The sequence below is a fragment of the Sturnus vulgaris genome, chromosome 5, assembly GCF_052056855.1.
Source record: "Sturnus vulgaris isolate bStuVul1 chromosome 5, bStuVul1.hap1, whole genome shotgun sequence".
Lineage (NCBI taxonomy): Eukaryota > Metazoa > Chordata > Aves > Passeriformes > Sturnidae > Sturnus > Sturnus vulgaris.
In genome coordinates, this window is record NC_142247.1 from 25,306,252 (window position 1) to 25,594,609 (window position 288,358).

Here is a 288,358-nt window from a genome sequence, read left to right on the forward strand (position 1 = left end):
ATAAACACTAATGCCCGTGTTTTGGTGCTAAGTCATGTTAGAATTTTTTAAGTGTCGGGCTTGGGGCTCTAAAATTGGATGATGAATGCTGGAAGCCATCCACTCTCCACCATGTACTAGAACAGGAGTTCTCTGAAACTACTGCCCAGCTTTGTATTACCAATTGTCCCATGTAGCCACTGGCCTAGCTGCAGACATGACTTTGGAGGGAGTTTAAACTTGTCGTTGTACCTCTATATCACCTGAGATGTGTTCTGGTAGTAGAAGCTTCTGTTGTTCTTACTAGCAGAGTATTTTTCTCCCTTAGTTCTGTCATGTGTGAGTTGCAGGACAAATGCTCATGCCTTGAGCTCTCTCTTGAATTCCCCATTTGTCCTCTCACTCTAGCTAAAAATACCAAGGCTCATAAAATGGAAGGTTATTATGGTTCCTTTCCAATTTCTTAAACCAAAAAGTTCTGTCTCTTTATGGAAATCACTGAGAGACAATGCTTTTTCAGCCTATTATTTTGAAAGAATGATAATTCTGATTTATTCTTTTCATCTCTACTTGTCCTCTGAGTAATGGAGAAGGAACGAAATTACAGAGAGAAAAGGACGCGTGAGAAAAGAACACAATTTCCTATACAGGTTATTTACATGCAAGTGCCTTTACTGGTTATAAAAATACACATTAACTAACACAAAGCAGAAGTGTTCCAGAATTAATTTAAAAAAATTAGTACTATAAATAAATACTAGTGCTTGGTTGCATTACTATAATGCTACTTACTAGAATGCCTGAATACCCAGAGGTGTCCAGCTGGGGATATTTTTTATAATTATCAGGTTGCAGAGGGTGAGCTGTGTTTTCTGAATAGCAATTCTTCATGTTTTCATAAGGTCTTAGATTGGCCAATCAAAAATTAGGCCGAACAAACCCGATTCATCATTTTTGAAAGTTTTGGGCTAAGTAGATGGAATTGTCCCCTGATTTTGTAGCATCTAGGCTGAAGCAGTTCTGGGTTTCTGCTGTTCCAATTCTCATCACTGGACTTTTTTTATGAGTCAAGAAGCTGATGCAATTTATCCAAGTTCACCTGAATAAACAGAAGGGTACAAGATCTGTCTAAAGCTTTAAGAGTCAGAGCACTTTGGTCTGCTACTTACTACCATCCACTCAAGTTTTAAATTTCCAACATTACACGTCTGCAGATTGATCCTCTCATTATTTTGTTACTGAAATGCAAGCTCTTGACAAGATAAGTCAGCAAATTAAGGCAAGCCTAAATTAAATAGACCCTATGTCGTCATACCATGATACTCAAAATTATTTCCATTACATTTTTGTCTAAAAGAAATTGCATGTGGTGCTGGAGGTCACACTCCTGCTTGTCCCCACTGTGTGGAGAAAAAAAATGCACTGCACTGTGTCCAAAATACTGGTCCTTGGAGTCCTATGTCTTATCAGCTCCTCCAGCTTTAAAAACGCCGCTGACTCCCCACCACTCAGCAATAGCAGAAGGAATTACAAAGTTTCCTTCCCCTAGGAGGCATTTGGCCCTGCTCCTAGAGCCCCTCTCCAGGGTGGTGCTCAGCACTGTCTCATTCCACCAGTGCCCATGTCCCACTGCAGGGTGTCCTTCCACAGCGATGTGCTCCACCAGATGCAGGTCACACCATTAACCGAGTGAGACTCACTTCACAAGCCGTGTACGGGTAAGGCTCTCGAATGTACATAAGTGCCACTGCTTGTTTCCATAGTAACTGCGATGCTTCAGAATGGAAAAGACAAAAAAGCCAGGAACAACAGGAGACATGCAGGGAGGTAACAGCACTTCAGTCACATATATTTGAATTGCCCTGTGCTATTCTGCAATGCCAGAAATGCCAGAGGATCGTGCTATGATGATACCCCAAGAATACTATGATTTCTATATTTACCCAGTTTTTTTTTAGTCTTGGGGTTTGTTTGTTTTTTGTTCGTTTTTGTTTTGTTTTTGAAAACTACTTTACTTTCTACACCAGGTATTAGGCAAACAGCAGTGGCTCTGCTATGTATCCTCTAAATATAGTACGGAGATCAGTGGTATAAACACTTTGAAAGCCATGCCATGCTTTTTAGAAATACAGGGATTTATGTATGAAACCCACATGGGAGTACAGCTGAGATCAAACAAGATAAGCATTACTCCACCTTTTCCAAAGTGTTTATCTTTGTAAAGTTGAAAAGCACTTTGATCTCATTTAGTTAATTGGCAGTGCTTAATTGTTTCTGACCTCTCACAGGTTTAATGCCTAGTCATGTCCTGTATGCATTCATTTCACTGTTGAAAGCTGGTTTTGTTTCTGTTCCACTTAAGTGGCAATTGTGTGCAAACTTCATGGGAAGACTAATCTTGAGTGAGAGAATTGGTAGTCTTTCAGTATTTCAATCTCAACAATGACCAAGGCTTTTATACTCGCAGAAATGACAAGTCTCATCATCATCACCACATCATCTTTGTCAAGAGGTCTCCTCGGGGTGAGCTAATGTTACCGAAACTCTCCTGTCCGGCCACCCAGGTGGTGCCGTGGCAGTCATGCAAGCACCACCTGAGCTGGCATCGAAGCCCTTTCACAGCTACACACCTCACACTCAACACAGTCAGACCACGTTTCCTTACCTCCTTACCGGCTCGTCCCCAGGTTTCCTATAGCAGTCTCAGACGTCCCGATCCTTAAAACAATTTAATCTCGGTCCAATAACTAAATAACAAGCTCCGAGGAGGGACCACGAAGGAACAAAGCCTGTATTTTTATCCCCTGAGAGTCTTAGCGCCTCAAGTGAGGGGATCGTCGGCTCCTGCCGTGTCTCTGAGGGTGCGGTCCCCTGGCGCCACAGGTCCCCTGGCCCCTTGTTACGCAAAGTGTTGGCACTTCACGGCCCCTTGCCTGAAGCTCTCAAACCAGCAGCTTGCAAATCGAGCTACCTGCACTGAATGCATTCCTCAATAGTAAAGAAACCAAAATATTTCGTGTCTAGTCCTTAGATTTCACCGACGATTTACTCTGCTTGTGACTTTCGCCTGTTTCCATCGGTTCAGTCTCTGCATACATCGTACCGCAGTATGGAGATTTGTCTTTCTGAGGGAGTTGATCGCTATGCTGTCAATCAGTTCAGCAGTGTCCCTTATGGAGACTGCCGGGGAGAGTCCACATTTCAAATTACCGCCTTGTGTTGTATCTTGTCCTCCTTTCCCAGGGATAACACTGGGTTTGAGAAACTCGACTACTTGTTGATCATAGCATGCTTAGGAAGGAAGAGAAGCACACCTAATGATGACTGAGCAATTAACCTGATTCATCTGCTAATCTCCTTTGAAGATGGGGACCTTGAAGCCGATCTACAGTTGAAGAGAAAACCCCAACTGGTAGTGCAACTGCTCCTCTCAGTTGACATGCTTAAAAAAAAATCCCCTCTAATGCCTCCATTACATAGCAGATCAACTGATATTTTTCTACACTGAAACTGCTCTTCCTAGTAAATTGGTAGGTAGTAGCTTAACCTAGGGACCACAAGGCTTGGCTAATAGAAGTCAGTCCAACTGCATCAGAAAAGATGGAGACATTTCTTGCCACTGTTGCTGTGTGTTAAGAGCATCGAAGAATGAAAACAACTCTCAGAGGATTTACAGCCCTTGCCACACACTGAGTCACAGCACTAAGGATTCAATAACAGGAGCCCTCCAGGTCCTTGAAATGCTTCTTTCAATGAGCATCCACTCCATCACACCAAGCCTAAGCGTAAACAAACTTTTCTGTCCATATCCTTGTCTCGGCCACATATTGGGTTTTCCTGATAATGCCGCGGCAAACTCTGAAGGAGAAAGCAATACAGCTACTCCTTGTACTATTTCAGTATCGGGGATCAAATTAACATCCCCGAGGGTGGGATAGCTTAATAAGACTTCAGAGGGCTTGTCTGAGGGCTCTTTTTAAAAACAAGAAAGTAATTGGGTACCCGTGGGGTTGTGCAATGAACATTGACATGGAAGAGGTGGAGGGAGGGATGGAGCTAAGGGGCACTGAGTGGGACCTCGCTCAGCATGAGACACTCAGGCCACGGCCGTGGAAGTGGAGGTGGCAGCAGCCGTGGCTCCCGGGTGCTGCCGCCCACCTCTCCCGAGCACAGCCTGTTCCCTGCACGGGGGGGCGGGCTGAGGAGCGCCGGCCGCGGCCGTGCCGCCCGCGATGGATGGAGGCGGCCCCGGGAGCAGCGAGCGCACGGGCGCCTTCCCGCCGCTCTCCGCCCACCGCCTGCGCCGGCCGGGGCGGGCGGCCGGGGCCGCTCCATGGCGGGCCGGCAGCTCCGGGTGCCGCCCGGCACGGGCACCGCGCCTCGGCCGTGCCGCCCGCCGGCCCCGGCTGCTCCCCGCGGCAGCAGGCTGGGAGCCGAGCCGCAGGTGCGGCGGGAGGCCGGCAGTTCCTCCGGGCCCCCGCAGAGGGCAGGGCCGCCCCGCCGCTCCGGGCCCGGCTCAGCCCCGGCCTCACTCCGGGCAGCGAGCGCGGCGAGACGAGGCTGTGCCGAGGCGAGCCGAGGCGAGCGGTAAGTGAGCCATCGGCCTGAGCCGTGACCGCCGCCGCACGGACCGCCGTGCCCATCCTTCTGACCCGGGCTCGTCTCGGCAGCGGTCTGGCATAGCGGCATAGGTCCGGTTTGAAGAAGTACGATAAATAGATTCTCATTCCAACAGTTTACGGTGAAGAGATGAAAAGCGATTTAAATTTCATTTTAGAGCTACATGAGAGCAATATCACTTTAATGAATTTTTTAATTGATAATTATTCTTGGTAATTAAGATATGAAATATTCACTAGGATCTACATTACATTCTGGGGGCAGAAGGAAGCAGTGAAAGAATAGGATGCTATCAGATGACCTCTTTTGTGGTGGCTCATTTCCTTCCACTGTGAAAACAGAAAACTTCCTAAAGCTAAAAGCAAGGGGAAAAGTAGTTTAAAGTATTTCAGTGAGTATTTGTAACCTCTCTCGTAGAGGACCAGACCTTCTCTAACCCAATATTGCTGTAACTATGCAGCTCTGATAGGAGAGCGAGACTTCACATGACACCATAGTCAGAGGTCTGAGTAACTTTGACATTGTGGGATGCCTTGCTTCACCTCTCTCCTGCAAGAAAATGTTGCTAGTGGAGATCAAGACAGCCAAACAGAAAGATTAGTCAGTATTTCTGTTTCAGTTCGGGTAGAGCACAGACTAGAGGTAAAATCCTCCTCCATCATGATAAGTAGCCTATGAACATACCAACTTTGTTGTAAGCTTTTAGTTGTTGAATTCGCTCTCATTTGCCGTGAAAGTTTTCTTAAGTCTTGAAATAGTCACGTTAACACAAAGTCTGACAGCTGTTGGAGAACAGCAATCCTTGCTAATGCCACACCTGTGCAAAATAACCCTGAGAAAGTGCTAGACCTGACTCCAGGGTGGCTGGGCTGTATCAGCATGTGTGCAGGTGCAAACTGTGGGGGGAATTAAGGCTCTTTGTAGCTCACTCGTTTAAAAGAAAGGAGTGAGAGCATATGGTCTCCCCTTTACCTTTGACGGGTTTTGGAAAAATTTAGAGACAGCAGCTTCAACTGTAAAAGGAGTCTTGTTTACAGAACCGATGGTCTCTCGATGGCCACCTTTGTGTGGACCATATACATATATATATGTGTGTGTATATAGTTTTTGTGTCGGTTCTGTGAATGACCCCACTCAGGGACAATCTTATCTATTGCCTGAAAGCTTGGCTAGAAACCATGGCATAAGGCAACTCAGTATTGTCAGGTTTTAGTGGTTCTTCATGTGCCTCACAGCAGAGAATGGAGGTCTGCCAGGTGCTTACAGGAGCCAAGTGGCAACTTTAGCTCTTACCTTTTATACTTAGATACGGCTGAGTACTTAATAGTCTTGGAGTTTTATTTTGGATTCATGCACTTGTTTTCACTAGTTGGAAGTTCAGGTCAGGCTATTCTCTGTAAGTTAAAGGAGTTAGTAGTGTGATAGGAGAAGAAATACCAAGATTTGGGCGAGATGACCTTCAAGCTAATTCAACAGGGTGTGGAATTGTGATTGGAATTGTTTTTTGTGGTCACAATGTAAGGTATCGGTTAGATTCTGAATTATTTTGACTATCTTGTTTGTGTCTTTAAATAAAATTTCCTATCAGCCTCTGGTTAGTAGGAGTGGAAATAAGAGGTAAAGACAACAATGAGGTTTTAAAGCCTCTGACTCACTAGCTGCTACCCTTTTAGGCTTCAGTGCACAGCAGAACATGTTCCTCAGAGACAAATCACCTTTTTCTTCTTTTGTAGCTGTTTCAATTTGACAAGAGTTCTTCTGAGACTGTGTTTATGTGTGAAACTGTAGTTCAGGAAGGGAGAGGAAATCTTTTGTTAATTTCCAAAGGCAGTAGATTCTGTGCTCATTGACACATTTCTCAAGAGTGAGTTACATGGCTTTGTGGATGCCATGAAGGGTACTGGTTTCTCCTGGGGTATACTGTTAGTTTTGACAGCATGTAGCTGTGGTTCTTGGTTAAAAATGTCTCAGTGTGGGTCATAGATATTACAGATGCCTTTGTTTCTCTGTTTTTCATTGAGAGAGATACTTCCAGTTGTGTTCAGTGCAGAACTGAGGGGTGGAGTAGAGAGCAACATCCCTGGGCAATATCCTAAAGAGCATCCCCTCTCCATCCAGTGAAGATGTGTTTCTCTCCATTGAGGAAAGTCCAGGTCATGACTGGAGGTACAGGCCAACAATTTAAGAGCTCAAAGTTGAGTAGTGCATGTACCTCCTGCCCTTCATCTGTTTGCAGGCAAATCCAGGCTCATTTCAGTTTTGCTGCCTGTGCTGAGCATTGCTTTTGGGTAGTGTGCTTAAAGGAGTGAGGACACAGGAAGAGCAAGGGGCCTGTGAAGTTATGAAAATACCATTTTTATATGACTGAAAGACCTTCTCTTCCCTTTTTCCTGTTCTTCCCTACAGTATGTGGACTGTTTTTATCTTTCATTTGTTTACTAATGGTAATGGTCATTAGTATTTGCATCAGAAAGAAGGAAACGCCCACATTTCATATGACACCAAGCAAAAGCAGTTTGAGGTTTGGACTTTAGTAATCTTGGTTAAAGAAGTGTCTGTGTATAGTTCTTTATAAGCTATTGTGAATATTTCTTTTAAAAATATTTTTCTTTCATTTTAGCTACTTTGAGATGGCTTTTATTTATTCTTCATCTATGACTGCACTGATGTTGAGCTTCTGAGTTTTTTTCTAGAAATTGAAGTAGAGGGCTTTTCTGTTTATTTGGAGAAAAGCGGTATGTTCCTGACTAATAGGCTGAAATAAAATAAAGAACAGTGTCAAAAATTTGCATAAAAGCCAAGTTTGTCAGTGTGAGACATAGTGTGGTGAGTGATTATTGAATATCCAAGCCAGAAGGAAGGTTTTCCTTGGGTCTGTTGGGTAAAGAGTTGCCTTTTTTTTTTTTAAAAAAAAAAAAAAAAAGCATAATGAGGAATTTTTCACATTCAATGTAAATTACTTTCTGTTGTTAATCTTAACAGTGGTCTATAGGAACATGGTGTTTTATGACAATTAATTTGGAGTTCAGTGGTTTTGTTTTTCCTTAGAACAATGTCTTCTCAATTTATATTTTCACTGTGTGCATTTTCTGTTAAAAGAGAGTAGAATGACACTTTGTTTATTTTCTCTGTGTTTTTTCTTATTGTGCATTTCAGATGTGTGCCATCTTACCTCTTTCTGTTTATTTTGGCCTCTGATTGCCATGTAATGGGGGATCAAACTTAAAATGGTTTCAAGAGACCATTTCTTCATGTGAAGGCTCTCCAGGGCTGCCAGAAATAACCAACAATTAATGCAAGTACTGTTCTAATACTTGTTTGGAGTTGAGTCATACTGATGCTTGTAGCATGAATTTGTAGCACAGGGAAAACAAACACTGTGTGCTTGGCACCAGACAGCTTCAGGTTGGAAGAACCATAAAGGAGATGTAAGTGGGTGAAACCCAGGAGGAGGTAGTAAATAAAACAAGACTGGATGATAATCAGTGTTTGGTATGAGAGAATTAATCTGAGGAGGTGTTGAAGCAGAGGCAAACAAAAACAAAGTCAAAAGTATGCTTGAGACCGTATGTGAAGGTTGATGGTTATTTGGTTTGAAATGTATTAGGAAAGCAAGCAGAGATGAACCTGTGGTTTCAGCTGAAAATAAAGTACCTAGCATGTGGCTGAGGGAGGGCAGAGTAATGAACCTCTCATTTTGTTGAGCTGCATGAGTTGGATAAACAACTTGTAAATAAATTTGAAACAAGTATTATACTGTTTTAAGGAACAATAGCTTTTAAAAGTGAAACTTATGACATTGTTTTCCTTGATTGCTTGGCTGAAGATGAGTGGCTGGATTTTCCTCTCTGAGATCATAGAGATGCATTATGTGTTATCCTGAAATTAGAGGAAAGACATAACCAACAGGTACAAAGCGTAGGAGTTTCATAGTCTGGGCATAACTGTGATAATGGAAAGACTCAGGAAAATGCTTTAACTTCTAGACAGTGTTTTACTGTTTGCTTACAGAGAGTAAGTGTAGTCTCACTGCTGTAACAGTGGAAACCATGAAAACCACCAAGGCTGAGACAGAAAACCTGTGATTAATTTTATTATCTTAATAGTCATGTGGTGATTCACAGAAAGTGCCAGGGATTTTTCCATTTCAGATGGATTGCTCTTTTACTTGCATACTTTCTAAGTAATAAAGCTGAAATAATTTGTAACAGAGCTTGGCCGAACTAGATGGATCTATACCAGCAGAGGATTTGTTCCAGTTTCCTCTTCTGTATTCATTAGAACAATTGGGAAATGGTTATTTTCATGATGTAATGCACTGGTTGTTTTAAGAGCCAATTCCCAAACAACATGCTAATTGGTCTGAAATAGTGCAGTGCATGTGGTGCTCCCTTGGGATTTGAAGTTATGGATGATCCTATTTCTTAGTGGCTTCAGGAATTAAACCTCTCATGAGTGTTTTAACTGTGCTTTTGTAAGGACTGAGTGAATAAGTGCATGATAGTTTGAAACACAGTGTTCAGAGCAGTTGTTCTATATTACACGATTGCTGGGCAAATTAGACTTGCAGTGGAAATTTCCTCGCAGGCTACTGTGCTGAGCTTTTTGGCTCACCAGCACAGGGTTGCAAAGATGTGATAGAAGGTACAACATATACCCTGGTCTAATTTCGCAGTAAACTAGAAACCGTTTAGCAGCTTCTAATGGAAAAGCAAGACAGATACTTAGAGGAGTGCAGCATATAAACAGAGGCTTGAAACTTTTGAACTGAATTACATTTCACATAATTTTTCTGGACCCTCTATTGCCAAGGTGCTATGCTTTTATATTGACAGTGCTTTACTACATTATTGAGTGGTGGAACAGGAGTTGGAAAGAGTTTTGACTTTTTACAGCTTTGTAAATGATGGTGAACACTTCAGTAGTTTGGAATTTAGATTGACAATTTTAACTGGATGTGCCTGAGCAGCTCATCAGGGACACAAAATTGATTAAGATCTTGCTACCTCCCCATCTGCCCTCCCTCCCTCCCTCCCTCATTTAGGCTTCTAAATCAACTTGATTAGCTGAACAACTCTGTTCTTAATTTTTCAGATTTGCTCAGGATGTCTCCAGAGTAGGGAAGATGATATTGCGCTGGATTTCATTTGATCCATGTCGGTGATTTCATGACTGTGAGAACAGAGAATGTGTTTTGTTTTCAAATTAAAGGTTATGTTTTTGTGTGGTGAGGTCCCAAACTCAAGGAGCAATTTCTGCAGTGATTTCTACAGTGAGCAAAAAACTGTGTGGTTGTGGGCCAAGATCAATGGTTGCATTCCTGCTGCTGAGACTCTCCTGCCTTGGGACTCATCTCTTGGCTGAGTCTACCATGAGAGTCATCGAAGGTACAAAACTGGTGGGTAAGTAGGTGTTTTACTGATGAATAATGATTCAATTACATAACTTAACTATAATATCTGCTAATGGGAGCGAAGTGCAGAGTGAAAGAGGCATCATAGGCCAGTATATGTGAAATGTGAATTAATTCAGACAATGTAGAGAACATTGGAGACTTCTGCAATATTTTTGTGAGTGTTATATGTGCCTCATTTTAATTGCTTGATGTTATTCTGCCAAGCTGCATGAAATTAAATAAAAGGAAACTTACAATGGAACAAACAGGAAATGAAATAGTAAGTGGAGTAAGATGTCTCTGGAGAGAATGGCAAGGGATTTGCAGTAATATTTGAGAAGTTATTAGATGTGAGTCCCACCTGTGTACTCCAGCAGCCTTGTTTTTCTTACATCCATATAAAACTACATAAACTACATCATGGAGAGAAGTGAAGGTGGGAAATGCTGCATGCACTAGAAGCAGAGGCTGGATGCAGAGTCGTTTGGAGTGGGATACAGAAGGAATATTTCTTCCCCTCTCTCTGCATCCCTCACCACAGCAAGTTTGGATTGGATGGAACATACCACAACAACCAAAGAAACAATAATTCGTGATTATTTGACTCAATGAAGTGTGGTTTCCTACAGTGTTTTCTCCACCTATTCACTGAAGCTGATGCCCATCATCCACCACTCCCCAGTTGCCCTTATACTTCAGTACCTCTCATTTTTCTCTGGCTACTCCCCATTACTTGCAGCCTTCTCATGCATACCTGAAATCATGGAGCAGTATTCCAGCTCTTCCCCCTTGAATTCTTTGGGCCCTGTGCTGTAGGTGGTTGAATTCATGGTAGGCACCTGACATTGGTTTGGGAGGGAGGCTAGTTTTGGCTAACTTGATATATTGTGGGTAAGAACTTCTTGCTGTGTAATCACCAGCAGTAATTAAGAGTTTTTTGGTTCCATCTTCTGTACAGTGCAGGTGCTGCTGTCATTGTTAAGCTGTTTCCTCTGGTGCTGCTTCACCTCTAGCCTTGCATTCAAAAATGGAAGCACTTGCATAGGCCACTCATCATTCCATTGACTGTTACACTGCCTAACCCTGCTCAAATGGGAGAAATTTGTCCCTTCAAAAGTGGAATTTCAGCATGATATGCATTGGCCAGCCTTGGTCCTTCTCTAGGGTGTAGGCTTTGCAGTACTGCAGTTTGGTCAAAGCAGTGTGTTCAGCATGCTACTGTGATTTCCAATATTCAGAAAAAAACAGTCTGCTGGCTATCAGCCTGGCATATACTATCAGTTTTTTGAACACAATGTTTACATCTTTGTCAATGTGCCTTCCCCCCCAGTTAATACAATGGAATTAGCATTTTTGCTGACTACAGCTCCCACTGGAGCTGATTGAGCTGGTATTTCTGTTCTCTGAGCCTTCTGTTTTTGGTTTACAAAGTTGAAAGTAGTTCTTGGTGCTGATTATGTTTTTTTCTGGCCTAAAATTTCATCCTGATTACATCTGTACCAGATAACCCTTCTTGGGTTTATTGAATGTTTTCCAAAATTAAGAAGAAAGCATTCTCTGTGAAGTTTTCTTAATTTGAAATGGCCTGTGATGTTTCTGCTAGAGTAAACACCTCTTGCTCTAGATGTAGTCAGTTTTTTGAAGTGAGTTTGATATGAGACTCAGGGCATCAAAATAATTTGGCTTATTGAACTGTAAGATGGGAATACTCTTTTTTTGTCAGGCCTGTGAGCTCCCTCCTGGTAAGCTGTAGTAAACTCTTAAATATTAGTATTTAAAATTTTCACACCATCTGCCCTTTTATTTGGTGCCTCATCAAAATGTTTAAGGTTATTTCTAAAAATGAATGTGTGGGGCAAAAGAATGTATTTTTTTGTCACTTGCAAAAGCCCCTTCTGTCATGGCATTGCAGGGTAGGTTTGGCAGAAGTCGGCATTTTTAGAGGAAAATGCTCTGCTTCTTTTATTTCGTTCTTGCCAAGTTTAGAAGTCTCTGAAAAATATGTGTCAGTAATAAAATTCTGAAAGCCTACCTGTCATCTCTGTGCAATTAAGCAGCGGATGTCCCATCCTTGCTGAGCAAGCAGGAATGTTGCAGCCCAGGGTTATTGTGTTTGAACAGACCTCTCTAAGCAGTTCCTTGTTGCTGCAGGCTCAGGTTAAACCTGAGCATCCTGAAACTGAAAAGGAACTTCTGTTTCCAAAGTGCATAGTGACCAGCAGGTTATTTAAATGCAGGTGAAATACATGCCAGGCTGTGTCGGGAGGTGGAAAAAGGGAAGGAAGCAGAAGGGATTTGGACATGGGCCCTGGTGACTCAGGGTGGGGAAGGAAGTTGCCTTGGAAGATAGGAGTTCTACTGGAAGATGCTGTAGTTGCTCAGAGATATCTCTGAACCTCTTTTTAGGTCCTCAAGCCTTATCCTTCTCTGGTTTCTATAAAGAGCTACATGAGCATGAGGAAAGGATCCCTGTGAGAGGCTAATGCCTGTCTTTGGACCAGGGGCTGGGTACCAGGTTTTGCACATTGATTTCTGCTGGTCTGCATAACACAAGCACTGCCACCACATTTGCACTTCTGAGTTCTGTCACGCAGAGGTTAGTGTCTGCTGGCACTGAGATTGATGTTTATATTTTTTGTCTGTAAAGTGTTCATGTGTACCTTGTTTGAGCTTTGATTTTATATATATTTACTCCATTCTTGCATTGTTTTGGGAGAACATTCTGTTATTAGTAGATGTAAACCTGAGATGTGATTTAAATAGGGTGAAAGTTATTCAAAATAGGAATTGTCTTGAGTTTTTTTTTCCTTATGTCTTCAAATATTAATTCTTTGATTAATATTTTATGTGATTGAGTTGGTACTGTGAATTTTACTAGCTCCATACAGGATGCAGCAAATACAAATTGTGTGATCTAACAGCTCAACAGATCTAACAGCTTTAAATTCCCCTGCACTGCTGTGTCAGACATCAGTTTCACAGGCTGTTCTCACAGATCCTGCCCACCTGCTAAGCCTCACTGCTTTATCCATGGCTGCATCTCTTCTGACCATGTCTAGTAGCTTTGAGGCTTTCCTGGGGATCCTATCAGGAACCATAAGTATGTTTGATAAGTCCCAGTCCCAGGAGCTTGCTATCAGCAGGTAAGTGACACAAGCAGAGGAAAAAGAGGCGAGAGTGGGATGGCTTGGTCAGATGTGGCTTGGTTTGGTGTTGAAGTGGGTGGGCAGTGCTACCCCATCACCAGGTTCAGTCTCTGCTGACAGTGTCAGGTGTGCAACATAAGGTCCTCTGCAGGTGAAGCTTCTCCTCAGGAACAGCTTGGCTTCATCCTCACATCAGTCAAACAATTCCCTGTGGTTCCTTTTACTGAAAAGCTGCTCTAGAACCAAACCCTTAACAGTCAAATCCTGGTTATTTTGAGTTTAAAGTAATTTCTTCCTGTATTAACAAATGATCATGCATTCCTTGTTATCCTCTGGTTTGAAGGATGGTTTTGTGTTTTTCATTTTGGCTTAGACAAATCACAGTGGTCTTTTACATGAAAAGGCATGGCTTTTACCTTATGAGCATGCTTACAGTAGAGTTGTTGATGCAAGCGTGCCTCTGTGGACACACCTGACATAACTTGGAGCTTCCTCGTTGACAGACTGTTAGCAACACAGCTGGCACAGTGTAAAGGTCAGTGCCAGGTGACCAGGTTCGATTTGAGTATCCGAGTTTTTGGGATTTTTTTGTAGAACCTAGATTTCTGGAGATTGAAGACCTAAGTCTGCTGCAGAAAACTTGTGGTCTTTAGAATTTCTGGATTCCTCTTTAGAATTCTTTAGATTCACCTCAAGCCTCTGGCCAATGTCAGGGCCCTTCTCCAAAACAGTTCTGAAAGCAACATCAGTTCTCTTGGCTGCACTTTCCTGGTCTTAGGGTGGAACTGCAGTGATAGTTTGGAATCATCCTGAACTCACAGTTCTTACAGTGCATCTTGCACTGCTAAACCTTGTTTTGTGTTCATTGAGATGCTTTTCTTCACTTCTGATATTCAGCTCTGTCCTGAAAGACCACTTTGGAGGAACTTCCTCAATAATGAGCTTTCTGCCTGGTAATTTCCCCTTGCTCTTGTTTGTCTTTTAAGTGGTTTATCTGATTTATGTCTCTTATACTTTTGCTGACTTCTCCCACTTTTTCCAGTTTAGCCTATGTAGTACTTTGCCAAATGATTTATTAAAATCCAAACAAGTTACGTTGACATTTTTTGTGGGAATAAAATAGAGACATTTTGGACTAGTATGCCATGATCAGTCTTCTGTAATATATTTGATCTGCTTTTGTTTTCCATTCTTTCGTCAAGATCTGTATGCTATCTGTGGATGACTGATGTGTCTGTGCCACCAAAATGACTTTTTTCCCTCTTTCCTTCCAAGTATAGGCACCATATTTGGCTTTATTCAGTCATGCAGTACTCCCTCATTTGATGGATTTATTTAATATCTGTGCTATCAGACTTAAAATTTCATGTACCAGTTCTTTTGGTGTTCTGTGATTAAGATTGTTCTGCCACCCAGACTTGACAGCAATAAGCTCTTTGGATTTTGCTCCTATCTTGGTAATTTCTGTCCCTGAGAACTCATTCTTATTAGCTGTCATGTGTCTGCTCCACTGTTCAGCATCAAGTTTGGGTTTTTTTGAAAATGAGTGGCGATAGCAATTTCTTGTGGGAGGTATGTGTACATTTAACGTGAAGTCTGCCCTACTCCAGTGGAGAACTTAATGATTCTTTCATGTGCTTACTGTTGTCATTCCTTTGCTGTTGTGGGTTTTTGTTTTATTGGCAATTTTTTTGTTTGCTTCTTTTTGTATTTAAAATGTATCTGAAGGACTGTCTCATTCTCTATATTCTCTTAGCAGTCTGGTTCATCTTCAGCAACACTGCTGTTACCTGTTATCTGTCTCATGACCTCGGAGTTCGTGCTTGTGAGTTTGAGGGCAGCAGAACACATTCAGCAGTTATCCTTTTCATTGTATAAGATCTCTTTTTTACTGTTTGTCCTTGAAGTTACCTCGTGCTGGACCCTTCTCTTACCAGACTTTCTTCCCTTGGGGTAAAAGCTGGTTTAATAGCTCTGTCACTGCTTCCTTCAAGAAATTCAGAATCACTGTCTTGAAGGGTCTCTGCTTTTCTAGTGAATTTGTGGAAGTAAAGAAAATGATTGTGGGAGAGTGGAAGGATGATGTAGGTTATCTTTGAAATAATAAAGAGAAGACAATAAAAGCCTGTATGTCTGTAAAAAGTACTACAGTCTGTAGGTAGAGCATATAATTAATATGAAGCTAGATACTTTTTAGTATTGGGCCTTTTGTCCCCAGCTGAGGAAGAGGCTCAGTATTTCTGAAATATTCCCGAGTAATTCCATTGCCAGCAACACAGATAATAAAATAAACCCCAGAGTTTTACAGTTGTGTTTTGTTTTTTTTTTTTTTTTTTTGGGAAGAATTTAAATTGCTCTATCTTTCTGGTTTCTTTTAGAAGTCTAGCAATTAGGAGCTTTGCAGGCTTTCAATGTAAGCTTTTTCTTTCTGAAGATAGTTCACACAACAAAGAGTGACCCAGTCTTGGAGTGGGTGCAGAAGCAGCATGGGTTTCGAAAAATTTTAGCCAGCTCTAATTGCTCCATGCCAAGGATGTAGCTATACAGTGAGTTTTGAATTAATCTGAACTGCACCAATTTAATTCTATGTGGACAATTCATGGACTCTTTGTTATCTTCTGAAAAAAATTCAAACTGCAAAGCAGCAGGGAGGTATTTTTAGTTTTCTTCTAGGGCTTCTGTGGAAACGCAGAAATTAAATAAGGGCACCTTGCTTAAAAAGGCACAGATAAAATTGTATGTGGTGTGCTGCCATTGCTAGCTTTACTCAAAGAGCTGTGTGTGCTGCATGTGTAAGATGCACTCAGTGTGAACCATCCAGCTGACAAACTCTGGAAGCTGAAGCAGATTGTGACCTGAGGAGATAGGGCTGAGGGTGGAGGAAGATGTTCACATCTTTTGTCCTGGTGCAGGGATACAGTCGAGTTCCAGCTGTCAGTGTGTGATCAGACAGAAAAAAGACTATAAGCAGAGCTGGCCTTGTGAAGAACCTGCTCAGTTCTGGCAGGGTTTGGTAACACCAGTACTGTGAGATTCAGACTGAGCTGAGCTCTTCTGGAGTCATCTCAGTAGTGCTGCTGCTTCTGGGCATTGCCATGTAGGTCCTGATGGGGCCAGGCTGGCTCCACAAAGAGCTGCTTGGCTCGTGAGGGTTTATTAGGTTGGAGCACTAGACTTGAAATGAATCCAAATTTTTGTGCTATGCTAATGCCAAGTTAGCCAGTCTTCCTAGAACTGGTGTGCTGAAGTGCAGATCCACTGGTCTCTTTTTAGGCATCAGAACCAACCTGTTAGGACTAAATGTGGACAGGAGATCCTGTGAGCCTGAGCTGGCTCCATGTCAAGCCATGTGGCTCCAAAAAGTCACAGCTTTTTTCCATAAAGGTTTGGTACCCTGTTACTGTAATATCAGATTTAAAATAATTAATTCCCCAAGTAACCCGTTGGGGAAAGCAGTGTTCCCAGGGCAAATTGCAGACCCTGTAACACAAAGGTAGGTTGGACTATCTGGAGCTACATCTGGAGTAGGTGCTGTTTTGCCTTACCAAGGCTGGTGTATGTGTTTGTGTGATGGCATTTTTTAAAGATGACATTTAGTATGTTCTGGCAGGTAAGGGGGAGCCTTTAGCCAGAGCTTTAAGCTATGTGTTTTTAGCTGTTTACTTAGTATTTGGAAAAGGAATAAATGTTTTATTATGTGTGTCCATACCATGATGATATTACAAAAAAATTCTACCTAGGTTTCAAGCATTCTGCAGCTTGCTAACTGGGAGCCAGCAGGCCTAAATAAGATTTTGCCTGTTTTTCACTGTAGATGGAATCCTAGATGTCTTTCTATATTGGGAATCATCTCAGAAAGCAAATTTAACCAGCTCCCTGCTACTGCAGGTCCTCCATGCCCGTTTGACAGTGTCCTTGATCCCTGACTCTTTTTGTTCCTCCCTAGATTTGTGTCTTCCATTGTTCCACTCTACAACTGGAGATTTTTGTAGAGTGTTGGGAAGTTTAAGTCTGTGCTGAATCTGAGCATGAAGAATAAATGATTGTGGATGCAGAAAAAAATGCAGTTACTTGTTTTCCATTTAAGTAGCAAAACACAGTTGCAGTATGAAGGATCCAGGAGTCACCGTACCCCTTCAGGCATGAGTTGACATCCTCATTAAGTTTTTTAATTTGTTTTTTTTTATGTCCATACTGTCTCAATTTCAAGCAGACTAAGTTTTAGCCACTCTTCTCATCCAAAACTATAAAATCAGTTAGCTGCCCCTCTGGATGATTAGGTCAGACGTGTTAGGGAAACATGAGAAATTGTCACCGTGAGTTCTGTAGCACTCATCATCTTTGTGTGTGCATTGACAGAAATGGATGTCCAGGAAAAACAATACCTGTAAGAGCTCTTGGTTGAAAAGATTACTTTTACGGGTGTCTGTAACTGTCTCTTGCTGTGAAGAAAGAGATTTGAAGTAACTGCAATTCTTCCATTTTCAGACACTGAAACTATGGAAGACAATTCGATTTTATAGTTGGCTTATTTTTTTTTCCCCGTTAGTGGGAAGAAATGGTGGAGAATTTTTGTAAACATCAGTAATGCTCAGTTACTGGAGTGGCACTGGATTTGATAAAAAACCTTATCAGAAATCCTGCAGTTTAACTCTACAGGATTCAATAGTACTATGAGGTTGATTATGTAAAAGGTATTTGAAAGGCTGGAGAGGATGAACAGCAATGTTTGCTCTCTTTCATTAAAGAAGAATCAACAGCAGGATGCAGAACTTTAGTGGTTTGCAATTCAGAAGTTTCAGGCTATGGTAATAAATTAGAAGATCAAATTACAGCAGTGCTTTGATTTTAAAAAACAAAACAAAATACCCACCCAAAACATATGGAAAAGAGGTACTATTGGATATTATAATTTCTTTTGCCTGAAAAATATCACTTTGATATATAAACAGTATCATTTATGAAAGAGAAGTTGCTGGGTTGTATTTATATTAGTGTGAAAATTTAATTTCTCTTCCAGTTTGTTTACTGGAGGCCATCATGGTTAGTACAAGCAGCTATGTGTGTGTGGTAATGACTAATAGGGTGGCTGTTGATGGTATTGAATGTTTTAAAGACGTTAGTTTAAATGCTTTAGGTTTATTATTAAAAATGAGGAATTAGATTCTTAAATAGATAACATACATAACCTCAGGAAAATGAAATATAATATATTGGGGTCTTATGGAAGCTTAAACTAAAAGTGTTTGCAAACAAGTTTTTTTTAAATCAGATTAGCTCTTAGTTGAAGTCTCTGCTCTATAATGTTTGGATTGCCAGAGACCATGGGGAATATCTCTTTCCGTTGTAATTAAATTGAACAGTCATGTTCATGTTACATCTTTGAAAGCCCCTCTTTTGAAGGCATGTAAGAGAGCCCCCTTTAGCAAGGGAAATGCTGTAGGCAGGTGCTGTGGATATTGATACAAATATATGCTGTTTAATGAAGAAATCTTAGAGACCAAAGTTCGACAGCAGCAGAGGCGAAATGAGAAACACTTGGGCAAGTGCACCAACCTAAAACCTACATAATTGATCATGATATGAGCACAATAAAATAAAGGTTAAGAATCACAAAATCTCATAAAGCAATGTCTCTGAAGTGGCTGGAGCAGAGTGGGTAATTATTCACGGGCCTGTGATCTCTCCAGCACAAACAGTTCTGTGCTGCTGCTGAGGTCAGCACTGCTTAGCCTTTTGCAGTGCTACTGCTGTAAACGCAGTTGAGAAATTGTGGTTATATTGTGAAGATGAGTGGGTTTTAAGTTCAGTAAACTTTCTCCCTCATCCCTAAGAGCTAAAATGAAGTGTCTTTCTTTATGGTCCTATTTCAAGAGAGGTAATTCTCTTCATTTGTTCCTTAACATCCCCAGAGCTTTATGTTATATCACAAGAGTTGTTTTCCTCTCTTGCCCCACTCTAATCTCTAATTCCTTGTGGGTGATGTCACAGTGTTTTGATTTCTGGCTGAGATTTGAGACTTTGATATACTGTTCAATCTGTATCTCTTTCCAAGAACTTAGAGGTGTTTGGCATTGCCCTGGATGTCCCTGGAGAGTTTTGAGGGTGGTGAGCTACAGTGGTGGTCTCTGTGAGAAGAGGCTGCCCCAAGCTGGCCATGGCCAGCTCCAGTGGACCCACCACAGGACACAGGAGAGCCCATCAGCCACGAGTCTGGCACCTCTGTAAAAACCTATTGAAAAAAGGGGCAAAAAATGCTGGACAGGAGAAGGAGGAGGGGGAAAAGTGTGACAAACAGTAGAGGGAAACAGGTCAGAGAAGGAGGAGGAGGCAGAGAAAAAGATGCTTCCCAGTACCTTAGCAGATAGTGTAGCCTGAGGAGGAGCCCCACACTGCACATAAATTTTTTCCTTATGAACAACAGCCTTTGGGAAGAGGCTGGGCTGGAGCAAGGGAGAAGAGGGAAGGGATGGTAGAAAGGAACCCTTATGTACTGCCTGTAATCCCCTGTTTCTCCTGTGCTGCTCAGGGGGTGGAGGGTGAGGGAGTGAAATTGAATCTGGAAGGGTAAAGGAGGAAGGATGTTGCTTTCGTGTTTGTCTGTGTTTCTCTTGACAATAAATTGAAGGAGTTTTCATGTGTTAAATCTGTCTTGTCTGTGAAGGTAATTGGTAAGCAATACCTGTGCCTTTATCTCCACCCACAAACTTTGTCATCCGATTTTTCTCCCTGCTGAAGAGGAGTGAGCAAGCAGCTAAGGGGACATCTGGCTGTTTGCTGAGGTTTCTCCAGCACTCTATGCTTGTGGTGGGTCAAGAGGTACATACTGGTCTACCCTCTAATGATAAGAGACTTTAGTTGTGTATTATATCACTGTTTTGCTGTTAAAAACAAATATTCTGTGAAAAGCAGTAGGAGCAGAGAACTAGTTGATTCTTTAAAAATTGCACTATGAAAGAGAGTTGTAGAATTTTTAATTTCAGTACATTTTATTTTGTCAGAAATTTTGATTATCTGTATTGTCTCTTATCTTCCTTCTTACTGGGTAGTGGGTCCAGTGGCCGGGCAGGGAAGGGCTGTGGGGTGGAAAAAAAAATTCTGCTGTAAAGTCTCTGACTTCAGTGAGTTTATGGAGGCATTAACCCTATGAGAGTGTCTTTGCATGGTTAGATCTTTGATTTTGACAAGTATTTATCTTGAATTCAGTATCAAGCCAGGAGATACATTAGGGGAGTTTGCAACATGAAACAGATGGCTGTTTCTTTGGAGGAAGCTAGTCTGAGAATTGAAACCCAGTCTAATTAAGCAGTTGACAGGTTGAGTCTCTCATCTTTTCTGAGCAGTCTGCACCAAAATTAAAAATGCGAATCCTGGAAATAGTTAATTAAAAGCATCATTTTGGCCATGCAAGTTGCTTCATTGAACTGAATGGGATTTCTCCAGTGATCAGTCACCTGTGCTGAAGTGTTTCCAGGGTTTTCATTTTTCATCTGTGAAGATCTAGACTAAGGTTCTTCAAGCTCACAGAGTCTAATTTTTGTTGACTTTGTGATATTGAAAGCCCTAAAGCCACAGTACTGAGAAATACATAAACTTATTCCCCACAAACTTCAGCAGCTTCTGTTTTTAAGTACTCAGCTGTTGAAGTTCTACTCTTAATTCCATCCTACTCTTAAATCCTGGGTGTGCAGGTTTTTCAAAGGCATCTTTGTTTTTAGCAGGACTTTGAGAGGCACCAGGACAGGTGAGTTATTTAGCCACTAGGTATTTCAAAGGAGGATAGTTCCAATTACCAGTAATGCATGTAATACCCACCAGGTTTCTCTGTTTCTTCTGAGCTCAGTGAAGAGGTTGAAATGAGATAAAACGTAAGTAATTTTAAGTATTTTGTGGAGATCTATTCTGAAACCTAACTGAAAATGTTTGTTGAGGCAGAATAAGTGTTGCTACGTTTTCAGGCAAGTGTAGGCAGTTTGCTTATAGCAGGAAGTAGTTACAGTATAGGAGGAGGATGAAAAGCACATGAACTTGTCTTTTCTGTTCTTCTTTGCCTTTGAAAAGCCCAGGTGCATCCATTAAAATACATCAGGTTTTATCTTCCTCATTTTGAAATCTACGAATTTGAAGTGATGGCACTTGAACCTTTTGCTCCTACTTTCAGTCCTAGCAATACCTGTTGGAAGGACAAGGTTCTTGTATCTTTCTCCTTCATGTTGGAGAAAACAGAATGACAGTAGCACTTAACATTTTCCATCTACATGAGGAAACTTCAGCATTTCTCCCTCTCATATTATGGATGATTGTCATGGGTAAAGTGGAGATTGAGGTTTGCTGAATTATAAAATGCAGCTGTTTGATCTTGTATGTAGTGGATCAAAAAGAGCCATTTCTCATTATTTTGTGCTTTTCTCGACACATTTTGGTGCAGCTGAAATGTGCTATGACTATGAGAAGTATGGAGAAAGCCATAGGTTTTCTGTCCTCTGGCAGTATGTGTAAAATAAAAATGAAGCATTAAAATTAGGATGTGGTGATATATATTCAAATCTCTGTAAAGGTTTTGTTTTGAATAGGTGCATTTCAAATTGTCTCTGAGAACATAAAGACATTTTAAAATGTAGTTTCTATTTACCTGTGCTAATTTCTTTTATTAAAAGTTATTGGTTAACGTTGTAATTCATAGTTTGTTAATATAACACTTTAAACTGTTCTGCAGTGCTTTCCACAGTTTAACAAAACAGAATTTAAGACATTGCTAAAGGACTGGTATCTTTCTCTAGAGCAATGAGGCAGGAATTGCTGCAAAGACATGCCTTGTCAAAGTACTCAGCCTTCTGGGTGAAGTGGTTATATATCTTGATAGAGTTCTGATACATTTCTTCATCTCACTTTTGTTTTTATAAATGTCTGTTTTTTGGTGCTTTGTTCTTCTAGATGTGAGATGTAGGAAATGGAACAGATGTTTGTATAACTGCTTATTGAACTCATGGAAGAAATGCGTAAAGTGGTATTTTCATTGTTATAATGAAACTATAATTACATTTGCTTGTGAGGTTTGAATTGAGTTCTTAACAGAAGCATGTTCAACAGGCAAAAAAATATTAAATGGCATAAAACATCATGTGATATTCGAATAATGAAAAATGTATCACTTAACAGTGTTTGCATTATTCAGAGTTATACACATACAAGTATCTGCTCTAATCCCTTGCCAGTATGTTGTCTTGGTAACCAGCTACCTGCACACCTGCTCGGCTTCTGCAAGTGAGGGAAAATGGATGGTTATTGGCCACAAATATATTGAAATGGAATATAAAATCCAGCAGAATGTTAATATTTAATAAGGCTGTGCCTTCAAACTTCAGTGTTCTAGCTAGTCTCTAGCAGCAAGTTTTATACCTGAACAAAAAGAGATTTGACATCATTTTTGTCCTTTCTGTAAAGTAGGGAGAAGTCAAGTTCAGATTTGTACCCAAAGATCTTATAACACAAAGAAGAATATCAGCAGCATGTATATTAAAAATATTGTTATTCTAGTGAGAGTCTATTGAGTAACTGCTTTGGAGTACTTAATAACTGTTGAGGAATTAATTACTTTTCAAAACATTTCCTGTTTGCCACTGAACTGAACTATTACTTTCATACAGGTACATGGACCTGAGAACCTGAAATGAGTGGCAAGGGACTGGGGGGAGGAAGGCAGAGAGATAAAATGTTCTTGGGATTGGACCTGAAAATACCCTCTGCTTTGGTTGAACTTCATTGGCAGAGTTTTACCTTAACTTGAAAGAATTTCTCTTGCTTGCTTTATAATTGCAACCTTCTACTGAACTTGAAGAACTTAACACTAGGATTTTAGAGTTGATAAAGAAGGCATAAAGGTTCGTACTGGCATTTTTATTTTTCAACTCTGACTTCATGAATGACTGCTAGAAAAATGGGATTTTTGACTAGCTAGTATTTCATAACTATACCTGGAAAAATCTAAAGAAAGCAAAAAGGTGAGTAAAATATGTAAAAAACATAAGAATAGGTACAAACCCATTTTTTATTTTTTGCATAGAGATGCCTGGTGCATAATTGGAGCCAGAATGGGTATGGGATTGGTGTATGTTTGATGTATGAGGCTGTGTGCAAACTGATGGTGGCCCACTAAAAAATGTCTTTCCCAATGCATGGGCAGAGTGAGCTTGCACTTGCTTATTGCTGTAGTTATGAACTTTGCTGAGAGATATCCCTCTATACAGACATGTACAGTCAGAGTTGACAAAGAAAAAGTTATAGTCCTGAAAAGGACAACTACTTGATGTTAACCAGATGCATATTTAGCTGATTGTCTCCTGGGTAGGATAATGCATGTCACTGCAGCATTTCTTGTTGAGAATGTTCTAGGCTTCCGTTCATATTGTGTTATACACAGTCCTGATTCACAAAATGGGACTGCATTGCTTTAGAGAGATTTCTCCTATTATAAAAATTGGATGTGTTTTGCCTTGGTTTTTTTTCAGTTGTGCTCTAAAATGTTAAGGATTAGGAAATTAGAAGTTATATGGAATTAAAAGTCCAGCTTTTTTTAAAAAAGGCAGCCTGAACCTGTATCCATGTTAAGGTGCAAGTGGATTTGTTCTAAAAACTACGCTGGTACTGTTTTAAAAATGCCCTTTACCTCAGTCTTTTTTATAATGCAGGGTCTTACATACATTTGTGATATGAAGACTTGAGCTGTGTGATCTGGTAAGGCGGAGTTCAGCCTTTTTCAAAAAAGAAAAAAAAAGGGCAGAAAGTCGTCCTTCTAAATAACATGTAAAATATCTTGCATTCAAAATCTGGTTTAAATCTTTTTGTTTCTGCTTATGTTTCAGTAGCCTTGACAGCACAATAGGTTCTGCCCACACAGAGGAAAGTTGTTTTGTTGTCCTAATGTATAAATCTCATTGCACAAGACACATGGTAAAAACAAATGAATCACCACAGGAAGAGTTTCAAACTTTAGCTATATTTACTCCTGTGCTTACTCAGAATTTGATCTAAGATGAACTGGGCCTCTTTTTAGAATCATGTGTATGGATATGTGTGTAATTTATATACATACAGTATAAAAATGGAGTCCTCTAGATTTCTCATTAGCTACGCCTATTAACTATTAGTAAAAGTCTCTAAGGGCAAATTTGATGCTAATGTATTGGCAGTTCTGAAGGCTGGAGGTCATAATAGTTCTCTATGAATTCTGATTTGCTTTTGTTTTGTAATTCTGTGACACTGTAGGAATATACCTTTCCATGCTTTTGCTATCAGCATGATAAACTTGGATAAATGAATGGACAATTGTGATTGTGTTTTACTTTATAGGCTGTGTAACAGACCCAGAGATTCTGCTAATTCAGATTTTCACCTCAGGATGAAAGTGGTTGTACTTTCCCAGCAATGTGAACTTAATAAACTGACAACATTTTGAAGTATAAATTCAAATTCTGTAGTTCAGAAGTGTGAGAAAGGATTGCTGTCTCTGTTAGGTTATTCCCTCTCAGCCGTGTGGGAAGGGTGTGTGCAGCACTGACTCTGGTTACAATGACATGCTCACTTGTGCTGCTGCCCTCTGCTCAGCCCTGGTGAGACCCAGCAGCAGGGTTGTGCCTAGAGCTGCCTGTCCCACTCCAAGAGAGTGGATTGTGTCCAGCAAAGTGTCATGGAGAGCAGCAAAGGTCTTGGAGCATCTGACAAACAAGGAGAGGCTGGGAGCATTCAGCCTGGAGAAGGGAAGCTCAAAGGGATCTTATCCATGTGTGTAATGGCCTGATGGGGAGGGGAGTAGAGAAGATGAAGCCAGGCTCTTCCCAGTGTGCCCAGTGACAGGATGGGAGGCAGTGAGCACTAACGGAAATAAGGGAACATCTGTTTGAATGCAGTAAAGATTTATTATTTTTTAGGGTGTCTGAGCAGTGGACCAGGCTGCCCAGAGGGTTTGTGACATTTCCATCCTTGAAAATATTTCAAAACCTGATTGGATGCAGCATTGAGCAGCCTACTGTAGTTGGCTCTCCTTTGAGTAGGGGGTAGGACCAGATGACTTCCAGAGTTCCCTTCCAACATGAATATTAAATTAATCAGAAAGAAATTGCTAATTGTTTATCAGTTCTATTTACTCTTTCATCCTGATTTATGGTGGGCACTGTTAATGTAACACTGGTGTCCAGAAGTTATGTTTAAAGGCAAGCATATGCATCAAACAAATGCTTTTTTCCAGCATGTTGTGGATGGTGCACTTAAACTCTAGAGTCCTTTCTTTCATTCCTAAAAGCAGAGTATATGCTTGCTTCATTGAGAGCTTTGGGCATTAGTCTGTCCAGCACACTGAAGTGCTCCACAGGCACAAGGCCACGTGCAGAAAGCACAGCAGTGTTGCACGGGGTGACTTCGGGCACAGGTGTGTGTCTAACCTTGGGAAATTCTAGTTATTATCACCAGAGGACATGATAAATCCCCATCCAACAGCACTCTGCCTATTGCTGGGTGAAGTAGGCAGTGCAGGGTTTCAGAGACTTCCAGTCCCATGATGAGCATGAAGGGTTTTTTTCTATATTCTGTTGAACTGTGTCTGCCTGTAGCTGTAATTAAAATATGAAAGCTTTTAGAAATGTTTGTTGATCATAAACTGCAGATGCCAAGAGTCAGATCAGAAGGTAAACAGTTAAATAATAAGGGTAATATTTAAGGTCTGTATTTCAGAACCAGCCTCTGCTAATGTTTCATCTTGAACCTGTAATCAGCAGCAGCTGTGAGGGAGAAGGAATATGAACATTATTATTTTAGTGTAAAAACCTAGTTCTGAATAAACCCTTGCAGATGTGTTTCTGGGCACCAACAGAAAATCTCATTGTGAAGACTTAATACCGTTTTAGTATGCAGGATTGTCATTGACAGTACACTATGGAAAGGAGCAATTTGCTTTAGTAAGGGTAAAGTGCCTTTCAAGTTAAAACAACAAAAAAAAAAACCCCAATCAACAAAACAAAAGCCATAACAGAAGTCATGGGTAGAGTGTCTGAAATGCTACTCAGGACAGAAAGTAAATTTTCTCTAAGATGGATGTTAGGTGTGCATCTTCAAGAGGAATGCATATTTCCACAGTGATGCTCTTTGAAGTTCCAGTGTACGAGTAGAAATGACTTGCAGCTCCAGGTGGGCATATTTTGCAAATTAAAATTAATTTGCTTCCCACAATTCATTGCATTGTTGGGTATTCCTGTGAGCTTTGCTCAGATTTTAAAGCACATTGTGATTATTTGAGCATTTTGATGGATCTCTTTCTGGAACATATAAACCTCTAGAAGTAACTTCAGATGCACTTTGTTCCAGAAGTACTTCTGAAATGATGCATAATGGGGGAAAGGCTATAGGTATTATTTTGGCCTCTAATTAGATCTTTGGTCTTCAGCTGTTTTTGAGATATGAGGAGGTACTAGTGATTATTCACAGGTTCTGTATGTGGTGTATAGGCACAGCTTTACCTTTTAAAGGAGTTGTAAACCATGCTGTAACACAGAGCCTTTCTGAAACAGTTAAGTCTAAACTTCTTTCCTTAAATATGTTTTAATCCATGTGATAATACTTGTATTAATTGCAAGTCCAAAGATGAAATTTGGTGGCTATGCATGGAAAATTGAGATATGGGGAGGAGTGGAACAGTCTGTGTGCTGTAATTTTGGTCAGTGTTTGCAGACAATGCAGGTGTGAAGGTCAGGTTCAACAGAACTGCCTCCATACCAGTTTTCTGCTGGAGTAGTTGATGTAAGGGAAGCAAGATTAGCCTTCAACTTCTGTGTGATGTGGGCAGCGTATTTAAGCACATATTTATGTTTCTTCCTATTACCAAGATATGAGCAAGATAGGTGATAACCACCAAATTAGAGCAATTTTCCATGATGGCTGTATGTCATCTGATTGCTGCACTGGGCTGGGTGTTGGAGTGGCACACAGCATTAGCTGTGCAGCTGTCCTCTGCTCCCTTCTGGCTGAATGCTCCTCTGGTGCTGGGATCTGCCCTCCCACGTCTGACAGTCAAGGGTGAGGCTGGTTTGGATGTTATTAATCTCCTAATCTTATGGATGCATTAGATACGATGGCCTTATTTCTCCTCTATTTCTACTTACTTAAATCTGACATTACTGCCTGAAGAATGTTTATTTTCTTTAAGAAGGTATGCTTTTGAAAAAGATTTTTTTCTTTTTTTTTCCCCCAAAGATGAGGTCATGAGTGAAAGTAGCACCTGCTGTTATTTTACTGCTGATTGTACTGATAAGCTTTCTATCTTTTCTTTGGTCATCAGTGTGGTAAATTGTTTAGGATTAAAAATGAAATGATCAGTAGAATCTGTAAAAGAAAAAAAAGATACTTATGAGTTTGTGTGGGTCCATGAGTGAGGTCTGAGTGAAATATTGAAGGTGGAAAAGTATTTTACTGCTGATTCTAGAAGGTCTTTGATTTTGAGCCCAAGCTAGACTTTTGATTTTAATACTGTATCTTGTAACTACACAGCACAGGTGAAGCCTTTATGAGTTGGTCTACTTATATTACTGTAGTTATGTTATTCTCTGCATTGCTTTTCTCTGCATGACTGCTTGGAAAATGGTTGATATAAATCACTGGTCATGCAATGGAAGCAAAAATGGTACTTTCAAATGAAATTTAAATGTTCCAAAAAGGCTGTCGTTTCTGGAAGCTCTGCACCTTTAAGTCACACGGATATGCTCAGTTATAAAAGATAGCTATATTGGTTCTAAATTAGTATTTTTATAGGATATGTAGTCTTTATTAGCAGACCTTGAGAAAGCATGAAACAATCTCCCCCCTTTCAGATTAGCATATAGTTAAAATCTAATTAAGGCAGTACCCATTATACAGGGTTATAATTTACAATTTAAAACAATTGCCTGGTAAAACAACTAAATATGCATTAAAAGAAACAAAAAACCTTAGCAATTCATGACCTTTTAAAATTGGAGTAATCAATCCAGACTTGTTTTCTGCTTTAATGAATCCTGGCACCTCAAGTTTAAATGCCAAATGGTGTTTCTTTTCTCTCCTGTGGGTCTGAGGACATTTGTTGGAGAAGTTAAGCAGAATGACAGCTGTTTTTGTCTGATGGGCAGAGCTCTCGACTATCCTGTTTTTACTTTGCTCCATAAGAAGTTGCTAACAGAAATTCATTTGGCTGCAGGGTAGAGTTAATTTGTCACAGGTATTGGGCTGATGTAACAGCAGTGGAAGGCAGTAGAACAGGGAGGGATTTTTGTATGTGGGTTCTTTTTCACTTGGTAATATCAAACATTTTCCAATAAAGAAGTTCTGTCTTAATGCAGTGAACTTGTAAGTAATCGTGCTGTGTTTGAAAAAGCATGTTCACAGCTAAATATTTGAACAAAGAGAAAAATAGAGTTTTTTTTTTCCTTGTGTGTCTGTATTTGCCTAGTCAAATATTTCAATGCTATTGAAAATACTTTTGCTTATGAAACAGTGTATCATAAGGTGTACTAATAAAGGAATATTCTGAGAGGAAAGAGCAAACTTGGGCTTTGGGTTCCATCCCAGACAGAAAATATTTTTCAGGATGTAAATTATCCAGGTTTCATTCTCAAGGTGCTTTTCCCCTCAATTTTAGTAGTCTAATACTATGGTCAAAATGTCCTTGTGAATATTTGCAGTTGGCACTGCACCTTTGGGGATCTCAGCCTAAGGAGGCAGCAAAAGGACAAATGAACAGTAAATATTACTTCAGAATGGCATAAGACAAAGCAAATTATGTAGTTTGATACTGGCTTGCATTTATTTAGAATTCCAATTCATTATACACCTCAATTAGAAAAGAAAATCTTTCTTTTCAAGAAGTATCTCAAAGAGCAAGATGTTTAGAAAGTAATTCTAGCACCAGGGTAACCTTTACAAGTTTTGGTAGCACATGAAATATTCCACTAAGTTTGCTTTTGTTTTTTGCTTTTTATGATCCATGTTCTTGATGGTAATTCTGTAAGACAGAACCAGAAGCTGACATGCCTTCCCACAGCTTGATATAAATCTCCTCTGATACAAAATGAGTTGAGCTGCAGTGAACTTAAATGCTAATGCTGAAGACAGCAGGCAACCTGCTGTTTACTATTACAAACTTTTACCTTTGGCTTACTCCCACATCTTCCTTGTTCCAGTATGAGTTAAACTGGCACCTTACCGTGGCTGATGACAAAAACCTGTTCTTATTTGCAAACAAAGTAATTATATGATCAAAAGTCTCACTAATAATGAGCATTGCACAAGGTTGTACATACCATAGTGCAGGCTTCAGCCAGCTAATGAATAATCCCAGTCCTACTTAAAGATACAAAAATTATCAAATACATTTGACTGTATGGGTATGACATTCTGTCTTTAGAAGAAACTGTATTTTTCTCAGCCTCATAACCTGTATATTGCAGAATGTATTTGATCTATAGTACTGCATATTTTATTACATAAGTATTTTCTACAACACATATTATTCTTTTCATGAATTACTTTTACTTCTGTAATAATGGCCTGTCAATAAGGTATCACAGCTTCCTTCCTTTCTCCACTACATGAACTTTAATGTAACAAACTGAACTAAATTACAAGGATTCTTTCATTTAAGCCTTTCACAGGCTTAAATATTCTAAGTTGTTCTTTGCATCTAATCAGGAGAAGAAAATTGTGGTGTCTACCTTTATGCTACAAATCTGATCCTGCTGAATAGTTCTGCTTCTTAAACTTTGCAGGATGTAGATGATTGGCTATGTGTGGGAGGATACATGAGAAATGGTTCTTACTTGGGGCAGGTGTAGTTTGTCCATAGGGAGCTGCCTTGTGTCCCTTCCATCTGTGGAATGGGGCAATGTAATCTGGATCTGTCTCCACAGTATCTGAAAGAAAATGCTGAAATCAGGCACTGAAGCTGCTGAAGGTTAGACCTTGTAATGGGGAAGATGAAGGGCTAAAGAAACATGAAGCTCTGCCTTGTAGCCAGTGGGGTGTTTGAACCTCTCTTCTCTTGGTTTACTAGCAGATGTAATCTGACACTAAAAATATTGCCTGCTTGCTTTTCCTCATTCTGTATTACTTTGTCTTTATCATTTGAGATACTAATTCTTCTGAAAGATCGAAGTAATTAGATCTAAAGTCTTCCATCCCCTCTTCCCCACAGCAGGTTTTTCATCCCATATTTCTAAATCTCATTGTTTAGAGCCTTTATGTGGCGTTATGAGTTGGGCAGAGCCCATCATGTGAGGATCATGTGCTTGAAGGTAACGTGCTCAAATCTGACTCTGAGCAGGGTGAAGAAAGTCCAAGTCTTGCAAAAAGGAGGGTCTTTAAATGCATTGGGAATTCTGTGGTGTGCTTCTTAGTTAATTTCAAAGAGTTACTTATAACCCTGGGCTAAATGAGTTGCAAGGCTGATGTATTTATATTTTTGTTATTTATCTGATAGGGCACTAATTTTATATTAAAATTAAATCCTTGGTTTACATTGGGAGATTGAGAAATGAAAAGTTTTGAAAGTATAATGGGAATCTCCTAATCTGTTCTTCTTTTCCTATGCTTTTTTGGATATTGCATTAGTGAGCTGTATTGACTGCTAATTTTTTAAAATTATTTTGATTATTGTTCAGGTTGTAGTTCTCTGAAGGTGGCCCTACATCCTGTATAGCTGTAATTTTAGCTAAGGTTTTATGACATGTTGGTATTTGTCTCCTAGCAAAAGTCTCACCTTGGGAAAAGAAGCTTCTTCACTTGGTTCTGATTTTAATCACCGAGTAAACTGAGTTGGAAGTGACCCATAAGGATCTTCCAGTCCAATTCCTGGCCCTGCACAGGATCCTCTCCCGGAGCCATGTCATGTGGCCAAGAGTGGCTGCTATTCTGAAATATTACAGAAAGGGTAAGAGAGTTTCTCAGTCAAGAGAAAAAATCAGTCAAAATCTCAGTAAAGCACCTTGTTCTGTGATTGACAATTTCTTGCAAATAAGAAGGAAAAGTGTTTGTGTCCTTTCGTGTTGAGTATATCAGTGTATTGCTATAAATTTTTTAAACCAAGATGAGTTTTATGGTTGAAATTTTAAATGTTTAACTATGCTACGCATATAGACAATGTCATGGGATATTGGCAACATAGTTTGAACAAATTATGGTAGTTACTGTGGTTTAATAAATTGATTTGAGCAAATTGGTTTGTTTGGACTTTGTGGACCTGCTTTCAGCATGTGGAATAAGGCAGGGCAGCTTTGTGGGGTTTTTTGTTGCAAGTACTGGAAACAGTTTCAAGAAACTGCAGTGAGGATGTGATGAACAACAAAAAGATTTAAAGAAAAATATCTTTTTGGTTTTCTGATTGCAGATGTAAGGGTTTTGTTAATCTGTCTGCACAGACTACTGCGATGGCTGGAATGGAGCTATGTTGTCTATTTTCATTTCTTCTTTGATTTTTTTCTGCAAAATGGGAGATACAGCTAACTTTTTGTTATTAGTGAATAATACCTGTTTTCTTTCTCTGCCAGTGTTCTATATTAATTGCTAATGTGCCAATTTTAAAATAGTTCTCCTAATGTTGGAAATGATGGATATGTGATGCATTTGAATATTGAAGCAGTGGTATTTTCCTTCTATTTATAACCTTTCTTTGGTCATTGGATCCTTGTTCTGAATATATTTATTTATTTTTGAGATGTTTGTAAAGAACACCTCCAGAGATTGTTAACATTTGTCAGCTCCTGGAATGACAGCTCCAGTCACTATAGAAGACAAGTAATTTTCCTCTTGAAGGAAAGGGATGCTAATCTCCACATACAGTAACATGTTTTGAGAAACATAATGCACTAAGAAAATGTACCAATTACTTGGCTGAAAATTGCTTCCCTTCTGCAAGATAGACAATCATAACATTTTTGGACTTTTTTTACCAGTTTCATAACATAACTCCCTCTTCTACAAAGTTGGCAACAGGAAGTTTGAGAGCAGGCTAGTACTCTGTCAGGTATTGGAGCAGCATTGTACTGTGGCATGGCATTTCAGATTCTGAATCGTGTCCAGGCTCTGTATTATTATAATGAGAATTATTAAGCATACATATGCTCCTATGTGTTTTACTTACACAGCTGAAGGGTGATTCTTACACTGTTGTCCAGGATGGGAAGTTATTTTTTAGGTCTGGTTTCTTAACTGGCTTTCAGAAGCATTACTGATTTTTACATGCAAGTAATGTGGAGGTTGTAGGTGGAAATGATATGTGTGTGCATGAATGAGTGTATGTCTCAATATAATTATTGGCATAGCCTAAGCCAAAAGAGTGAGGAAAATGGCAATTATATTAATTGCATATAATGAAATTTTTAATTTACTGCGACCTATTGAAACTATCACTGACCTAATAAAGACTATGCCTTTTTACTTGTATTGTTTCCTGTTTGAATCAGCAGGAGTATATTAAAGCAAACTGCTTAATTGTTGAGAAATTAGATTTGGGATGTAGAATGAAAACAAAAATACAGTAATATAAAAATTGACTCTATTTAATAAGCAGTTAGACAAAACTATCTTTTTTAAGATGTTTTGTGCCACAGGCTTATGACATTAGCAAATGAGTCATATCAAGTCAGTTCACTTGAAAAGATTTCTAATATTTCAGCTGGAAGCCATTTGCAGTTATGTCTTCTGAAAATAAAGAACTTTGTTGCTTTCATTCCCAGCCTTGTGGGACTCCAATGGGGCAGAAAGATAGTAAGTGGCCTTTAAGGGCAAGGAGGAATAAAGGAGAGAAAAGGCTTGATTACAGCTCATTCTGAAGATACGTTCTTAAACTATGACAATGGATTTCTGAAATGTAAATAAGAGAGTTGGAGTTGTGTCCAGCCCCTTTCTGCTGAGTGTTCCATCCCATCCCACCACTGTGCTTTCCTGTTGCTCAGACCCAGCTGTGAAGAATGTCCCTCCCATGCCCTGCTGCCATCCCTTGTGTAGCCTTGTCTCTCCATCTCCCGTGAGACCTCACTCTGTTAGCAGCACAGGTGTTGGCTGCTGCTGCCCTCTGCGAGGGAGTTGGCAAAAGGAATTGCAGAGGTGGAAGGAGATCAGAAAAGTTTGGGATGAAGTTCAAGTCCTGTGCAGAGTTGCCAGAACAACAGGTTTCTGGTAGGATATAACAGAAGCAACTAGGAAAAAAGTCATGCTAGCATGAAGGCTGGAACATCTGTTCAATGGTTTAGAAAAAGTTTAATGTTCGACTTCGCTAATGGCACTAAAACTTGCTATTGTTAATGTGAATGATAGTGACTCACTCCAATGTCTGATGAGTTTTGAGAGGGATGATTCCAGCTGGAGCTCTGCAACTGTTGTATTTGAAGTCATAGCTTTTTGCTGGAGAATTCCAGCAGGAGAAAACCTATTTTGAGGTGTCTTGTTATGTGTGTTTTTGGCATCTGACTAATCCAGTTCTATTTTTTGTCACTAGCCCTGATTATTGTCTGTATTGGTGTTGTGTACTAGTGCTTAATTCCATCATTAGAACTGATACATCTCTAATGTTAAAGTTTTGTTTAAATCCTTTTGTACTTGGCTTGTACATGAGGAAGTACATAGCCTAAGTAAAGACTTTATGTAAGGAGGATTGTTGTATTAGATGTAAGCCTGGAAATCCAATTAACTGCTCAACAACTTGAATTTTGTTCCAGAAAGACTCTTTGTTTTTTTTGTTTTTTTTTCTCCCCCCCGCTCTGAGCGATTTTCATCATCCCTCTCTTACTTTTAAGCTAGTTGTATCTTTAGAAAAGTAATAAAAGCTTATTTCCTTTGTAACTTGGTTTCTATACTCATAGCTGTCACATTAATCTGGTGTTAGTATTAGATTTTAATAAAAGGCTTTACATAGTAAGAAATAGCCGTGCTGATATTATAGTGTATTTCATATAATTTAATTTTTTGTTTCTAATATTTATGCTTTTGGTATATTGTGAGTGATATTGGACTTTGCCAGACATCTTTTATAAATACCAACCAAACAAAACCCCAAATACTGGAGTTACATTGAAGGAATACTAAGACAGTGACAAAAGAAAAAATCTGAAAGGGTAGAAATCTGCGAAGTGTTTATCTTCTACCTGGCTTTGAGACTCAGGGAAAGGAAGAGAATATTAACAGTGAACTAATGCTTCTTATTTGCATTTTACATTAACAGTTGCACTGAAGTTTTCTTTATTTTGTGCAGTTAACATAACACAAGATTTGAAAATGGGTTGTGGGATTGTGGGTGTTATAATCTCCTTGGAAGGTTTGTATGGGGCATGTTTGTATAATTAATTACTACAAGGTTAGAGGCAATCCAATTGCTTTCCACATCTTGATAAACAGATTAATCAGTTCAGGTTGCTTCCCACCTATGGGCTAAGTTTTGGCTGGTCTCATGGTTGAGATGACAGCTACATCTTGTTGGCTGAGGCAATGATGGAAAAGAATATGGCTGAGGTAGTGCTACTTCAAACAAACAAGAAATTCCCATATGTCCCTCTTGCAGGCAAGAAAAAATTGCCTATTAAAAATTCCTACAAGTTTTTGCCATTTTCTTATTTGTTATCCATCATATAATATCTCATGGCTTTTTTCTAAGTGACAACATTATAGTTTTAATGAGAAAAAGGGGGAACCCTTCCTCCCATCCTAAAGAACTGTTAGAAGCAGTATCTTTATATGTAAACTTGATTTAATATCTGTTATTGGGGAAGGGGAAAAACAAGAAGAAATTTGGTTTTCTGTAGAATTTCCTGTGCCCACCAGTTCACAGATCTAAACCCTGCCAGTACTGGATGTTCAAATTTAATACAGCTCCTAAAGATTCTTGTTTTAACACTGCTTCTTATACTTGCCACCCCAAATTCCACTGAAGCCTTTTTTTTTCAGTACAGCACCTCTGGAAATTGAGATAAAGGTGTTAGGTAAACTTAGGCCATGTGCAGAGTAATGGGCTTGTGATATTTTTTCCTATTCTCCAGGCTGGACCTTGATCTAGTACAGGTTTACAAAAGAATGAGCTTGGACATGCACCAAAGATACCCAACAACCTACAGGAGAGAACAATGACCTTTGCTATGAATTCCCAGTGATTTAGTTCATTACTAAGAAAGTGAGACTGGATCTCTGTGTGAACACATCCATGTGTGCTAGACATGTACTAGACACTACTCTGTCTAGTTAGTGTGGGGTTTATGGATGCTTGTAAAGCATATATGTGCTTTTTCTGTTAAAAGAGGTTTTTTTGTGATATCTCACTGCTTACAGGCTCTTGTCATTGTCTGTAGAGACACTGGTTTCTGACCTTGGCAAATTTGCTGTAATTATTTAGTAAATCTAGTGTGTGAAGTAGTGTAGAGGAAAAAACCCCCACTAAGTCATAATTAACTACAGCCTCAATAAGCTCTGTATGTTTTTAAAAGTCAATGGCAGAGATCAAGTCTAGGGCTGTATTGCCTTTTTTTTTTTCTTTTCTCTTACCTTTTTTTTTTCTTTTCTCTTTTAACAGAATTAAAGTTATTTGAGCAGGATTTCTTGGAATCTGGCTTCTTGAAACTGTCAAGGTTTAAGAAAAACCCTCAAACAACAAAGCAACAAACTCTAATTTTCTTTCCTTTTATCTTTTTCTGATAACAACAATAGAAGACTCATCTTGTTTAGTTTTTCTAACATACTTTCATAAGAATTAAAATCCAAATACAATTGAATATATTCATGAGAAAGATTTACTTTCGAATTATGTTTTCAGTTTTGGAGATCTTAATACTCTTTGCAAAGTGACTGTTCCAATTTCAATGAAAACTATTCCTAGTTGCTTACATATGAGAGAGCAATTACATGTAGTTTTTTGCTTGGGAACCTGAAAAGAAAAGTGGAATTCTTGTATGTCAGGGAGGAAGGACAGGGTGAAAGTGTCACAGATACGGTTTGTGTGTCTCCTTTCTTAGTGATGAGAAACTGCTTTGTTTTGTCAGAGGCAGGCCCTGCGTGGGTGGGGAGACACTGCTGTTACAGCCAAGATTTATATTTGCATTTGCCAGCTGGTCTTTTTGTTTCTGGGGTTCTTATTGTTAAAGTTTAGTTTGGAAGGCGAGCCAGAATGATGCTGCTTAGGATGCTTTGAGTTAGTGACTGGCGGGATGGGAATGTGGCTTTTATCTCTTCTGGGAACTTGATATGATAGTGTTGTGAAAAAATGGCATAATGATGTTGAAGTATGTATCTTTGGTGATATCAGGACGTACTGATATCTATCTCATGATTGCTGGGCTAATATGAGGGAGAAGAGAAAAAAGCAGCAGTCTGCTGCCCATCTCAAATTTCTAAATGCCATACAAGATTTGCAAGAAATAAAGAGGAAGAAGTGTCAAAGTTATATGCTATAAAAATATCCGGTGAAGTGATTCAGAGGCTTGAATATTTATATTGCCTTATTAACAGGAGTGACATTGGTTTGTCAAGGCTGTTACATGCACTGAGGTCCAGACTGCTGCTTAATTTGAGCATGGCAATCTATGGGTAATCATTAGAGGTGGAAAAGGGAATTAACAGTGATCTTCTCACATAACTAGCATGATTACTGTCAATGAGTAGGCGTGGAAAGAGGAAGAAAGAGATTACTGTTGTATGGGCTGATCCTGATGAATGTCATCCCGTTTAGGGAAATGGGTAAAATATTCCTGTTCAAGAAAACATTGACAGAACTTTCAGTGAAGATGATGAATTTTCAGAATGATGGAAAAAAGTAAGAGAATGGAAGAGGAAGATCAGAGAATTGCAGAAAATTTATGTAACTTAAATTCAAGTAATGTGCTGGAGCTTACAATCTTTGACAAAATTGAATAATACCAACCCATACAAGGCATCTTGACCGGCAACTCTTTTCAAACCAGTCTAATTTAATTTTATAAATTATAAAGTGGCAGGCCTTTTCGAGTCAGAGAGACTTTAGATGAGATGCAACTTGCCTTTAACACCTGGACACTTTTTTTTTTTTTTTTTGCATGCTGCACTTTTAAGCAAAGAAAGAGAAATACATGGTAGATGAAACAGCTGCAAACTGAATTAACTAGTAGTTAGGAAATTGTACAGACAAATTGTATGAAGCATCTGCTCTTGAATAGGGGACTGGGTGTGTTTCTGGAGGGTTTAGTTTGGGTCTGCTCAGCAAACTTCTTCACTTTGCAGGTGGCCATGAGGAGGAAACAGCACAAAGTTTGGAGGACAGGATTAGGATAAACATGGTGGAGCAACAATCTACAAAAAGTAGGGGAAATTTAGTAAGGACTTTTGCAGCATGCTACCCTTTGGAATAATTAGCTGCAGAGTCACAAAGTGAAGGAAGTTTTTTGCTTTAGAAAATACTGAAAAAAAGCTTATGGTAACTATATTGGATACTACACTAAATGTGAATCTACACTGTTCTGCTTGTTTAAATATAATTTATAAATAGCATTACATTATGTTGTGCATATTAGGATATTGGCAGAACTTATATATCGTGTCTGGGGCACTGAATTTAAAGAAAAATGGGATAAGCAGCAGAATCAACAAGGTAAGAAAAGTAGAGAGAAGAAAGAACAGTTAGAAGCCCTACTGAGAGCAGGAGAAGAAGAAAGTTAATTTGCATTGAGGCAGATTCAGGTTAGATGTTAGAAAATTACTTTTCTGAAAGTGAGTGAGGTACGTAACCTCATCTAATGCCTGGGGAATGTTGTGGAGATTTCTGCTGCTGGAAGCCTCAGTGAGAGAAGCTATATGGATGTCTGTAACAGAAGTGGTTGGTTTTCCCAGGGATTGTATGACCTACTGAGACCTCCTTAATGTGTTGTCTTGCTTTCTGGAAAGTTTTATTTGAAGAAAAATAAAAAACCAGCAACCCAGAGCAAAAAATCCATTTATGAGTCAACCAAAATTGTTATAGAGCAGTATTCCTCAGTAATATGTAGTGTGGCCTTTTAATATGAGATTGCTTCTGAGATTTCTCACTCATCTGTTTACCAGTTACTATCATTATTCTGATCATTTTTTCCTAATGGAAAGCAGAATAAAAACTACCGTACATCATGAACTTTCTTAAGGGAAATGTCAAAAGTGTCATTCATTTGGGAAATTTAAATGCCGAGTCCTTTCCTTGGACTTCTCTGCAGTGTGTCATACAGTGTTTTACTTTAGTCTTTCAGAAAACAATGCAACATAAAAAAAGTGCTTGAGGTGTCAGCTTTTCCATTATCTCTGTTGTTTACTGCATACTCTGTTTATAGGGACTTGCTGTAGCATTGCATGGTCCAAATATTTATTGTTCAGGAAGCAGCATTTTAACTCGTTTACATGACAGGAAACATTATAAAAAATCTTTTATGTTGATTTACTGTCAAGGCAGCAAAGCATATCACTAGTAATTTTATTCTGTTATCTAGCTAAATATTACAGATTTATTTATTTATTTAAACTAGCTGCATAATGTTGGGATGTGTACCACTATGCCTCAGAAATCTTTTTGAGTATATTTTATATTCACATTCTTCCTTTGTCTGCCATTTTCAAATGAATGTGCATTCGGTGATAAGTTACAGATTCAAAAATTTTAGGTGGTACAGAGAGTGCCATAAACATTTTCTGAAAAATGCATCTTTTTACCTAATCTGTTGCCTGCCTACCTAAGGAAATGAGGCATATGCCATTACTCCATCTCTATCTGTGTTCTAGCAGCTAATGGATCTTCTTGCCAGTTTAAAGAAAGATCTTAAGAATGTTGAGGTTTTAGAGGTTGCATGAAAATTGGTATTGATATAGAGTAGAAACCCATGTTTATTCCCCCATTGTGAAGAAGGAAGGGAGACTCCTGCTCTTATGACCTTTATTTTCAGCATGTGTTGTTAGAAGTGGGTCGATGCATCTCTGGGAGAAAAGGGAACAAGAACTCTGTGTTGAGGAGTCTAGGATTAAATTTGAGCCTATGGTGGTGCAGGCAGGAGTGTTTTTGGCAAGAACTGAGCAGATGCATGTCAACTTGTTTGGTCTGAAACAAGAAATCTGTACAGACTTGGTGAGCCTCTGGCATGTTGGGTGGATATGGGCTGTTACAAGGACAAATGTCAGGAAAACTGAAGGAAAACTGGGGTTTTTGAGGGACACCAGGCTAACTAGTTTAGCTGCTCAAGGAACAGTTAGTTAAGGCCCTTTACTTGTTATGTTCATGGAACTCTTCCTCCTGTTGACTGAAATCCAGTCACAGATGACCAGGCATGGACTGCAAATTAATTTTAAAAGACTTTTTATAATATTCTGATTCTTCTTTGATTGAACTGAAGAAACTTTTATAATACAGTACAGAAAATCTTGTGCCTTGCATTCTGTTTTCCTTCTGAAATCGTTCCAGGCCACTATGGCACTTCTGTGGTTGCATTTACCATTTTTTTTACCCTTTAAGAAATGTTAGTCATCAATTGCTCTTCCATAAGCAAGCATTAGAGAGCACCAAGGTGGGAGGAGGGCAGGGGAAAGGTTAAGGCAAGTATTAGCAATCACTTAACCCATAGAAAAGATCAGCCTTACAAATCCACAGACTAAGTTAAAACAAGAAATGAGGCATAACACATTACTATCTATATCCAACACATAGTATTAGGCAGATTGCTTATCTGATCTCACTGGCCAGCTGTCATGGGATGAGTGGAAGCTTCAGACAGACCCTGCTTCAGCCTCAGAACTTGACCACATTTTAAAATGAAGGCATCACTCTGCAAGCTCTAATGATGGCAAACCATATCTATTTATAAAAGTGAATATTTAACAGACAAGAGATAACAGATGAAATATCTTAATCATAATTAGTTATTACACAGGATAAACCTAAAGAACTCCAAGTAGATTACAATATGACATAAGACGTTAAACTATATCAAGGTTCCTATATTAAAGCTAGCAGAAGAAATAGTATTGATTCTATAGCTGAATGTAACTTACTACCAGAGTGATGATAATGTACACAGAGTTCTTCACTTAACCTCTTGGGAGTAACAAAGCAGGTGTCCCTACTCAAACAAGAAACTGCACAAATTTCCAGGAAAAGGTCTGGAAGATTCCTGCTTTGTCAAAGTTTGATGCAGCTTTTATAGTTTGTTAAGTCTGATGTTACCCCATTCACTATAACTGTGCCCAGTCTGTGAGCCAGTTGCTCACCCACTGCAGGACATGGTCATGCAGCTGTGAGCTGGACATTTTGTCCACAAGGACACTGTGAATCAAAGCTTTGCTGAAGTCCAAAGGAATTATATTTGCTGGCTTTCCTAGATCAGCTAGGTGGGTTACTGTAAGAGCCTGATGGAGAGATGGAGGCTTCAGATGACTCTTAAAATGCTGTTTATTGCACAGACGAGGTTACAACAGTTGAGGGTCGTGAGTGAGCCTAGAGCTGCTGGCTATAGGCAAGCTGTGTGTCCTGAAGGCCCTCTAGTTCTAGTTACAATGCATTACATACTTTTCATTACAGAGCATCTTAATACATGACTACCAATCAGCATCATACACAATACCTTTTATGTTTACATATAACCTATCAAAACTGCTAAAATTACCATATTATGTTAGTGACTAGCCAATCATTGGAGTTTGTAGTTACATGTTAAATTTTGGGACTTGTTTTGCTGTGGAAATTTCTGAGATATTTTCTCTACTTGCAACATTGGCTTTCTTGTTTGCCTGTGAAAATCCTTTTGTTTGGTAAAAACATCTTTTGTTTGATGTGGATTTATCCTTTGCTCTAAGCCATAAAAGACCCTTCCAACTCACTTGCTCTTTGCCTTCTAGTTACCCAGTAAGACTGGCTCAGCAATTCTTTTCTTCTATATCAAAACTTGCTATCATTTCTATTCCTTCTTCAGATTCTACATTCAAAAATCTTTCTGTTATACATACATATCTGTGAGACCTTCCTGTCAGGTTACCTTATCATGATAAAAGGAAATCAGGTTCAACAGGCAAGACTTTCTCTTCATGAAGCCATTCTGGCTGTGACCAATGTCTGGAGATGTTAATTGCTGTAACCAGGATTATGAATTCTTATGTGGTCTGCAACCCAGCTGAATCTTAAGTGTTTTTTATAGACGGATGCAGAAGTGTTTTGGGCCGGGATTAAGCAAAAGCATATCAACTGGCTTAAGTGAAAAAAAATCTAATAGTGTAAAAGTTTATATTTTTGTTTATTCTAATTAAAAGAGTTGACTTTTTTCACTTTAAGAATAAAAGACAAAGAGTAAGACAGAATGCTGCTTTTACCAATTCCTGAATAATGTAACTCATCTAGAAAGTATTATACCTTCTGAATAATACCAGAAAATCATAAAGTCTTTGGTTTGAGAAAAGTCTGAAATTCTAGAGGGCTGGAGATGTGATCTTCATTCCACAGGAATATCTCCATTTTTGTCTTCCACTTACAGTGAATTACTTGCCATATGCTCTGACTCACTTTCAGGTGTTCTCAAGGTGAATTGTTACTGTTGCTCTTCATAGTGCAAACTGTCATAAAAGCATGTCTCCTTCAAAATGCATAATTCATACTTATGATCTCATGATTTCCATAAAATGAAGTCAAGGACCCAAGTCATTTATCTTGAAGATATCTGCTCTCTAAACAAATATAGGACTGTGAATAAGATAAGTAGCTACCCAGGTGATGAACATCCATGAATCCTTGAGTCCTTGAAACCCTTGACCCTTGGATGATATAAACTTACATCATTTCCTTTTCACAGTACTGATCTATATGTTGGTAACATTAAAAGATATCAATTGCACTGGCATAATAACAAATAATATAGCTGATCAGTAGTTTGCATATTGAAGGTAATTCACAGTAAGACTTTGGATTGTTCAGAAATCTCTTAGAATATGATAGCACTCTTTCTGTTCAACTTTCCAAATCAGTACTTTGAAACTTCATAACAAAATTAAATTCAGTGAGACATCTGAGCTATCATCTTATATTCTACCACAGATCATGCTGGTATTGCCATGAGGTTAATTGAAATGTATAACTGCAGAAGCCAAACACTAGATAAACATTTTTGTTTCTACACTGGGAGGATATGGCCTCTGTTTCTCTTCTCATCAAAATATCCATGAAACCTATTTCATGTGGCCATCATTCAGAATTGCTGAGACCAGGACTCCTCAAAGAATATGAGAAGGCAGTAATCCAGTCATACTGGAATTCTGATTCCTAGAATTCTGCCAGCTTGAAGAGACAGTATGATATAATGAGGATTTTTATTGTTTCTCTGTGCTCCAGTGTGAACCATTAAGCCTCAGTCAGAGAGTTTCTCATGTGCTTCTTTTATGTTTTCTTCACTTCTAGAAGAAGTTATTTCTACAAAGTGCTTATAGTGGGTCTCTGCTCTGAATTTGTTCCTGGAGAAGCCTTTCTTTCTTTGTTGAGTATTGAGGAGCCACAGGGTATTAGCTGCCTATGTAAGCACCTTAGCTTCAGTGGCGTGAATAGCACCCCCTCTGGAAACTTGAAAGAACTTTGTTTTTCAAGATGGGATTGTTACAAAAATAAGGGTTGTTTTGTTTTGTTTTGGTTTTTTGGGTACACTTGGGCTATTTTTGTTAATATGCTTATATTTTGAAGTCGTATCTGTGCAGTATCAGTACAGTCCTACTGTAGTGTCAAAGTTATATTAGGAGTAGAAGTACTGTTAATTGTTCCCTGCAATATTGTACTAAGGAGTACTGGTTAACACCTGTAACTGAATGAGGTTTGTTGCAGATGGATTATTGCAGGCAGGAATTAACACAAAAAGCATTTGTAAAAGAGAGGTTCTGGGCATGTTGGCAAAGTTACTGCTTAAATTTAGTTGCTCCAACATATCTGTATGAAAGGCTGTGGTGCTTTGAAATCTCAAATCACAATCTGCTGAGCACGACCATGAATGATCCTTAATGGATTATTTTTAGTACTTTATCTGATAACTCAGTATTAAACTGGAAGAACCTTTCAAAAACTTGTTTATCTCTGATTAAATAACAGAAAAGCTGTTACATGGAAGGGGAATTTGAAGTCAGCAGCTAAATAAGTAATTGGAAAGAGCATTCTTGGCTTTATCGATATCCTATACTCAAGGAATTTGTTATGTGAGCAGTAACAATTTCCTCTGTGGACCCTGAGGAGCCACCACTATTGAGGAAGCCTCAACCTTGTTTCCAACTGTATGAAAAATCAGCAGGTGAGAGCGTTTTGGAAAGACAGCCAGAATCCCAAAATAAAGTTATATAGATCCCATAGGGAATTAGTCCCATGATAATCTTGTAAAACTTCAGAATACATCTGCTCTTTCAGCAGTGAAATACAGCTGAATCCAAAGTAATAGATCATACAGCAAATTGATACCATAGTCATGAGCACAGCCCTGTCTTACAGCATCCAGCCTGGAGCACAGCTTGAATAGATCATGCTGTCTTGCTTTGAGTAAACTCATAGCAAGCCTGAAGGCTATTTGCGTGGAGATCTAAGAGTCCTTCAGCATTGTCTGTGTTTACTACATTTCAAGCTATTGGCCTGACCTTTAATCCTCAGTTGGTCTGTCATTCAGCATTTGAAATACCTCAGTATTTGGTTCAGATTCATCTGGGGTGAAAACTTTGATCCTGGATCAAAGATACAAGCATAAAACTGTTTTCATCAAAATGTTGTGGTGCATTTCAGAGATATGTAGGTAGAGTTTTCTAACTTTCCTGATTTTGTCAGGTTGTAGAAGAAAAGTATTGAAAGTTAATGCTTCTTCCCCAGACTGCTGTTTAACACTGCTGAAAATTGTTCAAATACAACTTTCTTTGAACATAGCCTTTCCCCAGCTCCATCCCCTAGGACATCTTAATGTCTAATTAAAGTCTTGTAGTTTTTTTAAGCTTTGCCTTTTGCTGCAGTGGAAAACTCCCAAAGTTTCTGAATTCTGAAGTTTGCAAGCAAAAATTGAACAAGTTTCTAGGACCCTGACTTGAGGGAGTAAGTTTCCTTTTCAAATTTTTTTTCCTCTGCTTCCCAAATGAATTAAACAGTACATATTTTTAGGTGGTTGTATGTGGGGTGGTTTTTTTTGTTGTTGTGTTTGTGTGCGCTGTTATGGTCTATAGTTATGGTCTATTTTGGTTTGGTTTTATTCTTTTTTTTTCTTTTCCCCAGTCTCCTGCTTCTTCTGAAAATGAATTGTATTTTCCTTGGCATGCAATACACTTGGCCTTATGAGAAAAACTTTAATGCCAGTATTTATGAACTCCCAGAAATAAGGTGTCCTGTCTGGAATGCTATGTATCACAGGTTTATGTCAGCCTCTGTTGAATATGTGAAAGTTAGTAAGTTGTCAAATCAATGGCTCATGGCAATGTGGTACTGAATTGGTGTTGTCAGCACAAAGGAGGGTGGGTATTGTGCCTTAGGAGCTAGAAGGCTGTTACTCCTATAAAAATGAGCTGGTTTTAGCCATGGAAATGGTAGAAGATAACTGTGGCTTTGTGTTGGTATTTATAGCTTCCAATGCACTCTGTTGGAGTAGAATTTAATGGAAAGACTGCCTACAGTGAAAAGAAAGCAATGATTTTCACTGGAAGCCAGAAGGCAAGACTGGAGGATGACTGTTCCTTGTTTCTTATGTTCCCTCTCCAAGTACAACCTCTTTTCTGCTGGTTTAGATGGCCTCTTGATCTGCCTCATAAAAGAAAGTTGATTGGATAACGTTTGAGAGGCTCATCATTTTTGCTGGGCCTGCTGTCTTGACAGAGCCTGATCTGGAATGTTGGATCTCAAAGGTGTAGTACCTGATAAATTACAGGGACACCACTGCTGCTGCTTTTCCTGGCCAGGCTCTAACCAGCTTTGAGGCTGGGCTTCCAACCCTTTTCACCTTGGCCCTTGGAGTATGGCCTCTGAGCTGGGTATTGATCTCTTTAACACTCACTTCTGTACTACCACTGGGACCTTGTTGGTCTGATTTAGGATATCACCATTTTCAAGCTACAGTGTGGCTGCAGTCCAGGAGCTTGTTGTTAGCACTGGAGTCACTTGGCATGTATTGGGTGGGAAAATTGATGGAGTGCTTTTGACTGAGCAGTGTATGCTTCCAGAGAGAGGCTGGGTGAGTCCATTATGTGTATGTTACCTAGTTCAGAAGCAGTCATTAAACATGGGGCTGGTCATATCACCCTGTCTTTCTTTCCCATTGTATCATAGTAGCAATTTGCTCAGATGAAATTAGTTTTATTGTTCTGCTTGCTCAGGATGAAGCTCTGAGTCAGGGAGAAGTGTTCTCTCAGCCTCAGTTAGGGTCATCTTTATTGCTGTCCAGTGGCTGTGCTCAGGTTGCAGGAGCTGTGCATCCAGAAGCTGTCTTGGGGTGTACTTGGTAGCTGTGCCTCTTGGAATTCACAGTTGTTCCATGTCAGGTGTGCAGGGATGACCACAGGGTCTCCTCAGCAATTTTTCCCATTGGAGGAAATTATTTGAAGAAATTGAATTCAAAAGAGGAGCAAGACAGATGTCTCCCCTTTGATATTGTTTCATCAAAGAAGTGGTAAAAGTCAGTGGACTTTACCTCAGGAAATTGGTTCAAAGCGCTCATCTTCAAGTGTAATATCTAATACTCAGGCTGTAGGATAGACCCACCATCTGCATCAGCTTCCTCATATAGGTTTTCTTCTGAAGTAGAGGGTCAATAACTACTGAAGTAGTTATTGCTGGGTTCAGTCTGATTGCTTTTTAAACTGGCTTTCAGCTTGTGCATTTTTTTTGGTAGGGGTAGAGCATCTATAATTCAGTGGATGTTTATTTGAATCTTGTTGTGTTTGTCAGTTACTGTGAAAAACAGAATGTACGACAGTGAGCACGAGGGCAGAATTTTTTATTAGCAGTTTAAGTCCTGTGCACCTCTCTAGCTAATCCCTTTCCTTACTGACTTTGTGGGGAAGAAAAATAAGATAAGTGTGCTTTCAGTGGTTTCAGTAGAAGTATTTTGGAATTTAGATGAAGAAAATTGAAACTTATTCTGGTTTAGGCCTATGTTTATTCCACTTTGTCTTCTGTAACTAAAGGACTCTTTAAGGTTTCCCTCTGCTCTTCTCTCTCCCCAACACTTTTCTCTTTTCCTCTGGGTATTTTCTGGGTAATACACATTTTTGGAAGTTTTACTTTTGAAATGGATTGACAAGGTTTGGTGATGCCCATTGAACGTGTAATGAAAAGAAATCCTACAGTGGCTAGGCTTTGTTTCACCTTATGGAAGCAGTCTAAAAAGATCACCAGTTATTGAAACCAGCTGTGAAGTAGTCTTCTGAAATGGAAAGGTTACTTAAAAATATGTTTGTATGATTAAGACTTTCAAATTGGTACATCCTACTAGTCACATGATAATGTTAACAGGAGTGGGGATGCAAGGTCAGATTAGGTGGGGTTCTGAGCAACCTGACCTGGTTGAAGATGTCCCTGGTCATAGAAGGGGAGGCTGGACTACATGACTTTTCCAGCCTTCCAACCCAAACCATTCAAAAATTTGTCAGTGGATTTTCATGCAACTCTGCATCTCAATTGTTTTTATTTACAGCATAACACATTTGAGTGTCACTTAGAAGTTATGGTTGCAGGATGCATCCTTTTCCACCAGGTGACTTTTGGAGTAGACCATGGCATGCAAAAATAAGGTATAACCAGCAATTGTCAAATTTTAGTAGTTGGTACCTTCCCCCTGCTCTTTGAATATCACTCTCTCAAAATATTGGCTGATTATTCTTTCTCTGTAAACAAGTGCATAGATAGAACTTTATAATGCTCTTCCTTTTGTATGTAGCAACATAAATAAAAATGTGCATTCAGACAAAATGTACTTGAATTTTAATTAAATTCAAAGGTTTCTGTTTTTCCCTAATAGCACCTCTTGTTAATGAGATTGATGAGTCTGCTTGGAGTCACAAATCTGTTTAGGAGCAGTGGGAAGTTTCAGACATAAAAGTAGCTCATTCTCAGTACTCAGCAGGTTACTGTACTTGTTTTTAACAACAGCTTTTCCGGAAAATTCTGCTTCACAAGAGATATGAAGAAGTAGAAAAAGGAGCATTGTTGGAACATACGATAAAAGGGTAATATACATCCTTATCTCATTTCATAATCAAACCACCTATATTTGTCTTCCTGTAATTTCAGTAGTTCATCACAAGAGCAGTCGTGCATCTTTTACACCTTTGGAGTTCTGTGGTTTTTGCTGATCTGTTCTTCAAAAATATGAACATAAATTAATGCCCTTCTAATGCGAGGATCATGCTCAGGGAGGAACACTTCATGTATGATCTTAAGTTTGAAAAGCTGTCTAAACGCTTTGATTGAGCTGCATGAGTAGTTTTTAAAACTGTCCTTTTAGGTAATTTCCAGGTTCAAGTAGCATTGCACCAACATGGGTTAGATTCACATTGTCCAAGGTATTTTTTTTGACCGTAGGAGTGAAGGAAAGTGAGCAGCCTGGCTGGAAGGTGCTAGAGTTATTGCCCTCTTACATGTACATGTGGGGGTTTTTTACCTATGGAGAAGAGTTTGAGCCTCAGTTAGGATATCACCACTTTCAATGCAACTTCATCTTTAAAGAGTATTCATTTCAGGAAATGAAGACTGAAACCCAAAGAGAAGAGGAGGAATGATGGCCAGAGAAGTAATTAAATGGCAGAATTATAAGCAAAGCTTTCATGCTTTCTCTGGTGGCCCATCTAACTGTACAGAAACACACACTGCATAGGAAGCAACAAGGAATGCAAAGTCTGGGTACCTCTTTCGGGGCACAGAAATGTGTATGGGATGGCTCACACAAGCAGTGCATGGTAGTGGAGGAATGCAGATTCTTTTGGAAGTACTGGGTGATAAGATGGAAGAAAGGCTTGTGCTCCAATGATGGCTTGAATTTGCAGATCCAGATTTGCTTTGGAAGGAATAGTAATCTGGTAAAGGTCCAAGGAGAGTCCAGGGCGAGTCCAACATGAATGCCTCTTGGTGAACATCTGCTACAGACTCAGTGAGAGAAGAAAGGAATTGTCTGAAACCATCTTTAGAGGACTGGAGAAAGCTTGATTGAGAATATTGTTTCTTGTGAGCAACTTTGACCTGTCAGCATTTACTGGATGGCATAACATGGTGTGGCACATGTCATCCAGGAAATTTTTGGGATGTGTTGAGGATCTGTTTTAATGCAAGTGGTGCCCCATCAGTCACAGAAGGTGATCTGCTGCTCGTTAGTAAAGAGGACATGATGAAGCATGGGAAGGTCAGTGGTAGCTCCAGCTGCACACCTGTGAGGTGGTGGTGAGGAAGGTAAATAGCAAGATTAAAACCCTGGAGTTCAGAGTTCATTAATACCGTGGCTAAACTGATAAAATACTGATGAGGCAGACTAAGGCAGCTGGAAAAGAAGTTTGACTGCTGGACCTAAAGGCTGTGGGTCAGTGTGGTGTGAAGTCCAGCTGATCACCACTTGCTGGAAGGACCATAGGGCTCAGCACTGGAGCCAGGACTGCTTAGCTCCTTCATAACAACCTGTATGATTCGATTGCATGCAATCTCAGTAAGTTTGCTCTGTGTTCCTCTTTTGGAGGGAAGTGTTTGATTTGCTGGAGGACAGGGATGCTCTTCAGAGAGTGCTCTCAACAGGCTGAAGAAATGGGCTTGGAGGAACCTTACCTTCAGCAAAGGCAAATGCAAATTGCTGCAGTTAGGATGGAACAAGTGCATGCAACACCATGCAGTGAGGGCTGTCTGGCTAGAAAGCAGCTTTGCAGAACACCAAGCTAGAAAGGGAGCAGGAGAGTTGAGGGTTGGATTGATTTAGTATAGAGAAGGGAAGACTGAAGGGGAAGTTGGAGGCACAACTCTAATTGTTGTCTTCAGTTGTCTAAAAGGAGCTTATAGAGAATTTGGGTTCAACACTAGATGGTCCAACACCTTGTCCAGCTGAATCTTAGATGTGCTCAATACTGGGAAATCCACCACTTCCCTGGGAAGGTTATTCCAGTGGCTGGTTGTTCTCATTGTGAAAAATTTTATTCCTGTATCCAACCAGAATCTCCCCAGGAGCAACTTGTTCCCATTACTCCTTGTCTTTTCCATATGACCCCTTGTAAAAAGGGGTTCTCCCTCTTCTTTGTAGCCACCCTTTAAATATTGGAACATGGCCATAATGCCTCCCCTAAGACTTATTTTCCCAAGGTGAACAGACCCTGTCCTTTGAGCCTTTCCCTTCATGGCAGGCTTCCCAGTCATCTGATCACCTTTGTGGCCCTTCTATGGGCCCTCTTCAGCCTGCCCTTTTTATAGTGGGGACCAAAACTGAATGCAGTATTCCAGGTGTGGCCTGACAAATGCTGAAGTGCTCCACACAGACACTCTCTTCTTGTGGTTTTTAATACTTTGTCAACACCTATAAATTTAGCATATCCCAAGAAAGCCAAAACCAAGTTGTGACAGCAAAGGCATGGATAAAATTTAGGACTGACAATCTTGCAGACACACAATTCCCGTTAAAAAATGAAATCTGTTGAAATCTGTTAAAGAAAGAGAGAACATCACATTTGTTAATCAGCAATGTGTTGTCACTCTCCATATTTATTATGAAACACATTTTTATAATCATGAAATAAATGAGTAAATGAATAAATAAAAAAGAACTTGGCTTTGGATTAGTAATCAAAGCAATTCAGCCAGCTGATTCGTACCAGATGTCAGCAGATTTTTATTTCAAACCATGAACGAGGTGTCTTGAAATTTATTTTTACTTTTCAGATACTCTGGGTGAATATTTCTGCTTTTACTGCTGCTTCTTCTTTTGCCAGGCATCTGATTCAATATTATAAAAGTAGTAAAAAGAATACCAAGAATTTCCATTTTTCTTGTGTAATATATTACCATGTACTGGAAGTGGGCACAGCCAGGGCTAATGTTGAATCTGAGTTAAAGGACAGTGCTGTCAGCCAGTATTCCTCATTCCTGCATTGCTTAAAGACTTGAAGTTTTCTGATGTTGGATAATAGGCATCTGAAAGTTAAGATGATACCCTCTGCTAGCAGAAATTCAATTTCAGAAGAAAGATTCTCAGGAAGTGTTTGCATCTTGAAGATATTTGAGATGCTGCACTGTGTGTCTGTATGTCCAAAGATGATTATCTCCTTCCTTCATCTGCTGCTTGGGCAGGTTTGAAAACAGAAAAAGGCAGAGACTTTACTTTCACTGTTGCCTATGCTGAGATATACTGAGCTCTCTGTGCTTCTAGGTAAATTTTGCTTTTGTAAATCCTGCTAGTCGATAGATTTGGGACAATAACACGGCTAGAGTTACTTTTCCTGGGGATGTAGTGATTCCTGCTCTATCTCAAAGCACTTCAGGCATATGGAGTGTTCTGAGGGCAACACCTACAGGTCTTGTGCCAAAGTGTGCAACTCAGCAGGCGTGCTTTGTGTGTTTTAGCTCTGGTGATCACAGTGCCTATCTCTAAGAGGGGGAACCTGCTGCCTGGGAGGTGCTGACTGTGCTGCTAATACTTCAAGGTCTTCGTGCCTGCTGTGAATGCAGATAACTGGTTCAGTGGAGGGTGAGAATAGATGATAACAATGCAAGTCCAGTGGCATTTACATGACGTTGAGTTTATCTCCTCTTTATGTGAACTAAACAGGTGAATTTAGGGAGTTTTTTCCCCCTACCATCGTTTGGTGTGCTTGGACATTGCTCTATCTTGTTAGCTGTTGTCTTTGACAGTCCTGAAGAGATTGATGTGATAACTTTTTGAAAGGTTGTGCCAGAGGTTTTTCCAGCCTGCTTTGTACTTCCCTCAAAGTGCTGCAAGGGTCTTGGGTGCCAGGTTTCTGGCAGAAGGGTTTTTTCAGACAGATGAAGCCACTCTTGAGGGATAAAGAACCAAAAGAGGGGGAGCAGTTACAGAAGAGATTTTTAAAGATAGTTATTGCATGCTAATAGTTCATCCTGAGTGCTTGTAGAGAGTTGTACCACAGATTATTTGATACAGAAGTCCACAGTGTTGCAAAAAATTGGAAAGCTGCTTTTTAAAATGAAAAATACCAGGAATTTTCAGTCATTACTAAATGCTAAAATTTGCTGTAGATCTTTATAACTTGCAGTAGGTCTTTGTGGAAAATATTTGAAATACCATGAAAGGGAGATTAATAGCACTTTTACAAAATTTCAATATACAGTTGATGCAGGTGAAGATGGTGAAGAGTGGTGTCTCTCAAATTTAGTCTCAAAAGAATTCAAATTTTTCCACTTTCTCTGCATTTAAATATTTAGATTTAAGAAGAGATTAATTCCAAGCATGGTTTCACTCAACTGTCCTATCTGCTTTTGAACTTACAAAAAAAAATCACTTTCCAGACTGATTGCTGAAGACCAGATATGACCTTGATGCATTCACAAAGATTCAGATTCCTGTTCCACTGACATGGAGCACCAAGGCATTGCTTTCTGGGGAGCACATCTTCACTCTGCCTTACCTGATGGAACTGGTCATGGAGTCACTAATGATGGATAATATTTTTAAGGTGTTGTCTTATGTATTATTATTTTACATGTATTATATTTAGCCAATCCTCACTTGGCTTAATAATTAGCAATCTCACATCTCAAATGTACTTTAGAGGACAGGAGTGAAAGAAGTTTCATTTGATTTGGGTTTTTTTCATATTTTCTCCCCAGATCTGTATGAGCTGGGACCTCTATCTGTACTGGGGAATTACTTATGTGCCCAATTGTAAATACTTGTGGATGTACTTCCTATCTTGACATCCTTTTGGCCCACAGCTGGAATATCAAGTGATAGACAAGGAAAATTTTGTTTGTAAACTGGAGGTATCAGATTTGCCTAAACTTTAATTGGGGATTAGTGTTTCTTGGTTCACATACAGATATGCTAATTGTTATTCATGCAACACTGAAAATGCACATACAATACTGTAACCAAACAGAAATACCCCCACTGAGATGGCCTCCCCAAGTCTGTTAGATTGTTGTTTTAAGTCAGTTTCTCTTAGCTCATTATTAATTCTGGCTATGATGCTAATTATATTTCATCGTAAGATTTGGGTTTTTTTGAGAGCAGATTTGTGTTAAAACTACACTGAGAATTCTCTGCTTACAGGGAACACTTTTCCTGCTGCATTTGATTTGCATTCCTGTTTATCTGTTCTGGCTCTTGACATACGTTTTTAAGAAGGTATAAATCAGCATTGCTCCTTCCAAAAAGACTCAGTGAATGCTTTTGTCATTCTGCATGCTTCTGAGCAGCCACCTGCATTAATATTAAGGTGCACTAGCTTGTGCATGAATTCAAGTTGATTAGTCAAGTAGAGAGTGCAGTTCTTGGTTTTATTCAGAAAATGGACTTTTTTATGAAGGGCAAGAAATTTATTTTGAAGCAGCAGCCAAGATACAGATAATATTTGATATGTTTGTACATTTATACACCATATTTTATAGGCTGCATGCAGCTCTCCCAACTCAAAATTGCAATATCTTGTTGTGTTAGACATGAAGCCTTGCAATCCAAATATCCTCTTCTGAAAAACTTTGCAGAGAATTATATTGAATAGTAAAATTTAAATTTTGTGATACTGTGAAAAGCTAATAATGAAAACATAAATTAGCTAAGCATTAAATTTCCAGTAGTTTTTTAACAAGAGCTTTTTCAGTTGAATGGTTTGTTAAATTTTGCAGCACTTCTGAAATAAAAACATCCACTGCATTTTCTCAATTGATTATGGAAATTGAGTACAACTTAATATTACACTCAAAAGAAAAAGCAATAGTTTGATGGGAACCAAACATTTTGAAAACAATTTAGTGTTATGGGAAGAGAAATTATGCTCAACACAGTTCCTTTTGCCATGTTGACTGGCATCTGATCTGTGGGGAGCAATTTGCCTGTCCTGCCAAGGAGAAAAAAAGTATGGTAATGCACCAGCAGCTGTTAACAGCAGCTACCAGAGGGATATGGAGAGAACCCACGTCTTCTCTACAGGCAGAATTATGTAAAGACTCCATTCCCCTTAGTTAAAGATCTTATCCTTTTCTGTCTCATAGTGCTAAGAATCAGAAGGCAGAGATAGGGTTATTTTGCTGTTGTTTTGTTGGTATCTCCTGTTTCTATGTGGTTGTTGGAAGCACAGCTGAAGAGCAAGCTAGCTGACATTTAAGTGGAGCAGATATTCACCACTGTTTTCCTCCTGTGTTGTTGCTAAGTGGAAGTATTGCTTGACTCCAGTGTTGGAGGGAAATGATTTGAGTGTGAGTTAATAATGACATAAGTATGTCTTTGACTGCAAGTTTTGGAACTTGAAATTGAATTGCTATCTTTTGGTAACTTTTATCTCTCTGACTTGTATTTGAACACTATGTGCCCACAATGATGAGAAGGTGATCAGGCCATTGCCATGCAGACACCATCTCTGTGTGTTTAGCAGAGCTCAGATTTGATTCTGCTGCCACTGGCATCATTGTGTCATTTTTTCTTTTGCTTTCCTCTCTTCCTCATCGTTCCTCTGTGGCCTGCCATGGCTCAGGTGCTACTGGTTGCTGTTAGTGTCCAGGATTTATGAGTCATCTTTCATAGTGGGTCTCACATTCCTGGCAAGAACGAGATGGATGAAGCGTCCTGGCTCATCACTCAGGGCTGGGCTGGTCACGAAGAGCATGTGCTCGCATTGTAGGGCCTGATTATTTCTCAGGAACTCCATTCACTAGCAAAGAAATACTGAGGAAATAGTATTAAAAAAGTTAAAATATTAACAGTGGTGATTTTTCAGTTAAACTTCAGACAAAGTATGATACTATGCTCCCACTCCTATTGAAGAAAAAGTACCCTCAAGATAAATCCAGTGTTGGAGTAGAGGATGAATTTTTTTTCACTGCACTTAGTATTGCTGTCTGGTTTTGCCTGGGTAATCCTGGGGATCACCTGAGCAATGACAATGAGAGTTCACACAGAACAGCAGTGTGCAGTTCCTTAAAATCATGTTTTTATCATGTATTTTAGCCTATGTTCAATTCTTGAATCATTCCACATTGTAAAAAAATTAAAATATTCTTCTGGCTATTTAGTTGTGTGCTTGCATATGTTTTTAATTTTTTTGTGACACAATAAAGTAGGCAGTTTTCTGAGTATTTTGTGTAATGGCAGTGCAGAATGTTATGCCTCTATCTACTTGGCAAAATGTCTTGCTGAGATATAAATAGATTTCTAATGGCTGTCAGGCTCTGTGCCCAAGAAATTTTCTTGTAGATATCTCATTACAGAAATAACATCATCAATAAAATAGCTGAAATATTTTGAAAACGCGGGAATATTTTTTACATCAGTAAACTCAAGGAAAATACCTACCATATGCATAATTTGAGGCTGATTTAAAAACTGTAATTTATCATAATTATCTGCATATTATAATGGCAAAACACGCTTAATTGCTTTTGACTGGACTGGTATTCTGATGAGAAGGAAAGTTAACAGCAGATGGCCCTACTGTCAAAACTGTAGTCACTTAACCCAAAATGAAGTAGCAGACTGAACATAACATGTTTCTGGCTTCTTTTTCTGATTTTCATCAGTAAGTATGAACTAGCATTTGGTGGGGTTGTGAATGTTTACACACCAATAAAAATTGTCTTAGCTGGTGACAAAAACAGCAATGAAAACTTGACTAGATAGGATTCCTCATTGCAGTATGACTTAGATTTTCTAAAGCATATAAAGTTGTTTAAAATATTAAACTGGTCTGAAAAGCAAATTCTTTCCAAAATATTGGAACGGATTATAACACTATTCTCTGCCCTTTTACCACTATATGTGCATCTTCTACTTTCATACAGCAATGAAAAAAAAGAAATGCTTAATCTTCTATACCTGTCTGGCTGTGAAGAAATAAATTAACAGTTGAAGAAACAGATAATTTTGCAGTGCTTCCAATAAGTTCAGCTTTGCTGCATCAATTGCAATATGCCTGAAGGATTTCTCTTGTATTAATCACGATGTGCATGCACAGATGTGGTGCTGTAAAAATCCCAGCAGCTCTACTCACAAAATGCCCAAGAGAATTGAAGAATTTAAGATTACATTTGTACAAAGTTAAATTACAGAATGAGAGAGAGAAAGGCTGGTTTGGTTTTGTTTTTTTTTTTTTTTTTAAATGTCTAGCCAGAGAGAATCACAATAAGCAGGTGGTACATTATGCTGCTGGATGGTCAATGAAAGTAAATTAGCTGCTTCAGCTGATAGAAAGGAAAGGAAATGCTGGCCTGATCAGCTTAAATAAAGGTGACATGTTATTTGTGAAATAATGCGAATACTGAAATGTGGTTTAACCCCAAAGTTTGTGTGTATATTTGTGTGTGTATTTTGTCTCTGCTTCATATTATAGATTTTTTAATAGTTCATCTTCTAGACTAAAATAATGGGTGAATTTATTAGAAAGCAAACTTATTACAGGGAGAGATTTATATTTGCTTTGTGTCAGAACCGATGTTGCTCAGATGTGCTGACTGATGGGACAATGTAATTTGTTCATCATAGTAACAATATATAAAAAGAAAACAGTGGGACAAAGATATTTTGCACCTTAAGCATTTCCCCCTTTGTAGTCCAAGGCTAACAGGAAGATTTTTAGAGGACATCCTATTTTTAAAAGGCTAACCAAAATAAATTAGTAGATGTTTTAGATCTAAATTGAATAGTAAGACATAAACAGTCTAGAAAAAAAACCCCTTTGTATAGATATTTTTAACACTAAGATGATGCATATTTAAACTTTTTTTTCAATACATCATCATTTAGTGGTGATACTTCTGGAAACTGACAGCTAGTTGCCAGTTAGATAGAATCTGTTTTATGCCTGTTTCAGGAGACTGTTGTGTTTTAATCTTTAAATTTGTTCTTTAGGCTGTATCATCTTGACCCTTGTTTCAGTTAATACAGATACACAACTTGATAACATTTCATGGTGTAATGTCAGTATACAGAGATGCAGTTCTCAGACTTTCTCTGCTCTTTCAAAACCTGAAAGGATATACTTCGAATAACTTACTACACATACCAATAAACTGTGTACAATAGGTATATAATTTTTATTTAGACCACTGTATCATATTAGACACAAACACAGGTACTCTTGAGTACACAAAATCAGTCGTAAAAAAGCCTGTAAGTGTTTTCCCATTCTTTATTTTTCATTGGAATCATCCTTTGTAGAAGTCTTTGTAGAAGGCTCTCAAGATAGCTTTTCTTTGAACATCTAGTAATGTGATATTTTGCTTTTACCCCATGCTGGTCTTCTGAACATCCTCTAAGAAGGTTTCTGTGATCCAAAGTAAAGTTCCAAGTTCAAATTAATCAAATATCTCATTATTTAAATCTGATTCACTTATCTTTTGCTAATTCTCTATATTCCCTTACAAAACATTAATGCAGTACACAGGGGTTTCTTGGAAGTAGGTTGAAGAGCATAATCTCACAAGAGTTTTTAAGAGTTTACCTGCTAAGCTATATTTTTAAAAGGATGTCTTATACAATTCCGGTCAAGTTCTGTTTCCTCTTGGAGAATCGTATTTCTTTTTCTGTCTGTGCAGTTTTGCTGCACTCTTTTGCACTCACCAAAACCTAAGCAAAAAAGCAAAAGTCATTCACAAAAATGCATCAATTCTGATGATTTAAAATTTTGCCTATTGTTTTGCCTCTGCAGTCATTTTTTCATACTACTGTTTTTAAACCTCTTTTAAGCTACTTGTTAACTTTTATTTGTTGTTCATCAAAATGTTTTGCTGTCATTATAAAGCCTATATTCCCTATCTTTTTATGAGTCAGCAGAGGGGTGAATTGTAGAACATGTGATAACTATCAAGATTCTGAAAGCCTTTCTATAAAGAAAACACATTTTTTTGTTTGTAGAAGGTTGACAGGTTGATTGAAGTGAAAGCAAAGCAGGATATCAGGAAAGGAGTGAAAGGCTAAAGATTCAATAATATTCGAAATTAATTAATAGATTAATAGAATCATTAGAGAAAATTTGAAATAGTAGGGAAGTCACTTTGAAATTATGGCTTGACATTTTTAGTCCAGTAAGATGTTCTGGCATTGGTTAAACAGTTTGATCTTGCAATGAAGCCTTAGGTCTAGAGCAAAGGAGTAGAAATCTCCATCAGTGTGCATTTATAGAGAAGTCTTTTTTCTTCATATAACTAATTGGAATCAAGTATCCTTGTATAGGGCATCCAAAAGTATGTATAGTCACATTCTCTTTCAACCCTAAATAGTACTTTTTTTTTTTTCTCTGTAGAATTACCGTCCTTGCTTCAAATACTAGATCATTGTTTAGTTGTATACTAAATGTATAGATCATTGTTTACTTGTAAGAACGAAGTGACTTGTTTTTACTACTGCCAGATTATTAAGTTGGTTAATTTTTTTAAAGTTGATTATGTGTTTTTTCAATTCTTTGCACTTGAAATTTAGTACAGGGGAAAACAAAAAATTATATTTATTGAAAATAAGTTGTTAAAGGCTTGAAGGGCATCACTGCAGTGTGGCACATGTCATCAAACCAGCAGATTCTGGTACTAGAGATGCAACACAATGCCTCTAACATTTTTCTTTTTCCTGCTGGAACAGGCAAACTCCGAAGGCCTGCCTTGACAGGTAATGAGGTCTAATAAGCAAGGGGAAAAGGAGTAGGTAGGAATGAAAGAGTAAGGGAATATCCATATTCATTATTTAATCAAATAAGATTCTCTTGGTGGATTTTGGGAATACTCATTCCTTGCTTCAAAAGCTTCTCTGTGAAAGCTGTAAACAAATTACCTCTATGAATAACTTCTTAATCAGGGAAGAGTAGAGCTGTTCTCTACTTGATCTCTCGCTTTGGGTGGTCCCAGTCAGAGAGCAGCAGCCTTCCTTCTGATGGCTTGGCTTCAGAGAAGCCATATGATATTATGCTGACAGCTGTAGACCTCTTTTTGTTAGGGATAACAAACATCCTGTGCTGAGGACAGCATCAAGCCCAGCTTGCAGTATGCCCAATTAGAGAAGCTAAAATCTCATTTGTTTCACCATGGGAGTCTCTGAAAACACACCGTTTTAGCCTCATTACAGTATTTTTAACTTTACAAAAACAATTTCATTATGGAAATTAAAGAAGCTCATTTAGTCTTAGCATTTGTGCTTAACTTAATAAATTCCACAAGTGTATCAGTTGCCCTAGTGTGCAGGGTTTTTGTTCTTTATCTAAGAAAAAATTTGTTTTAGAAACTCTTTGCAGAGACTGCTTCATAAAGGAATGTGCTATTTTAATATGCTGGATATTTATTATTAAAATGAACAAATTTCTGGACTTCATTGTAGTAATTTTCCTGTGTTGAGCATCTGATCATTGACCAGCATTGACTCTGCTGTACTCTACTATATAAGTCAGGGAAAAGATGTCAATGATAATCTCTTTTCATCCCCAGCAATGTGGGCTAGAGATAGGATACCTTAAGGTGCAGGTGAAATAGCTGTTTATCCCACTAACTACACATGAAATGTTTTCGTTTCCCTGAAATTTTTCTTTAAGACGAAATAAATCAATAAAAGGGGACTGTTATAAGCTGTGCAGTTACTATATAGTTCTGAAAACAAACTAAATTGATTGTAAGCGTCTGTTTTTATGTTTTTTTTTCTCCTTGGAATATGTCCCAGTGGCTTGTTCTTTGTTGGAATGATCCAATTTACTTAATAAGCTATAAATATGTTGAGCTCAAGTCAACAAAGGTGTTTTCAACAAACACAGCAGTATAAATAAATCAAACTTTTTTCTTGCAATTCTTATGCGCTGCAGTAGGAGAAAGGTAATCAGTATCAGTGGTGCACCTGGGGCTTTTCTGGTCTCAGGTGCCAAATTCTTTTTTTCTTGCTGCTGGAGTTGGCACTGTCACCACTGGTCGATTTTTACTTGCTGTTGGAGACAGGAGCTGGAAGGAAATAGGAGTGAATGAGGCAGAGGCAACCTCGTTCCACCACTTTTCATCTTTCCTCTACTGTCACTGGAACTACCCCATCAGCTTCCTCAAATTCCTTGTGTTAAGATTTATTTAGACTGCTGAGGGGTGTCTGCTTAAATCCAGCTTAAATAACTGAGTCATTTTTCAGAGAAGCAGCTGTCCAGCATGCTTCAAAACTGGGTTGTGTTTAGTGGCCATAATAATTTGTTTCTCCTATAGCTTACTTTTTCAGTCAAGCTATAGTAAGAATGTGAGCTTTGTTTGCTTTTTTGTTTAACTAGGGTGAAGTGATGCAAAAGACTGTGAGAATATTCTGTTTCCCTTAAAATAATTGGACTTCAATTCATCAAAGATGGCTGTTTCCTTTTTTTCTCTATTGAAACCCCAAATCCTTATATTACTGAGAGCAGAAGTGGTGATCCTATAATTTTCATCCCTCTTGGCTATCCAGCAGTGTGATAAGAAGTAGAAGTTGTACTCATTTAAATAACTGAGCATAAGTAAAACTATTAAAATGGAGGATAGGTACAAATGGCTAATCTGTAGTTGGTCTGCCCCAGATATTCTCTTAAATTGCAGATGCACAGTCTCAGCCTCTCTTGGGATCTCCTTTGGAGACATTTGAAACTTGACTGAACACAGCCCTAAGTGACCTGATGCAGCATGAAAATTGGCCTGGCTGTGGGTGAGGACTTGGTCAAGATGATCCACAGATCTGTGCTGTGGTTTTAAGTATAGGAGGGAAGGACTAGCAGATGTTGAACATCCAGTAACAGTAGATAACTTCTTTGGAAACATAATTTTTCACCAAAACTTGCTTTCAACAGCTGTGTGAAGCAGGGCAGCAAATAAGTAGTTACCAGAAATTAATTCTGTGAACTCCTCATGGTTGAAAGCTGGCACTGCCATCAACATTACAATGTCCTCTTTCTCTTCCTCTCTCCCTCCTTCCCCCATTTCTTTCCCCTGCTTTTCTCTGTAGACATCCCCTACCCTTAGCTAGTTAATGCACCAACCATTGTGTACCTTCATGGTGAACAGAAAAGGGGACTGATCTAGCTGAAAAATCTGTCTTAATGGACTGAGTCTTAGCTTTTTTAAAATTTAAAAAAACAAACCTTGAACGAACTGTAAATGTGTGTGAGAGAATGGATGTCTTGGGAAGAAAGTGGTCTGGAAAATTTGTAATATTTTGGTTTTTTTACTATATGTGTAATAAAACAAGTTATACAAGGTGAATAGTAGTCTTGGAGATCTTTATTTATTCATACAAATCTAAAGAAGAGAATGAGATTCCTGTTGAGTCTGAATAATGGCAGTCTTCAGTCATTTGGTGTCCTCTGAGACTTGTTTTTTTTTTTACTATTTCAAATGTCATTTTGTGTGTTAGAAAATATCAGGACTCCATCTTGCATGAGCTGCATAAAAATACAGTTTATCTACCTTTCTTTCAAAGCCAATTAAAGTGTAAAGCTGAAATAATACAATGTGGTTAAATTATAGATCAAGCAGTTGTGCAGATGTATCATTGAATGGTATTCAGTCCATTTTATGCTATTATAAACTACAGAAATGCTATGTTTACTTCCTTTATAAATCAAGCAAATCTTGTTTTTATTGCAGAGAGTGGGAGGTGAGGTAATAGTGGAGTGGGAGGATAATTTAGAATAGAGGTACCTGCAACATGCAGATACAGTGCTCCAGAGCATTAGGATATGTTATGTGCCTTTTGAGAAGCTGTTTGTAATGATTGTTAATAGCATCCCCCACAAGAGGAAGCAGAATGTAAGTATGCTGAAATCTAATCAAAGTTGTGATATAAAGTTCAAGATCATTTATATCAGAAGAGAATCTTAATAGGAGGGCAAATAACAATTTAGTTAGGAGCTCTGTCTATACTCCTGCCATTTATTGAAGTTGTGAATGATCTGACTTGTATGTTTTATGGAAGAACTCTATATTTAGTAGTTACCAGACACTGAAAGGGCAATAATATGGAAAAAAGGTGGGAAAGAAGATAGTACTTGTAACTGGTAATGATGTGCTGTCTTACAGCTAGAATTTTTTTTCCCCAGTTGACATACAAAAAGTGAAGAAAAATGGAAAGTAAACATTTGACTTCCATCTAATTGCTCCTTCTAGTTAGGATGTCCATTGTGGTTTGACAGAGTTGGCATCCTTTAATTCAACTCTGTTTATTCAGTGAACAAGAGGCTCTACCAGTATCACTGCTTCTTCTACATCAGCTATTTCATCCCCAGGAAAGAAAACTGCCTACTTGGAACCAATTCCTTAGTATGCATATATATTTGATCTGATACTGTAAATAACTTCTCTTCACAGAGTCATATTTTTCTAAAGCAGCACAAACTGAGGGGAGCTTTGAGAATTTGAAAGGACATATTTTGGCAAGAGCAAGCTAATGATAATAATAGATATATGTGCTCTAAAAAAAATACCCATTTTCAGAAAGCTTTTCATAGCAATCTGGAAGGAAATCTACCTATCCAGAAAATTGCTGGCTTTTAACAAATGGCTTTTAGATTCATCTTTGAGTTAAAGCAACAATTTTAAAATTAACATTCTGGTTTCATTAAGGAAAAAAGGTTAGCAGTGTTGCAGCAAGGTTTGTGGTGCCTTTGAGTTGAAATGTTGACTTCAAAATAGGTGTGAGATTTATCATGTGTGTGTATATATATATATATACACTTACCTCTCTGTGTGTGTATGTTTGCATATGTATGTGACATCTAAAGGGAACATTAATGAATGAAGGAGTAATAAAAACTTGATTTTTTTGAGGAATTCTGGTACTATTTCATCAGATATCTTTGAAGAACAGAGAGACAGAACTAAATGCTGACTTGCCAGCTGGGGCCCCAGTTAAGAAGACTGCTGAAAATGTGATGTTAGATATAATGAGCATTGTGATAGTGTTTCGATACAGCAAATTTAGTGGCTGCTTAAAACAAAAGCCTTTCCTCAGAGCAGCTGTGTCCACCATCGTGTGGCTTTGGAAATGAGTGGGAAAGTTTGCCTTTTGTATCCTACTTGGTGAGAGTAATTGCAACCCCTCCCCTTCATCTGATCACTTGCTCTGTTACAGGTCTCCTCACCTTTACCTCTCCACCTGTGCAAGTTTGGTGTCTGTACCTGGAGTTGTAGGAAACTCTTGGGTCTGTTGTGGTTGTGCATGTAACAGTTGGGCTGCTTATGCCAGCCTTAATCAAGGCTTTTCTTCTCATCATAAACCTCTTCCTTGGTTAATATGTAACCAGATGTATATTAATCTGCCTTGAAGCAGTTAACATCTTGAAAAGCACTAGGTATCTAAACAGGCTTCCCACAGTTACCCCAAGTGTATACAAAAGACAAAGTAACTCCAGAGAAATCTGTTCCTTATAAGTACTTTCCAAGCAGTGAAGCACTAGATTGCACTGTAATGTATATCATCAAATTAAAACAATTTTACTATCAAGGTCTTTGATTAGGACACTCAAAAATATGCATATTTCGTGGGATGTGCAAGTGTCATTGGATATGGTGAAAGGACATCCACCAAGAAGTACCTTTTGTATAAGACATTGAAACCTCTTGCAAATGGAAATAAGCAAGTTCAATAGAAACTTTGACCCAAATGGATCGTTAGTTGCAGCCTACAGATTCTTTTTCAAATCATTAACTGAGTCTCACGGTGTCTTGCAAAGAAAGAAATGGAGGCTACTGCTTAATGAGCCTTTCTTTAAAATAGATCTGACAGCCAAGCTTCTTAGGATTGGCCAATTTAGGAGTTAGAAAATGCTTTATTTTAATTCATCCACTAGGGCTTTGTAAATGAGTATATATGTATATATGTACTATGTGCAATAGTAAAATTGTCAGATGTGTTATATACTTCATTTACCATAAACTCCCAGTTGCCCTGCCTGTATTTTGCCCATTAATCTGTCATGGACTTTAACACTTCAGACACGCATTTCTGACAAGCCCAAATAATTATTTTATTTTATCTATCAAAGTTAACTTGTCATGTGAATAATTCTTTTTATTTTTTTAACAACCAGGGGTGAATTTTCCTCAGACTGTGTATTTTATTTTGCTGTTGTCTATGCGGAGCCAGACAAACATGGGTATGCTGTTACTCCCACCTGTTTTCAAATCTAGAATGATGTTTTGTTCTGAGCTTATGATGGATTTCTAGTTTTTATTTTTTTGTCTACCTGGTCTTAAAAACAAAGGATTTGTGCTATGTCTATGTAGAAATACACAGACGTAGGCGTATGCTACAAATCAGTACTCAATTTTTTATATAGAACTGAAGATTAGTAGATTTACCTTATCAATTAAGTAGGCAGCATGAAGACGTCATGATAAGAATTGCTTGTTATTCTCCCAGATAAATGTCGATACAAATTTGTAATCCCTTGTGTTTTCCTGACTTATGACTATTTAAAAAGGAAAATACTTGCAAAATATATTGTATTTAATGTTTTTACCATAAAGCTACAGGAGATATAACACAATCAAAGGAAAAGCATGACTTTTCTTATTGCTTAACTCACCGTAGAGATTTTCAGTGTGACAAATCACAGGTGGTTTGGGAAAGCTATGAGGAGGAGATGTGTTCTGGGACACTCATCCGAGCTTCTCCCATGGTGCTCGGGAAGGTAACACTGATGGTTGATGTAAATGCTGGGGCCCTGGGGAAGAAAGAAGGAGCTGGAGCAGACAGGATTGCGAATCCCGTTGATGCCAACACCAACACAGAGCCCTGCCCGGGCTCTGGGGTGTTGCTGGTGTGGGCCAAAGGGTAACTGAGGTTCCAAGGTTCTGCAGGGCTGCATCCACCCTTTTTCCATAACCTGGAGAAGGAGCAGACAGTAGGACAGCCCTGGCAGCACAGCTGTCAGCTTCTGCTGGGAGCTTCCGAGGGCAGCGAGTTGCAAGCAGCGATCTCTGTAGACTTGGAGTTACAAACAAGTTTATTTTGTGTACTGTTACCTTTCTCTTCTTTCCTGTTCTCATCAAAAAGAAAAGTGTCTCAGCGAGAGGAGCACATCCTTTCACCCTAAAGTGATGTGAGAATGTCTGTACAGCATTTAGGTTTGTGTAATATCACATCTACAGGAGAGATGCGTAGCAGATGTTTTGATAGAAAAAAATCAGCAGAACAAACAGTCAAAAATGTTTTCCAGTTTTTTGTCCTCCCTTACACGAATTTGATAGTTTGATAGCTTCAGAATGGTGTTGCCAACAGAAGAGAAGGAAGGTGGCAGTTGAGGGGTTTATTTGCTTATTTTATATTTGACTTCCTTAAGTGCTACCCTGATGATTTAGTCATCAGTTCTTTGAGGCAGAGTTTTTCACAATTTATTTTGCATTTTTATGTTCATTAATATATTAGGTACAATAAAGGTGAGAGCAAGAAACTTTAAATGTTTTTGTGTATGCTTTGTTAATTTTCCCATTGAATAGTTAGGTATTTTTGTCCTAGTTTTTTTTAAGGCTGCTTATTTAAATTTAAATAAGATATTATTACTGACTGTTCATTTGTGTAATGTTAACTCATGTTTATTTGATGCTTGTAGTATGACATTGCTCATTCTCACGTGTGATTATTAAACATGTGATTTTAAATTGTACAGAATTATTGAACAATGACTGCTAGAATGGAAGTTTTTCCATGTTATCATTATTTTATATTCAGGCTTGAATTGACAGCAATATAAACCAGAAATATTTTGACATTTGAAGGTTTTTTTCTTTTACTGCCTGATTGAAATGGTTGTTTGCTTTGAGTGGCATTTCTGTACAAGTCCCTGGTATTCCAACTCTGGAAGCACGGATCAATTTTCAATTGAGTTCTTTCAGGCATCTCTGAGTGAAGTTTTATTCACTTTGGTGATGACTGAAAGAGTAGGAGAATAGTTGCACCGTCAACTTCACTGTCTGTGTGCCGTAGAAGCTAAAACAGTCAGTGGTTACCTTGAATGAATGGTTGCCTTTAATCTTAAAAGCATCACCATCCCCTTTGTCATTCTAAAATGTTAATTCACATAATGATTAGTTCCTCAGTCTGCAAGAAAGGAATGATTTGCCACTGTGAGGAGATGATTCAGGTGAACATAAGCCCACAGAGGGAGGAAAAGGGGGGCAGGCTTCTGGCATGACAGATGGGTTAGAAGACCGGATGGAATGAGTATGAGCTGGATAGAGGAGAAAATGTGGAATGGGGATTTTGGACCCTTCTCAATACAGTGAGGGAAAAGCAATGCCATGTGCAGCTGGGATGATTAAGGTTGCTCAGAGAGAGAGAGAGGCTGTCCTGAAGAAGGCAAGAAAGTAGAGAAATCCTGGGGCGTTTAAACTGACAGCATCTACTTTTATTTTAAACAAGGAGTGGGATATTACAAAGGCTGATGGAAGATAGGGGACTTCAAACTGAAATATTTATGAAAAACAACTTCTTGGCTTTGAGGCTTTTAGGCAGTTGAAGTAAATTAGTTTGGGCCATTTCTTAAAAATATGGATCTGGAAGCCTTTTGCATGTTGGTGTAAAAATAGGTGATGATGCTGAGATCCAGAATTGGCAGTGCTAATGAGTAGAGGCTGCTGCTATCCTTATTGTTTGTCTTTTTTTTTCCTAAAAGACTTGTCAAAAGTCTGTCTGCAAGATTTTCATCTAACTGGAACCTTAGGTGAATTATTGCAACTCTTCCTTTAGGATTTGGTGGTATTTCTCAACTCCAAAATATTTTGTAGCCTTATTTGAAGCTGGACTTTTTTTTCTGTTTCAGCTTTTGCAGACGTCTTGTATCTCTGCCTGATATTTGAGACCCACAGAGTTTGTGAACAGAGTGTTTGTCTTTGAGGAAACAGGTATTTCAACTTTTTGTTGCATGTTAGTGCTTTGTAGTTATATTTTATTATGGAGTACAAGTTTTCATTAATGCATTTTCTCCATTGGAAAACTGTCTGACGCCAAAAAGTTACTTTTTATTGATTTCCTACACTTTTGAAAACTTCAGGTGGCCCTCACAGATTTCCTTTTTTTATTGTTTTTTCCCCTCTTTTAACCTGTACAAGATGCAGTAAGTCAATGGGAAGCGTAATGTGTGAAGTTAGAGTTTACAAGGAAAGAAATAGAGAAATATTTGATACTTTTGGGGTTAATATTGTGTCAGTGTAATTTTTAAGAGCTGGCGAACTTTAAAGAAATGTGTGCAGGCTCTTCCTAAGCATTATTACGTAACCTAAAATTTGTGTGCAGAATGTCTTTGTACTCTGAAATTAAAAGAAGTAATTGAAGTTTGGAGAACAGAATCAGGAAAACACTGTAACTGTAGATGCTTCTGGTGTCGGTTTTTTGGATGGCTCTAATGATCTGTAGCTTGCAAATAGTTGGAAATTTTTTCTTTTTCTTCACTGAAAAGAATGGCTTGCAGCAGTGGAAACATTATACAGTGACATCAAGTGCACAATTACTAAGCAAGGATGGGAAACCTGACAGTTTTACTTCCAGCAAATCTGATCTTTGGAGGATTTTATTAAAGGAATTTTGTTTTTATAACAGCTGAATTGAAAAAAGAAAAAAATCTCCCGTGAAACAGAGCCAACAGGTTGTATTGCTAACCACATTCCTTCCAAACTTCAGGAACTTCAAGAAATCAAAGTAGCTTAAGTTTCTACACAGTGTTATATGAAAGTATAGAGTACAGTTCCCTTTGTTCTAAATGCAATATGAATCATCACCCTAACCTCTCTTTTGGTTTATGGGTGCAATCCTCTTTCTTAGCTGGATGGAGCTATGACCTGCCTATTAACCTGAAGAGTTTCATGGCTCCTCAGTCTTTACAGGTTGGTAAACAAGTGTCATGGCACAGAGAAAGATCTGTCAGGAGTGTAGAGCTGTGCTTATTTCATTGATGGACATTCCTGTGACAGGATGAAGGAATACCATTAGGTTAGGAATAGAGTTTCTATCTAAAAACCAAAACAACCCCTTCCTTTATTCCCTAACCAGACGAACAACCCCCTGGAAACCAAACAAAAACCTCACTAAAATCTAAAGCATTGAAAAAATGCTTAGTTCAGTGTTGTATTTGGAGTACTTGTATAGTGAAAACCAGTAATTTTCAGTAATTATGTACTCTCAAGATAATTTTTTCCTGGAAAATGTAAACATGAAAGTTACTAGATGGACACAAAGAATAAGAGTCCAAAGGAAGCTGCCATGATTTTTTGAGTATAATGAAAGGAGACTTTCAATAAAATATGAAAGTTAGCTTTACTTAAACTAGGTTTTAAATTATTGAAATATCCTTTCTTTTTCATTGAAAGGAGTGAAATTCTGTAATTGAGCACTGCTTTTTTCTGTCATACACATGGCCTCTTTTGCCTTACCTAGGAAGCCTACAAGCTTTCTGGTTATAATCTGTAGCGTATTTAACGTAGATTATAGTTACAGAGACATATATATTACATTTTCCTGGGGAATGAGGAACGGTGTCTAAACACACATATGTGGAGGAAGGCATTTGTCTGCATTTTGTCCATACTTTTTGTGAGTCTAATGCAGGTACGAAAGTTATAGTTCACAAACAGGCACTGTTATTTCCAGATCCTCTGGTCCCCTCAGCCGCACATGTGTGTTGGGATAGGGGTAAAAACTACTAAAACAAGCTCTTCTCAGTCCTGCCCAGAGACAGGAAGAGAGGCAAAGAGCACGAATTCAAATACAGGATATTCAATTTAAACATAAGAAATTTTACTGCTGTGGGAGTGGTCAAAGACTAGACTGGTCTGCCCAGAGACCTTATGGCATCTCTATCTTTGGAAACATTTAAAACCCAACTGCACATGGCCATAGTCAATATGCTGTAGTTGGCCCTGCTTTGAACAGGGTTTGGACTAAATCAATCTACCAGCACCCCTTCCAGCCTCAGTTATTCTGTGTGCCATTTTCCTTTTATTGCAAGCAAAATTTTGGTTGCACTTCCTCCTAATTCCTATGTTTCTACACTGTCTTTTCAGACAGACTTGAGAGAAATTTCTATGCATGCTGAAAAGCTGCACTGTTGAGGGGTTTAGAACTGTTTCTTTCATATGGAGTAGTTAAAAGTTGCCATTTATTGAAAACTATAATATAACAGCAAAATACATATAGGGATTTAACTATAATTTTTGGAAGCTCAGGAGTCATAGCTTGCCACTCATCTGTCCATTTTATATGTTATGCTACAAGCATGGCTAAGCTTTCATGTTAACATTTTGTACAGGTCATATTTTTTCTCTATAAAGGGTTTCCTAGACTGTTCTCAATCTGTTATCTGGCAACAGAATTTTAAAAAGTCTGCTCTGTTTGCTCAGCTAAAGAATACCTTCACATTGACAGAGTCTACACTCCTTTCCAGATAGCCTATACTTTAGCCACTCTGAAGGAAAGTCCAACTCCACTGTTTAATGCATTGTCATAAAAGGGTGGGACCTCATTATTTTTTGGCATGGAGAAAGAGAGGCTTGTTACTATTAGGGTAATAAGCTATTCCAAAAGGATGTAATTGATACTAAATATGGTGCAAAAAGAAAATGCTGCTTAAAGAGTAGGATCCATTAATATTTATTGTAAAGGGTGTATTCTCTGAGCAATGCTGTATCATCTGGAAATATTAAGAATAGAGTCTATTATGATCATAGTGAAGCCTCAAGAAGTTGGGAGGACTTTGAAGTTATAATAGCCACTAGGTAAAATACCCCACTGAATCAGAACTGAGATAACAATATATTATCAGATGTTTGAGGGAAATTAATGTAATTTTCTTGCTATACATACTGAATATGTATACCTTCTGCTTTGTATTGCACTTTGAAGGGAGGTGGGGATAAGGCATGTGAAGTTCCTATCCTTAGCCTGGTTACCACATCTATTGCATTTTCACAGATGGAAATTGTATGGCTGACTTTTGTATCTTCGAATTCCCATCCTGACACCCTGTTCTGTGGAATACGCATATTATAAATATTTTGCTTTGGCCTCTTATACTTCCTTACTCTGTATGTTAGATAAAATTTTGTGTTCAGTCCTTCATTTCTCAGTTTTAAAATTTGAAACGTTGAACGAGTATCTGACAGTGACAAAAGCTGATAAATCCTCTTCTGTCAGTATTTTGTGTTCGAATGAAACAACTTGCTGCAGAATTATAGAAAGAAGATTAGGTGTGCTTCAGGTCAGATTCCGGATTCAGCCTGTTTAGTTAGGGACAGATGTGAAAAAAAGGGCAGAAGCTGGGGTAGAGCATCCATCCACCTTTCTGTAGCAGAGCTCTTAAACTTCGTCTGAAGCAGACTGCTTTCTCTCTCGGGTCTTTGGCATGGTGAAAGCCATTGGTAAGGTTGTGGTTAGTTAGTTAGTTAGTGCTATCTTGTGTTATCTGATGTGAGGTTATAGGCATGACTTCTGTTTGGTTGTGCAGTAATGAGTGAGAAACAATGGGCACAAAAGAAATCTGATTAGGTATTAGAAGGAAATAATTTTTCCCATGTGATAATGATTAAGCACTAGAAAATGTGCCCAGGAAGGTCATATCCATCATTGGAAATGCTGAAAGTTTAATTGAATATTGCTCATTCTGAATGATATGATCTAGCTTTGAAGTTAGATTCAACAACAAATTTGAAGGAGGATTTAGGGCCAAATGACCTTCCAGTCTAAATTATTCTGTGATTCCATCAACTACCCAGGCCACCAATAGCATAATTCTTATGGAATTAACTAGGAAATATTTTCCTGTCACAGAGAGTATCACACATCCTGAATACATTTAAATCTTTTTCCTGTCAGTAGCTTCTGGGGTATTAAGAGATGGACTTCATGTTCTCACAGCAATAAATAAGAAAAGCAAAATATTTTTGGTCTTTATTCAGTGTTTTTTTTTTTCTTTATTGAATGCATACAATTTTCAGACTTAATATTTATCATAGGCAGGTAAATTCTAAAATTGCATAATTTAAAAAAATGTATAGAATGTTATTGTATGCCAAATGCTTTTCAGTTTGTAGTGACATAGAAGTGAATTCAGCTTCTTTCTTGCTACAGGAAGCCCATCAAGTACAGCTCATGTTCTTGTTTTTGGCATTTCCTTACATGTCTTCTTTCAAAATATGAAGGCCATCTGGCTGTGTGCAGGAAACATTAATTTGGTTGATTCGTATTTAGCTTAGATCAGTGGCTTTCCCGTTCCTTTTAGGGACATTACTTTATCCTGCTTTTTTGCACTGGTTCTGTCGCATCTTCTTTCAGATCAATTGCAGATGGGAATGAGGAATCAATTGCTCTTATAATTTATACAGAAATAAAAGTTAATTCCTTTAGTATCCCAATGCTAATGAGAGAGACAAACCCTCACAGTAATCCAGTGTATGAAAGCAGGTTAGAGCTTCACAGACTAAGTTAATTTAGAATGACTTTTAAAAAATAAATGGGTATTTCTCTTTCCTCTGCTCCTGCCCTTCTTTCAGGGTGAAATATGTATATATATTCCCAGCTGCCTTGATGAATTTTCCTTATTTTACCTTTTTTATTTTCTCCCCTCTGGGAAAGCTGACAGCAGTGGCTGAAGATATCTGTGGGTTCATACAAAGTTTGCAGAATTGGTTTTATGGAGGGAAACAACCTGTGTTTATTGGGGAAGATCCAATGTGTATCCTCAGTAATGGAGATAAATGCACACTTCATAGTTCTTGGAAAAATTAGGATTCTGAAATATGGCATCAGACATTTGCTGTCTTGGTACGTGTCCCCGTTTTTCTGCCTTGTCCTTACCTTAGTACAGAATTGCTGCAAGTTTGAAATATTTCCTGTAAAATGAGAAATTTTATTTTGTAGAGTTTGAAGTCTGCATTCACAGGCATTTTTTGTAAAAATTGAGAAGTGGGCTTACAAGCCTTTATGTCTTCTGCCTCAGCCTCAGCAGGGGCACATGTGCCAGCAGTAGGTGTTTGGATGAGGCAGGTGTATTGAGGCAGATGAAGGAGAGGTGTGAGGGTGACATGGGCTGGGTGGGCAGACCTTAGGGCCTGGTGGAGCTGCACCTTTTGTAATGGAGACATTAATAGTAACTGGAGTCTGAAATCGCATGTAAAAGTGGGAATGTTCCTGGGAAAGAGGGAGAGGGAGCATTTTCCGTTCTACATGCACCAGAGACAGAGCATGTGGCCGAGCTGTCAGTTGACTTTTAATAGCTGAAAATGCCTGACTTACCAAGCTGTTGCAATATGGACAGCGTCTTCTGTTTACCTGTCCTGTTAGCTCTTCAGTGCTCGGCTTCTGCTCCTCGTTTCTCTTGCATTTTCTTTCACCATCTAATTCTAACTCCTGCATTGTCTGCTCTCTCCCTGCCCTGAATCCTCTCGTGGGCCCTCTGTGGCACAGGCTCTGTCACAGCAGGAAGCGGATATGACTTGGAAAGCTGTTGGGGAGACAAGACCTTTATTTTATAAGTTATTGCTTTAATGTGCACACCTGTGTTTCTTTCACTTGTTCCTTTTTGCTACAGAAAAAGTCTGCAAGATCTTAAAACAAGTTCTGTGTTTATGTTTTATGTCTGCCCAAGAGAAATGTGGCTCTGGCTGTCAAGTGCTCTCCTGAAGCCAGTGGTGAATCAGCAGTAGCACATCAAAGAGGTCTGGGGGAGGCTGTTCTCCATACCTGCCACACAGGGCTCATTACCAGCCAGAGTGTGTTTTCTGGGGGCATACATTATCATCAGCCAGGCCCTCAGAGTCAGGTGAGTCTCCTGCCGGATGGCTGGTCCCAAAATAATGGCTGCTCAGAGGGTGTTCTGATAATTTTGAGAGTCATTGAGATGCTGCAGGGAGAGTGAGGCACACCTGCAGGAGATGCAGGAGGTGCATTGCTGTGGTGTCTCCTGAAGGCTGAGTTCGTGAGATTGTAGGTTTGGCAGGGGCAGGAGAAAGGGAAGATGTTATCTTCCCCAAGCATGCAGTTTGAGACAAAAAATAAGGCAACATGTAATGGAATTGGTTATAACTTTTACATAATTAGCATGAATAGATATTTTAAAAGTGCATGAATTAAAATGAAGGTGCTGAAGACAGTGACTGTGGACTCGAGGTCTGTGAAGTTTCTGTAGAGCCTTGTAAAATGACTATTGCAAGTAAGCAATAAAAATCTAACAGTACAGTTTAAAAAACTGCATCCTAATCTTAACTATTTAAACATGTGCATAGGCAGATGTAGCTGGAAATTCTGTTTATTCTCTGTACATAAACTCTTTGTTTCAGTGCTCCACCATCTGTCTCCCACTTTGATGTTCTTGTCTGTTTCAGTTAAAATTGTCAGGAAGCAGCAAGAGTTGGTGGATCCCCAGGGATGGAGAGCTGAGGGTGACCCTCACCCTCGTGTCACAGTCCCAAGGGTCCTGAAAAAATAAGCAGCCCTACCTAGTACTGACATTTTCTAAAGCTAATTATTGGCAGTGTTTTGGGCAGCTGGTTTATCCTGGTGGGGTCTGGGGGCAGTTCTGAGGGCAGGCTGGTTCTGCCGTTCCCTCTGGACAGCTGAGTGCAGCCGCTCCTCGTTGGGACTTTTGTCAGCCACTGGCCTCAACAGGCACTTTAAAAAGTTGCTTTTCAACATACATGGTTTCCATATTTTCTCCCAAACATTTGTCATATTAGTTTTCCCCCTCCTGGAATTCTGATTAGTTACATGAACAGAAGTGACTTTGGTATTAATGATGCCATTATATACTACACTGAGTCCATTAATAAATTAATAATGTTGTGTCTTGTTTGTTTATAAACGAGGCTTACTGAGGGCTGTTTCAAATGAAAAATACCACCGATTGCTTGTCATTTGATCTAGTGAGTTTTTATGCACGTTGAGGCAAAGTCAATTAGCCCTAGCTGAGATATTTCTATCTTCCAACAATATTTGAAGTTTAATGCAAATAATAGCAACCTGAAAAAAGAGGAAAAGATATTGCCAAAATTATTTTGTTCTAAAAGCCCCTTTTAATAGCTCTTTCTGTTATTAAATGTGATTCTCTTTATACCTTCTTGTGTGTCTGAAAATAATATTTTAATTTTTTTTTTGTATATAGTCCTAAATCTGAAATTTATTTAGATTGTGTTGACCTGCTCTAGCATCAAAATCTGGAATTTTCCTGTAATGCAAGATAAAATGTCATTAGGCAGCACAATTTGTCAACAAAAGCCTGTAAACTGCAAAGTTGTTCAAGCCTTTATTTTCTTCTTTCTTTGTCAGCTTTTTGCATTGTTGATTGATTTGCTGTAGTGCTGCTGTCAGTAGTTTACCAATAGCCTGGTAGAATCTCATGACTGGCATTTTGCCTTTTTAAAAACCATCTCATTGCTGCAGTAAAGAATCTGAACCTCTAAATCAGCTATCAAACCTGTTAGCCGTCTTTTATTATTATTATTAATGTGCTCTTGGGAAAGGAATACTGAACAAACTAGGAGCAAGTAAAGTACTGGAATAAGCCTGAAAAGGTCAGTCCCTAGGCAAGAGGCCTTTCATATGTTATCTCTATATTTCTATGTTCTAATATAGTAACATGCATGAATTTATATTTTTAAATGGAGTTTAAAACCTCACCTCAGCAGCATGGGTGATATTCAGTTTATTTCCTAGCTACTAGCTAATATTTTTATGTACTTTTTGTTAAAAGTGGTGACAAATATTGTGAATACTTTTCCACATAATGATAGAAAAATACTGAACATTGAGAAAAATGTGACTCATTAATTCTATAAATTCTAATTTTAAAGTGTAGATTCAGTGCAATTCTGTTTTATGCCTAAGGGACCTTAGGTGAAGAAAGTGATGTCAGAATTTGAGGGGAACTTAGAAAAAGTTTGTACATCGTAGCAAAAACTGCAATATGCCCAGGAAATACATCTGGAGGAAAATGCCTTTAAGCACTGCATGATGCTGTGGGATATCAAATGTTTTGGGAGTAATTTTTAATCTCTTGCAGGTAGGTGAATTGTTATGACCAAGGAAAGCTAATACAAATCTGTAGGAGTATTAAGTGATCCTGTAAGAATTCTCTCTTTTTAGTCCTAAGTGGTAATAAAATAGTGAACTAGCTTTTATATAAAATATTTTGGTAATTTATTGCTCTATTTATCTGATGGGCATTCTGTAATATGTTGTCCTACTGACTTGTATTCTAGAAGATCAGAAAACATAAGATGCTTTAAAATTTTTCACTACTCAATCCTAAAGGTAGATTTTCCTTCTGGTAGCAATCTGAATATGTGTGCTATGTGTGCCTGAGATACCAGTGCTAGTATATTTGTAAGATACTTTAGAGGCTGTGCATTCCTCATGCATTCAACCCTGAAGGTCACTGCTGATCTCTGTGTGTGTGGTAAATAATGAAGTATAGAAGACGCATCTGGTTTAAGCTTTTAAAGGGTAATTATCCCATAAAGTAATCTGTAACTAAGTAGATTTTGTGAAATTGGGGGGAGGGAGAGAGAAGTTGCAGACAGGAAGTTCTATGAGCTGAGAAGGTGGCAGTGAAAAGCAATTCTTCAACTGAATTTTTTCTTCTTAAGTTCTTAGTTTTTGTCAATGCTTAAAAATTAAAGATCACCTCAGAGGACATATTTAACAAGGCAATGAACAGTTATTTTTTTTAAATCAAGAAATATTTTAAACCCCTCAACAATATTAATTATAGAAATTTAGACTTCTTTTTCTGTCTCTGTATGTCTAGGTCGCATGCATGTATTTACATTATCAAGGTGACAGCTGGTAGCATGTCTTGCTAGAAAATGGCAGGAAATATTGTTTATTTGCACTGCTTAGAACTGAATAAATGCTTTCTACTATATTGTGACAACTGGAAAATGTCATAAATTTACCAAGCTGAAGATGAAGCCAGCCTTCTTCATTAACCGTTTAATAGTAAATTCAAATGCAGGTATATTAAGTATTATTTAGAGATATTGCATGTTCTACGTCTTATAAATAAGTCACAGATTCTAATGAGATTTCAGAAGAGCCATTCCTTTTTATTAAATTCTATACTCTTTAGTATCATTGTGCCAAACTGAGAAGTCTTACCTGCCACAACTTTTATTTCAGCACAGTTTTTTTTTTCCTAGCACCTAGCAGCATCACCTTGGGAAATCTGGGATGTAGTGTAACAGTAAGTATAGAAAATATAGAAAATATGATTTTAGTTTAGGAGAGTAACCAAGAATGGTGCAGGAAAAAAATCTCTTGATGGGTAACATTTTGGGAAGTCTCTTCACAGTGACCTCTCAATTCCTCTCTCTCCAGAGAGCAGTTTGTAGTAAAACTATATCTTGCAGAACAGCCCATTTCTCTTGGCTACATTGCTCTTTTTGTTGTTTGGGTTTTGTTTGCTGGGGGTTTTTTTTGTTTGTTTGTTTGGGTTTTTTTTTTAAATTTGGTTTGGTTGTTTTTGTTGGGGTTTTTTTGTTTGTTTTGTTTTGGGGTTTTTGGTTTTTTGTTGTTTTTGTTTTCTTTCCCATGGGTGAGATGGTGAAAAGAAACTCTGGTGGAGAGGATTAACAGCATGACTAATCTCCATAAACTAGAATTCACAGATGGCAGAGGAAAGTTATGGATAGTCCCATTTTCACTGCTGTAGAGAATGTATGCACAGGATTAGTGTATCTCATGCCTGTATTGTACTGTAGGTGTATATGAGAGATTTGTTTGCTACTTGTTCCATTTTGCTACTTAAGCCAGGTCCTCACTGCTTTTCTATCTTGATACCCCTATTTGGGATAAATGCTCTAAAGTTTTCTTTAAAGGATATAAACGGTTACAGGGCTGTATCCATATAAGAAGAAAATACTTAGGATTAGTTTGGAATAAAGCTTTAGTCAGTCTGTTGGGATTATTTGTAATCCTCTATGTGAGATTTGTGTTTAAGGATAATACTTAATGTGTATTTGAAGTTTTTTATTGTTCAGCACTGCTTACTCTGTACTTCTGTGATAACTTTTTCAGGCAGGTGTCTCTGCAGAACCTTCCCACTCAAGTTTTCAGCTTTAATGCAGTTACCAGCCAAAACTATTTTAAAAGCTAAAGGCCATATTTAGTCTTCAGTGATGTGAGTGTGATCCAACCTAAAAATGAGTGAAATTCATATAATATACATTTTAAGGAATATGTAAGGCTATCTGTCGTTTGAAAATTTTCTACTGTCATGAATTTGGGGGAGTTTTATTTCGTCAAGGTGTTGTTGGGAAGGATCCGTGGGATCATGTTGGGAATGTGGTGGAATGAATTTTACTTGCATGTTAGTTAGCAAATTCAAATGGCTGATAAGAGATGCAATAGTTTGTCTTTTTAAAATTTACCACTATTCTACCCAGAAACTTTGCAAGTCTTCCAGTTCACTCAGCTGGAAAATAGAAATCTCTATTTTTCAGTAATATGAAAGATACACTTTACAGATCAGGAGAACATCTGCCAATTGGTAATGTTTAGAAAAGCAGAGATTATAAAAATGTTTTGATTTCCACACAGTTGCACATTGCTAGCCAGTTCTAGACTATGCTGGACCTGTTTTGTTTTTGGTTTTTTCCTCCTTGTCTCTGGGATATTTGTAGTTCAGAATCATCTATGAATTTGGATCATGAGTGGGAAATGCAGTGATACCTGTTTCATTCCATAAGATTAAATTGATAGCTTTGAGCAACATAGATGCGTAGTGATTAAAAACACCTCCAAATACCCTAAACCCCACCCAAGAAAACCAAAAACCAGCCAAGCTCTTTTGACTCCAAGATGGCCACAATCCCGTTTTCTCTCTGGCTGGTGTATTTGCTATTCTTTTTTTACCAGGCTGTCTACAAGTGAGGAGAGAGAAACTGCATGTCTGGCAGCAGCTTCCATTTCCACACTTTCTTAGTTCTGGCACTAGTATTCAGATAGAGAGGGGAATTTTAGCTGTCTCCTAGTGGTGATGTTTGTTTGTTTGCTCTTAATAGTTTGATTCTTAATTAAGATACAATCTGAGTTGGCCCAAGCACAAGAACTTCAAGCCTTGTAGTAGCTTCTTTGTCATATTAGGCAAGTTGCATTTAGCTTCTGAGTGGGACTATGTGAAGTTCTGCTTGTCGTGTTTTCCCCAGTGCAGTCCTATTTGAATTGGGTAGAAAGAAGGCTCCCCCACAAAGGGAAGAACTAGTCTGTTTATTTTGTAAAAATAAAGGTGTTGAATCTCTTTCATATGCTGTGCATATGCCTTCTGCATACCAACTGTAGGACATTTCAGGCTTTCAAAAGTGAATTACAAAGATATCTTTGAAGTTAGAAGATTTTTAAAAGTCTTTAAAAAAAAAAAAGCTCTGTTTTCTGGATGTTGGTATCTTGATTTTTTCTACATTCCTCTTCCTTCACTAGTAGAGGTTTTATAGGGCATCTAGTCAAATGTCAGAAGGTGATGCACCGCTGAAAGTGTGTCAGAGAAATCTTTTACTAAAGATCTGTTGAAAAATACCTGGAACAGTGCAGGGAAAGAGGCATTGTCTCTGTCTCACTGTTTTTCTTGACTCATGAAAATCTTCTTTGAAGCTTTGAGTTCAGAGAAGTTCTGCCAAAACCTAGAAATGGCACATAAAGCCACAAAAATAATGGTTCCCCCTTTACTGAAATATGCTCCTGATGTGAGAAGAATATGAAGACAGCTACTTGTGGGCTGGCCAGGGGTGGCATGGGGTTAACAGGCTTGGCATGGGTATTTACAATTACCTCTGAAACCTGACTCCCTTGTTGCTTAGAAGTTTGACCATGTATTTAAATACTGGATTTAAAAAAATCTACATTTAAAATACAACATATAAAATCAAATTAATATGAAAAATTTAAGTGATGTTTGGGCTAGGACCACACTAATACTTTCCTGGGTATTAATTCTGGAAGGCATACAGAGTTCATGCCTACAGCAGGTTATGAGGGCAGAAAACTCCCCGAAGTTGTTGTGTCTTAGAAATTTGACAGCTGACAAAGTTTTCAGGTTCTTAAAAAATGGAACAAAAGCTGTTTGTAATAAAAGCAAGAGCTCATCATTTTTCCTAATTGGCTTTTCTGTTTAATTTTATTGCATTAAAATAAAGGCTGGTCTGAAGTTCAGTAGTACCATCATTTTCCTCATCGTTGCTGTATTTTGAGCAAATACCAAGCCAATGCAGGTAAAAGAAATATTTTCTTTTTGAAGCTTGTAGGAATATATCTTTTTCCGTTTCTCTCCACCAGTTCCATCTGAGTGAACTTGATATATTTTCCCAAGGAACTAAATTCACTAAGAACTGAAGTTTACTCTGGAAGAAGCTCAGAACTTCCCCTTTTTTATTTCTCTAATGAAAAAATACTTGCTGCCTTCTGTTTTTTTTCTTCTTTTTACAGAGGCACTAAGGATCAAAGGGAGCCTTTAAAATATGAGGTTGTAATGATGTTTCAACCAGATATTTTTTTCTCCTCCCCTGCTATTTACTGTGACATTGGCTGTCGACACCTACACATGCCAAGAAATGCCAGTTTTATACTTTTGCTATGATTTGCTTATAGTCTTTGGAGTATTTTAGACTCCCTCAGACTTCAAATAAAGTATTTATTTAAATACAGCATATGCTATTATCTTGCATTTCTGGTAGCATTACCAGATAAATCTGGCATTCTTTTGTCCTCTGTATTTATATTTTATTTTATTGCAAGTTGTATTATCCTTATTATATATTACCATGCCCTGAGAATTCCTACTGTATTTGCAGATACAGTTGTACTATCTCAAATGGTTGTAGCATAAATAATAGAAATACTGACTTGCTTGTCCTCTCAGTTCCTGTACCTTTAACATTTAGTACCAATACGCCACTGATTTTTCTTCATTTTTCCCTATTGATTAAATGACTTTGCCTTTATGCTGGTGTTGCTATGGGGCAGGAAGATCTGACTGCTGCACCAGTGAAGGTTGGCTGGGGCCCCCCACTGTCACAAGGCAGGTGACCATCACAACAAGGAGCCAGGGCACTGAGTGATGAGTCAGGCCTGGGGTTGGGCTGGAGGCAGTGGTCAGGGCCAGAATCTGAGCAGGGATCTCCCAGCAAGTCCGTGGTGAACTGGGACATGTCTGAAGCTGAGCCAGAAGGTCTGGGCCAGGGTGAAGACCAGGGTGGTGGGAGAGCAGGCACAGATACAGCTGTGGTGCAGCAGTCAGAGGAGCCAGTGGTACAGCCCCAGACAAAAGAGCAGCTGGGCAAGAACCTCCCTTCTAGTTTTCTTCATGATGATGGTTCTCAGCAGCATTCATAAGTTTGGATTCGGCTGATAAGCTGGACTTGGCTTAAAGCCCTCAAGAAAGATGTGTTCAGAGGTCTCACAGTGACACAGGTTTAATTTCTTCTCATTAGTGTGACTTCTTCATCAGAGGATCATGGAAGGGATCTCTGGAGGTCGTCAGGTCCAACATCCCTGCTCCAGCAGAGCCACCTAGAGCAAGCTAGCCAGGACTTAACCCAGATGGCTTTTGGGTGTCTCCTAGGATGGAGATAGAATGAAATTAAAAGCTGTATTGGAACCTGAATCATTGGTACCCAGGAGCTAATTAGCTCACTTCTAGGAAACCAGATTCTTGTAAGTACTGCATCCATGTAGTTTTCTGTATTCAGTATATGACAATATTCCCCAGCCTAACCACAGGAATGCCAGGCAGCAAGTGCAGTAGACAACAATGTGTTTTCTCTTTCTCAGCCCATGTATTTTATAGTTTCTTCTCTCTCTTAGTGTTGGGGTTCATTCACACATGTAATGTCTACATCTTTTTCACCTCCCAGCCAGAGACCATTAATATAAGGTTTTCTGTGCAATGATGATCTATCTGTGTATCTCCTTTCTTCTTAGCTGAGCTTGGAAACCCGTGTGATCAAGAAAAATATCAAACATCAACTTTATAGTATGACACTAATCTTGAGTGTTGAATTAACAGCTTCTTAATTCTTAGGACACTGTGTTACCACACAGTCAGAGACATGTTTGTGGTTTTTCAGTTGTGGTCTTTAGAAACTGGGAAGAAATATTTGATTAATTTTCTGTTAAAACAGATTCCGTTTGAGCTGTATCATGGTTTTTTTTCCAACTGTGTGCAGTCTGTTCCTCATGCCATTTTATTTCTGCTTACTGTCCCTTTTACATTCCACACATCAGCCTTTTAACCCCCTGTGCTTTTTTTGAGTCGATTGGTTGACGACCTGTTGGATTTAGCTTTGTAATTGGATAGAATGGGTCTTTATCACTGTCTCACTTGATGTTTAACCTGCTTTTGTCTTTTCTTTTTCTTGAAGACTTAGCAAAATTACTATCCAGTAACAGACAAAAATTAAATACTAAGCCACTGAGCCTGGTTCTCAGCACTGAAACTTGAGCATGTTTCTTTTTTTGTCTCCTTTTCCAGCCTCCATCCAGTATTACATAAGAAATTTGTTGGCTTAAAAATAAAAACAGGAATTGGAAAGAGAATGAATATGCATATGTTTTTGGGAGGAAGATTTTAAATATCCTTGGGGTTTTTAAATCTTTATACTTATAATCAGGAAATCTATAAGTAAATAATTGCAATGAGTCACCAAAAAAATCTTAAGGAAAAAAACTGAGAAGCAAAATGCATGGTCGATGCTATAAGATCATGCTGGTTCAGAATTTCCCTTGTTAAAAACAGTTTTCCTGAACTTTGTGTAGGAGAATCCTCAGTAGTCAGGCACTGTGAGATGGTAGAAGGTTTGGGCTATTGTGCTGGGGATTTAGCTGCCGTGGAATTTAAGTGCCATTTCTTGTCCTGTACTGTACTATTTTATATTTGTAATCCTAGGCATAACATATGTACAAATTTACTTCACATACATACTAGAAAGGTTTAGGTCTTCCACAGCTGTGGAAAAGATATTTTAGTCTTTATTATTTCAACAGGCTCAGATTTCTATAAAAATGATGGTTATATCTCTTATAACACTAACCTAGAGTAGTTGAGAATTTTGTTTTGGTTTGTTTTACCAGCATTTCATGTCTAGAGGAAGCCTGAAATACTACTGGAATTTAATAGTTGAAAGGATTAGGATACCTTATGGTGTTTTGTTTTTATAGCATCTATTTAACTCCTGCATAAATTTGAAAAAACTTGTGATTTGTTCAAAGCTCAGCTCCTCTCCTTCCAGTAATGCATGACTTGCAGTATGAAAACCTTAAAATTGAGATTTGCAATTGAAATTTCAAATGCTTAAATTTTTTTTAAGAAAGGAAGAACTAAAACTAAGACTTTTTCCTAAATAAATAAAATGCTTTAGGCAAAAGTCCAATTTAAGAAACCAAGCCAAAAATTGACAGTTGTCATTTAGGAAATATTTTCTAAATGAAGAATTGATGTTCATTTAAACAAAGCCATGATTCCTTTAGAGACAAGGTTGTTTTGACAAACCATTTAAATGTTATGACAGCAAACTTTTACAAATGAAATGCTTCTCAGATGGCATCCTTACAGATATCTGGCAATGATTTATGAAGCTATTGTGGTGTTGTTAGTTAACCAAAAATTAATACTTGTCTAGCAATAAGAGAAAGAATTTGCATTGATTATCATTAACGCTGGTATAATTTTAAAATGGAAGAATGTTTGAACGGTCTTATTCCACACTGTTAAATCCAATCTCAATAGCTTGATTGTTTGTTTGTTTAATTATACTTAGATTAAATTCAAAACAGCCAGCTGATCTTAGCAGCTGGTAAATATTTACTGCTCATTTGCCAGATTCCTCAGAGCACAAATTTTTGCTTTTTCTGTGTCCTAATACTTAATGGATAAGAACTCATTCCTCAAAAATTGCACTGTAGGCAGTAGCAGGGGTGGTAGGGAGCCTAGACATTCTAGATACTGCTCTTGCACGTGAAAAATGCATGTGGAAATTTTGGGAACATTACAGGACTGGATATTCTGTATGTTGACCATAAAACTAGTCTCCCTTGAAAATGCACCAAGACTTGGGTGAACACGTGGTAATTATTAGTGTTTTTCCTGGGGTATACCTGTGCCCATGCTTGTTACAGCTCTCTTTAGCACAGCTTCGTCCAACAGGCTTGGTATTTAGGAAGCAATAGAAATATTGGAATAGATATGGAGTTGGATTTGTGTGCTGAACCAGTAGGAATCATACAGCAGTGAAAGCCACCTGATATTTGCTTTAGAAAGTGCAGAGGAAAGACATTTACTTTTTGAATCATCTATCAGCCATTGGGTATATGGATGTATCTGTTCTAGGAAAACGTGATGGAGTGTTGCTAACCAGTAAAAGGTTCAGGAAGTGGCAAGGACTGTGTTTTGGGGTATTGCACAGCACAAATCCAGGCACATGTCCCATGAAGAAAAAGTATATTTGAGAGGTATATGGCCTAGAATGAGCAATTTAGAAGATAATGTGATTGGTCTTTAAAGTCCAGTAAACCATAAAACTCCAAGCATATGCAAAGAGATGTATGTGCATATTTATTTTGGTTTTGATCCAGAATAAAACTAAAGGATGAAATTTAGGGGGCAGAAACATTCTCTCAAGAAGTAAAATAGTCTGTTTGGCTCCTGAGCAGAAGAAATGCTTAATGAACTTGAAATCGATATTGTCTTTTTTGTGCTTTTGTTTTGTTTTCCCCTACCCAATTACTTTTCAAGTGGGGAGCAGGTTTGGAAGTTGATTAGGTGTTTTTCACAGAAAAAAAACTCCACTTATTTATAGTCAAGTTAGCAATTACATGAAGTGAACAAACTGAAAATCTAGATCAACTTCTAAAAGTTTTAACAGTGTACCTCCTCTTACCTGTAGTAATATTAGATGCTGCTTTTAACACGGTTAGTTGGCAATATATAAAAAGATCTAGCTTTCGTAACAAAGGGAATTTACATTTTACAGTGTGTCCTGGAATTCAAGAGTCTATATTTAAGTAGGATGGATATTTTGGGGTCTTACTAATATCATCTGGAGTTGTGCATTAAAAAGAGAAAGGTAAGCACTTCCCAGACATTACAATGTGATAAATGAACAGAGGGGACAACTGATCTCTTTCCTGTGGTGTTTTTCTTACTAAGGGAAGCACAGGATATTCTGAATTATTCATGAGCTCCTATATGTTATTGAGTCCAATCCCCTGTCTTGCAAACTTACTTGGTTTCTTTTTAAAACATGCATCTCCTTTTACAACAAGATTATTTACTTTTACTACAGCTTGCTTAATTCTGGATGAATCTGGCTATTTGCAAACTCAGAGGAATGGTCATAGGGAAATGAAGGATTACTGCCTTGGCTTAGTATTTCATAAAATAGTGAATTGCACTGTGCCTCTGAGGGCATGAAATTTCAGATCCTGCCTCTAAAAAACATGTCTACAAAGAAACTTTCACTGAAGCATTCATTCAGAGGGGTTTTTTTTCCCCTTTTCCCTTTTGCTGTTTCTTCCATAATGATATGTTAATGCTGATGCTGCTCTCCTGACTGGCACTTCAGTGCCTCAAGGCATTTGGGTATGGGTTGTAACACTAATAAATTGCCACATGTATGGAAATTGCCCATTTGCCACCAACACTGTATCAGAGAGGCAGCAGGAGGTCCTCACTTCCCTTCATATGTGCTCTTAAGTTAATGCTTTTATTAGCAGGGAACTGTGAAGAGGAATATCGAGTTTTATTCTCAGGCTATTTTGCTGTTATCTTTGCTGTCAACTTTTGCATTGCTTTTTGGCACAGTCTCAACACTGAGTGATAACCACTTAATTAGTGTCTGTTTAAAAACTGGTTTTGTACTCAGGATACTGTATTTCATGGCCTATTTGAACCCATGTTGTGCTTGTAAACATAATGTTTTCAAAAGTGCATGTGCAAAAGGTCATCATAAAAACTAGATGTGTTGATTTACCTGACATAAGTTAACTTTTACAAATGTTTTGTATGTATTTAATACTTAAGTATTAAGTTCATGCTGTGCATGGACTTTTTAACTAGGTAACTAGACAATACCCGTGAGTTCATTTTTCTAAGTGGGTTTTATTCTTTTGTGTGTCTTTTTTCGGGGAAAAAATTATTCGAAATGGTCGTTTACCAGTGTTATAATTTGAAAAGTATGTACAAAAACCACCCCAAAACTCCAGCAACATAGATGAGTAATTTGAATTGCCCCAGGTTTTTATATAACTTGTGTGATTATACTGCTTCAGACAAGGAGTAGCAAATCAGAGGTCCTCCTAAAGCACTTCATCACATAAAAACTGTAATTATGCAGTGGCTAATGTTTCATGATCTAATTTATTTTCTCCTATGAAACTCATTTGTTTATTAGACAAAAAATGTGTGGTTATGTTGTGCTAATTATTTTCTAGATAGCAAAAGAATATGCTGCTAGGGGTAGGAAGTTATTATATACTGATCTTACTCTTGTCTTCTGATGTAGTTTTCAGTTTGAGTTTGGATTTTAAACAGATAAAACAACAGTTATGTACTTACTATGTCGACCATTGAGATAAATAGCAGGATTTATCTATACCTATCTAATGGAGAAAAAAAGACTTCCACTTGCAGAATACTGTTAGGATGGCTAGTCAGGAACTCATGAGATCCAGAGGGAAAAAGACATAATTAGAAATGTTGAAGACAATCTTATGGCAGATAAAAAGCACAATAAAATACAAAACTGGTAAAGATCCAGGCTGAAAAGAAGGCACAGTAATGCAGTATATAAAGTAAATGACATCACAAAATTTAAAAATGGGAGTTGGTAAAATCTCTTGTTAATCCAGGGCAATGTGAAAGCCTAGGCTAATAAATTTGTTCCCAATATTTTAAAATCTTTCACGTAAACAAAGATTAAAACTAATTTGGAATCAAATAATAATAATAACTTGTCATATCATCCTTTTTAAGTCCTTGACACATGCATATGTCATCTAAAAAGTTTTATCAGGTTGTTTGATGGGGTATTTCTGGAAAAGTTAACTATATTGTTAGAAATATGATAAATTATAGTTAACATACAACCTGGAGATCTCCGTATATTACTAATTTAGAAAGACAATGGTGTCTAGGACAACAGTTTTTGTTTTATATTGTGGAGAATGAGAGCATAGAGACTGTGAAAAATTCTTGCTTAGTACTTAAAATGTTAGATGATCTGTAATCTGAAAGAACTGACCTGCAACAAGAAGCATGTAAAGAGAGAAATATCTTTTATCCTCCTAGAATTGCTGGAAGAGCAATAAACAGGGATTTAGAGTGCATAGCACCTTTCACAGATCTCTAGTGCTCTGCAGAATGGCAGATGCTCTGCTAGTAATACAGAAAACACAAAGAGAACAGCAATTGTGGTTGGGTGTTGGAGTATATGTTCATATGTCAAGGCAGGGATCCCATTAAATGTTTGGGCAGGCACACTGCCTAATTATGGTGTAATACAACAAAAATAACAGTGGGTAAATACTAGGATTCCTTTGTAAGATGGTGTGGCCAACTTTGTGTGACTCACATTGGTGTTTGTGCCCCTTCCTTTTTTGTCATGTTTGAGTGTTACTACTTTGTGTCTCTGGAGAACAGCTGGCATTCCTGTGGAACTGGTGGTTTTGGAGAGGTGCAGAAGGCCACTTAGCAGCCAATATAATGGCATTCACATAAGCAATAACTTTGGCATGTCTGTAAAATAAACCAAAGATCTCATGTGGCTTACTAACAGTGAACACACTATCTTGGAAGTGTGTTATATGTCTCTGTTAACATGGGTCGTGGCAAGTTTCTCACACAGCTCCAGGAATGGGAATCTTTCGTACATGATGCTGTTGCTGTTTGGAGCAATGGTGTGATTCCAGCACACCAGCCGTGCACAGGTACCATCTTTTTGTACTAGGCTTGCAAGTTTTGGTAAAACCAAGATATTTGAACAGCTGAATCATGCAGTAGCTGTTTTGCTTTGCCTTTTTAGTCTTTGTAGTGCCACTACTGCCAGTTAACTCTAATTTGCCTGCATTAAATGCTGTAAAACATCTCTATTGCCCTCCATTGTCACCATAATGGCAAAAACAGGAGGCATTATGCACCAGAGCCGTAACATCAGTTCAGCAGAAACACATAGAAAGAATTTACGTAGGAAAAAATGTCTATCCAAAATGTGTCTGTGAGCTAAAAATATCTCCATTCAAACAGGGCAAGCAAGTTCTCTCTGAAAGCATCCTAAGACAAATCATTGGCTTGAAAGAGTGAGGAGCACATTGAGAGAGATCCTGAGGAATCCTAGCAACAAGCCTGTTACCTAAGATATCTGCTTGATGCAATTACACAGGTGTGGGTTGAGTGCTTCTCTGCAATATATCTATTCAGAGGTGAGCTTGCTAATTCTGGATGTTTATTCTCAGTTAAGTACATATCCTCTTTGGGTATAACATCTGTGCATCATTTCCTTATCTATAAATAAGGGACGTTAAAATATCTTTCAAGGTTTGTGGCAAGTTTTTCCTCTGGTGCTTTCTTCTCGGTTACTCAGAATTTGGCAACAGACTTGCCTGGAATTTTAGTTCTCAATCAATATTATTCTTATCTGTTTAATAGAGTCAAAGTTATTGTTCAGCTAAAATCTTGAAGTCCCTTTGTACTTCAACATTGTTGAACATTATTAAATCAAAAGTTTTGTATTTCAAAAGTCTGTATTCCTGTTAGTTTTCTATACAAAACCAATTACTTTGAGTCTTTTAGTATGATGATGAACTAAATTAAGTTGTAAACCGTAACATTGCAATTCTCAGAGGTGCATAAAAATTTGACATTATTTGAGTGTGTTCTGTCATATGAATGATGACAAACTAAAGCAACCTCTTCTCTTCCCCCTTCTCTCTGTCACCAAAAGAGGCTAATGTTAGACTCCCCAAACTCCTTTCAACTAGGAAGTCAAACAGAAGCTCATGTTGTGACTCAACTATATGTTACTTAGGCTATGGAAGCAAGGTAGCTGCTTCATTTTAACAACAAACCAAAATAAACCCCAGTTCTAGAAATTCAAGTGGACAAAATCCTATGTGAATGAAACTCCAGGGCTAAACTATCATCACCTAAAAATAAACCACATCCTATAGCACAGCAATAATTTTCAATCAGCTTTTCAATATATTCTATTTTCCAACAGAGCAGTAGGAGATTTATCTCTAGTAGGCCTTGCTGGGGAAAAAAAAATAGAATGAGGGGAATAAAAAAAATCTTTGTAAATGACTGGGAACTTTAATTGGGAGAAGAATGTAGAAGTTTTTTTCCCCTCACTAAATCTCTGGTTTTGCAGGACTTTTGAGATAAATAAAAACATTATATAGAAATGCTATGAAATAGTTTGAATATTCTAGAAACCCAAAAATTTAAAATGAAGATATAGTAGAGTGTGATTTGTAGATGAAATTTTAAGTGAATTTATTATGTTTATTCTAGTAGTTATTAAGAAGCAGCAGCAGAATAGGTTCATACTGAGAGGATGAATGTATTGAATTAATTTATGAATCTTAGGAGATTAGTGGATATCATTATACAATTGGTTGCAATTTTTCATTTCCTAGTGGTCTTTAACAATGAAGATTTTTTTTTCAAACTAATCTTTATAATTTGATGATAATAGCAGAAAATTGCTATTTAATTTTTGGTTTTCCTATTTTTGTTTTCCACTCCAATCTATTTTCACTTTTCTAATAAAAAGAGAGAAAAGAGTGACCTACAAAGAAAGAGTTGGGACTTTTTGCTTATTAACAATGGCCAAAAATGTATTTTTTGTTAACAGTTGTAATGCAAATAAGGTTTCATTTAGACAGTTCCCTTTTTTTGTCATTGACCAGAAGGATGAAATGAACTTTTCCTTTATGTTTCTGGAATGAATGTGTATTCAAATCAGAAATGGTATTCAAAGAAGTGTGTTCTTCTATAGTGTTTCTTTCTACATGTATTTCAGTCTAAAATTCAAGAAGGAAAAGTATTTTCTCTTTAAAGGATAATAGGTTTTGTTTTTCATCTGGTAATGTTAGTATAAGGTGAATGCTCAATCTTTTATTAAGGTTTTGTATCCAGGTCTGGTTGTGAGGACAGTTTTGCCTGTGTAATGTGTCTGCTGGATTTTACTGTCTGTGCATGGGCAGGGCAGTGGTGAGGGTCAGGCTTGGTTCCAGGTTAAGGGGTGAGTGTTAGGTGACTGTGGGTTGGGTGGTGAATTTCATTTTCTTCCCTCTAAGCTCCAGGCTGGCTCTTGTACTTCTTGTCAAATGCTGCACAGCACTGACAGTTTTGTCAACAGCTTTTATGTTCTGGAGGATTTTGCTCTTTGTTATTGATACTTCTCAAGACAGACTTTGAGCTATTTTGGAGTAGTATCAAAATGTTTGTACTCTTCTTCAGATGTTCATTTGCCAAAAATACACTGTCTGTCAAAAGTCTCTTTAGGATCCTGGATTCTTCCATTTTCGTTGCTTGCCCAGCCTGATGCAGATTGGAAGTGCATGTGGTTTTGGCATTAGATGGGCTACTATGCGAGAAAACACAAATTTTTGTCACATCCTGTTTGTCACCTGTAGCCCACTGCAGACAACACACCTGACATTATCCGAGTTCTCAGGAAGAGTTACGGCCCAAAGCTGTAAAGGAAGCTCTGAAAGAAGCAAACGACTCCTGCTTGTTGCGCAAGTCTGTCAAGTAGGCGATCCCACAATGACTCTGTTTGTGATAATGTTACTGCAGTCTGAGGATAAACTTGCTTTCAATGCTTGGATGAGATTTTTTTGTCAACAGCTCCTGGCCAGGGGAAGCAGCCAAGGGGAAGTCTGTTGGCCACTTTAAATATAATTACCTCATTCTGCTCCTATGAAGGCTGGATACAAAGTTTCTGAAGACTGTTAAAGAACAGAGGTACCAATTCTGCTCCTTTAAGGGTCCACTGTTCCCAGATGCCAGCTGTCAAGCTCCAGGTGAGTGTTTGTGACCTTGGGCTACAGGACATAGCAGGTGATGGTCAGGGTCATTGAGGAAGGCTGTTAGTACTGAAAACGAGGCCAGAGATGAGACATAGACAGCCCAATTTAACTTAATTTGTGACAAACTCATCAGGAATACACGTAGTTCTTATTCCAGTGCTTTTTATTACACAGAAATGGATAATGGATAAGGCCAGGGAGATGTATTTGGACAGAGATCTTACAGAAAGCTACTCAATTTCTAATTGTTTTTCTGCTTATGATTCCTCTATTGACAGATCTTCAGCTGGCAAGGAAAATGTGCAGGATTTTCAAATGTGTTTTCAAGACTCAGCTGAACTAATCTAACTTAACTAACTGCAGCAGTGTGTTATCCTGTTCCAAACCTGTTGTCTGGTCTCATATTCTAAACGAGCATTTAGCATGTCTGATACAGTCTGCAGTTGGAGGGAGTTAAATTTGTGAAACTTGTGGGGGATGGCAGTGGTGATGTTGGTTTGGTTTTGTTTGGGGTTTGTAAAACCCGCCGGTGCTGAGCGTGCAGCTCTCCGTGCCTGGCTGTGGTGCTCAGACTCACCTGGCTGGGCGTGAAGCTGCATGCATAGGTACCTTTGTGTCAGGGAAGGGAGGTGACAGGTGTGAGATCAACACCGCTGGCTTCTCAGGATGAAAAGAAAAATTCAGCTGTAATGATTGTTGTACAGGGGATGATCATTATCTTTCCTCTTTGCTGGAGCAAAGTATGTGATACTGTGAGTTAGAGAAAGTATAAAACTAGAAATGAATAAAGTAAATGCTAAATCAATCACAGAAGATTTTTCACATATTGCAGATATTTTCTTTTTAACTTACCTTGTTTTTCTCTCTTTTGTTGTTGACTTGCTGTTTTTAAACAGTTTTCCTTTTCATCTATCCAGCATTATCATCTTGCTAACCTAATGTTCCATTTTGCAGTATATAATTATCAATCTGTTCCTTCATTGCCTGTCTTTCCTCCTTGGGATTCTAATTGACTTTTAATGGTCTATTTCTGCATTGTTTTTTGCTATATCTACTTCTACTTTTCATCTGCTTACTTTCACATGCATCTGGTCATGTCAATCTGAATTGTAGTCTCTGCCACCCCTCTTCTACTGATGTAAACATCCTTCTTTCTCTTTTACAAGAAGCATTCGTGACTGATACGTTCATTCTTTTCATTCTTTTTAGATCTCTGGCTAAAGTGTATTGGTTTGGGGTTTTGCTCAGGACTGCAATGGATTTCTTGACTGACAAAACACCAGTGGAATCTTATAGCAAATTGTGCCCCCATCTATCAGGGAGCAGTTGCAGTATGGTGGAGTTGTGTACCCAGCCATTAATGCTGCCAGAAAATTATCCTCATCCAGAGTTTCAGTGGAAATCTTTAAGGCAAAGCAAGCAAAAAGTCTCTAATACTGATTTGGGTCATTTCACCAAATTAGAGTTCCAAGTTTTTCTTTTTTATTAGAGAAATTTCCACTAAGAGCTTGCTGGATTAAATGTAGGCCAAGCTGGTTGTTACTTAGTTGTTTTAGTGTTTCCTGTGAGTTTGTCTGCAGTCTCCGTAACAGTCAGGATGAGGACTGAGCTGCTGGTTGTGGATGGAGCTCTTGGGGATGGCAGCACTTGGAGACTTCCACTCCTCTGGGGCTGGGACTGACCAGCCTGTGCCAGAAAGTCTGGTAGGGTGTGGGGGCAAAGATAAGGCTGTGTGGTACCTCAGTGGGGGACACTGGCTTCCACTTAGGGTCCTACAGCATGAAATAACAAAACAATTCTGCCACAGCTCTTGCAAATTACACCGGCAGTAGGAACAATTTTTATTTTTTTCCCAAGCCATTTTAGAATAGCTTTCAAAAAATTATCTTTTTCAGGTCCCACTGATTCTAGTTTTAGATCCTAAGCAAACACTCACAGTTCTCATTGTAAACAACAACAACACAAATCCTGTGTTTTGTTCATAGTCAGAGAACATAATATTCAAATAGTCTTCATACTACAGCCAGAAAGTTCAGCAATGGGCCTTGGTTCCTACCTTTCCATTGACAGATATTTGTCTTTTCCAATGGTATGTAGTTTTCCTTTTGGTTGTAGAGTGGTCTTTGGTATATTAAATCTGTCTACTACTGGTTCTGCATCTTGGACTAAAGGGATTTAATGAAGATAAGGGAGTACAAATGAATCTGTTTCTGGCAGGTTTTAATCTAGAAGAAATTCCCCTGTAAATACTAAAAAAAACCCCTCCAAACCCCAAAAATACAATGTTATGAGTAAGGTAGTTGTGAATAAACCAGTTAAGGATGGACCATCAGGACTATTCCTTTTAATTTATGTGATTTATCAGTGTGTATATGCATCAAGATGAAATACTCATACAGAGAACAAAACTGTGACGTGTTAGATGAAACAGTTTGTATAGATACAGTTTTTAATAATAAATTTTCCTCCTAAATTTCTCACTTGAGAAGGTGCTTTAAAATTGGTTTCTCCCTTGAATGGGGACAGACTTGATAAAAACTATTGTGAGGAGGTAATTTTGTGTGTTTTAGTAGAAGTATAACATGTACTGAGTAAAACTGGAGAAAAGTCAGAGTAACTTGTTATTTTAGCATGAGGCTTTAAGTAAGGTGCAGGATGTCGTGCTGTGCTGCAACTCTGTAATCTAGTGAAGTAGAAAGCTAATAATAATTCAGAGACTCTTTTTGTTTGTTTTAGATTGCATAGAGTTCACTTGCAGCTTCCATTAGCCCTTCACTGTTTTGTGAACTCCATGATCAAAATAACAGTGACATTTGCAGGATAAGTGCTTCACTTAGAATATTCAAAGAAGCAGTGTTTTCACATGTCAGCAGTCTACTTAAGCACCCTACCTGAATGACTGAATAGCTGAGCAAAATGTAATCGTGCAAGCATTGTCTCCATGATCCTGCTGTAACACCATCAAACTGTTGTATCCCTGTTACCTTCCAGACATCGTCATTACTCTGCAGGAACAAGCTGTGGGCGCTGTGTGAGACCTGTGATAATCTGATCAGTTGTATTTTAATGTTTGCCAGATCACTTTATTAAGTCTGAAACTCTAATTCAAGTTTTCTTTCATTATTGTGTTATGTCTTATACCTTTACTCACTAATAATTTGTTGGAAAGGAGAAAATTATCATTATGAAGTTGATTGTGTCATCCTGACAGGGACGTTAATAAGAAAATCAAAATCCTCTGGAGGTAGTTCTAAGCTTAGTGATATTTTTAAAGCTTAACATTTTGACAGCTGTCAAGTGCATTTGATAAAATTTAATGGTTTGGGAGTCACTTTAGTAGTGACATTAATTCTTCTTGCTTAAGCATTTCTTAAACTCTATAAGTACATTTGACTGCTTTAACAACAGTCCTGTTATCAGCTTATTGGGGAAGTTCAGATAAGTGTCCCTGTTTTGCATGTGTACTCTTAACAACTTATGTTTAGAGACATTGTTTTTAAACGGGAGAAAAATTAGAATTTACTTGCTTGAAAAAGAAATCTGTATTGTTTCTTCTCTCTGCACCACACTTCCTTTTCAAGTTGGCTGGAACAGTTTGAAGGGTAGAGCTGAGGGCAAGAGTAGTTCACTTGCAGTTCATATAAGCAAAACGGTGCAAGCTTTTCTACAAAACTGTAAAGTAATTTAATGATGGTATTTATATAAATACAAAATCTTATATGTTCAATAAAATTTTGAAGAGTTGTCTAGGTAAGTCAACAAGAAAGCAATTTTCTTCCACTCCAGTTAATTTGTTCACAGGGAACATATCTTCTGAATAAACAAGCAAATCTAATCACTATGACTTAAAACACAATAATTGGTTTTTAATATAGAAGTGTGTAGGAATCTGGAGTTCTGAAAAGAGCACCACATGTATCATCATAGATTTAAGTCTCAAGCTGAGAAGTTGAGTCTCATATCTCCTATCCACACTGAAGCAGATAGAGGGGAATGCACAGAAGTTTTCAAAACGTTCAGATTAAGTGATGGTAGTCTCTTAAATTCACAGAATTTCGTGCATGGGGGGACATATTTGAATTCAATCTGACCTATTTGATTCTCACTTTTAAATGAGGTTGTTTTTGTGTTGTTTAATAAAATAGAAAAGCCTGCTTCAGAACAAAACCTGACATTCTTATGGTTTAGATAATGCTCATCACTAGAAACATGACCTACTTACTTCTTCCATGACTCTCAAGAAATTTTGTTGATATTAACTACTTATCCAGAAGCTATATCTCATTTCATAAGGTTTTTTTCTGTAAATGGTGCAGACCTGTATACTTAGATTCAGAGACAGAAAAATTAAGTATAATACATATGCTGTGTATTTCCACAGGGCCTTGGCCTTTATCAACTGAGGTAATGAGCCTGTTATGCTACTGAAGTAATATTAAGTGAAAATAATATCTTACATCCAATTTGAAAGATACTGTTACAGTGTATTTTATTTGAACTATATTACAGCCACTCTGATCTGTTTCAGCACTTGAAGTAAGCCCGAACTACTGCAAAATTTTCTCTGTTCGTAGCTTCCTTAAGAAACAAAACACATGGTGAAGAGTGGTGGTCTTTGGCATATTTAGAGGTTTAAGATCTGGTGTGTGTGAAAGTTTTAACAATAAATGGACTAATCTGCTAGGATTCATGGGGTGGGGAGAAAGGCAATGGTGATTTACTAGAAAAAAGATATTAATTTTAACAATTTAATAAGTAACCTCTGACGGATGTGAAGTTTTAGAAGAGTATGTCAAGTACAAAGTCTGTCTTTGATAAAATTGATACATTTTCTTATTTCCAATAAACATACATGTCAGAGGAAACGGGAACTCAGGTTTGATGTGGGGACAACTGAATCATAGCGTGACTTTAATGTGAAATTTACAATATTCATTTTAGAACGGCCTTCACTGACTAGTGAAAGAGGTATGCTGGGAGTTCTTCTCATTTTTATCTCCACCAAAATATGTTTATAAAATCTTCTGGTTTTTAGCCAGTATAAAAAGAGGAACATATCTCCTTTGCAGCAAACAAGAAACTCCCCTCCCCCAACAACCAAACCCCTCAAAATTATCTCTTTCCATGTATGTCCCTTATGCTTTTTAGATTGAGTGATTGGGTGTTGAATTTTAATTTCAGCATAATTGGCAACTGCACTAAAGTATATGTTTGGGTTTTTTTTTACTAATTGTTGTCTGATGTCCCCATCACTCAGTCTGTTCTATGCAAGCACATCCTTGTTTAAACACAGAACTTTGCAGATCCAAAATGGTGAAGTTTCTCCAGCACAGAGCAAATCGTAGAATAAGGAGACATCATAGTAATGTTAAATTACTTGAAAAGAAGCTTGTATTTAGTAGTGTAAGTCTGTGTATGGTGTCTTGTAAATCTAGTGGTTGATTTGAAGATTGTATCTGCAACTATTTTATTTTCCTCAAGAGTCTGATGGCACTTGCGTTTTTCTGAGTATGAAATATGCATGTCGGCTTTTTAAAGAGGGTATTTGTTTGAAAACTTACCATCACTGACAGTAATTCAATGATTGCTCACTACAGGATTCTAAAAGCAGTAAAATAACAATTAGAGGCTGAATTTTCTCTAAGGTACTTCAGATGGAGTTTTATTGCAGGTGGTAGATAAGGGAAAAGCCATATTTGACATTCAAAAAGTAGTAAAATTATTGTTTGACTTCAGTGGAATTTGATCTACTTTATAACCCATGACAGTGTCTTAAGGTGAAAAATCTGTTTCCTATATGAAACTGCCTTTACAGACTGCAGTCTTCAGGTTTGCCTTGAAAATTGTCCATGCAATTAACCTTATTAACAATTACAAAAACATGAGTTTAAAGATCTGTTTGTTTTGAGTAGTTACAAAAGAATTTTTTTTTTTTCTGGTAGCAAAATAAGATCACTGAAACTCCTGTCTTAATGTTTGTCCATATTAAAATTGCTCTTACATGACTGATAATTACATACATCTTGAATCCATGTTTTTAGACATGTAGAAATATTACTCTGGGGTATCAAGTATGCAATCAAGTTTAAGTTGTTAAAGTCACTGCAGTGAACAGCCTGTGTGTGCCCTGGTAACATGCAGCAGATCTAGAGTACTTTGTCTGACCGAAATGCCTTTGCACTACAAACTTGGCTGAGTATAGACTTTTCTTCAGGAGTAGTCAGCATGGATTCACCAAGGGGAAATCATGCTTGACCAATCTGATGGCCTTCTATGATGGCAGGAAGGGTCAATGAGGGGAGAGCAGTGGATATTGTCTTCTTTGACTTCAGCAAAACTTTTGACATTGTCTACCATAACATCCTTATAGGTAAGTGCAGGAAATGTGGGTTAGAGGAGTGGACAGTGAGGTGGATCATGAACTAGGTGAATGGCAGAGCTCAGAGGGTCGTGATCATCAGAGTAGAATCCAGTTGGAGGTCTGCAGCCAGTGACATTCCCCAGAAATCAACACTGGGTCCAGTCTTATTCAATTTGTTTATCAGTTACCTGGATAAAGGGATAGAATGTACTCTTGGCAAGTTTGCTGATGATATGAAACTGGGGCAGTGGCTCATACACCTGAAGGTTGTGCTGCCATTCATTGAGAGGCTGGAGAATTGGGCAGAGAGAAACAGTTCAACAAGAGTAAGTGTGGGGTCCTGCACCTGGGGAGGAATAACCCCAAGTACCATTCAGGTTGTGGGCTGACCCACAAGAGAGCAGCTCTGAAAGAAGAGACTTGGGAGTTTTGGTGGATGACAAACTGACCATGAGCCAGCAGTCCCTTGCAGGCAGCACTGCCAATGGTGTCCTGGGGTGTATCGGGAAGAGTGTGGCCAGCAAGTCACAGGACCTGATCCTTTTGCTCTTCTACACCCTAGTGAGGCTACAGCTGGAGTACTGTGTTGAGTTCTGGTTTCCACAGTTGAAGAAAACAAGGAGCTCCTGGAGAGGGTCCAGTGGATTAGGTCTGACTGGGGACCTGGAACATCTCTTGTACGAGGAGGGACTGTGGGAGCTGGGCCTGCTTAATCGAGAGAAGAAAAGACTGAGAGGGGATCTCATCAATACATGTAAATATCTGAAAGGATGGTGCCAGACTTTCTTCAGTGGTGCCCAGGGACCAGATAAGGAGTTTTCTGTAAACTAGGAATTCCACCTGGACATGAGGAAGAACATTCTTACATTGAGAGCACTGGAACAGGCCTCCCAGGAAGGTTGTAGAGTTTCCCTCTCTGGAGACATTCCAAACCTACCTGGATCCTGGGTAACCTGCTCTATGTGATCATGCCTTGGCAGAGAGGTTGGACTAGAGAATCTACAGAGGCCCCATCCAACTCTATTCTGTGATTCTGTGAAGTGCCTGTGAAAGCTTAAAATGGCTTACCTGTCTGGTGATGACCCATTCAGGTGGTCTCCTTGGCAGAGTTTCTTAACCCTAAATACTGCTAGATTTCAATTAGAGTTTAGAGCCTTTATATCTGGATAATTTTTACTAAAATAGAAGTTTCACCTTTATACTGTGGAAGCATTGTTGTAAATTAAGGAATTTAGTTATCATACAAAACCTGTGGTATTTTTAATGTTGAGTTAATGAGCAATAAGTGCCAGGGAACTCTGAAGAGCTTCCAGTACCACTATGTGCCAAATGGCATGCTTGAGTGCACCTATTAACACTTGCTTAGCCCGTCATTTCTCTTGGAAAAAGTCATTTTCACCTAAGGATATTCTCTGCTTTTTTTGCCCCGAGCTTCTCTTTGTATAATGAAATGTAGGACTCTGCTCAGTTTCATTCCATTGGGGATCTTTGGGCTTTAGAGCCATTAGAGAACAAGGAAGAAGTGTCTGAAATTTGAAAGGCCTGAGGAACTGTAGCACTCGACTGCTGTTGATTGAGGGACAATTTCTTGGAACAGTTTTGCTCTGATAAACAAATGTGTGATTGGTCTGGTAGTCCTCCAGTACTTATGATCTGTCACTATCTAGGGGAAGTTTCAAAATGGTTAATGAGTAGGGCTGGAAATACTGAGTCATAAGAACAATAATCTATGTCTAATACCCTAGAAATCGGTAGAATATCCAAAACGGCTCATTATAGTTTGAGTCTGATGCTTCCGTCCCTTCTGTGACCTCTGTGGGGCTCCCAGAACATGTAGAAGCATCATTGAAATACAGTTCAGGGCAAATTTTGCTTTTTGACAGAGTACCCAGGCAACTGTGCAGATTTTGCTCTGCAAGAACTTGCCATTAAAAATGCATTTAGTAGGCTGAGACATATGGAAGCTATAACACATCTGGTCCCTAAAGCCAAATTGTGTATGAAGCACTATTGGTCTTTTTTCATTCCTAAATGTTCTCTACTCTGATTGTAGATTAAATGGTTTGTAATGTTTCCCAATATGTTGATGTTCATGTAAATCAACACGTAATCTATCAGCATTGTATAATTTTGTCTACTGATATTTCTCACAATTGATTTTGCATAGCTTTGAATTCAGAATACTGGAGGAGTGATTACCTTAGATACACCATTCTTTTAGTTTCAAAACATGAGGTCATTCTGATGCATTTTTATTTCTGGCTTAAAAACTCCATCGCCCAAAACAGCAGCTGACAGTCGTCTTAATGAAGAATTAAGACTGAGGATATGAGCTCTTGCACAAGCGTAAAAGATACTTGATGATGTATTATAATGTTCCCCAAGCAAAGCATTCCTAAGAAATAAAAGGGAATCATAATGTAAAAAATAAATGTAAAGGATGGTAAAGAGAATCTGCAGACTTGGTATATGGATATATGCTTCCTCTTGCTTGAGGCAACCTACCAAGTATAACACTGAGTAATTGTACTATTTCTGTTCTCAGAAAAGATTATATAAATGATCGAATTAAATTTAAAATCTGTATTTCCACCTCTTGGATAACTATGGAAGGCATTTTTGAGGTTGTTGGGGACAGCAGTCACACTTTATATAGAGTCGAAGAATGGTTTTAGTTGGAAGGGACCTTAATGATCATCTAGTTCCAGCACCCTAGCCATGGGCAGGAACACCTTCCACTAGACCAGGTTGCTCCAAGCCCCATCCAACCTGGCTTGAAATCTTCCGGGATTGTGGCATCCACAACTTCTCTGGGCAATCTGTGCCTGTGCCTCAACACTCTTGTAGTAAAAAATTTCTTCCTAATATCTGAACCTGCTCTCTTTCAGTTATAAACAGTTACCACTTGTCCTATCACTGTGTGCTCACCCTGTATGAGAGAGCATGTGCAGATCTCTCCTGAACTAATCACTTAGTTCCAGGCCTAAAAGGCATTGTAGCTACATGAAGATGCAGCACGTGAGGGTTTTTTGCTTTACATCAGGTATGCTGATGGCTTCAGATGCAGAGATGTAAAGTGTTATAGGCCCCCATGACACTGACAGATTTTGACCTTCTTAAATAATACTATTTGCCTACAGTGTCTGCTCAAGAGCAGATGTAGCACATTAGGATACGAGCTTGTAGTGAGTCTAGGATCTTATTGACAACATGGCTTTTCATCTCTGAAAGGGGACTGATTTAATTCACTTGTTAATTAAATCAAGGTTAATTAATTTTATGAAAAGACTGTAGTTTGATGTTGTAACATGTTCTGGCAGGATCAGATTGATGTTGCTGATCCCTGATGTCCATTCCCAGTGTTGACCAGCTTTACTGACAGAAGTGTGATGTAGTCTGTGCAGTGACTCTGAAATCCCTCTGAAAAGCAACTCGGTGAAATGAAACAAAGTCTTTCCCATCTTTTAGTATTTATTATACCCAACAAAAGCAGCTTGCCAGCCTTTTCTGCCCTCATGGAAAGCTAAGAAATTATGAGAGGTTGGGAAAAGCAGCAGGTGGAAAGTTTATGAGAGGTAATTTTGTAGTAAGAGACCTCAGCTACAGATGGCAGGGAATGCAGAGTTTTTTCTCATCTCTTCCACTCAAGAGTTGAGTAACTTCGAATTTATAACTTTCCTGTTGTTTGTAATTCTTTTAAAGCTCTACCGAAATCTGAAGGAAGTAACTTTTTATTGGAAAACGTTAGGTCAGAGGAGCGCAAATGTTTCAATTTTACACAGGCTTTTTGCCACTCCGTTTTGATCATCCCGATTTTATGCTTTTACTCAAGACTTCTGCCTGGTTTTAGTTTGGTTTTGGTTTGTTTATGTTCCTTCATTAATTTGCTTTCAGCACTCCTACGTGGAGAATTCATATAAAGATCAGTTCTATAAGAGTATACTTGAATAATCCACTTTCGTCATCCTGTGAATTACAGACCTTTCAGGTCATCACTGGAGCCCTTCCTTTCCTTTAGCTGAAGTTGGCATGCCTTAGTCTCTGTACACTATACGTTTAAAATATATGTTGGGGGTTTTTTTCTCTCTCGGATGGCCATTTTTATGTTTCTGTGATATTCCACTACTTACATTGTGGGGTTTTTAAAGTTATTTCATATTGTATATACGTGACTGCAACCATGTTTGACAGACCACAGTTTGGCAGAACATGTCTTCTATCTGCGATATTTTAAAAAAATACCTTTTTTTTCTTCTCTCTAATCTAGTGCATCTGCAGACCAATTAAGTAAACTGCATAGGACAGGAGGGATGTCAGTAGTCTTTGGCTGTGTCTACACAGAGATCTTGGAGCTTGGCATGCCTTGTACAGAACTGGAGGTGACCCTGTGTGTGTTTACTCTGGGGCAGGGCAGTAAGATGAAGGTAATGGACCAAGGTCCTGATCTGGTAGAATGTACACTGTGTGTCCTGTAGCCACAATGCCCAGTGCTTGGTTCTTAGCTCTGGCATCCCAGCTGAGATGTAGAACTTGCTTTGAAGTTTCTGTGGTCTGTATTAGGACAAGGGAAACCAAACCCTAACTGCAGCTGGGCTCTTAGGCTGAATTAGGTTCTGAATTAGACTGAAAAATGCTGGCCAATTTGTCCTCCAAGATGGCTAAAAAGCTTATCTTCATAATTTTTCGACTGTTTCTAGACCTTCCAGCTGAGATGAGAGGTAGTATTGAACCCACAGTGCACAAAACAATCAAGTGTGCACATAAGACTGATGCAACAGGAGTTTGCCATGGAGAAGGCTTAGGTAAAGTACGTATTTGGGTAGTCCTACAGAGAGATTTTTATCTTGTTTGGAGCTTTTTTAATTTGTATGGTAAAGAGCTAATACATTTCTTCTGAGGATTTTAGTGGTTTTATATTTGAAAAGTCTTGTAGTAGGATTGCTGCTTTTTTTTTTTTTTTAGGAATGCTAGCAATGACTGATTACTGTGGTGATCCATTTTTAATATATGTAACAGTTATCAGCTTAAACTGTAGCGTATGGGAAGTTGGGTTTTTTTTGCAGCGAAAGGGTTATATGTAAATCCATGGAAGGACATAGATTCGTTGTGGAAAATGTGAGGATAAGTGCCCAGGCTGTTTTATGCAATGATTGAAGCAGTGGTAATTTATCACTTTGGGATAAATTAATTTTTTTTATCCACACATCACTCAGAATTGATTTAGCATAAAAATGTCAAACTTACTTTATACTCTTGCTCTCATCAACATTACCTTGGCTGTCCAGTGTTGCGCTGACCTTCGAATAATACATTCTGTGTGAGCAATTGAGCTTGATTGATGATGTGTGGATTTGTAACAGCAACTGGGACTAGGAGCTATGTATAACTGGGCACGAATTTGTTTAGTGATGGAAACAGTAAGATGTATGCACAGTATATATACACACACTTTTCTGTGGACTGCTGATATTGAATTTATCACTGTTCAGTTTATCACAGTTGCAGTTCACTTTCAGATATTGACATCACAAATAAGTTTTATTTACTATTTTATCATTTAGTATATTATTATTTAAGGTATCTAAATACATTCAGTTACATCTGTCTTTATTCCTAGTACTATAGATTTTGGATTGAAAGGGTAAATTGAATTAGTAAATTTCACTTTTCTCTCTGTCCCCATCATTTTTTTCCGCCAGTATTTCCAGTATTCCCTTTATGCACTTTTTCTCTGTTTTTTTAATCTTTGTTATCTGACATCACCCAAGCACAGTAAAGTGAGTTGCTTTCCACTGCTGCTGAATAAAGCAGGATTTCTGGGTAGTTGTGTATATTTACAGAGAATGGTCATCATGTAAGTTTGATTTTAAAACTGCAATTCTATACTGATAGGCAGTTCCAAAAAGTACTTTATCCCCCCTAAATATGTTCATTTTGTGAAATCATGTTTGTATCTGGATGCTTTAGTTTATTTTAAAAAGTAAAGAAAATAAAAATTCTTTATAAAGACAAACATCAGGTTGTTCAACTGTTATCTGTCAAAAGCTAAGAAGCATAAGGGGTAACTGAAAGCAAGCAAGCTGGATTTATTCCAATTTTTGTATAGCATTTAGTGGCATTATATACATAGTTGCAAATTATCCCTGTGCAAAATCTTTGGAGGCTCTTTGTGCTGATTAAATGGAGAATACAGTTTGAATATGATGAAATTACTAGACAGCTGTGCCAGAGTATCATCTTTGGAGATGTGTTTCCTTTTAATTAATGATGTAAAGAAGGAACTGACATTCTGTGCAAGATCCTGAGAGGAGCTAAAGGATCTGGTGCTTACTCTCTAGCAAATACTGTATTTTCATTTATGAATGATGGATCCTTAGGAGGCAATAAACACAGAATCCCACCCTTGGTGCAAGTTTTTGAATTCATGCGTGAAGTGCACTTCAAGACATGGTACCACAAACAAAGCTGCACGTCCTGTAGAGATCTGTAGAGGTGTGTATTCCCTGAACTGTTGTTTAAGTCCTGGAAGCTGATCTTTGGCAGGTTTCTCAACTCTGTGAGATCTTACATTGTGATTGTTATCCTTGTTTTTAAAAGCTAAGCTATTTATTTATTTATTTTACTTGAAGCTTTGAGCTAGGCAGCCTAGTGATTTCTCTAAGCTGCACTGCTTCTAATGTAAGGACCATGATATTTGTGAGGCCTGGAACATACAGCTTATGGTTTTTGAAGCAAGGTGTACAGTCAGTTTCTTTAATCCTTTTGGTTTTTAAGCTTCTCTGTGTCTGGACCCCTGGTTTCCCTGACTCGGGGCTTCAAAACTTACTGCTTCCCTCTGGGTGAACAGGATATCAGTGAATTGGGATAAAATTGTTTTTAGCTTTCTGTACAACTAGAAAGGACTTCCAAGTTTACCTCAGTTCAATTGCTTCTCTGGCATCTGTCAGACTGCTTTTGCTTTCAATTTTTTTTTAGCTTCCCAGCCAAGTTAGTAATAAAGCTTGAAATCTTTCTCTTCATCTGATCCCACTTGCTGCTTCTATAGTTCAAATTAGTGCTCTGTACTAAAGTCTCTGTAGTGCTTTTAAATTTAAGTGTTAGTCTGTAGCTATAAAAAAATCCCTTTTGTGCCTGCCTATGCAAAAAAAAAAAATGGGCAGAATTAATACTTCACTGATTGCTGTGAAAGACTGGATTAAAGACTTCTAATAGATGTCTTCCTTGCCATTTCCCCACTTCTCTGGCCACAGCTAACAACATAATCACTGGCCTTTTGAACATAGGTCGAGATTACACAGAGCAGCCAGACTGAGCAAATGGTTTGCTGCTGCTGAGACTGCTGCCTCCTGGCTTTCTTACCGGGAACTGTCAGTCTGATCCTGGGTGAATCACAGCAGTTCACTGCACTGTTAGAAAATTAATCTATGGAAAAAAAAGAGGCGGGGGGGAAGTCAATTTCTTCTTCACGATTTAAAAATCTAGACCAGCTTACTTGAGAGAATTGGGCCAAGGAAGAATCCTGACTGCATTCCTGGGAGCTGAGGAGCTCCAACGAAGCAAGGATCACCCCTGACAGTGCCTACTTGGTCAGCATTATAGTAAAACCTTGCTCTTCCTCAGCAGATTGTTAAGATGGCCAATATGCCAATATGGGCTGGGACAATGCTATGTCTATTAGGTCCTTAGGTTTGGCACAGTGGTTGCATCAGTTTTCTATCTGTTTGATTTTCTCTGATTGCAGGTAACCAGACATTTTGTGTGATTTGAGCACACAGAATCAGTATCTCCTCACACACTGGGCTGGAGCCAAGAACTCTGTGCTATCCCTGCATAGTGAGAATGAATTCTTTGCTTGCAAACATATGTCTTTGGGAGTGGCAAATAAAAACTGGCTGCATTCTAAACTGCACTAGGAATATTTTAAACTGTTTTTACCCCCTGCCATGGTAAAAATACAGAATTCAGTAACATGAAAATAAAATGTCATTTGCAATGTCACTATGTGAACAGTGGATTACTTCTTATTACTAGGGGAAAAAGAAGCCAAGAGCTGAAATATTGAAGCCAAAAAAATTTAAAATTTAAAGTATTTTGTCTTTTAGCATTAGGTACCACTGCCATGATCTGGCCTAGAACTCTGCTTTTTCATTTGGTTTCTCAGAAACAGTGATCAAAAACACTTCCTTGCTTTCTAATACTCTGGCATAATAATCTAGGTTTACGAATTTTATGTTTTTACTTTAACTCACAACAGCATTCCTTCTATCTGTATTAGTGCACTAACAGTGTGACCTGCAGGCTGTCAGTCAGATGATCATCACTTAAGTCCTTTCTTCATTTTGCCACAGGAGCTCAGTCTACCGTATTTTGACAAACTGCTGGTATTAAACTGCTGGAATTGACCCTGTTCCCTTCATGGATCAAAGCAGGGGTTTTCACTTCCTTGTCTGTATCTCTGCAGTTCTGCTGTCTGTCTGGCATATGCTAGTGCCATATGTGAGAAAGGGAGGTGTTAGCTTTTCCCTCCTCTCTGTGCATAACCTGGGAAGCTCCGGGTGATGTCTTGCATACATGTGAGAAGTCCCGGCTGCAATCCATGTGTGATCAGAGCTGCCTCAAGTTCTGTGCTGCAATCTCACAGCCCTGTAGATGGCTACTTAACAGTCCTACCCTACTGTTTTCTTCCTTGCAGCAGGATGTATTTTAAAATCATTCATACGTTCAAGGGTGGTTTTGTGTTTTGGTTTGTTGTTTTTGGGGTTTTTTCTACAAGTTCATTAAATAATGTTTTGAGCTATAGTGTTATGTCAACTGCATGAAGGTCACTTATTGATACAGAAGTGGCTGAGGAATCAGCCTGTAATGATGATTCAAACCAGACATTCTTCAGAGTTCCTTTTTGTCTTATGAAGTAACAAATACGGAGGTATGGCAATAAAGGACATTTTTCTTTAGAGAGGACAGTACAGCAGAGGGAATGGATTTTGGTGGTGGGAGGGGGAAAGGGATGGTAGAGGAGGTGAAGCTGCTGCAACATGCAATGCTGAAAGAAATGTCTCTCCGCTCTGGGAGTCACTTAAGTAGATAATCCATTTGCTTAGCAGGTTGCTGGCACTTAATGAAGGAAGTTCACAAAGGTGTGGAAGGCCCATTACAGTGTCATCAGCAATGAAAGGCCATCACTCAGTCACTTGGAGAAAAAGAGGTTTGGCTTTGAGCTATGTGCTGACGTCTTGAAATTCTTCTCACCCCATCCCAGCCTGATTGACACTACTGGAGGAGCATGTGAGTTTCAGTTCTGACTTTTTGTTGAGTTGTCAGAATACTTGTTTGGTTGGTTTTGTTTCGTAGAAGGCATATTTCTCAGTAGGGATTCCTACCCCTGCTTAGAAGCAGGTGAAAAATGAAAAGTGTGGCTTCTCATAGAGACCAAAGCCCGACGTGTCCACATAGGGCAGAAGGAAGACACTTTGGGGATGGGGCTGTCATTTGTGTGCATGTCTACGTATTTCTTCTCTTTGTTTTTTGTGCAGGCTTTGAGGTGTAACAAAGTGTTATGTAGAACATTTTATTTGCTTTTGAGCTCGTGTACACCACTAACTTGTTAAGTAAATGATGGTAAAATTTCTTTGTTGTAAAACTCTTAATTTCAGGAGCTGCATAAATGCATTGTGTTTCCTTTTTATTTTTAAAGTTAACTCTCACAGTCTAATAAGCAGGCAAACTGCTTGAAGTATAACTGTTTAATTTTCTTTGGTTTTCCTATGCTGTCAGGCTTTAGTGCAAATAGTGCTTGGAAAAGTATGTAGCAAAGCTTCTTTCAAATAAATCTTACAAATGATTTGACAAGAAAATCTTTCTCTCTGCACCATAGAAACTCTTGTCTTCCATCAGTCAAAATTGTAAAATGATGATAATTATCTGGAACTTTTTGGCTGTGCCATAACAGAATGATTGTGTCACCTCACTAATAATTTTATTTTCAAGCTGATGATGGATTTTATAGACAAGAATATATCCTTACCATATGATGCATATAAAGTAAATGATCATGTGCATGTATCCAGCTATCTCTTATAACTCATGAAATTGAAAATAATTGAAAAACACCTGTTTCACATCTTGGCAAAAAGATGTGTGTCTGTAACTTAGACTGCAGTGAAAAGATTTTGATGTTCTTGAGAATCCTGTACATTCATAAAAGAAAAACTAAATAGATTTTCTTTGTGGGAAGGAGCCCTGATAAAAAGAAGACGGTTTTGATAAAAGTCATGATGAATGTCTTTCCAAGAGAATATAGGAATGAAGAAAAAACTGACAAAAGTCCAGGAAGAATGGTGCATCACATCATAACTTTTTTTTAAGTGTTTTGTATTTGTGAATTTTGGGCAGACTCTAACCGTGAAAGAACATCTTATAAATTCTAATAAATTCTCTGATTCATTGGTACTTTTGAAACTGTTGAAAGTTGTGCTTGCTGAGGATTTCACATGTTACACGTTGAACTTCTGTGTCCTCTTCCCCTCCCATTACACCTGAAAGTGGGAGAGTGGGGCAGAGGAGGTGAAGCTGGAGGTGGCAGGCAATTATGTTAAACTAAAACTGCTGCAGATCTGGGTCTGTTAGCAGCTATCTAAAAGTCTTTGAAGTTAATGGAAAGATTTCCACTGGTTCTATGTTTTGGATGGGATGCTTTGTGCCTTCTTTCTTCTTTTTGTCATTTTGTATCATTTACATAGTTACTGTTCTTCGTTAATTTATTGCCTCTTTGCTCCTATCTGTTACAGGGCCAAGAATGTACTGTTGGTACTTGTCACATAGTAAAATAATAGTATATTTTCAGAACAGATTATTCTTCCATTTAGGTGCATTGGAATTCATAAAGATTTTGAAAATATGGATTAATGTGAGCCTGTGAGGTTTTTGGAGGAACTTTCCACACTTTTTCTGTAAGAGTTTAAATTATTTATTAGTAAACGGTAATAAAGCTGCAATCTTTAGGCTATAAAAATAATGCTTGTCATCTGCTAGTTCTGGAAAGTTTTAACTGTTACCTGCTTTTCATTAGTGTTCTTTCACCTGAAGATATGTGTACTGAAGAAACCTAACCTTACAATTTAAACTTAAAAGAAGGAAAAAGTAGAGAAAACAAAACAAAACCTGGCCAATTGTCTTATTAGATTTAGGATGTTTTCTTTAAGAATGTCCATAGACTTAATTTTAAAATATGGGCAGCTCATTTTTTCTACCCTCCTTCCAACCATCACATGTATGAGGATGTGATGTTTCATATATGGTTCACATGTGGTGCATAATCATGATTTTACTATCTCCTTTTCTCATCACCATTTTTTAATCTACTTTGTGAGATTTAGATTTTTAGTCCTTTAATTATGTATCTTTTGTTGGTGCGTTTTATTTCTCATTTTGGTTATTATTTCATTAGTCTTCTGATAGAGAAAGAAAAGTTTTTCAGTTTGAAAGAGTACAAAGTTAAAAAAAAAAAAAAGAAAGTTTGATTTGGGGAGATAGCCTGATGATCAAGGATAGATGGGATCTGTGAACCATGGAAGGTAAGAACTCAGAAAACGGTGAAATTTGTAAACCTGGTGTCATACTGCCCAATCATAACCTAGAAGTACATTTTAGCAAATCAATATTTGGTGAGTAATGACCATTTAAAAAGAAATAATCTATTTGGTGACAGTTAAAAATATTTCTAAAGACAATATATTTTATGCATTTAAGTGCAATTTTAAATGTGTGCCCCATGATTCAGATTACCTTGCAACCAACATGAAATGCATCCTTTTGTATATGTCAGTCTTCAACAAAGCGTTGTTTACACTGTGGATCAAATATGCAACATTAAAATTCATTATAGGCATATTACCCACTCTCATTATATGACAGAAGTGTGTCAGTGAAATTAGCAGCCACGAAAAAGACAAAGATTTTCTTACCTATTAGTTGGAAGGTAGCAGCTGTTTGAGTAATTCCACAGAGGGATAACAATGACCAACTGACTTGCACGTTTTAAAGAAAAAATGATATCAAATCCTTTGAGGATGCCATATGTTCTGGGCTTTGAGGCAGGCTGTGTACGCTATCACAGCAATTAGACAGACTGGAGACTCTGCTAAAATTTTATCCAAAATGCCAGCAGAGAAGTATTTCTTGGGGCTTTTTAATTGTGAACATAGACATAGTTATGCTCCCATTATTTATCAGAGGATAAGTTAGTTAAAGTGTAGAATTTTTTCCCAATCATTTCCCATAGAGAACTATGTATAAATTAACTGGTTTGGTGTGGAGTTTGAGTTTTTAATTTATATTCCTTTTTAATTATGCTTGAATTTATTTAGTTTTTTTTTTTTTTTAATGGTGGTTATCCTTTTGCTTACAGAAGAGACTTAGAGTAATTCTAGCTTCCTTTGTCATTTGGGAATGGATTCTGAAGGATGCCAAGTCTTCTCAAACAAACTTGGTAATTGCCACTGAGAGTTGGGCCATTCAGATGATCAATGGATCCATCTGTGTGTTCTGTAGTTTGGTATTGAACTTCTGTAGTTTGATGTGACTTCTTGCCAGACCTATTGTGATTTAAGAAAGCTTGTATTGACCAGTTTACCCAAACTGGGCACATACAAATAATCTGTGCTGCTGTTGTGGAGATGGGTCACCGACCAAGCTTTGGCTGGCTAAAAGCAAGATGCCTGTGTCAGAAAAGATCTATTTGAAGCCATTAGGAAGCAGAAAGGCCTGTTAGCTGAAACTGCTGTGAAGATGTGTTGAGTCTGTACAGCACAGTCTCCAGAGACCCACCAGGACACATAACCCTCTGTTAACAAGCTGAGAGATGGTTTGTCTGTGGATACCCATATGTACTCAGAGCTTCTCTGTCCATTTTGAAGCAAGGCCTATTCTGCTGTGCAGGTTGTATTATTTCTTTGCCTAATAACTGTCAGCAAGATCCACACTGGCCCTTTACTCTTATTCCAGTGTCTTGGTTCTGTTCAGCAGTTCACAAAGAGCCTTTCTGACTCTATAGGCATTTTGCCATTCAGCTTTTATTTTATTTAAGGCACAAGCCTCGTACATGTACAAAAAAAGCTCCTCACAGCTTTATCATCACGGGTCATGGTACTTTCTCAGGCAGTATTGCAGTATTGCTGTATTGAGTACTGTGGTTCCCAGGTCCCCCTGTAGCCCCTTCCCTCTCCCTGACCCTCATCCAGAGCTGTACTGAATCCCTAGATTTATCTCTGAAGTTAACAGAATGATTTAGGTATACTGTTTGATGAAGTTAGGAACTAGGAAGAAAGCAGTATAACCAAACGCTTGCCTAGGAGAGAATGCAAAACTATTGACATGAAGTATGGAAGAGTTTGAGGACTGGGATTTTGTGCTCTGTTTGATTTAATAGCAGGAAGAGAATGTAAAGGAATGATAGATCCTGTGTTTTTCTGTGATACAGTGAAAGAATATAAAAATTGAATCAATAGTGACCATCCAACTCTAAAAGGCAATACGAGGGCTAATTTATGTATTTGAGAATAAAAGGAAACATACTTTCTGAATGGTTTACGTTTTGTTTTTACTTTTTGGGGTCGTTTTTCCCCGTAGAAACAGATGTTGGAAACTGTGAAGCTTGCCATCACAGAACCAATATTGATCAATATAAATGAGCATGTTAATCATAAGTAATGAGATCTAAGTCATGTGGTGAATGCAGTTTTATTCATACTTCTGTACTTTATCATGCTTATTCTGCTGAGGTATGTGTTTATATACACTGCAAAAACTCAGTAAGTAATGCTGTATTCTAAGATATATAAATTAATTATAAATTAATTTTAGGTTTGTTTTTTTCATTTGTTTGTTTAAAAGAAGTGTCAAGTAATGTTTGAAATGCCTGGTATAAGAGTGTAATTTTCTGTCACCTCAGTATTATGCACCCAGGTATTTGTCTACTATAAAGGGACAAAAGGAAAGTTTCTTCCCTTTATTTATATGTTAGGAGTTTCTACATTTTCTTTCCTGATTCTCAGATGTTGTGAGCCTTGACATTTCTGTAAAAGCCACAGACTGTCAGTGCCTGGGAACATGTGGTATCTCTGGATCTGTCTCCATGACTGTGGTATCAATTCTTCAGGACTCTTAATAGTCAGTCAGGCTGAATTAAGGAATCTGCTATTAATTGCCATTCCTTTGAAATGCCTTTGCTGCTGCTGTGGAAGAAAAAAAGATGGGGATGCAGACAGTCCTTGAGCACTGGCATTGCTATTGCCTGCTTTATTGAGCCATGGCAACCACAAGGACAGGATCCTGGGGCATCTCCACTCTGAGGGTGCTGCCTGCCGTGTTTCATCCAAAAAAGCATGTGACAGAAAGGTGGTGGCCCGGGGTGTTTGCTCTTGAGGAAAAATGCAGTCCCAAAGGGAAGGGGGCGGAAATAAAAATCCTCTCTGTGCTGGAGGCATTGTGAAGTGAGAGGATTTCTTCCCGAAGGGATTTCTTTCCTTTCAGGTAAAGGTTATTGCTGTTTGTCTCAACAAAGTGATAGTGGACTCTTCTTTCACTTTTTACATAAGGTGTTATTTGCCAGTTATACATCAGTCATTTTCATCCTCAGGAAATTGCATGCAGTCACCTCTTACTCTAAGCCATGGACCCAAAGCAATGTAGGGCAATCTGGTAAAAAGGATTAAGTTTAGGTATTGTGATATCTTCTTTGTTACACCTGAGAGGTCTTTCCTGCTGAAATTAAATGTAATTGAAGTTGCTGCCTGGATACCTCACAAGCACTGTGCATCAGGCTGGGAGGAACTGCCTGCAGCACTGCTGGCAAAAGGGGTGTAAGGGGAATTTTGACAGATGGGATCTGGGAGTTGTGATACTTAAGGATAGAGATTTGTACAGGGTTACTAGGTAACTGAATTTGGTGAGGTCCTTGACTTCAGCTTTACTTCTAGTTTGGAAAGCCAGATGTAGCCCAGGATCTTTTAAAGGTGAGCAACCTTTAAGAAACTAAATGAGTAAGCACATAAAGCTTCACTTCATTGTCTCCCATTTTACTAGGTGACCTATACAGAAGCAGGATTGTACCAATAAGTAGCTGGAAGGGACTTTGCTTATTCTAATAAACCCAAGGAAGAAGCAGGTGGTTGTCAGTACAGAAATAGGGGACAGACACAAAAATACAATAAGCCTTATAATGAACAAAATAAAAAAAATTATGTCAGTATCCAAAAACAGTAGCAAATGAATATAGAGAGAGCTGTACCTATACAAATCTAGGTGTAGATGAAGAGAAATAAGCATAATATATGTGTTATACTGTCTGGGAAGCTTGTGATTTGAATTACAGGGTAAAGATGGTGAGATATATACAAGACAGAACATTTGAGTTCAATATGTTGTATCTTGTAATTAATCTGTAAGATTTTTTCCCTGGGATTTTTAATACCTTGTACTGTTTTACTTTTGTTGCTCTGTACATCTGACACTTTAAATGCGACAGCAGTTTATGCTGTGTATAAAAGCATTAAATGTTTTTGCTCTCACAGTGTTTGCTATTGACTTTACACATGCTTCTCTATGTAAAACAAAATTAGAGTTCCTAATATATCAATAGAAATCTCTGTTCAAAAAGCAGACTGATTAATAAATGGTCTAGTGTTTCAGCACTTATGGATACCATTTCATTTTATCCCACTGTGAATTGACAGGTTATGACAGGCAATTGAGAACAGAATGCAGTTCAACTTCTTTTGTGCCAATGATATGTCTTCTAAGAGGTAAAATACTTTAATTAAAAAGACAGTTGAAATTTTAGCTTAAATTTTCCTTGATCTGTCAGATTTTTTTGTTGCAGTCTTAACCATTAGTATTCCTGTCTTTATATGTCTATTTAAAAAAAATTATTTCCATAAAAAGTATATTTAAAAAAATTTTCTTCCTGACGTTTTGTTTATTTTACTGATCTCAGGAAATAAGAAATATCAATAATAATTCCCTGACTATCTGTTTCTTGTTTCAAATTTAAACTAGCTTAAATTAGGCTTTCTTTTGCACACTTTTAAAGCAAAAGCTTACCCCATGACAGTCTGGTCATAAATTAATCATTATATTATTTTGGTATTGTAGCTGGACATGACTACTGTAAAAATTGTTACATGTTTTCTAAAATTTTCATATAAATTAGAAGGTTTATTTAGGAGCTCAATTTGTTTTTAACTAGGTAAAGCTGGTGAATTTACTATCAGATAACCTGTACATTAATTATTCCCCATATTTGGTTTGGATGTCGCATTTTAATTTTGTTCTCTAAGAATAATTATTTTTAAAATGTTCTTTTGCTGTGGGACAGGTAATCTGGGCACTAAGCACTATAGATCATCCTCTTTGTGTCATCTACTGACAAGCATGTCAGGCCTCTATTCTCTCAGTGTCTAGATTGATCCTTTCCTCAGGTCACCCATCATCTTTCTTTCTCTCTTTTTATGTCTGGGAAACAAAAGGAGAGGGGAAGAAAACCCTCAAACAAAGGAGGAGCAAGAAGGCCAAGACTGCAGTGAAGGGAGTGGTAGAAGTGCACTGGGAAGGGCAGAGCAGGCTTCTGACAGTTTGTCCTAAGAGACTATTCCAGCTCATTTTCACAATCAGGGCAATTGAGTGCCAATAAAAAAGTGGTGTCCAGATTTCAGGGAGACAGTTTTTCCAAGTGTCTGTTTATCCCAGTCTCCTTCCAAGCAGCGGGCTTCTTAGCCTTGCAAGAGACCTGGACTCTGTGCCTAGCTGCCTCCCTATCTGGACTTGCATCTGACAGCAAATAGATGTGGTCATATGCAGACCATCATTATTACTGTCAGTATGCATCTTTTCTTTAACAAGGTTTGCTACTGGGTTTGTGGACAAAAGCCCAGCTACCCATGTTCTGTCTTTTCACTGGCTCTTTGTGTCTAGGCAGAGAAGTGTTTCTGAAGTAGGCAGTTCAGACATCAGAAAAAATGACACTGGTGATAGAATTGCTTCAGCTGCAGTGGAAAAGATCATTGTACTTTGTTTTGAAAGCTGCAAGAACAAAGAGTGCTTTCCCTTTAATAAGGCCTGTGGCTCCTTCATTCCTCTGCACATCATCACAGAAGGTCAGGCAAGACAATGCAGTGGTTACTTCTCTAGGTCTTTGATAGTTCTGTCACCTTGGTTTCTAGAAATTGATGAGTCTGGCAACTCATTCATTTCTGGACACTTTTAAAGACACTGAACATTTGTTTTAGTGCCCTGTTCTTCAAAATCTTTGGTGACTTTTGAAGGTGACTACAAGGAAGATGAGTAGAGCTGCTTCTTCCAGCTGAGTTTTTCAGCTGTTGCTTGATTTAATAGCAAGAAGACACCGACTTTGTACATGAATTTTTTCCTTTTTGCAGATGAGAAGACAGTGTAGCATTGCCAGCTTCCAACTTCCTCTTGAAGAATTGGAACTTCTTTTCTTTGGAGACCATAAATGTCTGCATGCCCCAGATACTCTCCCTACTACTAGCCTTGCAATTAAAAAAGAATTTGAAAAGAAAGAGAAGTTAAAATCTCAAAGCTTGCAGAGCTATGCTTTTGGTCCTGGAATCCTATGTGGGGGGCTTTGCTTTGGTTTCAGATTCCTAGGACACTCTCCACTGAAAAATGCTCCGTGGCTTTTTTCAAGTAGCATAAGAACTCCTGTTATCTTATAGCAATAGGTTTAAAAAAGTTATGACCTGTAGTAATTTCCCTCTTTATTTTCCCTGAGATTTCTTTGTTTTTAATTTATTGAGTAGATTTGCTTTTCAATCATTATTTTATCAAAATTTGTTGTGAATTAATTCCAATCTTGCTCCCTCCTTTTTGTGCTGGCAACTTTTGCAGCTGTTGCCAGTGAGTCTTTGGAAAGCTTTAACTCTTTCTTGGCTGCTAGGAAATGTTTTTTGGTTAATGGCAGTGGTAAAAGTGATTCGGATTTGAGGTTACTGTTTCAGGATGTGTGTGAAGGTGCTGCTATCAGGGAGTCTTTGATAAAAGGTTGGGTAGCTTTTGGCTGGGGAAAGGGCGAGTGTAGTAGCCGTGCCTCAGGGCAAGGGAAGGACCATGTGAGCTCCGGGGGCTCCTCCGTGTGTTTGTTGTGTTGTGTTCTGTGTTTTTGCCCCATTTTGCTTGGGGTCAGGCAAGGGGATTCCTGGGCTGTTTTCTTTTCTGCCACCATAATTCAGTGTCACAGCAAATGAGCATTGAGCCTACATCTCTAAGTTGTCAACTGAATGCTCTGAAGGCTCTTTATCAGTTTAAAGACAGTAGAACTCTTGTATGGAGAGAAAGGGCTTTTTGCTCAATTTTTTTTTATTTGAAAATTTTATCCGTCTTGGATATGGGGTCTGTTCCCAGCAAATTTTAAGTCTCACCAACACAAGAAACGTGTGGGACCTGGAGGGAGGGGAATCACTAAGCATGTATGTGCATTAGGAAAGAGATTTCAAAACTGTTTTGCCTCTGTGCTATCTGATAGATGGCACCATATTGCTAACTCTGAACTGCTTGTATGGGGAGGGAAGGGAGCAGACTATGACAAACAACTAGTGGAAAGTAATTTTTCTTTGTGTCAGTAAAACTGAGTAATAGAGAAACATAGCAGAAGCTCCTTTTGTGAGTGGTTGGTTTCTAATGTGCATTTGTTATTTTAATTAACACTTTTTTTCAGCATTAACAAAACCCAAAAGGTCCTGCTGATGTCCAGGAGAGGCATAAAGAGAGACAAACCAATTAATCCTAATCTTGCTCATTGTGAAAGATTTTATGTATAGTCACTATGATCTCCACTGTGACTTTTTAATCCAGGGTCCTGAGAGGTGAACAGCAATCCTCACGGTTCCAGAATGCTTCTGCAAATCCATATTGATACATCTTATGCAAAGGTTCCCTTAGAGCCCCTTCCTGACAGACTTCTGTAAGTCTCTGACTTGCAGAGTTATCTCTGAGCTACCTATAGCAGGCGCCACCATTGTCTACCTTTATTATTGTGTAGTAAAAATGTAAGAAATGTGATTACAGACTTCCCCAGTGGTGGAGGTCATATTGCCCATTTCCTTGAGCTTTGCAGGCAAGGCTAGGTCAAGTGTAGCTTTGTTGGAGTTGAGATTTTTTGGGTTTGGTTTTGTTTGGTGTTTGGGTTTGGAAGAGATGTCTGGTTTGCTGTATTGTTTGGGTTTTTTTTAATAATTAGGAATTGACTAACAGTATAGAAGCTGTTTAAACAACAGTTAATAATTCAGAGAAGAACAGACCCTATAGTCTCCAAAGCTTTTAACTTACGAGAGAGTATCTAAATTTCCTCTGGTTACGTTGACCTGGGATCTATTTGGGATCCTTGTAAATGCTGTGTCATTTCTATTGGTATGTGTCAGGGTTCTGATTTTTGTTCATTATCACCAGTTACATTAGCATTTAAGCAAATTTGCCAGATGGGATGGAAGGACAAAGGAAAACATGTAACATGTTTCTTGTTCTGTCTTGCCCTTTATAGGGGTAGCAGATCATAGATTTCATTCAGGCTCATTTGAATGCTAAAATTTATGTCTTGGTTTGATGGAGAGAATTAAGATATGTTAGCTTAGCTCCCCATCTGAGTGAGTGCAGGGATATTTCTTCTCATGCAGTAGAGGAAAACAATTTTGTTCTTTTCCTAGGACAGAAAAGGGAGATATAAACATTAGAAAGCCTGTGAAACAGATGGTGATTTAACTGGTAAAGTTATTACAGATAGGATGGCAGTCATTCAGAGAGAAGATGTGCAAATCATAATAGCTTCTCAGGTGCATATGCATGATACGAGCTGTGTTACAGAGCAGGTCAAGCAATCAGTTTTACATTCATATCCTGAGCCTCAGTCATTTTTGTTAGATCACTCTCCTGTGAGCTGCTTATTCCGTCAGGGCATGGAAATTTATTCTCAAATGAAGAGCGTTTGTTTGGCAAAAGAAACAGGAAATTCAAACTGGTTTGACCTGTTTCTAGATGACCAGGATAAAATTACTTTTAGTCTAGTTGGGATATGGTGGCAACTTATTCTTTAAAATAAAAATGGAGCTTTTAACTTTAGTAAGGTAACAAAAATATTGCAGGTGTTTTTATGTGGAAAAGAATATCCATAATATTTTCCCACTGTTCTTTCATGTTTCTAAGGTGCTTTTCATTAGAAATATCCTAGTTTTCTTTTTAAGCTTTTGTGTATAGGTATGGACCTGCCTATTTTGTCATTCTCTGTAGAATCTATTCATTAGCACAATGTCATGTAGATGAGTCTTAAAGTTCTTCGGATAAAGAAAGAAAAAGAACATTTCCAAACATTGAAACATGTATAAATGGATGTGCCATCATCTCCTTGAAAGCGCAGAAAGGCTGCGACAGGAACTTTGATCTTTTGGACCGTTCTTATTATATCTTTGGAGTGTTGACACTCAAACTGTGTGATAAAAATGTCAGTGGCAATGTTATCCATTTTCGTGTTGATCACTTTCATAGAAGTATTCACCAACTGAGCCTGTTTCTCAAGCCCAGGTCATATTTCACTCACTAAATCCTTCATCCATTTTTTTCTGTGCAACTGCCAAAATTTCCTCTTGCTGCAATGATATTGACAAGTCACTCTTAAAACTAAATTTACTTATTTAATACAAAATGTAAAGCAGGTGTATTTGTGCATTTGAATATGAAGTTATGCTTAATTTCTTTTTTATTAAAAAAAAAGAAAAAAAAGGAGATTAGAAGTGACCTCTGTGATGAAATTAAATTGAATTTGATACTCAGGGAATATTTTATTGAAAGTCTTTTCAACTCACAGTTCAATAAAATCTGTCACTGTGGAATACTGTGGTAGTATTTCCAATTTGTCAAGTTAAGTACCACAATTGTAAAAAACTGACAAAAATCGGAGCAGTAACTATTTAGCCAAGTTCAGGGTCAGAACCAACAGGTGAGAGCATCTGTTTTAAAGCAGCTGATGATCTAGAAAATCTGAGCAAGACATAGATGTGTGAATGCCAGGATCATGAGCGTATGCCTTCTCAGATGCCAGCCTCTGGTAGGGTTCTCTTAGTGCTTCTAGGTTTGACATACCACACACACATGGGAGTAACACAACCAAGAGCAGCTTCCTTGCCTGTGAAATGACTCTGTTGTATTTCAGGGGATGGAAGCACCAAGTGCTCAGGAGCCCCAGTAGCCCTGCCTGTGCCATGGTGCCAGAGGTAACCACCTGCAAGGGGTGGGAGAGGAAGATGCACTGGAGGAGGCCTAGGACAGTTAGCAAGCTGCCTGAGACTTATCCCCAAAGAAATAGGTACCTGTGGAGGTGACAGTGATGAACAAACATGACAAAGGAGGTGTGACTAGACTAGGCTTCCACTTGAATAAGTGGAAGTCAGGAGATTAGATGTGTAAGTAAAAGTTAGCAAAAGCAAAATGAAAATTATCTGCTTTTTTCCCGAACATTGCATAATTTTAATCTTCGACTTTGGAAACGAACTACATTATTGTAGGACCAAAAAAATAGAGAGATTTGAGCATATAGCAAATCTATTATGAATGTTCTAAAAAGAAAACCTAAACAAGGCCTTAGTAAGACAATAGGACACATTTTAAAGAAAATACAAATATTTAGGGCTTGAAAATAATTCAAAGTGGAGTAAATGCTAGAAGGGTTTACTAAAGGTGCATTGTGCCAGGCAGAGATGTTGTCTTTCCTAAAATTAATGAATTTCTATACCAAGAAGGTCTGGTTTGCATCATCTGACTGTACTGGGTATCTGGTAATGAATATCTGGATATTAATAGTCAAAAGTGGAAAACTGGGGATCTGCATAAGGTAATGTAAGTGATTACCTAAGTGAAACACAGCACTGGTTAGTGCTGAATGAGAAAATACAAGCTTATGTAGGTATCCCTCTTGGAACTCTTGGAAGACGAGTTCTCTGATCAGTCTTAAATGTTTCAAGTGTCTTACTTGGACATTGAAAATGAGAGCAAGTTGATGAATTTTTCTCATGAGAAGGAAGAGAGCTTACTCAATTAGTTGATCACTGAATGACTAAGTCACTGTTCTTATATATCAGTTGGAAAGGGAGATGGAAAATCATGGGATGCATTTGGATTTGTTTCTGCCCCACTATTTTATACCAATTAAAGCACGTTTGGCTTTTGTGACCTAAACTGCAACAGTTAAGATTAGTGTCATAATAGATCCTTTCCTTTTGCCAATAAGAACCTTGCAGATGTGCAAAAGCATGTACTTCATATACTTGAATACTTTGCATTACATGCGAATGAATCCAGCAGTGCAGTCATATGAGGAAAATAAAGGACAGGAAAGTGTTTTGGGAGACTTTACCCTGTGTGCATGATGGCAGGAAGCAAGGATTCTTCTGCGAATTAAGCTGACTACCTCAGATTTGACACAGTGCTGAATGGTTTGCAATGCGGGCTTGCACAACCCTGCAAACAAGAACATTTTTCCTGTAGAATCAATTTGTGAGAGCAGATCAGAGAGAACTGGAGAGAAATGGTACAAAGGGGAGCCTGAGAGAAGAGTGGTGCAGATAAGAAGACAGAAGGAACCAGAATATCAAAAAGATGGAAGGGAGAATAGTATAAAGATGAGCAGGGATAAGGGGTGCACGAAGGAGGGGATGAAAAATAGAGAGGGCATGAGGGAAGGCAGTCAGAGGAAGGTGAGTATGAATGCCAGTAGGAGCTGCTGAGAAAAGGCTCATGTGCACTGCAGAGGAAGAGGCAGGATGGATGCACGTACTGGGGGGAGGGGGAGAGGCAGTGAATACTCTCAGCAGGAGGGGGAGAGAGATAGATGGCAAACATACACAGAGGAGTGGTGGGGAGAAATAGTGGATGTACACAGCAGGGAGAGAGCAAGTGAGAGAGAGACACAGCAGATGCACACAGCAGGGGGGAGAAATGCATAGAATGAGGAGGGGGGCAGCACAGGGAAAGTATCAAAAAACCTCAACAAAATTTAACAATAAAAGAATAAGGAATAATAAAATTCTTGATTTGAACATTTATCATTATTTAACACGGGAAATCAGGAAGAGAATTGAAGAGACTTTACATCAGTTAAAAATTTTAAGCACTTCAAATGTTAATAGTGTTTGGTTTGGAATAAGACTATGCTTGACTTAATGAATTCCTCTTCGCATTTGCAGTGAAGCAGATGTCTGCTTTCTGTGTCTGACAGGGGACCCAATCCATTGCTTTTTGACGTCAATAGGACCGGGGATTTTTCAAGGGCATGCATTTATCTTGTCAATGTGGTCTAACCAGCCAGCCTCACTTCACTGCTCTGGTCTCACACAGGTGAGGAAGGTGGCTGGGAAGTGTGGTCACCTAAACTTTCCAAAATCTAGCAGCTGTCACATGCTTCTGAGTACTCTTACGCATGTTTGGGCACCGATCCCTGTTACTCAGTGCAGCTCTTGAGGGGAGGTTGCTGTGATGTGCCTGTGTGTGGCTCATTGAGGTATCTGGCAGCAGCCCAGTGGCACAGACAAGGTTAGACCACCTTGATAAGTGTAAAGCAGCATCAGTAAGAGAGCAGTCAAATGGTGAAATAGGTTAAGAAGCAGGTGTTTTGTTTTTTTTTTTTTCTGTTATTGTATTAAATGATGTGTAACTTTTCCCGGATTCTGTGGAAAACAAACAAGAAAGCTCCAACAATTTTTATGAGCCTAACATAAACTCCACTGGTATGCATACAGAGAGAACACAGCCACTGGAGTGACTTTGTTATTACACCTGTACACAAAGTTGTTTCTCTGTGACCGAGTTGGCAATTCAATGAAAAAAATGTCATGGAAAAAAGGGACTCAAAGGGAGACACTTCTCATTCGTGAGGAGACAATGTTGGTGCAGCAAAAGTATGAGGAACTGGAGGTTGAAGATGCTGTTTCTTAAGAAAGAAAGGTTTCCTCCACAGGAGAATGAGGTGTCACTGTGGAAGAAAAAAGTATGGATGGACATTTTGGTTTCTTTTTGTGGGTGAAATCAAAGGAATGTACTGCAGCTGGGCATCAGTATGGGCTGTTAAGAAAGTCTTGTTCTCCTTCAAATAATTTATAGCGCCTAAAATTATTTACTGCCATTGCTACAAGGGAGACTCTACATAGTGCTGATAGCATGCTTTTGAAGGGAGAGGTACCAGTGTCCAAATTCAAGGGACAAAGAGAGTACAGCCAATGTATCCATGTAGGCACACACCTTTGATCAGAGAATGGGAGTGTGAGGTTTATACATGTTCAGTGAAAAGTAGAATAGTGATTGGATTACGCTAAGGTGGAAATGTGGTAGGAGACATACTCAAAAAACAGCGACTATTCTTATTCATAGCACCGTTTTCCTCCCTTCTGAATTCTTACTCTGAAAGCTCACAGAGAAAAGATTTATTCAAGTTTCATTTAACCTCTGCAATATGTTCAGTAGTTGCTGCTGTCCTCCTACGGTATAGGGAGCTTCGTGGAGTGCTGTGCTCTCTGGCCAAGCAGACACAGCAAAAAGAGAGAGAAGGTGGGTGAAATGTGTGGGTTTCAAGAGAGATGTATATGTCAGAGACTGATATCAAAATGCCAGTGTTACAGATCATACAGAGAAACCAGGAAGTTCTAGAAGGATCTGTTTGTCTTGTCCAGATTTGGAAGGATCTCGCTGCCCATTTCTTTCTGCCATGGTGAAGCTTGTTGTGATTTGACAAGCAATGTGGAAAAGCAGTGAGAGAGTCTCCTGCTGAAAAACTCCTTGTCTTTTTGTTCAAGTGGAGCCAGAAATAAATATGGTGTGGTGGGACTGATGCATTCAATTAGATTTCAGTAGGTGTGCAAGGGCAGTTCAGAAGCAAACTGTCTGCTCTGCTTCTGTGTGCATTGGTACCTGCTCTGAGGGTCTCTGAGTGATCTTAGTGTGAGTGCTGTATGTATTAACTGCCTGTAAACATACTTCCATCGGTCTTTTGCTAGCTAAGTATGATGAATTTATGCTCCTTTTTCTGAACTGGATGAATAGAAGGATTTTGCTTAGGCATTGCTGAAGGGGGGGAAGGTTCATTCTGAGCTGCTGTCATGGCCATCTCCATCCTCACAGGCTCTGCTCTCTGGTACCATCAGCTGAGGCTTCTCTCATTCTGTGCCCTCATGCTGTTTTGAATACAGCAGGGCATGGCTCAGTCACCTGAGTGACTAAAACGAGTGCTGATGACTAAAAGCTCTCTCTTGCACACTTTGGCAACCACATTTTCAGAGTGCAGCTGGGGTTGAGGCAGAAGGAGGAACTCGCACCGCTCCTGGGAATGCTGTGAAAAGCTGTCTGAAATGGATGGAAAGATGTGTCTTTAAGCTGGGCCAGTACCCATAAAAGATTAAAGAGTTGCTTTTTGAATGGTAAAAAAAATCTAGGATATTAATATCATCTCTTTCTGTGTGGGTAGAATAAGTTTTGTTTCTTTTCTTAGATGCTTTAAGTTTTTACATGGTTTTCAAACGTAAAAATCCTGTTAATCCAGATGTTTGAGTGGGACTTGGAAAAAATCCCCCTTTGCATTCTGATAATGCTGGTTTGTGACCAATGTTAGCCTGGGAAAGCAAGGGTTATCTTGGGCAATTCAAGTGTGACAAGACGAGCTGAATCTTATTATCAGAAATCCAGCAACAACAATAGCAAAAAGGCTAAAATACAGGGAATCAGTAAATGGTGGTGATTTAAAAAATAAAACAAAACAAAAACCCAAACAGTAGATACAGCTTCAGTAGGCCTATTATAAAAGCAAAAGCTTAGCTGATAGTATCAGGTGGGTGACAGCTGATAACCCCGTGAAGGGAGCGTTGCCCCTATATAGAGTCCTGTGTGAATGTTGTGGGGACAGGAGCATTGTTTGGCCTCAGGTACCACAATTGCTCTGTGATTCTCTGATGAAATCTTTTCTTTTCAATAACTATTGGTTGAATTTCTTTAAGATATGCTTATATGTCAATAGCACAACAGAGTGTTTTGTGACATACATTTTCCTGCATATGTAACACCTCAGAAACCCTGAATCTTGTTTACAAAGTGACTGCTGTGAAGATTCAATTCTGGAGGGACAAGCTTTAGTAATACCTATAAAATACTAAAGCCTTTCTCCTTTTCATCAGCTTCTGTATTGAAATTAATTTTACAGAATATCAAATTAGGTGCTGTTTGTTTAACTGCTTGAACTGTAGGGGTTACATGCCAGATAAAGAAAAGTGTTTTGAATATAAAATAGTACAAAATTAAGTCACTTAAAAATGAGAATGAAAACTGTGAGAAAAGCTCAGTCCCCTTCAGCTCTGATTAGTGACTGTGTGATACTTAAAGGTATAGGCTTGAATATTAATATGGTTGATGTGTCCTATCTTCAATCTATTCTATAAAAATTAGAATTAGGTGTAAAGCATAAATTACCTCTGATTCTGTAATTTCATCAGAAATCTTGGGGGTTTTTGGGTTTAAAATTTTTTTTTTTTGAGGCATGTGCGTTGCTTGTTTTTAACTTCAGCATTAGCAGTGTTGTGATTTAAATTATCCTTCTCATATTCAAAATTAAATTACAGGACCTTCTGGATGTTGATTGTAGTTTTGCTGATTTTTGTTCAGGAACAGGTAGTGTGCAGGCATTATAGCCTCTTTTTCCCTGTCAATAAGCAGAGGAAAAAACATTTAATTCTCACAGATGATGAAAGACTGGAAGGAAAAGACAGCGATGAAGAGAGCAAAAAATAAAATGGTAGGTTGGGTAAAGAGAGGAGTGTAATGCAGCTGAATTTCTGTGCATTTATGCAGCACGAGCCGGGACTTAACACAGCAACGTGACAAAAATGTCAATTATGACCATTTCACTGCTATGTAACTAAAAGGAAAGGCCTGCTTAGCTCTTGATATATAGCAATATCTTGATTTCAGTTACATTATTGAAGTTGAATTTAGGTAAGGTCATAATTACAAACGTGTTAAGAAGAAAGAAAAAATGTAAAGTTTATACATGTGCTTTCAGACCTATTTCACCATCAACATCTCACTTGACAGTTCAAAGCAGTTAGAACATACCATGCAATTTTTAAAGTATTTTTTCTTCATTATTAGTGAAGGTTTTCTTGGTCTATATTTACACCAATTAATGATACACTATACACAAAAAGTATCTTAGTGACCTTATTTTAAAATACTGTTTCAGATATGCTTCCCCCTCCAGCCCCCCCCAATTATTAATATTATTTACAGATTCTGAGAATATTTTTCTATTCTATTTTAATTTTTTTCTCTATCTAGTCATTGTATTCAGTCACTAAGAACTTTCCTTTCTAATGTCTTTGTGTCTAGGGGCTTGGCACATGAGGGCGTGATGAGAGAGTTCAGTGCATCATCTTTCTTTATTGTTTTTCTAACAGACTTGCAAGAAAATCAGTGTATTTGAAAAAAGGAATTAGACATCTCCTCTCCTAGGATTTTTTTTGTAGAAGAAGAATACAATATTGACTTCCTGATATATGTTAAATAGGAAAAAACATTTTTGCACTGTTAGAAATTCATGTTGTCTATGTAATCTGCATTAGGCTGGAGTAGGATTGTAGCAATAGATTGTGTTTAGTATTTCTCAGTTAATGACTTACACCATATTAATGTATCATATTCACTTCTGATAAATACAGTTTTCCTTATTTCCTAAATGTACTTCCATTTAGGAAATGACTTAAAAATAAATATGACAGAAGAGATAAAACTCTAACTTTGGGCACATTTGGAAGAGTATATGACTCTACAGTAATCCGTTAGTTGAGATTAATTCTTCCTGCCCTGTTAATGGACACTTACTTGGGTCTTCTCTTGAAAGATGCTTATGATGGTCTGGGAAGAAAAGGAAAGGCCCAGTGCAATACATGGCTTTTGTGATGTCTTGTGGCATTCAACTCTTTGAAGTAAATTTGTATAGTAAAGACGTTTCTTTTCAAGAGGATGAAAATGCATTACTGCATTCAAAAATTACTTTTGTTTGTGTTGTGAGGAGAATTAGCCACTCATTTTTACTCTACACTATGTGCATATTTATTTATTTACATATTTTTGCAGATGGGCACCCTGACTTAAGAGATTCCTGACCATCTGTGAGGTCTCAAGCAGGGAAAGATATCATGTCCTGTATTGTTTCCTTTTTCTCATCAGTCAGAGCAAGTAATTTTTCTAATTACTAGGTGAAAAGTCATATATAGAGCATAAGACATAAGGAATGAGAATAAATAAGTGAAAACCTGTTAATATGTCTTTCTGTGTCAGTAATAGGAGTTGCATTTAAAATGCAATATTGTATAAACAATACAAAAATGTTGGACGGAATACAGAAAAACTTGAGCATTAAAAATATTTTTGAAGGCAAAAGCAAAAAAAGCAGAAATTTCTTATCATCAAATAGATGAATTTTTTAGTTATAGTTAGAATTTTTTAATTAATAACAGATTATAACAGGAAGGTGAAGTGGTAAATTCCAAATGTCTGAAAGAGCTCTTCCTGAAGGATTCTGGGGCATAGTACTAAAAAAAAATTCAAGCTAATCAAGTGTGGTATAGTAGGAAATAGTTAACAGGTCTTTGACTTTTAAATCTAATTTACTTTGAACTTCAGACTATTTGTCAAATTCTTTACCAAATGGTCTTCAGAACAAAATGAAGTCAGTGTACTTAAATGACTTTGTCTGCAAAGGCAGGCTGAGCAGACTGGAACTTTTAAGAACAGAAGGGAGTAAAAATGTGGGAAGTACTCTGGTAGAGGTGAATACCAAGATGATTGCTGTGGAGGGGATAAGCATGGAGCTATGAGCTGGTGGGCTTGGGCAGGAGGAGAAAAAAACCCTAACCCACAGCAGTTCCTTTTTTCCTCTGGATCACAGAATTTAAACTGTGGAACTACTATTTTTGGATGGTCTACAGTAAAAACTGATTTTAAAAGGGACTGGAAAAGCCAAGAGAGAACTGGCTAATGAAAAGGTATTGAAGACAACTGTGTGGACACAACCTGTGATTTGTGAGATACTATCCTTGTTTATTACTGATAGGTATTTTGCACGTTCCTTGACAGTAGCAGCTATGGAGACAGACTGTGTACTAGATGGACTAATCTTCTGATCTGCATTTGCGTTTTTCTAGATTTCCAGTTTGAATATGAAGGTATGTACAAAAATCATCACTTTAATATTTTTCCAGAGCCTAAGAAAGGTCCAAAAATCACTTGCTGTGATGTATCCCTGTAAAACACTCTGCACGAAGTATGGGTTACTGTGTGGTTCATTGCCTGTGTTCTACTTGATAAAGGTGCATTGCAACAGCAAAGGTGATAGAGTTTTGCTAAACTGAGTGGGCACAATAAGGTTAACAGATGTTCTTGCTCTGGAAAATACTCTAGGACGTGATGGGGAGGAATGTTTTTAAAAGTCAGCCTTTTCTGTATAAGGAGCACTTATATTAAAGCTTCTGGTGGTGATTACACCCCAGTTATGTTCTGCCTGGCTCCTGTTGATTTCATTACAGAATGACAATTGAACCTCCGGGTGCTTTATAATGTATATACTGTTGGTGCATGACATGTGGTGGAAAGCAATATCCTTCTGCATCCCAGTTTTGGACTGAGGAAATAAATGCACTGTGTGGTTTTGAGTAATTACTTGTAGTCTGTTCATGAATCTGTGTCTCTGCCTTTTATTTAAGCAAAAGGAAATCTCTGGTTGCCTCCAAGACTCTGGATTTTCTTTTAAAATTCTTTGGCAGAAGAATGCTTTCTCTCCTCCTTCAGCAGGTTACTTGCTTGTCAATCTATTCAACTTGTCATTTCCTGAAAATACAGTTGGGGAGCAGTCAGAGCAGGAGCCTCCTATTGGGGGCCTCCTGCACAGTGTACTACTAATGAAAGGAATGTTCTCTTTATATTCATCATGTTATATTTTTAGCTAAAAGGTTTTTTGCCTTATTTGATTAAAATATTCTTAAAATTATTTGTTTAAATGTAAAACATAAAAATGTTATTCAGTCAATTCATATATAGGTCTAAGTAAAATGGTCTTTGAAAAAGTATTTATTTTAAACATAAGTATTATCTAATTTAGAAACAGTAAATAAAATCTAATTCCTAACATATGGATCTGGCTCTTCAGAAAAGACACAGTCCTGAAATATTGGTGAATTAATACTTTTGAAGAAGTTAAAAGCTTAAGGAGTCATCTACTTAATATGCATAGCAAGTAACAACCTGTCTGCTGCATATGACTTCAGCAACAGAGCCAAAGATTATGGTTTTGTGCAATTTTTCAGCACAACATTTAGGCTTCTAATAAAATTTTAAGCATGCTCTTATATTTTGTTGGCTTCTGGACTGAAAGTGAAACCTATGCCCACTTACATTCCTTAATGCTGGTGGACCCCAGGAGACTTGAATGCTTTTGTGTGCTTAGGCCTAACCAAGATCTGGAATATAGGGTGTTTCTGGCAAAGTCAAATTTGTTACTGGGTTACCAGATCTCAAATTCAACCATTTTTTTGGCATAACAGTGTATTTTTGCAGAATGTTGTAATTGTGTGAGGACTCTCTTGTATGCCTTTCCTTTTAAAGAGGGGAAAAAAAAAATCCCAAAACTCAAAAAAGATTGAAGGTCTTGCATAACTCTTAATGGAAGAGCTGTGCTTTATTCTGAGGTTGAAAAGGAAAATGGAAACAAAGGAATGGCCAGTTAATAGAATGTAGGATGTTTAGGTAAAATAAAGACATTTCATCTGTTATGAAGAAGGTGTCTACTGTCAAGCACGCACAGTGTGAAGAAGGCATAATAACTAATAAGTTATTTGTACCTGGGTTATTAGGATAAATCTGCAGATAAGGATACGTGTATAATGGAAGCTTCAAAAGCTGCAAATCTGATGTGATAAATGATTCAAAGTGCAACACACTAGATTAGATTTTAATGTTTGTAAAATGAATGAAACAATACATCTATATGCCAAAACCATATTATCATAAACATATTTGCCAAACTATAAGACATAAATTGCACTTAAATTTAGTAATCTATGATGGTATGCTTGAATGTATCTTTGTGATTAAATGTGAACAATTGCTCCTTTAAGGTAAAGGTCTGTGTATGTGTGATTAATCAGATTGAAATGACAGGGCGGACAGCTCATGCCATGCCTGGTTATCAGAGTGATTGATTTTAGTCAATGCTGCTGGATGAAAAAAAATCTGTTAATAACTACAGCTGCAAAACTCCTGATGTCACTGATAGCACAAATCACTTCTCACACTCCTATTATCTGGCTCATTTGCAGATACGAAGCACACAAACCGATCCACTGGAACGCAAAATTATAACGTACAGATTTATGCAAGAGGGATGACTGCAAAGTGCGTTGCATGAGCAGTGTAAGAAGCTGAAAATTGCTGCTGTTGTAGCTGTCATAGGCACGTTATTTTCTTTGGTATGTGTGGAGATTTTGCTGTCAGGCTTTTATCCTCCAGATTGTTTGTGCTGTACCTCTCTTCCTGCTTAAAATAGAAAATCAGTCACTGAACCTGGATGCTATTAAGTGTTCTTAGAATAGTTCTTAACTAAGTTGGCTGATTTGCACTTTCTGATGAAGGAACATTTGGTTGTTTATTGCAGGCTCTGAACAAACATGTTTTTCCAGAATCAACTAACAAGATTACTAATTGCATTTCATCAACAGAATTTTTTTATCTTAGGTATATTCTTCCATCTAATATTTATCTTTTTAGTTGTGTATTTATTTTGATAGATCTGGAGTTTATCTGCATCAAACATTGTGTTATCTGCATTTTGCAGAGGTTAACAGGAATGCTGATGTTTTATGGATTTCATAGGAGAAGGGAGACAACAAATAGTCTCAAGTATTTTGTAGGATTGTTATCCTAAATCCAGCCCCTTACCCAGCCTTTCTCCATTAGCTTTTCATCTGCCATTCCCCACTGGCCTAAAGCAACACATTTGATATACCTCCAAAGATAAAAATCTTTTTGGATTCTTACAGTCCCTTGTCCCCCCAGAATTCAAAGATGCATCTATTTTCAGAAAGCACATGCAGTTATGGTCTGAAATGCTGGGGCTCTTGATTTTTTGAAATGATAAAATAATCCTTTGCTTTTTCAAGCTTCATCCCTTCTGCTCTGTAGGCAAGTCATTCTATTGCAAAAGTATTTATATGAAAAACCCCAGACTTCCTAATGTGTATGCTATTTCATCACACTGTTGTTTAGTTCTGTCTGGTATTCTGCAGAAGACCAGAGTGTGCTCATAGGAATACCAGGTAGGCCATACATTTCATGAATGTAAATGATAGTGGAAAAAATGTTCTGTTCAAGAAAGCAGAGGTGATTCTTGCTTAGTTGGATATTAAAGCCGTACTGCCATTATTATTTGTTCTTATTTCTTCAGAGGATCTGTGTCTTGATTAGGATTCTGTTGTGGTAAGTGCCTCTATCAATCACAGGGAGATCAAGTCCTTGCCTGAAGATGTGCATTTAAAGATACCCCATACAGTAGCATGCCTTCAAGGAGCTCGATGGTAATTTCATAGGTGCCAAATATATTAATGTAAGTTCAGGTAGACCAGCATGTTTCTGAAGTCTGAGGTATTTCAAGATAAAACCTTCTATTTATTTATTTAAATTATTACTATGATTCTCCCAGGAATAATTGTAATGCAGAAACAAAGGACTTACCTGACTTTCAGATTTGTGACTTTCTGAACTTTGGATAATGTCCTTTAATATGTTGAGTAAGGCTGTGTAGGAGTTCTGTGTTAGGTGCTTTCATCAAAAGAATGAAAAAATGAAGATGAATCCTTGCCACTAGTGCAGTTTACTTAGGAATTTACTGAGGATTTATCCCTTAATCTAAAGGTCATAACATTTTAAATAACATGCTTTTAATATTCAGAATGGACCCAATTGCCCTCTAAGCAGCTGATAACTTTGAAATGCTGTTAGCCATAGATACCCATATATAACCTTCCCTTACCTTCCTTTCATAGAAATAATGAAACTTGAACTTTACTGCAAATATGCTTTTGTCTTTTGTTCAAGCAAAAGAGTAAGAGTTGACTATAAGCCTGCTCATGTGTGGTGTTCCTGAGTTCACTGCTTGATTTATTTGCAGATATGGCAAACCGAGAAGATATGTTTAATATACTGCCAGTTGTTTTTACGTGTAAGAAGAATCCCATCCATGAAGGAATCTGAACTAGGGGGACAAGACAGGAGTTCTTGGCTGCACTCTTTTGCTAACATCATTAAGCTATGGCCGTAAGATTGTATGAAGATGCACCACCCAAGGAATTCCAGATAAAATGTCACAATTTGACACCAAATACACAGCATATATACACGCATCCATTCCATTTCACAGAGCATCCACTCTGTCTCCAGGCACAGCTGCAGGACTCCTCATAAATAAATAACCTTGTGTAAGACAGATTATGTTCCTCGGATATCAATCACTGGTAAATATCGTGTTTCTACTTACGACACAAGAATACTAAATGGAAACTCATGAAGATTTCAGATTGCCATTATATTTACAGTCCTGAGGCTTACTGCTGAGAATTATTGGATATCTTTACCTCTGAATGTGGGCTGAAAGCTGCAGTGGGATACTCATTCCTAGCCTGCCTCTCAGATTTTCAAATCAAGGTTAATCGTACTTCTTGAAGCCCTACCTCTAAATCACTGTAAATATTGCAAAAGGATTCCAGACTTTGTCACATGGGGTCAGTGAGGGAACAAAAGCCCAAAGTCATCCTTTCCTGATTCCATATCTGGAAAATGTTTTGGACCAAAGTGTTCTTACCATAGCGTGATTACAGGGACTAAATGTGGTGGGGGAGATGGAGGGAAAAATGCCAAAAAAACACCTGGAGCATTGGAGTGCCTTCTAGTATCTGCACAATGAAAGGGCAGTTATTTCACTCTCCTTATTTTACTGGCCTATCAGTTCTTTTTCTGTCAATGGTAAGACATTCCTCAATTCCTGCTGCAAATAATACATTTCTCCATGTGGTGATATCAAGTAGCAGGGTTGTTTTATCCCTGAATTGTTGCCATCTTTCAGAGGCAGTGGGTCTTATTTTTTGCAGTCTGTTTGAATGCTTCCCTCACCAGCCACTGTTGTCCACCGGCCAAAATAAAGATGAGAGATTGTTTACAAATTCAGGAATTCTGTGTTGGAGACTGTCAGTGTTTTGAATGAAGCCACTCATGAATGAGTGTTCTGAGATGACTCTAACTCTCTTCAATACGAGTGCAGCTGCTGTTTCATTCCTTATTAATTTTGACTTATTTATAAATAATCCCAGACAAGTTTCAATATGTCTTTCTCATATTCTATTCCAATCTGTTTATTTTTTCAGGGGAAAATATAGTTAGAATATACAAACTCCCCTCCCCTCCGTTATTTAGTATAGCACAGATTAGCTTACGATAATTTTTATTGAACTCTAAAGATAAGGAAAAACTCAAAGCTTGCTAAATAATCTTTGTTTTAATTGTTATTAATTTTTGTTTTTATTAGGGAATATATAAAGATAAAGGGATATTTGTTATAATTTGCCTTCTTTACACAATTGCTCTTATTTTAGGATCGGATTGCTTTAGTTTTGTAGCATTCTCATTAAATAGCAAAAGGACAATCAAAAGAGAGTAGCCCAGCAGAGCAGTATCAGCAGAGCCAAAATCACCCTGGCCAAAATGTGATCTAAGAGGGGTACACAGCATTTCCTTACCTTGGTTTGGTCCAGGTACCCTGGAAATATTCCTGTGGAGGGTGTCTAGCCGAGACAGCTAACCTAACTAGGCAGGAGAACCACTGCAGCTTGCTGTAGCCATCTTTATCCTTAACGAGCTGTAATGTGACGCAGTAGGATTCAGGCTGACCAAAATTTAGGTGTTTGTTGAGGGATGATTGTTTTCAACTGGCATATAACAAGTATGATTTTTTCCCCAAAGGTGTTTTCTTTTTTTTTTTTTTTAATTTTCTGTTTTGAGTTAAAGCTAGAAAAAAATAACTTCAATGTACCTCTTAATTTGTAATTTTTGTACATTTATAATTTTCATATAACATCGTGTTTAGAACACCATGTGCATCATAACACAGCCTCCTGAATTTTCCAAGAAGATTGCTTCAGTGTACGGGAAAGCTTATTATTTTGCTATTAGTTTCTATTACAAAATAAATAATTTCCAGATAAAAAGTGATTTAGCTTACTACAGAAATACACAGCATTTTCAAATATAGAAATCAGAAGCTTATTTTTACTACTTCTATGAAACAGTCACTAGGAGAAAACCCTTTATGAATTTAGAAAGGGAGGTAGAAACTTTTTAGAGGTGTATACAGCCAATTTTGAGTCTCTTAAATTATCTTAGGTATTTTCAAGCATTTTTTTTCAGTGGATTCATATTTCAGACAGTATTTCTGACAATCTATTTTATGCTTCATTGACCAAAGGGTTTGAAATTCTAGTTCATATTGGCACAGTAGTGTCAAATTTGCAGTGATAAATGGATAACTTTTTTTTTATTTTAAATAGGTCTCTGTTGTTTAATTTAAGATCTGTAATTTTTTTTTGGTTCATTACTTCTGCTATTTTTCTGTCTAGGAAAAAGTGATTAAAAGAGACAGAGGGATCAAGGTGCTTTAGACTTGTCCATGTGAAGAAATGGATTGTCCAAGGGAGGGTAAATGTACTCATATCGTCTATTCATTTTGCTTTAACAGAATTAATGTTATAGTTTTCTGAATTTATTCTTTTTTGGTGAACCAACTCTGCTACTCTTGTGAATCTGTTTAAAATGTGCAACCCATGATTCATTATCGGATAGTATGCTTGCTAATGTTATTTTCATAAGCAGAGATCTTTTATTTAGGTATATTGTGAATTAAATTTCTTGACTTTGAACAGAGTAGTAGTGTTGCTAAATTATAACTTCCTTATATTTAAAGTGATAATGCCTCCTATCATTATTGAAGTTTGTTCCACTACCTAATTGTAAGGAGAAGGAAGCTGAAGAGGAAATTATGCACTGAGAAAATGCTTCTATTTTAGTAAATTCTTTATTATTCTTTATCCATTTTATTAAAAAAAAAAAAACAAAAAAACACCTCTTCAAACATGGGCCCTGAATCTCAGCTTAGTCATTTTGTTTTCCTAAATCTACAGAAATCTACATTTTATATTACTCATATAAGATAATTCTGATCCAAGTCCTTAAGATTGTGTAGATTTTTTTTCCATTGTTTTTTTCTTGAAATTGGTGGAAAATATTCCTAGATTTTTGTATGCTGTAATATCTGTGGGAGTCCATTTTTTATATAGACTGCAATTAAATTGGAAGGACAGAGAGAGGGATTATAATATGTCAAGATGCAAAGCAGGGAGTTGCTTATCTGTGGTCAATTAAAAGCTTGAGGAAGCTGAACAGTACTGTGTTATATGTAAAGACAATACAGAAAAACAACTATTCCTTAAAGTGGAATAAAGAGCTTGCTTCTGAAACCGACGAGTGACAATTTAGAGGTGTGATGAAGAATAGGACTGCTCCCCTTATTTGGGTCTTTGGCTTGTATGTACTTAGGTGTATTACATTTCTTTGTGTATATTTTGTGCTGTGAGCTATTCAAGTTCCTGGGTTTTGTATGTATCAAACCTGTGTTTTCACCAGGAAAATCTATTTGGTGGGTGTTTTTGATTGCCATTTGTCCAGGAAGCCATGATAGTGAATCATAGGATCACAGACTATCCCGAGTCGGAAGGGACTCAAGGATCAACTCCTGACTCCACGTGGGGCAACCTAAAAGTTGAACCTAATGTTTAAGTGTTCAAACACTTCTTGAACTCTGACAGGCTTGGAACCATGACTTCACTGGTGAGCTTGTTTCAGTTCCTAATCACGTTTTCAGTGAAGAACATTTTCCAAATCACAGAGTCAAAGAATACCATGTTGGAAGGGTTCTCTTGGGTCACCTGGTCTCATCATTCTTAGCAAAAGCACTGTCTCAGCAAGATGGCCCAGCACCATGTCCAGCCAGAGTGTCCAGTGGTAGGGAAATCACTACTTCTCTGGGGAAGTTATTCCAATGCCTAATTGTTGACATGGTGAAAAAATTTCCTTGTGTGAGCAATCAGAATCTCCCCAGGAGTAACTTGTACCCATTACTCCTTGTCTTTTCCATGTGACTGCTTATAAGAAGTGCTATAGAAAATAGCACAACCACTTCCTTTCACAGTGGTTTCAAAAGTCTGATTGTTTCTAGAAATGCTAAACTGTTATATTTATATAGCACAAACAGAAAATCTTTTACTTAAGTAAAGATGAAATGTTTCAACTGGCACATATTGATGTGCAAATGTGTGTATGTATATACATATTCATATAGGTAAACCACAGTCATATGTACTTATATCATGAGTAAGTGAGAAACACAAAACTAACATCATGAACTGTGATAAGAATGTGCTGAAACTTGCACGGAAATTCCAGAATAAGCAGGTGACATTTAGTCCTTAAAATTCCGATGGAAAAGCTACCACTTTACCATTTTCTTTACTGTTACAAATTCAAGAAAGTTGTCTTTCATTAAAAGTAAGAATAAGGGGGAAATGAAAGTACACAAACCTTTCTCTTTCGGATTTTTTTGACAGGGCTAACTGTTGGATTTCAGAACACATGTGCATTTGAGGAAATGTTGGTTTGTATTCCAAAGTGTGCTGACCTTAGCACCATAAGCTATTAATATCATAAATTGCCCCTAATGCTGCTATGAGATCACTATCCCACACTCAGATTTGATTTTTTTTGACCAATGAGTTAAAAAAACCACTGTACCTAGAAAAAAAACGCATGATATCATTAAGCCTAATTTCCTAAAAAATCAGGCCAGTATTAAGACAAAAAGATATTAAGAAGGATCTTTAGAATAAGAAGGATCTGTAGAAATGTGTTTAGCATTCAGTGTTTTGAAAGAGAACTAAAGATTTTTTTTGGGCTGAGAGTGAGGATTGATTGCTGATGAATCACATATATAATTCGTCAGTTGTCCTCATGTATTTTGATACTTGTGAATTTGTAACATAGGCAATGACACTTTAAAACAAAATGATTCTCCTCCTCTTCTTTTTCTCACTGATTTTCTAACTTCATCTGTGTTGACAGAAAGGAGTTGGAAGGAAGGGAATTTGGATGAATTTATCTGTCATGATGGGAGAAGAAAGGCAAAGAAGAGCTTCTAATGTTTTAGCATGCATTAGAATGTTAATAGACAATTACCATAATTAAGTAAAAACATTCTGGTTTCTTAGTAGTGTGCCAGTTTTCAAAAAGCAAGTATTCCTTGTTGTCTCTTACTTGAGAGATATAAATCAATTTGTCTACTAAATCCAGGAGATGTCAAAGCACATGTTTTATTTATCACGGTGTGTTCATCTATTTGTCTTTTCCTTTATTGAAAATGTGGGTTGGTTTGAGATTTAAAATTGTTAATTTTCTACCCTCTCTCTCTACTTGAATGTCCTTTATTTTCATGTGCAGTCAAAGAAGCATGAGTATAAGCCTCCATGCTGTGCGTATAAATAACTCCTCTAGCAACTGGAAAGAATTAAAACACGGCATTAGCGGTAAAAGCTGCATTAGTTGGAATGGTTTACCCAGGATATGCTAACTGATAAACTTGTATCTATTTAGGAAAGATATAATTAGGATCCTTTTGTTACATAAACTAAACCACATTATTATAATGAAACATACATAAAATAATGAATAGAACATAATTTTTTATAATTTCATTCAAATGAGATGACTTAAAGGTAATTTCTACATTTTAAGCATTTAGTTTCATGACATTTCCTAGCAATTCACCAATTATAATGACTCAAATGTTTGCCATTATTAAGAAACATTTAATGTAAGATTAGATTAGTCATAAATATTTTATAGGGAGAAAATATATTACTTCAGGTACATCCCAACATCTTTATGCCTGTAATTCTGTGCATCTGCATACAAATAAAAGGGATGCTCTGTTAGCATATTGCACTCCTACTACATCCTTCTGTTGTGGGTGAGTCAGTCTGGAAACAATCTGAAGATTGTCTTGATTTTGCTTCCAAAGTCTAAAGCTAGATACATTTTGGGATGACTCTTCTTCCCTTTCTCTGTACTGTCATCTCAGCAGCCTTTGAAGTTAAGTTATGGCTGTTCCCAGGCATCTGAAGATCTGTGCTTGACTGTCCATAGCATGGTTTTGCCTGGTGCAGTAGGGGGCAGGTCTGGCAGGCTCCTTGCTGTTTTTCTATACCACTATGACAGATATGCCATTTTGGCTTATTCTGTAATGAAAACCTGAAGTAATGAGGTATGATGCGAAGTGATGGTGTAGGGTTTTGAAGGGCTGTGGCGTGGAGGTGGTTTGCTCAGTACCTTTAATCACCTTTTGAACTGTAACACTGTTGGGGCATTGATTTTTCCTTCCCAGGGAAGACAAGATTTGCTTCATGGCAGTCCCATATGAGTAGGAAAATCAGTCTTCATGAATCAAGCCAGTAAAGGGGAAAGTGAAGAGAATGAAACTGCATTTAATTTCATTTAATTCCCTCTTCATTCTCTTTGCCTTTTGTGTCAACAAACTGCATACCAACCTGCTTTTGGTGCACTGTCCCCACATCCCTCCTGACTATACTCTCATTTTTATGACCCAAACAGCAGTCTCGAAAGTTCCTTTCTCAGGGGCTTATGCCGTGTCTGGATTGTGACTCACCTGCAGCAGTCCAGGCATCCCGCTGGCTGGTGACCACACAGCTGTAAGGACACCCTGTCTTGCAGCAAATGGCCCTTAACTGAGGAGCTCTTGATGTGAGCCCTAAGCAGGAGCTGGACATGGGCAGCAGCAGCAGCCTGGTGTGGAGCTTCCTAGAGAACACTCACAGTTTCACAAAGCAATAACACATCTCAGAAGAGATGCTTGCTAGGATTGCTCTGCTGTGTGCTTTAGGGGTGTTCTTCACTGTAGAGGTTTAATAAGCTTGAAGAAATCATTGTGTCTGCTCTGGAGCCTGCCTGCTCTATTTATTCTCTTGCTATCTGAGGACAAAACAATGCTGGGTGATTCTATTTGGATCACACATTAACCAAATTTCTATCAATGACTTAAAGTAGAAACAATATTAGCTGCTAAATAGAGAATAGTGTTTCACAGAACTGTTTAAAACTGTCTAACCAAATGAAATTAGCAATAATTTCTTAAAAGGTTGTTTTTTAGTTTATGTCTATCCTCTGCAGTTTTGCGCATCTATAAATTCTGCCAAGTCTGTTTTTGTTGACAGGCAATATTGGTCTTCCTTTGAAAGTTTTATTTGCTTCCTATGAGATTTTTTGATATATAGTAGAAGTTTAGTTATGACTTAAGCTTAAAAAAATCCCACCTTGACTGTTTCATTGCCTCTGTGATAACCTTAAAAATATGTGTGATCCACATGCTACCACCTGGGTGTTGAAGCAACAGCATTTCTTCTAAAAATGAATGCAATTATTAAGAAAGATAAGGGACTAAAATAATAAAAGATAAATATATATATATTCTTATGTAGAACATGGGATTCTTACGTTTTTAAAGTAGTTTTAGCTGTATACTTGTCAGCAACTTAAAATTTTATTTTTATTTAGCTGTGGACTCCCCTTAGTCATCTATACTAATGTAAGCAGCAGTCCCCATTCAATGCATGTAAGGCTTTTATTACATTATAAGGGTAAGAATAGTGCCTTTGCTTTTTAAATTTTCCCTTTTGTTGGCAAACACATGTTGGAAAGAGAGAGAATTGGCTGGCAATGTCCCTTCTTGGTGTTTAATGAAACACTGTTAAAAAGCAAAAGTATAACAGAATTTATTTCCTTCCAGCAGATACAAAAGAAATATAAAGTTGTTTACAATAACAGCATTTTACCATTTATTTCCCTTTTTTCACTATATGATAAACACAATATTTCTTGTGTAAGAAGACCATTTCTCTTCCTCATACACCCTGTGAAATAATAACAGCCATTAGTTCCTTGGTGCCAGTTCTGCTGGTACTAATGAAATCTCTTCTACTGATTTATCTTGTGGTTAATTTTACTTTGGAGCCTTGGAATGACATAAACATTGATTGAAACTTTTCATAGGTTTTGTGCCTGAGCTCTTTCCCCTTTGGCTTCTCCAGTGCATACATTGAGGCCACAGCCCGTCCCTCCTTAGGGGTGTGTGTTCAAGGTCTCTCCCTTCCACCAGAAGTCTCTTTTGACAATACCTGTGGGAACAGTGTGTTTAACCTCTCCACCCCAAAGTTTAGTTTCAGCAAAACTAACAGTTCAGAAAGTGATTAATGAGGGTGGTAAGCAGGCTGACAAGGCAGATAGTATTGACTTCATTAACCTGTTTAACTTGGGAACTGGGTAAAAAAACCCCATAAAAATTAAATGTAACCTCTAATGCTTCCTTGTCATGGGATATAGGAAGTGGGAATCACTCACAGTAAATTATAGTTCCAAAGAAAATGTATGCCATTATGATAAATGTGATATAAATAGGTAGATAGCTTTCACTGCTGCCTTTTACTAAGTCATTGTCCTGCCCCAGATTGGATGTACTGTAGTGATTCATAGATAATTTCTCAAAATGAATTAGCATAATTCTGGTGGAACTTGGAAACTGGTAGTAAAGCTTTTAAAAAATAAAGTTTTTAAAACTTTTATTTCTTTTAGTGATACAGTAGAAGCTGAAACTGAAATAAGAACAGAAGTCTCCTCCTTTTCTCCTTCAAATTCTATTGGAAAGAGCACAACATTTGACTCTCACATCTAGAGGTATAAAAAGGCAGATGTCCCTCTGGTTGCAATCTCCATCTTAATTAATTAGAAAAACTGAGGAGCTATTTGAGTTTGTACATTGTTTGATCCAGAAGCTGGAGATTGGCAGTCTCATTTGTGGTGGTGCTTGTCTGCATCTTGGAAGAGAAACAGAATTGAAAGGGCTCTTAACTTTTGGGTTAATTTTTTATAATAAAAGTAAATTTTTTTGGAACTCAAGTCAGGAAATGGAAAAAAATCATGTTCTCAGGGTAACACTAGCTCAGCCTCTTTGAACAAATAGTTGTTTTTTTTTCCCCAGTAAATTTCTAAAGCTTATTATGTTACGATTTGTTTTGTTCTGCATGGAAGTAATTCCCTTCCTTGCAAGGTATACACTGCCTTCCACACACTGTCAATAGCTAAATAGTACTAACAGCAATGATTAAAGGATCAGGTGTACAGTCCAATTAGTAGAAGTGGGTTTTAATTTCCCGAGTCTTGATTGGGGATGATATTGATGTAACCTTAATTTTAACTGTGTATATGTTTTGAAATGTAAATATAAAACAATACAGCCAGAAAATGTCATCAGGCACGAGTGAGATGTGCTAGACTGTGTATCCCTCTGATGCAAGAGCAAACAGCAAAGAAAAAAGCAGCTAAGTCATTCGATATCCTGTGCTTCACTCAGGCCTTATCTTCCTCCCTTTCATCATACACAGCTCACATATCATTACCCCCTCTCATGCAAGCAATTTTGTTATCAGCCACAATTATTATTTGCCAACACGCTGAATAGAAATTACAGAACTAAAATGTATAAATTAAAACTGTCATGTAGTTCAACTACACTGCATATTTCTGCTCGTGAGTTGTGCTGGCCAGTGCAAGCTCGGCAATGAGATCGTGTAGAAGGGCTTTTGAAAGTTCTCCTCGGGGTTTTTCTGCACGTGTGAGGAGCGCAGAGGTGCCCTGAGCATTGAGTGTGCTGCCCTCTGCTGCTCCATCCCTGCTCCTTGTAGCCTCTGCTCATGGGGACCATCCCTGCCCGGGCCAGGAGCCTCCTGGCAAGACCGGGGCTGGTGGAGATGAGGCCAAGCAAGAAGCAGCAGGATGCGGGTCTGCCTGCAGCACAGCACGGGAACAGCCCATGGGCTGGAGCTTAAATACAGCTCCTAAGCTCAGGGGCAGCGCTTTCCCCGTGACTGATCCCAGGTTTCCCAGCAGTGGTACTGGAGCTAGCTGTGAGCAGCTAATGCCCAGGATGGGCCAAGGGAAAGGCTCCAGGATGCCTCTGTGCCTCAGGCACAGCTCTGTCATAACCTCACTCTCTAGAGAGGAATGTATCAATGTAAATGGAGTTTAATTACTGTCCCTTCATTCTCTATTGAGAAATGGTGAGAGAATGAAACTAGGACATGTGGAATTGGCGCCAGTGGGAAATTATCCCAAGTAGCATTTGTCTCTTACTGGCCACTTCTGAAACCCATACAGTCAGATTGATCATCACCAGAAATGAAAATGTGGGTCTGAACATTGCAGATGTGATGACAATTCTGATCTTGGTTACTAATGCTGTCAGGGTAAAGGGAGGAGGTGATGCCTTGTGTGGGGAAAATAGAGGTGAATGAAAAGTGACCTGGAGAAAAGTCAACTTTGAGAATGCTTTAACATCCTCAAATATTGTAATAGACCTAACGGCAACTCCAGAACTTGTGCTTGGATTTCAGGAAGTAAGCTTCCATCCAGTACTTGGCATTTCTCCTGGTCCCTAAATTGTAAATTTTCCCCTCCTGTGTTAAGGTTCATGAACTGCAATAGCAGTCTAAATATTTCACCTTTCTTTTGTCATTTTGTTTCTGTAGGAGCTGGGAAGCTGAGTTGTTTAACATATGAAAAGTGAATAATTAAGAGACCTCGATTTGATTCCTTCCTTAATGGATGTGAATGCCAAGAGTAGCTAATAATGAGGAGGACACTTGCATTTGTTGATTTTTATTAAGAAATACTAGAAAGAAAGGAGAGAAAAAGTGTTTTTCTCCTTTGTTTCCACTAGAAAAGAATAGCAAATGGGCTGCGATGTAATATTACTAATATTGGTCAAAGAAGAGGCTATATTACAACAATTTAATTCCACAGATTCATTAAAGCATAGCTAATTGAAGGTCAACCAATTAAAAAATGTGCTCTCAGGACTCTTTTTGTCCCTGCAGTTCCTCACATGGAATGGTAACTTTTGCTTCTTCTTAATATTAATAAGATGATCCATTTTGTTTCCTAAAAATGTATTAAAGATGGTGAATTTTCCTTTTTATAGGAAGATAGCAGAAAGAATATTAGAAAAGAACAAGTCTAGAACTGTTATTTGGGTATCTTTCTGTCTGTGAGGAGGACCCCTGTGGTGTTATATTCAGAGCCATTTATTCACTGTCTCAAAGTGAATCTTTTCTCAAAGATCTAAATTTCAGTTGTCAAAACTTTCTCCTTTCAGATATAGCAACGGAAGACTTTAAAGCCATGGGAATAACCTTTGGCTTGAATTTAAATGCATACCCCCAGGGACTTTAAACTCAAATCAGACTGCTTTCTACCCAACAGATTTTGCAGGTAATACAATATAGTTCAGAAATTCTTTTCAGAGCCAGGCCTTGCCAAATCCTCCATCACACACACTATGAGTAAGCTGAAAGAAGAACCCTCAGGACTGCAGGCAGACACTTACAACTCCTTTTGTTTACATTCCCTTGCATTGGTTCTTTTTTACTCTACATCAAATTGCTTGTCTTTGGCAACTGGTGCTTGTTTCCATCTCTCTTGTGAACTGAGCTACTCATAGCTGTCTCTTGGTTTCATGGTATCAACACTTCTGCTCCAACTTTGCTTCCTTTGTTTTGGCTGGTGTGCTTAAGAATTCTTAAAGTGTTTTTCCATTTTAGAAGAGGAGGTCTCTGGAAACACAGGCAAGTCATCCCAGCCAGGTGTGGCGTGCCAGTTGTGTTGGCTGTGAACGTGCTGAGGAGCTGAAACACGAGGATTGTACATCTCTGTGCAATGTAGATGTGTGTGCACAGCCCTGGCTGTGGCCTGTGTGTGCAGACACACACACAGTCTTCTCTGTGCAGGCTGCCCTAATTCATGCAGTGCAGCTTTTCTCCTATACAGCATGTTTCTGGGACCATGACTCTTCATAACCATCATAAACATTAAGGAATGATAATCCAATGTCCTCACAGGCTTTAATTATCATTTTGGTTTCAACTGTGTTGTGGATGTGTTGTGTTCGTCTCAGTTTAAGGACTTATGGTAGCACTGCATGCTAATAGATATGAGACAGAAGATGGCCTTCACAGGTGATGTGCTTCTGTTTCTCAGAAAGCTAATGTTCTGAAAGAAGCTTTGCTCAGCCTTCCAGCTGCAGTGCCACAGCAGTCATATAATACCTCCAGGGAATTAAATACTGTGGGGAGTGTGTGTTAAAATGCTTATGAGCAGGACATATAAGTGTCATTAACTGAAAGAAATTAATTGGCTATTTTTACATGTGTTGAAAAGGAGCAGCCTAAAGCAGCAGTTTATCACAGACAGCAGAACAACCATGATGTACTATTCTTTCAAACTAGAGATCTCATCCTATCCAAGTCTTCCCTTGTATCATACTGTGCAGTGTTTTTTTATCCAGCATACACATTAAAAAAGAATAGAAACAAAACAAAAAAACCCACGAACCCTCAAGGTCAGTCAGTCTAAATAATAAGAGGCAATACAAATGCATTTTATACATAAACAGAAAAGGAGTGGGGAAGGTCTTTCTCATTATGCCAAATGGCAGTCTGGCTATGATTTAATGCATTTGAAATTAAGTCTGTCTCTTCAGCTGTACATTTTTACTAGGTCTGCAGAACAGACTGGCAGACAGTGTGAGCAGATGCTTCTGGTTGGAGCAGGATAAATTTCTTTGTGCTGGCTTTTTCGTCTGATAAAATCTTTTGAATCTTTTTGCAGCAGTGAGCTTTAGGTGTTTTCCAGATGAAGTGTTGGACCAAATGAGGCTACTGGTGTATCATTTTAAGGAGTCTGTAAAGGCAGCTTCTGTTTAAAGATCTCTGTTTACTGCATAGGTACTGCATACAGATATGACTCTATGACTTCAACATCTTTCTTGTTCTTTCCATTTACTCATAGCATCTAAAAAATATAATTTTTCTTGTGAATACTTGTGATTTTTCTCACAAGTGCAACATCTGGTCCTTTAGGGATTTACTGGATGTGAAATCAACACCTTATTTCATAAGTAACCCAAAGAAAAGGAGACTATGGTTTAGTGGTTTTCAGAATTAGGAGAAGCAGTAACCTACTCTTTTTCCTTCTGCCTTGTGTGCATGGAGGGTGTTTCTGGACAGTTCTAGTGGTAAGATATTTATCAATAGTAAAACTCATAAAGTCCCAGATCCCTGTTTCTATCCCACAAGCAGACCCTGACAACAATGACCTTTTCCTGAAGAGTGGGGAAAACATATTATGCAACCATTTATTATGAACTGTCATCTATCATACTTCAATACATAACAATAAAAAGCACCCCCAGAATGACATGAGGTACAGTATAGACAAAACCATGGCTGAGTACCATTGACTGAACATATTGGAGGTGTAATTCATTGTTGTTGTGAACAGTTCAAAAACTTAAATTTTACTTTAAACCAGAAAATTATCTAGAATCTCTGAAAAGTGATTATGCTTCCTGAAATATTCAAATAAATGGAATTTAATGGAACAACAACAAAAAATGTTTAAAATGCCCTTCTTGATAATTCTCTATATGCATGATTTTTCTTTGTTCCTCTTTTTTTGTTCCTTTTCTTTCTTTTTTTTTTTCCTACTTAGAAGCTTTGTTATCTGGGTCTTTAGTTCTTCCTGCTCCTTTCATATCTTAGCTACTCTTTCAGCAAGAGTTTATGGCCTGTGAGCCAATTGCCTTTTTCTTCTTTAATTATGGAAGCTGAAGGCCACTTTGTCTGCCCTGAGTGCTTAATTGAAGGAGGACCATGCTAGCTTTTTTGTTCCTGCCTAGCTTGCCAAGAGTATGGTGCACTGCACAGAAGGGAGAACAGCTTCTTTGGTGATTTCTTTTTAACTAGCATCCTGAAGTAAAATGGGGAGCCAATAAGGAGATTATAGTACTCTGTCCCTTATTTAGGAAAGATTGTGATGGCCTAGTCTGGGTTAAGTATGTGGAGAATGTTCTTAAGTTTTTCTTTTACCTTGGTAGAAGATTTGGAAAATACTTTTTTTCAAGGAGTTCACTTAACATATCTTGTGTCTCTCTCTTTTTCCCCGTACTAAAAGGAGGAAGGGGTTATATTCACAAAGAAATCCCCTACTTTCTGCTCTTTCATCACTAAGTCATATTTTTCTCATTAATTTATTTTGAAAGAAGTATATGCATGGTCACCGCAAGTTGCTTTGGCTTTTTATGTGCCATTCCTATAAATCAGCCAGAATGTGACTTTGAACAGTAATTATCTCTATTCAGGTTTTATTATTTATTTGCCTTTGTATATTTGCCCAATTTGATATCTGAATGAGTCATTGTTTTATAGAAGGCATGTCTTTAAAATTATTCAATACAGCGATAAGATTTCTAAGCAGGGAATTTGAATTATTCTTACAGTATTTATGCTAAAATGACAATCAGACACTCTAGTTCTACCCTGAGATACTTGCTAAATTGGTAGTGGGATTGAACTTGGCTCTGACTTTTCAGAACATGCAGATCTTATGACTGAGTCATGAAGGGTGAACTGTCACATATCAAAGCTTAATTATTGCTTAAGTTTATCCTTCAATCATTCTCTGATTTTCTCATCTAAAGGAAAAATATTTCCTGTTGTGATGCCCTTTGTTTTGCCAGGAACAAATCCAATGATGCCAAAAGAAACCGTGGTTGCAATTTAGTGACAGATTTAAAAAAACAAAAGCCATAATTAAGTTACGCTATGAATATTGGTTATATATTACGTTGTCTCATGTAAGCACTTGGGACTTCTATTGTCTTTTTCTTTCTAGTGCATCATTTTTCCACAATATTGGAAGCCTGGTCATGTGCAGAGATTTTCTTATCTAAGGATACCAGCTGTTTACTGGAGGATGAAACTAGTTGTTCCTTTCTCAAGCAATGTCTGTCACAAGGAGACAAAAATGTGTGTATGACTTGATTTGTTTTCATAATGACGAATGTAGTTTAGTTAGGAAATTGATTATAAAAATAGAAACCAGGCTTTGAAAAGCAATTTGAAGATATGGTGTAGATCTGTTATGATCATTTTAAGGCTACTGAGAATATTTCACTTTCGTAGTTAATCTTTTCAGTGTCTAGCAATAATGTTAATGTGGGAAGCCAATGTTGAGAGTAGGATGCACGCTTGGCTGATATGCACCCAAATTATATGCTAACTACTTAATGCATTATTTCCATGGAATGAGTACATAGAATGCAAATGTAATATAAAGCTGAGACATTAATCTTCAGAACACACAAGTATCAGCACAGAGGAGCAGTAATCTCATTTAGGCTTTCTTCAAATAATGTTGAGAGAAGATTTTGACTCTCTACTGGTTTAGAGGCATAAGCAACAATTTGAGAGTCAGGATCTATCAGATTCAGGCTGCCCTTGAACAGTGTTTCAAATCCCAGCCTTGAAATATCTCAGAAACCTAGGCTGAAAGAAATATTCCTTGTATCAAGGGAGTACTGTCTCTGTATGACCCAGACAGGGACTGGGCTGTGTGCCATGCTGTTCCTCCACTTGTTCAGGTGTTGCTCGCTGTTACTCTGTTACTGTATTAATTCTGACCAAATTAAGGAAGCATCCTCTGTGTAGCTATGCAAGAAATCTCTACCTGTTGATATCAACAAACTACTTGGTGTTTATTTTACAAACTGTATTGTGCATGTTGCCTATGCAGACCAGTTACTTCAAATTTGCTCAGGGTTTTGATAATGTTCTCATTACACTGCTGCCTTCTTTGAAAGTTCTTCCACCAAATGAGGAAATTAAGCAGGTGTCATTTAAACAAACAGGTATATGAGAAAAGTAAGATTATCTTGGTCTTAAATATGTTCATTTGCCTCTTAGCATGCTAGAATTGTAAACTTTCAAGTTCTCTTGGTTCAGTTTGTGTTTATACATACACTTCTGTTGTTTTGCTCTGTTGACAAATGTAAGACAGAGGCAAGAAGTGCACCAACATCAGACCAAGTAGGTGGCAAGTATATTTTAGCATGAAACTTGCTTTCTATGATTTGGTCTAATCAAAATCAGTATGGAAGTCCCTGTCTCTACTTTGAGTTTTATTTGTCCTCATAAAACTTCGCCATTTCACCTCTTTGCTTGACATATTTCATGATTGTGGCATAAATGATTCCATATCTTTAACAGAAAAAAGTGTTGTAGATTATTAAAAGATTCAGTTTTCTTTAGAAGAAAACCCAGAATTTCCTTCTTGCTTCTAAATCCTAAGTATGTGTGAATACATTGACACAAATACCACTTTACTTTGGCTGAGGAGACCAACAGAATGTCTACAGATTCTTTGCAGGCTGAGTCTCTCTCATTCTCTGAAGACCCAAGACTTTGTCATGTCTCTGAATTTCTCAGGTGCTGCAATACCAGTTTTTAAGGCACTGTTTTGGGACACTTGGATACACATTGATGAAAAATTAGGACCTGGGATGCCTCATGGGTTTTTTTTGTTTATTTGTTTCAAATTCTATAGTACTGTTTTGCCACACTGAGTACAAGACTTTGGGAGATGGGAGGGGCTGCAGGTGGAATTCACAGAATCACAGAATTAGAGGTAATTGCCCATGTTTTATTAAACACCAGCTTTTAAAATCCTTCTACACAATGTCTGTGAAACATGTTGAAGAATTTAGTTAATCTTAACCGTGTTTAGCTTTGCATGCAAGTGGAGATCTGGTTGTACATAAAAGAATTTTAACAGAGTTGTCATACTAACATTTAAATCTTTTCTTTCCGGCACAGCAGCACTGTGGGTGTGTTACATAAATTGCCACAATGGAGTGTATTTCAGATCCTTCATCTCAGAGGCCATCTGTCATTGAAAGTGGCACATTCACCTGCCCATCACTTCTGCAGCAATGTGTGCACTAGACAGGGCATATCTCAGTGAAGTTAACAACAGAAGCAGCTCTTCATACAGCTGCCTTTGGAAAGACTTAGTAATCAAGTCACTCTTTCAGATGGGAACAAACACCACAAATAGATTGTTCTTTCTGTCTAAGAGAGCAACAAATGCTTTCAGTTTTGCTTCAGAAAAGAGCAAACTAGTTCCCTGAAGGATATTTTTTTACTCAGTAGAATCCAGTATTGCTTCTGTGAGCTCTTCTCTACTGTCTCTGACCCTTGACAGGTAATCACAGAGTTCTAATAAGAAAAATTATCCTCAAGTCCTTGAATGGATCTAGACAGGATTCAGCATTTTTGTGGTTGTTAATACTTATGCACTTCTCTCTATTTTCTTTCCACCTTTGTATTTCCTTTAACTTGATGAAGTGGAAGTAAGACAGGCATGATGTCAACCATTTTTAATACTATTTGTCTGGAGTGTTTTTTGCTTTGAGAATATGTATGCATTTCTGTATTTGTCTAACTTTTCTTTGATCCGTGTTTAATGCAAACTGTGTAAGTTGTTGAAGGAGGAGCTTGACAGTGTGGATGTGTGCTCACAATTTGCTCAAAGAATTTCAACTATGGGTCAGAGATTTTTCTTTCTAATCAGTGACAATGTACATAACCTTTCTGTCTGCTGTAAATGTTCCTGTCTGTAAAATGAGGTTTTACTTGCCTGCCTCACAGGCATGTTGAAGCTTAATTAGTGTAGGTAATAAATGCTCAGTATTATTTTGAAAGATCTATTGCTCTCTAAAATGATCAAGTTTGGATCTTAATTCACAGCTTTATGAGCTAGGGTTCAGTATTGACTACTTTGATTTTCATAAAGCCTCTCCTGAATTTAATAAGGGTTTTAACAAAATAACTCTTGAAAACACTTATGATTCTTCCTAATAAATAGCTAACTTGTACTTGCATAAAACTCATAGAGCTGTGCGCATTATCAGAGTTTTCTTGAATGACAGTCTTTGAAATGCAAATGTTGTACAGGTCTTCCTCGTCTGAAGAATATATGGTTGTTACTGAATTACCATATGTAAAATGTTTTTCTGCAGATATTTTCTTAAATTATTTTCTTTGGACTCCAGAATACAGAAAGAAAATAATTTAAAAATCATATTCATGTGGCATTCTTTCAACATTTCACAAGTAAAACCAAATTACACATTGGAAATGGATTCTACTTCCTTATGTTGGGAGAGTAAAGAGTAAAGTATTTGAGTTTTGGGGTGCCTGGATGTGTGCTTCATCAAGTTTAATCAATTTCTCAGCATTCCTTGGAAGATAAGTGTTGCAGTTTTTTTCTTTTCTCGTTTCCAACCTGATCAAAGAGGTCATAAGCCTTTTTTTATTATTTGTAAAATATATATTAGAGGTATTTCTGAAAAATTCTATCCATAAAGTTAAAATATGCAGCATAACTCCGAGGAGCAGTATGTATTGTGCAAAATTTAGAGAACATGTCAAGGTTCTGGGATTCTCTCAGAAGCTAAGAATCATAATAAATCTTGTTTCAATGTCTTTTTTCATGGTTAGGAACATTTTTTTCATAGTTAGGAACTTGCCAGTGTAAATACACAACAATGTGTAGAAAACAATAAAATAAACTCCACCACAGGTCCCTTCATTTTAATCCTTCAGACAACAGTTTACTATGTACTTGCTGATGTGCTGAAATTCGTGGTGGTGGTTGTTGTTTACAATGCATGCATTGGAGTAACTTTAGATAGTTGCATTCACAGCTGTGCCAGATGATATACAGAAGTGCTCATGCATAAGCTCACACACATGTTCAAGTAGACATGGCTTAAAAAGGATTTCTCTCTTGGTGGTAAGAAGGAGCCCCTGTACACTGGTGCTGTTTTAGGTACAACAATAATGGCATTCAGCTTACTTGTGTTCTAGCAAAAAATTCGCTATGTCTTTTTATGATGAAGAGTGAAGAGCATTCAAGGATTTTCTATATAGCACGGTTCTGTCTCTCCATCTATTTGAAGGGGAAAGTCTGCATGCAAGTTCTCTGCTAAAGTGTCAGAAGCAGTTCGTTATGTCCTTGATTTGTAGCTGATGCTCTTCTGGATGCATCTGATGTTTTCATTCATTAAGGAAGATTTCCAGCAAACAGTTTTATATTTTTATCAAGTTAAGATGTCACTGAAAACAAAGCTGCAAAGCACTTCTGTATTCTCTAACACTGATCCAAATGCAGTAAGTGTTTAACTTTTGGAGATTTAAACTGGCTCAGAATGACTATTCTGATACTTCATGCTTCACCTACTGTACTTTGGTATTTCTTTTCTTGTTAGGAAGCAAGTGACTTCTTAGATTCCACTTACTGTACAAGACAAATATCTTTATGATTCTAAAGATAGTCTAAAAGGTTGCCTTATTTTTCTTTCTAAATTTATATTTAAAGATCTCAGTGGAGATTTTTGGTTGTCTTTCTCAGGAAATGATGGATACCTTAGACAGGGAATTCCTCATGCTTCTGGCATTGGTTCTGACAGATAGAAAATATGCTACTGGCTTCTCATGCTGGTGGGTAAATAAATCAGGAGTTCATTTGGACAAGAGGAAATAGAATGAAAATGCATCAGGAGTAGTTCAGAGTTAGCACTAGGAGAAGATTCCTCACTCAGACGGTGTTTGATTGCTGGAATGGACTTCCCTGGGAAGTTGTCATAGCACCAAGCCTGAAAGACTTCAAGGAACAATTGGATGAAGCTCTTAGTCATATTATTTTGTTACAGGTAGTCCTCTGAGGAGCAGTGAGTTGGATTTGGTGATCCCTATGGTCCATTCCAACTTGAGATATTTTATGATTTAAGACTGCAGAGTTTTTGACCGATTGAACTAGGACTGCAAACTTTAAAACATTTTGTAGTTCATGTCTCACAGCAGGTGCAGATTTTCAGTATTTGATTTAATAACACTTTGTGTGGAGGATGGTTTTGGAAAATCAGACTAAGTAGCAAATTGCTTTCCCCAGAAGGAAAAATTAACACTATGTGAGTGAAACAAAGGATGCTTCTTTTATCTTTTAAAAAAGAGCATGATCCCTCCCTGTGTGCCCAGGAAAAGTATTTTTAATTTCTTTTGGGGGTGATTTTCAGGGTGATAAGCCAATAATTATATAGCCTGTTTCTTTAGCTATGTACTCTGGTCCCCTGCCCATTCCCACTCTAATCTGGAGGATGAGAAAAAAGGGTCTCATTCCTCAAGACCTGTTGAGGAAGGGGAATTCTCTGTACATTTTTTTTTTAAACTACGGATTTCGGTGAATAAGTGTGAGATCTAAAAGTGTTGGCCTCTACTGCCTAAGCTAAAAGACAAACAGTGTCTGCGTGAGGTCTACCTGCAGAGTGTGACAGGAGGAAGGATTGTCACACTCTGAGCTTGACCTATTTTCCTTGTTAGAAGAAGAGAATGAGTGAATGTCCTGGATGCCTGTCAACTGCATGACCGTAGAATCATTTATATTAAAAGAGATTTAACTAAAAGAGTATAGCAACAAATATTTACTTACTTTAGTTAGCACATTCCTGCTGTATTTAAGATTTTTCTCCAAGGAGAATATCAGAGCTGTGTGCAAAGAAGCATGAAATTCTTTTTATAACGTAGACTGTTAGGCAACTCTTCATTTCAAGTGCCCTGTTTAGTCTCTAACAGCTGAAAAGAAAACAACTTAGTTTGTGTTTTCCTTCTAAAAAAGTAATTTCCTGAGGGTAACTTGGCTTAGGGAAAGACTGGGGATAAATTCAAGTTTCATACAATCCCCAGAAAGTCAGTTGCCTTGTGAATCTTACAGAAACCATTTGAACATCTTATATGTGTAATGTTTGGAAATAAAATACTGTGAAAACATGATTTATTGTTTTTAGGTAGAATGAAACCGGCTTCAAAGATTTTTGTTTTGTAAAAGACAAATTTCTTATCCTTACCCTTTGGAGAAAAAGCTTTTCATATTTCTTTTTATTGACGAGTTATTTTTAAGGACCTGTATTTCCCCCTTTTTATATAGAAATTCTCCTCAGTGATTCAGTTTTGTGCTGGGGTACGTAGTCATACAGGAATTTAAAATAACTATAGTGTGTAAAATAGAGAGTGTAAAAAATCATAATCCTATTGGAAAGTCAGGGTTATACTCACTAATATTTAGCGTGGGTTATTTTTTTTTCCCAATGCATGAAAAATCTGCACGAATATAATATTTATTATTGTGAGTCAGATAATGTTCATTACTTGAACACTGTACTTAATACACTCATTAAATGGTCCTTGAGATGGTTCTGGGGAAAAACAGATACGAAGTGTAGGTTCAGATTCTGTCAGGTTTGCTACTAGGGACAGTTTTAGTGGCTGCTTGCCAAGGGGTAACAGGACTTCAGGGAGCTCATCTAGCCCACCCCTGTGTCCCAGGGCAGCAACAGCTATCTCTGCATCTTTCCAAAAACTGCTGTACCCGTTTTGGCCAGGACCAGTTGTGGAGTATATCAGTAATCAACACAATCTTAGTAACTCCCAGCTTTTTGTTTACATTTAGTCCTTCACTTCCACCTTGCTGCAAATTCTTTTTCCAGTAAACTTTATTGTAACTAATAACATTCTTTATGTTCACAGCTAGTACCTATTTAGAGGCTGTAGATCCCTATTGATTTTAATATTCCAAAAGCAAGTCAGTTGTATAATTCACTGTAAAAATGGGTGACAGTAAAATAGGGAGCATTCTGTAGATAATCTGTTTGGAAATAATTAATTGTCATAAATGCATCCAAAAGGAAGTTGTCTGTTTTTTCTCTAGATTAAAATATCTTGTAAAATCTACTGTTTTCTGTAGGGTTTAAGATATTTGTCCATGTGAATTTTTCATTACTTTTCCATTATTGTATGAAAGTAAGGAAACTAATTACTTTTTTTAGTCACCTGGAAAATTTCCAACTCAAAAAGTTTTTGTAATATATTTATCTTTCCATGATAAGAATTCAGTATTTTGAGTAAGTTAGACCATTTCTGACTCACAAGATTCAGAAACTCACGAATATAGAAACTCATGAGGGTGAAGGAAATGGCTGGGTTTAACCACACACCCAGTTTCTATTAAGCTGGTTAAAAGAGGGGTAGGGAAATACTGTGCTTGCATTCTGCAATCTAAAGACTACATTTTTAAAGGATGGTAAGTGAATAGAGGTGTTTACTTAGCTGAGTTCTGTTTTGTTGAGAAGATGATGGTTTCATTTGTTTAGCAAGGAGTTAAACAGAAACTAATCCTTTAGGCTTACTTTGAAAGGTGGTTATCTTTCCAGCAAGAGAGAGCATTGTTTGCTTTGCCAGAAACAGTCTAAGTCTTCCTTAAATCATCATGTTCTCTAAAAGAATAAACTTCTTAGAGGAAGAATATCATTGGCAAAAGCAATATCTTTAGAAGATTTAAAAAATTAATGAATGTGATTTCATTTATATCTAACAAACATAGGCATTTTGCTTGATGTAGGCTGTATTAAAACTTTTTGTGAAGAAAGTAATTTTTTTGTGTACAAGTGCTCTAATAGAAGTATCACAGGTTATGGGAAATGTAACAGAAGTGTGGTTGGCTCAAGTTAATTACATTAATTCAAATGAAATACTGTTCTACTGTACTCCTCAGGACAAGCAGAGAAAGTACCAAAACCTTTTTCAGCCTGTATTTATCTATTTCAATTATTTTTGACAGTTTGTGTTGCATGTGTGCTTTAGCTACAGTGCCTTTATATCGACAGTTGGTAGCACAAGCCTTTTAAAGCACAAAGGGTAGCAGTACTTCAGCCAATCTGTGATAAAAGGGAAAAAATGAAATCACTATGGAAACTGCAGGAAGAATCTAAAAGCTTTCTTTATAAAGTAAACGTCTGATGTTTGTGACTGCGGGGGCAAAAAATTCATAAATCTGTACGATGCTATCATCTCTGATTTGTTATCGCAGCAAATGCCAAGTCTAAGCAGTCTGACCTTAGCCTTATTAAGTGCTTTCTTTTCAGATACAGTTATTATTTGACAATAGAGAGACTGCAGAGCTCCAAGGGGGAAAACTAATATATTTAAAATATGTGTGTGTGTGTGTGTGTGTGTGTACGTGCGTCTGTGTGCGTGTGTATATATAACTATCCATCTTTTTTACCCTGCAATGCTTAGAGAGTTGAGAGCACCGAGTGTGGGAACTCAGGGACTACTATTCTGAGCACAATTGAGAAAACTATGTTTCGTCCCATTGCATGTGCTTGTCTTTGATCTCAAATTGAAAATCTCTCAGCCTCTTCCTCCAATCCAAAAGCAAATAAATACTGAGAGAAAGAAACCTCTCTCCTCCCAGCACATAGGGCCTCCACAACCGAAAGATGAAGGTGGCTGTAAGAGCTCTGATGAACCTGTTTGGACAACAGAGAGCAAAAAAAAAAAAAAAATACCTGTCTTGGTGGAGGAGTTTAAGAACACTGCAGAGATCATCAGACAGTACAGAATATCTTGGCTCACACGGGCCATTCTCTTTATCTCAAAACAATACCAGCCAAGCTCCTCCGTTCCTACAACTGAAGAGCTGCCGGAGCAGGAGGACAGTAACTAGCACGGCTTTTAAGTATCAATCTTCTTGTCTTATTAAGAAAAAAAAAAAAGAAAAGGAAAGATAAATACATTAATCGAAAGCAAGGCAAGATATCTGGTAAGTATTTTTATTGTATTTGGCTGCTTAAGATGGAAGATTGTTTTTAGTCATAAGTATCTGCTATAAACAAGATTTGAATGAGTGTGGGGCTTTTGTGAAGTTTTTTAGTTATATAAAAATTTCATGCCTAGAAACGTAGATAGTTTTTGGATTTCTTTGTTTTGCTGTTGTGCTGTTATTAATGTGCAAGTTTTCCAAGTCTGATGTTTCAAGATGCTCAAAAGAGCACTGTTCCCAGGCTCTTGGAATACGAAACTGCCCATGAGTAATACATATTATTGTATATTATATATACACACACAAAACCAGGCTTTAATATTTGTTTTAGTATAACAGTTTCAAATATACTGATAATGACCCAAGCCAGGCAAGTATTTTCTCACTGTTTTAAGCTCTCAAAACAGTGTGACTACTTTAACTCTTATTGAATAAATTTTTATATGAAGATTTAATCTATGACAGCTGACAGCATAAAGTTATTTGGCTATAAATGTGAGAAGCCAGAAGAATTCTTGATTATATTTGGATTTCATAGTACATTGGTGAATACTGCTATAGAGTGTGCTTGTGTTATTAACAGAAAGATTCCAGGTTAACAGTAGAAAAACAGAGAGAATACAATTCTGTCAGGAGCAGGTCAGTCTTTCAGTAATAAATATAACTCTAAGAAAATATATAGTTTGACTTATTGGCTTCATTGCAGCTTTTTATACCTACAATGAAAACCAATTATCTGTGGAGGAAATTTGACTTTGTGGAATGGAATTAAATTGCTTTTTAAAGGCTTGCTTAAACAGCACTAGCTGGAGGGAAGTCCAATAACATTTTTAGCTCTGAATTGTAATGACTTTGCTACATTAATAAATCAGGTTGTGTTCTGGCTTTTATCAAAAGATTCCAAGGAAGAAAACTATCCACGGCATCTTGAAGCCACAGGGGCAGTCCTGACTTGCCTTTCTCCATCCAACTACTTCACTTCAAAAAGTGTCCCTTCAAAAAACAGCAACTCCCAGGGATCAGTGCTTGAAACGGTAGGTCCAAATCCATCCAACGTGATGAAAACAAGTGATAAATATTAATTCCTGCTAACAAGTGAATTGTCAAACCGGAATATCTGTAATGTAGTGTGCCTACTTAAATCACTGTTCTTAAGGAAGCACGAGGAAAACTCCTATTCATGTTCAACACATTTGGGGTGGTGTTGATATTGTTTAGGGAGCTCGGGATATGTTTTGTGGGTTTTTTGTTTGTTTATTCTTGTTCTCTTTATCCTATTTGTCTCTTGTCTTGATATGGAACTGGGTACAAGATTGACTTAAAAAGTGAACTTTTTCAAAAGAGATGGTTTAATTCACTCTACATGTGTGAACATGCCCTGGTACTGTAATTCATGTACTACTAGTTAGCTAGGCAAATGTTTGGGCTCACTGTTGAATGGAGGGAGGTTTTACAAAGTATGTATTTGGGGCTCAGAACCTGGAACTTTAGAAAAAGAAATGGATTTATTTGAACGGTGCTTTGGTCTGCTGATGTTAGCTCTAAAGTAACCAGGGGAGGAAAAAAGATATTGTCATCTTTTACTCTTTTTCTCCAACAGACCACATATCAAAAATGTAATCTGTAGAAAGAATGTGAACTGGTGAAATCTACCTCTGATGTTTGTTTCCTATGCCTTTATATAGAATGTTTGTAATTATTTTGCTGAGTTGTAATCCCTGACATTTGCTTTCACAAAGCATCTAATGGAGAATGCAATATTCTAATTATGTTCCTGTTGAGTACAGAGTTGAGGGTAAAAAAAGTTGTGCTCTTTAGAAGAGCATTTTAAAGAAAAACAATATTGTTAATAATATGCATACAAAATTTTGGGAAGGTTAAGGATTCTTTATTGACTGTAATTCCAGGTGGTTTTATATTGCAGTATACGAACATAGTTGAATGTATGTTAATTGTAAGTTCTTTCCTAAACTACGTGCTTTACTTGCCTACATCCAAAGCAAAATAGGTACTGGCTTCTGTCAAAATATTTTTATATCTTTGTGTTTGCTGTCTTACATTTTTCCGTATTTTCTGAGATAAATTAAGTCTAGTTACCACATAATAAATAAACATATTTTGGTTAAAAACAAAATCAATGCTTCCTTATATGATGTTTTACGGTAGCTTTTGTATTAAGGAAATGAAAATCAAGAATAACAATGAGTTAAATTTAAATTGCACTTCATGAAGATCACCTCCTGTTACGTTCTTTTGTATAGAGAACTAGCCACAAACAATGTGAAGTTGTAAAACTGACTTATGATCATGGAGGGAGCTCACATTTTATAGATAGGTTTGTCCACAAAGTGAGGTAAAAGGTTAATTGAGGTTGCATATTTGAATACATTATGTGCATTTCACCTCTGTAAGAAATTACTGAAACACTCTGCTTTTTTCATATCTGGTATGAATAATTTCTAAATACAAAGGTATTTACTACAGAATCATTAGAATGAAATTTCCAAAGGAGAATGGATATGTGATGCTGGTGTGTACCTTTGTTTGCCAAAGTGGGGCTGTGTGGGTTAGCTGAAAGAAATGACTCCAGCAGTCTGTTCTCAAGCAAATTTCTCAGATGTGGAATTGTTATGCAAGACATACCTGGCTTTCTTTATGCTTTCTTTTTGGGAAATCAGTTCAAACTGTTCAAATATCTGATGGTACATGAGATTAGTTACCCAATGTTGTGCCCAAAATGCTTACTTTTAGTAGATGACTTATACAACTAAAAAGAAAAAAAAAAAGCAGGAAAACCCTTTCTTTTCCTCCCCATTAAGTTGCCCCTTTTCCCCTTCCAGTTAGTGCTTGTGTGGTTTTTGCTCTTTAAAATAAAAAAAAAAAATAAAATAGAGAGAGTGAGAGGAAAAAAATAGGGCCAATCAGTGTAAGCAAACATCATCCTTCACAAAAATCCCATAGCTTGCACTTTGTAGCAAGACATCTGCAACTGGTGACTAGGGGTAGACTTGACTGGGAAGAGTAGCCATTGTCCCTGTCAAAGGTGACCTCCAGAGTCTGTGAGTCTTTGGGCAGAATACTTCTCTCCAAAGTTGAAGAAAGATGTTTTCCTCCTGAATGCAGCCTGGGGATTGCTCCAGTAAAAGTGGGGAGGGTTTCTGAGGATGAGGAGGAAGTCACACCTTCATAGCAAGCACCAACTTCTCTGTCTTCCCTCAAAGTGCCCAGCTCCAACATGAGCTCCCTCCAGAAACTTTCATTCCTGTACAGGGGTGTTTACTAATGCCTTTGAATGGCCTGTGTGCTCATGGAGATAGTGATGAGCAGCAGATGAGCACGTACCGGGATAACACGGCACTGCAAGGCATGTGGGCTCCTGGACTCAGGGTGAAATACCCCAGGGTTGTTACACTTAGCAAAGCCTTGCCAGAGGTTGAAACCAAACGTGACCGTGCTCAGGAACTTGTCCCATGGTCCTTAGCAGGGCTTCCAAACAGGCTTTCCATGGCATGGCACTGGTCTCTGGCAGTGGAGTGCATTGGCTGGGCAGGGTAGGTGTTTCCTGACAGTAACATGGACTCCACAGGCTCTTGTTGTTGCAGAACCATGGCCACGTTCTCACCAGTTTTTCCATGCTGTGCACCAGCAGCAAAGGATCTTTCTGAAATATGTTTTTCCAGAAATTTAAAATTCCATTTAGTAGCAGGAATTACTAGTTTGCTCAAACAGAAGGGAATCTGGTGTACAATGCTTCAGAATTCATAGTAAATTAATCTTTTTGTCTAAGAACACTATTAAATCACAAACATTTATAACTGAAAGCTATTTTCCTACATAGCATCAGGCACTTACGTAAACTGATGACAAAAAGATAAAAAATCCAAAGAATAAGTCTGTCATTAAGGACTGATATTCCAATTGATATGAAAGAGATACTCTGGAATTAAACAGCAAGGTTTTTGAATGCAAAGTCCTGGTTCTTTAAAATGCATTGAGTAGGCTAGAGGTATTCTGCCACACAGGGCGTGTTACACTGGAAAACACTGATTTGCTTTCCTGTTTGTCTGTTTGTTTCCTCGCTGCACTGGAAGAATTTTGAATGGCTCTGAATGCCTGGCATTTTGGTAGGAATGTAATTGAATTCTCAAACATGCAGAAAAGGTTGCTTTGAAACACTCCAAACTTTCAAATTACATCACATGCACTTTTTTTAGCATGTCATTTGGAAGTTGCTGATAAAATGAATGTTTATTTGTAATGGGTAGGAAGGGTTCTCTGAGTTAATAGGTTCTGTCGGGATAAAATACTGCTTTTGACATCATGTCTCTAATTTGCACTTGTGTTAGCAGTCTCTATTTTAATTTTGTTTTTAAAACTGTGCATTTTAGAAATCTGATTTTATTGTCACATGAAAATGTTGCTGATAATCTTCAACCTTTATGCCTTAAACTTGTTTAAAAGCAACCCAAACAACCCACCTTAAGGCATGTATACCCATGCGTGTACGCATCCTACTCCAGTCTGCCTGAAATGAAATTAAGACTGACTTACACAGAAGGGAAAAAAGTGTTTTAGAGCTGAAGTCTGCACCTGGCTTGAACTTATACAATAGTTTTACAGAACGAAGAATCATTAGCTTTTTCTGTAAAAATACATTACTTCCTAAAAATCAAGCACAAAGTGTAAATGTCAGGGTATTTCCTTCAACAGCTTCATTGACTGTCTGCAAATAAATGATTAAGCTCCATGTCATATAAAATTTGAAAAAAACAACAGAACTTTTTGCGCAAATAAAATCTCCTTATATAAATATATAGCTGCTATGAGACTGAAATGAGTATCACTGCTTTTTATGCTAGCTAATTACTATCTACTTACCCGAGCATAATTTGCTGCTGGAGATGCTAACTTCATTTTCTATGCTTAAAACATATGTTTGTTGAAAAAACTGCTGAAGATTTTGCACTAAATTTCTCTGTTTCTTAATATCTAGATTATTTGAGCAAGGATGCATTTGATATATTCCAACTGTTTTATTTCCCCATGAATTATGAAAACTCAGAGGAAGGCAGAGCAGGATTTATTTCCCTTACAGGATTGGAATCCTGTTTTACTGCTGAAGTGTGCTATTGCTGTGTTGTCCAACACCAGACTAGATGAGATTTCAAAATGAAAGTCAATACCCCTAAATTTGCATAGGATTACTGCCTATGTACGTGAAACATTTTCCTTAACAAAGCCAGAACAATTTACTGATTTTCATTTTTTTTTTTTTACCTTCCACGTTCCTCCCTCTCCAGGGCAAAAGGAGATCTTTGTAAAAAGTGAACGGCTAGTAAATAAAGAGTTAAACCGAAGGCAGGCTCACTGGTTTGTTGAGATCTGTCAGAGTCTGAGTGGCTGGCTACATATCTGTCTCAGGAACAATAGCTACCTGTATTCTGCACGGGCTGCTGGGCAGGCACTAGCAGTCTGGAGAAGGTCTGCCTCTGTTAGAGGCTTTTTAGTGGGAATCCCTAATGACAGCCCTACTTCTCATTGGGAGGGGGGAGAGAAATCTTGTCTACTCTGTTGATGAGGGACAGAGCTTTGATCATTTTCATTCAGCCTTGACTTGGCCTGAGGTTTAGGTTCCCAGTCCTGAAGTCAGCAGGCTCTTTTCTCACACACACACACACCCGCACACCCACACGCAGCCCTTTGCTGGTCTGTGCAGGCAGATTAGTGTCACGGCTGTAAGTGAGGCACAGAGCAATAAACATAGCAGAACCAATCTCCATGGTGGCAAGAGGGGGCACTGGAGGTGACAACAATGGAGAAGGATCTTTCTTCTGACAAGTTTTAGGTAAGAGAGACTATTTATACCCTCCGCCAAGTATTTTATAGCCTTCTAAATAAGTTAGAAATTGGTAGATTGCAAACGTGCCTTTTTATAGAAATATCTTAGTTTACTGCCGTATCCAGGCTGTTACTAGCGTTTAATCCGTAATTGACGTGCTTTGTGCTATGAGAATGTTTGCAGAGAGCAGACAGGCTTTCTTTTTGTGGAAGTGGTGGCTATTATAGTTATGTTCTTGAAAATACCTCTAATATTTGCATCTTTAAAATTTATTTTGGCTGTGTTAAAATTATGCTTAGCTATCATAAATATCCATATCTGATAAAATGTTGTGTAGCTGATAGCACATGCAATAATAAAGCAGTGCTCCCTCAACCCTAATTTGTAATTATTTTTACACCCTTAACTGCACTAGGGTCAGAGAGTTTTAAAAATTAATGAGGTTCCCTGCTGAGTTCACATAGTATAATCTGCATGAGTTGTTGCTGTAGAGAGCTGAAATTATTCCTGCATGTTTTTAATTAGGTGTAGAATTTTTGTTTCGATATATTTCTGTCCAACACCCCTTTAAACATCAATTTATGCAACCTGCAATAAGAAGGGAATGATGATCTATTTGTGATAATGACAAACTGAGCATGGGAAATACAGGGCATACAGTGGCAATACAACACAAACATTTGCTGGATGCATTTCTTGATTTCGTGTGTTAGATCTGTGTTGGATTCCTGCAGCTGTGAGCAGCTTCACCTATTTACAAATAACTACTGCTCTAGGGAGAGGAAAACGAGCAATACTTAGTGCTTTGTGTGAGATTGGAGTAATAGGTTACTGATATGTTTGGAACATTAGAAAGAATTGTTCAAGTACTTGAAAAGATATATAAAAGAGAAGAGGAACAGTGCGAAAAGAGGCAGTAAAAATGAAATAACGTACTATCCCTTTTCCTGGAAACACAAGACAGATAGTATCACCAGTGCTCCTGGAAAGTAGAATTTGCTGAATATCCTCAAATGGAAAGACTCAAAGGAAAGGGGGAGGGAGCTGTTTACTATGAAATTTCCGTATTGAAATTGTCAAACTTTCATACCACAAGATTTAAAGTGTTGTTTATTATTTATTATAATCTACTGTGCATTATGTTTAAATGGCAAGCGTTTTAAAGCTAAGTATAGTGCAATCAGTGCTAAAGACATGTCTTCCATTTGCAAGACCCACTCTGAGCTTCCTGTGATATATTGTTATGTAAATATGGTGCAGCAAGGGAAAGCAGCACTATGGAGATTCAATTTACTTTGAAAGTTGTTCATTATGGAAGGGATGAATGTTATTTATTGGATGTGAATCAAAGGCTAGAAATGACTTTTTCACTGTGAAGTCTATTGTGATGGGTGCAGCGTGATCTAATCTTTTTAATTTTGGCTTTCACACCAGTGGAGATGAAAAGAGATCTGAGCTCATTTATTGGTTGCTAAGTCTTACTGAAGGCCTAAGTACCATTCTTGGTTGCTATGGCCAATCTGACCTCAATCTATGCAGTTTTAGGGACTTAAGCAATCCCTTTTTTATTTAGGAGCATGTACCTTGATTTATGTCCAAAATTGTGCCTGAATGTCTTTGTCTTCAAGTGATAAATGGTGGTGTACAATTCATCAGTTCTTACAAGTAAACACTGCTGTCCCACTAAAAATATGTTTTGTTCTGAGTTAATGGTATGGAACAAGCCAGTCTCCACAAATAGCTATCTTTTATTGTAGAGAGCCACTGAAAGTTGGAGCAAAGTGAAGGAAATTGGCATTCATCTTCTCTGCCATTAGCATTTCATTTGTGCTCTCTGGTGATGAGACTGTGTGTCCATGGACAATGAAAGGCTAGCATTGTGTTTCCCTGCCTGAATATATAATTGATCAATTATGAATTTATTTCTTCTGTACAGATATTAAAATGTCACGATATGATGTCTTATGCTGTTTGCCTGCCACTTTCTTATTACTAACTGCAATAGTAATTGCACTCAAATAAACTGTGTCCTAGCTGCAGAAAATTCCCAGTTTCCTAGGCAAGGTCCTTGTTTCCAAGTAATATCATATATGTGAAACTTCCAGACATGTTCTTCTTATGCGGTTCTTAGTGGTGCTTAGTCTTTCATCTATATTAGAACTTCTTTCAGTAGGAGCTGTTCTAAGAGGTAATTGAGAATATAGAGTGGTTTTAATGATATGAGTAGTAAATTTTTTGCATTGAAATTACTTGTAGCCATTCAAGTCGTACATACACTGAACAAATGTGATATACACAGTAGCAAAAGCAAAATATTTTGCTGGGGTTTTTGGTCATCATTATTACTATTATTGTTATTATTTAGTTTTTTGTTAGGGATTTTTTTTATTAGATGGAGTAGTAATAAATATATAAAACTATATGAAGGTGGATGTTAAAATGGCTCCTGCAAAATTCGCTACTATAGATTTACTAGTCCGTAGAGGGAAAAGTCAGATCAATTTTTGATCTGAGTACTTGGCAGTATTATAAATATATTGCTTAAATACCCCAAGCTTTTTCTTTTAAAAATATAAAGAATACCTGGATATAATAGAGTTCAGTATAGCTTTGGACAAAAAATAATTCTTCAGTTGTATGCCTTTTAAAACTGGTGTATTAGAAGAAAAAGTAGTATTTCCTGAAGCCTGATTTCATTTCATAGCTCATTTTTAATATTGGGCTACAGTGAGGGTTAGTTTTTTAATTGGGCAGTTTTTAGCCCTCCTGAGGTGGATTTTTAACATTTGAATCCACAATGATAACAGATATTCCCCCGTATACTCAGTAGATGATCGTTGTTGAAATCAATTCTCAGAGATGGAATTTACAAAGGCTTCTGGAACTACTGTGCTGCTTTGCAGCATCAGATTGATAGCAGAATTTGCAGAGGCAGTTCCTTGGGGTAAGCTCACAATGGTGCTACTGCTTCAGGGCTTTTAAGAGTTATTAGCAGCTATTGCTAAAAATGATCTGGGATGTTAGTTACAGAACTAACCTGGATTTTCTTTCTATAAAGGTGCTTTGTAATAGTCCAGTGTTCACCTACTGACTACTTGATACAATAAGAAACTCTTAAATCAGTCCTCCACCCCTAGAAGTAGATTTATAAGATTTAATATAAGCACTACCGAACAAAAATACCATGTTTTTTTTAAGAGAAATGTCTTAGAAAAAATAATTTAAAAGTACTAATCAAAAGTACCTTGTTACTATAATGTGTTTCAGTGTTTATTATTTGTTTCCACAAACGTAAGGAAAGAATAGCTAATTTGCTAATCTTGTGAAAATTTTCATTTAATAGGACAGCGACTAAAGAGCTTCGTTGAAGGGTTTCTGTCTTTTGTCTTTTGCACACTTGTATTTAAGTTAACTGGTTTCTGCATGCTCAGGCAAAAATTGCTTTTGGAATAAAGGCTTGTAGGATCAGGACACACAGTATATCTTTATTTTTCTTGTTAAAATTTGGTCATCCAAATTGCAAGTATATTATGAAATACTCTCTTCAAAGCTACAGAATTCTGCTTAAAAGAAAAGAATGCAGACATTCTGCCTTTGTATTTCAGTAGAGCATTATAAAAGAGTGTGGATTAACTGGCAAAAATGTCACTACTCCCTCGGTGGATTACCTAAGTGAGAGGACAAAAAATCCTTACTGTTTTTTAGGAGTTCCTTCAGTTTATGAAACGCGTTTTCTTTACTGGTAGTTTTAATTTTTGTAGCAGACTTTCCATTTATGAAAATATATAGGTAACATCCATCAATTTACAATTTGTTGCAAAAAACCAGGAAAATTTATAAGCTTATTTTAATCAGCGGTCATGTGTGAATATAATATAATTATAATTTCTTGTCAACAGCTGCCTTTTTAGCTGATTTGTAGTCCAGGTTTGAAATAAAGGTAAAACAGTGGAAAATCCCTGTATTTTTTACTCTATTAAATGCATGGTTTTGCATGTAATCTTGCCAGTAACACATACATGTTTTGGATATATTCACTATGAACTCCGTTAACTACTAGTGTGCTTTGGAAGAAAAATAAAGGAATATATTATAATATTATGTATAAATAAGTGCACCGTCATAAATCTTGATGGTTTCTTTTTCTCTTCCTCAAGTTTTCCATGAGAAGTGCACATATTCTCTCACATTAACCCAGAGTGAAGAAGCTGTGACATGTAAAACCATTTCTCCTGATTTTTTGAATTTTTGATGAAGGCAAGACTGTGCAAGAATAAATTTCGGAAAGGTACACTTAATTTTGATTAAGGTTTTTTCTATACCTACTAGGCTACAGTAGGTCATACATTAGTAAAATAATGCAGAGGAATTATAAACAAAATGTTGGAATTTTTTACCTTTCCTTTGGCACAGTTCACACACTGGGGACACCAAATGAGCTAACTTCCAGATCAGGTCTGTCTTACCCAGCCTGCTCTTGCCCCTGGCCATAAATATTGAGCAAAGTATTTGGTTCACTGCTAAAAGCCCTTGGTTCCTCTTCCCTTCAAGTGGGACAACAGAGTCACCCACCTGAGACTGGGGGCAATCCTCTTGCTCTCACACAAGCATACACCACATATTTGTCTCTATCACAGTCAAGGTTTGTTGTCACACATGCATTTGTATTTGCCTAATTAATCTAAGGCTACTAATGTATTCTTATTCTTAATTTCCTGGTGTAATTTGCCATAGTTCAGTGTCTGACTCTCCACAATTCTTGCCTCTCTTTTGAGATACCTTATTGATTAAAGTTCTGTGGAAGAATGACACAGTGTCTGGGTGGCTCCTGTTGTTATTTTGCCTACAGAGGAGGACTTTTAATTTTGATGATGGACAGCACAAACCCCTTTAACATCTGATGGTTGATCCATCCATCCATCTGATGTGCCATCCCTCCTCTCCTTCTTATGGTGGCTATTGCCTGTAATCACTCTGCAGACCAAAGATGCTTAAGAACAGAGTACAGGTCCTATCAAAAGCAGAAAAAAGACAGTTGTATAATTAAACATGTATAATGAAGTCCAGGTCTGATTTAATCATCAGACTTAATTTTGGTTCCTCTGTTATTGTTTATTTGATAATTCTGTACCCCCTATTATAATCTTTAATATTAATTTCTGTGTGTGTTTATATATAGAGAGAGAGTGTGTGTGGTTAACTTAAAGTTTGTGAGAATTGCAGCTTTGAATAGCATCCATTTTGTTGAAATGAACTGGCAACCAAAATATACCTGCAAGGTTATCTGAATATTATTTCCCACATTGTTTTGTTTGCTGTAAATGAATAGATTCTGCCAGAGCCTGGCTGAGTGAGAGCACTTTACTTTGTCTCTCTCTCTGGCTGACGTGTTGTTCCCTCTTTAGAATGCAAGAAAGAAGTAGCTACCATCTCTTTGACTGGAGGTCTCTTGGGCCAGATGCTCTGTAACTTGAGTCTGCTTGAGCTGCAGGCCAAGCTGTCTTCCTCTAAACTGAATACGTCTGTGATGTGAAGCACCTGAGGAAGGGTCACCTGGTTAGCAGTGCTGTGATTGTGTGCATGGAGGAGTGAGCAGGAGCATTTCATTGCTGCAGCTTTGCTGGCCTGGGCCAGCAGTGCCAGAGAAACTGCTGGTCCTTTCTCCTCTTTGTTGTAGAAAGAACTTGTAAAGCTTTGCTGATCAGCTGAAAATGAATCTTCCTTTTCTTTCTCTGGTAGGGTTAGTTTTCAGATGGATCAATCACCTGACCCAGCTGCCTGCATGGCTGCTCACATCCTGGTGCCTGCATTGGAGAGGGCAGGTCCATCCTGAGCCCTCAGCGGGGGCTGAAGCAGTGTTTGTGGACAGGCAGCTCTGTTACACTCCTGCACCTTTTGCTCCTGCACTTTCTGGAGCAAAAGCTGCCTGCCCTAATGATTTCAAGTGTCAAATAATGTGATTAGGATGCTTCCCTTCTCTGCGCTTGCATCTTGAAAGGGATCTGATCCGGTGTTTCTTGCAAAAAAGGCTTTTGGAACAGTCTGTAGGTCAATCTGTTAGACAAAGATATTATTGCCTTAAACCTGAATGAGAATCTAGACCCCCTTGAATTCTAGTTTCAATTCTCAATGCTCTAAATGTGCCATGCTGAGATTAAATTGCAGGTGTGCTGCTAAAATTGATAGGTTACATTTTCCAGAGGTGTCTTTTACCTCTGTGGGTTTTTTTTCCCTAGTCTATCAAGGTATTTCCTTTAGCTTCTTCTGCTTTTGTTCAGTCTACTGTTATTGATTGCATGGGTTCCAGCCCTCTGCTTTAAAGAGGTAGGAGAAGTTTGCTCTTTCATTTCTTGCTAGTAAATCCTCAAGCACTTCTTCAAAATCATCTTTATCTTCAGTAACAGCTGTCATCTTCCTCTGGGCCTGTGGCATCAGAAAATGGTGGCAGTGTACTCTTTTGCTGATGGCATTTACTTGAATGGAGAAATTAATTTTTGTAGTGTTATTCTCAGCTTTCAGCATTAACTTTTTCAATTTTGCTCCAGAAACTGTACTCTTTAGGCAGCAACATGATCTCTACAAATAAATAGAGTAGCTGTCTTATGTTAATTACTCTTTAATATCTTCATCTTAAAAACCTGAATTCCTGTTGTTGTGATAGGGCCTTTGCATCTAAGAATGGAGAGCTAAGGCATCCAAGACCTTCACTTGGCCATCAGCTGGAAACCACAGATTTGAAAAATGATCTCATTGTTGGAAACTGAATCAGCCTTCATTTTGCTGTTTAACATTTGGTTTCCGTCACTGAGGAAGTATGGTAAATTGAAAGAGAGTGAGTGTGATGGGGGCACTGTAATATTTGTCCTTACACATTCTTTATATTTAGAAATTCTTTGCAGCTCTTGATATAATAAAAACCAATATGCAGATACATCCTTTGCACCACGATAAACATTTGGATTTTCAATTTGCTTTAGCATTGGATTGAAAGCAATAGAAAATGAATACCTACTACTTACTCTTTGTATGTATATATTAATATGTATATTCACATTAGTTTATTGTGTTTATCTAGGCTTCCCCACACCCACCAAAGCTCCAAGTCTGTTCTGCAATGCATAGTTTGATTTTTCAGTAAGTACGTTTCTCATATAGAGCTTATGGCTTTAATACATTGGAAAAATGAAATAAAAAAAAATCAGTTCTGTTTCTTCTGGATTGTTCAGAGTTCTGGTACACCGAGTGGGCATCTCTTGAACAGAGTCTGTCCACAGGGCCTAATAGCTACCGAGAGGAGAAATTGTGCTCATACAGTGTTGCAGTAGTTCTTAAGCACAGGAGGGTAGCCCCTCCTTTCTCTGGATTTTCACGGGACACATTTTGTCACCTCTTACTCAGCGCGGGATGTTTGGTAGGCTCCCTTGTTGCTAGCAAGTTGCTAGAAGTCGTTTTTGTGCTTTTGTTTCCATAACCAACTTCTCCCTGTTTGTGTCTGTCTCTGAGAGCACAGATTTTTTATTTTAATTTACTCAAACTGGAATGAGATTAGCTGGGCTGGCAGGGAAAATCATTCTGAGGGACTGTCTGCCTGAACATGCCCTCTCCTTTTGATGAGGGCAAATCCCCATTTAGAGTTTTTAGTAGTCCCCTTGGGCAGTCTGTAGAGACTAGTAACTTCTTTTGCATTTGACTAGTCAGTTTTGGCCACCTGGTGACTCACAGCTGTCATCTCAAAATGACACTTTTTTGGTATATTCTGATTGGGATAATAGTGATGGAAAAGCTGAAGCAGGTAAAAGAAAAAGTACCATTTTATTCATGTGCAGGCAATTCAAATAAATAAAAAAATAAATACAAGTTAATTCTCTAAAAAAAGTGATTGACACCAGAAAAAAGTGGTTTTTTTTCCTAGATAAACCATTTAAATAGAAAAACACCATGGAAAAAAGGCTTTCTGAATGTGTTTTTCCACAGTAGACATGGTATTAAAATATACCTCTGAATATTCAGACTGATTTTTTTTTTCCAAATCAATTTCCTGATAGTGTCCCCTGCACTTTTCTAGAAGCAAAAGTGAGGAGGGAAAGGAGGGCAAGAGTTTGAGGAGTGCCCCACTTTGCAGCTAGCTGACTTTCCCTGTGCTGATTATGTAGCTCAGTATCCCTCCACTCCATTTATTTTCCAGCTTTTGGGGTTTTGGTTTGTGAGGTCTGATGTGTTTCCTTCATCCCAATCCATGTATCCATGTCTGCAAGGGTGATAGAGAAAAGGGAAGCAGCCAGGGTTGAGATGAGCCGTCTGCCACAGCCTGTGCAATGGGGTAGAGGTGACTTCTCTGTTTTGTACACAAGGTCTCCATGTGACAGGGGGCCAGCAATGTGAACCTCAGCACCAGAGGGGTGCTGCCATTATCCTCCCCCAGCTTGCCCAGCCAGGCTTGGCACCAGCCACATCTGAAGTCTTCAGGCTAGTGAGGCAGGAGATGCTGCTGCAAGGTTTCTATGGAGACAGAAGTGGAAGATGAGAGACAACTAATGAGAGGCCAACTCAGACAGCTCCTGGATAGTGATTTGAAAATAAGGACTTTTAAAAATAACCCTTTACCTTATTTTCCCCCACCTAATCTTTGTTTCTGAAGAAAGAAATCAGAAAGGCAGCGGGTTGCCAGCAGCAGTGAATGAGAGCTCTTACTCACCACTTTCATCTGTTGGCTGTCATGCAAGACCTGTAAGTAGCAGTTTACTAAAACTGGCTGCAGGCTTATAAAGGGTATAGTAATTGTAATTTTGGACTAGAAGAAAATGTGAAATGCATTTTAAAGGTGTTTTTCTACTCCTGTTTTTGTCCTTTTGTCCTTCAAGGATGGCACAAAGGCTCTTTCTAAGCCATGAACTTGCACTAGGTATTAACTGTAGCAAAACCTATGTATATTTTCCTGCATTCAAAATATTTCTGGTGTGTTTTACCTGTATGGCAAACAAGATCTAGCTTGTTATTCCCTTTACTCTGTTTTTTTTTTCTCTTTATCCTTCAGTGTTGTCCCTACACTGACAACTTCTAATGTAGACTTTAGAGTGATTCAAGAAAAATTTTATGAAGTTTTTTCCAAGAAAGATCTTAGAAGAAGGTGATCATGTATCAGTGAAAAGGGGAATTTTTTTGCCAAGTTTCTGTTTTACTTTTCTTTTTCCTTTCTCCTCAAAGGGTTTAGGAGGTGGGAAATAATGATTGTATCAATTTCTTACATAAAATTTGAAACATATACAACAGGCTATAATTGGAATTAAGGGTGAATTTAGTGCTTTCAGTCTCATGCTGGATTGATTTTTGCTGCTGTTATGTTAATGGGATGCTTGGATTCTTGTATTAACCTTTAGAATACAGAAACTAGATGAGATTGTGACTCAGCTTCTTAATAATTTTTTTAAAATCTATTGATAAATTGAAAATGCAGAAAAAATAGTACATTCAAGAGAGGTGGGAACTGCACAACGTAATATAATATGTCAGTTCCCATCCATGCTGATGCTAAACCAGAATGAGAAAACCAGCTAGTTGGTATAATTTAGCACGTGCATACCTCTTCTCAGACTGAGGTGTCCTGTTCTGTCCCTCTGACCAGTGCCAGAGAAACCTGGGGCAGGGGTAGTGTGGTCTCTGCCTTCTCTGTCCTGTCACGTGTGTACGGGAATATTCCTATTTTTCATATTGTACCCAGAGTCTGATTTGCTCCCCAAGGCCACTTGTGCATCTGATGGCCATGTCTGTGAAAAAGTGGCTGTGTGATGCTGCTGAGAAAACTCTCCAGAGAAACAAAGTGGTGGCAAAGATCAGAAATCAGCTGTTTGTGGAAACTGGGAGCACTGTTGGTTGATTTAGGTGAAGTTCAGTTGGAATAAACTCCTGCACTTCATACCTCAGATGAGAGGCACTTCTGAAATTTTAGAGAAAAAAAATTCTTTGTGTGGACAAGTGGGAGCAGAGAACAAAGTGTCTGGTTAATTTGAATGAGAAAAGTTATTTTGCTGGAAAAGGGCATATGCGCAAAGACGGCATTTGAACTCAGTGCGTTTAGCAAAAATTTTTTTCCAAAGTGTTGTACAAAAATTCCATTACCTTTAGAAAAATTACTAAAACTGAAGCACCATTACTGTGTAAACCGAATAAATTTGATTTACCTCTAAATGCAAATTGTTGGAGGCGATGGAGGTTTCCATTACATAGACATTTCATTTTATCTCAGTCTTGTTTTGAAAGCAGAGAGAGGAAAAGGAGCAATATGTTGAGGAAGAAGTAGCTAAGGCTTATTTTAATTAATAGTGATTTAAGTATGAGCAATTTCCAGCATTTTAGTATTTCTTACAGAAAAGAAGAAAATGGTTACTATCTACCAGTTTTATTTTTCCCTTTGATGTACTCTGCATTCCTCCTGTTGATCATAATATACTTAACAGTTGTGCTTGCAGACTTGAAAGTGTAACACATGCTGATTTGTCCTCCCAGAGGCATGCTAGATTTGACATGCAATACACAATTTGACTTTTTAAAATACTGTATTTGTCACTGTTGAAAAGCTTCTAAGACTATAAACATAATTATTTCATAGAAAACAACAACAAAACCAACCGCAAAATGCATCAGTTACTGTAGCTTGCTATACATATACGTATACATGTACATAGGTATAAGTTTAGAATATTCATAAAAATATTGAATGTTGCAATGATGTAAGTACCATAATATGCAAAAGCAATTTTCAGTAGATTTTTACTTCTGTAAAATAATCCCTCTGGTCCTAGAATTCGTCTTCCACAGCACCATGCCTGGTTAGTGCTGTTTTGAGTATCTCTTAGAGATGCCAGAGTAAAAGTAGGGTTATACTGCTGTCAGTACAGAAAGCAGGTCACTTTCCAGGGACAGTCAATGAAATTTAGTCAGGTAAGTGTGGAAGGTCCCCTGGGAAGATGATCTAGGCACTTAAATACTTCCTAATTTTTATAACACATTATAGACTGTCCTGGGTTGCCTTTCAAATCTTGCACCATATGACAGCAGTAGAAATGCTGCAAGAAGGATTGGTAGATATACCTATCCATTTGTGGGAAATAATTGAGACTGTATATAAGAAGTGAGGGTGGCACCCATCACCACAGCCTGGGAACATAATTAATTCAAATATGATTTTTTTTATGTTCTTTTTCTTAACTAGCCCTGCTGGCACAATTTAAGCTTAAACCTAATATATTTAATGATGTTTAATAATATTTAGATTAGTCCAGCTGGCATGAGTCAAACTAAGGGAAAAAAGATAACAGTTGTGATATCTTTCACTTAGATACTCATAGGTGATAGGTCCTAACACATGTCTGTAGAAACGGAATAGTGTTAACTTATGGTTGTACTGCTGCAGGGCACTTTCAGGGTGTGGGGAGCAAATGCTAGCTTTGTCTCTGAATGTTTTGGAAGAGATATTTAGGAAGCAATTTTGCAGCCTTGATTCTGTTTCTGTGTAAGTTTTTTTGTTTTTGTTTGAATCCATTGTTGTGAGTTTTTCTTTTGTGGCTTTACCAATTTCATTGTTCTGGAATGTCACACTCATGTGCCCTTGGAGGGAGAGAATCAGAGAGAGGGTAGGGGGCTTTGAAGCAACTTGAGCTAAGCTGATTCATCCCTCAAATTATCCACGTTCCACAGGACTGTGTGCCTGGTGAGTGTATGATAGCCATCCATCAGCATTTGCAACTCTGTAGAGGTTGTTTCAGGCAGAAGTCAGATTTGTACAGCTTTTGTTAGAAGGGAGGGAGAGCAACCTGCTGGAAAATCCATTTAATTTTTGTTTCTCCCCTCCGTATGGAATTCTCTCTACATGTCATTTTTTCCCTATCTTTTGTCTTTAAACATTCTCAGAAACATAAAGTGCATTGACAGAGGGGACCATTTCCTAGTTTAACAAATCCCACTAACCAATGGTGTTTTCTACTGTTCAGTCTTATTTTCCCCTTCTTAATGCCATCTCATTATAACTATCATGTCTTCCATGTCACACTAAGTGATTTAGTGAATCTGGTGAAATGTAGACAAATGTGTTCCCTTGGCCATTGGTTCAGTTATCATCAGTTCTCTCTAATTGAAAGAAATTGTGTCTTATTTTAACTTTATCATTCTCCTTCAATTTCCTTTCCCTCCATTTTATTCTTTTTGATTGGGCTCAGGATAAATGTACTGTGTCTCAGATGGGTTTTTTACCTCATCTGAGCAGGTTCCTGAGCCTTCAGCTTTCTTGGGATTGTATATAAAGGGGCAGTTTTGGACAGGTTAAATATTTTTTAAGGTAAAGGAATCAGCTAGCACGTCAGAGGGCTCTCCTGTATGGTGATTTTAATGCTCTCAAATGCTATGGTTAATTTAAATAGAGTAATAAATTTAATTTAAATGGAGTCAGCTCAGGAAAGGCTCATGGACCAAAATAACATAGCAGGGTTGACTGCTAGAGCAGTCATAAGCTTCCTGGCAGGAGTGTGCTGGGAGGAGAGAGTTTCTTAGAAAAGGAATTTACTGCTGTGTTCATAGGATGAACAGGTTGAGACAAGAATTTGGGGCGGGGGGGAAAAGAAGTCTCTCTGTCCTATGGTATAATTGGTTCAGATTTGACTCTCTTTACACAAGGAAATTGTGAGAAGGTGACCGTAGAAGAGCCAGATAATGTTTCTATTGCTGCCCAGAAAGAACAAATTTTAAAACCCATCCTGGCAGTGTGAAGCTGAGTTGTGGAACTCAGTGCCAGAGGGAATTAAGGAACACAAAGGTGTAAGTAAAAAATGGAATTAGTGAGGTTCTTGGAGGGTAGACATCACAGTGGCTATAAAATGTAACTCTCATGATGTACCCTGTTCATTCAAGTTAAGTTTAAATATCCAGTTTAATCAGAAAGTGGGAGGAATATGTCCTAGTTTTACAGTCTTCCTTGACTGCCTGGTCTAAACCATGGTCAAGGACAAGCATAAACAGTACTGGGAAGATTATTCTTGCAGGTAAGGAAGCTTGGATTTTTTTTTTCTCCAGATTTGAGATGCTTATTTCAGTGTATAGTTCAGTATTTTTTAAAGGTTGCACTGAAAATTGATTTTCAAATTATAGCATTCAGCCTTTGCTCTGATTTGCATAAGGAGGCAATGCACAGGTATTCATTGGGAACCCGTAGTGATCAGGAAATCTGGGTCTTTTACCAGAGTTGTCTTCTCTTTGTGCAACTCTAAGTCTCTGTAGGAATTCAGTTACATCGTTATCATTGCACTCCACACTTAGGGAATTAATTCAACTGGGATCTTGGATCCCACTTCTGTACTTCTAAAAACTGCATCCCACGATTTCCTCTATTGCATTTGAGATAGTTTTTGTTCTTTAAAGTTATACCAGGAGCAGCTCGATTTTGTGTCAGGCTAGCTAGATTTTTACGTCACACTTGTAATTTTGTGTCAGACAAGATAGATTTAATAGATTGTGACTCTTTCTCAACCTGATAAGGGTGATTTTTATTTCTTTTAAATTTTGTACTGGTAGAGAAAGAGGGCTTTGACTGAATCCAATCTATTTAAAATTTGATTTTCTATTAAAAGTTTTATATTTAGAGAAGAAAAAAATACCAGAAATTACATGTTTTACTAATTTTTTCCTGTAGCTTCTTGGTCAGTGGCAGTCTGGAATATTTTTGGAATCAGCCCATTAAAGCTTATTTGAGGCTTAAATTCCAGGTTTCTGGTAGTATGCTGATTATTTCTGAAAAATGTGGCTGGTACATAGTGAATTTTGCTGTTGAGTTCTTCAGCCTTAAATATCTAGAAGTGCATCTCAGTTCATTTCCCACTGTTCTTTCATTATTCTGTTCTCTGTTCCTGGAAGAAGTAAGATAAGACTGGGAAGCTGGTGGGAATGGGTTTTGGTGAGTGGGAGAGACATTAGCAGTACTGAAGGCTGATAGCTACTTTAGACTTTTTTAATCCCTTCTTAGGCTTTGAAGTTTAGTATATTTAGTAAAGGAAAAAAACCCGCTAATTTAATTAGCATTTTCATTTATGGATAATTCTGTTTCAAGTTGTCCCTTCCCAAAACTAGTTTTAATATTGGTGTTATCTGTTCCAAGAAAATAGAATGCAAAGATTGCTTTTAGGCTGTGGGTTGGGAATTTACTTAAGCATGAATCCTTGAGGAGAAGAATTGCTTGAGTTCTCTTTGACTCTACCTTAATTCTATTGAAAAGTTTCAGGAGATAGTTATTTGAAATATCCCCCATAATTTGGAAATTTATGGAAAAGTAAGTTTACTTGAGTTACAATTTTGTATTTTGTATAGTTCACAATTTTGAATTTGAATGTATGCGCAAAAAATAGCCCATAGTTATTGAGATGGACATTAATTCTCTTGGTAACTGACCAGATTATATTCAAACATACATATATATATATAAAATTAGTACTGCACCTATACACTATAACAACATTTTGGTGGAATTATACTACTTAGATGTACACGTCTTGAACCTGAGTTCTTAGAAAATATTTTCTGATCATATTAAACAGAATAGCAATATAGATTGTTAAAGCCCGGGGAACATGTCTTTTTGTCTTTATTGCAAATCTTGTTGACATGCAAGTGCATATGATGCAAGTGCATCTGCATCCTTTGTTTTCTAGAATTCTAAAATCCAAGGAACACTCGTACAAAATTTTGTTATTCTAGTCCACATTTTATATCTGTTTGCACAGCAAAATTCGAATCACTGAAGGCTACAGATTCGTAAGTTGGAAGCTTACATTTCATATTTGGTTCCTGAAAATGCCTCCTTTTCCTGGAAGAAGATCTGATATGATGCACATTGGTCGGAAATAGCCTCAAGTTCCCAAGCACCAAAGATCTTAGTATTTCATAGCTCTTCCTAGCTTGATTTCAACCTAATTTGGCACATAAATTGTAGTTGACCTCAGACAGAATAATTCAGATGTTTGAACCTCTTAGATCTGTAGCCAAAAGCGAATTGTCTTGTTGCATGTATTTTTAAACACCTGCAAGCTGAGCCAAGAAGCAGAATGCAAATTCTAGGACTTAAAGATACCTGTAAGATTATGAAAATCCCTTTGGGACTGCAGAGAATCCTGGTGCCTATGAACACAATTTTTTTTCCCAGGCATGATGTATTTAGAAATTTAGTATTTGTTTTAATTTCTTGTAACAGAAGTAAAAATTACAATAGAAGCAGATCATCAATGTTTTAATAGTAAACGTACAGTCAGAGATAATAACTTTTGTTGAACTTTTTAATGCCTATTCCATGAGGACTGAAGGAATTGTTTCCTGCAGTTTGTATTTCTGTTTTATTGGGATAGAAGAATAATTTTTATTTCATGCATGAAAAAAAGTTGTAGCAAATTAACACTAGCAGAATTGGTTTTTTCAATACCTTTCTTTTAATTAAGTAGGTACCAGTACACAGACAAGTGATATTTTCAATAGATTGCAGAGGAATTCCCATGCCTCTTAGTTAGGAATAAGAAACAGCTAACTTCTCAGCTCATGGTAAGTGTAGTTTAAGCTGGGAGTTTTGAGTACTTGAAAAATTGGACTAATAAAAGATGTGGTGATTATTTTACCTAATTAAATGTTGTGTATAGCTCTATACATTCCATAGATTATACAGTAATTTTTGCTTGAGATATTTAATTCTCTCTTTGTTTTGGTTTTTTTAAGAAGTATTGGGGGAAGCCTAAGTTTGAGGGCCAATTATGTCTAAACACTGAGTTTTGAGACGTATTGTTTGTTTTGTGTTTTCTGAAACCATGGGTTTGATTCCAAGACAAGATTGTTTGGTCCTTCACCATTATAAAGCCTATAAAATAGGTTCTGATGAGATTTTTTTCTGTGGAGGCTGTTCTTACAAGCACCTATAATACAGGATTCTCTTGACTACAAAAGACGTGACTTTTTATAACCATAAGCTCTTTTGGCCAAAGTTCTGTCTAGTCATGGGTCCCTAACATGCACTCACCCTCTTCTTCCAGCCATCCTGAGCAAAGGTGCATGTCAGTGGTTGGTGAAAAGACTTGTCTGTGCACTGATTTGTAAGATCCTCTCGAATTTTTGAAAAGTTTCTATATCTTTTTAGAAACATCATGAACACTGATTAAAACAAAAGATTTCATGCTTTAAGGAAATGGGTATATGGCACCATGTTTAGATACCTTTGCATCGTGTGCTATTACCCAACAACAAAATTCTATAGGTTATAAACTTGCCTTGGGCTTCCTTAGTTTGTCTATAGAGTTATTGGTTCCAAAAGCTGTTGTGTTGTGAAACTGAAGGCAATAAATTACATGGGCCCCCAAAAGTTTGTGAGTTTTTCTGGCATCCCCATACATGATCTGCTGCCAGTATGCATCCACAGGTGAGACCAAACATGCTGTCATCTCTCCATAGAGATCCTTTTTCTTTAGAAAATCTTGTTTTAACAAGTAAACAAATATTTTAGTCCAGGGTAAAAAGCTTTTTGTTTTGAGTCTTAGCAGTAGAAGCCACAGTGGAATTTGCCACGTGTGTTTCCTATGATATTGGGATCATGTTTTCCTCTTCACCTTCTGTAAGGAAGTGCAGCAGCTACTGGTCTGAATAGTCCCCTCCCTGATCTCGTTGGACTAGAATATATCTAACATCCTGCCAGTGGTAGCTGAGAATGGTATCTTTTGCAGCTAGTGAAGGTAAGGAGCTGTGGTTATGATCTTTTTGCTTTCTGTGTCATGGAAATTAGCTGTGGTTTTCTTCCACGGGCCTCAGAAATATGTTGGCCTTGAGCTTTGGAAGCTTGAGGTGGAGAAAAAGGAAAGAAATAACCGAGCTCCATTCCATAAAGCAAAATATCCAGGAAAAAAATCCAGATGGGAATTTGAGAGTGTTTTTGAGCACTAAGTCACCATATTTAGGAGCAATGATTTAGTATATTAGCAACAAGGAGTAAGCACTGGCCTTAGCTGGTGTAATTTCACTTGAGGATAATAGACTTTCTGACTATATACATTAAAACAGGTTGGCATACCAGTACCTGATCCAGAAGAAATGTATTAGAACTGCATCCTTAAATACCTTTTAACTTAGATAGGAATTTTTGAAATCTAGGTTTGAAAAGTGCCAATGATTCACTGCATGCACACTGTCTGGGAAAATGAAGCTCCTCTGAGACTGGCAGTTTTGGGATGTTGAGCTCAAAAACAGCTGTCTGAGCAGTGTTCCAGGAGAGTGTAAACAGAGAGGGAGATCTGCTACATCCTATTTGAAGAAAACAATAGTGCAATGTGGTTTTCTGGGATTTTCATTCCTCAAAACTGTGATGCTTTTGATTAACTAAAGTTTATGACAATGTCTGATCATGAGGTAAACTAAAGTGTAGAGCTTGTTTGGAACTAGTTCAGCTATGAAATGAAGGTTAATTTATTATGAGGAAATTATGTTTTGGGGGGAAAAAATTGGGATCTATCAAGTCAAGCTTTTATATGTGCCTAAGTGTATTTAGCAGGTTAGCTGTTCTTGTGAGTTTATTCCTGTCATGTCTTAAGACAGAAAGCAATGTGTCTTGTCAGAAAGCAACTGTATAATTTCAAATGAGGATGTCATCTGCATTGTGGAAAACACCCTTTTTACTTTCTATTTTTCAGGACTTGCTGACAGAGCAGCAAATTTGCCACCAATCACCTTTGTCTCACGTTGCATTTTCCCTCCACAGATGCCAGGGTCTTGCTGAGCCCTCGGCAGCGAGGCTGTGCCGAGCAAGAGGATTGCAGTGAACCTCTTCCCATGTCCTGGGGGAGCCAAGTGCCAAGTGTGGAAAAACCCTCTGGGGGAGTGACACAGGTGCGTGAAAAATGTTGGGAACATGGCTCCATATTGATTTCAGATTAATGTTTGACATGTAGAGTGGGAATAATATTCCAGTGGCAATTCCTCGCAAGACATGCACCATTATACAAAATAAATGTCAGTGTTTGCCCTCCATGCATGCAGCCTTCTGATTCACATAGATAATTTGAAGATTTTGAAATTTAGCTTGTCCACTCCTCTTTCTTAGCAGAGAAAAATTAGTGTGTGCTGAAATAATTGTTATAAAAATAGCACCAGGGGTTTTTTCTCTTCTCCTTTTGCTCTTTTTTGGAGACTTTGAGCAACACTAAATTTTTAGGCTCATCAACAAAGATAAATTCTGAGATCTGATTCATCCTGCTTTTCTCCTGCTCTCTTTTGCACCTCCTTGTATCTCCCTCAGCCTTTCTGATGACTTCTTAGTGAAAGTCCCATTTCAGAGTCAGTATCAGAGAGCACAGAGATAGTATGCTGATTCTAAGCATAAATATATTATGATAAATCAAAAGTCAGTGATTCATGTAAGGTAAAAGTCAACTTTTAATAAAAAATTAGACAAGTTCTGAAAAACATAAGCCAGGTCTCATAAGCAATTCTGATATTTTTCTTGAATATGCTGGTTTCTAGGCTATTACAATTTTGTTTGGGTGCAGCGTGAAGCATTTGCAATTTTATTGTCAGTGAAGAGTGCACACATCATAGCTGGAGACTGAAATCCACTATTTTGTTATTTTAAAAATGTACACAAAAAGGGAAAAAAACCAACTTTCACGCTCTATACTGTTAGAGTACAAATAGTGTGAAATTTGTAGAGACACAATTTGTGTTTCCTCTCTGAGAATGACATCTCGAAACATCATGGTGGAGAACACTATTCACTGATGCATTGAGAGAAATGCCTAATTGACTTATTTTATTGCCTAAGAAATAATTTGAATAATGTGAAAGAATTTGATTGTCTCTATTCTGAACATGAAGGCAAGACTAAAAATGTCCAGGGTGTGAGTTTTCCATGGTGACTGAAATCAACCAGACTGGTGGGACTTGTACGACTTGTGCACGTAGCTGGTACCTTCTGGGATCAGGACTTAATTCTCACTGCAAATTTTCTGGAGCTGTCTGTTCCTTTCTGTGGTCTTTAATTTCCTGTAGACAGGGAAAAATTAGTAAGTTATGTCAGCAGGCTTTACTATTTTCATTAAAGCAAATATCTTCTTAGAAGATACTACTTTCCTTTGGTCGGAGAAAGGATGGTATCCTCACTTCCAGTTTCCCCTGTGACTTAAAGTGAACAGAAAAATCCTCATGGTGAGCTAGAATGTTTGCCTATTTTAACATTACAGGAGTTACTTAGTTCAGTCACTTTAAAGTAGTTAGAAACTGTAGATACCATATTAGCTGCTCAAAAAAATGTATTACTGTTAGAAAAAACAGAAACACTGATTTGTTCACTTAAGCTTAAAAAGGAGTTACCAGGTGGTCTCTTTCCCAAGGTTTGGGCAGATAATACATTCAAGGCTTACAGAATAAAGAAGCATAAGCCTCAAGCATCCCTTCTCTTCATATTCTTTAGAATCATTGTACAGTAATTTATATAAGTGGCTTCTGTTGCTAACTTAATGACTGCATAATTTTCTTGCTGTGTTTCCTCACATAGGATCACAGGATGACTACACAGTTACTTCAGTGATATCGGTACTGGACTAGATAATCTTAGATTTCTAGACTGAAATATCTCAACAGAAGGCAGAAAAGGAGGAAAAATATTATGTTTTTCATGCTTGAACAAAAATAACAGTGATGGGAAAATAGGTTAAGATTAAGGTAGTGGAGAAGTATTACTTGAAACTGTGATAGCTTTTAATATCTTAGTTTTAAAATGATATCCCAATACATTCCACTGAATGAAAAATACTGTCTAAAGATAGGAATTTTGACCATTTTCAGTGCTGTTATATTGCAAATATTTTCATTTCTTGCTTAGTAAACTGCCAATTTTAGAAAAAAATATTATTCAGAGTAAGTTTTTGTACAAGATTTTCAGTGGATATTACACCAAAAGTATTGCTTTTTTAACTTACTGGCAATATACTTAAGTGTAAATGATATACCAAGTTAACTGAACAATATTTTCTTATTACTTACCCTTTTAATCATATAAGCTTTTTTCAACAAGATAGAAAATGTCTTTCGACTTTCAGTTAGATAAAAAGACATACAAATATTACTTAGTAACACTATTTTATTAAAATGGTTTCAAGAAAAGAAAATTTGGACTATTTAATGTTTCTCTTCACCAAGGAAAACAATACTGAGAACAAAAGAAACTGTTTATCTGGAGTATAAAATGCTTCTCTGTTCTTAGGAGATGCAAATATCTTCTGTTTCATCATATCAACAAATTTTTCTTGTGTTGTGGAGCACAGTTTGCTTATAGCTTCCGGTCCAGAAAATGATTTTGAGATGCAGTTTAAGCAGTAAGCCTGTAATAGTTTATTATTATGAATTTCCATTGCTCATTCCTATTGTGCAGGTAATGACTTTGGGGGCAGAGAGTGAAATGAAATTCCCCATTGAGTAGATAAACACTCATTTATTACTGCTTCTCTGGGTGCCAAATTATAGGCTAGTTGATAGTGAGAACCTCTATCAGTTTTTAGCCTTTGACTCCAGATGACTGAGGTAATCACATGACTCATATCACCTCCAAAGGAAAAGCTCCTCTTATGAAAGAGTGGTTGAAAGACTGTTGCTGCATTATTAATAAAAAAACAGAGGCAACACAGAATCGCTGATGTCTCAGGATGATGAGGTGAGACTTTGAATTGTCCCACAGGAAATGTTTTTATTTTATTTATTTTCTTCCAGCAAGTTTTGCATTTCCTTTGTTGCCACAGGCAGCTGTAGTGCTTTCATGTATAGAGTGCAAAATGCAAATAGCAACTCTACAGTTGATAAGTGGTTGGAAATGCTTAGTGCCACAGAATGGCAAACCTATTTGGAATGTGTTATCTCATACATACATTTCAATTTTGTACTACATCTGCTCAGGATTCCTGGGTAACCTTGCTGGGCAGGGACTCTCTGCTAAAGTCACAATGATGGTGACATGGGATGGTAAAATACTTGGAGCAAGCATCAAAATAGAGTCCTATTGCTTCAGTGAAAAAGAAATCACTCTTCCTAATCAGATACACATGGAATTGGTGAAGGGTATGTAGTCAGAGGTTCAGTGTTTCGTTAATGATGGATGATGTAATTCAATAATGTAGTTTAAAATTAACATTTAGCAAGGCTCATCTATGGTTAATATGTAATACCTTCACTTTTAGTTTGATGATTTAGGTTCAATGCTCCAGCAGGAGCCCTGCCTTGGGAGCACTGTCTAACAAGTTTAGCTGTTAATGTTTAACCAGAGCCAGGGGAACAATGACACCTAATCCATACAAGATTTAAGGAGCAAGGGATTCCCTCCAATCTAGAACATTCCTACTGCTGATTACACCGTCATTGTCATCTCTTTGAAAGGGAGCTAGTTATCTTCATAAGATAATGCAATTCCTTATACTTCTTATTTAATGGATTTAACTTTCTTCAGGTGATGAACACATGGTGTTTATTTTTGTGGTGCCCCCTGATTTTGCACAGCAATTTGCAATGGGTGTATGTGAAATGTCTGTCAACCTAATAAGTACTTACCTAATGAAATAATACTCTTTAGTAACAATGTGCCTTGGCTAGGTGATATGAGGCAAGGTAAGTGACGCCACAAAAGACTGCAAAATTTAAATTAATGAAGTCTGGGTTTGGGGATTTTTTTAGTTAAGTTGATTTTAAGTTAAGCATATATTTGTCTCTATTGCCCATTCAACAGTTTTTTTAGTAAAAAGTGATGAGGTACAGTTTTAGTTGAAGAAGAGCAGTGCTCAGCAAGTGCTAAGTGCAGCCGGCAGGAGCCATTTGTGCATGCTGGCAGTGGAAGGGGCAGTGTTGTGGAAGTTAACAGTGTGTTTGTAGTTCCTTATCATACTTTAGTTGATCTATGACTTCCACACAAGTCCGAAGAAAATCAGCCAGGATGGTCAGCATTCTAGAAAACTTTCCCCAGATCCACAATTTGAAATAATTAGTCAATTGAAGAAAAGGTTTCTGATTCAAACACATGAGAGGCTGTTGCAAAGAGGGAAGTACTAAACTGTCCTTTCTTCTTTGGGGAACAGGAGAAGAGTAATAATATTTTTACATTCTAGTGAGGACGATTCAAGTTAGACTTTGGGGAAACCACTCTAAGTATAAAGAAGCACAGCAGCTGATGGATTAGAGATGCTGCAGCATCCCTACTGAAGATTCTGGGAATGAGTTAGGCAAACTTCTGTCTGAGGCAGGTTAGTGACCCTTGTTGTGAGCAGAGGGGTGGCAAAGAGGGCTCGTGGCATCCCTACCCACCCTGTCTAGGTCAGCTCTGTTTTTATACTGTGCTTGGGAACACTGAGGTTAAAAACTTTCAATTGCATTGGCTTCTCTACCCTGATGTTTTTATGATTGTATCTCTCATTTTGCTCTTGTTAGAGTATAATACAAAACTTAAATATACTTTTGACCGGTAAATTTCCACAGCTTTCTTTTCCCAGGAAGGGTGTTAAAAGAAAATGCAGCATGTCTGTTTAATACTATCTTCGCCCTGGTTTTGTGTTATTTGGCAGTATTCTTTGTTCATGTGTTGTGAATGAAATATTTTTCTAATAATTTGAACCAAATATTGCTTATTGTCATTACATAAAATTAAATCCCAGAAATTTATAGGTTAACCTCCATTTTTATTTAAAGAAGATTTGTGGAAATTAATTAATTTGGCGGTTGTAAAATGCCCTTCTAGTTTTTTTTTTTTTATATGGTAGCATAAATAAATAAAGTCCCTTTTATTCTGAATCTATGTAGCATTGCATCATTTCCCACATCAATTTAAGCTTCTGTTCTCTAGAGAAGGTATTATTTACAGTAAAATCCTATGGTATTCAAAGTAATAAAATGTGTCTTGCTGCAGCTGATGAAGACATTGTTTTCTAGAATGGATGGTAAAGTTCATTGGAGCATTAAAAGGGTATCCTTGGTTTCTCATATGTAGACACAGCCTAAGCACTTGAATAACCAGCAGAGTCGTTAGGATGTCTGCCTGTAAGAATACTGGTGGAGGTGAGAAAACAGAAGTATTTTTTGCTCATCGCTGTCTTTCTTCCTTATTTTTCCTTAGTATCTGACTTTTCTTGCCTTAATATTAATTTTCCTGACTGTAGTTTGCCTTTCCATTTCTTCTTTTTGTTTCAGTTCAGGAGATGGATCAGGAAAATTGTACTGGAGCCCCACAGATATATTTTCTTTGAATGGTAATAGAATTTAACTGGCTGATATTATACGGTCCTAATGAATTTTATTTACAACACTGGGAATTAGAAAACCACTTTCTAACAAAAACCAAGCCATTGTTTTCCACACAAGTGCTTATTCCAATGTGCTCTTAGATTTGGAAGAAGAGCAGTGCAAAGTTCCATTAACATTTTTTAATTAGAAAAAAATTTAATTGTGATCTCAGACTTCGAGAAGATCTGTGGTCTTTCTGAGCACTAAAATAGTGGCATATATAGCTTCTGCCTCTCCTAAATCTCTTCTTTGAAAAGCACAATTAAAAGTGTATTTTTGCTGCTGCTGTCACCACACTTTAGTTCTATGACAATTTTAAAGGAGGAATTTGCTTTGAGTCCAACAGGATGGGGCTGGAGTGCCACACATGAGAGAGAATATATTCTAGTGGGTTTTTAATAGATTAAAAAAAAAAAAACACTGTTTGTCTTACAGAAACAAGTAAAGGGCCTCCTGTGACACATAAGATTTTGTAAGCACACTGAACTGGCAATCAGCTAATCTCTAGTGTCAGAACGATATCAGTAATTGGATCCCCTATGAAACAACAGGAGTCAGTGGTGGGTGGATTGCTTCTGTGCAGTGCAGTGCAGGCAGCTGAGTGCTCCGTGCTCAGCTGCGAGGTTGTGGGAGCATGATTGCCACGGCACCAGGAGAATTGAGACAGGTTTTTAATTACCGCTTTATTGAATTATTTGGTATTATTTCTTGCAAGTGTGCAATGAAGCACCATGTGAGAATACTAATTTCTACTCGGTTAATCATGGGTAGTAGGACTTCTGCTGCATGCTTGTAGCCTGCTTGTGTCTTTTAGTTTTATAGTAATCATGAGAGATACCATTTTTACAGTTCTATACTTAATGAAGGTAAATTTTTGAGTCTGAAATGATATTGTTAAAGTGCTTGTGATATTATGATTGAAAGTCACAGGAGAGATTTCAGCTTTTCAGGGTACCACAAGGGGAATGCCTTGTTGTTCAAGAAAAAAAAAAGTAAAATGTAGAAGGGAGAAGTAAGAAATAACCCTGTTTTACGTTGTTTGTAATAAGAAGGCCTGTTTTGACTCAACTAATTATCAGGAGCCCCTCTTCTGCTGTAAGTATTTTCACCAAGAGCAATAACTCCTACAAGACAGATGTCCTGATATTTTGAAAGAGTGGTTTAAATATGTATGTATATGGTTTTTTGCATCTATTTGATGTTAAAATTAATTTTAGAGACAGCCATGATGTAAGATGCTCTTTTACTGCCTCAGTCCATACTTCTGTGAAATAGTATAGCATATTTTCTGAGCCATTTAGGCCCCTAAAAGGCTAACTTTTTAATTACCAAAGTACCAAATAAAGCCAAGTCTTTGAAACTGTATAAAAACATTTACTATCACATTATGTACTTGGCATGACTTGAACAACAAGCTTCAATTTTCTGAACTTAATTTTTTTTCTCCGGCTTTGACATAATTTTCCTTCACTCATCACCTGCAAATGTTATTGATGCTTGAATGAGTCAAAATACTCATAACAGTAAAACTGTTTTACTATCTTATTCTAAATATGAAGAAACTCAAAGTCACTCCCTCTTTAAATGATATCCATTGAGTGGAATTGGAAATGGGGAATATCCCTGCGGGGAATAGGGAATATATAGGCAGAGGAATACATAGAGGGACCATTTTAAAAGGGGTTTTATTTATAATGGATGTTTGTGTGTTCTACGTTTATAATCTATCAGAAATGAACATAATTTCAGTGTTTATCATTCATCCAGAGTGACACTTTAATTGTTACTTTGCAGATCAGAGCTAGACAAATAGAGGGAGAACAGTGTTGTCTTCTCAGCCATGTGTCATTACTCTCTGACTAGCAACAGTAAACTGTAGTTTCATGCAGTTAAAGCAGGATTGTAACTGACTTTGTAAAGAGATCAAAGAAGGATGTTTTAAGTCCAGTAAGTTTTAATAACCTTTCAGAGAAAGACAACTTTTGATCTGATTTGGCAGAGAAAGAGAGTTTTTTCTCTTTGGAATTAATTGCTTGTCTTCCAGGAACTGTTTCATGGAAGTTAGTTCCTGAAACGAAGGTACTATGGGTGAGCCCAATCAGTTTTGTCTTTTCTGCTCTCAGTGGTTAAATAAAACAAATTAAATCAGGTGTATTTGCCTCATTCTTTTATTTTGCCTGAATGAATGCTAAACATAGAAATAAAGTCTCCTCTTGCAGAGCCCTGAAATATCTGACTGTCTTTACCCTACTTCATTGGGGTTCTCTCCCTGGAGCATTGGTTGAGAAGGGGGTTAGAGTTTTTCCTTGTCCTTTCCAAAACTGCTGCTGTGGTAGACACACACACACTGTTATGTTTTGGGTTTTTGTTTTTGTTTAAGATCGTTTCCTCAACCATTACCTCTTGCCATAATTTTCACAACATTTAAATGTTTTTCTCCCCTGCTGTAGTTTTTTTGTGAGAAGGTATTATGTGCAGGGTTTTGTTGCAGCCACTTTTCACATTTAGAGGACTGCTTTTTGAGCTTATTTTGGCAGATTGAGCAAAGTGATAAGATTGCTACATAGGAAAGTTATACAAATAGATCAGTGCTGTCCTTGGCACTGATGATTTTCCAAACACCCTGTTTTCTTAGTTGTCTTTTTCATACTCCACATAATGTCATGACAGATTCAGGGTCTTAATCAGGTTCCCACTTTGTGGTTATCACTTCTCTTTTTTACACATTTTTTTTTCCCCCAACAGCATAAAAAATATACTTTCCCTATCTTATTTTCTTTGTGTGAGAAATGCCATTTAGGTTCTTCTTTACTTTGACCAACTATACATTTTTTCCACCTGCTGTTTCTGCGGCGGGGCGTGCAATGAGGGGCAGCTTCCTGGTTCCCAGTGCTGGGTTGTTTGACAGGCTGTGTTGACAAATTGTTCTCTGCCATTTTCTGTGTCCTTGTCTCCTTTCCCTCGCTCCCCCAGTTGGAGCAGAGCCTCACCGAGAGCAGCCCAGAGGAAAGCACTCACCTTGAGCTGCTGACAGCCACCTGCTCTCCGGGGCTCTTGGTAGCAAAGCCGAATCCAAAGTCCTCGTGCGAGTTCCCGCAGGGAGTGAGGAGCCAAACTGTGAATTCAACACCTTGCCCCTGCTTTGCAGCTGGGAAAGAAACCTACCTGTGGTGTCTGAGCACGGATCAGGTGGCTTTTTCAGAACACCCAAGAGACTGCTAAGTTTTTCATACAATGTTTGTTTCATCCTTTCAGAAGTAATCGTAGCATGTCCCATTTAGTAAGATAATAGATTTAAGAAATGAATCATAAGGTAGGTATAATATAAGTGCAGCACTCCATGTGCACACACTATATAAACTTTGAGCATCCTTCTGCTCTTCAGATTGAATAAGCCCATACAAAAATGGATAGCTTTATCAGTGTTCAGAAAAGTGAAGAAAGATAATGCTTAAAGTGGTTTAATATTGTATTTACCTTCTTCACTAGAATTTTAATTTAATTTGAAAATTATAGAAAAGATTTCTACTCATGGCATTTCATTACATCATTTGAAAAACATTTGCTGGTAAATTGATGTCATTACAGAACAGTCAACTTTTTAATGTCTATCTCAAGTTGGGAATCTAAACATAACATTTGATATATTCATGCTTGAAGTTGTACTTTTTTAAAGTGTACTGAACAGAATACAGGAGTTTACATCTACAGCATCTAACCTGTCTTGATTCCACCCAATCAAAATGCCCTGTAAGTATAATATGATCGTGTTTGAAAAAATTCAGCATTGAATAGTAAATTGACTCTGGTTTTGCACATATTTTTTTTAAGAAGATATATGGTCCAAAGTTAAAGCTTTTGGGGCATCTTTATTGTGTACTTCCCTGTTCAGCCTGCTAACAGCTCTTTGTTTGCTTCTTTCTTTCCTTTGGTCTATGGTTCTGGACTAACAGTCTATTTAAAACCTATATATGTATCTTTTATTTCTGATATAAAGACACCCTTAATTCCATGGCAAAGTATTTTGATCATTTTGGGATTAGGTTGCTCTTTGCTATGACATATTCCTAATGATCTGAAGTATCATGATTAAATCTTGTATGAACTATAACTTTCCATATTAGGTTAACTCAAACTTTAATCTGTTGCAGGATAATGTTGGTAATATCCCAAACACCTCTGTTAGAGTTACACAGTTGTCTAAGTATGCTATAAACTGGCCTTGAGCTGCTGCAGGTTCTGCAATTGACTTGTTGGAGCATGTGCTTAGCAAGATCAGTGTCAGTGTCTCTGGATATTAAGGGTTTTCCTTGTACATCAGCTTCTTTGATGTCCACAGTAGGAGGACATCAAACCAATATAGCTGCACAATGTGACAAACACCACCAGCCACTATGGGAGATGGCCACCAAAGTTTTTGGCCTTCAGGCTAAATACTCAATTAGTTTTAATATTGCCTATTGGATCCATTCTCCCTTATCCTATTGACTCATAAAAATCAGTGGAAGCCATCAACAGAGAAGTTTACTTCTTTTACTTCTTTTTGACCTCACTTCATGTATTTTGTATGTGTATGCATACCTACACATAAAAATAATTCCCAAAGTATGTAGATTGAATTCATTAGTAACTTGGTGTAATTTCAGCTTTTTCAAATTTAAATTCACAAAATATTTAGGTTGAAAAATTTGTAAAGTGTGAATAATTGACTTTTAATTGTGGTCACTCAGGATTAAATCTAATCCTGACTGCTAGATCCCTTAGCCATTTAAAAATATTTTAATTAATAATTATACCTGCACAAAACTATTTTTAAAATAAATGCCAATCTGCAATTCAAGGTTTTGATGTATTTTTTACATATTTCAGTTGGCTAAATGGCTTATAACAGCTTGTACTCTACAGCACCAAAATTCATCGTTTTCTCAGTAATATACAAAGCAAAAGTTTTGTCAAAGAAGTTTGCTAAGTTACAGGTTTATCTGGCATCCCAGTGTTTAAGGAGTTGTTTAGGTTAAGATCTGAAATCACCTTCCTGGCAAAGTGAAGGACATGATAAAGTGCAAGGTGTTATCTCTGACCATCAGTGGCCATCTCCTCCACCCTCTGCTCTTTGAGAGGAGCTGAGGTCCAGCTCACGGCCAGCTCTGCGTGGCAGCTGATGGACACTGTGACGCTTGTGCCTCCTGCTCAGTCATGGTTCCTCCTGCCGGTGTCTGTGGGGGCTCGCCCTTTCCTTGGCTTCCCTTGGAGCAGGAGAGAGCCACAGAAAAGACAGGACTGGGCTAGGCAGCAAGCATCCTTTATGCGAAGACTAAAAGAGAAGCTTAGGGAGGAGGTGTGAATGTTGTCTAGCTCACTTTGTCTGCTGTCAAGTGCCTTTCTGTATTTCTAACTAATCAGTGCAGGCAGTTTCCTTAAAAATCAAAACGGGTAACATCACTGAATGTACGTCATTGAATATGCAAGCAGTTTTGGGGATCCTTTGACTTCAAATCTCTTAACCAAATGAGAAGTGTTAGCATGCTTCACAGGGGAGGCAAAACAACTAGAACAACTTATTCTTTGCTAGAAGGCATCACTGCTGTCTTTAATTGCTCATAGCTGTGGGTACATATGACCACTGTTATTCAGTCTAGGATTGCTCTTAAAACAAAATATAGTTTTTAAAGGGCATATTATGCAAAGTGCTTGTTCTTGAAAATGAAGGTAAGATTTTGAGAAGAAATTAGAGTTTTTATATTTCTCATAAGTTTTTCTTCAACACTGTATGAACCCTTGTCTGCTGATCAATTAAGTTAATTTTCAAATATGAAGTGAGGGGAAAGAGATTATTCAGAAGAAAATCTGTACAGTATAAAGCCTTCTATTTCATAAAAGAAATCAGATCCAAATTCAACTAGTAGTGATTCGGTAGTTAGCAGTCAACAGTTATTGCTTGGTCAATAGCAAAATGAGAAATCGAGATGATACCTACTTGGTATTTTTGAAAAACTCCTTTCCACCTGAAGCAAATGTATTTGCTGATGTTAATGAACATTGGAGATGCACAGGAAATTAAGATGCAGGTGTAGGGCATTTAATTTGTATTTATCTAATGGTCATGGCTGAGACTTGTAGTAAATGAGGGCAGAAAGTCCACTGTTTTGGTTGCATTTAATTTCTTTATTCTAGACATTATTTCTGTACTGTTTAAACCAGATTATACTTTTCATTAACTTCAGTGGATGGAGGATCATGCCCTTGCATCATAATTTTATTGAGTCATATTGGAAAAAGTGTTCACATAGGCCCTGGAAAAGTTTCATATTTCAGAGGAAACAAACTACATTATGATTATATTTAGAGAATGAGGAAGACTTTGAAGTAGAACAGATTCATATGGATGGTATTTGCATTAATGGCAAGTGCTAGAAAGGTTTACATGGTGTAATTCTCCCTTGATGTTTGGAGAGTATATTAAAGATGGAAGGTGTTTCCAAGCCATTGCTGTTACTTGTTAGTCTGTTCTATGAGTAGAGCAAAATTTCTGACTATTCATGTGGAAATGACTGAAAAATATTTGTGAAATTAAGAAAAAAATCTGAAAATTTACCGTCTTCAGTACAAGCTCATCTAATTTTAATGTATGCTGTGGGTTCAAATTTATGTCCCTTTGTCAGTAAGCTAATCTGAAAGAGTTTAATTGGGAAGTACCTATTGCCCTTTTCCTCAGTGGGACTGAGCTTTCAAACCTATTCAAATTCATCATCAGTCTTGTACAAATTATCTTAGAAAGCCCAAGGAAAATTCAATGGGAATATTTCCCTCAGGATCCGCCATACTGATTACAAAAAATATCCATGCTTAATACTGAGTTTATGCATGTATCTTTTCAACTTATCATGAGAGAGATTCAGTGTATACATTCATGTGGAGCCAGTGATGTTGCAAGTGCTTACAGCTCTGATAAATTTTGTAACAGCTTGCATTTACACCAAACTCTGCTTTGCACTTCTGACAAAAATACATATGTAACTCCCAGGGCATAACATGTGTGTTCATTTTCTCACCACACATGCAAATCTGATGCATCAGACTTGACAGTGCATAACAGAACATTTCCTATTTTGAACTAGCTCTACTAACATTCTGTCACCTTCTGTAATAACCCTTTACCTTTCCTAGGGTCAACCACAAATGTTTGCACTCATGAAAAGTTGACAGTGCCATGCAACACTGATTTCTTGTCATTACCATCAGCTGCATGATCCTATAATGTACAATAGCAGCTGGAACTCAGTTGTGAAATAAAGACCACACAGTTGGCTTTTGAGACCTCCTACATTAGTATTGTGGAATTCCTATGGAGTATTACATCCTTTTTTTTTAAGAATGCATAACTTTCTTACAAGTAGTGTTACTGTTTGCTTTCTGTTAGGCTTGCAAAATTGTGACTGACACAGTCTCAGTAGAAGCTTATTTTCCTTTTATCATTTAACATGGTAACTTGACCTGATTTTTCATCAGGTTGAAGGTCAAATTCTTTTACAAATTAGGACAAAATTAGATTAAGTTCCCTATTTTTTGAGAGCCTCAGTAATGTTAACATTTCTTCACTTCCTGTATCAAATTTCTGATGCCATCAGAAAGAAGTGCTGGAGTGACAGGGGAGACCTCTAATTCACATGGGTGTTTTAAAATCCGTGACAGAATGGTGATGGCAGTAGGCGATACAGATTTTCTTCAATGCCCACCTTATCGTAGACTCTGTTGTCTGGTCTTATTTCAATTTTACAATCAGTGAGCTGTTAAATGGTGTCGCTTCTGTTCTCTTAGGTTTAAACTTGTGTGTTTCCATAGAAAATTACTGACAACTTTAGCATCTCATCCTTTTGCCCAAGAATGCTCTTTTGCACATGATAAAAAAGCTGTTCCTCTTACTGAAACAGAGCTGATAAGCCAGCCTTACTCGAAGTATCTGGAATGACAGCATGAACGTTTCACCACAGATAATCAGCTGGTTGCCTTAGGCATTTAGAGACCCGTTTGTTTCTCTTTCACCTGGTGGGTACCTGAGGTCTTAAAATTCATACTTTTAGAGCTTTCTGGGAACCACAGGCAGGACCTGTTTATATCCAGTGTGGAATCAGCCGATTTCATAGCAAGAATGGAATTCAGAAAGTGGTGCAACAGAAGTCCAGAGCTGGGTACGCTGTGCTGCTCCCTGCTGTGGCCAGCGTGTTGTCTCTGCAGTCAGTGGTGCTGATGCTCTCCTGGAGGGAGGGATAACTCCAGCTTGCTTGTTGTGGATGCTGGGTTTATCAAGCCCTGCTACTTAAAAGCATTGTTTATTAAACCAACCAAACAAGGGAATTAAACAGATTATAGGCTTATGCTAGAGCAAGTGAAAGACAGAAAGCATGTAATTGGAAGGTGGAGTGTTTTGACAGCTTCTGCAGATGGCAATAGACAGAAAGGAGGATTGTGTTCCTAAAATGTGACTTTTTAAAAATAAGGCTCAAATAATCCTAGCAGCTCTTTTGAGGGTATTGTATTTGTCATGATGTATATGACTGCATCTCTTTCTAGGTATTGGTTATGAATATTTTACTTGGCCTTTTTTTTTTTTAATTCTCTTCACTATCCAGAACATTTTGTGAGCAGTATTATTGTTCAGTTTCTGTACTAATTTTTGAAGTAATGCTCTGATTTGATTTTGCATTGCAGAGTTATCCAGAAGGATCAGAAATTCAGTATAGCCTCAGAAACTTTGTATTATTTTATCACTCAGCAGTGTTTTCATATTCAGTATCATGTCTGATGCAGAATATTTAAATGGAAGATTGTTTCAGAATACTTATTTTTCAGAAACTTATATAAACATAAAGATTAAAAATGAATTCTTCACTGTATTGATGCTTTTGGCTTTTGCCTTTTAAAAACCAAAAGGATTTCCTGAGGGATATGCTTGTCTACATCTATTTTCTCTCCAGCATGTGAAATGACAGGCTATACAAAGTGCCCAAATATTAATTTCTGTGGCATGTCTATGTATTCATCTGTCAACCTTCAGTGAATTTTCTGGTTTTCTATTAGCTTGTCCCAAACTGCTGGCAAGCTAAATTTCTCTAACAGACATCAATTCACTGCATTAAACTCCTATTCTACTCTGCAAGACGTATTGATTATTTTTTTCTCAGCTAAGTGACAAATACCATTTTCATGACAATAATAGAGATTGATTACAATTTTATGGAACAGAGAAGGAGCCAATATTGCTGAAAGAACCTTGGGGCTTATAAAAAATTGGAAAAAAGATCGTTTGAATTAATAAAAAAAATTAATTTATCCATTGCTAATGAAGCTGAAGTATTTTTGATATAATGAAAACTACGGTAAATGCATGATGATTGTTGAAGTGAGGCAGGTTTAAATGTCTTTGTAACATTTTGTGCCTGAAATCGCTTGAAGAAATGCTAGTAATCCATTTTGAAGGGCTCAGACTATGAAGTCTGTAAAACTTCAATAGCTTTTCCTATGCATGTAGGTACACATGATGACGTATGCATGATCATGCTGTGTTATCTTGATCAGTGGAAGCTGAACCTGGAAGATTGAGGAAATATTGTGTTTTCTATAGGGGCATCTATTGTAATGGGGCATTTATTGCAATTTATTCAAATTTATTGAAATAAATTTATTGAGTTTTTTAAAAATTAATTTAATTTGCATCTCACATTGTCTTTTTTGATGGACATATAACCTGCAGGTCAAGCTCCTTTACTCTTCTCTCACACCTTATCCACCCTAAATGAAGCTGAACCAAGAGACAGTGAAGGATCAAGATGAGACTTGAGTATTTAAATTTGACCTAGAGTTTGTTTATTCGTGACATGGTGTCAAAGTAAAGTATAATTTATGTAGGGTATAACAACATATGCAGTTTACATGTGCTTTAATGTGTTATCTTATATTTAAACAAAACAAAACCTGGTAATTGATACTTTCATAAAAGGCAGAGTTTTCTGCGTGTGATGTGACTGTAAAATTCACCTCACATTCAGCAACCTTGTATCAATTTTAATTTTTTTTACTTCAGAATATATTTTTCTGAATGATGTATAATTGAAAAGCCAGGGTTATAGGACAATGCATGTAAGACTTTTTAACAAACTGGAAGGAAGGACAGAGAAGAAAAAATGTTATGCAAATAACTCTAGTCTCTGAAGTGACACTTTCTCTTGCATTTAGTTTATTCTCTTATTTTCTCCATCAAGAAATACAAAGAACTACAATTTTAGTCTAGGAAATGAAATTCAAAAAAGTAAGCTTACAGACATAAGCCAGAATAGTATGTTAAATTAATTAATTCTGTGTCTATTGCACACATGAACATGTGAGTACAACTTGAAAAATTTCACTCCTGCCTCCAAATAAAAAGTTGTAAATTATCGCAATTCTGATTTAGTGTTGAACCAAACACAAGCCTGGTTTGAGGCAGACACAAAGTAGAAATGTTTCAGAATTAGATGTGTGGGCATACTTTTTACCTTGTTTAGCATGCTTAAAAGTATGTCCAAATGTTTGGGCTTTTTTCTTACAGTTCCACATTAACTATAAAGCTTATATAGGATTTTTGTTGTGAGATTTTTTTAAAACTTGTTTGCCTTCTACTAATTCTATATATATGTGTTTTAAAAATGCAGAGCAACAGTGCTGGAGATGTAGTATTCAAATGTAAAAGCAGAACAGATGAATAGGTACATCCCACTGTGGAATTTGCATAGGAGCCTAGTGGTTAAATGAACAATAGAGATAATTTCTGTATTTGATTTATCATGACCTTCTGAACTCGTCACATACTGCTCTAAAATTTTCAACAGTAAACTTTCAACACAAAAGTTATTTAAATAGTTCATGGAAAACTGTCGAGCAGGAGAAGATAAAATCATTACCTCATTATAAAAAGGAATGTTTATGACCTTTTAAATGACAGCTGTAGGACCAAAACATCTGGGTAAACAGGTTGAAATTTTTCAAAGTGGCAGTTCTCTCTTGGAAGAAAAGTGTTTGAAATGTCTCTATGAAATCGATTGTGATTTGATCTGAATGTATTGTGGTTTGCCCATGGGTGGTAAAATTTGTGATAGTATATCCACCAGGGTACTTGGAAGAGCACTTGGCTCAGTCTCTGCTACATATCTTAGGTGATTTTTGCAGGATGTGCACCTGGGATTTGCAGGAGTCCAGGTGTCATTTGGTGCTGGCTGTAAATTGTAAAACGTTGGGCTTCCACCTAACTAATTTACAGCATGCTAACAAGTATGTTTATGCCTCAAGAAGTTAGGCAGTTGGCATTGTTAATGATTTAGGAGCAATCTCAATTTTCGTTAAACCTCCTGCTTGGATAGAAAGCTCTATTGAGATGAGACTGAGGGGCTGCAGTTAGACTTATACGGAACAGAAGAGGATCCTGTGACTCTTTAGGTCAGCCATAGTGATGCACAGGTGTGGATGCTCTGCCACTGGTGTCTCCTTTGGTCCATGAACAGGTGGAGCTGCTGATCAGCCCTTAAGCACCCACAGCACTTTCACATGGAAGCAGGGGAGAAGTCTTGGAGCTGCACTCCCCAGAGAAGGCAGAGAGTGACGGGAGATATCCCTGTCTTTTATCCATACTTTAGCCTTGCTCAGAGCATGGTGAATGGGCTCTGTGGGGAAACACGGGCACGGTGAGCTCACTGCAGTTCTAGCTGGATGGCCTCCCACAGTGTGCTTTAGCATCTGATTTAGGCTACATCCATGATGGGGCTGTCTGGTAACGTGTCATATCTTCAGTGATGCTGTTTTCCAGGACAAAATGCTAAGTTCAAAGGAGTTCTGCCGACAAACTGTGTTCATAACAGTATTGTGCTTCCACGCCATTTTGTGACGCAGGAAAGTTCAGTGACAGTCAAATGCTGTCAGAAAATAGTTAAAATGCCTCTGTGAATTTTTGCTAGACTTGTTTATAGCTAAGTAATTCTATTTGACTGTGCAAGACCAGGCAAATGCTTCTGAAAGTTATTTAAAATATTGTCAGCAGCTTCAACCTATGCAATCACAAGTAATGTATCACCAATTAAACAGCAAGTGAAATTCCTCTTAGGAATACTGGCTGAATTTTGCTTTAGTGTCCTCGTTTTGCTGAAAGCAGCACTAGAAATTCTGCTTTAACATGTGCTACACAAATTAATATTTGTAACTGATTTTGGAAGTGTAATGAGAGAACACGGGTTTTTTTCTTATTTTAATTTCCACTTTGAAATATAAATTGATTTGAAATCGTTAAAACTGAACATAATTCTTGTATGTGATTGATGATTAAATTACCATTGCATTTGCTAATTTTTTAATATCCTGTTTTTGTAGTGAAATCTTTAAGTATTTAGCCAGATTAGGGACTGTGGGATGAAGCCCTACTTTCATGCAGTAGGTGAAGGACTCTTAAATCAGTCTCTGGAGTTATTTAACGGTTACCAATTACTCCTGCATTGTAAACAATCAAAGTGCTTGTATCTGCAGGCACTAGATAACCTGAAAATCAAATATATCAGCTCTGCCCAGATCCTTGAGGAGATTGTCCTGTCAGCTAAAACAAGAATAAAAGATGTGATCGTAAATAACATTTGTGGGACAAGCAGGTTAGTAACATTCATTTGAAAAATAAATATGGAACCACCTGTAACCTGCAGTGGACATTAATTGTACATCTGTCAGAAAGCAAAGCCTTAAGAAACTTGTGAGCTTTGCTTCCTGATTGTTTTAAGTTATGTTTTGTCATCTTACGATGCGAGGGCGTCCCTGATCCGTTCTTTGCAAGGAGGTGTAATGGATAGCACTGATCCTCTCAGAGGTATTGGAAACCCCTGCAGTTTGGATTCTTTGAGTCATGGAGTAACTCTAGCCCTACACTTTCTTTTTTTTGTTGTTTTTGTGAGAGGGCTGTGTTTATGGGTGCATGCACGTCATAGGGATTTTACTTTAATATAAGAGTTAATGAATGAATTAATTAAATTGAATAGTGTTTCTTACCTGTTAATATTTTTCTAGTTTTGTTTCTTGTTGCCGATGATAAAAGAAGCTAGTCATTAGCTACAAATTTTGATTGAAGTGTCTCCATCTCTATCCATAAAGTGGATCAGAAAAATGAAGATTTTTATATAACCTTATTTTAAAAGTCATCAGTATTAGAAATAATACAGATTTTACTGACCCTTAAAATTGATCCCTGTACTGAAGTTATTAGAGATTTGGCCAGTTAACACACGTGCTGGAGTACAAAAAGAGCTTCCAAACCAGTAATATTGTGACAGATCGTTTCATTGAGAATACTAGGCTGATCTTGCTATATATGGATGGTTGTGTTGATAGTTTAAATGCTAAGATTATTTTCTTTTATTTTGAGGGAGTGAGAGGGTGGTGATAACAATTTCTTTATAGTCATTTGTGATGGAAATATTTGGTAAATAAATGAATGGAGGGGAAAGAGCAAATCTGTTAGCTGCTGTTTTCTTGTATCGACTCTTTTTTTCCTCTTAAAGATAGCTATTTAGTCCATTAGTGGGTTTCTTCCCCCTTGCAGGCTGGCTTCCTGTAGGTTTCACTGTGGAGTAGCAGGTGTACAATTCCAAAGTGTCTTTACAAGTGGCACAGCAGGGCTTCCTGTGCCATACATTCACTGGAGACAGCTCATCTGTTTAATCCTTATGTTTTAGTCAACCTTTCTTATTATGCGGACAGGGCTCCCATGCTCAGCTGGATTTTGACTCTCAGAATGAATTGATGGAGCTCTTTGATCTTTGCTGTGTATTGCATCTGTTTCATCTTTCATCTTAATGCATGATCTTCCTAACTTCTAGCTAATGCTTTATTTTGTTTATTTTATCCTTTTCCACTTGAATACATCAATTTTATTTTTTTCTTTTAGCAAGACTCTTTATTTTCAATGAACTTGATTGCATGGCTTTAACATTATGATAATTAAGTTGGTACGGGTATTTAAAACTCAGGCAAAGACTCAGAGAGACATGTTGTTTTCAGGGTTGGCTTTTTGCATTTCAGATCCTTGATCAGAATCGTTAAAAGGGATCAGTGTTATTTTTTACAAACTTACAGATTGCTGCCCCTGGTGATAGTGGTGATAAATAGTGGACATGCCAAAGGAGTAGGCTGTGCCAGTACACATATTTGGAGCAGCCTGCTGCTGGGTATTGACACCTGAACTACAATGGCATTGAGCAGTAGTGGGCAGAGCAGGTATAATGCAGAACTTTCTCGAGGTATATCAGCTTGACAACCTGACACATGGGCGTATATATTTAAGTTCATCCCTTCTAAACTCCTGTTAATTAAATCAGCTCCTTAATAACTGTTAAAAAGCTATACTTTTTCTTAACTGTGGATTTATTCTACTTCAGGCAGTTTTGATTAAAAGACATTTAAAATTCCATGTTTTAAGTATGTTAAGTGCTGAGCTACAGTTATATTTTGGGTTATCTTTCTTTTCCTCCCAATTCTAAGTTTAAGTACGACAACCAGCAAGGGATTACTCTTTTTCAAATGAGCCCAGCAAATTAACAATTTTCATTACGCTTTTCAGTTGAAACTAGCACCACCAACAGAGCATTTTCTAATGGTATGATTGATTCCTCTACTCATACAATAGTTTAAATTCTGTTGTTAAAAAGATTTAAATCAGTGTTCAGCTTTAATTCTCACAATCAATAATGCTAGAGTGGAAAGAGCATTTTCAAACAAGCAAAGAGGTCTAAGGCAGCAAAACTTGTGAGTCTTTGCTCATAAGAGGTTTGATATATTTCACTGCAGTCTAACATCTTACATGTATGGCATACTCAGAGCTATTCCCCATTTTGCTGCATGTACACATTGTATTTTGTCCCTTTGGGAAGAGCCAGCATTTGGACACTAAAGTTTTTGTGGGTGTTTTTTTTAATGCTCTTTGTGTGGAGAGGGATTGTTATGCAGAGCTTCCACTTCCCTGTTTGGTGTGGTAAAACCTGGGGCAGTTGATTGTTATGTGATGAGCAAAGCTACATTTAAAAATGGATCTTCCAGTGGTGTATGATGTATGACCCATTCAGTCACATTACAGGAGAATCTTTTAATATCCTTGTGCAAATACCAACTTTATAAATTACGGGGGGAAAAGCATAAAACAGTAACTTTTGGGAAAGAATATTTTTACTTTCAAACTTGTCAGGTTTTATTTAAAAGGAACCATAGCCTCACAAAATTACTTATTTTAGGCTTGATTTCTCTGTGATATTGGTAGATACGTCGCTGTTACTAGTGATAATTTCTGTAATGAAGAAGTAAAAAGAGATCTGAATCTGATATAATACAATGACATCAGCTGTTGCTGCAAAAAAGATAATTTTTGCCTGATATGATAAATATCTTCCCCAAATAAGCAAACTAAAGCCCCCCCACCTTCCTCCCCTCAACTCTAAACTATGCTTCTCTTGCTGTTAGATGATCTTCTTTCAGGTACTTTTTGACATAAGTCTCTATAAGAACTCTCTGTCATCTAATACTGAAAATAATAGATAACTGACATTGATGTGAAAAACAGTTTAATAATGCATAAGGAATAAATTTAGAATTTGGAAAAAAAAAGATGACTGACTTGGCCTCCTTGTTATGTTTTTGGTTTTGTTTTTTTTTTAATTTGCCTTTAGAACTATTGCCTTTTTAGCGCTCTGAAATGAATCAATTGTAGAGTATTATCTGTTAGGAAATTAACTGTTTGTATTGAAAGAAGCTCATTAAGTGAATTTAGGAAATTATTAATATCCTGGATGTCTGTGTTGGGCAGTTTCACAATTTGAGACCGATCTTCATAGAATCCAGACTCAAAATGTAACGACATTAACTTTATACTTTATTTTTAATGAATTATAATCAGACAATTTTAGTGGTTTATGTTGTTGGATTTTACTTTTTTTTCCTATCTGTTAGGTGTTTGGCTTATGTCACTTTGACTGGGTTGAAGTTACAACCTTTCTAATGGGTCATGTACCAGAGTTTGTTTCTGCCACATTATTAGTGTTTTACATGTTTCAATTTTATTCAGTCAAAATGGATAATTTTATGAGACTACTTCAGCTGTAAGTGCATTTTTTATTTTGGGGAAAAATATAAAATGACACATTAAACATAAGTACCATATAATCTAAAGAGATTGTGTTGCTGTAGCATGGCAATATGTTTTCTCCAATGTATTTTGTGTTTATTGTCTCCAGAATAAGCGTTTGTTTAAGTCAGTTATTATTTTGTTCTACGTGTGTGTGTGTGTGTCTGCCATCCCAGTTCCAGTTTACTGCAGGTGAGAATTTTTGCATAGAAGATGCCTTCAGGCTGTAGAAAAACCTTTTCAACCACAACATCGGGAATGATTTTCCTGTAAAACAGTGCAAACACTGCCTTTAGGGAAGAACAGTTACTAACTCCTGGAGTTGTGGTTCACAGATGTTTCACTTGACCTAGCGAGAGGCTCTCTGGGAAGGTTTATATACTGTCATTCCATTAAAACAATGTAAGTTTTTTATTGCCTCATCTTTGCAGAATGATACAACCCCCAACCCAACTTCAAATCCAGAATTTTTAGTCTGAATGTTAATGAGCAGCTTGTCTTTTTAAAAAATAGACAAACAAATATTATTTAATTTTTTATTAATTTTTTGTAGATTTCAGCTCAGTCTTTCTTATTCCCACAAGCATTTCTGTTTTACAGGTATATTGTCAGTTATTTAACTGCACACCCTTGCTACTGAATTTTTGGGTCACTCTGTTACATAGGTAACAGAACTTAAATTCTTGTCAAATGTGTTGCATTAAGCCGTCCTGTCTTTGTGCTAAGTTAACTTCCATGCTATGAGTGGGTAGAAGCTGGGAGTGTACATCAGGAATTTAAATTGCTCCTTGCTTGCCCTTACATTTTTTCTTAGACACCTGCTACTGGACACTGTCAAAGGCAGGATGCTGGTGTGTATACCTGCAGTGTCTGTATTCTTAATGGTCCGTTTAAGAAGAGGTATGTCTGACTACTAGTGCAGGTAACAAAGCAGCAGAGCATTGGTGAAAGGGAGTGGCAAGGAAAAAATATTTGCAGCCTTCAGTCTTGTCAGCATCTGGCCACAGGAGACAGAAACAAAAGTCCTTTAGTTCACGTGTCCTGACAATACTAAAGTGGGATAAAACCGGATCTGTTCATCATGCTACAGGTGGAGAAATGCTCTTTTCCCGTCTTATTTCTTTTTCAGTTCCTAAAATATAGGCAAGATGGTTTTCCTTGCAATGCATTAATATTTCACCTCTGCTCATTCTGTGCTGAGAATTGACACAACATGTGGCCTCTTCACATCTGCCTCATGGCTCTTCCCCCCCGAGAAGCTATGTGTGACCTTTGCAGACATTGCTCTGCACTGTGAAACTTTATTATTTCATTCTTTTCAGTGGAATATATATGCAGTTTATACTGCAGGCCGACTGCTTAAAACAAAATTAGAAAGAAAAATATCCATGGCTATTTCAGGTACATATGATATGCCAAAATGAGAAACCATACCATAAGGTCTCTGTCTGTAGTTGCATATGCTTTTTCTTGGAGTGAGAGGGGAATCAATGAGAGAGAGGGTCAGTGTGTCACCAAGCCTTCAAAGCTCCTGTTTTCAGGAATAGCTTCACTGCAGACAGGTTTTGGTCCTTGGACACAGGCTCTTGTACATGTGTTCTCTTAAAGCTCTGCACTGGTATTAGTGTACTCTCCTGCACTGGCTTTGTGCCCTTGTGTTACACTTCTAGATTGTGTTTTCTAGCAGACTCAAACATGTAGGCTCCTTATTAATTGGCAGATGCTGAGCATTAAAAGTTAATTTAAAAGCCCACTGGATTGCAATGTGAAGAGTGCTCCTTTCATTACATTGTTCATTATTTTAAATGTATAATTTACATATATTATTGCTTTATTTCACTTAATTTCTTGTAATGAGGTACTAATGGAAGATTTACAGGATTTATGAGAGTACAATGGAAGGTTTATTAGATGTGTATTTTTAAAGTTAAGCTTACAAATTAGTTGTTTTATTTCCATTAGATAATGGATCCTACTCTTCTATACTTCTTTCTACATTGGATCTTTAGAATTTTAGGAGGCTTTTTTGTTATTTTTGGAGTTTTGGTTTTTCCCCCCCCCCCAGTATTCTCAATATTCCGGGTTCTAAGAATGTTGCTAATACTGTGGAAATCCTGGAGTAATCCTTTCTTTACCATAATAAACCTCTGTTTTGAGCCTATACCACCATTATTATGGCCATGGCTTACGTTTTCTTTTTCAAAACTGAATATACTTTTAGTTAACCATGACCTATTATTTTTTTTTAAATCTCCCGCCATTCCAATAAAAATTTTCTTTTACCTGACCCTGAGTTTAGTCCTCCTTTACCACTCACTTTCCTTTTCTCTGCCTATATTAAGTATGTTGTCCACTTGCTTCTGTGGAGGTCTTTGTGCACTTCCTTTGTGTATTCCCCTTGACATGTTTCCTTTTCTCTGAACTACAGGATGAAGGATTTAGTAATTCGAATGTTTTTATCTCAATGGACAGGGTAAAGAAAACCTCAAACAAAAGAAATTGAGGGCCAGACTACTCAGAGGAGGTGTCCTGCCCTCCTGTAAAAATTACATCTCTAATTCCTGTAATTTGGATCATCTCATAATTTTTACTATTTATGTTGCTTTTGCCTTAGACAGCTCATAGATAAATAGAATAATTTAATTTTGAAAGAGACATCAGAGGTCAACTAGTCTAGCCTCCAGCTTCAAGCAGGGTTAAAACTGAATTCAGACCAGTTTTGCAATCTCCACGAGAGCTAATAGCTAGTACATTCATCCAGCCTAGAAGTTGTTCCACCAGTATTCAAGTTTGAAAATGGGTGTAATAACTCATGCTCAGCAGATTCCTGTCATGCTGTCCATCCTGGTGATGACAGAGGAGAGCACAGTGACAAATCCAGTTGCCTTGTTTATTATAGCTGAGGGTATGTGAAGTTAATTCCATATTTTTCCAAAGCGAACTTTGAAGTAAATGAAAAGTAAAAAAACTGTGAATAAGAGGAAAACCTGTTGTAATTGTTGAAAATGGACAACAGCATGTTCTCCTGGGGTCCCGAGTTTGATCACAGGTCAATCTGTATCTGTCAAAGACCATCCTGTTTTTTTTCCAATTTTGCCAGCTCAAATCTGTTCTGACAGCTTAGAAACGTAGTCAGATCTATGCTGGTGGCTGACTGGAGATAGTACCAGGGATAGACTTATGTATCCAATGATTTGGTTAACCTTTCAGAAAAATGAACTGATAGTTACGGCAGCCTCGTGTTTTTGTGTCCTTCTCAAGTCCCTCGTTCATTTGCTACATTTGTTATTTCTACTTCCCTTAAATCTCTGTGCTAAAATCCAGAATATTTCTTCATATTTAGCTGCTTCCTAAATAAAGTAAGATCTGGTTTGAGTAAAGCAATAGAAATGAGAGCAAATAATTCATGAAGGTCTTCCTTCTGAGTAAAATCCTCTTGGTGGTAGATATTTTAATGAAGTGAATTTGTCAGGAGTTTCTAACAGTGTCTGCCTTTGCATTGGTGAAGATGTGTTGTGGAGGTACTTGAGCTAGATCTCAATTTGTTAGCAATTTGGATAGAGGATGCAAAGCAGAAATGGTGTAGCTTTCAATATCAGCCTTGAGAAGCTAGTTGAATACTTCAGTCATCCAAAATGAATGAAACAATATCACATTTGAGAATGTAATTGTTTTCTTGTCCTCATCCTTTCCAACAAATATCAATTTGTTGATAAACACAGCAATTAGCTGTGTTTAATAATGAATTATGAACACCATTACTATTCCTGTATTCAGCCTCCTAGACTTTCCACATGAGGAAGTCCCATAGGAAAAAAATTTGCCTTCTGAAAGGCAAAGAAGGTTCTGAAATGCTTTAACTTCAAGGGGGACAGTCAGGATGTAATTGTTAGTCCCACTAGCTGCTGTTTTCTAACTGTTGATATATTCTGTTTGCATTCAAGAAAGTGTGAAAATTTCAGCTGAACTGAATGTGAAAACTTTCAAGAAAAAAATTTATTGTATTTACTTCACCTTAAGTGAAAGCTAGTTTAATATTTAAGGTAGTATCCAGCAATACTATCTTAATCACGAAGATGATTTTGTAAACTTTACAGCATTAAATTATCTCTGGTTATAATAAATCCAAGATCACTTTTTCGAAAAAGATATGGTTTTGGAAAAGCAGTCTTTGGTCCAAGTGCCAGGGTAGCCAATGTACCAAGAATCCAAAACTGATACTGAAAATTATTACATGTCCTTATAAACTTGTATTCCTTGATTATTATACTCTATTTAGTTAAATGGAATTGTCGGCAGTCATTTTGAAATATATCAAATTAGTTGCTGGGTATTTTTGTACCAGAATGCATTATTCTGATAGCTCTTGTTCTATCGTAACCTTTATTTCTACTTCATATGAACCACTTTGCACTTCCACTACTTTGCAGTGCATTTGGTTTGTAAAAAAAGGTAAGAGTGCGTGATTGTTTAATGCTGCTCTAAATGAAAAGCCCAAATATATTCCTGTTTCTAGACCAATGCTGAAATTCACCATCAGCTCAGATTCTGTTAGGAAGCTTTTATATTCTGGGTTTATAACACATTTGCGTGTTTAACCTTCCCAAAGCATAGGCTTCACTTGTGGGGTTTTATGTACGATCAGACTAGTTGAGAGGAAGATGTATACAGGGAAGCCTTTAATGGTAGCTAACTGCTTCTGTGGGCCCAATTAAGACTATCCAACTGTGAAACAGAGTCCCTGGAGTAACAGTGCGGTCTGCTTGCCTGGGTTTTCTGAGGTGGGGGGAAGGATGCCTGGAATAAGAGAATATCCAACACAGCTTTGGAGGAAAAAATCTTTTACTTAGGGGAAAAAAACAAAAACAAAAAAAACCCCACCCCAACACACTCAACACAAAGCTAAAAAAAAGAGCAGCCCTCAAACTTTTGCTATGCAGTGTTAATAACTGGTCATCTTTATGTATGCACTGCATTCTAGACTTGACACTGTAGTAGCTATGCCTGAGATCTGGATGCGTTGTTGATCCAAAATCAATCTTGTTGCTCCTCAGAAGGCAATGAGAGATAATAAGTACTATTCACCTGATTGCCTTCCTGTTCTGAGACAGCTGGTGACGCTTGTCTTCCTGATAACCAGGAGTTTCAGATCTAAGGCAGGGATAAAGAAAAGCTGGGAGCTTGCTGAATCTAAATTTGACAGTCGATGGCTGTGTAGAGGGTCAGGAGGGATAGAATCTGTGACACGTATAAGAAAGGAACAAAATTTATCTGCTCTGGTTGCAATGATTAGATGTCTCTTTGTCTGGCTTTCTTACAGTGGATGATTGATTGTACCCGCCAGCTGGCTAATATCATAATTAACAAAGTTGCTACCATGTCTGAGAAGTTTAATCGAAAAAATTGCCGGCAGTATGAAGCCATTGTCACAGAGATCACAAGCGCAGCAGTGTTGACTTTTGTACTGGTGGAGCCACAGGACTATGTAGATGTGCTGAGAAGTCGTTCACTGGGATAACTAAAGGTATGTTTCTCTCCCTATACGTTTCTCCGCTGTTCGTTCTTTTCAAAAATAAAGTACATGGTCCTTTGATGATACCTTTCATTTCAGGGTGCCATGTAAAGCTATTCTGTCGTATTTTAAAGCAGTTGCAGTAGCAATCTAGAATATGTTTTATCAATGCATCAAGAGGTGAATAATCAAAACTAGTTCAGTGATACTCACCCTATCTAAGTGGTCTCTGGTGTCTTGTTGGATGTTTTTTGCAAAAAACACTGATGTAGTTGTTTCGTAGCTAATTTTCTCAGCTGGAAGATGAGAAATACTGTTGACAGTCTGTGTTCTAAGAACTCGTAGTTCAGCTTGGGTTTATGTTTTGCAGTATTTCTTTTCATATATTACTTCAAGTTAGAATGTTATGTTAGAAGATAAAGGCATTAAAAAAAAAACCAAAAACCCAACCACGGAAAAATCTGTGTTCTTGAATCTGCAATTCAGCATTAGAATGTATTGCTAGAATACTCTCTTCTGTGTATGTGTATTTGTGTCTGTGCGTTTGTGTGTATGAAAGGAGAGGAGCATCGATGATGTTAGCTGGGAATTCACAGCACCTTTGTAAAATACTGCCTGAGAATCTCATGTACTCCTTTTGTATGTTTACCTGGTTTTCCAAGTTAAACATTGTTCCACTGAGCTCTTTTTCTCTGCAATTGTATTTTAACGTGTGTGTGTGCACTGTGTGGTAGTTCAGTTATGCTCTGGAGTGGTTTGAAAATGCCAGCCTGACATATTGCTAATGAGTGTGCATATTGACAGTGACGGGGGCGTGTGTCTGTCTGTGTGCCATATATTAAAACAAAAAGAGGAGAGAGACGGAGACAGAGAGAGACAGAGAGACAGAGAAGGAAATATTGGGATGGGAGAGAGCAGTTTATTTACATTACGGTATGTCAAAATGTTATTATGGCTAAAAAATCCATTTTAAATAGATACAAGATTTCTTTCTTGCAGGAGCTAATATGACCATGGTAGGAGGATAAGGGAGACCCATGTATTTTGGTGCTATTAATATTTTTCTGCCCAATAAATTCTGACTTTTTGGTACCAGCTTCTAAAATTTGGGAAATGAATTGTTTGCATTTTTTGGTTCTGTAATAAGCTCTCCCTGAGTTTTCTGTTGCTTTTCTCTGTGTCTTTACAGGTAAACTAGTTCTGAGCATTCAGATGGAATTGTTACAGGAGACTTTTGAAGGAGTGTATTGTTTAGTAGCTAGCATAGCTGATGTTTATCTAAAACCAACATTTTTGAGGGGATGTGCTCTTTTATATTTGAAAATTATCTGATGAAAATTATCTGAATGAAATAATTTTCTCATTTCAAGCTGATATTATTGCAATGGTAGTTTAAAACTAATACTGATGTGAATTTTTCAGAGAGCCTTTGCAGTTCTGAGTCAATTTAATAGCAGATAAATTGTTCTTAATTGGTAGACCAAATTGAAAGAGCAAGCTACTCTTTTTTGTTATTTCTGCATTTTTTAATGGGTTATACCCCAAAAGAGACTTCTGTTTTGTGAGGAAATACTTCTCTGCAGGCCTGAAACATGTTTCTATCATCACTATTATTCCCATTCTCTGTAATGGATTTTAGGTTTTAACTTATCCTTGAAAATCTATTGCTTTTCAAGAGCTGCTAAGCAAAATTAAAAATCTATATTTTGTTTTGAATAGAAAATGCTGTGAGCAGTGACAAAATAGATTAGTATTGTGATTGCAGAGAATAGGGAAGATTAAGTTACTAAAACAGTATATTGTTGTTCTAAACTAAAGCCTGTAATATTTTCTGTAATTGAGACTTCGTGCATTGTTAGAACTCGGTTGGAGTATCAAATGGTTGTGAGGATTAGAGCAGACAACTAAAGCAGTGTCACAGTGGATGTGTCTGGTTTTTAACAGGATTATCTTCTGAGATGTGTAGAAATGAGCTCTTGTAATAGTTTTGGAGGAATTAATAATTTTAGTAAAATGTTAATGGCAAATGTGCTAATGTAAAGAATTAGAAGATTAGTGATGCATCCTTTTGCATGGAAATAAGAATATAATAAATGTCCTGCAGGTGACTGAAGCTACTGCAATTTTATTGGAGATTAAAGTTTGATTGACCTTTGCTGAGGTGATTAACCCTTCTGAAATTAAAAGCCAGTAGTAAATTATTCTGTCCAATTTAAATGCAAACACGAACGATACAGCATACTGTTCTAAGTGTAAGAGAGAAAACCGTTTTAATTTTCGTTTTGCACTCAGTGAGATGTGATTGCAGACGGCGCGGGCTGGGCTGTGGCAGCCCTGGCCAGTGGCTACCGGCCTTTGTGCGCTGGCTCCCGCCGGAGCAGCCGTGCCACGGGGACGCTGGGCTTGGAGCAGCTGCCCGCAATGAACCTTCACGTGCAGGAATGCCGGCGGGAGAGCGTGGAAGCGCCAGCGAGGTAAGCAGTGCCCATCACTGTGGATGTGCCTTGTCTGGCCGCAGACACCCCGAGGCGGCTGGTGCGGGCAGGGCAGCGTGACACAGGTGAGCGTCCCTGCCAGCCCTGCAGGGCGGCCTCTCGGAGATGGGGCGCTCACCTGAGCCAGCCATCGCAGAATTAGAGGTTAAGTTGCATCTGTGTTATTCTTGGAGTTGCTTTTCCTTCTTGCTGATCGTTAAAAGTCGTATGTAGGAGCTTGCAGAACTGTACTTTTTGAGTGACAGAGCGCTTCCTCCAGCGCAGGCTGAGTGCAGGTGTGTGAATTGCTGCGCTGCTGCAGGGTTGAGATTCCCATCCTTCCTACAAGTGTGAACAAGCGGCTTCCTAGGCTGTAGCCAGCGTGTCATGCTGGATGGGTAGGATCAGGACATGATCTTAGTAGCTGTCTAAAGCCCATGGGATTACTTGCATGTGTAAAGTCTTGCAGATTGTTGTTGGAGTTGCTGTGACTCTGCTACTGAACAGCACTTTAAAAATCTAGAAAGTTAATTTCCAGTAGATCTTATAATTCTGCTTCACATTACAGTTTGTATCTCTGTGTGCAAACTTTATTACTTAATATTAAATTGGAAAGACCTCAGTAATATGCTTGCTGCATTTTTTATAAATCTTTCATTAAAAGTTGAACGCTTAAGAATTGCTTCCAAAGTATCTGCCTGACTTTATTTTTATTTAGCAGACAAATGAATGTCAGGGAAGTGATTTGTTTTATAATGAATTACAGTTAACTTTCGCATTAAGAGTAAGAGATCAGGGTGTTGTTATAAAGCAGCATACTGCCTAAAAGTCATCCTGGAGGACTATAATGACTCTCTGGGGGCTTAAATTTACACTGACTACAGCTGTTATAAATGCATCGAGTTCACATATTTTTGTTGCTGTTGTTAGGAAATTATGCTTTTGTTAAGGCCACCAAAATAATGGTAAATTAGAAGTAGTTTTGTTGTTTGAGGTTGGCTTAATTTGCATGAACAAGTCCTTCAAGGGTTGCTGTCTCCTTCACCTGCCGATCCAGAAGAGGGAGGCAAGAGAGTCAGGTCTGCACCCAGGACTCTTCGTGGTCTTTAGCATACACTGTAATGGATCAGACTATGATGGATATTTTTCTTTTCCCTTTTGTTTCTTTCTTTTTATTTCTTCTCCTTTAATTCACCTCTCTCTGACCACCTGAGAGGAGATAAAATAGCTCTTTAAAGGCTTTCACTTGCATGCCAAGAGAAGTAGTGCTGGGAATTGGGCTGAAGGGCAGAAGGGCTGCTACAACTTTGGTCTTGAGTGGACTTTCTGCCTAGTAAAATTTCCTATTCTTTCATGCAGCTGTAAGGCATTAAAATGATAATGAATGTGCCATCTGCATTCTATATTCAGTTTATCTCCTCACTTTTCATCAAGGAAGATTTCATATTGCATCTGTCAAGGTAGGGAAGTCCAAGGAACTGCAGTTCAGAAATTAAGGACCCTGAGGTAGCAGCTCACTTCTGTCTCGTCTTTTCATTTACACTTTAAACAGCCTTCAGAGAGATGGGTTGCTGCTTCTGGGACCCAGCGAAGAAAGTGAGGAATAGATAAAAGCTAAACTTGTGGTGGAGTGACCTAAATGGAACAGCTGGCAAAAGTATAGAGGGGATCCTCCAGGGTACTGATTTATACCTTCAGGCTTGGATTAGTGGGATGTTTAACAAAGAGATCCATTTGCCAAAAGGATCTCTGCCTGATTTTTAATTATGGAACTAGCGCTTCCTTCAACATTTGCAAATTATTAAGCTTTTTTCCTCATGTAAAATGTAGAGTACTAATTGTTGGCTTTTGGCTCTTGCTTTTGCTTTTTTCAAACTAAAAATTTTTGCATGTTCTTGAATTAACCATATGAATATCTGGAACATGAAACATTTAAACAGTTTTTATGTTATGAATCATGAGTTGCATGCTCTGTGGAGAAAACAAATAACTTCAAATATTTATTGTTTTGCTTATAATTCTGGAATGCTCTTGAGTGCTCGTAATAGGATAAAACTCTTCTTTTAAATTGAGGAAAACAGTATTTATAGATTATTTGTAGTCATACATATCCCTTATATTAACAGTAATTGGAAGGTGAATTCCAATTTATTTTTTTTTTTAGTAGAAAGATGCCTCAATTATTTTCCATATTTTACAGTAGAGCAATAAAGGAGAGGAGAAAAATGGAGCTACATATGTCAGAAACACCTATTTACCAGCCCAATTTCATATATAGCATTTTCTCTTTTGAGATAACAGACAAGGAAATAATGCGTATCAGCTAATAGTACCATAAATTTATTAAACCTCTGTGGAAAAACTTCCTCCAAATCGCATGACATAATGATACTCTAGCATGATACAAAATTTTTGAATGGGCGGTGCCTCAGGGAAATTGATGATGAAATAATTATGTAAGCTAAATATATATGTGTTCAGTGAAGAGATTCTCCTAACTGTGTCTGCTTACATTTACTGAGACAGGCTCAAGAGACAGGGCAGTGTAGTAAAGTATTTCCGGGAAGTTTGTTGGAATACTATAGCTGACTACTTTAGGTAAATAAAGTGCTAACAGTGTGGAGGAGGGAGGAGGCAAGGATGTTGTCACTGTCCTCACTTCCTACGGACTATAACATCTGAAATAAACACTGTTAGTCATTGCAACTTTTGCTTTGCTCTTTTGAAAAATCATTTATCAAGTAGGTTCTTTCAGAGACAGGTCACATAAGATTGTTTTGATGATCTTCACTGTATGCCAATGTTAACAAGTCATGAGAGATCAGTGAGGTGCTTAGCATATGATATGTCATATAGGTGACTGTTTGTCTCTTGGAAAAAAAAACAAACAGAAAAAAGTTGCAGTGAAAACCTCATTTGTCCCCACTATTGCTCCCACTGAGAATGGCATAGGGAACTACATATGCTTTTATGTTGGTCTGATAATTGTTTAGAAATTACCTTGTTCAGTATTTCTAATATTAGCAGTAGTCATGATTATTTGAAAAGAAAATACCTCAAAATTTTACTCCTGCCACAGGCTTTGTTTTTCTTTTTCCCTCTCATTTCAATACTCTTTCAATTACTCAGCCAATAGCTAAATGAAAATTGGAAGCTTAAGGCCATTTTAACTGTAGCATTTAAAAAATATTTTTACAATACAACAAACTTCGATGTTCTATATAGAGAAAAGTTTCTGAGTAGTGAGATATGCAGTGCATTACATATAACTGGAAAACACACTGCAATTTCAATAGCCACATAGGCGTAGACCTTAAAGTTGTAAACTCTTTTTCTTCACAATGATGTTTTTAGCAGAAGCTATATATTCCATGTTGCAAATCTGCACAAAATGTATTGCATATTTTCCCCAGAGTTAACCTCAAAGATACAAAAATTGTAGATTAATTTGAGGCTTCTGTTAAAAATCAGCAATTGCCTAGGTATTTCTTTTCATCATGGAAAATTAGCTGCAAGTTGATAATTGCATTCCTTGTTCATCAGACGTGTAGCTTTCTGAAAGTGTGCATAACAGAGAATTGAATTTGAATAACTTGAATAGCTGCATATGAAAACTCTTGGAGTATAATGTTTCAATGAACATTCCTTCATTCCATTCAATAGAAATTAAAATTCTCTTATGAATATGCAGTTTCTTACACCTCTTAAATGTTTGGGTTTGGGTTTTTTTGTGTGTGTGTGTGTAGTTTTTGGAGGGTTTCAAATAAGTAAGAGAAAGGGAAGGAAAGGATGTGAAACTTAGTAGGTCAAGGCAGGATATTTTTGAGGGATTTACTACTTTACATTCTTGAAATGGATTGTGGTAGAAATTTCTAGTTTTTCTTTAAAGGTAAACAAAAATGCATCTTCTTTGAAGAAATTAAACTTTTAATTTAGTTGAGTGCTTTCTAACTAGATTTTTCGTGTCTGAAAATGAGAACAAGTTGGACCATCATGTTCAACAGTTCAAAAACCACATGAGAAAACATTAGCTTTTAAAATCACTAAAACTTCCGTCAGAAACGAATCCACTCTTTCATGTAGAAACAGTGAAGAAAGCATTTATATGAAAAAAATATTGTCAAATTTCTGAAAATACAGACCAATTAGTGAGACTTAATTTATATATTTGTGACTATGTATCATGTATATGTTAGAGCTGATTTACCATTATATTCTTGCCTTATTTGCAAAAAGAATCCTACTTATTGAAATATTACTGAAGAATCTAGCTTTCCCCACAAATTACACATTTTTTGCATAAATGTGTCTAATTACCTGAATTCAGTTTTGATTAGCAGTGTTAATTGATGCAGCTGTGGATGGGCTCTGTTTACCTAAATTACCATGTGCAAACAGCAATACGTTTGAAAGTGAATATGCTAAACTGAAAATACTAATTAGCTAAGACAGATTGTTATTCAAGTCACATCTCAGAGCTTTTTAATGAAAGCCTGAATGTGTCAGAGCTTTATGATATTCAGACAGAAATGTCTATATTACATATGAATTCTAAATTTAATTCAAGGGAACAGATGGAATGTCGACCAGGGTTCTTCTCCATCGCTTCCAGTATTAATGTGAATATTTTACTCTACTGGATACATTTTTGAGTGTGTGTATGTGAGAGAGAAAGGAGTGTGCGTGTGTGTGTGAGAGAGAGAGAGGAGGGAGCCTCCCTCATTGTGTGCCTTGACAATGTGCCAAACAGGGACATCTTACTGGTCTATTTTTGACTGACATATTTGCAAATTATAGGCACCTATTTTCCCAGAATGAAGATAAACAAGCTATTTTGCAAATTTAATAAGGCTAGATAGTTAATGGAATAAAATCAAATAACAGATTAAACAGATCTCATTGAAAGTACTTTTGCAACTGCAGAGATTTCTTCTTTTGCAAGAATTTTTTAGAAAATCCAGGTTTTGTATATAAGAGGACAATTGGGCTACATGTTTCAGATTGTCATGGGAAGGCTTTTAATCTGTGCACGAAAATGCAAATACAATTTCTTTTCTTAATTTTGTTTACAGCAGAACAGATTAAGGTATTCCATTATTGCACTTAATCCCTCTTCGTAGTTCAATTGGATGCAAAACTGTAAATAACTCTTAAAGTAGTACAAAAGAATATCTAGAGCGTAAGTGTTCTTAACATAGATCAGCCACCATACAGCATATGTCCAGTTTTCAATCCATTTATTCTTTTGCTTCAGTGCTTAGATATTCAGGGGTCACCTCCCATGTGAAATTCAGTAATTCCATCAGAAGCTTTATGCACAATGTCTTGACAAAATGAAAGGCAAGGGTTGTAAGTACTGTACCTATTTGTACCAAAATAATAATTAGACTTGTAATGTTCTAATTTTCTTATTTGGGCAGTTCTTTCACAAATGTTCCCAAGATATTTGTAGTGGTCCTGGTTCAACGTAGGTAGCTATGATTATAGTTATAAGAAGTGTCAGATCTTTTGATCTCAATTGGTTGGAACCTATTTTCTTCTGTGTGTTGCAACAAGAGAGAGCACTCTCACTCTTAATCAACTTTTGACTCTGTTATTCCACAGTTCTGATGAATAGGAATTGTCCTGGTTACTTTAGTTTTGTGAACACAATACTCCTTTTTAAAAGGTTCAATAATTCTGTTTTTGTGTAAGTTGACATGTAGAGGTGATGATATTTTCTGCAAGTAATTATCAAAGGTCTTAAACTTTATACCTGAATCCTTTAGTCATGGCCTCTTGTACTCCATTAGCAGAGGCTTTACAGATGGAACATGTTCCTAAATAAATTAGTTCCAGGTACCTTCATTGTTCAGCTGACAATTAACTTGCTGAAGAGGAGAACGGTAGTGGTACAAGTCAGATTTGGACCACTATGACAAAAATATCATTCATTCCTATTACATTGCTAAATATGAGTGATCCTCTATAATGAACTGTCTCTTCAGTCCAGACATCTGACCTAGGAAAAAGCTTTTATCCCTAATAAATCACATTTATCAGGAGCTCTGAGTCATAAAATGTTACACTAGATTTAATGTCAAGTACTTCACCACCCTCAATAGAGCTTGGCTTCTTTATGCAAGGAATAACTGAAAAAGAAAAAGAGACACAGAAGCATCAGTTTCTGGAACACGGAAAGGGAAAGAGGGAGACGCAGATCCAAACTAGTTTTAAGACTGAGTTTGAAAAAACCATGAAAATTTGTGTCCAGACATTCCTCTCATTAGCAAATTTCTAGAATAAATGATTCATAGACAAGATCTTTTGGGCAGTTGAAAATCTTCAAATAAACTGGTAGATGAAAGAAAGAATGGATTAACCCATAGCTTAGAATCTACCAAGACTTTTTTTCCATAGAAAATAAAGCAGAAACTTCCACATAAATGTTTAAAGAAAGACAACACCTGATGCAGAAAATCTCTCCAAACTTTGACCTTTACTCAACTATTGTTTGAGAGCAAAGTCTGTGTGAAAGAAGTCCTGCAGTATTTGCTTTTGGCCTTTAAAACAGAAGTTCAGGCCAGAATTTTGGGGGCAGCAGTCAGCTGTTACTCAGGGCAGCTATATGGTACAGCTGCAAAAGCTGACTTAGCCTTGCAACAGGTTCTTGTTTCTAGTCAACAATATAAAAGTGTGTTTGGTATTTTCTGATATCTGCTGGGCCCAAACTATGCCTTATATAGAATTTGTATAAAATTGCTTAGTAAAGAGATATAATAACATTTTTTAAGATTATATCTTTCTTTAGTTCCAAGATTAGCTAGTTAAGCATAAATTAACCAAATAACAATAAATAAATACTTATGAGTTCTGCAGTCAACCCTCAAATAAGAAAGGCACAAAAAATTATGCAGGAAAAATAGCATAGTGTCAGGAATCATTGCCTGGTTTTATTTCTCAAAAAATTCTGCATCAATAAAAGTGAGTGGTCATCACATTCCTATGGAAAAAAGATTACTTTTGGTCTACTGAAATTCAAACGTTTTAAAGCACATGTGAAAGCCATGGGTATAAGCACCCTCATAAAAATATCTGAAGTATCCGGGAGACTTGGTTCTTATAAAATGTACTTAACCTGAACAGCAGACATGAACCAAGGAGGAATAATCCAAAAGGAGATTCATCCTCATCACTTTTAGAGGTTTTACATTCTCATCATGTAGTGACATTACACCTTTGTTCACGGACAAGCCCATCTAAGAATGGAAATGGTTTCTCTCATTGTTTATATGTATCTTCGATTTGAACTCATCTGTCTTGCTTCTAACTTAAACATTCATGTTGAATTTCACTTTTTTCCCCCCTACAACAGAAAAACCTGTTGCTAATGCAGAAATTCTCTCTTCATCTCCTCCTTAAATGCTTTTGGGCTTTTATTTTGCAGTCCACTTTATTGTAATTCTTGTCATATAGAGTTGACTTGAGAGGAGATGGAAAGATGAGACACTGTGTTGTTTTGGTTTTTGCTCTGTGAATGAGTTGACTGAGTGTATATATATATATATATATATATTCATCCCCTCCGTGCGGATATTTCAAGTTGATTCCAGGGATTTTTTGGTTCCAAAAGAGCAATGGTTCTGGTCTTCCAAGCAATTAATGTGTCAGTTTTGGCTCTGTGGGCTACCTCTTTGACTTGTTAAGGTATTTCTCAAAACAAAGAGGCTTCTGTTGCTGCATTGGGGAATCTTTTATAGATTGCAAGTCAAAAAGTGTCTTCTGCTTTCTTGGATAGTTTATTTACATTTTTCATATCTATTCTGATTTCCAGAATTGAATTTTTGATGCATTCTGAAGTAGTCTTTTTGTTATAAGTTTACTAGAACACCTTACAGTTCACTTACAGAAAATAACTTACACCTCAGTTACTCACTTGAGAGTTTTTAAAGTCAGTTTTAGTCTAAATCTATTGGACAATTAAATGTTCTCTATTTTTAAAGTTCATTGTACAACATTAAGCAATTAACGTTCCTCTCAAAAAAGGGAAGAACATATTACATCTCCTGTCTCTTTCAAGCTCCATCTCAAAATATCCATTGGTATGAAGGGTTCCAGTTTAAAAATGCCTTCAGGACCCTGCCAGAAGTGAAGTCCTCTAGTCTCTTCCAGATTCTGTGTCCCCCTTCTCCAGGCTCCTTTTCTCTTATAGTCCAGTTACTATTTAACATTCACTCTGTTTCTGTGCTATCACTGTATCTCACCTCATCATTTACCGGATCCTCTTTCATGTCTGTCCCTTTCTCCTTGTGCTTGGTACACAATTTGGGTAGTTTTGATTTTTCTTGTTGATCGTATTTCTCTTCTACTTAAAGATCTTTAGGCTGACCATGAGTTTTAGTTTAGTCTTTATTATACTGAAATTGCACTTTCTAATAGTGTGTGAGTAATGCTATGCACCTGAAAAAAAAGTTCATTTACCTTTGAAAGGCAAAACCAAAGTGTGTTATTCTACTAGGCTACTCTAGACATCTGGGAGTGCTATCACCAATGGTGAATATTTTTTTCTATGTGTCTTGTGTCAGCATGGATTTCAAAAAGTCTTGCAAACTCCTTGATCAAATATTTCTGTGCTATCACAGAATCACATTCACTTTGTATGTGAACTTTTCCATATGCTGTCCTCTGCTAGATGTTCTTACGTGTCTTCTGCTCAGATTCAGCTTCAACATTCATTTTTTTCATTCATTAATTTACTTCATGTCTATATTTCAGGCAACCATATGTATGCCAAAAGGGCAAGTGTAATAACTGTATATTATCTGCAAACTTCCACCAAATCAAGACTGATAACTAAAAATTTCTTTTTCACATCACTGGTCTTAATTAATTCTACTCTAACACTGGTCACTGTTAATTCTACTTTTAAATTAAATTTCCTGAAATTTTCTCTATTCTTCAATTCAGACTAAATTGTTCCTCTTGTATTTTTTTATACTAATTAGAAACAATCTGCTTTTAATCTAAAATTACTTTCAACTATCTAAAACTACACAAGGTAGTAAGAAAAGGAAAAGCACGGTAGGTCAGTATCACCTTTTCTGCCACATTAGAGATACTCTGCTTGTTGTGTTGTTGTCCATGTCTATGCAGAAATATGCTCAGAAAGGAAGACTCAAGCTATGTGAATAAATTCCTTTCTTAGATAACTCCATTAGCTCCTTTGTCAATGACATTAAATAGAGATCGCTTTGTCTTCTTTTCAACCTCACACAGCTCTGTTCTCTCTCCTCAATAGTCCCTCATTTATTATTGTGTTTCCCCCATCTACATTTCTCATCATCAGTGACAATGATGCTGCAAGCCTTTCTTTTGGTAGATATTGTGTATGTATGTTTGTGTGAGCGTGCACTTGTGTGAACTTATGAGGTGCATACTTTGGGCCAGTTCTTGTTTCAGACAGAGCTGCCCTGAAATGAATAAAGTCTCGACATGAGAAACTAAGTTTTCTTATATTAGAATGTCTATTAATGTACTATTTCATGTTTCAGTTGTCAGCTGCACCAACTGAAAAGTAGAAACGAACATGAGTATTTGAATATAGTTTATTTCCTGAGTGTGTATGTATGCTTGCACGGCAGTTCTGAACCAATCTGTGTGTGGCATTTTTATGTTGCCATAAACACAGAGCATTTAATTTGGGTGAGTGTCTACTACAAGAGACATAATTTTTGAATAATGGCTTTTCCAAGCCTATACATTCTCGGAAGGAAAATTGCAAGAGCAGATAAAAATATGCCTCACTACATTTAAAGTAGTGAAAAGGCCTGTCTGAAAGTTGTGGTTGCATAATATAGCAAGTGTGTTTCTATCTATATTTCGCATACTCATGTGTATGCATGTACAAATGCATAGCCCATCAAAACAGCTGTAAAGATGGCATAGAAAATTTTATCAAAACTCTCACCATCTCTCTTCTTTTTCTTGACAATTCCACTTTATCTGACCATTTTTGGGGCATTTAGAGCATATTCCAACAATTGCCAGTGTCTTTTTCCAAACAGACTAAAAAGTCCTTTTTCTCTTAGAAGAAAATTATCCATGCGCTTATTAGTCTCCAGAGTAGTATTAGACTGTGTTTAAACCAGAGACTATTTTTATGTTAATTTTCTCTCTGGATATAAGAATGGAAATTTTACTTCTAGAAAGAAGGAAGAAAACTCGGCCAAAGTCCCAATGCAACAAAATACTTCTTTCCAAGCACATGAGCTCTCAGATGTGTAAAATCAAATATTTATATTTTACCCAGCTTTTTTTTTTTGTGGTTGTTAGATTGTGTAACTTTTAAATGTTTTTGCTTTGACTGTCCTTTTTCTTTTGTACCTATACAATTTGAGTCTGCCTTCAATAATGCCAGTGTGCTCTAAATGCATAATATTAACTCTTTCCCCATTTCCTCATTACAGTATGAACTTTGATCCTTATACCATGTATTTGTCTATAAGGTCTCTTTCAAATCTTCAGAAAAAAACCCAACCCTGTACGTCCATGCAAGTGTGAAGGAGAGATAAAAGAAAGATTTTTTTTTAGACAAGTCACATTGTTTCTCTTTCATTCCAGCTTCAGCTATAAGGCCTGTGAGGGAGGACAGTAGAAAATTTGTTGGGTTGTAGTCAGTGGTGGAAGGAACTGGGGACTCCAGGTACTATTTTGATACAAGTAAAGGAAAAAAAACCCCATTCTTATAAATAGCATGACATAGAAGGGAGGCATAAATATGAATGGTACCATTTAACTCTTGTGCTTGCTTATCAAAGACAAATATGCTGTAAATGATCAGATACTGAAATGTTACAAGGCTGCAGTGGACAGCTACAAAATAATCAACATACTGTATTTTTTAACTCAATAGAAGACTCTTCAAGGCAACAGGTGCATCCGTTGTAGCTTGTTCAATTGACAAAAAGTAAAATGACTTCTTGGTCCTGACCATTCACCAATGGCTTTATTTGTAATATATTATGTATGTATTGATGTATACGTATTTATATGTATGTATTATGTAATTGAAAGGTTCAGTTCACTTGACAAACAAGGGAATTTCACAAAATTGTAAGTGCATATTGCTGCTTTCTAGCTTTTGTGCTTCTGGAGATGGGTCAGTGCTGTGTCGGGACAGAAAGCCAAAAACAGTCCTCCAAAACTCTTTTAAAGAAATGATTGAATACCTAAATTAATGGTAGATGTTAAAGTCTGCCCTTAAAAAGGGATTTTCTTACCACATGTATTAGGTTTAAATAATTTCAGACTTGAATTTTGGAGTAGAACCCGCAGAGAGTCAACTTCACTCAGAGTGAAATCTGAGGCCTAAATAAAAAGACATTCATCTATTAGGAATGCAAAATTTGAAAAAGAAACCTGTGGTGTCTGTATTGCATTATATAAACTCTAATTTGTCTGATGATATAACAAACAATGACAGGAGAAGACCCTTGGCTGCATATCCATTATACTTTTGTAGGACAGCCAAACAGTTTACTCATCCATACGTTCTGGGTTCCAAAACCAGTTCTAATAGCAAGGAAAAAATGAACAAAAATTGACGTTCAGTTTTATTAAGTAATTATTTATAGTCGGTACAACTTGGAGATGCTTTCTGACAGTTAATTTAAATTTAACTCTAGAAAAATGGTGAAAGGCTTAAAGTTCAATGTTGCCCAAATCATTAAGGACTGTGTATCAGAGAATTCTTTTAAAACAAGCGTTGATTGGAGGTATATATTCACTTTTTTTTTTCTTAGAAATACAGAACTCAAGTGATAGCAACTGTTGTTTATTCAAATGTTTAGATTCTCATTCATGTGATCAACCAACACTGAATTGCTAGCTGAAATGCTGAGAGGAATAATCAGTTATAAGTTCCTCCTGTACCTATATATATTTTTGAGATTTCTTCTTTAGAACTTTCTTCCCACTAAACATATATAAAATGTTATCTCTGATACGGTACATATGATATTTTAATTACAGTTCATTGTTCTCAAACCTAATTTGTTGCATTTTAAGTCTAATGATATTAGAGCTGGGAACTGAATAAGTGTTCACATGAGAGAATTTGGCAAAATGTACTATTATGCATAGGAAATCTAAGTGGGTTTTTTTCCCCTATTTCCTGAAGAAGGTCTAATTTATTTTAAGAATGAGTTGCCATTCAAGACATAACCATTACATCTAGTAAATGTATTGCAACACTCTATTTTTTTGAGAGTGCTGTATTTCTTCTGTATAGCAAAAAATGACAGGTTCAAATTACACACATCATAGAAAGGCTTTTAAGAGAAAGCAAATGTTTACTAAGTCATTAACTGACAAAGAATCATAGAGTCATTAAGTTGGAAAAGACCTTTGAGACCATCAAGGTTTGGGACCTATTCTGAAGGATGCAAAAAAAGGCAGAACCAAACACACACAAACAAACAAGCTCACCAGCCTTTTCCAGTAGCTAGTCCATTCAGAAAGAAGACTTGTTGGAGTGCCTGGAAAATTGGTAGCCACCATCTAACACTGCTCGCTGGACTTAATCTTAGTAATTGTACTCATATCCTTCTCTCAAGCATTTCTTCCTCATCTGTAAAATAGTTACCTAATTCTTTTGCATGAGCTATGTATGTGAGCAACGTGGCCTGCTGCAGATTGAAGTGAAAAACTAGGATTGTGTTTGGGGCATGCTCTAAAGCCAGCTTTTTGTTTTAGTTTTTGTGAGGTTTTTCTGTTTGATTGGATTTTTTCCTCTTAAGAAGAGGGATACAGCTTAGGCATGTCAGCTGGTCAGAACAAAAGTGATGAATACATGGGCAACAGCTAATCTTGGTAAATAAATATGAGAATGCATCACTCCCTCAAGTCCTGTGAGGGCTCTGGCTGTTGGTCAGGAGAGACAAATGGCATTTCCCTTTGTTGTCAGCTGTTTGGGGAGGAGGGGCATTGTATCAGAAATGAAGGCCAGGATTCTTGCAAGTGAAAGACCTTACAGGGAATACCAGTCTTGTAGCTCTCATGGTTATGTGCTTCCAACAGAAAAAAAATATTGTGTGAATGCATGGTTTTTTTTCAATTGGCTAAAATCATACTGGTTGGGTTTCAGTAATCTAGTGTTCACAAGACAGAGGCACTTAGAATTTCTTTCATTGTTAGGACACAGAATTGCAAGGTCTTCATTTTCAAATTGAATATACATAAATGTCACAGTGTCCTGGTCACACACAGAAAAACCAGAAAGTAAGACATCCTACTGGTGGGATCCTGTTACACCGACTGGTGTTCCACTTGGATCACAACACTTTAGACTTAAAGGCTGGAAAGGATAGAAATGTGATTCCCACACCTAACCAAATAACTTGTTAAACTGTGAGAATGTTGTTTAAAATGAAATCCTGACTAGAAAAAACTGAAAATTTCTCACCTTTCTGAGCAAACTGTTCTGGTGGTTAACTAAGCCTACTGTTACAGTGCAAGTTAGCAATATTTTGAATTTTGTGCAGTTTTGCCATCTGCATGGCTGATAATCATGTGGAAGGCAAACAGTATCATAAAATTTATTACAAGAAGGTGGAGAGTGTTGTCACTTGTGTGAGAGGGTTAAATGGGGTCAGCTTCTCACACATTTTTTGTCTTGGAGTGAGAAGGATGTCATATGGAACATTTCAAAGATCTACCTCTTCCATATGCGGTACAATGAATTAGAGTTTAAGTTACTTGTCTGTTAACATGTGCTGCCCTTGAGGAGATGGGAAAAAAAGGAATAGCAACAAAGGTGCTGAGGATCTTGTAAACATGGAATGACATGGCATCATGTTATTGTGTTGCAAATGGCATCAAAATATGTTGATGGGGGAATATTTTTGGAAAATTGAGTTCCAACGTCAAATTTGTGTCTTGAACACATATTTTTTCATGATGAATAAGGCTTTTTTTGGCAAAAAGATTGATAGGGGTACATGAGTTTGTCTTAGAGCTTAGGTCAGGAGGACAACAGAACTTCCTATTTCAGTTTCTGTACCATCTTGAAGCTCACAGTGGAAATCTGTTTTAAAAAAATAATAGTAGAGTCTAAATCAATTGCTGTAAATCTAATAAGTGATTACTTCTCCCCAGCCCCTTTTCCATATAAACAGATGCATTGTCTTCTTTCAAGCACTTCCTAAATTGTGGAAGCAAGTGTTACATTAAAATCATCTGTGCATCTTCTGTTGGAAAGTCCATTTCAATTGAAAGTATCTGCTGCCATTAGTGGAGCCATTCTTGATGTTTTTGTTCTTTGCTGTAGCTAAGCAATTTGTTTCTGACTTCCTTTCAGTCAGAAAGTTCTGGGGAGTGAATATATATATAAATAAATATATGTTGCAATTTCATGTTACCCTCATGATGTATAGGGCTTGAAGGGAGGGAATATGACCATATGGGAATGACTTTCTTATCCAAGTGGAAACAGGTTTAGTCAGCTTCCAGGAGGGGTCCATAAACGTAATACAGTAGAAGAACACACAGAGCTGTACTTTAATGGCCATTAATTGCCTCTGCTGTGCATTCAGGGTCAGGGTACCTGGAAGACATATGCTTGTATTATGAATGGAAGGAAAAATATCTTCTGAGCAAAAGAAAATCTAATGCTAATTAAAATTTTCCAAGGGCTGGGCTGGATAATTCTTCTTTTGTGTTCTTAAATCTCTTTTGATTTTAATTGCATGACAAAAAATTGACTGTAAGTGTAATGTTAGCAAATGTTGATATTTGATTGCAAGCATTTGTGAATGCTAAGTCAAAGAATTGAATTACTTTAATTGGGGTGGGTTTATTTTCTCTTTCTTCATGAGGTTTTTTTGTTGTTTTTGTTTTTCCACAAGACAGCCACACTGGTAATAAAGCTTGTACTGTCAGTATGCTGAAGGTCATTCCTGTAATCTATTCAGTAAGATCTGCTCCCCTTTAGGTGGAAAGAAAATATCAACTGAGCATACCTAAAAACGTCCAGAAAATCCTATTGCACTTACTGAATTTCAGTTATGTGTTTCAGATTCACATAGAATTCAAATATGAAAAATTGTAGCAAGTTTCTGATGTTATGAACAGGGTTTCCCTCCCTCCCCCCTTCTGTGCTGTCGTAGCGAAACAAGGAAATACTTCTCAGATATAGCAAAGGATAAAATGAAATTATTAGCATTAAAAATATACCTAATACTGTGTGATATGTTTTAAAACTGGAAACAAAGATAGGATATGTCTTATCTGTCTGTCGTGACTCCCTGTGCATCTGTCTGTCTCTCTAGAGCAGGTCAATAAAAATGATTATAGCTGGCATCTCACAATTGTACACCCTTAAAGCATGAAGCAATAATACTGTGAAGGAAATTTTTTTTCTGACCTTTTCAAATTACATCCAACTGTCTAGGGAATTTCTCAGTGACTAGAGGTAATAAAGTTCAATCCGTTTTGCCGGTTGGCTTCAAATTTAGCTCCTCAGAAGCCCCAACTTATCTATTCTTTTTATCTTGGCCTTGGCATCTATTCAGTACAGTAATCCATGCATCTAATCTTTTTTTTTTCTCCCCTCTCAGGTTTAGCTGGTGGATCATATTGTGAAATCTGCAGCCATGAAAGGCCCTCCATTTACTGCACCCTTCAAAACGAAATGTTAGCATGGGAGGCTAAGCTGGTATGTTGCCTTTGAGAGGCTCTGGTTGAATTTAATTAGCTTTTAGATTTCATCTCCATCTCACATCTCAGCTCTCACCATTGTGTGTGATTTAGGCTTCACTGACTTCCATTATTTAAAACTTTTCCAACTTAGCTGTGCCACTTTAGAATACTGAGGGGAAAGCAAAGTTTAAAGTTCATTGTCTTAAATTGATTTCTATTTAGTTTTTATGCTGTGAACTCAGAAACAATAGAGACGCAGTCTCCCACTAAGTTAGAATTCAAGTGACAGGCAACCTTTTCTGCATGTCTTGTCTCTCATTGTACTCCACAAAGTAAAACTGGAAACAGTTAAAGAACATCTTTAGCAAAATATTTCTTAAATTATTTTTAAATTTGTAAAAACTAGGCTTTACTGCTGTCTCTTCCCTGAAATATTGAATCTGTGTTTATATATATATATATATATATCTGATCTGCTAATGAATGACCTGCAGAACATTCAAAATGCGTATCTAAAAGCACCTGTAAAACGCTTGCTTTTAATCTTGCAAGTAATACATTGGAAGACATACATAGCTATCTTAATGCAGTTGCAAGGGAAGGGAGTAGCTACAGATTGGTTTGGTAAAGATAGGAGGTTTGGGTTTTGGTTTTGGGGGTTTTTTTTGGTTGTTTTTTTGGTGGTTTTTTTTTTGGTTTTTTTTAGTTTTTTTTGGTTGGTTGGTTGGTTTTTTGTTGTTTTTTGTTGTTGTTGTTGTTTTTCTGTCGTTTTGGGGTTTTTTTTGTTTTCTCCTTTCTGAATTCCTCTTCATTTTGATTCTGTCTTCTGAAACGAAGGGAAAACACGGTCATATGGGTAACATACGAAATTGGGAGTTTATAGATCTTACCCCTGTATGTAAATGGGCCTCTACAAGGGCTGTAATATTTGTCAAGTCACTCAATCAACTTTGTACCATAACCCTGGTGTATCATAACCCTAGCTATTGTGAAAAGCTCTCAGGGTGTGCTCAGCAGGGGATGAGCACAGGGTGGAATCTGACTGTTTCTCTGTGTTTAATTGTTTCAGCTAAAAGGATATGGGTTCATTTTTAATAAAAATATATTGTGCTCTGTTGATACTAGCCATGTTGAAAGTGGGATAATCAATAATCTGAAGGCCTGTCATGCCTGAAAGAATGGCATTCTCAAAAAAATTGCTGAGGATATCTTTAATTCTGAAATTAATTTAGGAAAAACAGTACCCCACGTTGGTAAGGCTTCTCACATTCACAGGTGGGGGTTTTTTTTATGTCCTTACTGTCACTTCCTGAAAAGAAATGTTGCTAAGTTGACAGATCCAGTTATATTTTTAATCAAGCAAGAATAAACATTTCAAAATTCTTTTATTAGTTTAGTGCAAAAGATAACATACCTAAATTTGCAATATGCTAGCTCATGTCCTTGTTTCAGAGATAATATGGAGGGACATATCAGAGTGTACACGAACACCCAGCTTGGTATTAAAGTAAAGTTAAATACATGTTTGTGTGGACATGTTCATTTACTTTCACATCTTGGAAGCTCCACTGACACATGTGGAGTTATTTTTTAGTAGAACCAACTGTTTTTCAGTCTACATGGATTAGGCTTCTCCTGATATTCCAACATTCAGGTTGGTCTCTAGATATGGAGACAAGCAACCCAAAAGGGTGCATAGTTTACCGAGTATCAGAGGTCTGAGAAATACCTCCTAGAAGTAGCAAGTTTTAGCTTCTCAAAGCAATGTCACTGTTGTTGGCTATCTATATCTGTATCTATATCTTTTTACAGTAGGTGCTTGAAAAAAATACAGTAAATATCCCCCATAATATTTCAGGCAGAAATACATAGAAATGGAATAATTTTGAATGCAAGTGTGATATTAAGATGGTGAGTTTTCTCTTACTGAACAAGTTCTTATTTCCAGAATTCTTTCTAACTTGCAAACCCAAATGCTGGGCAGCAGCTGATCTGCTGACAGGTTTTTTCTACCATACTGAGAGTTTTCAGCTCAAAAGTATTGAAAATTAATTTTAAGGAGAAAATATTTTTCTTATTTATTTATTTATTTATTTGAATTCCATTCAGCACATTATATATTACATAAAAGGATCTGTGTTGTGATATCTAAAATGCTTACATTTCCTTTCTTGGAGTGTCTGTGGGGACAACCACTAAGCAAAAGGTGTTGTTTTCCATTTGGAATGTAGCTATGTTTTATGTTGTCAAAGCTAGGCATTATGAATTACTGAAGGCCTCAACACCTGAGAACAACATTCTAGTTTTGGTTATTACTAGGGAACATCGAAATCTTCTTTGCCAATTAATCCATTCCTTAAAGTAGCTAATTAAAACTAATTTTAAAAAAAACCAAACAAATCACAAGTGTCTTTCAAATCAAACATACTACATGATGTCTTATAGTGGGAAACAACAGATATCCTGATGTTTTCCTGGTTTAATGTCTTTATAGCTTTCCTTTCTATTCTGTAGTTCCTGATTTTCATAAATAGAGAGTACAACAATAGTATGCCAAGGATAGGATATGAAAAGTGGTGTTTCAGCTTTGCTTTTTTCTCAGTTAGAAAACATCTAGTTTAACAAATCTTTTGGAGCAGAAATTACTGTAGATTGAATCACAATAATTCCTGTCCGTGCATCAGTGGTGTTAAAATAGGAGATTGCATTATACATATCAAAGGGATTGTGTGAATGTTACTGATACACTGTTGTTCAGTGTTATTTATATTTTCATAATTAGTCTATAAAGTCTTAATAATTAGCTCTCTAATTTCCCAGAAAAAGCGTGTAATTTGTTGAACTGGTTGAAGGAAGAAAAAAAAAGCTGACCAATGTGGCATTGTAAGTTAATAGTATAGAACAAAGCATAGTCATAATTAGTCGAGAAAAGGACTTTCCCTGTTCAGTCCAGTTCATAATAAAAAGTGCCTCACCAAAGTGACTTAGAAAATAATACATTCAGACTGAGCAGAATTACTGCCTAGCAGATTCTATTTATCTGTAGCTTAAAAAGCAGCTGCGTTTTTGTAAAAAGCAATGAATGTGGCAGTCCTACTTAAAGGTAGAAGAAAAAGAACACCCCTTGTTTTGTAATAAGGGGATTTTCAATTTAAAAGAGAGAGAGAGCCTGTTGTGTGAAGTATGGTTATTACATTCACTGTATTCTATCTCACCCACCAGGAGGCTAATAACGAAGGAGTCAGTGAAGGAGACCAGTGCCACGAGGGTTATCTCGCAGCCCCAGATGCTGGATAAGTTGAAGGAGGCAGAATCACTTTTGGATGACATTCAGGAAGGCCTTGAATGATTATCTGGCGAAAAAAAAGACTATTCTTTCCGAGGTAAACAGTCCATTTCATCTGTCTGCTATTGCTGTAAAATATGTTTATATAAATACTTCTAAAGTTCATTTTTTATCATTTTTCAGGTTTCTTTGCCTAGATGCAGCAATGATCTTTTAGGAATCCTTTTTGAGACAAAGGATCCACTCCACCTCCAACCACACTTAAGGAAATTCTTTGAAGGAATTGACAAGCTCACTTTTAATCACAAGAGAGAAATTACCCACATGGAGTCAGCAGAAAATGAAAAAGTAGAGCTCGTGCTGCGAATAATTTCAGCAAGTGCCAAGGGGCTAGTTGAGAAATGGCTTCATGAGGTGAATATCTTTAGCTCTTACTTAGGGTTTGGTTACTGTATGATCATTTTCTCTTTTAGGAGCAATGAATATTATAAGCGTATACTAAATAGCTCTCTGAATATTTGTCAAGATGTTGACAGATTTCAGCCTTATTGTTGTTATTTATTGTAACTAATTCAGCATCTGCAAATGGGCAGAAATTAATTTTAATAAAAAGCTCTCTTGAATCAGACTGTCAACAGAAGTCATCTGTGTCTGAAACCATATGTGTGAATATATGTTTGAGTCTACATGTATGTGTTTTTGTGCTTTCATGGTGTAATGTCTGTAGTTCAGGAGGATAATATGTAAAAAAATAATCAAAGAAATGTGAGATTTTGAATGCTTCCCTTCACCCTGCAGAAAGCATGTCCCATTGTATTGGAGGGTTTAATATCCAATCATTTTAACAAAAGGGAAGAGAAATTATGTCACTGATAACATCCTAACCTTTCCCCTTTGGGCCTCTAATCTAAATTCATTGGTTTCAGTACGAAATTAGTTTGGTGACCTTTTTTGTTTGCTTTATTTAACCTTCCTCTCCCAGTGGATGGGAATGGGACCTTCCATTCTTTTTACTTTCTGGGCATTTCTCTTCCACGTGCTTACATTTCTCCTGGGGCAGGATCAGCCCCAGAAATTCCACTTCCCCTTTGTTCACTGTTGCGGGTACCAGCCTGGTCCTCAGTGCCTTGTCCCTGGGTGCTCCCTAGGCAACGGTAAGTGTCAGGGACCAGCACCCAGCTCCAGCAGGAGAGGGGAGGGAAGGCTGGGGGGTTGCTGTTTTTATAGCCAGATGATTGGGCAGAGGCTGGGGGGAATCCCTGGGCAGTGAAACCTGGAGCAGGTGGCAGGTGAAAGGTGTTTGCTCCTATTATGTATGGTGTTTCTACTTTGCTCAGTTTCTCCTGGGCAAAGCCAGACTGCACAAGCCCATTTGTGAATCCCCTTTTCCCACACAATGAAGCAGCAATGTGCCAGCTTTGGATGGAGCCTCCTTAGGGAGTGACTGCACACAGTTTAAATGTTCCATCTGCATCACTGTTCAGGATAGGGAGGGGAGAAGAGGGGATGATTTAGCTAAGCCCAAACACTTACCACCCTGCTCTCTCTGTCAAGCCACTAGCTTGGTTTTGGACTAGTTGATGTCTTCCATTAAAAAAAAAAAAAAAAAAAGGAAAAAAAGGTGATAGTGGATAAGGCAGTCCTGAGGAGCTCAGGAAACACCCAGATTCTCAAGCCTGTGATATAATTTTTAGTTTTCACTTTCTTCCACAAATGAAACAGTGTTGAGGAAGGTGAGCAGCTGTGTTTATTTTAATACATCTATTTTAACCCTCACCTAAAAACAAATGGGAAGGTTTGGGAGTGCATTAATCTGGTTCTGATTAGTGTCTCTTTCTCCCTCAAAAGTGCAACCTGAGATTAATGAATATAAACTAGAGTTTCATATGCAGTCTTTAAGTCATTTGCATGTTTTATGCATGATAATTGAATTTATTTATGCACTTCCTTTCATTTAATGATTTCTCGCTCTTTTCTATGCTATCAACATTATATTATGCAAGAAATAGGATTTGGTAGGCGAGAAAGGATAGCAGTATATAAATCAAACCCGAGTTAATTTTGAGTTCTAGTGTCAACACTAGATCAGAATTAATATTGGTCCCATGCCAGTGGGTTTACATGGCTGGGAAGATGTAAAATATTTTTGGTAAAGCATAGACTTTTAGCTTGAGACACTTCTGATGCAGCCTAGTTTGCTTGCAAGTGCACAAGCAAAATTATTTTCAAATGGCAGTTAAATTATTGTATTGACTTTTCAATGACCCGAGAGACTTGTGTTTCTACTTGGCCAATTAGTAGTAATAAGAAGATGAATAGTAATTACACTAATAAATAACTGTGTTCAGACCAGGACCTCAGTATTATAGTCTGGGTTAGAAAATCAGGATATTTTATAATTTGTCTCATTTGGTCTTTCGTCAGGAGAAATACGGATTTTTGAGCTATAGTAAATTTGTCATAGCCAAGAAGGTAAAAGTCCTAGGGATGACAGGAGCTCTGTGACAGTAGCTGTTTCAGTGTTATAAGTAGGGAATCTTGTTCTGTTTCTGCAATTAAGCTCAGATGTCTTAAAGATGTCTTAGTGTTGGAGTCCGATTTTTTTATAATGCATGCCAGGAAGTTACTAAGGAAAATTAGGAAAAAGATGCTGGTAGTGGTGCTTTCATAGCGTTTATCTATACCAGTTTCTTTTGTGTCTCTTGTCTTTCCTTATGTCTTGAAAGATGTATGTGGAAGTGATATTTTTCTGTGGTGTCCTGTCTTTTATCAGTGAATTAAATGGTTGTGTCTTGTGATTGTTTCTTGATTCCCGTAGGTAGGAATGTGTTTAAAGGCTAAAGCTCTGTTAATTTGTGATGTAACCATTTCAGTGTCTTTCTTGTCATTGAAATGTAGTTAAAAATGTTCAGTAATGTAGCATGAAATCATTGGTTAGTTTTGGAATGGTGGTGAAATCATGTGAAGAAAATAAGTATTGCATCTGATCAAGATAAATTCACTCTAGTGTTTTATGGCTTTTTATTCCTATGTGATAGTAATAAAGTCTCATGTAGGGATGGAAGCCATGAAATACATTGTGAAAAATCATCAACTCAGATGGGGCCATCAGGATAGCATGCTGTAGTTGTAGAGTTATTGAGAATGATTGGAAGATGGTTTAGTGTGTCATCACTTTGACTACCATGTTTTTGCATTTTGTTTCTTCATTCTTCACCCACGTAGTTTGATGAGAGGAAGTCAGTTTGTAACGAGATGATCCATCTTTACATTAGTGTTCAGTATTTAAATTGTTCATACATCTTTCATTTTCTGCCAAAGATAACACTGTATATGAAACCCTGAGCTAAGAATTTAATATCGCTAATAAACACGTGCCAAAATGAATACAAAGAAATACCAATGAATTTCTAAATGTTTGGAAATAAGGAAGGAAACAAAGCAAGGTCTACCCTATTAGCAACTGGTCCAGATTCTTTATTTCCATGTTTAAGAGCAAATCTGAGAGGTAATCCAGGGATTAAAAAAGAATTTTCTTTTCTGCTTGCATGTCTTTCTGAAAGTGCTTGTTCTTTTCCTCTCTGAGATGAAGGCTGACAGTGCTGGGCTCAGAAAACAATTTCTGACAAATTCCTTACAGTGCTGCTATTCCACATATTGCCTTACTGCTCCTCTCCTTTGCTTTTGTGTACTGATCTCCTTTGGGAATGTTTTGGGGAATGTTTTTTATTCTGATGCAACTATTTCCAATTTTTCTGTTGTAATATTCCTCTGAAGCATATGTCAATAAAACATTATTGATTTTTGGTACTTTGACTCCTTTATTATTTCTCTTAGGTGTGACTTTTTTTCTCTGTGCTAAAAATACTGTCTTTATTGTAGCTAAGGTCATCTTCTGGTGAAAAGCCCCAGCAATAATTAGTCGAGATGTATATTTCCCATTTTATTATAAATTTTAATTTCTTCTTAAATCAAACAGCACATGGAGAAATTAACCATGATTAAATTCACAGAAATGGCTTGGAAATTATTTCAGTCTTACTTGGGCTTAGAAAGGGTAGACCCAGGCTTGCTTCAGTGGTGTCATGTGAAAGAAAAGTATAAAAACCTATAAACCACATTATCGTCAGACTCCTGTTAAATGAAAAAATATTTTCCTCCTTATGTATTAACACATTTTTTTCCAGTAGTATCCAGGGTGTACAGCCAAGAGAATAAACTGTGTTTATTTTTCAACTTTGTATTTGGCTAAGATAAAAAATTGTCTTCATCTTTTCTATACCCACTGTGGTGGTCACTTTTCAGAGACCTGAGATGAAGTCCTTTAAACATGGACTTCTGTGCTATTTTCCTCCATTTCTACCACTTGAATGACAAACTGAAATTATTCTATTGATAAATTTAATTCATCTTTACTGCAAGCTAAACTTTGAAAAGTAATCTATAATCCCACCTGTAGAGTATATTTTCAGAACTGTGTTTTATTTCCAAATTATTTCAAGAATCAAGAGTTACAGTACTCTGAAATAACACCAGAGGTGAGTTCATCCTTGGAAGCTAGGCACTAGAATGGCCTAAGGTGCTTCAGTGACTCTCTTCATAGCATGTTTGCAGATCTAACTCCACTGACTACTTCAGAAGCAGCTCCAAGGGCCCGAGAGTGTTCAATGCTGGAGTTAATGAGCAATGACCTGTCCTGGAGTGGTCACACCTTAAAGTGTTAGTGGAGGAGAGAGTGTTACTTTGGGATTATATTTTCTTTCTAGTAGTTGTTCATCTGTAGATGTTGCAGATAACCTTTAGTCTATTATTTTCTATTATGTTCGTATTTATACCCTCATTATTTTCCTTTTCTTCTGCCTCCAGGGTGGAGCTGATCTATTTTTTTTTCTGAGCAAGAAATACTCTTTCTTATAAATCCTGAAATACGACTTCAGATATATTTCTCTGAATTATACATTGTAAGACCTTGACAATCAGGTTTTAAGTGACACCTTGCCATGATGGCAGAGAGAGTATTTTTCTTGTCAGTGTCAAATTGAGTAAAAAGTGTGTATGTTTAAAATGTAGTCAGTTGTCAGAAAAAAGCAAGGTCTTGTCACAAAGATGAAATGTTAAAGTTACCTCTTTGTTAAATATATTGTACATGTCCATATTACGTGTGTTCTTAATAAATTAACAGCCTTAGACAAGAGCAGGACATTGTTCTACTTACACCTTCAAAATACAGTGTGAGGTAGTGGACATTCCAGCTCTCAGGAGAAGCAGCATCTTTGTCATCTCAGATCCAAGCACGCTTTCCTAAGTCTGTCTTGGATAATGCAAACAGCTTGAGTGTCACCTGTAAAGGGGGCAAGTCTCTGAAAGCAAGTGTAATGTGTTTTCCACAGCCTGGATTATTAAATCAAGAGCCGTGGTTTTCTGCTGGAGTTAGTGCTTTAAAGCACTTCTTCAAGGGCAGCATCATGGAGAATAAATTACAGCAATTTGATCTGGATGTAAGAAAGTCTTTGTTAATTGTTGGGAAGGCTGTGCCACTGAAGGGAGGAGAGAGGTTTGCAATTCCTTTACAGATATAAAATTTGAAAAGCTATTTCTGGGGGCTAGCACCTACCTATTCTCCCAACACTATCATTGTCATTCTGATGTCAGCATCAGTTCACTGTTAATCCACAACCCCATGGTGGGTTTTGAAAAAATCAGGTATGGCATTATGAGGCAAAAGTTGGAGGATCTGTGTCATTTTGTGGAGTTAGGGGGTGGAAATATTTATACAGAGAGAGAATGGGGAAAAAATGTTTCTGATCAGATTTTTCTGTGTTATTTGAATTCCTAGGGTAAGTTTAAAAGGTGCCTTGTCAAACTGCTGCTTTACTACCTTTAAATTATTATCTTCTAATTTTCTTAGTTTTTCTCCATTTCTTAAAAAATATTATACACCATTTATTTTTCATTCCTCTGCTATACATGCTTTTTAATTACAAGCTTTTTAATTACAACCTATCACCCAGAACTTCTGGCAAACATTAGATGTGTTGGTTTCTGGTTTTCTAATCTATGGCAGTTATTGCTAAAATAAAACTAGCACTTTCTTTCCAAGAAAAAAGATACCTATGACCAGAATTGTGTCCATCTTTTTCCAGATCGATATGATTTACTAAAAGATATTACACATCCTTACAAATTTTCCTCTCTTTATTTTATTACCCAGACTTCTGGGTAGAACTCAGAGTCCTTGCTTCTAATTATCTACTTAGGCAGCTAAATATTTTGAGAGGATTTTTTTTCAACTGAGATTAAACACTTTGGCTTGACCTAAGTTTTCAGTAGGTTTGGTCAATCCTATGTGTTGTTTGGAATTAGTTAACTTGGTTACTTTTAGAACATCAGCAAGTAGGGAAATTCCAAGAATCATTGCAGAAAAAAAGTTTGACCCCTATTTGGGACAAATAATTTTCTTATTGTTATTTCACTTATGCTTCCCAGTGTTTATGGTAATTTTTCCTGCCTCCACAAGAAAATACAATGCAGAGGGTGTCTCCTTGGTACTTCAGCCCTGGGAGCACTTGTGCATCTGAAAACTGTAAGTGTGGGTTTGCAGAGATGCCCTGGTCTGATAAAATCTGGAGACTGATGGTACTCAGAGGTGCTGCTAAATTGATGCTTAATCTCTGGCCAAAGTTCTTGCATTTCTGCAGAATATTTTGTGACTGCAGGTCTGGTCACGCTGAGGAGCTCCCCACTTATGGTCCATCATTTCAATACATTTCTGTGGGATATTTTTGCTGTCTTCATTGTAGTCTTTTTCCATTGGCAATAAGACCAGACCAGGAAACAAAATGCAGGGGCACAGGGAGAGGTAGGTGGGCAGTGGAGATGGGGAGCCAAAGAAAGGATCAGGGGGTTAGTGAAAGCTGCATGACTGGATTCATTCCAGCCCTCCTCTGCAGAGAAGCTTTTGTGAAACTCACTGTGGCTTCTGAAAGGAAGGTCCCTATTCATCCGGCCCCTGAAGGAGATCATACTAATGGGCTCCAGGATCACAAAGACACTCGCCACCTGCTGTCTTGAGCGCAGGTCAGGCTTTGTTTGCTGCGCTGAATGCTTTTTTTTCTTTAAAAGTGGAGTGTAGGTATATATTTAGCAGAGTTTATGATTCTTTCATGTCAGCATTTCAAATTTGAAAAGATAAAAAAGAAAAACAGATATTGTCCATATAGTTATAGGTAAGCATAGGATGTATTTCTTACCACTGACACAAGGTAGAGCTCATAAGAAATTTCTGGAATATGCAAAAGCGTAGATAATAAAACCATATCTCAAACAATTTGATTTAAAATTAATTCATTAAATTTAATGTCTTTTTATTCTCATAAATAAAATGAAATTTTATTTCCCTTTTATTGAGGAGTATTGTTTTGGCAGACAATATTAGTATCCTCAAGTTTTCTAAAATAACCATGCATTGAAGTGCTCATTGAACTTTTTACCTTAATAAAACTTTTGTATTTAATTTCACATTAACAAAATGGATCTTTAATTTTATTTGGCTTGTTAGAAGGAAAAAAAAATCTACATTTGTAACAATCCTATCAAATTTCTCCTTTGAGAGAAATAGAAAATAAATTACCTAGAATATAAAAAATGTTCAGTGTAGACTGTTTCACATTCCTAGAATTTAATTCATGGTAATCCGGGATTCCAAAGATTGTTCAACTTTGTCCTGAAATAAATAACCGAATTTAAAATGTAAACATGATAACGATTCTGTATTTGGAATCATAGGAGTTCTGCCAGTGGTGGTTGAAGTTTGTAATGAGTCTTGTATGTGAAACAACACATAGTGTCTCCTTTTTCTTACGTGATCTCATGAACACCTATTTTAAGAAATTAATTTCTTTCTGTGTTGAGATAATAGGAAACTTTTGAAGGATATATTGTGGCAAAAAATGAATTAAATCAGTGCTTGAAGCAACAAATGTAAACATCAGAGGTATTGCATACTTGATCCAAGCAGGAACACAGCTGCTAAGAATTTGAAAACTAAACTGTATTTTTACATCAACGTGGTTAGACAAAAATGCCTTATTATTAAGTAATTGCTATTGTGACATAAGCTTTATGCAGTAACTGAATTACTTGGCAGAGCTAAAACGTCAAGCTACCTTGGGAATCTACCACATTCTTTAATTTTCTGATTGATTAAATGGATTATTTGACATTTTGGCAGAGCTTTGAAATCACGGCATAACAAAGACGCCTTTCATTGCTCATTATTTGCTCTCTTCAGGCTTAGTGCAGATTCTTTGAAATGAAAGGTTTAAGGTGCTTCTTCCCTGGGTGATTTTTGTTCCAGTTCACATTTTTGCTATGAGTGTCACATTTCCAACTTAAATTCCCCACTGTGTAAATGCAGCTCCTTATAATGACAATATAACCTATGGAGATATGTAATCTTGAAAAACACTTTTATATACCTCACAATGGTGGTACTGAAGAGCTCAGCACTAGTCTGCTATCAGAGAGGCTCTTAACCCTTCCACCACCAGCATTTTCTGGAGTGTGGGAAGCTGGGCAAAGGGGTGGGTGTTTTTGTTCAGGTTGTGACAATGCTCAGCTTTCTGCCAACCTAGGGGCAAGAAGACAACATCACACTTTGGGGGACAGTTCAGTGACAACCAGGTAGTTGGAGGCCAATTGCCACCATCACCTTCACACCAGTGAGCAAATGCACTGCCTAATTGTACCCCATGTCATTAATGAGCCACAGACAAAACAATCTTACTTTCAAGATAACTGCACAATTCTTTCCACTGAAAAGCAGCTCACGAGGCTTATAGGCTGTTCTACACTGTGCTGCTTCTCAGCCACAAGTTTGGTGGAGCTGGATAGCAAGCACATAGGTGAAGTGAGGCCTTCAGTGTCTTGGATTCATGCATTTTAATGGCAGAAATCCTTAGGCATGCAGAGTGAGGGAGTCCTGGTTTTAAGCCTGCGTCTTTTCTAATAGTGTGAGTACAGTTGAATCAAATTGCTTTCATGGTTGCCCTCAGAGGGGTCTGTGTGTCCTCCCTCACAGCCATGAACAGCAGTCCAGGGCTACACAATCCTGAGGACATAGCTCTAAGAATTCCACTGCCATGATAAAATTCCAGTTCCAAAAAATTCCTTCCGTGAGCCTGCATCAGTAATGGATTTTCTAACATATATAGCAAAATATTTACCTGGTCTTCTGTGAGCTTCAAACATACTTTTTGAGCTGTGATGGGTTCCACACTGCACAGCAAACCCAATGGAAAGGACACTTGGGACCTAACATTGCTCATGGCTACAAAGACAGGTAGGGTTTCATCTGAAGTGGAACAGCTGTAGTTGGAAGGGGTGAGGAATTTCCACTCCAGATATCCCAACCCAGATATCCAATACAAGTTCAAGAGTTTTCAGGTAAAGCCTTAAGTGTCCTAATAACTCATCAGCTGGACAAGTATAAATACCACCTGGAACAGGGTGTTTTTAGAAGTCAAAGGGCTTAGAGTACTTTTAGAGTACAGCTCTAGAGTACATTTACGAGTTGTGCAGATGAGTTGGGATGTATTAGAAGGAAACAGTTATTATGTGAAGTTTAAGAGTTGGTAGGTTCCCAGAGCCAGAAAACAAAGGTATTTCTGTGCCTAATTCCTGGAAAATCATGTGATCAAAAGTGAGATTTGTGAGAGGAAAAATGTGATTGTTCAACTTAAAAATGGCAAGGGAGTCTGTGTATGAACCATTACATGTCTCTTCACGTACCATAATGATTAAGGCTTTAGACATGTGCTTGAGTTATGGCTGAGGTAGCTGCAGAATGGGTGTTTATAGCATTATAGCTGTCCGTGTACATGCTTTTAGTCTGCTTCAAATTATAGGAAATATGACTTTGTATCTCAGACATTTCAATTTACATGTGCTGAGGACTGGCAGCAGTTACTAGAGTTCAGCTGATGTGAGGTGGCTGGATTATGGGGATCAACCTGGGGCCACAGCAGGATATCAAATGCATGCATGAGTCCTGCATGTGCAGCAGGTTATAACAGTGACAAAGTCATTACTGACTTGATTTAAAATGAAAGAAAGCAGAATTCCCAAAGGTTTTACATCTTACTGATAATGAGATCACACAGCAGTTTTATTTAGTATAAGACTGTTTAAGCCATGGCTCTAGAGATAAAGTCATCCCCTTTGAGTCACATATCAGCATCTAGTATGCCTCAGCTCTAGAAAGAGCAAGACCTTCAGGTTTCATTGCCCTCAGAGCAGTGGCATGTGTGTGGTCAGTCATGCTGCTAAGGAAGACCTGGCTGAAGCACTGCTTTTATTCTTTTCAGTAATGCCACCTTGCTGTCCAATTTAGTTCATCTAAATTTTAGTACATCTTACCCCTGTGTTAGACTCAAACTGTCTACCATGCAAATAGCTTAGATAAGCTCTAAATTTGCTGAAGGAAGTTTCTGCCTTTAAATATAGGCAAGCTGGTGCATGAAATTTTGCTTGAATGAGTCACAGGTCAATTTTCCTCAATTTCAACCCCGCGTCTTAAGCCTAAGATTCACCTCGGCTGGTTATGCTATGGTAAATATTCAGTTCCTTTCTTATGCTTTATGTTGCAGTATCTGCCTCTAGTTAGCTCAGCTTAGAAAAGCACCCTATATGACAAAAATAGGTCTCCAAATGAGCTCAGTATATAATTTAGTTCTGTTTTGTTTTTTAAATGTCTATAACATTTATGCTGTATTTTGCATTGTGCATGTATTTGAGAGTAAAAGCTCGATGGGTTAGTTCTATCCAGAATAAGTGCTAGTTAATGAAACCTTTTATTAATAAAGTTTAGATAATTATCTGAGTAATTTTCCAGACAATTCAGTAATTTGAAATGATTTATTCTGTGTATAATGATACTTTATTCCCTTTAAGTGCAGTTTAACATATTAATTATAGAGACTCAAGGGAGTTGTGAAGAGTTATTCTGGTGATCATATGCTATTAATTCTCCAGGGACACTGCTTTTTTTGGAATAGCACCTACATAACGATTCAAAACTCAAGCCAATATGCAACATTGTCAATTAAAGATTAAAAAACCCAAGAAAACAAAAACCGCCCTCCATTGTGAGGTTTGGGGGGTTTTTTTTGGTTGGTTGATTTTGAATTTGATTTTTGTATGAAAACACACCATATAATTTCATCCTGTCTTTCCGTTTGACAATTCCTGTAAATTGCTAATCTTCAGGTTCTTATGGTTGTAGACACTAGGGAGATAAATCTGACATTAAAGAAAACAGATCACTCGATGTTGCTAGTCAATAATATTAATATGTATCTCTGCTTTAGTCTGTGATAGTGTCTTTTCCACTGATACCTCAATGACGTCTTTTGCAAATGCAGAACACAAAAAGTCTTGCAAGCACTTGTTGTCTGTGAGTAATATCATGCATCTGATCCTCAGGTGTGGAAACATCAACACCTCTGTCATTGGAACTATTGCTGTCTCACAAAAACCTCCATTTTGGTAAATGAAGTTTGGTGGCTTTTTACTTTTAGGTTTATTTTGGGTTTGTTTTGGGGTTTTTTTGTGGGTTTTTTTTTTCATGGTTTCTCTGTTTGCTTGCCTGGGTTTGTTTTGGTTTTGGTTTGAAAAATCTCTGATTACTGCAAGGCAGAACTTTGTGAAAGCCTGACTCATTCCTGATGGCTGGTAAGAGGTGGCACAGTTAGAAGATTCGTCATCTCTGGGCAGTTTGGGTGTGCTGGAGCTGTTAGGATCCTTGTTTTGATGTGGTGGTTTGAGTACCAGCTTCATCCCAGGCAGCTGCGAGCCCCTTGTCACGCCAGGATGTCAGAAGTCCCAGATCTTTTGTGTGCAGCTGGGAGGGGAGCTGTCCAGGCTTGGCTGTCACAGATGTGACAGAGGCATCACCGGGAGCTTCCTGGTGAGTTGTTTCTGAGCAGGGATAAGTCTTGAAGCGTGTCTGAATTAAGGATCTCGGTTGTGATTCTACTCCATGTAAATGGGAAACTGAGTAACACCAAAACACTGACAGTTGCTATTGATCATCTGTGCAACCTGTGCTTCAGACAATTCTCCTGGGGAGTCATTTGTCAACAGTAGCACGTCCTGCCATGTCATATTCCACACATGTGAACTGGGTAAATTTGAATGGAGGCAGAAGGAGGGAAAATGGAATGATTTATTAGTAACAGATATTGAAACTGCAGTCATGCACACCAGAAATCCTGCTGGTGTTTGCCACCTGTCATATCTGCAAGTCCCATGGATCTCTTTTTATACCAAGTTATAGGTAACAATTTATTGTTTAAATGATTTCGATTACTCTGAAATCTCACCTGAACTTAAAATTGATAGGACAATAGATGCATTTGAGGAAGTGTCTGCTTTCTATTACACAGAAATTTTTCTTTGCATTCACTATGTTTAGGCCTATCGTGCAAAAGACATCAATGCCCAGAGGCATCCAACCCACTTGAGAAAACATGCTTCTTCCCTGGTCACAATATGAGACTGTCTGGTCCCAGGTTTCACTTTGGTGGAAATACCAGATCCTCTGGATAAAAAGATATGCAGTTCTTAAAAGCAATGTATATTATATAATTTCTAAAATGTCTAATTGTGAATTTTTACACGATTATAAGCAATATTTGGCATACTGTAGAAAAAAATGAGGGGATTCCAGATAAGGAGAGCAAATGGTGACATTAGAAGATATTTCAAAAAGTGGAGCAAGAAAAATGAAGTCTCATCAAGTAGCAGCATGAGGAATACAGAGTATGTCATTTATTTAGTAAATCTGTAGATCACTATTCATTGGTATTAAAATGTGCTAAACAGAGAATGTGCTGAAGTTATTAAAAAAACCTTAGTAAGTTTTTATGTGATGGCTCATTAATGATTAAATCAGTCATATGTTTTTTTCCATATATAAATATCCATATAAATTGTGGATATTTATCATGCTGTTATTATATCTAATACACTAAAGAGATTTATATCTGATTAAGCTAGGAAAAACCATGATAGCTGATATTTTATCTTTAGGGCAATATATAAAGGGAGCCTCTCTAGCCATGCATAAATGTTCAGACATTATAATGTGAAGAACAATATTGATCTCTCAAAACGATGACAAGTGGAAACTGCAATGAAAAAGCAGGAAATACCCAAAGGAAGTTGTGACAGGTTTCCAGATCTTGCTTGCAGGGATTTCCCAAATCCATTGGCTAGAGCTGCTAAAAAAAAAGGGCAGAAATGTATCGGTATTAATTCACAGAGTTTGAATTCCTGAATCAAGTCCATCAACTTTCAGTTGTTTTGAGAAAGGCTATTCCTAAAACTGAGTGAAGATGTGCAGTGGAATGTTTAATATTTTTCAGTACAAGGCCCTGCTTGTAGGAGCATGCTGGGAGCTGCCAACACGGGAGTGAGAAGCAGAGGTTGTCCAGAGGATGACCTGCTCCTAGATTATGTTTCCCTGTGGTTCACTAGGTTGTTTTTCCCCTGCTACTGTTGAGAGTTCATGAAGGTGCCCTCAACAGGGGCAAGTGGATATAGAGCATTGAAATGAGGAATAAATAACGATTGCCATGAACTTATGTCAAAGCAGTTAACAACATGAAAGGTGAAACTAATTGAAGGGTTGATGTATAGGGGTATAGAGAAAAAAATTCTTGAAAGAAACTTGGAATGCATAATAACCAACACTTTCTCAGAGGATATCCATACGTGTAGCAATTCTGGATGATGTGTTTGGGCACCTAGCATTATAGTGTATTGCATTACTGAACTATGCTATTTTCTCATGAAGTTCTTAGGCAATAGCAATGCAGTTGGATTGAAAAAAAAAAAAAAAAGGAAAAGAAAAGCTTTTTGCAGCTATTTTTCATCTCAAGGCCTCACTTTGTCTCTCCCAGTCTCCTCTTCCCCTGTATTTGCTTTCAAATCAGGGACAACTTGGAGGAGATTGCTCAAAGAAGTAAAAATACACAGCCATTTGAAAATTCTAAAGTGAGTGTTGTTTTGAATATGTTATTCTCATTGAAAGCCTCTCAGGAAGCAAAATCAGATTTCTTTAAAAAACAGTTTTGAACAAAACAAAAATCTCGTTTTTCTCTTGTGTTTGGCAAATTGCTTTCAGGCAGTCTGATAAAGAGGAGAGGAATTCTTTTACTGAAAACTCAGGAGAGGATTTGCTTGTTGGCCAATTTACCCACTAAGCTATTAATTTTTCTGACCTTGGAGAAGAGAACTGGAAATACATGTATGACATATAAGCACCATTTCAGCTTAGAAAGCTGAAAGGAAACTGAATTTTATTTGCGTTGCGAAAATTTGCATCCAATCACAACTTTCAGCCAAGGGTCTTGCTAAGCCTGATGTGTATTAAAATATTTTGGAAAAGGATCAGTGTGATGGTAGAAAGATGTTCTTGTGGAAGGCAGATGCAGAGTCATTCCTTGTTTCATTGCATGAGGCACAGTGGTGCTCTTAGGGCTCCAGGAACTACAAAACAAGGTTTTACTGAGCATTTCCTTTGCATCATACTGATAGGAATTTCTGCTTCGACAACATACTTTTTGATCACTTTTATAACCAAATACCTGTGCAGCGAATTTTTTTTTTCACACTGGTGTTATATATTGATAGTAAGGGTCAAGAAAAAAGCCAGTAGCTCACTTGGTTAAACACCTTCTGAAAATGTTAGAACTTGTCCATAATTTTTACTCTTTGTGCTATCTATTTTGGAACTTCACTTGTCTTTTTTACTGATACCTTTCCCCCTGCCTACTCCCACCACCATGGAATAGTGTGGCCGTTTTGGTGATTATTGCAAACCTAGGAAAAGGTTAATAAAAGGAAAGGAGATTTGCCATAGCTTGACCATTTCCAGCCTTGCCTTTAAACCAGTCTTTTCCTCAGGAACAGTTGGCATTGGCAAATATTTGTAAATGAAGATGGCAGCATAGACACCCAGGAAAACCACCTGTGCTGAACTTGCTCCCCTGCCACCAGCCTTGTAGAACAGAAAAGCTGAAGAGCTTCACACACAATGATACAGCTTCTTGTCTCTTCTCTTTTTATTTTGCCTGAGTTATTGAGAAACCCCAGATCTTTATTACCATTGAACTAGGGAAATGTAGCACTTCAGCTACATTATGATGCTGCTTTGCCTTGTGCCATCAGATTAAGTTAATCCAGACATGATTCAGCCCTATTCTGTTAAAACTAGATGTAGAATCTACATTCTAGTGGGGTAGGGTTGAGCTAACTATTCATTCCAAATGCAAGTACCAAATTTCTGTGCTTGTTTCGCTGAGCAATAGTCTTCTCTGCAAGCTTCCCTGATTCCCACTGATGACCAAAGTGGTCTGCAGGTGATTTAGAGAGCACGTCCTGACACAGTGTCCTGTGCACGGAGACAAGTCCCTGAACTTAGCTGCAGAGCCACCTCAGTCACAGCATGGGCTCCCCAGTTTGGATCAGGGCAGCTGTAAACCACAGAGAAAGTCACAGGCCATCTAGGAGGCAAGAGACTCTTGATTCTTGTATAAGCTTTTAATGCTATTAAGGAAAGGAAGGAACTAAACACCTGACGTTTATCTCACAGGGGTTTCTCAACAGAGATTTCACCTGTGCCATTCAGCAAAGCTGCCACCCAAGGGAGCCTTTTGCAAAAACCCTCAAAGGTAAAAATTACCTGCCCTGATTTTGAAGTCGTTCTTCCAGAGGAAGTTAGCTATATGGCACTGTTGTTAGGAAAACACCTCTAAAATATTTTAGTGAACAAGAATTCTACTTGAAGAAGACTGCAGACTCAAACATAGTATTGTCTTGCCTCTCTGCTACAGAAATATAGATGAGATTTAAAAGCCACAGTAATTTATGAGCTGTACTTAGAACCCATAAAGGGATATCTTGGATTCAGAATTGTTTCATTCCTGATGCGATTTAGAAGATTAAACTGTCATATTTTAGCACAGATAGATGATTGCTATAATTAATCATGTACCATGAATTCTATTATTTAGAAGCTATTTCATATAAAAGTTGAAAATACTTTTTATACATTGCAAAATCAAGTGGCCTTATAATTATGTTTTATAGATACATGTTGATTTGTTTCATATGCAGAGGATATTTACTTTACAAAATAAACCAATATACTAAATGCATACTGCAAAACAATAGAGTAATGGAGTGTTTGCTAATGACTTCAATTTAAGTACAGCCTCTCTAATAGCTGAGATAAGATGCTACTAAAGTAGTGTGCTAATGATTTGAAAATTACTACCAAAATTGTGTTCAGTCTAGGAGGGGTTGCAGACGTAATTGTGCTAATAAATATCCAAGTCAGCCCTGATTTTGAAGCTTGTATCCTGATTGCTATGAGTTTTAGAAATCAGACAGAGCTAAATCATGCTGTTGTGCTCACATGAATAGACTCTCTGGTGGCACTGCTCATTTGAGTAAAGAGAGCAAATACACCCGTGCTAGACAGAGATGCATTAAACATTCATAAATGACTGGTTAAAATGCTTAACCGTGCATGTTTCTTCCAATTCTATTGAAATTTGGTCTATATAGAATCCTGAGTGTAAGTTGGTTTGTAGGTGTATAGAGTTTTAAAGTTTGGCTAAGACAGGATTCCGTTCCTATCTGTACCTTACTGTAAAGCATTGTGCCTGTACTAGTGTCACTGTCAGCTTTTAATACATTATTTAGGTGATCAAAGTGCTCATCTAGGACAAGATAAACCCGACTTCAGTTTCTTCTCTGCCCACATGGCACTAAAGTTAAGTCTTCCAGCATCTAGGAAAATTATCTAAAAAGCTATTAGCTTGCTAAAAAGCAAGCTAATAAAGAAGGTAAAATCATAGTTTCTTACGGGAGTAATGTGTCTGTTTGACCATGCCTCAAAGCAAATCTGGTCTTGGTTTCTGTTCTCTGCTATGGGCTGTATATGTAGTTTACCTTAAATAGGAAGAGAATAAAATACTTTAAAATAGATCTTGGGATAGAAACTGAAGCAAAATTCATTGTTTCCAGCGACAGCCTCAACATGACACCACCCCAGAGGAGCCTTCAGTTTGGTAACTAGCCTGTAAGAATAGGGCTGCCTATTTGTGCCCTCTGATGAGGCATGAGTGTGAGATGGGGTTACAACTGGATTGTCTTAACACTCAGATATTTCTAGGAGCTACCCAATGCAAAATTCTGCAATCCCAAAGTAGATGTTTGGGAAGCTATGGTAAATCAGAATTGGGTGTCTAAGTGTGAAAATCTCCCAAAGCTTTTGCACGACCTCCTAGTTCAGTGTTGATAGTATTTGAGCCTGTGCTCTTGGGGAAAAAGAAAAAAAGAGCTGGGGCTTTGGCACAGTAAATTTATTTTTTTTTTCTATTTAGAAACATAATGAAAACCTCTGCACAGTGGCTCATAAGATGCAACATTTGAAAGCGTTAGTTCTAAACTGAAGATGTGAAAAACAGTTTGTCCACCACCTTCTCAGCAAGGCATGGATTGTGTTTTCCTTCTGTTCCTCTCTGCAAGGTAAAGCAGTGGACCAGCTAACCTATATTTATGTCAACCCCCTTGCTGCAAATTGGTGGCTGAGGCTGACTCCTAAAGTACTTTATTAGGACACCTGCTTTGCAAGCATGAAGTCAGTGGTGTGTGCTGGAGCAGCCTCAGGGGTGAGCTGGGAGGATGCCAAGGAAGGCAGATGTGCCTTTAGAGGAGCAAGTGAAAGGGGCAGCACCATGGTGTACCTGCCCTGGTATTGCAAATTCCCTTCTAGTGACCAGAGGAGTGTTACAAGGCTCCTGACAGCCTTGGCATGCTGCAGCTGCAAGCCACAAGGAGCAGTGGTAAAAGGCTGTATTCAGCTATAGGTCAGAGAGAGAAAAGCAAGGCTAGGCAACGAATATGGGAGGCTTAATTCACTTGGCTGCTTCCCTTCTCATTGCAGCTGCTCTACTTCAGGTTATTTACCAGGCCTGAATTCTTTCTTTATTCATCATTGTTGACTGCAGCTAGCTTGCTTTGGGGTTGAAAGGAGCTGAAAAGTCAATTATGTCTGGGTGCTTTTGAATGTCTTAAGTGTGGTAGATGGCTGCAACCCCTACTGCTCATGTCTAATGAGGCAAGGCAGAGAACTGCTCGCCTCTGGTCCAGCACAGGCCTGTGGAAATGCTCCAAAGAGCCAAAGAAAAGCAAAAAGGAAGAGAGAGAACCATGTCTCCAGGGATTTGCAGGGCATCTGCAGCTATAGCATTGTTCCTTTTACCTCTCTGCCAGCTCTGGAAATGTCCCTGTGCTGGGCAGGGATGTTGCTCTCTGCCACCTCCAGTGCTGCCTAATGCAGGTGGACTATCTTCAGGTGGTTTCAAGGTTTTAGGCAGGTAAGTGTAATAAGCAGTGAATGAGGTGCTGGGCTGCAGGTATGGTACCCTGCCAGAGATCCAGCAAGTGCTCATGGTGCCTGACATCACTCACCACCTGCTCATCTGCTGGGTTTTATCTTGCCTCTGCTCACGAAACCTTGGGCTGACACAGTGGTGATTACTGACATACTTTACAGCATCATTTACCTCACCTCTGCTTCTAGACCCCAATGTCTTGAATTTAGCCTAGAGAGTTCACATCGCTGTTCACCTCCTCTGACTCCTCTAGCTTGTATCTTAGTTAATTATCTGTAGACAAACCCACAGTTGATGCCTTATCAACTATAAAGACTGAATTAATCAGCTTTGTTAGGCAAAGGTTATAGCAAGGGGGTGACCATCCTATCCATCTGTTCACTCATCTCATGAAGAGTAACCATAATAGAACTCTTAAAAAATCCTATTAATGGATTATAGGTCAATAACCTAGGCACTCCAATAGCTCTGCAAGGAACTATGAACAAAATATCTGTGATTAATGCATTTTCTGAATATTTTTATAGGGTACTTTATAGATTTTCCCTCTCAAATGCTAATGTGTTCTGCAAGTAGAAAGAAAATGGCTTTTTACCACTGTATTCCCTTGATGTGGCTAGGCAAAGCTGGGAGGTACCTAAAACTATGTAAAGACATTGAGCTGATCAATTCATATGTAAAGTTCAAGGAGAAAACTTTGGCCTTTTGCCTTCAGAAGTATTCATCCAAGTCACAGAATTATCTCATCCTGACGCATGAGGAGTCTCATGCATTGAAATCCAAAAGTGCACTCAATTTACTACTGGTGATCAAATTGGCAAAATGTACTGGGGAAGCATCAGACAATTCACTGTGCAGCATGCCTTGCTGAGGTGAATCCAGTCTCCCTCAAATTCTGTCTTTTACAAAAGTGTTATATAAGTAGGTGAAGAAATTCTGACACTTTTTAATTAGGGAAACTTTCATTTGGAGGTGCATTGTAACTGATTCTAATGTTAGGGCTCCAAATACAGGGTTTGTGCTTGGTTTGCAGTAAGTACAGCTGTGAGGCAGGGTGACCATTTATCTCTGTTCTTTTCTGCCTTGACAGATAGACTTGACATCTCAAATTGCTGCAGGGTAGGGCACGCTCACACCCAGAATAGGGAAGAATGTATGCAGAATGGTTTATCAAATGTTTGTCCCTGATGTCCATTAATTGAAAGAACCTGAATGCCTAAGTATGGGAAATTTAAAGGTTTATGCCATTGTGGAGATTTGTTGCTATTATCTCCAGTGCTAAAATAGTTCTTAAAGTTTTCACCTTTCCCTGCTATTATTTTGCAAGAAGGAAGGGATCTGCAAGGACTGAGGATGATTTGGACTTGGTCTCAAATAAATACATGATTCACATCTTTTCCAGAACAAGTAATGGCAGGTGTTTAAAATATTGCATTTATGGTCTAGAAATAATAGTGATGTTTTCCTAGGAATTTTTTCATTGGGGTGTGCTTAAAATTAAAATTCCTGATTTTAAGCAAAGCAAGCAAGTTTTTCTGTTCAGTAGGTGTGCTAGCTTCCCAAGGCCTTTCTGTGCTTCTTCCAGGCTTGCAAAAAGGACCCAGTACCATGCCATGCTTTTCAGTCTCTCAGGATCAATGTCTGGGCTCTTGCAGAGAAATATCTTCCTCCTTCTTGAGGCATATCCCTGAGAAGAGTGATGCTAACATCCCCTCCTCTCACAGGGCTGGAGCTCTACAAGGAGCTAGTCTGCCCAGCTTGCTGAGGTTTGTTCTGTCACCTGCAAAACAAAAGAAAATGTTTACAGAACAGCCCTCTTCCTATCCATCAAGAGCAGAGAGTTCAGGGGGAGCCTGGAAAGTTGGCCACGAAATTCCAGTTCTTCCTCCTCACCCAGAGGGGACATCATTGGAGAACAGACTTTTTTTTTTTCAGGAGCGACCCTGGAGAAAATTGGCAAGCAGAGTTGGAACCAGGCTGAAAGTGGGGACACACATCTGAAGTGGCAAAGATCCTACTGGCTAGCAGCAAGCAGTTCTAGCAGCACCAGGGCACCCACTGTCTCTCAGTACCATGTTCCTGAGGTGCTTCTGGAAGTGTCTGACCCAGGAGCTGACCCAGACTGCTGAGATTTAGCTTTGAGGTGTGAAAAGCAATCAGCATGAGCTCATCGGGCTGCTCATAGTGCAGGATTCAAAAGCAGAGCTGTGTGGTGCTGCCAGGTTGTTTACTTATTGCCCTGGCTTAAATGACTGCCCAGCAAGATCGGCACCTAATTCTCTTTATGTCACATTACTTTAGGAAAAAAAAAAAAGTAGAATCAGCTTGAGAACATTTGTACATCTTTATGATATATAAATTGCACACAAATTTTCTCTGAATATCACAAATTCTTTCCTGCCTTCTCATTTCTGGGAAAGGAGATGTAAATACTAGGGGATGAACAGTACTGTATTGTACTGGTATTGTCTAAAGAGTTCTGTGCAAATCCTCCTTGACCTACTGCCTAAAAATTATGTCAGCAAGACAGTTTGTCAAGGTTTTGTTTTTAATCTAAACCAGCTGATCTGAATGGATATTTCTTTACTCTGCTTTCACATCTTAGCTCTTATCTGTCCCACATTCCTTGTGGAAATGTGAGTAACAGCTTTTCTAGAGAGTAGGACACAAACAGACAGTGACTTATAAAGAAGGATAATATGGACAGTAGGAGGTGAGGCCAAATCCCTTCCACAGCTCCGCTGCAGTCACTGTGACTATTTGTGTGAACAAAGCAAACAGGATTTGGCTTTTGCTGCAGTCCCAGCCACCTTTTATCACTGGAGAGAGAGAAAAACACCATAAAATTAAATAGGTATCATCCTCCCTGCATTCCTAGTGTAACTATTTTAACTGGAATGCCTCATAAACACATAAAGGCACTCTTGAGCTTTGGGATGATCATTTTTTAAATGACCATTTAGGACTGGATTATGGTTTTACGTTTTCACCTTGGAGCTTTTAAGGGCTATTTGGGACATTAAGTGCTAACATATCAGAGCTTAAACTGAAAGGCAATGTTGCTTGCGGTCGTACTGCTCAGCAAAATAATATAGTTTTGCTGCTGTTAATAGGTAAATACTTTCATTTGTGGAAGGAAAATGGTGATTCAAAATCGTTTGATGCCCCTTAAACTCTCACAGCAGCTGGATATTTTGCATTGGTTTCTGTAATATTCTTGTGATAACATTCCTATCCCGCAGGGGTCTTCTTGAATATCGGAGCACTCATCTTTTTTAAGTTTTGCATAATGTGAGATATTAAAATTAAGGCTGGTGTTTACTGTTCAGTTCTTACACACATATTCCACATTCACAGCTAGATATTATTTCCCTTGGAAATGCTTTCTGTCCCTGCCAGTTACTGAATGCAATCAGATGGCTTTGCATGGGCCAGCATACCAATTAAGTACCATGCCTGGGATGCACGCTGCTTCCTCTGTCAGAAGCTCAATGGTTCATCGGCAAGTGAGCCGTGTATATTGATAAGGAGAAAGCCTGAGCCCACAGTGGAGGCAGAATCTATTTCTCAAAAAAGCTTTCAGAGAGTGGTTTGAGGGGAAAAGGGGCAGGCGACATGTAAAATGGCTAGAAAAATTAAACAGGAGGAAAGATTAATGGAAGCAGGATCAGAAAAATATTCAATTAGAACTTGCAGGCCTGGTCACATTACTCTGTGTTATTGTACATCTTGTCATTACCCAAATCTGTTGCTAAAGTGTTGGCATTTGTCTTCATTATGCAGTAAAATGGTATAATGAATAGGTTACAAATATGATGGAGGAAATGCCCTGGAATTATCACAATGCCTGAAAATGAAGAATGCCTTAATTTAAATTATTGGTGTGTGGCATCTGCCAAGTGCACAGACAGATGTGAATAGTGTAACATGGTTTTGTTCTGATGGTGCCTTCAAGGTTTCTTTTCTCCTTCAAAGGGGTTTTTGGGCAGAATCCTTCTTTAAAAGCCAATGTCAGGGATGTGATACACAGAGAGCAGCATTTGACATACTTAGCTGCAAGGAACTGCACAGCCTGATATCTTAGGTCTGGTTTTAGAAACTTCTGCAAGAAGCACTCCCCTACATTGCAGATGGAGAGCTGGTTAATGTATAGATTATGGCTTTTAACAATTAAATTAAATTTGAGATGGGTAAAAAGCTACTGCTCAGCCTAGTTAATTAGACATGATTTAGTCTTCAAAATTGCAATGATCCGTAGAGACGTGTTACCTTTCAAGTTCAGTTTTGCATTTGACTGATTATTATCTTCTAGAAATACATTTTCAGGATATTTAAACCTAACATTTGGCCTACTTTATAACTGCAAGATTCTGAAAATCAGTACCAGTACATAATAAAGAATTTTATATTAGGACCAGGATAGGAATTAATATTTTACTAAAAGTTCAAATAAAATCTTAAATAATATCGAAGTACTATTTCAGTGGTAGGGATCATAGCCCTCCTTTTCCTAGATATGTATTAAGTTTAATAAAACTTCTGAATGGCTGCAAGGACTGTCCACCCACGCTGATGTCCATGCTTCCAAACGCATTAGGAAGTATGTATCATAAAAAGAATATGTACATTTGAGGAGGAGAATAAAAAGTCATGTGGTCATCCAGCAAGGATGCAAACCTGAAGCTGGAGGAAAGTCTGTCAGCTTAGTCCTCTGCTAGAGACTTTTTATGTGACCCTCAGCAGGTCTTGGTAGGTGCCTGAGCTTCATGCTCCCACCTGGAAAATGGGCATGAGGAGGAATGGAGGACAGAAGGCTGAAAGGGATACCCTAAATTGCTCTGTCTAAACTGAAATTCTTGGGGCACTCAGAAGTTAGAGCAGTGAGTTTGATAGAAACAAGCTATTAAATTACTTGCTTCAGTTTTTGAAGGCTGTCACACACTGTTGCAGTTCATGCCACTGCATGCAGATAATGCAATACATGAAAAGGTGTTTTCTACCTTATGTGTGAAAAGTGAAGTATTCTGATGGAGATTTGTACAGTTGTTCATACTAAATTCTTTATCTTGTGTTGCTATTTTTGTCTTGATTAATATGTGTTACTTTGACATAGATCAAACAGTTCAGTAAGATATAATTTCTATAAGATCATCATTTTTTGTTCCATTAGATTTCATGACATATAGGTATCTTTGCTTCTCTGTGAATGGTAGGTATATTTAAACATGTAATATGCTGAAGTTGATAGGATTATGCTTTCAGAGGTTAATTCTAGTCTTACAATTTATAAATGCTACTAGATTCTTTGTGGTAATGTTTCACGGTTAAACTGCACAAATTTGAGCTAGAGGGCTCAGAAAATTAGTAATAAAATTTATACCAAATCTCTCACTTCTCAGTCACTGTTGGGTTGAATCCAGCCTTGGTTCTGAGTAACCAAAACTTGCCTGACTGTCTGACAGCTCTTTTGTGGCTTAGATGTTTCCAAGTGAACAAGTGTCCACCACAGAAAAAAAAAAAATCACCTGCATAAATAGAAGGTTGCAGCAGAAGAGCATCTATGGGCACTGGAAACAGCTAACTTCTCTGACCATTGGATAAAGTGTGTTGCAAAAGTGTTCTGCACAGCTCTTTCTGGAATTACCTAAAATGTCTAAATCCTGCTGTTCCCCTTCTGTGCACCCCCAGCTGAGTAAGCTCCTGTAATGTCTTTCATGAAGTGCTGGTCAGCAGCAGCTGAAGTTGTCAGCCAGGTGGCTGAGAAGGCCAATGGCATCCTGGCCTGCATCAGCAATAGGGTGGCCAGCAGGAGCAGGGCAGGGATTGTCCCCGTGTACTTGTACTGGTACAGCCCTGCCTTGATTCCTGTGTCCACTTCTGGGCACCTCACTACCAGAAGGACATTGAGGTGCTGCAGCAAGTCTAGAGAAGGGCAAAGGAAGCTGGTGAAGGGTCTGGAGCCCAAGTCTGATGAGGAGAGGCTGAGGGAGCTGGGGTTGTTTGACCTGGAACAAACAATGCTCAGTTGCTCTCTACAGCTACGTGTCTAGAAAGGCTGTAGCTGGTTGGTCTCTTCTCTCAAATAAAAAATGACAGGACAAGAGGAAATGGCCCCTGGTTGTGCCAGGGGAGGCTTAGGTTGGATATTAGGAAATATTTATTCACTGAAGGAGCCGGCAGGGCATTGGAACAGGCCCTTCAGGGAAGGACACCATCCCTGGAAGTGTTAAAAAATGTGGATGTGGCACTTAGAGAAATTGTTTAGGGTTGAACACAGCACTGCTGGATTAACAGTTGGACTCAATGATCTTAGAGCTATTTTCTAACCTTAATTATTTTATGTTTCTATTCTATGATTCTACTCTATGTTGTAAGTTTGCCTAAATGTTGTCCTGATTTTGGCTGGAATAGAGTTAATTTTCTTTTTAGTAGAAGCAGCAGTAGTAGTAGGGGAGGATGTTTTATATTTGTGCTGAAAACAATTTTAGTAGATGTTTTTACTCTTGGATAGTGGTCTTACCTAGCCATATTAATGTCTACTACAAAGCAATTGGAAACCTGGACAGGCAAGTGCAGCTGACTTTAAAGGTTTGACTGTATGGTGGCAAGACAGCCAAATGTGAAGTTTTGGGAGATAGTTACTGGTTGTGGCTGGTCACAGCTCTGGTATATGGCCAAAAGTTTTTGGTGAGCTGTCTCCAGTGTTGCATTGCATCATCTGGTTGGACTTAATGATCTTAGAAGTCTTTTCCAACCTAAACACTTCTATGATTCTATGATTACTTCTGAGCAGTGCTCACAAAGTGTCAAGGCCTTTCCTGCTTCTCACACCAGCCTGCCACTGACAGGGCTTGGAGAGGACACAGTTAGGACAGCTATTCTATACCATTTGGTGTCATGCTCAGCATATACCACTGGGGAAGGAAGAAAGAAGAGGCAGGATGCTTGGAATGATGATATTTGTTGACTTTATTCTCAAGTAATCCTTGTGCATGATGGAGCCCTGCTGTCCTGAAGATGGCTGAGAACACATGCTTATCCAAGAGACATGGTGAATTCCTTGTTTTGCTTTTCCTTTACCTATTAAACTTTAATAAAATGGATTCTCTTCCCTATCCTACGGGGGAGGTGAGGAGCAAGTGAGTGACTGTGTGGTGCTTCGTTGCTGTCTGGAGTTAAACCATGACAAATGCGCATAAGATGAAATGCTATACTGTTTTCCCTCCCTTTGAAATAAAGCTCTGATCTTTACAGCTTACAAGTTAGCTCCCTGATGAACAAATAGTTCATTACAGGACTCGTGTAATGGTAACAGTGTAGGAAAACACTTATAATGATAGGGATGTCAGAACTAAAGAAGCAGGATGATGTCCATGTTTTTTTAATCATTTTTTCTTAGAATAGTGGAACTGGTACAAAAGGGAAAAAAATAATTCCCTTTCTGAAGATGAAACCAGAGGGGGAAAATCTATCATTGATTGGAATTAGATCTATATTTACCAGAAGGATACATGGTATAAGACCTAAAACTGTGATTCCAACTACTTATCATTAATGCTGGGGAAACTTGGTGCAGGGGTTCACGTGGTTGTCAGAAACACGGGAGTCCCATGTCCTTTTGCTGCTTTTGCCCTGAGAGCCTTTTTGAGTGTGCTTGAACCAGTCTCTGAGCTTTCGTTTCCTGAATGTAGAAGAAGAAGAAGGATATCACTCCTGCTCCTAAAATGCAGCAGTGTGAGTTAAATATATTCATGTTTGTGTACAAGTGCCTCACAGAGATGGCCCTGGCAGGAGCTCCAGCAAGTCAGACAGAGCTCTTGTTAGACCTTGTAGGATAGAAAGGATTAGTGTGTCTGGCTGTATTTGCTTTGCACTATATTTTAATTCATTTTCTTTCTCATGAGTTCATGTGAGTGGCAATGGTATTCCCAGCCTGCCAGCATAACCCTGGCCAGGAGTGTCTCTGCCTGGGTTGAGGCTGTGAGTCTCCTCCAGGGGTAAGTCAGGAGCGGGGATGTGTTCTTTGGTTCCTGGTATTATCCCTTCACCTTCTTGAGCCAGGGCCACACATAACTACCTAGCAGAGCCAGCTGAAAAGGTGTTAATGCTGAGTTGAGAATGATTGTAAGCAACAGAAGTCTGATCTGAAAATTCAACTTAGTGTCTCCTTTCTGAAGGAAGGCATGACTTTTTAAATGGACACTACTGGTGGATTGAGTATCAAAGTGGTAAATGTGGCAAAAGTAAAAAGTTGTATGCTTTCCAGCATTTGAGAATAATTACACACCAATTAATTGAAGAAAATGACATCTGACACTGTCAGTGTTCTGAAGTATCACATATTAGACCCCAAAAAGTAAATGAGACACATATTCATTTTAATTAAAATGTTATCAAGAGGTGCTGTTGACCAAGAAGCCCATTAACAATAATCAGCTTTAGTAACAAGTGAGCAAGTCAATTTATTGAACTGAACTAAAAAGCAAACCCAGTAACAGCTGCCCACTGAGCAAGCATTTGATCTTTCAGCTTTCTCTGATTAGCAGAGGGAGGCGTTCCTTGAATATTACAGACTTTTGTCTACTTTCTCACTACTTTGTGGTTACTTGTAGAAACTGTCTCCATGGTGCAATCAGCATTTGCTCATCAAACTTAAAAGGGAGCTTTACTAGCAGATCCAACTTCAAAGAAGACATTTATAGAGAGAGCAGTTGCCGGGTACCATTATTTTCTTTTGTGCCTCAGCTGTTAAAATCTTTGCACAGGATGGACTGTTTTCCTTGGAGATCTGGCTCTTTGACATACAGAAGCTAGTGCACAAGATTTGAGGGTTGCAACAGAGGCAGGCTACTTGCAATCTAGAATTACGTGGTTGCACAAATTTATGTCTTCAATCTAAATTCGTTAACTTCACTCCTTAGGATGAATTTCTATGTGCTAAGGAGCATTAAAGTGGCCAGATACTTCTTAAGAAGATTTCCACCCTTACAGGACATCTCAATATGAACATAAAAATGATGATGGTGACTAAGTTACTGATTGTACCAGGGAGCATCAGGAATTTTGATGAAGTACACTTTGCTCTGCTGCCAGCATCAGAAACAGGAGCAGCCCTGCTGCAGGCCTCTACCTGGGACATTTTGGGGAGCCACCACACCTGGCCTCTTTTTGCTGTGCCTGTAAAATGGTGCCAATCATTTTTCAGCTGAAGAAAATTTTAAAAATCAGTTCTCATGTTCCTTTAGCTCTTGATCGGTGAAAAATTGCTCACTACGTGAGTAATAGGTTTTTCTAGAATTGGCCATTATTTCAGAAAAAATTTTTAATAGTTCCATGTGAAAAATGCCAAAGGTAAAGTGGACTTGTATGTCCAAAATATAGTACAATTGATAGTAGGTTAATTCTCTTTTTCACAGGAAGGAGTGCAGAGCTTTGGATTCTTCCTGAATCCATCATCAAGCAAGACGCATCAGCTTCCTTGACTGTGGGAGAGCATACCAGGTCCAGAAGCCCTCCAGATGCCTTTCTAAAAGCTCTATTTTAATGGTTATGATACAAGAAGAAGGAATTTTTATAGCAATTCAGCCAACTTTTGTCTGACAGAACATTTTAGGTGGGAAAATGAATCCTGTCAAAAAAGCATTGATGCCTTTTAAGTCCTACTGTGGACAATAGACACATCTGTCACTTACTGTTCAGAGGGCATGCCATGTTGGGCAAAACTGAAAGTCAATGAGATTTAGTGTACTTCAGTCATTTTGAAAACAGTATCCAGTAAACCACTGGTCCAGAAGTTTACCCAGGAATATATTCAATGTAGAAAGAACAGCAGCAGCCACTGAAATGGAAAAGATTGATGCTAAAACTGAAATAAAAGTTTCCTATTTTTTCATGTTTAATCAGTAAACAACCTTCTTAGAAATGCAGACATGTATGAAAATAATCTTAAATATTAGAATCGGAGGGATTCTTTTCATATTTTGTTGCAAAACATTTTAGAAGATTTGGCAAGAAATAAAGAAGTTAAGTACTAAAGGAATGTCTTCACAGAACTTTAAAATATCTTTTTAAAAATGAACTTCAGCACAATTTTTTTCTTTTGACAATTTTAAAGTACCTCTACTGGCACTAGAACATTTGTAATTATTTCCAGTGGAGAAATTGGAGTGAGGACTGAATAGATAGGGGAACTCTTGAAAGAATGATTGTAATCCGGTTATGTCTGATCTGCTGTCCATCAGCAGGGAAGGTTATTGGCTCTATGAGACTGTTATTATAGCTAAGCGGAACAGTATATTCAAACTTGAAATGCTATGATAAAATAGCATCTAGAAATCTGTGTTACTTCCTCCACATGTTGTTTAGTGAGACACTGGTGGCTCTTCAATTGTTTGCACTGAAGTCTTTTGAAGGTCCTTTAAAAATTATTTTTGTTTGGAAGCTGATACATTTCATATTATTTTGGAATTTATGTTTCCTCATATCTCTTTTCATGGATATCCCAATCCAAGTTCAGTGGCCAGTTTATTTTCTGCATACATGCATTTTATTTTTAGGACCAATGGGTGGTTTCTCACATGGGGTGCTGGCAGATTTTCTTCTTGTGGGGATGGGGACCTAGCCCAGAGCTAAATGCCTTTAGCTTCACTAGAATAAGTAAAAGGCACGAGCAGCCATCAGCCCTGTCACAGCCTGATCTGTGATCTGTGCTGCAGAGATCCCTACTCACCCAGCCTGCACAGTGGGAAGTGGAAGAGTGAGATAATTTGACTTAGAGGCTGCAGTGGTCAGTGGCCCCAGTGGTCACTCTTGGCATACAACAGAAGTTGGTCTGAACATGTTGCAGATGGTGTTTTCTTCCTACAATCCTTGCCTCAAGAAAGGATTGCCTGCTTAAGGCCTCCTGGTTATCTTTTGGAAATGATAAGCAGAAATAGAGCTCACTGAGGATCCAGACCATTTATTGTGTTTTTTTCTGGATTTTTTTGTGATGACTCAGCTACCATTTAGCAAAAACTCTTAGGAATTAATTAGGCTTGTTGCTCATAAGCAATAGCTGACAAGTTATGTAAACTCTGCAAAATGCACCGAGTGTGGGAGAAGTTACTGCCTGTAATAGATTTAGCATTTAAGGGCTTGCTTTTTGAATTTCAGTTGTTACTTAGTATTGCAAGAGTGTGGAACTCTAGTGGCTCAGCCAGTCATTCAGGGCGTAAGTTCAATTGATGGTAAACACACAAATGGAGGTCCAAGCAACAGGTCTGCCTTTAGAGGATCTTCTATTTCTTTCCATTTGCTGCATAATATGATGTTAATAACATGAATCAGTGTGTTTGGACTTAAAAGGATTTTTTTTTACTTTCAATATAAATCAGTGATGAACCATCCTAATTAAATAGCAGGGCCAAAATCTGATGCCGTTTCCAGATAAGAATCTTATTAAGTGGAATGCACCTTTTGATTTTATTTTTTTTTTTTAATGGATGAGAAAGTAAGCTTCAGAGGTTAAATGGTGTTCAAAATTGTCTAATTGTCTTGTCTCAGCCAAGTCCTTACGGTGTGTATGGAGGAGGAAATGAGACCACTGAAGATGCTATAACTAACTACTATACTACTGCACTAACTATAATCAGCCACCAGTTTACTGGAGGGTCTTTGAAAATTATAACTCTTATCCCTGTCCCCAGGTGCAGCATCACTGATCTGGCAGTGCCATCCTCAGCACAATCACATTGATTCCAGCAATTTGGCTGTGTCAGGCACCTATTAGTGCTGTGATAGTGTGTGGTCTGGTCAGGTGAGATTTTTTTTTGTAACTTCTAGCACTGACCAGGGATGGAAAAATATAAATATAACCATTCCCTTCATAACATACTTTTTAATATATGAAAAACATTTTGCCTTTCAGCAGAGCTCACGGGAGTCCCAGGAAAACGATTCTGGCTCACAGTCCAGGGAGATCATGGTGGTCGGGCGCTGTTGGGTCACGGTGACAGGACAAAGCAGCTCCGGGTGGTAAATTCATTCTCTTCACTAATTTCCTGACCTGGGAACACTATTTTCAGTTCCCTTGTTATTTGGGCTTGTTATTTTAGGGGTTTTTGTCTTTTCGTGGTACCCATAAGTCCCCTGTACCTCCTTATTTGCATATTGTCATGCACCATTTTAGGGAGCAGTGGAGATGGACCGAGGTGAAAAGGATACAGGTACAGGGTCAGGGATGGACAACTGGGAACATTAACAATCAACAAGAGCATTAACAACAAGGTGATTAAGGCATAGACAACTAAACATTGATAACAGTAACACTGATTAACAAAACTTTTCCTTGGGGATTTATTCCCCACAATAACTGCTCTCAGCTTAGCACCAACCCTCACTTTCCCATTGGCAAGAGCCTGCTGCACTTTTGAAGGTTGGAATGGGGAATAGCCCCACGGCCCTTCTGCTGTAGCACTGAAGCAACTTCTCTCACTGCCTCAAACTACTGCAGGAGAGGCACTTGAGCTTCTGTTTATAAATGTTCCAAACTTTATTTTTCCAAGTTTCTTGTTCCCCAGTTGATTGAAGGGTTTCTTCTGTGGAAGGTAATCTGGTTTAACATGTCTCTTTCAGAAGAACCCATTTTCTTTGGCAAAGGTACACTTCAGAAAAAAAGAAAATAGATTCTTAACTAGACATAACACCAGATGAGTAAATACTAGTTTTCACCTACCTTTGAGAACAATCATGAAATTTAACAGTGAAAAAGAGCATAGGAGCCAAACCATAATCTGAAGGTGAAGTAAAGACTAAATATATCTTGTCTATGCAGCAGAAATATTTTCTAAAGGCTCTGAAACATGAATGAAAAAAAAAAAGATTGTGCAACTTTCCCCTTTATAAGAGAATGTGTTGGATTTATTTGATAGAGCAATTAGCACAGTTTAATTAATTTTCTCTTTTAAGAGTCATAATTGCTTTGACTATGCTTTTTACCAGGTTGTTTTTTGTTGTTGAACGTGACATTATCTGTCACCAAGGTTAAATAAGGGAAACACTGCCTACTGGTAATACAACAGAAAGCTTTAGTGAAAAATCAATATTGTTTTAAGGACAATTTTCTCTAATTAGATTGAGATGATAACATGGCTGATCTCTCAAGAAGTAAATTAACTTTCTATATATATGCAGAATTTTGGTAAAAGTATCATTAAAAAGGGAAACTCAGATGAGGCAATTCAAGTTGAAAAGCCTCAGCTCCTGACTCACCTGATGGTAACAGTAGCAGGGATTTTCATTTGCAAAATATCAGCTTCTTCCCTAAATTATTATTCATTAGTTTATTTATGTGAGTGATTTAGATTTAAATATAACCTATTACCAAGGAAAAAGAATATGTCAGTGCAATGAACTTACTGTCAATATGTTTTCTGTCATTAATGCCTATCTGGGCTAAAAAAGAATGGGTATTTTTAGTTTTGTTGTTTATTTTTTTATCTGAGATGAGTCATAATTATGTGTTATAAAATGCTATCAGTATAGAATTGGCTGTAACTTGTAGGAGTCTATGTGAAGGTCGGTTTCAGAAGATGCTGGTTAAGCGATGACACTAATGGCAGAAGCTTTCTTAGGATTATGGAATTTTAGAATATCCTGAGTTGGAAGGAGGCCACAAAGATCATCATGTCCAACACCTGGCCCTGCACAGGACACCCCAAAAGTCACACCCTGTGCCTGAGAGAATTGTTCAAACACTTCTTGAGCTCTGTCAGGCTTGGAGCTGTGACCACTGCCCTGGGGAGCCTGTGCCAGAGCCCAGCCACCCTCTGGGTGGAGACCCTTTTCCTACCCATTTTTAGTCAAAAATTTATTTCAATAGTGGAAATACAGTGAGAAATGATGTGAATAAGTGGTGAAGTGATGAAGATGAAATAAAATAGATGCATTCAAGAGACGTTTCTCTGCAGTAATACAGAGATTCCTTTGCATATGGGTTTCTGGGGGAAAAAATAAATAGGCAAACAGCTTCAGTACAAGGACAGGGAGCCCAGCAGAATTAATGATTTCCTGTGGATGCAGAAAAGTGACTCATTTTCTACAAGCCATTATCTCCTCCACAAGCAAAGAAAACTGTTTAAAGTCCTGTGCAAAACTAGAGACATGATCAGAAACTGTGCTTTAAATGAAGGGCACGATTTTATTGTTGTTTGTACTGTAGGTAACCCAAAATTATCAGCCAAGATTTTTGACTGATTTATCAACACTGGATCAATTTTAAGCTTTCTTAGGCAGGCACAGGCGCTTGGAGTTCTGCAGGGTTGAGCTCAGCCCTTGTCCCTTGCAGAAGGAGTACCCAGTAGGCACTTTAGTATCTTTGTGTCCTAAGACAATTTTTTCAAGTCTGTTGGATTTGATGTAATCTTCTGTTCTGCCTGATCAAATGTGAAAGGCAACACAGAAGACCATTAGTATTATTCTGATCCAAAAGGCAGTGCTCAAAGTTGGATGTATCCATGTATTAAACATTTAGTCAATAAGAGAAAATTGCTCAAAATATGTGAGAAAGAACGTGGTTGAATTTGTTGTCTTCAGCTTCTATTTACATTTGTGATTGAATTTCAGTAGCAGATGATTGCAGCACATAATTTAATAATCAGCTCTTGGATGGTTCTGTAAATACAGTAAAGATCACTATCTTATTTAGGTATGTACCTTGTTGAGTAGATGATAAACAAGGCAGGAGACTGATAAAAACAAAGCTGTGACAGAGACAGTGTTGGAGATTTTCCTGAGTTTTTAGTGAACATTACATGTGCACCTAAGTATCTCTTCAATCTCCCTAGGGTCAGGGGAAGAGAATCAAAGGAGAATGGGACTCCAAATCTCCTGAGAAATGAGGTGAAAAGGGCATCAATGAAACCAATTTCAAAATCAAATTGCTGTAGGTTTTAGAGATACTGATAACCTGCTAATACTCCAACAATAAAAAAGCAGATAAACAGCACCACCTGTTCCTGTCTTTTCTTTGTCATCAAGTAAAGATCACTGGATATTTAAAATGCTTAGACATCCAGTGACAAAAAGAGAAACAGTGATTTAAGTGACAATCGTGGTGGCGAACAATCAAGTGAGACAAGGCATTGGCAGGAAAAAGAATACTTTGCAGGACACAGGGCTGTTTTTATTTCTTAATGCTCCCCAAAACTTTATAGCTTAATAAACATTAACATCACTCCAGGTTAACATGGCTGTGACATTCATCTACTTTTCTTTTGTCTCAAAAGCATTCACGACAGAGTTGGTTTAAAAGTTCAGATTAAACGATGCCACCAAAGTTGTCAGTTTCTGCTTTCACCCTTCACTGTGGGGCTGTGATGGCTGAAGGACCAGCTTCTGGATTGCAGATGAATCAGACCCTGCTCTGATGGTTGATTTGGCTTATCCTCAGATGGAAGTTAAATCCATAATACACCTTCCTTTCGCTGTGCTGCCTCAGGGCTGTCTGCTTCGGGAATACTAAAATAATCACAGCTGCACTGTGGCTCCACATCCTTCAGTTCAGCTCCGTCCTCTTTGGCACATGGTTTCTGTGACCTTGGACATTCACTTAATCTCTCCATATATTATTCTTTTTTTTCTGTTTTGTCTGTTTTGATTTTATAATCCCCAGGGCAGAGAAGCCTGTTGCTTATCACAGCATGAGGATATCAGGCTACTATTGTCATGCAAAGTAAATTGCGAAGTGAAGTTATTAATACTAAATGATTTCTGCTGGTAGAAATGTAGCATTTAATTACTCTTCCCTGTTTAAAACTGTATTCTCTATCCAGTTGCTTTTTGCCACTTTAAGACAAAAGTGCATAGAGTTGAAGCTGTAATGGAAGGGAAGCAGTGACAGCTGCTGGGTTTTCCAGTAGGCCAGAGAAATTGGTTGGGACTGTGCAGTCATTAGATTTAGCCTAAAAGTTTTACCAGCTAGCCTAAAATTTAAACAGTATCTGTCTCAGCTACTTACATGAAGTTACAGTGTGGTCATAAAACAGTCAAATGCTGCCTCTGGGTTCACCTCTCATCTGGCAGAGCAGCAGTTCCATAGGTCATTGCCACCTCCTCAGCCATCAGCAAAAGTTGCTCTCTTCTTCTAGACATCTTTCCCTGAACTTCTGTCAAGACTTGACCCTGGTTATATATCTGAATGGCTGCTTTTTGTATTGCCCTGAGTCCATTTTCACAGCATCTGGAAGAAATCTGAAAATGTACTTTTTCACAGGTGCACACCCTTGGATGGGGTTAGTGGGGAGCATCACTATATCTGGCATTTTGGTGGCTGCACTTTCAATGCCTTAATTTTCCTTTCATCTCCCTGTTATTTTCCCTCATTTTCCTATAGTACAATAGAATATACTGTTTTGCAATTATTGACAAGAAAATTTAATAGATTTGAATAAAATATTGATTTCAATATTTGAGGGAGTAACAGTGCAGGCAAATGACATTTCCTGCAGCTTTGGTGCAGTAAAATATGAAGGAAATATTGCTTCTCAGATCTAGTCATGTTTGCAGCCTAACACCCAAGTAGCAGATGAGCAGAGGCAGGAGGAATGTCAACAGGGATAAAGCAGTCTTGGCCAGGACTTCCTCGGGCACTGAGGTGCACACTGAAAATAATGCACCCTCTTATCTGACCTGCTTAAAAGCTTCTATTCTTTGATTAATGCATCTAGCAAATCTTGACTCCTAATAACTTTGTGCTGCTAGTACCTGCTGGCCTGTCAATGCACTCACATGCATGACTGAGGAGCCAATTGTCTGCTTTGCAGCTGTAATTCAGCTACATCGTTTTAAAAGTTAGCCACAGTTGTTTCTTGAAGGGTTTTGTGTAGGTTGCTTTTTCTTTTAATGTGCTTTCTGCAATGCAGCTGTGTCTCGCTGGCAGGCTGCTTTAGTCTGTAAGCTACTTTTTTCCCTGTTTTCAAGTATTCATTCTGCATCTGCCATCTCTGCAACAGGGACTGTCCAATTTGTGAGTGGGCACTGTTCCATTTGAACAGACGGGGAGGAGTGGAGACAGACAAAAGATCATATGGAGTAGTCATCTAAAAAGTGTGGTGGTGAACCTGATCAAGTGGCATGGATTTTCTTTATTAATTTTTTGAGTTTTGCCTTGGTTTTGTTTTTTTGTTTTTTTTCTTTGTTTTTTTTTAATTATAAAACTTAGAAAATCCTTCATAAATTCCATTACAGGGCAGCCATGAGTACAATTGACAGTAATGCTGCACCCTGAGTGAACGCAGGGTTTGAAAACTGAGTTTGACCTCTCCTCTCAGGCTGTGATTTCTTGTTCAAGGGATTAAAACAAACAAAAACCCCCTACTTTCTGTATTTTGTTTCCATGCCTGTGTCTAAAGTGTATTCAGAAGAATTCTTTTCAGCAGTCATGACATAAAGGCTTATACAACAGTATGAAGAACTGGTGTCTAACTCTGTAACTCTTCAAAGTGAAAAAAAGCTTCCAAGTTTTTAAGCCAGTTACATCTACAGCTGGTTAGACTGGAGTCCAACACGTAATTTAAAAATCAACCCCTGTCTCTGCTTATGTTATTACAATGTAATCTGGCCACAAGGCTTAGAAAAATATTTTACCTGAATATTTTTTGCTTTGTTTTTATAGTATTTGTTCTGAGCTTTTCCAAAACCCTTTTTGCTTTCAGTTGCATGGTGTTAAGTGCCATAGTGTACAGAAGGTTAAAAAAATAACCTAACTTCTATTTCTTGCCTTTTTCATTTCCTTTTTTTTCATTCCTAGCCAGTTCCATCTCCTCTTTCCTTTGCCCTTGACTAAGCAAGCACAAGTTAATCAGATTTATTGAGAGATAGGAAAGCAGAAATTGAGAAACAGATAAGAGAAGCAATTCAGCATGGTTACAAGTTACTAGTGTATCTCACAGCCAATGTGAGCACATTCTGGGTGCCTTGTTTACCCTCATGTAGCCCTGTGGGTCATTTTGAATTGTTGAGTCAAGTATTGGTTTGGGTGGATCAATTAAAATATTTTCCTTTTTTCTTTCCAAATCTTTTTGAAGACAAGCTGGTTTTTTGGTTCTTAATAGCCTACAAATTCTCCATTTTGGTAGGTTGTAATGACTTTAACTTGTGTGTTTCTGAATGGAATTTACATTCCTAAAAAAATATATATTAGAGCCTGTTGCACTCCTGTATTCTTTAAATTTGAAAATTCTATACCAACAGTTGCTGTTTGAAAATTTTAAAATGTAATAGATGTGGTTTTTATTATCTTTAACACTTCACAACTTTTATTCATAGTGGTTGCTGAAAAAAATTACCTGTCTGGATAGATGAGAGTTTATCCCCATATGAAACCCTGTCTTGGTAAGATGAATAGTAAATTGTGTTGCTGACTTTTTAAAACTCTTGACCTTGGTGCATACCAGGTCAGGAGCAAGGCTTATCTACTGTATCCCAAAATGATGTTTTCAAATTAAACTTCAGCTTTTTATTTTACCAGGTTACTTTAGACCCCATTATTGAAAAGCAAAAAAAAAAAAAAAAAAAAGCAAAAAACAAACAAAACCCAACCCAAATTTCAGCAGGGTTGACAATACTAGTGCATTCTTTCCTGCTAAAGTTTATTAACTAGGTAGATTTTAAACTAGATTTTGAACTACAAAAATGTTGCCTGATTTTGTGTTTCAAATGGGGCATATGTTAAAGTTCCAGATCTGTGTCTCTGTTTAATTTTTTTTTAAATGAGAATTTCAGTTCTTCAAATTTCTAAGTAATTTTTCTTAGCTCTTCTATAGGGAAAAAAATGAAAATGTAACTTGAATGCACCTTGCAGGCTTAGAAAACTGACCTGCAAATAAAATCAACCTGAAGCTTTTTAGGAAATCTGACAGAGTGGAATCCATACTCTGTTGAAATCAAATCTGCCATCCACTTTTCTGAGAATAAGTCTTCATCTCAGATGTTTAAGGTGAATTTATGACTCCTGAAGGTCATGCATTTGTGTGTGCTTTTAGAATGCTTGGAGCTGATATGTCCATAGTTTCTTTAAAAGTTTCCTTCATATATTCAGCTGTCTGAAAAAAGAATTTGCCCTTCATAATGGAACACAGAAAAATATGGTAAGGGCAAATACTGATCCTTAAATACTCCACACTGGTCTCATTTTATATTGGTTTTGGGTAGCTGTTGCAAAAGATGATGGAATACCTTCTCTTTCACAGACACAGAGACTGGAGATTCTTTTGACTGGGAAAAGCCTTGTTGGCTGGACAGTCTGGCTACTTTGCTGAGCTCCTCAGCCTTTTATTTTAATTTCTTAAGAAAGCCTTGCAATTGTCATTCACAATTTCTACTGTCTGTGTTTTGACATTCGGGGCACTGGTGATTCTGTGGCTTTTGAACAGCTAGTGTCAAAACTGATGTACAGGAGCTGTTAACGGAGATTTGAAACCTTGGCATTACACAGCACGCCAAGCATAACTGATTTCACATTTACACTGCATCATTCATCTCAGCTGCTGCATCCCTCTCCATAGCATGTAAGCAGTAAACTTCAAAGAAGATGTGTTTTTACTATATGTATCCTGGTGCATTTTTCTTCCTCCACCTTTACACCAGTTCCACCCACATATTTTCCAGTTGCTTCAGATTGTAATGATTTCAAAAATCCATTTTATTTCTTTGAATTGACTAGGGAATGTGCAAAAGTGGCAGCTGTAATTGGGAGTTTACAGAGTTTCTTGTGTATTGCAGTCAACAAGGGAACAAAACAATTTCCTTCTCAACTTGCATGATAAAACACACAGTCCTGTGGTAGTATCTCCAGGCAATTCACAGTATACACCTACTAACACAGTCTCATTTGTTAGAAATATGTGAGCTGTGTCTGTTGCTACACAGAAATATCAGTAATTTCATATATATCACTATATAAGTAAAAAATATCCAGGAAATCACTACAGTTATAAAATAACTTCTATGTAGCTCTCATTCTGGAAAGAGTCTGCTAGAGAAGTTAAAAATATTTTCACAACCTTGCTGATGCATAACCACAGAAGTCCTGCCCACTGAAGGGACATTTTTATATGTAGTATTGTTAAGAAATGAGGTTTTGTTTCCCACCCACTGAAAACAAGAACTGTCTCCTTCCAGCCCAGCACGGGCAAAGGAAGGAAGAGAGATGCTCATGCCTGGGGAATCACACAGATACTGTCATTCTGGCGAGCACTAGGCTTGTCCTTCATGGCAGGGAACCTGCTGTGACTGCTCCTTTGGCTGGGTCAAGAACTGCAGTGAAGTCTGTGGCCTTACAGGTGTGGAAGGGAGGCCTTACATGCCCTTTCTCACTCCACATTTTCCTGTAACAAGCCATCTGCAGGGGAATACTAACAATATGCTGCATTTTTACATAATGCACAGAAGGCAGGAATTCACTCACAGTACTTTGGCTTTCAGTGATGCTTTCAGAAGAACAGTGGATGGATGATTTTGTACTAGAATTTGTATGTGTTGACAGCTATTTGTAAGCTGGAGCAGGGAGAGAGAGCAGCAAGGAGTTTCTGCCCAGCCTTGTCTCTAGGGCAGAGCTACTGCTGCCCTGCAGTTCACAGCCACTCTGGACGGGTGTTCAGTGACAAATTTGCTGTCATGTGGGGCAAATAGACGTGAATTCCACCTGTTCCCACACTGAATGTTGCAAGCTGAGGTGTCAGGAGTACATTATGGATCTCAGTTTTCTACTCTTTGGGGCTGTTTATTAAGCAGCACCCACTGCAGAAAGATACTTTGGTTACCAACTGCCTGGTAGTTATTTCAGCAGCACACATGGAAACAGTGGCCTCCATATGGACAGGTAATGTTTTAGCTACAGGTTTGGATGGGATTCTTCAGTCTTGGTACAGGAAGGGAGAAGAAATTTGATGCCCTGTTGAAGGCATGAGAAAGAATAGGAAGGAGGAAAAGAAATAGCAAGAGAAGCAAGAGAAATAACTGCAATGACAAAGTTTCAGTTCTTGATGATACTGAGGAATGTGTGATCAGTGTGTGGTAACTTCTACCACTCGTTTTAGATCAGCAACCATTAAATTTTCACTGCCTGATGAAAGACAGGAGGGTCTTTGGAGGCATTGAAATACAGTGATGTAAATATACTGTTTTTTTCTTATTCTTCCTTCCTTTAGGAGAAAGAGACCACCAGGTAACAGGATGTGCAGTTTCCTTTTTGTACACAGGCCCTTAGTCCCCTTTCAGTTGCTATTTGATGAAAGGGCACTGCCCTGGGATATATGGGTATAATTCTTATATTTATAAGGGGACATTGCATGTGATCATTGGGAAGTGGGCAGGGGTGAAAAATAGAGTGGGAATTTAGGACAAAGAGAAAAATGCAAGAAAATAATGGGTAGCCAAAGTGTAAATCTTTTGTAAATTCAGAAAAAGAAAAAAACATTGATGACCTTCACAGAAGATGGTCGGTCAGATGGTGCCTAAATTATTAAAGAATCACAGATACACTCGCATATTAATACCATGAAAGAAAGTTACCATGATTGCAATTTGAGAAGAATTCACAATATGGAAGTCGCCTGAGAAGTATCAAAGAAAAACAAGGCGATATGGTAGCTGTAGTTCAGTAGCTGATTTTTGTTGTCTGGTACCCCAAAAAGAGAATAGGAGGGGTAAGTACCCATCCCTTGACTCTTTTAACAAGTCTAGAGGAAATGTCATGAAGCTGAATCAGAGGTTTAGGTTAGATATCTGGAAAAAATTTTTCACCCAGAGCTTTGGAATTGGTTCCCCAGGGAAGTGGTCACAGAAGCAAGCCTGACAAAGTTCAAGAAGAAATTGTTTGGTACTCTCAGGCACAGGGTGTGACTCTTGGGGTGTTCTGTGTAGGACCAGGAGTTTGAATTAATTCTCCTTCCAACTCAGCATATTCTATGATTCTATGATCTGATAATGCTGTGGATTGGGGATTGTGTTCCTTAGGCTTTCCCTTTCTCACCCTGGTCTTTAGCACAGTGAGGAAATTAAGTACTCTTTGTCCTCTAACCTTTCTGTTAAATTGTTGGTGCCCATTAGAGGCCTGAAACCAGGATAATGGGGTGGAGACTGGCAGTGAATAACATACAGAAAATAAAGATGACCTGTACCAGATGAGTCTCGGCCTACAGAGCTCCCAGATTCAACTATATCTCTAGAAATTGAGGGGAGGGGGGGAAATTATTCATTTAAATAGAAATAGGATCTGAGCTCTGTGCAGTTTTAGTGCATTATACATGGTTTCATTAATGTTTTTAAGTATTTCTGTCTGGCTAGTAACAGCAGCTTTAACAATACAAATTCTAAATTCCAATATAGGTTTTCTGTACACTAAAAATAGCCAGAGATTATTTAATACTACTTATAAATAAAAGTTTTATGTTTCATCTTTTTAATCTGAGTTTGACATGTAATGGTAATATCTTTGAAAATGTACCTGCTCCACAAATAGTAACTGTAAAAGCACTCTCAGATTCTAGTTGTTCCCATTCTTACAATTAAACTGAATACCTTTTAAATTTAGCCAAGTTTCTCCTGCATATTACCTTTTTATTTTTTTATTTTTTTTTTAAAGTCAGGCCTAGTAGCCAGGGCTTTATTTCTTTGACTGCTTCTTCCTAGGTAATGAAAAGAAAGCTATCATTTTTCTGTTTACCAAGGATAGTATAAGAAGCACAAGCCTAGAGGCAAAATATTTTTGGATTTAAGTAAGTAGAGATGGTCTTTTTGTGAAGTCTGTGAGAAGTAGATTGTTTTCCAATGAAATGAAGTACCCTATCATTGCCCTCCTAACTATTCTGGATTGTCCCCTTTTCAAGATATAAACAGAACAATAAAGTTGGTGCAGTTTTCACTTTTTTCTCCAGGACATCTCCCATTCCCTTATTCCTATTTCTCTTTCCAAGATGTGTTCATTGTTGCCATTTGCTCCTTTGGTTCACAATGCTGCTTACTGCAGTGTGAGCCCACTCTTAAACATGGACTCAGAATAGGAAATGAGGAAAAGCTGCTATGTGTAGCTGCCTTCATTGTCTTTCTCAGGCACTTGACGTTTCTCATTCTTCATTTTGCACTCCTGGTTGCTGGTTTTAAAGGAAAGGAGATATAGTTCTCTCTAAAAGAAGAGATTTTTCTTAAAGAAAAAAAAAAAAACAACTGAAACTCATAATAATCCAAATTCTGGTGCCGAAACTGAATGGCAGATATGACAATACTAGTATTGTCTTTTCAGAAATCTCAGAACCTTTTCAAATATCTTCACTAGCAATTTTGACCATTTTTACCCTCTAGTTCTGCATAAAGAAGGCTTGGCTACTTTCAGCTGGACTCTGTGCCTGACTGGGGAATAGCTTCAAGCAGATTTGTTGTTTCCTTGCTTGATAGAGAGATGAGACTAACACAATTGCCTTGAAGCTCAGCTTGATGATTTTGCACCAAAGGACCAAAGAAGCACTGAAAAATCTGAATTCAGGTATTCCAAAGGAAGCAGGAACCAGGCAGTTGTGCCCAGTGCTGGCTGATGCCACAGCAAAGGTACACTGGGAATGTTTCTGGGCTGAGCTGCAGCACCCCCACCTGTGCTGGGACCATACCTGCAGGATGCTCCAATGAATGCCAGCCAGGAATGAAAACTGTAAAGCACCTAAGAGAGATTGTCAAAAGGTTTCTACTGCCCTGGTCTTCCATCCTTGGCACCATTGCTTGGATAGTAGTGGTTTGAAGGTGTGTCATGCCTTAAAGCATGGTAAAGGAAACAGTGGAGGATGCAGCATTTGCCATAAGGGGGTCAAATTTACCCCTGAGCCAGAGGGAAGAACTGGATCTATGGTGAATCAGACAGTTTCAACTAGAATCCTGAAATAGTATTGTTTATATTCAGCCTATCTTCTGCCAGTATAATACAACATCCCTGCAAAGGTTAATCAATTTGAATGTTAATATCATTCTTATTTTCCAACCATTATCTTTCAAATATATGGTGTGCACTTGTCATCTTCCAGGATTAACAACATGACAAGTTTGAACTTTTAAAAGCAAGACACTTTTTGGTTATTGGAGAGCAGAAAAAGGTCACAATGCTTTGTACAAAACAGAACCATGTACATTTCCAGGCCCACAATTTGCCTATTCTTCCCAATAATTTATAAAGCATGGAGAAAAAAGAGTCAGTTTGGTAAGAAGAAGGGCTTCTCTGCTTATGTGTACAGTGTAAGAGGAATTGTTATACAGAATAAAAGGAATTATCTGTGTAGGTTGACTCTTGCAGCCTTGTTGTTGTTGGCACAATATAATAATTTCATTTGTTTCCCAAGAATGAAACACACCGGGCCCAATTCACCATTCTGCCTGATTCTCCCTAGAATTTATTTTTTGGTTGCAAATAATAGTCACAGAGAAATGAGAAAATGTATTGGCATCAGTGTTCCCTTGATCAGTGTAAGGCAAAGGAAAACTCAAGTATTTGCTTTCTGTGTGGCTGCTATTGTCCTTGGGGACTGCTGAAACTTTAAATCAGAGTCCTAATTGGCACTCGGATAGCCATGAAATACCAGAAGCTTCAAAAGGAGCTTAAGAGAGTAGTTGCTGCCTTTTCCCTGCTCCATCCTTTGCTATCCACAGCACACACATAACAAGGATTTGGGAGGTAGAGTTATCGACATTAAATCTTGCTGTGTGACTAGCACAGACTTTGTAAGACTAGGCACCCCTGAGCAAGGAGCTGACATTGAAGTCATAAACCTGCAGCAAATTACACCGTGCAAGTGATTGGAAGTGTGACATGATTTGCCCCGACTCATCCACTGTGTTTTTGCTGCTCTTCAGGTAAGCCTGCAGTGCTTTTAAAAGTTGTGTTGTTGTTTACAGCTTTTAAAAATCGAGATAGCTTGCAAAAGTCAACATATTCATGTGCCCATAGCCTAAGCAGTCAGGAAGGGTGGGATAGGAGCTAAAGGGAAGAATGAATGAGTGCCACTTGTAGGAGAGTGGAAGCAGAGACACTCCTTGCTTGGCTGGAACAGTTGTACATCCCTGGTCTTTGCCAGTTCAGAGCAACTCGGTTGACTAATGGAACCCTCCACTGCTCCCTCACCTCTGATACATAATCTGAATTTGTTAACCTGTCACCAAAACCTGCTTTTAACAGAAAGCCCCCTCCACAATTGTAGCAATCAGGGTAGTTAGTACTCAGAGTAGCAGTGATCACAAAGCATTAACAGTCTTGCTGATCTGCACACTGCTGGTCCCAGTGCTTTTGAGCAAGCATGATGCCATAGGAACAAGCACAACTGGAGTTGTTAGCCTGTTTTAGTCTAGCTGGATGAAGGCAGCAATGGTCATTGGAAACCAGGGAAATTGATTTTCTTTTACATCAAATATCGTTCAGTCCTAATTTAATTTCTCCAGTTTAAGACTGTTATTCAGCTGTTGAAAGCTGTTCTTGGTGATGTTGTGTACACCACACTGGAGAGGCAGCACAGATGGAGTAGTGTTCTTCTTTCTGCTGGCAAAATGGAGGAAAGTGGGGAACCCACTCTAAATCTAATGCCAAGGCAATGAAAGTTGTTCTAAATTCACTTGAAACAGATGAACCATTACTTTCAATAGAAAACAAGTTGTCCTTGTGCAGTGACAGGTTGAGTCTACTCAGCAGAGAGGTCATTGAAGGCCTGGGTACTTTGAGCAAACTTTCCTGGGTTTTAAAGAATCCTGAGAGACTTAAAACTCAAAGATAACTGGGAAAATTAAAACCCAAAGGTACCCCCAGATCTGGCGCCCTCAGAGTAGCGTATATAAGTCAGCTACACTGAGGGGACATCAGAGAAACATTTCTTGTTTTGTGCTTTTTCACCTGATGCAATGTAAGTCAGGCATGAGGTGCTAGAGCTCCCTGTTGGTACCAGATAAGGTTTGCTTCAGTGCTTTGCAAAGAGATGTGGGAGCACCAAGTCCTGAACCACCTTTGTTCTGAACCTCCTATCCCAGTAGTCCCAAGAAGGGCTTCCTAGAGGACACAAGACCCAGAATTTTAAGAGGAACCCATTAAATTTGGTTAAGAGACACCATAACATTTATAAGGGAAGTGTCAATACCATTTGTACAACTTTGAGTCTGGACTGAAACTGTTGTCTGAAGTAGGTTGTTTGTGGTTTTGAGCTATTTTTTGTGGTTGTATAAGAATTTATAGCTATTTATTGATCTTGATAGTTCAAGAGTTATGTCACAGGAATGGCATTATACAAGGAGTATGGGATTCTGGTTACTGAAGAGCAGAGAGTACAGCTTTATAAGATCATTCCCCTTCCTACATGGGAGTGAACATTTAGGCACTCACCTAAATGAGTGCCTGTATACCAGACATGAGCCTGTATACCAGAAAGCCATCACTCCACAGAGCTGGGACTAGTGTTAAGGGACCCCTATGACTGTGGCTCATGTCACCACCATCTCAATCTGCAAGCTCATCTCCTTTTTGTCAGAATTCTTCCTTTACCCCCTTCTGCCACAAAAGTGTGTGTATATGTGTAAGTATACAGAAATAATATCATCAAGCATAAAGATAAATAAATATAGAAAAATAATGGTGGGAACTACTTACTAACCCTGATTTAGTTAGTTCTTTGTGAATTTTCAAGTATCCATATGATACTAGTATTAGCTTGCTTTCTGATAAAGAACATAAAGTATGTTAGCGTTTCGGTCGTTTTGTTGGATTTTTTTAATTATACTTGACTAATTTTGTGTGCAGTATTTTCAGCCTGCATCAAATGAAGTGAATTTCTCCTTTGCTTTTCATTTGTGGAAGTGCAGCCTATAGTCAGAGTTAGGCTCAGTTTTTCTGGGTAATACCAGTTTTACTACCAAAATCCAGTGGCACCTGGGCAACTTCACCAACAATCCAGAGTTTGCTTATGTCTGGCAGGCTGAAATTTAGCTGGAATTCAGAAGGCAAGGTAGTGTAATTGGAGAAAACATCCATCCATCCATCCATCCATCCATCCATCCATCCATCCATCCATCCATCCATCTTTATGTCTGTTTCTTTCAGTGTTGTAAATTTGAAAAGTAAGAAGTTTTTTAGTTGGTGCAAGTCGAAAGTGCCCATTTCATACAGTCTTTTCCTGAATGGGAGCTTCTTTTTGACACCAGTTTCTTTGTTAGAGGAACTTGAGAGGTCTAATCAGTGTTATGTCTGGGAGGAAGTATAATTTTAAATTATAATGAATTTATTTATGTATTTTCTATTTATTTATTTATTTATTACACATATTAATGCATTATACAAGGCTAACTTATTTTTTCTTCCAATTTTTTTACTGGAAACTTAGACGCCATATTGCATAAGTGAAATGAAGAGTACCTTTCAATTGTTCAGTACCTCGACTTCACCAAGGAAAATGGATACCTTCTTTCCTAATGGTACAATACATCTGAAAGAAGTAATAATATGAAAAAACTTGATTTTTCTCAAATGAAAGAAATAGCACTTGATAGCATTGCAATCACAAAACAGCTATATTATGTTATTAAAAAAAATTATACTCATGAATATCTTCATTTACTGGAAATTTAGTTAAATACTTAGTGTTTGATGGCACAGGCTGTTTGCTGCTTTGTTGGAAGGTATATCTTTCAGGCACTTCAACTTTTGGTATTGCTCTAATTTTAAACCCCCAAATATTGTTGGCAGGGTTCTTTACCTTGAATCAAGTCTATTATTATAAAAAATTTACAATTCTGCCAATGAGAATTGCTATCCAGTAATTTCTCCTGGCAGACTAATTTAGACAACTTTTCAGGTGCGCTTTTTTAACTGAGAGTTGCATGAGAAATGTGAAAAATGTTATCACTTACCGGAGATGCAAATGTGGCATTTGTTCAGCCTAATATGAATGCCTCTGCACCAGGCAACAACACCAGAAGTGCCAATTAGGATGCAGTCCTGGTTCCAAAAATTCACCCTTTCTTTTCAGCTAATATGACATTTATGTGCCATGTCTTTTTTTTTTCTTTCACAGCGTGGCTGTGTTTCAACCTACTTGCACAGAAATGCCAGTTGTGCTTGAATTTTATTTTAACTTGAAACCTGTTATTGTGCCAGGCATCAATACAGAATGGTTATGCATGTAATGTGTTTTATTATGGCTAGGATTTAAAGACCAGTGCCATATAGGTCAATCAGTGTTACGAATGACAGCAGTTGTTATCTGCTAGTGAGGAAAGCAGTATAATAATAATGTTTATTGCACATCATTTTTCAATGATTTTATGCTATCATTTAGGAGATGAATGAAATGGCTCTCTAGCTGACATGAATGTAAATAAATTAAGCATTAAGAACCAGAGAGTTCTAATCATCTTTCTTTAAGATTGCACTAAATGGTTGCAATCAGTGAAATAGATGAGAGATTGCATTAAATTGCTCTTCCAGCTACTATATCATGCCAGCTCAAACAAGGTTCATGGGCATTACAAAACAGCTCAGGTTGAAGGAGCAGCTGGAATGCCTCATAGGCATGCATTAGCTGAGAGTAATGCATTGGATGTGTACCTCTGCTTACAGTCTTTTATATTAACATACATGGAGTGACAAAGAGAAACCCGAACAAATAGACAAGGGAAAACCTGTGCTGTTTTGTTCCAGGGATTTGCTCTCATTATAGATTTATATTAATATATGCCATGGTTTAGAGGATTATGCAAAAGCATCCGTTGCAGTATTTTCTCAGCTCTTTCATTCAGCCTCTGCTGTTTTTTTCAGGATGTTATTGGAAATTCACAGGGCAAAAAGATGACAGGTTGGAGAATGAAGAGAGGTTTGTTATTGGTACGAGGAGAGAATACAGGCACTGTCTTATGGGTAGCAGATAGGCAATATCTGAGAAGCTGTCAACAGGACACATTAAGGCTGGGATTTCAGGAGCTGACCTCTTATTCTGCCAGTACAAATCCACAAATTAAATTGTGTGAGCAGTTAGGTCACAGAGAGGTAGAGACGTCTGTATTCATCTGACCTAAGGCAGAAGCACCAAAGTGAATCTGAAATAGGAAGGGTCTTGGGGTCAGCAAAGACAGATTGGAAATTTGTCTCTTTATGTCTTTAAACAGCAGCACAGTGAGCACAATTAAAATTGTGATTGTTCAGGTCCTCTGCTGCCAACAGTAGGGGCAGCATCTCTTTTCATTTAAGGGTAATATGGCCCAAAGATATCTCATTACTGGCAGCACCACAGTCCTGGCTGTGTGGCATTGCCTTGGCAGGATGCTCCAAGCACCCCTCCAGCAGTTGCTCTGGAGCCAGCTAAAGCCCAAGACCTCAGCACCAGGCTGTGCTGGGAGGAAAGGGAGATTGTTATATTTCCCAGCTTCTGGGTTCATGTCCTGTTGAACAGTTGTTTTACAAACAGTTTGTATTACAAAACAGAAAATTCCATATTTGTAGATTTCCTTCTCTCCTGCTGAAACATTCATTGACTATGCCAAACAGACGTGCTAGTTCTTAAATGAACAAATTAGTGTGTGTTGAACACTTAGATGTAATATTTCTTCACCACAGTACAAGAAAAGAATGGATGAAAGAAAAATCTCTGTTTTCAGGTGTTCCCAACTGTTTTTCAGTGACTACCTAAATTGTAAACATTTTTTTGTTGCTTTGGTTTGATTTAGTTTGGTTTGGTTTTGATGTTTTTGTTATTTTTGTTATACTGTACATTCAGGCAGTTTACTCAGGACTAGACAGGAACCATCCAGGTCATATCCTACACAAGTATCAAATACAAACACTTGGGTAAACACTTGGGTATGTGCCTTTTAATTGTATGCTCTTCAGAACCCAATATCCTTTTCAAAGGGTGACACCTGCATCTTTCTTTAAATGCCTTAAGGTTCAATAAAAAGGCCTGCAATATGACTGCTCTTTCAAGCTACAGTGGGAAACAAAAGGAATGATTCTGGAGACTTTTTGTTTGGTTGGTTGTTTTTTTGGAATTTTTTTTTGTTTGGTTTGGTTTGTGTTTTTTTGTTTGTTTTGCTTTGTTTTGTTTTGTTTTGTTTTTGTAGTATTGCTCATCTTTCTCAGTGCATCAAAATTTATGGCAGAAAGAAGCAAGGCTAAGAGAGTTCTTCACTAAGCTTTTAGAACTGAACTTTCCACAAAGGCAAAAAACTTCATCCTTATGTCACAACTTCAGGGAAAAGAAGGATGGGAGCACCTAATTTTTCCCAGCGACTCCCAGTTTCACTTGTGATCATAACAAAACTCCTTGGGTGTATACAGTATCTGGTGCTTTTAAAATCCCGAAATATTCCCAATAATAGGGCTTTTCTGAACCCAGCAAGAATGTGGTCTCTGGACTGTGAGATTCTTCAGCCTGCAAAGAAGTTCCTTTCTGTCACAGGTGGTGCCCAAGGAGTGAAGATATTGATGGACTGTGCTGCAAGAAGGCATCATCTGCATTTGGTAAGTAGCATTGGAATGTGTTGCCTACTGAGCCATACAACATTTTGCCTGTGCCTCTCATGTATGAGGTGATATTTTCAGCACTACAGCTTGAGAAAGTTCTAACTCAAGTCTCTAAATCAGGAAGTTTTAAGACCCCACAATTCCCACTGAAGTTAATGGAAGGTATGAGAAAACTGCATTTTAAGCTACGAAATTTCTTGTTCCCAAGGGGTAGAGAGGCTTATGTTATCTTTCCATTAATGTCAGCTAATACACTTGGGTGGCCTGCTGTCCTTTGGTTTATTTAAGACTTTAATAACTTACAGATAAAAATTATGGCTTAGTCCTAAGTATGAGCTGCCCACATAACCATGACCACTCAACTTAGACAAGAATTTGTTGTCTGCTGAAGGGAGGCAGAACAGATAATCCTATCAATTTTTTACTTGTTGTCTCCAGAATTTAACTGTAGAATTTAGAGGCTTCCTCGCAGCAAATAGGAAGCAACGTTCAAGTGGAATTTTCCCCCTATTTATGAAGTATTGTCTCATATTTCACTGAATTTCAGAGGTTTAGTGCTTTAATTCCCAATCAAGTAAGTTATATCAGAACTAGAACAATAGTGTGATGCATAAAGAAATTCCAAAATTATTCTGACTGAATTGTTAGTAAATATTTGAGCTGCTGTCCAGAGCAGGAAAATACAACATTGGCTTCATGGATGTGGTGACCAGGACTGAGATTCAGATTCAGTGGTTGTTCTTAAGAGAGACTCTGAAAGAACTCCCAGTGCAGCTAAGAGCAGCCTGGTTTTCTGCATTTCCATATCACTTGCTCTGAAAGCCTTATGGTTTTTTCATTGCAGCTTGTCACTTTTGAATGGTTTCTAAATCCCACCCAGGCCAATTCTGATGATAGATATCTATGTTCTCATAGTTAGCAATTTGCAGATGATGTCTGCAGTCTGTGAGGAAAGAGCTTTTCAGCCAAACCTTGCTCTGAGGGAGAAGTGCACTGAAAATGATGGAAAGCTCCCTGACAAGATGCAAAGCCCATTTTTTTACCTATGCAGCACATAAGAAGAGAGCAGGAGAAATCAAGGATATTACTGGTGTCTTGTGTTCCTGTAGCAGAAGTGATTTTGATAAGTGAAACTGTGGTTAGACTGCAAGAGAAGGATAGATATCATCTAAAATTATACATGAGTTTTGCTGTCTGGTATTTTAAGAGCTTTCTGATATACATCCAGGTACCTGAGGCCCTACCTAGTTAACTAAAGCATATATGTGTAAAAAGGGTTTTACAAGTTCTTTTCCATTTCGAAAACACATAGAGAGCAGTGAAATGGGATGTGATGCAAACCAGTTTCTACAGTGCTAAAGGACTTGAAATATATCCTCTGTTTTGATGGGATTGGTGCACTTGGAGTGGAAATGGAAGAAGGTCCATGTCTGGCTGGAAAGACTAGCAAGGCATCTGTATAATGTCTTAAAATGATGATGGGGCAAGGCAGTATCATGCTTGTGACATCATGTTGCCAAACCTTTGGTAACCAAACAGGATAAATCCCCACAAAAGGTGTCGGCAGCACTGGCTGCATGTGACAGCTCTGAGTTGAGAAAAAAGACCCCCCAACTTTATCTTTCTCTTTACCTTCTGGGCTAATTTTTCAACCAATTAACCCCCAGGCTGGTGATGCAGAAGCAGCTGTGCTGATAATGCTGAAATGTGCATGTGTGATTAGGCTGGGAGGTGGCCAGGAGAGATGTGACTCTGTTCCAGGGTGTTGGCACCAGTTGCCCTCCTGCGTGTCCTCCCAGCTGGCCCGAGGTCCACCAAAAGCAAAACATCATCAGCTTTTGTGCATGTGTATTGCTTATGGTTTTTAGGATTCTACTTGGCTGCAGTATTTTAATTGCTGTAACTCTATTTGAGAGAGATATAAGTTTTTTTCTTCCAGAGTGTTACTCTGAGTGCAGACACCATTAGGCCAGCACTACAGTACCTTCTACCAGTACAGTTTGTTGCCCTGTGGGAAAGAAAAGCAAATAACTGGTGCCAATAAAAGCATTTTCTGTGGGCACATCTGTGTTCATGTCTGGTTTTGACCCTGGACTATTTAAGACCCTGCATGTGTCAGGGCTTTATCCTTTTATCTGAAAATGACTGTCAGGTTGCCCCACACTGCTGGAACAACTCATTAACTACATGTGGTGGAAAGACCTGTCCCTTGCACTTGCACAAGGGGTGGGTGATATCTGCTGGGGATGCTGATTTCAGGGTGAGCCAAGAGCTAACAGGTCAGCTGTGACTGGTAAAGAAGGTGACATTGTTATTTGATGCCATGCTGCAAAGATGACCAGTCCAAGTATGTTAGAAGTGCAGCTGTTTAAAATACCACTGAGATAGATATCCTGGGGAGTTGTATCAAAGGAGAGTTGTATCCTGGGGAGTTGTATCAAAAACCATCACCATTCCTCACAGCTGATCACAGAACCCAAGGAGCCCTTATTTTTGAAAGTCTCTATAACCTTCTATAGAGCAGCTGCACTATAGCTGGTGTCTGCATCACCTCTGGTTTGCAGTCCACAGCCTGGAGACACTGCTGGCTTGGTACTGTGCTTAATGATCTGAAAGTCAGCACACTCAGGACTGTCCTAAGATGCCTTTAAGATCCAGAAACACTCACATTTCTTCTCACAAAAGCAAAATGAGAGACCTTGGAGGCTTCCATGATTAGCCTGGAAAGCATTCATGTCTTTCACCGTTCTCAGAGTAACAGAAATCAAAACTAAAATCAGTAAAGGGTATTGTGAAAGGAAAAACAGCAGGGGTTGGGCTTTAGGAGGGTACCAAAGCAACATCCATGCTAGCTTGGATAAGTTATTGTGAGTGCCCCAAAATCTCTCTCATGATGGTATGGAAATCTACCAAATAACACCACCACATTTTTAAAAAAAATTAAAATATGGAGTGAATCAAGTTTAACCCAGTGACTTTAGGACAAATGATAGTAAAAGTAAAATATAGAATTCTGATTCACGTGGGTCTTTCTTCTGAAATTTATCTTTTAAAAATGACAGGAAAATTAAACACTTTCCACTGTTTTGTAGAATAAAGTTCCTTGCAATTAATTACTTTGTGGACTAATGACACCTTTTCCATGGGGTTTTTTTGAGACAGAGTTGGTTTTGTAGCAAATATTTTTAATACAAGGAATTTGAAATGTTCGGGTAAACCACGGGCTTTGCTATAGTATTGCACCAACACTGGGAAATTATGTTGGATGGGTGAGAGAAAACATATTTGAAGACAAGTAATAATGTTAGTAAAGGAACTAAAGATTTAAGCTGTTAAGGACATTTCTCTTGACTGCCTGATGAAGAGTAAAAGGTGGAAATTGGAAGCTCCATGAGTCATCAGCTGAAATTATCTTTCTGAAGATCCAGGAGAAAATAGAAGTCTGTGGGCAAGACCATTTTTAACAGAACTGAACAGTAAAAGCTAACTCAATAGGCTATTTTTCTTGTTGGTAGAAGTGTTTTCTTCTAGAAGAGTTTTATTTCATCCTCTCTTCTTCCTGATTTTTCTCCTGATTGAGCAGGTATTGTTCAAGGGGCAAATGAGAATAAATTAGTCTTTTTCTTTGATGATGGTTATCTTTACTTGCAATCATTTGTGTGTAGCAGGAATATAGATGTTCTCAAACACTATACTCTTAAATCAATAAAAAGAATATGGAAGAGTCTTAAAACAGACAGTCAACATGGCTGGAGAATTGGTGGCAAGTATAACCCCTACCTCACTGTAGTAATTGTGAATTTTTTGATAATATATTGTTAAATCTGTATTTTTCTTCACTCTGTCACGGTAGTCAAGGGTTTCAGGGATGGAATGTTTCAAAGGGGTACTAACGGCTTCTAGTATTTTGAATTGTTTACACAGACTGGAAGGACTGTGATGTTAAACACTGGAGGTAATTTCAGTGAGAATTTTGAGTGGAGCCAAGTTACACAGAGCAGATGAATGGAGGCTGTGCCCTCCTGGACTGGGAGAGCTGACTCTCCTGCTCAGCGTTGGGACTTTGATATCAGTACCAAAAGTAAAGACATAAAGAATGATATAAGCAAATTCTTAATGACTTGACCTTTCTGAAGATGCTGTATATGTGACTTTTACCCTTTTCATTGTTACCATCCAGTAGCCTTTCCTTAAAAAAGAGGGGGGAAAAGTCTAGGACAAAACAAATAAGCCCTGAATTAATTAATGTGAATATGACAAGTTATAGGATGATCTCCTGGGAGCCAGGCAGAGATATGGCTGGGACTTTGAAGTGTCTTGCTTGCACATAAAGAATGACATTTCTGCACAGTCCTCATCAGTGCAAATGATGAACTTTGTATCCAGGCTTAATGAGACTGTATGGCTTTTGTGTTTGTTCATTGGTTGGTTTTGGGTTTTTTTTTTACAGAAAGAGCTGGTGGCAATAATAGAAGAGAGACAGGAGCAACAAGGAAAATAAAGTCAGAACCAAACCATTTAAGAGAAAGAATCTGATAATGGACTTTGACACAGGGTTTTTGCAATAAGGAAAGACAGATTCACAGAGGTTTCCTCTGACAGAAATCCAGAGCTTAGGGTTTCTTCACACACATCATTTCTTTCTGAGCATTTGGGCTGAAAAGAGGCACAGCATGACAGATTCCAGACTAAAATTTACTTAATGCAGTAGGATATGTCAAAACCCAACTAAATTCTTGAATTTTTTTCCCAGTTTATTACCATTATTCCGGATTTTGTAAAAATGGAAACCCAGTTGTAACCATGGGGAGTTCTTTTAGTAAAAGCAGACCACACTGAAAACATATATACTATAGGGAAATATCCTATAAATTGTAGCATTGGACAGTGAAAGGTGATGTAGCTAAACTCCTGGGAAATGCAACAGGCAGCAGTACAAGAAAGATTTTCTAGGAGAGGTGTCCATGATGTTTGTTGGATAAGGGTACTTCCCATATAGTACCCCATATATATGAGCATCAAGGGAAGAAAAATTGCTGTAACATTATAAAGGGAGGTAATGCTATGGAGTAGGGAGCTTGAAAAATCTGGCTGATTCTTTCAAATGCTGATTCTAGCAGCAATACCAGATGAAGGAACAACCTTTTAATAAGAAGCATAGCATCACTGTTCGATGGGCCACTTAGTTACAAACAGACACTTTGCACTGTAGAATTGAGTACAGCATTCTGTACAGTACTTCCTACAGTATTTTTCAGTGATTAACTCTGAGAGCCAGGATGATATACCACCTGAGGTTTTCTCTGATGCTGAATCAATTTTCTGTTGCTCATATTTTATTGTTATAGTTATTGGCTCTGAATAACCTCTGAAAGCTTACTGCCATATATGAAATTGTTCCTTCATTAGTGTCTGGCAATCCACAGGGACATTTTCATGGAATCTTCTACATCTTGACCTGTAAATTTTCTAGGATTTGAGCAATCTTACTGTGAGCAAAAATCTTCTCTACTACTGAGGGGGGGAATTATTTATTTGTAAAGTCAGCAGTGAGTGTACCCCTAAGCTATAATAAAACTGTTGAAACCAAGTGTTCAGTAACTTCCTATCTAGAAACATTTTCTAAACCTTTCTCTTTATAGTTTTCTGTGGTTTGAATTATCATTTGTTAAATATATGATGACATACTATTTACCACAGATGATGGCTTTGAGACCTTTGTATGGCTATGTCCCCTAGAAATTTTATAAATAAATCACTGAAAACTAGACATCCCTCTTGCTGTATTCTATGTCTTCTGAATGAAATCTACTTTGACTAGGATGAGACCAGGTTTATTAATATTGTTTTGTCTGCTAAGGGATGTGATGTGTTGAAGCAGGATTTGGACACTGCTTCTTCTTAACATGTGTGGCTTGTAGACCATAAAGCTGTTATCTGAGACGGGAGAGGAGGAGGAAGGAAAAAAAAAGAGGGGGGGAAGGTACTTATTATTCAAGACAGTTGAACAGATTGAGGATTCTTGGTTCATCTGAGGACCTCAACTGAACTCTCCCCAAACAGGAAAAAGAATGAAATGCTGCTTGACTATGGTTTTTTCCGCATTGTATTTTGACATTGATTTGGACTGAAATTTCATCTTGACCAAAAGTCAATGTCTTTAATATTCATATTTCTTTGGTGGCTCAGGTCTGTACTCTCAAGGATTTGCTGATAAAACAGCAGCATTTTGTACAAGTTGGTTGTTTTCCTTGATTGCTTACAGAAAGTAAATCTAACAGAATTGGTCTATTACTGGATGTGTATCTAATTATGAGTTAGTGAGAGATGTAGATGGCCAGCACTACTCATGGTTGAACCATACAAATAAGGAAGGCACCTTATACTGGCTCTTGCAGGCTTTTGAAAAGAAAAAAGAAAAAATTGCCTCATTCTGAGCAGCTTGGTTCACATCTTACTGCTTCTCCTTCAGGCATCATTCATTTAATAATGCAGCCTTATCATACAACACATGTAAGCATATATCTAATTGGACCTTAATTGTTGATTTGGCATGATACTGCATATGGATAGGCCCAAAGGATGTGGGTTTAAATCTTGTTGCTGGAGTGCATGTGAACTCAGAACAAGTAAGGCTCAGAACAAATGCCTGTGCTTGCTGCCTCGCCACTGGGACCAATTGCTGTCACACTGTCCTGTAGAATGCATTCCCTGTTCTGATTTTGGGTGAATTCAACATGATGCCTTTTGTACAGTTTTTGTCATACTCATTTTGTGAGCAGAAGAAAGATTTTTAATCTGAGTTGCCTTTTTTGTCCTACCTCCATTAAATAACCAGATGGTAATAAACCTGTTTAGATGTTATATTTACTTTTGTAATAATAATTAGATGGGATTCTTCCCTTCCAGAACTATTTTTTAATCATGCATCATTCTCTTAGACCTCTTTGGCCATATATATATATACACTCTTGACTAGTATTCATATATATGCATTTCATATACATTGAAAGACATTTTTAAGTTGTTCTAATTCTTGTTACATAAATATTTTTTATTATTTTTTCACCTGTAAATTGAGGAAGTTCTTTTTGTAAATCAGCTTGTTACTGTTACAATACAATCAGTATTGTCATTTTATATATTTCAGCAGAAGGCTTACCAATGTACTTTGGGCTGCAATGTACTGAGATCAGCCATCCATTTATGAAATGCCCTCCTGGCATTTAGAAGCAATATCCATTCTGCAAGAGCAACAATGTGTGAAAACCTGCAGGAAGTAACATAAATAATGGTTTATCCAGTTGAAATGTGGAGCTATTGGTTTGTAAATGGCACAGATGTAACTCACATGCTGCAATTTGGACGCTACTCTGTCATAAAACCATCTGACTTTTGCCATGTCTAAGACATATCACATAGTGTATCACCTACTTCATACTCTGTAGCTGGTGGTTTATTTTTGGTGATCTCTGGGAAATTAATTACTAGATCTAATGGCTTCACGAAATTAAATAAATTCTAAAGCTGAAGTAGAACATCTCTATTTCATCTCGCTCTGTCTTGGGCCTTCTAAGTTGCCTCTCAAATAGTGAATATCTTATTTATTCTTAATTAAAAATAGGTGATGTGTATTTGCATTAACCTTTGCTTATTCTGCCATTTGCAGAAGGAAATTAGTGGCACTGAGATGATAACCCTTTTTAAACAGTGCAGCCAACCAATCTGCTATAACCATACAGTAAGAAGCTGAAAAAGGTGTTTGTGAAAACTTGATGAGATTTTGAAACCTAACAGTAGAGAATTAAGGTTTTTTTGTGTGCTGTAGAATAATTTGTCTTGTAATTTAGTTTTAATTCACATTTTCACAATTAATTAAACATCAACCTAATCATTATACACATAAAGCATTTAAATTGATGTATGAAGAATGATGGGGAATGAATAATGCTTTGAAGATCCATTTCAAATTAGTTGTTTGATTAATGAATATTCCACAAGGGCATTTGTGTGATGACCTCTGTTGATGACTTAAGGAAAGTCATGTCTGTTTAGATAATGAGAAGACAAAGTGAGTGAGAGTTATCTCTGAATAAACAGTGTAGAATTACGAGGATTAATCTATACAAAGCATATTACTCTTTTGCATTGCTTGTAAGAGATAACATAGAACTGTAAGTTCAGTAAATAAGTTTGGCATTTGAAGATGCTGCTTAGTGATTAAATGTGCTGACTGTACACACTGCTTGTCTTTCTTTGGGTATGGAGGACCATAGTGGAAGGCTGTTCTCTCTTCCCAAGCCCATTATGATCCTTCACAGCACCTGGCATAGATTTCTTGCATGAAAAAGAAGTAAAATGTTTCACACTGCAGCTCATTCACTTATTGTGTCTATAATTAGCAAGATGAATCATAAATGTTTTACTCAGTAACCTTACTTAACAGATTTGATTTCCAGCTGTTTTATTTAAGCAGTGTACAAAATGTATGTACAAAAGTAATAGTAATCTTTTATCAGGGAATACTGGATAATCAGAAGAAAGGTAGAAAACTTCCCATACACTGGCTGGTCTAGAACAAAGTGCAGGTTTCAGATACCTTCTCTCACTTTTTTCCCATTCATCTGAGTCCCCTTATTCCAATATTTTTCTTCTCTTGGTCGTAGTCTCAGTGAAACTGAAACAACATTCTAACATTTCCTCTTGACCCAGAAAGTCAAGGACAAGTCAGGTTTTCTTTTGCTTTCCCTAGAAGTAGAGACAAGAGGCAGCACAGCATAGCACCCTAACTCTGCTGGGTAAGACATTTCAAATTTGCTATCAAATGTAACTTTTTCCTAGATCCTGTGTGATTCCAAGGCATTTCTGCAAAATCTGGATACAGGAAAAGCAAAAGTCCCCGTTTCCCCAGCCTACATACTATTAAAAATAATTAGAAGATAAATTAAAGCAGATTTGAAGCAAGGGCTAATGCAGTGAAAATGCTGAAATAAATTTTGAGTTGGAGAATATCAGCACACAACTATCAATCACAGTATTTATACAAGAGAAATCAGAATCATGCCCACTGTGACGTGTTCCAATATCCTCCTTTGGAAAGGCACCATTTAAAGCACAGTACAAGGCCACAAATAGTAGAACTTAAAATACAGAATACCTTTGCATTCATCAATGGATAATCATGATTTGAAGTTTATATCTCTAAAAGTGATCTCTTTGAGATTTGTCATTATTTTTGCTATCTTTCAAAGTTTTGTTGCTGATAAAATTAACTCTGTCTTGTGATTGCAATGAATAAGTGAAAATGACAGGAAAACATATTTATTAATAAGTTCTCTTTACATAACAGTTTGAATCAATAGGTGCAGATGAAGCTGAACTTGCACAGAACACTAAGCTGTGACCAGGGAAAACTTTAAAAATAAAATTGTCCCTGCCCATGGCCTGCAGGTTGGAAAACTAGATGATCTTTCAGGTCCCTTTCAATACAGGCTGTTCTGTAAACTTATGATGAAAATTTAGAAAGTTGCTACATTGTGGAAATTAGAAAAGCTACCTGCAGTGAGAAGCTAGAAGGTAGATATGTTAGGCAAGGGAAATTTCTTTATTCATGCATAATGCCTAACAACTACATGTAGTGTAATGTATAGCCTCTCATGTGGTATTGATTACACTTAAAGTAATCACTATTTTCATAAAATATGTTTAAAACCTTCTTATAATTAGCTCATTTCTAATGACACATGTAGCCTAAAGAAAAAAAAAATCCTAGGGAAGAAATAAGGACTATTCTGCCTCAGGAAAAAAGAAAGCAAGTGCTTCCCTCCAAGTTTTCAGCTCCTCCTGGAACCCCACTGCTCAGGGATTTGTATTTGTCCTTCCTTGTGGTATAGTTGAAGTGAAAAGAAGGCAAATTTTTATCTCTAAGCTTCTTATCTTGTGAACAATATATGCTGGAGCATATGTGTGTGTGCATGCAAAAATTCAAGGCTAGCACCAGAATAGAGGAACTACCATTTAACCAGAGATTTTTCTAAAATTGCAACACATACCCTCAAACCACTAAATGTTTTTATATACCCATGATAGAAGATCAATTGAAAGATCAATTGGAAGTTTTCAGCTGACTGCCCTGTGCAAATTGTCCTCCCAGGACAGAGCTCCAGGGGGAGTGGTCAGAGAAACTCACCTCAGCTCAGCCAGCAGTGAGAGTAACAGCAGGCTGGCATTAATATGCCTTCACTAAAGGGTGAAACTCTCTGCAGTTTCTTTACCACCTGTGTACCTAATTTTTTTTTCCCTATTCAAGCTTCTCCTCATTAGTGTTCTAAAAAGAAATAGCCTTTCTGTGAAAATGAAATGTTGAAACTCTACTCCTAGGTGTATACTGTTCCACCCTTACATTTTCAGTGTTGAAAACTGGTTGTTACATCTACAGCTGAACCCTTCAAATCCTGAGTTTATTGAAAGAAAAGGGAACAATTTTGAAACTGTGCTGAAAAGAAAAAAATCCCGAGAGGAAAGTATTCAATGGTAAGGTATCCAGCCGTGCAAAGCTGTTTGGAGGGGAGAGCTGCAGCCTTTATTCTTGAATGGCACAATTCAGAGAGCTTTCAGAGCAATAAAATCACACCTTTGGCAATCATGGAGAATGATTTCTGCACAGAAGTCTTGCAATGTAAAGGTATGTGCAATGGACCTTGAGCTTGTTTACCTGGTCCACCTTGAGGGATCTGGGCTCTTGTTTATGCATCACTGTCGTGGTTCTCCAAATTTAGCCACAGAAGCCATTCATTTCCAAAGAGCCAAGTGGTTTAACACCTGCCTGAAGGGCCAGATATGATCTCCTTCTGCACTTTGAAGGGCCAGATATAATCTACTTCTGTAGATAGTAGTCTGTACTTTGCAGACCCTGATACAAAGAGATTTTTATCTTACCATGCAGGTGGATTCCTAAATTCTCTTCCCAACTTTCTTTGCATGTTCAGGGAAAAGATAGTATATCAAAATGAAATTCAGTAAAGTGATGGCTTTATTTTGCTTTATCTCGTTTAGAAAACAGTGTGGACTGTGAGGTATGAGGTCTGTCAGGTGTCTGTCTCAGAAGAGAATGAACTGCAGCTCCTGTGAATCACTGTGTCAGCTTCAGGAAAGATTAATGCTGAACCGTCCTGAGACAAGATATTCTAATTGTAATTAGTAAACTAAATTAGTCCTGCATGGATCAATCCAACCTAAGCCAATCTGTTTCATTTTCATTTTGCACATCAGAAATTGAAACATGACAGAAAAATTCAGTTCTCACAAATTTGCTTTCTATTAAAAGTCTTACTCCCAAATTCTCTATTAAATTCTCAACTGACATATAATATTTACTTTTTCCTGCTCATGGCTGAAAGCCAACTTCCTTCAAGGTTACTGTTTGCAAAATCCTTCTCCTGGACGTAAGGCATGCAAAGATCAAAGCTCTCCCTGAACTGCCTGGTTTCATCAGGGAAAGGTGCTTCTTCAGCTCACCAAAACATACACTCTAAAACCAGCCAAACATCTCAGAATAAATAATGTATAATAATTTCACTCAAAGGAGCAGGCTTGGGGTTGTAGTCATTCTGCCATGAACATGCACAGCTTTAGTCAGCTTGGACAGTGAGTTAATTGTCCTTGCTTCTGTCTGCAGTAAAATGAGCCATTTTACAGAATCACAAGCCAGCAAATTCAACAGCAGGAAGGGGGAGAGAGAGAGGGCATTGTGGAGTCATTTCACAAGGACCAGTAGCTACTGCTTGCTGGTGAGAGCCATTCCAGACCTTATGCTTGTAATTGACACTCTAAGATGCTTTTGCTTTTTATGTTTCCAAGTGAGCCATTCAGCTGGCGTTAATTTCCTTCAATGGCAATAAGGTGAAATCTCTCTAAAAATAATTCTGTTCTTTTGCATTGGGATATCATCCCTAAGTAAACAGACTCTAATTAATGGCAGAGAGCATCCCATCAGCCAGCAGCCCTCCCTTGCTCTGTGCAGCTACGCTAAATCCATGGCTTTAAAAACAACTCCTTACACGCAGCATCCGAGCCTTTCATCCTGCTGCCCAACACCCCTCTCTGCAGTGAGACTCTGCAATGGTTTTGAGTGATGTGATACAAAAATAGCACCTTAGCAGCTGGAGCCAGCGAGCCTGCTGTGCCTGTCGGAAAGGAGAAAATCTTCCCGTTTGTTTTGTGGAGATTCATACAGTGGTGGTATTTCCATGAGTTTTAAAAAGCCTCATCTCTTTTTTTGTGTCTGTATTGAGAAGTGCTAGTCTCCAGCAAACATAGTATGCCTATCATTGTCAGCTTTGTCTAGGAGTTATTCTCACCAGAAGTCAGGACATAAAAATGTTTTGACGACTCACAGGTTAGGTGAAAAAGTGTACTTTTCCTCGGCTGTCGGCTGTCTCTGTCTCACGTTGGTGCTGTGGGGACCAATGAGACACCAAAAGGGTCATTTTAGACCTCAAATTTTTTTGGCAGCAACTTGCTCTTGGCCTGAGGTATCCCACTTCTTTTCCTCCACAGCATGTCTGAAAGTTGGGCAGTGGAAACACTGATGCTTCTGAGCATTTTCTCACTGCTCGTGGCTATTTCAAATCAACTCTCTGTGTTGATAATAATTCTAAAGTGATGAGTGAGCCTGCTAGAGCACTGCTTAGTGCATGCAACTAGCCTTGCAAAGTGTTGCTGGCAGGATTTTCCATGTCCATGCTTCTGAAGGGACCAAGTCATGCAAGCTCCCTTCTGCCATGGAGGACCCACGTAATGGAAGGGAAAGTCCTTTGGGAAGGGTGCTTCATTCATGAAGGCTTCAACACCTCCCTTCTGTTCCCTCTGCAAGGGCACCTCACTGACAACCTGCAGATGCTACCTGCTGGTGAGATTGATCTTTGTCCTGTGTCAGAAAGATGCTTAATGATCATTCAGGTTAATTTCCAAATGTCCTTGTGATATCTTTCAGAGAAGAAGATGAATGGTGGGTTTGCAATATTTAACTGGGTTTTGTGAGAGATTTGTTTTGCTGGTGGATCAAGGAAGTGAAGAAATATTTGCCAGCAGCTATGACCTCATTGATGTGACTGACCAGATGGAAGGATGGTTCTTCTGGTGACTTGCCTGACTGAGCATGTGCTAGATCTCCGTCTGCAAAAAGCAAGAGAGGTGCTTGTGCTAAGTGGAGCTTTGCACATTGAGCAGTTGCTTGTTGAGAAACAAAAGGAGAGAGACAGAACTGCACTTAGAGAGAGGAGGATAAAGATGGAGTAGGTGACAGGCAGGGTGCTGTGGGCACAGTGTGCTGAACAACACTCTGGTGGGCACATCAGCACAAGCAGCAGCTGCCCTTGCTGCTGGCTATTGCCCTGTGTTATGTGCCTCTCTCCTCATCCCACAGTCCCATGTTGGCACAGCTGTTTTGTTCCAGGAAAGAAGTGAAGCAGGCAGGAAAGTAAACATTCTTGATTATTTTCTTCCAGAAGATATTCTTCGGCTGAGTCAAGCTCCTCCAGCTTATGTGACCACATGGACACAAATGCAGCAGAAGCACAGGCAGAAGGAACACACTGATTCACAGGCAGGAGCAAGCCATTGGGAAAGGACAGATGGATGGGGCAGGAACTGGTTGGAGCAGACCTGCCTCTAAATGCCCAACCACTTTGATCCTTGTGACATCATGGAAATGCTCTGTCTTTTGATTAATAGGCAAAAACCTGCAAGGCATAAATTATGCCAAGAAATTAACTGGATTTCTGGGAAGAAACCCCTATTTTTTTTTAAAGAGCTTTGGTCATACAGTCAAAGGAACATGTACACATAGCTTTGGATCTCCTGTATCTTCTTCCAGCAAAGAATCAATATGGTTTTTCAAAGAAACTGGCAACTCATTGCTTGTAAAATTGTTTTATTGTAGTTCTTGCCTTGCTTGACTATTATGAGGAAGGAAGATATGCAATCACCACACTCTTAACTGGGAAATTCTTTGGAGTTGCTGGCAGGTTTCTGGTCTGATTGCCACAGTGACTTAGGGAGCTCATCCCAGAGCTGTATTGTGGTTACTGGTCAGAGGTCTAGGGGGCTGAGAGGAAAACCTGAGAACTCCTTATTCCTAGGCCAGGCCAGAAATCATGAACTGGGACTGTCTAAACCAAAAGCCAAATATTAAATGAAAGCAAACCATAAAAATGGCTCTTTCTCACTTTATACAGAAGGCTGCAGAGGAGTTTAAAGGGTTCCATCACAGATGGCATTATTACTACATGGCAAAATCAACCAAAATTGTGGCTTTAATATCTGAGATATAATCAAGACTTGGCCTACTTGTTGCCTATTTCATTTTACAGACAGGAGTTATGGGTTTATGTACTGGAACTCTCTTTATAACAGCTTATCAAAAGTGCTTCACATGAACATATGTTTTCCCAGGGTTGTGTTTTCCAAGCATGCTGAACGATTTAGTAATACTGGCTAACGATGCAAAATGGTTTTCAATAGCAATTTTAGTGGCTAAATGAATCATACTTAGATAAGGGAAATCTGAAATATTCCATTTTATGCA

The 288,358-nt window shown here is 37.8% G+C and overlaps 2 long non-coding RNA genes across 6 annotated transcripts; both read left to right on the forward strand.

The window, feature by feature from the left end:
- Nucleotides 1-4,529: 4,529 nt before the first annotated feature.
- LOC148223592 (uncharacterized) lies at nucleotides 4,530-147,650 on the forward strand. 3 transcript variants are annotated; one of them, XR_015803826.1, is made up of 14 exons: nucleotides 4,530-4,566; nucleotides 7,756-7,894; nucleotides 9,694-10,001; nucleotides 12,401-12,590; nucleotides 30,902-31,084; nucleotides 66,052-66,133; nucleotides 104,754-104,937; nucleotides 124,802-124,913; nucleotides 127,062-129,759; nucleotides 131,406-131,484; nucleotides 132,511-132,672; nucleotides 143,692-143,825; nucleotides 145,402-145,482; nucleotides 145,671-147,650. It is a non-coding gene; the product is annotated as an uncharacterized LOC148223592 (long non-coding RNA). The 3 variants fall into 3 exon arrangements; XR_015803827.1 differs by lacking the exons at nucleotides 4,530-4,566; nucleotides 7,756-7,894; nucleotides 9,694-10,001; ... (1 more) ...; nucleotides 30,902-31,084; nucleotides 66,052-66,133 and adding exons at nucleotides 88,619-89,285; nucleotides 99,920-100,031 and having other exon boundaries at nucleotides 143,692-147,650; XR_015803828.1 differs by lacking the exons at nucleotides 4,530-4,566; nucleotides 7,756-7,894; nucleotides 9,694-10,001; ... (1 more) ...; nucleotides 30,902-31,084; nucleotides 66,052-66,133 and adding exons at nucleotides 88,619-89,285; nucleotides 99,920-100,031 and having other exon boundaries at nucleotides 104,757-104,937; nucleotides 143,692-147,650.
- A 4-nt stretch (nucleotides 147,651-147,654) lies between these two features.
- Nucleotides 147,655-228,603, forward strand: LOC148223593 (uncharacterized). 3 transcript variants are annotated; one of them, XR_015803824.1, is made up of 8 exons: nucleotides 147,655-152,514; nucleotides 153,412-153,548; nucleotides 176,118-176,245; nucleotides 203,167-203,370; nucleotides 205,651-205,832; nucleotides 221,426-221,523; nucleotides 224,730-224,890; nucleotides 224,977-228,603. It is a non-coding gene; the product is annotated as an uncharacterized LOC148223593 (long non-coding RNA). The 3 variants fall into 3 exon arrangements; XR_015803823.1 differs by having other exon boundaries at nucleotides 147,655-153,548; XR_015803825.1 differs by lacking the exons at nucleotides 147,655-152,514; nucleotides 153,412-153,548 and adding an exon at nucleotides 157,954-158,359.
- Nucleotides 228,604-288,358: the final 59,755 nt, after the last annotated feature.